A 288,358-nucleotide genomic window follows, 5' to 3' on the forward strand; every position below is an offset into this window, starting at 1 on the left:
TACTTCTTGGCTGCTTAACTTTTACTTCTTTAAATTTGTCACTTAGCATTTTTAAACTGCTGCTCAGATTGTGCTGCGCGCTCCGCTGGGCTCCTTGAAGTTCTAGAACATTATGGCGGCGGCGGCCGTTATCGCCGCGCGGGGCAGCGCGATGGGAAGGTGGCCCTGGCGTCCATTACTCCCTCTCCGTGTCCCTCTCTGTGCCTCTGTGTCCCTCTATGTGCCTCCGTCTCCCTCTATGTGCCTCTGTGTCCCTGTCTGTGCCCCTCTGTGTCCCTCTCTGTTCTTCTCTGTGCCTCTGTCCCTCACTCTCTAACCCCCTCCCTCTCTAGCCGTGCCTGCGAGTTGGGGGCTATGTATGAGTGGATAGGGTGGGGCATGGGGTAAAAGGAGTGAATGAATAATATTCATATAATATCAATGGGGGTGATTAGTGTGTGTGTGGAGGGGGGGGGGGTTAGTGTGTGTGTGTGTGTGGAGGGGGGGGGGTTAGTGTGTGTGTGTGTGGAGGGGGGGGGGTGGTTAGTGTGTGTGTGACGCCGCAGGCCGCCCCCTCCCCTCGCAACCGCGCGTTGAGGGGACGGGACCCAGCGGGTACCACTTGGTCTTGTAACATTTAAAAGCACCACTGTACCTCGGTACAAATGACAATTATAAACTAAATAATAAACTAATAAAGGATGGGTTTAGAGGGTTAGGGGCCAAACATGGACAAACAGGATGTGACAATGAACTAAACGAAGTGTTGATGGGGCATCTTAGCGAGCATGGTCAATTTGGGCTGAAGGATCTGTTTCCGTGCTGTATGACTGTGACTGACTGCCACGCTGGCCTGTGTGATTATAAACAAAATTGATTTGATCAGGTAGTCGTGGCTCAATGTGTTGGAGCTGATTCAAAGGACATCAGATGAAAGAATCAAAGTGAAGAGCACCAACAACGGTCAAATGTTTCCATGAAAAGACATAATTGCGAAAAATAAAACCATGACAGCACGCAGAGCTGCCTCGGCATCTTTTACTGCAATTAAATGGCTATATGTTTGTTGCGAGCCTGTTTCAAGTATTCACGAAAATGAACAATGGCAATATGCCAAGATTTAATTACAGACAAGAGAACCAGTTCCTGATAGAGTGCGCTGACACGGTGGTGAAAGACGGGTATTTGTATTTTAAATCTAAACACTAGTCATCGTCTTGCTGCCAACATTTTATTTTGAATTGAATGACCAGAAAAAATGAACAATCGTACATTTATTCACACTGCCACAGAGATATAACACCAATTGCTGTGAAAAGTATAAAAATGGCTCTCCAGTAAAAACAGATCACCTCAAACATCCAAGAAACACAATAAAATTTGTCTTTAACCTACTCAAACAACAAAATAAATAAAGATATAACGCAGGCCGCTGTCACCTGCAGCAACCACAACAGGCACTTGGGTACAGAGCCGTGTGGAAGGCTAGTGACTGGAGTGAAAGATGAGGTTAGATTTAAACATTCAAACTTCTTATAGCACGTCAAAATACATCAACTAATGTATTTCACATTAAAATAGAAGTACAAGCCCCTTGAGTTTTAGGTCTGTTAGATTTAAGCGTTTTTGAAGTAACGCACTTGTTCATTTAATACCAAAGCCTGGTTTACAAGCTCATAATTTTGGAATAACACACTCAAATGTACACCTGGCAGTGTAGTCGTGTATATGTTTAATGTGAATTATGCGCTGCTTTTCAAGAACGTAACCCTGGCGTAATACGCAAGATGCCTGCACCACCATGTAGCCCCTTTATAGATCAACTGCGATGTACCCGTGGTTGCATTACATGTAACCAAGTCTGATGCACAGGCCGACACCCCTTACAGGAGCTGGCATTAGAATCAATAATGATTCTTTGCAGCCCTCAAAGCAATACTACAATCACCTTATTTTACAATATATTGCAGGGAGAAGAGAGATCCATTTAATAAATATATATAGTGCAGTCATTTAAAGTATCAGTCTGAAACAGTACAACACCGTTTCTGCAGAGACAGGATGGTGCATCTTACACGGAGTGGTACATCAATGAGTCGTGTGGAGATGGCTCCAACAATTTCCTTTGTGATATCGATTTGTCATCCTTGTTCTGGGACTCCTGCGATTTATTTTCATGCTTTCAATAACATGAGAGAATCCCCAAGCGGCGACAACCAAACAGGATCCCATTTCCTATGCTCCTTTTAAACTCAATGTGTTCACTATTAGGTTTATTATACCACTATGTAATATTTGAAAAACAGCAAATATGAATATTATGCACTGAACCATAAAATGTAATAGTTCAGAAGTGAAGGGTGTTGGGTTAACAGAGTTTTGCTACATTAGGGTCTGCCACTACATGAGCCATCTGCAATGTTCTAAATCAGTAATCAAGGAGGGTCTATAAATAGTGTTTTCTTTACCTGTTTTGAAACAATTTTCCAGCAACATTGTGACGATATGAATCAAACATGGCATGATATTGATCCCGACTGCATTCCAAGACAACCTAGAAAATAATCAAATTGAATAATACATTTTTTGTTTGCTCATAAACACAAACCTCATGCAATTCGTCATCTGACTGAGAGAATAATCTACAGAATCAAAATATAAACTTACTAGGTACATTTCCTGAATTGTATTGTTTAAATTATTTATCAGCAAAGATACTAGATCTTTGGTTATCAGTGTACATGGAGCACAAAAGCCTTGCTGCAACCATTTGTGAAGCAGTTTGTGTGCAATAGCTATCGAGGGTGGTGTAAACCCAGCAGTGGTAAATGATGCCCTGGATTTTGCTGTAGCAATAATAAAAATATCATGATACTGTTTGCTAAAAATACATCTATTGATGCTCCTGAACACATCATCAGTGATGTAACCTGGGGTCATTGGGTGTTTCGGGTCTTTCAACATCAGACACCCTCACCCAGGCGACCCAGCCGTGGTTGATCTGACCACGACTTGTGTTCAGGTGGCATTCGCTCCTCCCCATGGACTTTCTCTCCTGATCCAGAGCCATCTCGAGGCCTTCTCCGCTGCCTCTGTGGTGTTCTTGATGGCTCTTCTCCTCGCCACTCCGTTGATGCCCAGTGCACTCAAGGTTTTGTAGAGCGATTGCCCTGCAAAACATCTGCAGCCAACCTCGATGGGCATACATCTTGCCTTCCAGCCCTGATTACGGCAGTCTATGACCAGCTCTTCATCGACGTCATTGTCGAACTGATGCCAGACTGCCGTCTTGCGGGCCTGAGGCCATTTGACTCGAACCTTCTCCGGAGAACTGTTCCGAGGAACTAGTTACGCCACTTGGAGGCTTCGGGCTCTATGGGGTGATTCCGGCCCTGGCTCCTCCTGCGTCTCACCAGGTAAAATACCTGTGCGATGTGACACACCCTGTCCCTCCAAACACTTCATCCGGGTCTGGCGAATCTTCAGGCCTCGGCTGTTCTTGCACACCTTACCACATCTGCATTTGATACTCATAGTCGGTTGTCCATTGCCATTAATCGTTAACCTTTGATCCGTCAAATTGAGGTGCTCATCCTCCCCCCATCTCTTTGGCACCTCTGGGGGTATAATAATAAACCTATATCTGAAGTAGGTTTGATATTCCTGTTTATCATAGTTCAGTGTGATTTGTCTCTCGGCCGATCCGATGGCAGAATTGTTTCTGAAGGCCAGGGACAGCTTATAGCCTGTATGAGCACCTCAATGGCAACTTCGGAGTGGCGGCGCGGCTCTGGCTGCAGCGGCTCACCGGCAGTCCCGTTTGTTTGTGTTTTTTGTGTTGTTTATTTTGTTTTGGTTAGTCTAGTTTTTGGTTTTTAGTTTGTGTTTGGGGGGGGGGGGGGGGGTTGAAACGGGGTTTGCAGTCTCTCCCTGCGGGGGAATGCAACTTTTTTGTCGTATTCCCCTTCTCTGCCTCCGTCTGCGCTGAGGCCTAATGGAGTTGGTGACCTCGAGGCTCCGGAGGCAGAGCCCGTCAGGACTTGCCCTGAGCTCGCTCCCGTGAGGGCGGTCCGGCTCAGGGCTGGAACAGTGCTCCCGTGAGAGGTTGTGAGGGCGGCCAGCCCGAGGGTGGAACGAGGCTCCCGTTGGAGCGGCCGAGCTCGGGGAGGTGCGGCGTTCGCAGCCCGAGGGAGGTTCGGCGCCCATGTCGGGGCAGCCCGGCCAGAGGGAGAAGCGACGCCCAAGTCGGGGCAGCCCGGCCAGAGGGAGAAGCGACGCCCAAATCGGGGCGGCCCGGCCCGGGGAAGAAGCGACGCCCATGTCGGGGCGGCCCGGCCCGGGGGAGGTTCGGTGCCCATGTCGGGGCGGCCCAGCCCGAGGCTGAAGACGGTACGGTACTCACGTGAGGGTGGCTGGGACGGTGTTCTGGCGGTGGTGGCCTGAGTCCGGGGTTCGGCCACGGGCCAGCGGCTGCGTCTGCAGGACTGGTGGGCGGCAGCTTCGACCACCCCGGGCCGCGGTGTTTGAGCCGCGGGACTGATTTATAACATCGCCCGGGGGGTATCGCAGACCAAAGACTTTTGCCTCCATCACAGTGAGGAGATGCTGGGTGGACTCACCGTGGTGGATGTTAATATGTGTTTATTGTTGTTTTTATTGTATTATATGTATGACTGCTGCAATTTCGTTCAGACTTCGGTCTGAATGACAATAAAGGCTACCTATCTATCTATCTGTCTGTCTGTCTGTCTGTCTGTCTGTCTGTCTGTCTGTCTATCTATCTATCTATCTATCTATCTATCATTGTGAAAATTAAAATCTGCAGAGATCACTAGTGTAGTTCGCTTACTCTGTACTCGGTGTTGAATGTTGCGCCAAAGCTGCTTCAACTTTATTTATGACTATAAGATTAATCAATTTTTCAGGTACAAATCTCGCTAGAATAGTCCTTTTTCGTTCATTGAACATCTTATTTTGTTTATTTATTATGTTATCTATAGTACTGTGTTTACAGACCTGTTGTGCTGCTGCAAGTTAGAATTACATGGTTCTGTTTAGGTAGATATGACAATTAAACACTTTTTTTTTTCCCGATTCACTTATCAGTTTATAAAATGTTAAAAATGAAGCTGTACGAAAATTGTATAGTTGTTATGCCGATTGCTTTATTCTTGTACAATTGCTTCTAATTAAATAAACATTTTAAAAAAAAACAGCGCCACCTCATATCGGGTGGCGTCTCTGCAGTCTGACTGCCGTCAACAGCGCCACCTTCCGGCCGGATGGTGTCTCTGCGGTCTGGCCGCCGTAAACAGCGTCAACTCTGGTCGGATGATAATAATAATAATACATTTTATTTATGGGCGCCTTTCAAGAGTCTCAAGGACACCTTACAAAAATTGAGCAGGTAGAGGAAAAACATGTAAGGGGAATGAAATAAATAGTAGAGACATGACTAGTACACAAAGTAAAGACAGAATTCAATACAAAACACAGTATGAGGCAATTAATGCACAGATGAAAAGGGACGGGGACGTGGGGCTAAGGATAGGCAGAGGTGAAGAGATGGGTCTTGAGGCGGCACTGGAAGATGGTGAGGGACACGGAATTGCGGATCAGTTGGGGGAGGGAGTTCCAGAGCCTGGGAGCTGCCCTGGAGAAGGCTCTGTCCCCAAAACTGCGGAGTTTGGACTTGTGGATGGAGAGGAGACCGGCTGATGTGGATCTGAGGGACCGTGAGGGTTGGTAGGGGGAGAGGAGGTCAGTGAGATATGGGGGGGGGCCAGATGGTGGAGGGCTTTGTAAGTGAGGACCAGGATTTTGTAGGTGATCCGGTGGGAGATGGGAAGCCAGTTAAGTTGTTTGAGGACTGGAGTGATGTGATGCCAGGATTTGGTGTGGGTGATGAGTCGGGCGGCTGCGTTCTGGACCAGTTGGAGTCGGTTGATGTAGTTGGAGCTGATGCCAAGGAGAAGTGAGTTGCAATAGTCCAGTCGGGAGGAGATGAAGGCATGGATGAGTCTTTCAGCAGCAGGCGGTGTGAGAGAGGGTCTGAGTTTGGCGATGTTGCGGAGATGAAAGAAGGAGGTTTTAATGACATGGCGGATGTGAAGCTCAAGGGAGAGGGTGGAATCAAAGATCACGCCAAGGTTGCGGGCCTGGGGAGATGGGGAGACAGTGGTGCCGTCGATGGTGAGAGTGGGGTTATTGATTTTGCTGAGTGTGGCTTTGGAGCCTATGAGGAGGAATTCTGTCTTATCGCTGTTGAGTTTGAGGAAATTATGTTGCATCCAGGTTTTTATAGCTGACAAACAGGAGTTGATATGGGAGAGGGGGGGGTTGTGGGGGAATTTGGTGCCAAGGTAAATCTGGGTGTCATCAGCGTAACAGTGGAAGTCCAGATTGAAGTGGCGGAGTATCTGACCAAGGGAGAGGATGTAGATGATGAAGAGGAGGGGGCCGAGTACGGAGCCTTGGTGAACGCCTTGAGTGACTGCGGCTGTAGCAGAGGTGTGGTTGTGGAGAGAGATGAAGTGGGATCTGTTGGAAAGGTAGGAACGGAGCCAGCTGAGTGCAGAGCCTCCATGATGATGATGTAGATGATGTCACTACAGCCTCCAGTTTCAAGTACAGCTTCTTTTTATCGTACATTTGGACAATTCAAACTTTGGTTTCCTGTCCTACCTTACTTGATTCGAACCATAGAACTTTCAGCATCCGACCACTTTGGACTTTGCTATATGTTTGTTCACTGTAGGTTGTTTTTTCCCCCCACCATTTTACACTGTAATGACCTAGCTTAATATTGCTATTAGTTCCTTGTTATTTCTTTGCTGTTGTATTTGCATTGTTGCCAACGTCTCCCAGCCATCGCTGGGCGCCATATATCACAGGACACGATACGTTGCTGGTCGACATGTCGGGACTGTACCTCGTCCATCCTGCGGCTATTGCGTTGTTCTACTTGCACCCCTCGGCATACGACCGGGATGGTCCACAGCCAGAGCGTCGACTACGCCCGCGGGCCCCACCGTCCCGACCCACAGCCAGGGTGCCCCCGACCCACAGCAGGAGCCGCCCTCGACCATGCTCGCACACCTTCTTGTAGTAGGTGAGCACGCTCCATCCCTTTTCGACGTGTGGGGGAAGTCCTGTGGTGGCACCAGGTGGTTAGGCCACTTGCTACGCAAACCCTCGGCAGTCAGGGTAAGGTCAAGTGACTGGGCAATGGCGGGAAGGAGTAGTCACGGGATACAGGGGTGTGCCTTAGTATATAACGAACCCCGGGTCAACTTTCCCTCTTTCTCTTCCTCTTCCTCTCTCTTTGCGTGAGTGTCCTGCCACCTCAGCAGGAGCTCAGCTCGAGCCCACGAGGCCTCACAGCAGCAACAATGTATTTGGTGTTAGAGGACTAAACATGCATGTATATCTAACCTACGCCTGAATAGAGAAACCCTTTATTCACGACGTTTGGTGCCTCTACACACTCACCGCTCCAAACTGAAAGGCAGACACAATGTTGGGGGAGTCCAGAACCAGGGGCCACAGTTTAAGAATAAGGGGTAAGGCATTTAGAACAGAGAGTTGTGAGTGCAGAATTATCTGCCTCATAGGGTGGTGGAGGCCAGTTCTCTGGATACTTTCAAGAGAGAGCTTGATAGGACCCTTAAAGATAGTGGAGTCACGGGATATGGGGAGAAGGCAGGAACGGGGTACTGATTGTGGATGATCAGCCTTGAGCCATGATCACATTGAATGGTGGTGCTGGCTCAAAGGGCTGAATGGCCTACACCTGCACCTATTGTCTACAATCATGAGTACTAATCTTCCAAAGCAAGGGTATAAGCCATATCGGTGAGACAGGCAGGTGTACGTCTGCCTCTGTACCAGCTTCAGCATTGAATTGAGGACCATGACCAATGCAGCATAGTCCTTATCACAAATAACCCAAAGTTCAACAGTTGGAAATGCAAGGACAGCAGAGGCCACTTACTGCAGACAGAAAACAAAGTTTCACGATGTTATCCACACCAAAATATTTTTATAGTTACAACACATTGAAGATGCTCCGCTCCATGATCTTTGCCCAGCAGCACGCTTACATCACAGGCACGTCCATTCGAGCGTGCGTACGCTATTTAACCCCTCGCGCGGGGCCTTGCGGCCACCATCTTGCGTGTGGCATCTAGGGTTGGGGACAGATGGGCGGGGCCTGTGGGCAAGTTTGCTCAACTCCTTCCAAAGTTGTTCAATTAGCCAGAGGTTCGTGAATAGGGTTGACAACTGTCCCGTATTAGATGGGACATTCTGCATATTGGCCTAAATTGGTTTGTCTCATATTGTCCCGTATTTAACTGCTACTACTCGGGTCGAGTGGACGGTCGGGTCGGAGCGCCGCGTCCGGCCTCGCCTCACTAGTGCCTCGCCCGTGGCCCCGACGGTTGGCAGCCCGGCCAGCTGTCCGACCTTCGGACCTTCGCTTACCACCGACACCACCACCCCTCTTTTTCATGGCCGATCATCGGTTCATGAGTTGGATGAGGTGCCGGACTTTGCGCACGACGTCGCTTGGGCCTAAACTTCTCAGCTGGCCCACCAGCTGGGCTTTGTGTGCAGTCCAGCACCCAGGCCAACTCATCATTCACCCAGCCATGGCCCAGTCGGTCCACGAATTGCCATCGGAGCCCCTTATTTTGGCCTTTTGTTCCTTGTTTGGGAGTGAGAAAATTGGCAACCCTATTCGTGAATGACGCCATCTCATAAACCCAAACCACAGAAATGTTGTTTTGCACTTAGTTAAATTAAATGCAGGCAAATAAAAACTTACTGGATTGTGGTGGGATCTTAAGCATTATGAGAGGATGCAGAAAATATTTACACAAATGATCCCATGTAGATTGTAGCCGCAGGGTTCAGGTCTGCCAACTCCCATGCATTGAGCGTGAGACTCACGCATTTCATGAAATTCTCACACTCTCATGCTAATCACAAATTTCTCACCCTCAAATTAAAAATAAATAAATAAATAAAGTCACAAACAATTCAATTCGCCCAAGGCTTCCAGATTTCCTCCACACTCTCCAATGAGAATAGTTTTCTGTCAGTGGGTTTCCTGTAAAGAACGAGCAATTTAATTGTCTTAGACCCTTAAGAACACTATTTAAAATGGCAAACTGCAGACGGGGGGGGAGAGGGAAACGCTCCCCGGGCATTGCCAAGTCTCCGCTCACTCCGGATGTTGTCGCTGCTTCACTGACACACACTCTCACACACACACTGGCACACACAAGGTTTAAAGGGATATGGGTCAAATGCGGATAAATGGGACCAGCTTAGATGGGGCATCTTGATCTGCATGAACAAGTTGGGATGAAGGGCCTGTTTCCATGCTGCAAGACTATGACATTGTACAAAGGGTAGAATTGCTCTGGAGAGGATCCAGGGGCGATTTATGAAGATGTTGGCAGGGCTGGAATTTTTTTTTCACTTTGAAGAAAGATTTGATAACTGGGATTGTATTCTCTGCAGCAGACTTAGTTGAGCTGAATAATATTATGAGAATAGGACCTGTTTCGCTTAACAAAGAGTGTATGAAGGAACTGCAGATGGCGGTTTAAACTGAAGATAGACGCAAAAAGCTGGAATAACTCAGTGGGACAGGCAGCATCTCTGGAGAGAAAGAATGGGTGATGTTCCGGGTCGAGACCTTCAGACTGAAGAGGTTAAAAACCAGCCATAAAACACAATGACTATAGAAGTCTGAAGAAGGGTTTCGGCCCTATTTCCTTCGCTCCATAGATGCTGCCTCACCCGCTGAGTTTCTCCAGCACTTTTGTCAACCTTCGATTTTCCAGCATCTGCAGTTTCTTCTTAAACACAATGACTGGAGATGTGTGTTATCCAACTAAGGGCAGAAATCAGAATCATGTGTTCATCTTCATTGGCGTTACACCATAATAAATATATTACAGGAAAAATAATTTAATGATGTGGCACGTTGGCGCAGCAGTAGAGTTGCTGCCTTACAGCACCACAGACCCAGATTTGATCCTGACTACGGTGCTGTCTGTACAGAATTTGTACATTTTCCCTATGACCACATGGCTTTCTCTGGATATTCCGGTTTCACCCACATCCAAAAGAAGTGCAGGTTTGTAGGTTAATTGGCTTCTGTAAATTGTCCCTGGCATGTGGGATGGAACTGGTGTTTGGTAGATTGCTGGTCGGTGTGGACTTGGTGGGCCGAAGGGTCTGTTTCCATATATATGTTTTACTTCATTGAAGTAAATATGTTTATATTTCATTGAACCATATACGATTGAATATGTGGGATTATTTTCATCTTGTTTCTATAGTCAAAGGGTAAGGTTGATTGATTTATTTGTGCAGAACAAGTCTGACTCTTGCCTTGTTTATCTGTTTTTTACTCTGTATATATGCATAGCAGCATGAATTATAATCTGATTTCCATATATGAATATACTAAGGGCATTCATGTGCTGCACCTGTTGATCAGAACCTGGCTCTACTGTGGAATATAATTAGGAATGTATTCATACCTAATCTAATCTGAAGCATAAATGTTGCATTCAAGTGCTACAGTATGCACCAGATTGCACAATTTAAAGCTGAAAAATGAAAAAGGGTGTGAGAGGGGGGACAGCTCCCTCCCACACCCTTCCCCCCTCGGTCACTACGCTCATTCGCAATTTCTCACTCTCCACTCTCACCCAATGTTGGCAGCCCTAAAGGTAAGACTTGAGTAACTTGCATTGTACAAAGAGCCGGCTTTGGGTCAGGACCCTTCTTTGAATGTCATCTATCCAATCCCTCCACAGATGTTGCTTGACCCATTGCGTTTCTCCACAATTTTGTGTTTTGCTCAATGTTTCAGCATCTGCAGATTTAGCTTAGTTTAGAGATATAGCATATTCACAGATGGATCAGCCGACCATCAATCACCCATTCACACTAGTTCAATGTTAACCCACTAGACCCCCTTCCTCCTCTACAACCATTCTGCCTGACCCGCTGAGTTACTAGAGCATTTTGTGTCTTTTATTTTGTAAACCAGCATCTGCTTGATTTTAGAGCTTAAATGGGGGAATCTTGGTCACCATGGACAGGTTGGGCTGAAGGGCCTGTTTATACAATACAATACAATTCAATTTATTGTCATTTGGACCCCTTGAGGTCCAAACGAAATGTCGTTTCTGCAGCCATACATTACAAACAAATAGGCCCAAGACACAACATAATTTACATAAACATCCATCACATTGCTGTGATGGAAGGCCAAAAAAACTTCTCTCTCCACTGCACTCTCCCCCCCGATGTCAGAGTCAAAGTCACAGAGTCACAGAGTTTCCGTGCTGCATAACTTTATGATTCTACCTCAACCATATTGTGCCCCTATTCTCTTATCCTTTGATTTTTTTATTTTACGGAAATTTTAGTCTGTGACATGATGGTATGTTTGTTTCTGTTTATTTGACAATTTATTTATTATGTTTGAGAAATGTAATGAGATCTGTGACCCAGTCACTGTAGGCAGAGGTCATATGAGTCATTTATTTAATTCTTCCAGAGAGTTTTTGGGTGTGTCGCTTAGGCAGCAAACAAAGCAGACAGTAAAATATGAGTCTCCTGAGTATTACATGGTCAGTTTATTTTATTTTAAGTTTAGTAACTTTCTCTTTGTTACAAACCTCAGCATGTTCATTATTAAGAAGACTGAAACAATTGAAACTTGCTAGACATGTCCAGTGTAAGACCAATGTTACATCATTGTTTTTCACCAGAATTTGACCTAAAATCAGTGGTGGATATATGAAACAATATATGCGGATATATATGAGGAAGTAGTTGAGGGAGTTACAACAATGACAATTAAAATACTTTTTTTTAGAGATACAGCACGGAAACAGGTCCTTCGGCCTATGCTGACCATTGACCGCTTGTTCGCACAAGCTCGATGTTATCCCAACGATAGAAATAAGATAATCTGACCAAATATGTCACCTCCAGAAGTTCTCCAGAGATGCTGCCTGACTTGCTGAATTACTCCAGCATTTTGTGTCTATCTTTGGTATAAACCAGCATCTGCAGTTCATTTTTATTACATGTATGTTATCCCACTTTGGCATCCATTCCCTGCTATCTAGGGGCAGAGTTACAGAGTTGAATTAACCTACAAACCTACTCATCCTTGGGATGTGGGAGGAAATCAAAACATCTGGAGGGTGCAGATCACAGGGAGAACATGCAAACTCCACACGGACATAATCTGAGGTCAGGAATGAATCTGAGTCTCTGGCACTGTGGGACAGCAGTCTACCAGCTGTGCCACTTTGCAGCCCCACATCTGGCAGCTCATTCCAGACACCCACCATCCTTTGTGTAGAAAGCTGTGTAAAAATGTTGCTCCTCAGATTCTTATTAAATCTTTCCCCCCTCACCATAAACCTATGTCCTCTGGTTTTTGATTTCCCCCAGTTCCTCAATCACTTTGTTCTTTAGCTCAAGTTTAAACTACAATCTCAAATGTTTAGAATTATTAATATTACTAAAAGATTATTACTGAAACGTTAATAAATAAAATGTATTAATGAACACAGTCAGACCCTTAAACAACTTACGCAACTTATAAGATGACAATCGCCAGAGATACCAACAGAAAGGAATGGTATGAATTTGTCTGAAAACGAAAACACTTTTTTTATTGTTCCTGCTCAATGATCAACAATATATAATTCCATATTCTGTGGCGATATTACAGTTCAAGTGGTTAATAAATTGCCAATTTTCGTAGGGGGCGCCATCGAGTATGGATGCCCTGCCAGCAGCTGTTAGTCCTTTCACCTTTTTTTATTTTCAGTGAATTAAAGTGTTTGTTTTGGAGGTCTTCTAGTCTTTTATGTGGTGGGTGGGGGGAGGGGAAGGGGGAAACTTTATTCCTAGTCCCTACATGGTCGGAGAGGCAGCTTCCCTCCGAGCTGCTTCTTCGCCCCCCCTCAACGCGGCCTACCATCGAGACTGGAGCGGCCTTTCCTGTTGGGACCGGCCGGGACTAAAGCTTCGGCGACGGAACAGCGCAGGGACACCATCACGGAGCGGCCGATGTCTTACCGGGTCGCCGTGCGGTAAGCTCCGGAGTGCTGTGACCACCGACTTCAACATCCGAGGAGCTGTGGCTGCGGGCGTCCAGCCGCGGGCGGCGCTGGATTTGGAACACCGCGGAGCCTGGGATCCGAGATCGCCAGAGTCGGAGCACCATCCAGCTCGGTCTGAGGACTACGAGTGCCGCGGTCTCCGGGGAGGGAGCAGCCGCTCCAGACATTTCCAAGCCGCTGAGGAGTGTTCACCCGACGCCGGAATTCCACCTTTCCGGCAAGTGGGCCTGAAAACATCGGACTGGCTGCGGAGACCACAATAGGCCCGACTATGGGTGAACAGGGGATGGAACTGGACTTTGCTGCCTTCCCCCACAGTGGGAACCATTGTGGGGGGATGTTTTTATGTTTATTGTTAAATTCTTTAATGTTGTGTCTTATCATTATTCGTGTGCTGCAATGGCAAGTCAAATTTCACTACACCATTTGGTGTATGTGATAATAAATGTCGTTTGTATCCTTTGTATCCTTTGTGTCCTTTGAATTTAGTTTGTTGCTATGACAATCTGGAATGTACCTTGTTAACAACCGTGTTTATTCATTACTTGGACAGGTTAATCATTATCCAGGCGTGCTTGACGCAAGGTTTCTCCTCAACCTAACGTAAACTATTATATCTGAACGAATGTTACGAGAGCAGCTTTCTAACAAGCCTCCCTCAGGAGAAAAGCACACAATGCTGGAGGAACTCAGCGAGTCAGGCAGCATTTGTGGAGGGAATGGACAGATGACGTTTTGGGTCGGGACCCTTCTTCAGACTGATGGAGTAGTGGGAAGAAAGCTGGCAGAATAGATAGCTGGTATCTCCTCTCTACTCCATCAGTCTGAAGAAGGGTCCTGACCTGAAACATCGTCTGTCCATTCTCCCCACAGATGCTGCCTGACCTGCTGAGAAACATGCACTTTGTGTTTTGCCCCAGCAATAATGTTTTCTCTGAGCAGCTAGACAAATTGGAGATCACGTGAAAAGACTATGTCAAAGAATTATTCATACATTTAAAATAAGTCATAAAGTGCTGGAGTAACTCAGCGGCACAGTGGCGCCAACGTCACCTGTCCATTCCCTCCACAGTTGCCACCTCACAGCGCCAGGGACCCAGGTTCAATCCTGACAATGGGTAATGTCTGTACGGATTTTCTGTAACTGCATGGGTTTTCTCTGGGTAAGCTGGATTCCTCCCACATTCCAAAGACGTGCAGGTTTGTAACTTAAATTTGTTTGGAAAGTTGTAAAATTATCCCTTGTGTGTATATCCTAATTATTATGAGGATATTTTACCTCAGAGCCACTTTCTTGCAATAAGCCCCTTAAGATATGAACGACACAGTTTAAAGGCTTGAATGCCTAATTTAATTAATATATTTTATTTTTTAAACTTTTGTTATTACTAAATATTTGGAAATCTAGTGTTTCACTTTTTAGAGGTGCTGGTACACCATACTGGTGCATAGTGTCACAATACAAGCACTGGCGGCCAGTCAAGTATTTGCAAGTTGAGATATTAGAGGGGAACCTGTAGGCAGTGGTTGAGGTCACAGACTTTAGTTTAGACCTTACAGATACAGCACGCCAATAGGCCCTTCGGCCCACCAAGTCCAAGCTGAACATTGATCACTTTAGAGATAGAGCGTGGAAACAGGCTCTTCGGCCCACCAACACTGCTGACCAGTGATCACCCCTTACACTAGCACTATACTACACACTAGTACAGGGAGTAAACCGGAGTACCCGGAGAAAACCCACGCTGTCACGGGGAAAACATACAAACTCTACACAGACAATAACCGTAGTCAGGATCAAACCCAGGTCTCTGGCGTAGTGAGGCAGCAGCTTTACCACTGCCCCACCAAGCCGGCCTACAGGTTTGGGAGATGTTGGCCAAGTATCCTTGGAAAGCAACTGCAGTGCATTTTGTCAGTAGAACGCAATCATAATCAAATCAAATGACAAGTCAAGAGTCAAGAGTGTTGTAGTTTGGTTTAGTTTAGAGATACAACATGGAAACATGCCCTTTGGCCCAATTCAGTCCATGAAGCCAATTAATCTACAAACCTGCACATCTTTGGGGTGTGGGAGGAAACCAGAGCACCGGATCTGAGGTCTAAGCCAGGGCTGCCAACATTGGGTGAGAGTTGGGAGTGAGAAATTGTGAGTGACCAAGCCCGAGGGAGCATAGCGACTGAGGGGGTGAGGGAGAGTGTGGGAGGGGAGTGCTCCCCCTCCCATTGGTATAGAGCTTTTGCATTTTTCAGCTTGAAATTGTGCAATCTGGTGCATACTGTAGCAAGTCTTTTAACTTACACTTGAATGCAATATTTATGCTTTAAATTGGATTAGCTATGATTAAATTGAGGCTAAATTACATTCCTAATTACATTCCACAGTAGAGCCAGGCTCTGATCAACAGGTGCAGCATATGAACGATCTAAGTGTACCCATGGATGGAAATCAGATTATAATCAAGCACTTGGCCCATGTTGACCAACCTGGGTCGTACTGCACTCCTGATACTACTCCTGACCCTGACTCCAGTTGCATACCTTCTCTCAATCTGACCCTGAGTCCAGCCTTACACCTGGCCTATTCTAACCTGATCATAGCTGCTTACTTGCTTAGGTTCCCAATGCTGAACACTCCCATTGTCCCGGCTTTGACTGCACACTTAGTACTATTCCAGACCTTGACTCTGGATGCACACTTGGCCTTGCTCCTAGCCCCTCTGCACTGACAATATATCTGGCCCACACATAAAGCCCCATATCTGACCCCCTGGACTCAACCTATCATGTTCAAGTCCACAGGTGCTTATCTAATGCGGTAATCGTTTATGGGGCACTTCACGGACCAAGCTACGTACATTAGCTTCCTTGTTATCTAACATGCTAGTTACTTTGTCAAAGAAATCATCAATTGGTTGAACAGCTCTGCCGTATAAGTATTCTGCTACCATTTCCTTCATTTTCCGAACAAACTGTCCTGAAGTCATTTTCACCCTCAATATTTTCAGTAATTTGCTGTCTTCCTCTCAACTGGGACTTTTCCAAAATGCAAAGTCCAATAACTATATATTTAAGCAATAATATTCTATTTAATGTGATCTTGAGAGTACATAATATTTTCTGCGGTATTCATAACACAACAATGACAAAAAGATCTTTGTTTTAATTGCACCTATCAACATGCGTACATTATTATATTACAGTTAATATGTACCGAGGGCAAATTTGGGTTCCAATGCTCCCCATTCCCAATTACTTTTACATTGAAGTGATTGAAATCCAAGTGAAGTTTAAATGGCATCAGAAAAATAAAACCTCCGGAATGGATAATATTAATTACGTGGTTGGCTGGAGTCAGTATCAGCACAATTACTATATTAAACTTTGAATCTTCAGATGTCCTGGTTCAAGCTAAAACTAAAGACAAATAATAACCTCCTCACACATTCCCCTGCAAGTATCTCTGTCACTCCTTTAAAATATGCCCCATCTTTGAACAAGCTCTTAAACATCGCATCTATCAGTTTCCATCTGATTACACTCCTTGAGGATGTTCATCTACGCGTTCAATTAATAAAACAATTAGATTCCATCATGCATGAATGCTTCAAAATCAAGTGGTCGAGTTTCATTGCCATATACTCAAGCATAGAAACATAGAAAATGGGTGCAGGGACAGGCCATTCGGCCCTTCAAGCCAGCACTGTCATTTAATATGATCATGGCAGTTACAGTAAGTGAAAATCTAGCAGGCAAGCAGGATGCTTTCTCCAACCACTCCCATTTGAAGGCCGCTATCTTCCACTGCTTCTACCCAGTGCTTGGTACCTACTTCCAGCAGTCACTGGTTGTCCTCCAGAATGCACCAAACCACAGCCTGGTCCATGCCGGTCACCAGGGCGAATTCAGCACAGAGACTCTCACGGCAGCGGCGCAACGCTTCTAACGAACGCCCGGGACTCTTGCACTGAGGCTGCTCCATGGCCGGAGCTGCAGCAAGCGACTCGCCAGCCTCGCAAACACTCGCCAGCCCTGGCTCCCCTTCCGCATCTGCCCCCGCCGCCCCGTCCCTCCCTCCGCCCCGGCTCTCCAACACCCGCGGCCCATGCAGTTGATATTAGTTTTAAAATTCACGACAGAGCGTGAGAAATTGTTTGATCAGCGGGAGAATTTGGCAAAATGCGTGATTCTCATGCTCAATGCGTGAGAGTTGACAGCTCTGTAAACCATCAGAATATTCTGGCAGTTGCTGAGATGTTAATGATTTAAAATCTGATGTATGATATTAACTGATGTATATATTGGTTTAGTTCCTTTTAAGAAATGATTTGTGAGTTTCAGATTGTGTCATTTAACTGTTGTGAAATGTTGTGAAACAGTGTGATTTCCTGTACTTGACACCCAGATTTATAATTCAAGGTTAACCGGTGATCTGCCAAAATGGACCGTAGCTAGCAAGCAATAAATCGGTAACTTCATAGAACATAGAAAATAGAACTGTACAGTGCAAAAACAGGCCCTTCGGCCCACAATGTCTGTGCCAAACATGATGCCAATACCAACTGTTATCTACCTGCACTTCATCCACATCTCTCCATTCCCTGCACTTCCATGTGCACGTCCAAAAACCTCTTAAACACCACGATTGTATGTGCCCCCAGCACCACCCCTGGCAACACGTTAAAGGCACCCACCATCCTCTGCTTAAAAAGTTTGCCCTGCACATCTCCTTTAAACTTTGCCTCTCTCATCTTAAATTATTAGATATTTCCATCGTAGGGAGCAGGTTCTGCGTAAGATGCACTGTCGAATGCATTTTATCGAGACGCATCACACCATGGTTTGAGAACAGCTCCATCGAAGACGACAAGAAATTACAGAGAGTTGTGGACGCAGCCCAGACCATAACACAAACTAACCTCCCTTCCATTGACTTCATCTACACTTCACACTGCCACGGCAAAGCCAGCAGCATAATCAAGGATGAGTCTCACCCCGGTCACACCCTGTTCTCCCCTCTCCTATCAGGCAAGAGGTACAGGAATGTGAAAAAGCATGCCTCCAGATTCAGGGACAGTTTCTTCCCAGCTGTTATCAGGTAACTGAACCATTTTACCAATAAATTAGAGAGCGGTACCGAGCTACTATCCACCTCATTGGAGACCTTCGGACTATCTTTAGTCAGACTTTACTGGACATTATCTTACACCAAACGTTATTCCCTTCATCACATTTCTGTATACTGTGAACAATAAACTAAACTAAAAAACCCAAGAAAACTGAGCACAGATTGATCCATCCCATTTCCTTTCAAGTCTTTCTCTACCTGTACTGATTCATTTGCTTGTTGTTTTTGCATGTATCTGTTTCCCACAATGTTGGTCTGTTCCTCTGTGGCAACAGTCATGACTTTACGCAAAAGTTACACCAGTTGTTTGAACCTTGGAGATAAAAACATTAAATGTTGGAGGAACTCAGTGGGTCCAGAGGGGTGGGAGATTGCAACTTTCACGTGGTCCGCCCTATTTCGATGAATGCAATCAACCTGGCGTGCACAATCAAATAAGATCAAATAGAACAAGTTGTCCTACAATTTTAGACTGTGCACATCATACGCAAGAAGAAGAAGAAGTGAGTCCAGAAGCATCTCTGGAGAACGTGGATAGGTGACATTGCAGATCGGGACCCTTCTTCAGAGTGATTGTGGGTGGAGGGGAGAGAAACCTGAAAGAGAGGTGGTGCAGGACAGAGCCTGGTAGGTAGCAGGTGGATACAGGTGATGGCAGGTGGTTAAACAAAGACCGGAGATAAAGAGTATCCCAACCAGAAACATTACCTATCCATCTTCTCCAATGATGCTGCCTGACCCGCTGAGTTAATCCAGCACTTTGTGTCTTTTTATGAAAAGACAAAAGATGTGAGATGAGGATAGAAGTGGGAATTGTGAAGCCAGAGGAAGGAATGTACACCTCTCAGTTTAATCTGCCGCCACACCTCAACAGCTGACATTGAGAAACATCCAAAAGACGATCGTTTTCCTGTGGTGTTTTAAAATAAAATGAATAATTTTGTTTTCTTTTGATTATTTTTGAATCAAGATATAGCAAGGACAAGTTTAGAGAAAATTAGAGATCTAGATTTTATCTGTCCTTACTGTTGGCAATGAGATTTGTTCAATGTCGTGTCAACCATCGTATAAACACAAGGCTGACTTGTTCATATAAACATCCATGGACAGAGAGAAAGTACACTGTTTAACCTATAATAATAACAATAATGGATGGGATTTATATAGCGCCTTTCTAATACTCAAGGCGCTTTACATCGCATTATTCATTCACTCCTCAGTCACACTCGGTGGTGGTAAGCTACTTCTGTAGCCACAGCTGCCCTGGGGCAGACTGACGGAAGCGTGGCTGCCATTCTGCGCCTACGGCCCCTCCGACCACCACCAATCACTCACACACATTCACACACAGGCAAAGGTGGGTGAAGTGTCTTGCCCAAGGACACAACGACAGTATGCACTCCAAGCGGGATTCGAACCGGCCACCTTCCGGTCGCCAGCCGAACACTAGCTGGAGTAAGATGTCATGACAAGGAACGGGGAACACTTTCCTTGAAAGTGGCGTCACAAGTTCTAGATAGTTTGGTCCAGAAGGCTTTCAGCACATTGCCATTCATCAGTCAGATTGAAGATCGACGAGAGACGTTGGGACGTCATGTTACAGTTGTACAAAACATCGGTGAGGCCACATTTAGAGTATTATGTTCAGTTTTGGTTACCCTGTTATAGGAAGATGTTGTTAAGCTGGAAAGGGTGCAGAGAAGATTTACGAAGGATGTTTTCAGGACTCGAGGGCCTGAGCTATAGGGAGAGGTTGATCTGTCTAGAAGCGCATGAGGATGAATGGGTTATCTTATAGATGTGTAAAGATCATGAGAGGAATAGATAGGGTAAGTGCACAGTCTTTTGCCTAGAAAAGAGAACCAGAAAACATAGGTTTCAGGTGAGGGGGGAAATATTTAATAGGAAACTATGGGGCAATTTTTGTACACAAAGGGTGGTAGGTATATGAAATGAGCTGCCGGAGGAGATAGTTGAGGTAGGTACTATCACAATGTTTAAGAAACATTAAGACAGGTACATGGCTAGGAAAAGGTTTACAGGGATATGGACCAAACGCAGGCAGGTGGGATTAGTGTAGATTGGACATGTTGGGCGGCATAGGCAAGTTGGGCCGAAGAGCCTGTTTCCACGCTGTATGACTCTTTGACTGAACTGTGTAAATGTTTGCAGAATCGATGGGCCAAATGGCCTAATTCTGCTCCTATGTCTTGTGGTCTTAGGAACTTCAGAAGGCGCACGTGTGCGCCCCAGCTAGCCCAGACTCCTCCACAGAACCACCAGCAAGCTGGCCTGGTGACACCGTTCCTCTCAGCAAATGCTGATGGACCTGCCTGGCATTCGCAGTGCTTTCAGCGTTGGATTAAATTTTCATTGGCCAGATTATTTTCCTTTGTATCAGGGGGAGCAGGACAAGGGGATGGCACAGTGGTGCAGCAGTAGAGTTGCTGCCTTACAGAGCCAGGGACCCGGCCTCTCTTTATAACTTCCAATCCAATAACATCTTCAAGAATAATTTTCTGCACCCTTTCCACCTAATGACATCCTTCCTGTAGCTGGGCGACCAGAACTGTCCAGGGTACTCCAAATGTGGCCTCTCCAAAGAAGTGTACAGAATACCCCAACTCCTGTACTCAGTGCCCTGACTGATGAAGGCAAACGTGCCAAATGCCTTCACCACCCTGCCCATATCTGTGTCTCCACTTTTGGGGAACAGATCCCACTGTTCTACTGCTCTGTCCAGGACATACCAGTTACTGTGTAAGCATTCCCACATCTTCTACTCTGAACTTCTGCAAATCACACATTGAAAAGTCCCAAATGAATCATCTCCCACAGCCCTTTCAGATCATGAGACCTCACGTGAAGTTCAAGTTCAAGTTCAAGTTCAAGTGAGTTTATTGTCATGTGTCCCTGTATAGGACAATGAAATTCTTGCTTTGCTTAAGCACACAGAAAATAGTAGGCATTTACTACAAAACAGATAAATGTGTCCATATACCATGATATAAATATATACACACATGAATAAATAAACTGGTAGTGCAAATAACAGAAAGTGGTTGCTAATAATCAGAGTTTTGTCCGAGCCAGGTTTAATAGCCTGATGGCTGAGGGGAAGTAGCTATTCCTGAACCTGGTTGTTGCAGTCTTCAGGCTCCTGTACCTTCTACCTGAAGGTAGCAGGGAGATCAGTGTGTGGCCAGGATGGTGTGGGTCTTTGATGATACTGCCAGCCTTTTTAAGGCAGCGACTGCGATAAATCCCCTCGATGGAAGGAAGGTCAGAGCCGATGATGGACTGGGCAGTGTTTACTACTTTTTGTAGTCTTTTCCTCTCCAGGGCGCTCAAATTTCCGAACCAAGCCACGATGCAACCGGTCAGCGTGCTCTCGACTGTGCACCTGTAGAAGTTAGAGAGAGTCTTCCTTGACAATCCGACTCTCCATAATCTTCTCAGGAAGTAGAGGCGCTGATGAGCTTTTTTGATAATTGCGTTCGTGTTCTCGGACCAGGAAAGATCTTCAGAGATGTGCACCCCCAGGAATTTGAAGTTCTTGACCCTTTCAACCATCGACCCGTTTATATAAATGGGGCTGTGGGTCCCCCTCCTACTCCTTCCAAAGTCCACAATCAGTTCCTTGGTTTTGCTGGTGTTCAGGGCCAGGTTATTGCGCTGGCACCATATGGACAGTTGCTCGATCTCTCTTCTGTACTCTGACTCATCCCCATCAGTGATACGCCCCACAATAGTGGTGTCGTCAGCGAACTTGATGATGGAGTTCGCACTGTGGTTCGCTACGCAGTCATGGGTATAGAGTGAGTACAGCAGGGGGCTGAGCACGCAGCCTTGAGGTGCTCCCGTGCTGATTGTTATTGAGGCTGACACATTTCCACCAATACGAACAGACTGTGGTCTGTGGACGAGGAAGTCGAGGATCCAGTTGCAGAGGGATGCGCAGAGACCCAGTTCTGCGAGTTTGGAGGGGATGATTGTGTTAAATGCCGAGCTGTAATCAATGAATAACAGCCTGACATATGAGTTTTTGTTGTCCAAGTGGTCCAGTGCAGAGTGGAGGGCCAGCGAGATCGCATCCACCGTTGATCTGTTGTGGCGGTACGCGAACTGCAGTGGGTCCAGGTTTTTGTCGATGTAGGAGTTGATTTGCTCCATGATCAACCTCTCAAAGCACTTCATCACCACCGGCGTTAGTGCCACTGGTCGATAGTCATTGAGGCACGTCACCTTACTCTTCTTGGGCACCGGTATAATTGATGCCCTTTTAAAGCAGGTGGGGACCCCTGATGTATAAAACTTTGTCAGACCACATTTGGAGTAATGCATACAGTTCTGGTCACCCATTATAGGAAGGATGTGGAGGCTTCCGAGATGGTCCAGATGAGCCTTATGAGAATAATACCCGGATTAGAGGACATTAGCTATAAGGAGAGGTTGGGCAAGCTTGGATTATTTTATGCAAGCATCAGAAGCTGAGAAGCAACCTGATAGAAGTTTATAAAATGCTGAGAGGCATAGATAGGGTCGATTGCAGTAACTTTTTTTCCAGGGTGGAAATGTCAATTATTAGAAGGCATGCGAGGGTAGGTTCAAAGCAGATTTCTGAGGCAAGATTTTTTAAATACAGAGAGTGGTAGATGCTGGAGGCTGGACAAACTTGGAATGTTTTTTCTAGAGCTTCAGAGGCTGAGAGGAGACTTTGAGTCATAGTCATACAGTATGGAAATAGGCCCTTCTGTCCAACTTGCCCACACGGACCAACGTGCCCCATCTACACCAGTCCCTCTACTCTCCTCCTTACCTCAAGAACTGTGTGTGTGGAGTTTTCACGTTCTTCCTATGACTCCTCTGGGAGCTCCAGTTTCCACTCACATTCCAAAGATGTGCGGATTTGTAAGTTAATTGCCCATAGTTTGTAGGGAGTGAAAGTGAAATAACACAGAACTAGTGTGAACAGGTGATCGATGGCCGGATGGGCTCGGTGGGCCGAAAAGTCTGTTTCCACATTGTATCGCTGAACTAAACTAAACATTCTGGAGCAGGAAGGAACTGCAGATGCTGGTGTACACCAAAGATAGACACAACCTGCTGGAGTAACTCTGCAGGTCAGGCAGCATCTCTGGAGAAAAAGAATAGGTGACGTTTTGTGTGGAGACCCTTCTTCAGACTGGTGAAACATCCTAGTGAATCTTTTCTGCACCCTTTCAGCTCAATGAGGAGTATGTTGTAACATCTGAACTTGTGTAAACTCTCCAGTCACTCCCATCTCCTGCCAGATTGCGACTGTATGTTTATCCCTTTCGATTTCCCGTTCCAAGTTTCCATTTAGTCTACTTCTACCATGTGACTCAGACTGTGACTCATCTAGAAACAAGACATATTGTGTTGCAAGAGACGGTGGATGCTTGAATCTGGAGCTATGTTATAGATGCAAGAGGAACTCAGTGTGCCAGGCAGCATCTATGGAGCAAAGTGAAGATGGTACAGAGTAGGGGGTTGGTCCTGTTTTTTTTTTTTTGCACTGATTGATCCTGGTCTTTTATTGCTCTTCACCCCACCTCCTCCAGACACCCCACAATCAGTCTGAAGAAGGGTCTGGACCCAAGAGGGGGGATGAAAGGGGAAATGGGGGACGGGTCTGGGAGATGAACTTATGGAGGAGGAGAAAGGAGCATGTTGACTGTGTAGGGAGGTAGGTAAGATGGGTGGGGGGGGGGGGCAGGGGAAAGTGAGGGTGGGTCATTTCTCCAGCCCTTTAGTTTAGTTTAGTTTATTATTATTAAAAGCTTTTTTTATTGGATGCTATCCAGTCAGCAGAGATAATATATATGATTACAATCAAGCCTGCAACAGTGTACAGAGTCTGAAGAAGTGTTCCAACCCGAAACGTCACCTATTCCTATTCTCCAGAGATGCTGCCTAATCCACTGAGTTAATCCAGCATTTTGTGTCTATCTTCAGTATAAACCAGCATCTGCAGTTCTCTTCTTACACGGTGTACAGATACAGGATAAAGGGAATAACATTTAGTGCAAGATAAAGTCCAGTAAAGTCCGATTAAAGATAGCAATGAGGTAGATGATAGGTCAGGACCGTTCTCTAGTTGATGGTTCAGATGCCTGATAACAGCCCTTATCATTTTGCTCAAGATCCCAGCATCTTGAGTCTCTTATGATTCATAGATATGTGGACAGGAAGGGTGAATGGATGAGGGCCAAACGCAGGCAAATGGGACGATTGCAGTCCAGTGGGAAAACGGGGTACAGCACAAAGAACTGCAGATGCAGGTTTATACCAAAGGTAGACACAAAGTGCTGGACACAAACAAAATCTTAAGAAAGGTCCCAACCCGAAAAGTCACCCATCCTTTTTCTTCAGGGATGCTGCCTGACCCACTGAGTTACTCCAGCACGGGCAAGTTGGGCCGAAGGGTCTGTTTCCCGTGCTGTCCAGCTGAGAGTGTGATGAAATTTCTCGCGCTCGCCGGGACTGAACGACTCTTGAGCAATGCCTCAGTCAGGAGGAGACCAAGGGAAGTTGCCAAACTTCCCAACATTGGTTTTGTTTTTTAACTCTTCTGAAAGTTGCTTAACTAGAGTCTTGTGTTTCGCAGCGGGGCGGGGGGAAAGGAGGCGCCTCGCCTAAATCCCACTCCCCTCCTTTTAAATCTTCGAGACTCGCGAATCATTGCTGCACATTTGAGCTGTGACTGGACCCGGAAGCAGAGAGTGAAGCCGGCCCAGCGCTCGGGGGCAGAGGCAGGAGTTGCAGCGATGTGTTGCCTGAAGCCTGTTCTTCACATCCTGCCAATCTTCCTGGTCATTTGGTCCTGTGCCGGCTTCATTATAACCTTCATCATCGCCGTGGAGCGCAGGGACGTCGACCCGTTCATCCCCTTCATCAGGTGAGATGCCTTCAAACTTTTCCGCTTCGCCCTGGAAGCGAACCCGTCACCTCCCGTAGCGCGACAGGTACCCATTGTACAGCCAGCGCTAGCTTTAACTCTTCGTGTGCCGCCGTAAGGAACACAGTGCGAGGCTTGTCGGCATTGTACAGACACTAGATGCTGGAATCTGGTGCAAAAAGCTGCTGGGGGAACTCAGCGGGTCAGACAACATCTGTACAGGGAAATTGGAGATCCTCCGACTCTCTTTAATCGGACGTTAGCTTGCACTAAACGCTATTCCCTTCATCCTGTATCTGTACACTGTGGACGGTTTGATTGTAATCGCGAAGAAACAAAGAACTGCGGGATGCTAGTTTATACCAAAGATAGACACAAACTGATGGAGTAACTCAGCGGATCAGGCAGCATATTTAGGCTTTAGAGTTTAGATTATAGAGAAACGAGGTAACAGGCCCTTCGGCCCACCGAGCCAGCGCCGACCAGCGACCACCTATGCTATATGCACACCTATTCACTATCCTATACACTAGGGACAATGTGCAATTTTGCAAACGCCAATTAACCTACAACCCTGTACATCTTTGGAGTGTGGGAGGAACCCGGAGCACCCGGAGAAAACCCACGTGGTTACAGGGAGACCTGTATGAAGAAGGGTTCTGACCAGAAATATCATCTACCCTTTTTCTCCAGAGTTGCTGCCTCCACTGGGTTACTCCAGCATCTTGTGTCTATCTTTTGATTGTAATCACGTACTCGTTTGGTGACTGGATTCCACGCATAAAAAAAGCTTTTAATTCTACCTCGGTACAAGAAACATGACAAGAAACTAAATTAAACTAAATCTATTGAATATTAGGCATCTTCTTTAAATAACATAATTACATTCTCTCTAGTTGGGTCTGTTGGTGTTCTTTCACTTTCCATTCCCCTGCTGGTCCAGCTGCAGAGCCTGCAAGGGGAACTGAAATAAGACCATGTCTGCAGTTTCTCTCCTTAAACAGTGACTTTGGCCCAACTCGCCCACGCCGACCAACATTCTCCATCTACACTAGTCCTACCTGCCTGTGTTTGTCACATCTCCCTCTGGCAGTTCAATATACCGTGAAAAGGTTCCCCTGTCAGTTTCCCGTTAAATGTTTCCCCTCACATGAAATTGATGCCCTCTAATTCCTGATTCCCCTGCCCTGGGGAAAATATTCTGCATTCACCGTGTCTATTCATTTCATAGTTTTATATACCTGTAGAAGATCAATCTGTGCATTGGGGTCAGGTTGGCTTTGAACAAAGTTAGAAGTCCTTGGGCTTGGATTCAATCAGACCAAGTCAACTCTGTAAATCACTGTTAAATCTTTCCCCTCTCAACTTACACCTATTGTCCTCTGGTTTTTGATTTCCCTATCCTGGGTAAAAGATTCTGTGCATTCACCCTATCTATTCCTCTCGTGATCTTATTTGATCCCCTCTATAAGATCACCTCTCAGCCTCCTACAATGTAGAGCTATGGTTAAAGGGATGGTGGGCTATTCACCCACCCTGGGTAAGAGACACTATCCAATCAATGGGAAGCATTGGGACTTCACAGTCCAAGAGCTGGAACAGACACAGTGGGAAGAGTGGCCTCATAGAAACATAGAAACTAGGTGCAGGAGGAGGCCATTCGGCCCTTCGAGCCAGCACTGCCATTCATTGTGATCATGGCTGATCGTCCCCTATCAATAGCCCGTGCCTGCCTTCTCCCCATATCCCTTGACTCCACTAGTCCCTAGAGCTCTATCTAACTCTCTCTTAAATCCATCCAGTGACTTGGCCTCCACTGCCCTCTGTGGCAGGGAATTCCATAAATTCATAACTCTCTGGGTGAATCCATAAATTCACAACTCTCATGTGAGGGTCACGGTACTATGGAAATCAGTTAGGAGCAGATGGTGACCATCTAGACTCTCAAGCTTGCCTGGCTATTTATGATGATCATGGCTTATGTATTGGAGGGTGGCACAGCAGGTAGAGTTGCAGCCCCACAGCGCCAGAGTCCTGGGTTCAATCTGACCTTGGGTGCTGTCAGTGTGGAGTTTGCACATCCTCTCTGTGACCACATGGCTTTCCTCCAGGTGCTCCGGTTTCCTCCCACATTCCAAAGATGTGCAGTTTTGTCAGTTAATTGGCCTCTGTAAATTGCCCCTAGCGAGTAGGGAGTGGATGAGAAAGTGAGATAACATAGACAGACAAAGTGCTGAGCAACTTAGTGAGTCGGGTAGCATCTTTGGAGAACATGGATAGGTGACGTTGTGGATCAGGACCCTTGCATATATGGTATAAACCAGCATCTTTATTACATTGGGATAACATAGAACTAGTGTGAACACGTGTTCGCTAGTCGGCGCGGACTCGGTGGGCCAAAGGACCTGTTTCCACGCTGTATCTCCAAACTAAACTAAACTAAAATCTCCTCTTAGCCTAGCTCCCGTTATTTTACACTTTTGTTCCCTTGCCCAGTATCCCTGAGTCTCTTAACATATATAAATCTATCACAGTCTGTCCAGCCTAAACTCAGTGACTCAGCCCGACAACTCTCTTGGATAGTCGATTCCAAAGACTAGTTTCGTTTAGTTTAGTTTATTATCACGTGCACTAATGGACAGTAAAAAGCTTTTCGTTGCGTGCTATCCAGTCAGCGGAAAGACTGTACATGATTACAATCGAGCCGTCCACAGTGTACAGATACAGGATAAAGGAACTAGGGAAAGAGTCTGAAGAAGGATTTTGACCCAAGACTACCTATTCATTTACACCAGAGATGTTGCCTGTCCTGCTGAATTACTCCAGCATTTGTGTCTATATAATGGGAATAACTTTTAGTGCAAGAAAAAGTACAGTGAAGTGTGATTGTAGATAGTCTGAGGATCTCCAATGAGGTTGATGGTAAATCAAGACCGCTCTCTAGTTGTTGGCAGGATGGTTCAATTGCCTGATGCCAACTGAGGTGTTTTTGGGGCAGCACAATGGCGCAGCACTAGAGTTGCTGCTTACAGCACCAGGGATCCGGTGGGTGCTGTCATTTGTGCGTTCACGCTCTTACCATGTGGGTTTTCTCCGGGTGCTCCAGTTTCCTCCCACATTCCAAAAACTTGCAGGTTTGTAGGTTAATTGGTTTCTGTAAATTGACCCTAGTGTGTAGGATAGTGCCAGTGTGCGGGGTGATCACTGGTCAGCGCTTGTTTCAATGGGTCAATGGGCTTGTTTCCATGCTGTATCTTGAAACTAAACTAAAGTGAGCTGGTGGAATTTGCCGGAGTTTGACCCATATATCTTTAAACATAGAACTTAGAAACATTGTACAGTACAGCACAGGAACAGAGCCTTCTTCCCATGATGTCCGTACCAAACATGATGCCAAGTTAAACTAATGTCCTCTGCCTGCACATGATCCATATCTCCATTCCCTGCATATCCATGTGCCTATCTAAAAGTCCCTTAAATGCAGTCGCTGCCTCAAAAAGGCTGCCAGCATCATCTAGGAACCACACCATCCTGGCCACACACTCATCTCTCCGCTGCCATCGGGTAGAAGGTACAGGAGCCTGAAATCTACAACATCCAGATTCAGGAACAGCTTCTTCCCCACAACCATTAGACTATTAAACACAACTTCAAACAAACTATGAACTATAACAACCTATTGCACTTTATCTGTTTACTGATATGTGTATATATATATATATATATACTGATCTGTATTTATGATTACAATATCCTGTTGTGCTGCAGCAATACAAGAATTACATTGTCCTATCTGGGACACAAGAATAAACTCTCTTGACTTTTGACTATCATATCTGCCTCCACCACCCTCTGTGTAAAAAACAAACTTCCCCTGCACATCTCCTTTAAACTTTGTAGAAACGGAGAACTGCAGATGCTGCTTTTCAGAATCAGGTAACATCTCCGGAGAACATGCATATGTGAAGGGTCTCCACACAAAACAACACCTATCCACGTTCTCCAGAGATGCTGCCTGACCCGCTGAGTTACTCCAGCACATTGTGTCCTTCCTTTAAACTTTTCACATTTGACAATGCCAGCTGGTCTTTGACATTTCCACCCTGGGAGCAAGGTTCTGACTCTCTATCCTCTCTAATGCCTCTCATGATCTTATACACTTCTGTCAGGTCTCCGTTCAATGTCTGATACTCCAAATATTTCCTGTCCATGCACCTGGTCAAATGTCTTTCAAATGTTGATTTGTACCTGCCTCAAACTTCTTTTGGCAGCTCGTTCACAAACCCATCATCCTCTGTGTTGGCAAATTACTCCTCTGGTTCCCTTTATTACTTTCCCCTTTCACATTAAATCTAAGTTTACTAGTTTTAGACTCTTTGTCCTGGGGAAAAAAACCTGTGAGATTCTACCTTATTTTATAATCAGTCCTTCCTGATTTTAGAAACTTCCCACTGCAACCGTATGTGTTTCCTCCAGGTGATCCAGTTTCCTCTCACATCCCAAAGACTTGTGGCTTTGTAGGTTAATTGGCCTCTGTAAATTGTCCCCTAGTGCGTAGGGAGTGGATGAGAAAGTGCGTTAACACAGAGAGTCACACCTCCATGTCCTTCACTCGAGTGAACAAATTCTAAGCCTATCCATCCTCTCCCTATAACTCAAACCATCCAGACCAGATGATAATAATAATAATAATAATAAATTTTATTTATGGGCGCCTTTCAAGACTCTCAAGGACACCTTACAAAATTTAGTAAACAGAATACAAAACATGTAAGCGGAATGAAACAAAACAAAAAATAACGACAAAAAAAAAAAAAAAAAATAGTAAAGACATCAACAATACACAATTCAAAGACACAATTCAAAGAGAGAGCAGCGGCAGCTAATCGCGCCAGCGTTCACTCTCCCTTCCGGCAGCCATCTTGGAAACGGAACAATAAGGATCTTTAACATAGAAACATCCCCCCACAATGGTTACCATTATGGGGGAAGGCACAATGTCCAGTCCCCATCCCCAGTTCACCCATAGTCGGGCCAATTGAGGCCTCCACAGTTGCCTCTACGGAGGCCCGATGTTCCAGGCCGTTCCCGCCGGGAGATGGTGTTCCGGCGTCGGGAGAGTCCTCTCAGCGGCTAGGGACACCTGGAACAGCCGCTTCCTTACCAGAGACCGCGGCTTCCGAAGCCGACAAGGCCGCGACGGTTGGAGCTCCACCACTGGCGATCTCATCGAGAGATCCCAGGCTCCAGATGTTGAAGTCAGCGCCGCCGCCCGCAGCTGCCCGCTCCGCAGACCCGCAGCTCCGCGATGTTTTTATCGGCGGTCTTCAGCGGAGCTCCAGCGCGGCGACCCAGGCAAGGCATCGCCCGCTCCGCTCCGCGATAGCGCTCCAGCTCTGTGCCGCCGCAGAAGCCGAGGTGCTGGGCGGTCCCCTCGGGAAAACGCCGCTCCAGGCCCGCTGGTAGGCCGCGAGGACGGGTCGACGGTGCAGCCCGGAGAAAAGCTGCCTCTACGACCAGGTAGGGACCTAGAAAGTAGTTTTCCCCTTCCCCCCCCCCTCCCCCCACATAAAAAAGTCTAGACCTCCTAAAAACAAACACTGAAACTCACTAAAAATTAAAGAAAAGAGTGAAAAAGACGGACAGCTGCTAGCTAGCAGCCGTGCCCCAAGATGGCGCCCCCCTATGATATCCTTGTGAAACCTTCGATCACCCATTCACACTGTTTCTGTGTTATCCACTTTCTCGTCCACTCACTACTCACTAGAGGCAATTTACAGAGGGTCAATTAACATACAGACCTGAACGTCTCTGGGATGCGTGTGGAAACCGGAGCACCCGGAGGAACCCCAAGCCGTCAAAAGGAGAAATTGCAAAATCCACACCAACACCATCTGAGGTCAGGATCGAACCTGGGTCGCTGGTTCTGTAAGGCAGCAGCTCTACTCGCTGCACCAAAGTACCGCTCCTAAAGCCTTTACAGCTGAATGAATGTTGCCATTTATCTTCCATCAGAAAGCTGGCAGCAAATGTTCAGATAGCATATCAGTTCAGCAAATAACAAATATTGTAAATAAAAACGGAATGTACTGCAGATACTCAGCAGGTCAGGCAGAGTTAACTTTCTCGAAGCCATCAACAGATGCCATCGGACCTGCTAAGGATTTTTTAAATTTTCTATCAATATTTCAGGGTTTCAGCATCTGTAGTTTCTTTTTTGCTTTTGAAATAGTAGGTGAGATTATTTGTGCAGGGAAGATTCAGCCTGACTAAGCTTTTATTTTCAGGAAGTTTAAACAAGAGGTTTAAAGTCTGAAGGAGGGTGCCGACCTGAAACGTCATCTATTCGTGTTCTCCAGAGATGCTGCCTGACCCGCTGAGTTACTCCAGCACTTTATGTCCTTTTGAGTTTAAACATTGGAATGTGAGCGTTGTGCTGTATTTCATTGCTACAGTTTGTTAGACGTTGGAAACAAAACCAACACATTATCAGAGCATGATTTGCACGGGGCGACACACTGGTGCAGCGGGTAGTGCCACTGTCTCACAGCGCCAGAGACCTCTGTTCAATCCCGACCTTGGATATTGTCTGTATGGAGTTTACACGTTCTCCCTATGACTGCGTAGGTTTCGTATAGGTGCTCCGGTTTCTTCCCACTTCCCAAAGAAGTTTGGAGGTTCATTGGCCTCTGTAAATTTCCCCCTGGATGAGCATCTTGGGTAGCATGGACAAGTTAAGCCGAAGGACCCATTTCCATGCTGTATGATTCTATGACTGTGCTAGAATCACAAGTAGGACTGACATATGACTATACAAGGAACTGCTGATGCTGGAATCTTCAGCAAGTGCTGGAGTAATAAAGAGGAACTGCAGATGCTGGTTTATACCAAAAATAGACACAAGAGTATTGCATACAGTTTTGGTCTCCTAATTTGAGGAAGGACATCCTTGTGATTGAGGCAGTGCAGCATAGGTTCACAAGATTGATCCCTGGGATGGCGGGACTGTTGTATGAGGAAAGTTTGAACAGACTAGGCTTGTATTCACTGGAGTTTAGAAGGATGAGGGGCTATCTTATAGAAACATATAAAATGATAAAAGGACTGAACAAGCTGGATGCAGGAAAAATGTTCCCAATGTGGGGCGAGTCCAGAACCAGGGGGCACTGTCTTAGAATAAAGGGGAGGCCATTTAAGACTGAGGTGTGAAAAAACTTTTTCACCCAGAGAGTTGTGAATTTGTGAAATTCCGTGCCACAGAGGGCAGTGGAGGTCACGTCACTGGATGGATTTAAGAGAGTTAGATAGAGCTCTAGGGGCGAGTGGAGTCAAGGGATATTGGGAGAAGGCAGGCACGGGTTATAGATTGGGAACGATCAGCCATGATCACAATGAATGGCGTTGCTGGCCTCCCCCTGCACCTATTTTCTATGTTTCTAAGATATGGAAGTAACTTAGCGGGTCAGACAACATCTATGGAAGGAATGGACAGATGACATTTCAGGTCTGGACCCTTCAGGCTGAAACAGATTGCTAGGCAGGAACAGATGAGGAAGTGAGAGCTTAGAAAAAGCAACAAGGTAGTCGGGATGAGTGCAAACTTAGGAACGGGGTGAAGAGAAAAAATGGTATCTTGCTAAGTTGTAGAGTTTTTTTGGCAAAAGTAGCCAGGGACCTTGGTCAGATCTAAAGAGACTCAAGAGCATTTAATTGTCATATATAACGGCAACAGAACGATCCTAGTTGCTGCAGCTTAAGAGGCCCGTTAATGAAATAATACACAGTAAATGTACAATAATCAATAATACAACAAATTAATGATTGTAATACTAGATAACTATAAGAGTATGAGCAAAGACACAGCTCACCGTGATTTATAGTTGCATTGGTTTGTGTTAATCAGCATTTGTGAGCAGCATAGTGGCACATCGGGCAGTAGAGCTGCTGCCGCACAGCGCCGGAGACATGGGTTTGACCCTGATTTTGGGTGCTGTCTGCAGGGAGTTTGTACGTTCTCCCTATGACCGGATGGGTTTTCCCAGGTGCTGGATCAAACCCGGGTCTCTGGCGCTGTGAGGCAGCAACTCTACCACTGTGCCGGCACTGTTCCACAGAGATGCTGCCTGACCCGTTGACTTATTCCAACACTTGATGTTGTTTTTTATTGTTATCTTCTCATGGCTTGGGTTCTGCTTCAATGTTGGTTTAATAGATGTCTGTGTTTTGAATTTACCATTGTCTCAGTGTTTTCTTCCAACATTGATCAGAATCCTCGAAACCTGGTATTGTTCCGTTACATTCTTTCTAAAATATGTTTTCTTCTTTCTCCACTATATTTCTTTGCAGTGACACTGGGACAACGCCTCCAGAGAGCTGTGTTTTTGGATTAATGATCAATATCTCATCTTTTCTGGGTAAGCGCAGAAATCTCTTCTATTTTTGACAGTAGATGTTGGATGATGGAGTCTTTAGACTTTAGAGATGCAGACCAGAAACAAGTCCACTGGCTCCGAGTCCATGCTGACCAGCGATCGCCCCATACACAAACACTATCCTACACACTAGGGACAATTTATAATTTACTGAAACTAATTAACCTACAAACCCGCCCGTCCTTGGATTGTGGAGCACCCGGAGAAAACCCATGCAGTCACAGGGGGAACGTACAAACGTCGTACAGACAGCACCTGTACTCAGGATCGACCCCGATTTTCTGCTTTACAAATCTATCAGAATTGGAGCAGAATTAGGATGTTTGGCCCATCGGGTCTACTCCACCATTCAATCATGACTGATCTATCTTTTCCACTCAACCCCATTCTCCTGCCTTCTCCCCATAACCCTTGACACCCCCTGTATATCTCCCTGTATATCTTTGACAGGCTTACTAATCAGGAATCTATCAATCTCCGCCTAAGAAAATACCCAGTGACTTGGCTCCAATGGCCTCTACTCTCTGTTATCCCACTTTCTCATCCACTCCCTACACACAAGGGACAACTAACATAGGCCAATAAACCTACAAACCCACACGTCATTGGGATGTTGGGGGAAACCGGAGCACCTAGAGGAAACACCTGGTTACAGGGAGAATGTCAAACTCTGCACAGACCACATCCAAGGTCAGGATTGAACCGGAGTCTCTCGTTCTCTCTCTGTGTGTTTCACACTCTCTCTCTCTCTCTCTCTCTCTCTCTCTCTCTCTCTCTCTCTCTCTCTCTCTCTCTCTCTCTTTTTTTTTGCTTTTTCAGAAGTTACAATGTATCAAATAATCATTATAGTACCACAATGCATTCATTATTTACAATACTCTCAACTCCACACGGTGACCAGCGCCCACGGAAGGCCTCCAGAGTCCCCGGGGACACCGCGTGTTCCCGCTCCAGGGACACGCGCGCACGGACGTAGGCCCGAAAGAGGGGCAGGCAGCCGACTCTAGCATGACCATCGACCGCCCGCTGCCTGGACCCACGAATGGCCATCTTGGCCAGGCCCAGGAGCAAACCGACAGGGAGGTCCCCCCCCCCCCGAACGGCTCTCCCCACTCCCTGCCTTATGTCCAAACACTAGAATCGTGGGACTAAAATGCAACCAGAACTTGAGGAACGACCCCTTCAGATATTGGTACAGGGGCAGTAACCTCTCACACTCCATATACGCGTGGAACACTGTCTATTCCTCACCGCAGAAAATACAGGCGGCCGACGAGCCCGTGAACTGACTCAAAAGTTTATTACATGCCACCGCTCTGTGCAACACTCTCCAACCCAGGTCCCCAATGTAAAGGGGGACCACTCCCTTGTAGAGAGACCCCCACTGGGGACCGCTCCCGCCTTCGGGTGGTAACACCGACCGCCATGGATCTTTCTCTCTCTGTCTCTCACTCTCTCAATCTGCCTCTGTCTCTCTCTCGATCTCTCTATGTCTCTCTCTCTCTCTCTCTCTCTCTCTCTCATTCGCTCACAACCGCATCACCATCTCTGCGTGGATTTCATTGCTCCCTGTCCCAACATTTGTCCTGGTTCCATTTTCCCACGTGTGCAACACAAGAGTTGCACTGTTATATTAAACGCTCCTCACTATCAGGATTGAGACCCTGATACGAAGTGGCTGTAGTTGTTAATAAAAGAGCTCTTGAAAGAACAGCTGTTTCGTGAAAGATCTATTAACTCCTCACCTATGCCACAGTTTGACTGCTCTTGTGCTCTTTTCCAGGTGCGATCACCATCTACATTCGATACAAGATACTGCAAACCATAAACAAGGCAAACCCCTTAGTGAAGTCCCGTCTAAACTGTGTTGCGTTTCTGTCCGGTTTACTGGCCTGCCTTGGGATGTGCATTGTGGCCAACTTCCAGGTAGGTCTAGTCTCGCAGAATCCTAGTTTTGCACAGCATGGAAACAGGCCCTTCAGCCCGCCTTGACCATGCCAACCAGGTTGGCATTCTGGGCTGGTCCCATTTGCTTCCATTTGGCCCCTATCCTTGTAAACCCTAGATAGACACAAAATGCCGGAGGAAAGAGGCAGCATCTTTGCAGAAAAGGATAGGTGACGTTTTGGGTTGGAACCCTTCTTCGGACTGAAGAAGGGTCTCGACCCGAAATGTCACATATTTCTTGTGTCTCTCTTAGGTATAAACTAGCACCTGCAGTTCATTCCTGCTCCTTCTAAACCCTTCCTGCCCAAATGTCTTTTAAAAATCACAATTGTATCTGCTTCTATAGCTTCCTCTGGCAGCTCGTTCCAGATATGGACTACCCTGTGAATGAAAAAGGTTGCCCCTGAGATCCCTCTTAAATCTCTCCCCTCTCACCTTAAGCCTATGCCCTCTAGGTTTTGAATCCTCGGGCAAAAAGACTGTAAACGTTTACTTTCACAACTCATGATACACTCCAAAGAAAAGAGTCCAAGTCTATCCAACCTTTCCCTGTAAGTCAAGCCAACAAGCCCAGGTAACATCATTTTTCTTCAAAGTCTGATGTCCCAGGGGTGTTGGAGGAGGCAGATATAATAGTGGTGTTTAAGAGGCTTTTGGATAAACACATGGATATGCAGGGAATGGATCACATGCAGGTAGACAAGTGTCAGTCTTGGCCTCAGGCTTGACAAAACAATATTGTGGGCTGAAGGGCCTGTTTCTGTGCTGTAATGTTCTATTTTCGATGACATTATGGGCAGAAAGGTATGTTCATGTGCTGTACTATTTTATGTTCTATTTTCTATGATATTGTGGGCCATAGGGCCTGTGGCTGTGATGTGATGTTCTTTCTCTATGCCATTGTGGGCTGAAGGTCTGTTTCTGTGCTGTACTGATCTATCTTCTCTGACATTGTGGACATCCTGACATTGTGGGCCCCTCCAATTGTTTTCTGAAAGCTACCATTGACTCTGCCTGCTTCACTGTGGACAGCAAGTTCTGGATCACTGCCACTCTCTGCATAAAGATGTGTGGGTTTAGGTTTATTATTGTCATGTGTACCGAATTACAGTGAAAGGTTAGTTTTGCATGCTATCGAGCAGATCATATATACCACACATGAATACAATCAAATCAAACTCAAGTACAAAAGGTAGAGCAAAGAGGAAGATACAGAGTGCAGAATATAGTTCTCAGCATTGTAGCGCATCAGTTCCATAGACAAAGGCCAATGTGCGCAATCGGTAGATGTGAATCGGACACATCCCTAGCTTCTGGAAGGACCGTTCAGAAGTCTGTTAACAGATGGGAAGAACCCTACCCTGAGTCTGGTGGTGCGCGCTTTCAAGCTTCTGTATCTTCTGCTGGATGGGAGCAGGGAGAAGAAGGAATGAACGGGGTTGGACAAGTCTTTGATTATGTTGGCTGCTTTTCCGAAGCAGCATGAAGTGTAGATGGAGTCAGTGGTTGTGAGTGTGGTCTGTGTGATAGACTGGGCCACGTCTAGAACTCACTGCAATTTCACACAATCTTGTGAAGAGCTGTTCCCAAGCCAAGCTGCGATTAGTGCGTCCATGTGTTTATATCCTTTTGTCTGTGAATAACTCCTCTTGTATATGTGACTCATAGAATTGTGCAGCACAGAAACAGACCCTTCAGCCCAACTCTTCCATGCCCTGAATGATATCTATCTTCACTAATCACATTTGCCTGCATAAGATCTGGATCTCTATATTGTCTTCATGTGTTTGGCACGCATCCCTCTACTCTCCTCCTATTTATGTACCCATGCACTTGCTTTTTCAATATTGTAACTGTACCTGCCGCTACCACCTCCTCTGGCAGCTCGCTCCATATAACCACCACCGTCTGCGTGAGGCAAGATGTACAGAGGTGTACCTCCATACCTCCAGATTCAGGGACAGCTTCTTCCCAGCTGTTATCAGGCTATTGAACCATCCTATCGACTACCAGCGAGCGGTCTTGACTTTCCATCTACCTCATTGGAGGCCCTCGGACTATATCTAATTGGACGTTACTGGACGTAATCTTGCAGTAAACGTTATCCCTAGTGGCGGCGTGGCTCTGGCTGCAGTGGCTCTCCGGCAGTCCTGTTTGTTTTGTGTTTTTTGGGTTGTTTATTTTCGTTTTGGTTAGTCTAGTTTTGGTTTTTAGTTTGTGTTTTGGGGGGGGGGGGGGGGGTTGAAACGGGGCTTGCTGTCTCTCCCTGCGGGGGAATGCGACTTTTTTGTCGTATTCCCCTTCTCTGCCTCCGTCTGCGCTGAGGCCTAATGGCGGAGCTGGCGACCTCGAGGCTCAGGAGGCAGAGCCCGCCAGGACTCGCACTGAGCTCGCTCCCGTGAGGACGGCCCGGCTCGGGGCTGGAACAGGGCTTTCGTGAGGGGCTGTGACGGCCGGCCCGTGTTCCCGTCGGAGTAGCCGAGCTCGGGGAGGTACGGCGTTCCCAGCCCGAGGGAGGAGCGGCGCCCAGTCGGGGCGGCCCAGCCTGAGGGAGGAGCGGTGCCCGGTCGGGGCGGCCTGGCGCGAGGGAGGAGCGGCGCCCGGTCGGGGCGGCCCAGCCTGAGGGAGGAGCGGCGCCCAGTCGGGGCGGCCCAGCCTGAGGGAGGAGCGGTGCCCGGTCGGGGCGGCCTGGCGCGAGGGAGGAGCGGCGGCCTGGCGCGAGGCTGAGACGGTGGCAGTACTCACGTGAGGGCGATCCGGCTCGGGGCTGGAACGATGCTCCGGGGGCTGGGACGGCAGTTCTGGTGGCGGTGGCCTGAGACCAGGGGTTCGGCCGCGGGCCAGCGGCTGCGTCAGCAGGTCTGGTGAGCGGCAGCTTCGACTACCCCGGGCCGCGGTGTTTGAGCCGCGAGGACAGGTTTTAACATCGCCCGGGGGGTATCGCCTCAGCGCAGAAGGAGAAGAGGAGGGAAGAGACTGCAGCCCTAAGACTTTTGCCTCCATCACAGTGAGGAGATGTTGGGTGGACTCACTGTGGTGGATGTTAATATGTGTTTATTGTTGTTTTTTATTGTATTGTATTATATGTATGACTGCTTAAATTTCGTTCAGACTTCGGTCTGGATGACAATAAAAGGCTATTCTATTCTATTCCCTTTATCCTGTATCTGTACACTGCGGATGGCTTGATTGTAATCATGTAGTCTTTCCACTGACTGGATAGCAGGCAACAAAAATGTTTTTCACTGTACCTCGGTACATGTGATAATAAACTAAAATATATATTTTTTAAAGTTGCCCCTCAGATCTTTAATTTCTTCCGATGAACCCTAAGCCTGTGCGCTCTAGTTATAGACTTGCCAACCACAAAAAATAATCTATCTACCCTAGCTAGTCACGTCATAATTTTTAAGCCACCGTAAGGTCACCCCTCAGCCTCCTACCTTCCAGTAATTATAAACTCATCCTATATAGTCTTTCCTTATATTGATAGCTCCCCACTCCGACAAAATCCTGGTGAATCCCATCTACACTCCCCCCATTGTTGCTGCCATCAGAACTGTACACAATACTCCAAGTGTGGCCTGGCCAATGTTTTGTACAACTTCCAACGGGTGTGTGTTCTGTTCCAACAACCCGAGAGTGAATCAAAATATCCAGAAAGCGACCCAGAGATGTTGCATAAATATTGGTACGTTGGTTGAATTATATGATTTTCATTGACACTGGAACTTCCAATAATGGTGTTTCCACTAGTGAGAGAGTCTAGGACCAGGGGCGACAGCCTCAGAATAAAATGACGTGCCTTTAGAAGGGAGATGAGGAAGAATTTCTTTATCCAGATGGTGGCGAATCTGTGGACTTCATCTGTGGACTCCATCAAGATAGATCAGCCCTGCTTGAATGGCAGAGTTGACTCGATGGGCCTAATTCTGCTCCAATGACATATGAACATGAATAATCTTACATTTTCTCTTCCCTATCTTGTGTCCAGGAAACCGCCTTGAGGGCAGTCCATGATATCGGGGCATTGCTGGCTTTCGGCATGGGAACCGTTTACCTCATCTTTCAGGCTGTGATTTCCTTCAAGATGTTGCCACTGTGTAACGATCGCTGGGCGTTTGGCTTCAGGGTTTTCATTGCTGCAGTATCTGTTGTAGTCTTCGTCCCCAGTATCCTTTTGTTGCAGAGTCTCGGTAGCACACTACACCGATCTCTAGTGTAACACTAGTGGGTGGGGAGGCTGGCGGGTGGGTGGGGATGGGGGGTCTACAATCATGGAGAGCGGCAAAGCTACAGATTCAGGGACTGTTTCATCCCATCTATCGTCAGGCAGCTGAACCATCCTTTCAGCAACTAGTGAGCGGTCCTCAGCTACCATCTACCTCATTGGAGACCTTCGGGCTATCTTTAATTGGACTTTATCTTGCACTAAACGTTATTCCCTTTATCTGTACACTGTGGATGATTTGATTGTAATCATGTATTGTCTTTCAGCTGACTGGTTAGCAATCAACAAAACCGTTTTCACTGTACCTCGATCCACGTGGTAATAAACTAAACTAAACTAAACCTCCTTGGGCAACTTCATAAGTAAGGTTGGACATAAAGTGCTGGAATAACTCAGCAGGTCAGATAGCATCTCTGGAGAAAAGGAATAGGTGACGTTTTGGGTCCGAACCCTTCTTCAGCACAGCCTGAACCTGAAAAAAGGCTCCCAATCCGAAACGTCACCTATTCCTTTTCTCCAGAGATGATGCCCGACCCGCTCAATTACTCCTGCATTTTAGCCTATCTTCAGTATAAACTAGCATCTGCAATTCCTTCCTCCACATTTCATGTGAGGTTAGTCAAGAGTCATGGAGAGAGAATGAAACAGGCCCTTCAGCCCATCAAGTCCTTGCTGACCATCACCCAACCATTTACACCAATCCCAGTTCCCTCTCAATTGCTCCATTTTCCACCCTCACTTACCAACTTGGGGAAATTAACCCACTGACCCACATGTCCTCGTGGTGTGATGGGGGGGAAGATTTAATAGGAACTTGAGGGGCAATGATTTTCACACAGAAGGCGGTAGGTATATGGATTGAAGATCCAGAGGAGGTAGTTGAGGCAGGTGCTATTACACCATTTAAAAAGCATTTGGACAGGTATATGGATAGGAAAGGAAAGGTTTAAAGAGATATTGGCCAAATGCAGGTAGGTGGGACTGGCATAGATTGGGCATCATGGTTAGCATGGGCAAGTGGGTTGAACGTGCTGTATGACTATGACTAATCATAAGGAGAACATGTAAACATCATGCAGACAGCACTGGTGGTCTGGATCTAGCACATTTCTAACCAGGCCACCTGTTGACGGAAAGAATAGAAATGCAAAATATGATTTAAATGAAGTGTAACGTTGTGAAGTGTCAAGAGTGTTTAGTTGTCATGCGTGTCAGGAATGGAACCATGAAATTATTCCTTGCTGCAGCTTCACAGGCACATTAACGCAATAGTAACGCGGGCCTTAGTGAAAAAAACAAAGTAGATGGAGCATAGGTTAGTTTAGTTTATTTATTGTCACTTGTACCGAGGTACATTGAAAACCTTTTTGTTGCGTGCTATCCCATCACCAAAAAGAATGCAATGATATATATGATTATCATGTATATGAATTATGTCAAAACATACATGATTCAATACACACATGATGACACCAGTCCACAGTGAACTGGGATAAAGGGGATAACGTTTAGTACAAGATAAAGGCTAGCAAAGTCCAATTAAAGAATTTAAATTTCAATGATTTAATTATACTTTATGTTTAAGAAAGAACTGTAGATGCTGGAAAAATCGAAGGTAGACAAAAATGCTGGAGAAACTCAGCGGGCGAGGCAGCATCTATGGAGCGAAGGAATAGGTGACGTTACGGGTCGAGACCCTTCTTCAGACACTTTATTGTCACATGTACCAAGATCCAGTGAAATTCTTTGTGTTTGCATACAGTACACAAAGTGCACAAAAGAGTCGCCATGTTTCAGACACCGACAATGTTACAAAAGTCTGAAGAAGAAGGGTCTCGACCCGAAACGTCACCCATTCCTTCTCTCCAGAGATGCTGCCTGTCCCGCTGAGTTACTCCAGCATTTTGTGCCTACTCATTAGTCATGTTGGTGACTATATGTTCTCTGTGTCCCCCCCCCCCACCCCCACCCCACTTCCACCCCACCTCCATCCCCCTGCCGGGTCTCTGTTTGTTCTCGGAGTCTTCCCTCAGTCCTTGCGATAATCAGCGCAAAGCCAGATCACAAATGGCCACGTTACCAAATGCAGGAAATTTAAGCCAGGATGACTTGAACTTTTCCTACCCAGGGAAGTGACATAAATTAAATATGCGCTACTTTTGAAATTGAAAATCATCTTCTTTGGTTATCGACAATGATATTTAACAAATGTCTTTGAGACCCAGAGGCCCAGTGTTGGTGTTTGATGGTCGCTTCCATAGCTATGGTCTGGATTCTGGGAACTGGTTAAATATCCTTAAATATCCAATATCCTTAGAGATGGCTGATAAGAGAATAGCGAGATGTTTCCATCAGTGTTGATTTCATGAAGTCATAGAGTGTTAGTTCATGGAGTCATCGAGATGCACAGCAGAGGAAAAAGCCCCACCAGGTCAAATTCATCAAGTTTGGATCTACCGGAGATGTTCCCATTTGATGAGAGTTTAGTTTAGTTTAGTTTAGAGATACAGTGTGGAAACAGGCCCTTCAGCCCACTGGGTCCGTGCAAACCAGCGATCTCCGCACATTAACACTATCCTACACACATTAGGGACAATATACATTTTTACTGAAGCCAAGTAACCTACAAATCTGTACATATTTGTTGTGTGGGGGGAAACTGGAGCTCCCGGAGGAACTCAACGCAGGTGAAAGGGAGAACGTACAAACTCCATACAGATGGAGGCAGCACCCGTAGGCAGGATCGAACCTGGGTCACTGGCGCTAAAAGGCAACGACTCTACTGCTGCGCCACCAGGGTGGGAGGTTTGTGTCACCAGAGACTTAGGTCAGACGAATCATAGAGCATGGAATCAGGCCATTCGGCCTACCAAGTTGGCATGCTGGGCCAGTCCCATTTGCCTAAATTTGGCCCACATCCCTAACCTCGCCATATTCCCCACAGGGGCTAGAGCAATAGGGCGTAGGAGCTGAAGGGGATTTACAAAGATGGAGTAGGATGTAGTGAGCAATCGGGGTTAGAGACAGGTTGGGGTGTAGTAGCCAGAGGGGGGTTACAGAGACAGGGAGGGGAGCAGGGGCCGGATGGGGTTAGAGAGGTGGGGTAGAGGTAGGAGGAGATTACAGAGATGGGGTGGTGTGTAGGGGCTGGAGGGGTGACAGGGATAGGATGCCAGGACCTAAGGGGTCCAGGAGAAATTCTTTTTGGGAATCAGCCACTCCCCTGAGGTCCGTCAGTCCTTAGACATGGAGGAGGTTTGGATCCCTGCAAGCACCGTCACTGTAAATGGTGACATTTTACTGGTCTCCCTGTGGCAGTCACAGGTCCTGTCCTCAGCTAAATGAAATCACTTTAATATCTAACAGAAATATTGTTGACCTTCCTTGACCTTTGCCTGCTCCAGTGATCGCCTGCTATTTTGTAAGCGGGGAATCAAAATTAAAATGGGATCCAATGGATAGGGTAAGGATATGTCGTATGTGGGGAGGGGGGGGGGGGTGGTGGGGAGAGGGGAGGGGGCTGGAAGGGGGGATAGGGAAGGGGAGATGGGGCAAGAGGCAGGGGGGAGAGGGATTTGGGGGTAGGGAGGTGGGAGAATGAGTGAAGAAGGGGGCAAGAGGGAGGGAGGATGGGGAAAAGGTGGAGGGGGAAGGGGAAGAGGGTGGGGAAGGGGAAGAGGGAGAGGAGAATGAAGGAAGGGGAAGAGGGAGGGGGAGGGGGGAAAGAGAGAGGGGAAGAGAGGGGGGGGGGAGAGGGAGAACGTGCAAACTCCGTTCAGACAGCATCCAAGGTCAGGATTGAATTCTGCTCTCTGACGCTGTGAGGCAGCAACTCTACTGTGCCGCCCATAAATGAGTTTTAAGTCTTGCTTTCTCCTTTTGTTTTCACCAGGGGTATGGCAATCACGTGACCAGTGCCCTTTGCGAGTGGATTGTTGCATTCTGCTTTAACTTCTTCTTCCTGACTTATATCAAAGAATTTCAGGTATGAATTGTTCTGAGCTACAAATTTCAGTAACTTCATAGTCATACAGCGTGGAAACAGGCCCTTTGGCACAACTTGCCCTCACCGACCAACATGCCCCATCAACACTAGTCCCACCTGCCTGCGTTTGGCCCATAGCCCTCTAAACTTGTCCTATCCATGTACCTGTACAAATGTCTCTTAAATGTTGCAATAGTACCTGCCGCAACTCCCTTCCCTGACAGCTTGTTCCATATACCCACCACCCTTTGTGTAAAAATGTTACCCCTCAGGTTCCTATTAAATCTTGTTCAAGAAGGAACTGCAGATGCTGGAAGATCGAAGGTACACAAAATGCTGGAGAAACTCAGCGGGTGCAGCAGCATCTATGGAGCGAAGGAAATAGGCGACGTTTCGGGCCGAAACCTTTCTTCAGACTGAAGAAGGGTTTCGGCCCGAAACGTCGCCTATTTCCTTCGCCCCATAGATGCTGCTGCACCCGCTGAGTTTCTCCAGCATTTTGTGTACCTCCTATTAAATCTTACCCCCTTTATTTTAAACATATCTTCTGTTTCTCGATTTCCCTACTCTGGGCAAAAGTCACCATTTCAGTTTTCACTCATAGTGGATTCAAGACCCACATCCGTAATTATAGCTCTTTTAGTTCAAGAGTGACTTGGGTATTGGCATTGGTTTATTATTGTCCCAAGTACCGAGATACAGTGAAAAACCTGGCTTATCGGACTTCTGTTCAGTGGTCTGATAACAGTGGGGAAGAAGCTGTTCCTGAATAAGGTGGTACATGCTTTCAAGCTTTTGTATCTTTTGAAGACCTTTCTTCAGGCCTTTATTGTGAACACACCATGGTCTGGGGTCCTAGTGGAAACTCTGCATTAATTAAGGCTAAAAATGCCTTTGTAAATCAATGTTCCTTTCTGTCCAACAGAAATTTACTCTACGCATTAAAACAGAGCTACATCCAGACTTCCAGAATGACGTTTTGACCCCTATTCTCTCCTGACAAGTGAATCTGCAACTTCTCTCGGGAAACGCAACGTATACCATCAGAATTCTTGCCCGTGTTTTAAGACGGTTTACTCTTTCAACGCCATGTGATTCCTACTCGACACTCGACTCCTGAAACAGGCACACTACTACGAGCGAGGGCGACACGCCATTTTCAGGAGGGTGCAGGATATAATCTAAGGATCTCCAGTAAACATAATTGGAAAGTGTAACATCCTCACCAGCCTGTGGGAGTCGAGACCATGACCACAGGAAGGACTGTCGAAGCAAACAGGAAGGGTGAGGACCTCGATATTCTTCAACAGAAGCATGAGGAAACCAAATCAAAGGAACCTACAAAGTATTCACACAACTGTCCTGCCGATTCCCATCTCGTTGAGTTTTAGTTTAGAGATACAGCGTGGAAACAGTTTTATTAAAATCTTTAATGCAGATTTATTTAACCAAACCAAAATTCTCAAAAATGCTGCGTGATTATTAACTTTTGTCTGTGCCTAGTGGCACCAAAGAAATCAGATTACTGTAAAGTTCACAAAAGGGGACCAAATATAGCAGTCTGGGCTTGGACAGTTAAATTAAGTTGCTTCTTCCAATCTGTTTGTGTTTTCTCGTAACACCGCCTACAGAAATGGTTCACAGCTTCAGAACGGTTGCAAAAGCCACCAGGTTAGAGAGTCAGTGTGGTAGGAAGGAACTGCAGATTTCAGTCTACACCGAAAATAGACACAAAATGCTGAAGTAACTCAGCGCGGCAGGCAGCACATCTGGAGAGAAGGAATAGGTAATGTTTCGGGTCGAGACCCTTTTAGCGACCTAAACCGATTCCTTCTATCCGTAGATGTTGCCTGTCCCACTGAGTTATTCCAGCATTTTATGTCTATCTCTCTGTGGTTACAACCAATGCTCATTTTGTGACGACTGGTGCCTCTAAAATCTTAACAACTAGATTCAAATGTTTAGATTTTTTCATAATTGTACAGTATTTTTTATATGTTTCATTTTTTAAACATGGCGTTCATACCTTTATCTAAGGGGTACATTAATAGAAAAATATTGTAGATAATAATTCATATGGTTACCAGCTCTTTTTTGTCTACGGAAACAAAAACACTTGCAACAAAGCATGGAAACCTAAAGAACAGCAGCTGCTGGTTTACAAAAGAAAGGCACAGAGCGCTGGAATGACTTAGCGGGTCAGGCAGCATTCCAAAGCAATTAATTTCTTTAATCAGGCCATCAGTGACTAATTGATAGAACTTCATTTCAAATGGTTAAGGGAACTTACACATATGTCTATTTTAATGTATTAACATTTCATTACTATTTGATACAGATTATTTTATTAATAAAAGTATACTTTATTAAATTGTGTTTACTATTTTGTATTTTCAATCCTTCCTACCATCCCGACCTGGGTGGACAGTAGACACAAGGAACTGTAGGTGATGGTTTACCAAAAAAAAAGACACAAAGTTCTGGAGTAACTCAGCAGGTCAGTCAGCATCTATTGAAAGCATGCATAGGTGATGTTTTCGGTCGGGACCCTACTTCAGGCTAAGTGGACAAAGAGTTGTCCCTCTTCCTGACTCTAATGCAATGGGTAGTGACAGACTCTTGACGTGTATCAGACAATCAGAATATAGGTTTACAATGGAGGCTATTTGGCCCATCAAACCACTGCCTAACCACAACAAAGCAGCCAGGTCTAGTCTCCCTTCTACAGTCTACATGTCCGAGCTTGAGTCTTCAGAGGTATTTGTCCCAATGCTTTCCCAAATGTGCAGAGAGCATGTGCTATTCAGGCAGAGATTGAGGTACCAACCAGTCATTTAACTTCTTTCCTTCTATCTAATCTGTCCGATAAATCTTTACCCCTTAGTGATTGGCCTCTGTGTATGCAGTTCAGGTCACCCAGCTCTAAAATGAATGTCACTTAGTTGGAAAGAATGCAGAAGAGATTCACCAGGAAGTTACCTGGGCTTGCCAGAGGTTGGATAGTTTGTGATTTTTTTTCTTTGCAGCTGAGAGATGATCTTTTGAATTGTACAAGATCAGGGGGGGCATGGATAAAGTGAATGCCCAGTCTTTTTCCCAGGGTAGAGGCCTCTATAACTAACGGGCACAGGCATAAGGTGAGGAGGGAGCAATTTAAGAGGATCTTGAGGGCAACTTCTTCCACTCAGAGGGTAGTACGTATCTGAAACGAGTTGCCAGAGTAAGCTATAGAAGCGGATACAATTACACCTTGTAGGAGACGTTTGGGAAGATATGGATAGGGAGGGTTTAGAGGGGCCCCCCTCACGTTCCTGAGTGGTTAGTCATTTATCTCAAAAGGGAGAAAGTTATGGATTTAAATTCCCAATTGGCCAGAGTGAGGCCACACGCAAACTGGAGGAACAGCACCTCATATTCCGCTTGGGTAGCTTACAACCAACAGCAAGAACATTAATTCTTTTTTTCCACTTCCTCTTTTTCTTGTGGACCACCTATTTCTCTCACTATCCTGCCCAACCCACTATTCTCTTCTAGCTATTCCCGTCTCTTGCTTTACATTTTACTCCCGTTCTACTTTAATTTAGTTTAGAGATACAGAGCGGAAACAGGCCCTGCAGCTCACCGAGTCCGCGCCGACCAGCGATCCTAGCACATTAACACTATCCTACAATTAACCTACAAACCTGTACGTCTTTGGAGTGTGGGTGGAAACCGAAGATCTCGGAGAAAATGTCGCGGGGAGAACGTACAAACTCCGTACAGACAGCGCCCGTAGTCGGGATCGAACCCGGGTCTCTGGCGCTGCATTCACTGTAAGGCACCAACTCTAATGTTGCGCCACCATGACCACCGTTATCTGATACCCCTTTGTCTCCCTTTAGAAGATGATTGAATGACGGAATAGACTTGATGGACTGAATGGCCTAATTCTGCTGCTATGATTTATGAATATGTACTCTGGCCTTTGTCTACCCATCTGTCAATCACCCCTCCCCCTAATTTGAATCTACCTATCACTTGCCTGTCTTTGGCCCCACCCCTCTTTTCCAACTTTCTCCCCCGACCTCCGTCATTTAGAGGAGGGTTCCGGCCCAAAACGTCACCTATCTTGTTCTCCACAGATGTCTGACCTGCTTAATTACCCAGCACTTTGGGGTTTACTCAGGATTCCAGCATCTGCAGTTCCTTGTGTCTACTCTACATACTGCAAGCTTCCACTTTTAACACAGGGCTGGCCAATAATGCCCTTTAAATGTTGTCTGTTCCCAGTGGACAAGACTGCCCTCAGGTGGTTCATAGTGGAAAATCGGAACCAGGCTCCTGAAGACTGCCAGAGGTTTAAAAGCCCCCCATGTCAAGAGCCAAGAGTGTTTTATTGTCATTTAGTATAGTTTAGATTAGAAATATAGTTTGGAAACAGGCCCTTCGGCCAACTGAGTCCGCGCTAGACCAGCGATCACCCGTTCACACTAGTTCTGTCCGAGGGACAATTTACAGAAGCCAATTAACCCATAAACCCGCACCTCTTTGGAGTGTGGGAGGAAACTGGAGCCCCCGGAGAGAACCCATGCGGTCACAGGGAGAACGTGCAAACTCTGTACAGACAGCACATGTAGTCAGGATCGAACCCGGGTCTCTGGCACTGTAAGGCAGCAACTCTGCCACTGCGCCAATGTGCCATATGCACTCAAATGGAACAATCAAATTCTTACTTGCAGAAACAAAACAGGTTTGGAATCACAGTATTCCATAGATAATATAATAAATAAACATTAAAAAGTTCTGTAAATAGGAAAAATAGTGTCAATAGAAAAAACCCAAAACAAAGCCCCGAATGCAGCCCAAGGCAATTTGTAGTTTAATTAGTGTTCGATAGTCTGATGGTTGCTGGGAAGAAGCTGTTCCTGACTCGGTGATAACGGTTTTCCGGCTCCTGTACGTTCTTCCTGATGGCAGGAGTGAAATGAGAGCGTGGCTAGGGTGGTTCGGGTTTATGGATTAATTGGGCAGTGTCCATCACTTTTGTAATCTTTGTTCCTGGATGCTCAATTTTCCAAACCAGGCCATGGATGATCCTTGATTAACACACGTTAAAGGCCCATCTCACATTTACATTGCACAGTGTAAGAAAATATCCTCCCTTCATGGGAAAACAGAGGCAGTGGGCTGCACAGTGGTTAAGCAGTAGTTGCGGCCTCACAGCATCAAAGACCAGAGTCAAATCCTGACTTTGTGTTCTGTCTGTGTGTTTACATGTTCTTCCTGTGATTATGTGGGTTTTCTCTACAGTAGGTGCTTCAGTTTCTTCTTACACTTCAAAGACATCAAGGGTGTCAGGGGTTATTGGAAGGCCAGAGAATGGGGTTGAGATGGAAAGATAGATCAGCCATGATTGAATGCTGTGGACTTAATGGGCTGAATGGCCTAATTATGCTCCTATCACATATGAACGTGCAGGTTTGCAAGTTAAATGACTTCTGTAAATTGTCCCTAGTGCGTAGAATAGTAGTGTACAGGTGATTGCTGATCGGCGTGGACTCAGTGGACCAAAGGGCCCGTTTTCACATTATTTCTCTAAACTAAACTAAATCAACTGCACTCCACCCGGCCAACTCCTGGCCCAGTTCTTGCCCTTCATGTGGTTCACGTGGAGAAGTTGGCGTGCATTGGAATAAACAAACATTTGATCAGTCAACCCACAAATACATTTTCCTGCCCTTGTTCCTTTCGTGCAATCATTGAAATGAACAGTGAACCCTTTAAAAAAACTCAGCCAAAAATATATTCTGACAAAAGAATGAAGACAGTTTTAAAGCAAAGTGTCTTTATCACACAATTATGAGCATAGTATAGACAGTCAGAACCTTTTTCTCAGGGTGGAAATGTCCAACACTAGAGGGCATTTAGGTAAGAGGGGGGAAATTTAATGATGTGTGGGGCAAGATATAGATAGGGAGGGTTGTGGAGGCAGATATGATAGTGGCATTTAAGAGGCTTTTGGATAGGCAGGGAATGGAGGGATATGGATGATGTACAGGCAGATGAGATCAGTTTCACTTGACATCCTGTTTGGCTCAAACATTGTTCCCGTGCTGGGCATTGCTATGTTCTATCAGCTTTCTAAATGTTCCTCAACAGTTCGCAATAGTCAATAGACAAGATAATAGTCTGAAGGGTTTGGGCCCGAAACGTTGCCCATTTCCTTCGTTCCATAGATGCTGCTGCACCCACTGAGTTTCTCCAGCATTTTTGTGTACAGACAATATTCTCCTTTCACTATACTCTTACTCCCAACTCTGTCTCCCCACACTGCTCTGATCGCCCGCCTTGCATTCTCTTCTGCAAATCACTAACATTGATAGAAGATGAGAAGAAAGAGCAACTTTTTCAAGAAATCTCTCATCACACTGATGTAGCAATACCCAAGAGGTGCTGAAGGCTGGTGGAGTGGGTGGGTACGCGAATGCCATGTGTTCCACTTTTCTTCCTTTGAGATGGGCTTACACTTGTTTACGGCTCTTTTTGCTGCCACTCTCTCATTACAATGATACAGCAATCCCCAGGAGCTATAAGGTTGGTGGAGTGGGTGGGTATGAGCATCAGGGTAAAGTATTTTGGCATTGTCAGTCCACCACTAGCTGCTGGCATTTAACCATATCTGGGAACCTTGTGTTCCTCGTAAAATGAGACACCGAACACGTCAAGATTTTATTTTCAGTAAAACGCAAAGAAAATTGAATTACTGAGAGCCAGAGGTTATAGCCCCATGAAGTAAAAATAGTTTAAAGATTTATTCATTAAATCATATAAAATAAGGCAGTTCACAAAAAGAAAGGAATGCAGTTACGGGTCATTTAAAATGAGTTGCCCATGTAATATTAAAGGAAGGACTGAGGGATATCTTCATCAAAGGTAGAGATGGACCACTTGTAGGTGCATACATATACACACTAAACTTTTTTTTCTCGTTTATTATATTGTTTACAGTGTTCAATGTTTATATATTCTGTTGTGCTGCTGCAAGTCAGAATTTCATTGTTCTAACTGGGACATATGATAATAAAACACACTTGACTTTGAGCAACCCTAGGAAACTGCTTGCTATATCATCACAAAATGTCTTAAAATCACGTGAAACTGGGTAGTTCCGAGTCAATTAACATCCTGAATTCAAATGAAGCAAGGATGTACATATTTTAATTAATTTTGTGAAGATTTCAAATATTTCATTCCAGAATTTTTGGATTTTTATACAAAAAACAAAAGAGTAGCTTCTTGTGACTGACATTTATCACAAATGGGTGAGACATTGGGGAAAAGTTTATTTATTTTAGTTTTTGAATAATATAGTCTATGTAATGTTTTGAATTGAATTAGAGTATGTTGTACGTTGATCGAGCATTTATGCACATATAGTAAGTGTTTATCCCAGCTCTCTTTTGAAATTTTTATAGCTGGTTCTTGTTCCCAGTCTCTTCTAATACCATCGGTTGTAGGTATTTCTATATTTAAAATAATGTTGTGTAAGTATGATATTAGATTTGCTGATTCAGCCTTTGTCTTCATGGCTTCATCCAATAAGTCTGGGGGCATGTTATGATAGTCTTTTGTGTATTTTTTCAGATAGTCACGGATTTGAAGATATTTAAAATATTGATTATTTTTCAAATTATATTTCAGTTGTAATTGTTGAAATGATAATAATTTTCCTAATTCATACAAATCTTCACAAAATTAATTAAAATAAAACTTGTACCAAAAGCAGAATGGATCATTTTTGGAATATCGGAAGGTAACCCCGAACTAAACGTGTTTCAAAAGAACTTACTTAATTACAGGCTAATAATGGGAAAAAAGCTTATACTCAAATTTTTGAAAAATGCTCCAATACCAACAATAAAAATGTGGATTTCAAACATGTTCGAAACATTACACCTGGAAGAGATGAGACTCCTCCTAGCAGGCAAAGCAGACCACTTCCAAAAGACGTGGTCGGCATTTATGGAACTATTACAAGCATACGGTGCAATAGTAATTTAAAAAATAAATGGTACCAGGATCTGGTAACGGGGGGGGTAAAAAAAAAAAACACGGTTGGTATATCCTTTTTTGCGGAGTTTTGCGTTATAATAGAGCGATTGTTTTTCCTTTTTTTTCTTTTCTTTCTAGGGTTTATTTCTTTTCTTTACTTCCTTCTCTAACTTCTTCCCTAAGGGGCTTTCTTTTCCCAACACTTTCCTGCACCTTCACGACTCTTGCTCATTTTCCTTACTTCTTTTATTTCTACCTTTTTTAAAGCTCGAAAAACGAAGTGGTACAACAAATGTAATAAGATATATGTGATGTGTATTACTGTAATTTACTGTACTTCTAATAAAAATAAATTTAAAAAAAAAGGGAAAAAAAAGGATGTACATATAAAAACAATGCAGGGAAGAGAGATGAGACCAGACTAGCAAAGATCAGCAACCTGCTAGTAACAGACTGGTAACAGACTGAATTGCTAAATAAACAGGAAAGAAATAATACAATTTATCTAGTCGTGGAAACAAGGAACTGCAGATGCTAGTTTTCCCACACAAGGACACAAAGTGCGGGAGTAACCCTAAGGGTCACGCAGCATCTCTGGAGAACATGGATAGGTGACATTTCGGGTTGGTTCCTAACAAGGGTCCCGACCTGAAATGCCACTCATTCATGTTCTCCAGAGATGCTGCCTGACCCAAGTCCAGTATTTTGTGTCCTTTTTTTTACATTTATCTAGAGGGTTTCAGAACCCCTGGACAAATTACAATACCTTTCCCTCAACACATTCTTTGAAATGATGCAACATCAAATGGAAGATATAACAAGGAAGCAGGCCCTTCGGCCCACTGAGCTCATGCCAACCACCAATCAACCATTCTTACTAGTTCAATGTTACCTGCACGTCTTTGCGATTTGGGAGGAAACCAAAGCACCTGAAGAAACCCCACAGGGACGCAGGGAGAACATGCAAACTCCATACAGACAGCACCCGAAGGTCAGGATCGATCCCGGGGTCTCTGGTGAAGTGAGGCAGCACCACTGTGTCGCCCAAACCATGAGAAGCGGATGAACGGTGAATATTAAGTTGGAAGGACTGCTCCTTTTGAAACAGCTGGCTACTGTTCTGAGTACTGGTAGATTTTCCTTGTTAAATATACAGCTGGAGTTTTTAATAATTGCGGCATTTATATAAGGGATTTCTCTCAGTGTTAAAGCCAGGCATCAAGATAAAGTCTGGCTCAAACCCCAGCCTCTTAACGTAAAGATGAATTTGGAATTGATTTCAAAACACACTTGTCATTTTCATAGTTTTGTGAAAGAAAACAGGTAGAGTGTTTGATAGTGGGTAGTAAATGCTGATGGCAGACACATCAATCGAATCAAAGACTTTAAACTGTGTGATATTAAAGATTCAAGTGTACCTCTTTTTAAAGCAAAGGTTTCACTTTCAAGCAGTATTAAGTTGCACCTTTATGTTAAAAATTGCTTGATTTAGGTAGGCATCCCAATGTAGAATCTCCTCCCATCATAAACATGAACGAGACTACATTCAGAATCGCGCCAGTTTTGAGGAATGGCATTAACCTCGAGCTTGGCAATGTTACTTTGAAAACACGGAATGGTGCAGAAACACACAGAAAGACACAAAGTGCTGGAGTAACTCAACAGGTCAGGCAGCATCTCTGGAGAGCATGGATAGGTGCCATTTCGGGTTGGGACCCTTCCTCAGACTGAAAACCTGTGTGGCCTTGGGGGCATCACCGAAAGCTGAGCATCCGATCCGTCCTGTTCAATCCGCACCCACTGTTTATATGGAGCCTGAGAACGGTGCCACCAGGTTCAACAGTTTCTTCCCGGCAACCAAAATGCTCTTGAACACTGCACAACACTAACCTCAGCTTCTATGGATTGTGTGTTTGGTTGCACTATTATGGTTATTAAATTATTTTGTTTAGTTTAGAGATACAGCATGGAAACAGGTCCAATGAGTCTATGCCGACCATCGATCACCCGTTCACACTGGTTCTAGGATATCCAGCTTTCTCATCCATTCCCTACAAACTAGGGGTAATTTACAAAGGCCAATTAACCTACAAACCCACAAGTCCGTGGGGTGTGGGAAGAATACGGAGCACCTGGAGAAAACAGAGAGTACATACAAACTCCACACAGACAGCACCCAAGGTCAGGATCGAATCCAGCTCTCTGGCGCTATGAGGCAGCAGCTCTACCAGCTGCCCATATTGCATTTTTGACCATTATATATTATCTGTGTGTTAATGTGTTTATGGGCCTGTTAAGCTGCTGTGTGAGAATTTCATTGTTCTACCGTTTCTACGATATGAAAAGTAAACGTTCTTGACACACGAGGAACCAGTTCTATTCCAGCATTCGTTATGGAGCAGTCTGGTGACGAGGTGCACACTTGGCTGTACACTTGTCCTGAAATAACTTGGGTCAAGGAAACGTACTCTTCAACAGCTACTTGAACTGCTGCAGAATACATAGAAAAGGACAGTGCAACACAGGGACAGGCTTTTTGGCCAACAATCTCTCTGCTGTACATGATGCCAAGATAAACTAATCTCCTTTGCCTGCACGTGATCCATATCCCTCCATATCCATAATCCTGTTTAAAAGCCCCTTCCTTAAATGCCAAGAATGTGAGATTTGATCAAAAGACAAGCAATGTTTTCACGTTTACCCACTTTGATGCTCAAAAATATTGAACAAAGGATTGTATTTATCTGGCAGGGTGTTTATTTATTCCCCCAAGATAAATATGCACATGACCCGTGAACTAATATAACGCCAGGGAGATTAGAAATAACATTCCCCTGTGCTCTGAACTGTGTAGATGCACAGTGCAAAAGAGCACTAAAATTACAGTAGAATTATGTTCATACATAAATCAAAGTAGAACAGACCAAGACTTGATTTACACTGGCAATGGGTTTCTCCAGCTTTAGAACCTATCTGCATCAGTGACATAGTTGCAAACAAGAATAAAGCTGCTTTCAAACAAGCAATAGAAGAGGCACATATAATCCAAGCTCAATCCTTCTCCATTAAATAAATAACCTGCAAACTCAGCTCTCCACGTGCTCCAGTTTCAGAACCAAAATTTCCCCTGTCAGCTCTCAGTCACTGAATGACGATTCACTGCCAGAACTGTCCCCATCATCCTCCTTAACCCCGTCTGGGACCAGGGCATTTGGGGTCCTGTAGAGAGAAGCAAGAAGTGCATAGAATCAGACTGCTCAAACTTCATTACATTTTGAAACTTGGTATGCAGCAATTTAACTCACTTTAAAACTCAAGCTCAACAATGCCACAGTCATAAGACATAGGAACTGAATTAAGTCATTCAGTCCATCGGGTCTACTCCGTCATTCTGTCTTGGTTGATCTATTTTTCCCTCTCAATCTCATTCGTCTACCTTCTCCACATAACCTTTGATGCCCTTAAAGTAAATATTAGTTCCCTCAAGTAAATATTGGTTATTGTAATTAGCATAGACATATACAGACTAATTTTAAGAGTTAATGACTTTATTCCCAAATCTGCAGGCATATCAAGTGTCAGAACATATTTGGGAATAAAAAATAAACTTGGGTTGGGTTGTCCCAGTAATCAAAAATAAACCAGTAATGTCCAATTAAAGATAGCCCGAGGGTCTACAATGAGGTAGCTCAGGACTGCTCTCTAGTTGTTGGTAGGATGGTTCAGTTGCCTGATAACAGCTGGGAAGAAACTGTCCCTGAATCTGGAGGTGTGCGTTTTCACACTTCTATACCTATACGCATCACCGTCTAGTCAGGCTAATGGTCCTGACCTGAAACGTCACCTGTCCATGTTCTCCAGAGATGATACCTGGCCTGCTGAGTTACTCCAGCACTTTGTGTCCCCTTATGTATTAACCAGCATCTGCAGTTCCTTGTGTCTACTGTACGTTCCTTCAGTTTCTACATACTGCCACCTGGGCGTGGAGCATCGGCAACACTTCATTCCATCATGGAGACTCATGGAACTGGGAACAAGGAACACCTCCAGATTTAAGGACTGTTTCTTCACAGCTGTTATCAGGTGACTGAACCAGCCTACCAACAACTAGAGAACAGTCCTAAACTACTATCTACCTCATTGGAGACCCTTGGACTATCTTTTATCGAACATTACTGGCTTTATTCTGAACGGTACACGTGACAATAAACTGAACTCAAAACGCAGATAGCCAAAAATGCTGGAGAAACTCAGCGGGTGAGGCAGCATCTATGGAGCGAAGGAAATAGGCGACGAAATATCACATATGCATGTTCTCCAGAGATGCTGACTGATCCGCTGAGCTACTCCAGTATATAGTGTCTTTTTTTTAAATTCAATCGTACCCCGATGAGAGATAGACCATCTGAGCACAAAAGCTATAGGCTCTCCAATTTAAATGAAACTTGCATCCCTCTATAGGGATGAGACAGATGAAACAATAAAAGCATTTGAAAATCTTTTAGGAAAAAAACATTTGGCTCTGATTAGAGGAAACTCACTCCAATAGTTGAGGGTTGAGTCCTTCAGAAATCATCTTGTTCCTAATGGCCATTACAGGAACCCCCTGAAATAGAGAATAAATGAAGCATTCCGTTAGTATTGAATTGCTGAGAGGCTGACGACTAATATCAACAGAATATAACTTTATATACTTCTATCGGGGAGACCTGATAGAATGCAAATAATTATGAGAAGCAGAGGGTAGACAGTCTCAACATTTTACCCAGGGTGTCAATGACAAAGACTGGAGAGCATAGCTTTAAGATGAGAGGGGCAATGTTTAAAGGAGGTGTGTGATGCAAGTTTATTTTTTCAGAGTCGTCGTGGGTGTCTGGAACGTGCTGCCAGTAGTGGTGGGGGAGACAGATCGATAGTTAACTCACCACTTGCACCATCTTCAGGTATCTTGCATATCGAGGGTCTTTGGCTACAGTAATAGCATTTTCTGTTGGTGAATCTGCTTTGATTTGAATTGACGATTCAACATTTTGTTGGTCCTGAAAAATAAAGGTGCAATTATAGGTTTATCATCTTAAAGATTAGATGCTCAGGACAAAATATATTATGATCCCAATGCACAACAGGCAATATTAACTCAAAACACCTCTATGTGCAGCTCACATCTAAGAGAGGACTGTGACAGGGGAGGATTTAGCAATGTTGTACCAAGGATGGCTTAGGATATCTCACACCTGCCTTTAGTTGACAACTGCCTGAATCCCCAGTACAACTGAGGAATTATGAAAGGCTGATGATCTTTGCATTGGAGACCGAAAGCCAGGACCCTGCACTGCTTTACTCAATACAAGATCATACAGGAAGGTCCTTCAACCCAACTTGTCCATGCTGATCAAGACCAGCCATCTAAGCTCGCACTTGGCCCATATCTCTCTAAACCTTTCCTATCTATATCCCTGTCCAAACCTCCTCTTCCATTTACTCCATCTACACTTCATGCTGCCTCAGCAAGGCCACCAGCATAATCAAAAACCAGTCTCACCCTGAACACTCCCTTTACCCCCACTCCCATCAGGCAAGAGATACAGAAACTTGAAAATGCATATCTCCAGATTCAGGGACAGTTTCTTCCCAACTGTTATCAGGCAACTGAAACATCCTATCACCATCTAGAGAGTGATGCTGAGCTACCATCTACCTCATTGGTGACCCTCGGACTATCATTAATTGAACATTATTGGACTTCATCTTGTATTAAATGTTATTCCTTTTATCCTGTATTGTACACTTGGAACGCCTTGATTGCAATCACGTAGTCTTTCCGCTGCCTGGATAGCACGCAACAAAAGCTTTTCACTGAATCTCAGTAAACTAAACTAACTAAATATTGTTATTGCACTGGTGATCATGACAGAAGTAATATTTATGCACTTAACAGGAAAGTCATCTGCATTTTACATTGGTCCAAAATTTAGGTTAGAAGGCCAGTCTACCTTGATGTAGATAATGGTATACAACAACTTTTTTTTCTACAGTGACTTTAACGTGCTAAAATGCTCTGGATTCTGCACAATTTGTACATCTAAATGATCCGATCTGACAAAGTCTGAGACAAGCCACATGGAACGGAGAACTCAAGGTTGATGGTAGTGAACATTTGAGGAGCATATTAAAGGAGATGAGGGGTTTAAGGTAGTATAGGTCCACCACCGGTTTTTCCAGCAACCGATAGGCAGGCACCTCCTTAAATCTAGACAAAAGTATGGTTGTGCACTTGAAATCTACCCCAGAAGTCCCCACAAAAATGTAGCGCCTAGGTCGGGTGAGGTGGACAATCTAGGCCTCATCGGGACTGCCACGGTCTGACTTCCGATTTGCGAGTCAAATGTGTCCTGTGCAGCCGGGTCTCTGGAATTTTGGCCCGGCCAGAGCCGGCGGATCTATTGTGGGCAAGTATCTCCCCCCCCACTCCCCTCCCCCACGGCATACGTGGACCATTCGATTCCTCCCGGGGAGGGAGAGAGAGGCGAGGGAGGATGGAGGAATTTGAATAGATGGATGAAATATTGCCAAATCCAGAAGGTCAATGAACAGAGAGCATCATTCTACCCCTTCACAAATAAAATCCAGAGATAATGAAAGATGAAGAAAGGGTGATGGGGACAGTCGGCGCTTTACTGAAGTGCTGGGCGAGCCCATCACTTACCTGTGTTGGAGACGGATGGTTCTGGTTGGAATTAGGGCCATTTGAAACATTGTGACTCTGGATTGATGGCTCTAGTGTAACGTCTTCCAGGCCAGGTATTGATGAAAGCTGAGGTGTACAAACACAAAAGTTAGAGCAAAACTTCTCATGAGACATAGCCCTGTGCAATAAAGATGCACATCATCTTTTGCACCCATGCAAGAGGAATGCATTGTCTCATCCAAATGAACACAGCACTTGTTTAAATGTTTTACACCAATATAGCAATTTCTCCCCTCTGCATTCAGGCAAGAGGAACCAGTGTGAAAATGCATCCCTTTAGATTCAGGGACAGTTTCTTTCAAGCTGTTATCAGGCAAATGAGCCATCTTATAACCACCTGGAGAGTGGTCCTGACCTACGATCTACCTCATTGAAGACCCTCAGACTATCTTTAATCGAACTTTATTGGACCTTATCTTGCACTAAACGTTATACCCGTCAGCCAAATGTATTTGTATACATTGTGTATGCAAGCAAAGACTTTCACTGTGCCAATTCACATGTGACAATAAAGTATTCCTATTATCCTGTATCTGTACCCAGTGGACAGTTTGATTATAATCATGTATAGTCTTTTCGCTGACTGGATAGCACACAATAAAAAGCTTGTCCCTTTACCTTGGTACACGTGACAATAATAAACTGAACTAATGTTTTTCACAATTCTGACTGACAGTATTTTTTAACGAGCAATGATTTTTCCTCGAAAGATGGTAACAGTGGTAGTACCTACAGGTCTCATGAAGGCTTGTGGTCATAGAGAATAGAAACAAGCGCACTGTCTCAGAGCCTGCACCCATTTCATTACTCTCATCAACTCACTCCATATTCTACCACCCAGCTATGCATAAAGATTTCCAAAATGTCAACCATGCTTCAAAATATATTATAGCCAACTAAACATGTTAAAATGTAGTTCCTGTTATGACCTAAACCAAACTCTTCGTGGCTTTGCAGAAACAAGAAATATCAAATGCTGGCTTAAACATAAAAAACATAAGGTGCTGGAGTAACTCAGATCAGGTACCTTCTCTGGAGAACATGAAGAAGTGTCCCAACACGAAATATGACCTATCCATGTTCTCCGTGGATGCTACCTGACCCACTGAGTTATCCAGCACTGTGTGTCTTTTTTTACTTCTTTGCTATGCTCTCTTGCAATTCAAAAACAAGTTTCCATTTGCTTTTCTTAAAAAATATTCAACCATTCTTGAAAACCCTTCTATTTCCTCCACCGTGCACTCTAACAAATACAAGGAACTCTTGGATTTCCTGGGGTCCATTGATTTAGATACCTCCAATGCAACCTCCTACCCACTAGCGCACACTCTATCTGGCCAAACGTTTCAATGTTCCAACTTGTTCCAGCCTTAAGCATGCTTTTTCTCTCATTTATCTCCATTGTGTCGGTGTAACTTAGTAAGTGATGCAGCATCTCTGGAAAACATGGATGGGGTGAAGTTTTGGGTTGGAACTCTTCTCCAGCATTTTGTGTCTTTTTTCATAAAGCAGCACCTGTATAAAACATTAAATGCTGTTTGTTCTCTGGAGTCTACAACCAAGAATAATAGTCGGGATAAGTGGTCGGCCATTTAAACTGAGATGAGAAAATTCTATGTTTGGAAGTTATCCATCTTTGAAATGCTATACTATTCAGACTACCGTCATGTTCATAAGTAATTAGAGCAGAATTAGGCCATTCCGCTCCACCATGCAATCATGGCTGATCTATCTTTCCCTCTTAACCCCATTCTTCTGCCTTCTCCCTGTAACCTTTGACACCATTTATCAAGAACCTGTCATCTCCACTTTAAAAATACCCAATGACTTCGCCTCCCTAGCAGTCTGTGGCAAAGAATTCCACAGATTCACCACCCTCTAACTAAATAAATTCCTCATCTCATTTCTAAAGGTCCGTCCCTTTATTCTGAGGCTGTGCCCTCTGGTCCTAGACTCTCCCACTAATGCATGTATCCTCTCCACATCCACTCTACCCAGGCCTTTCACTATTCGGTAAGTTTCAATGAGGTCCCCCCACATCCTTCTAAAGCAGTATTGGATGATTTTGAGTGAAAGAGACAGATGCAATCCAAGATGAGGCGTAAGTCAGGCACGATGTTGATAATATAACAGAGCATGTTGCAGAGGTTAAATTGGCTCCTCTGCTTCTATTTCTGTTCTTGAAATTCGAGACCCATCCGCCTTGAGTCCGTTTCAACTCGCCTTTGCCTCCAAAATATTCAGCGTTGTTTCAATCTGCTGAATCCGAAGGGAAAGTGTTGCCAGTTTCTGGAGAGGAAAGAAATCTTTGAATAAGGAATTGTTCACAGGATATAGTGGGTTGATTTAACATGCTGAAAGACATTTATTAACATCTAATCGGATGTTATAATCAATGATCACCTCTTGAAATGAAAGGACTGATGAACTGTTTTATATTAAAGAAATGATTGGAGTAAATGCGAGAGTAACTCAGCAGGTCAGGCAATATATGTGGAAGGAATGAGTGACTATATTTACATATCTGTTGTGCTGCTGCAAGGAAGAATTTCATTGTTCCGTTTCAGGACATATGACAATAAAACACTCTTGACACTTGAATGCATTTGAAGAAGGATACCGGCCGAAACGTTGTCTGTCCATTCAATCCACAGAGATCCTCTAACAGTTTATTTTTTCTCAGGATTACAACATCTTCAGTCTCTTGTGTGTCTGTCCAGATGATTTATGTAGTCTCATATGGAGACATGCAACACAGAAATGGGTCTTTCAGCACATTAAACTGGTAATATTATCTACATTAATATTAAATTAATCCCATTTTTATTTAATTTTGCCTCAATCTCAATCTCAATTTCAAGAGAGTTAGATTTAGCTCTTAGGGCTAAATGAATCAAGGGATATGGGGAAAAAGCAGGAACGGGGTACTAATTTTAGATGATCAGCCATGATCATATTGAATGCCGGTGCTGGCTCGAAGGGGCAAATGGCCTACTCCTGCACCTATTTTTCTATGTTTCTAATCTCATCAGCTCGGAGGACTCCGCGACTACGGCCTGGAAAGGAGAAATCCATCGAGCCGCCGCTGCTCATCCCCCGAAGACCAGGTGTCGGGAGCGACAACGGACGCGACGGGAAAGGAAAGAGTCCAGAAGGAGAGGAGAGGAATCCAGGGTCTTGCCCACCACACCCTTGAGGTCGACTGCTGGAGGCATCTCCGGGGAACATAGGTTGACGGCTGAGGAGAGGGTGTCACTGCTGGACGTTCAAGGGAAGGTAGCAGCCTGGGGTTTGCCTCAACTGGGCACTGCCCTTAACAGCTGGAGCGTGGACTGGACTTGGAAAATTACGTCAAACATGGTGCCTCTTGCAATGCGATTCAGTAGACTATTTCTATACAACTCCTGATCGGGGGTGGTATAGTGATCCTCTACTGGACTGTTTGTAAGAAAACAAATAGGTCAGGTCGGGGTGAGTTCCCCGGGTACCATGTATCCCGCTCTACCTGCTCCGTGGTCGGATAGTCGGCGAATAAACCGTCTTCCCCCACCTAGTTTGCCAGGTGAGGGGGCTGTGGACCCCTAGCAGGACCAAAAACAAGACCTGTCAAAGGGCGGATGAGCTTCTAGCGAGCCAACGCCATCCACACTTCAGTAGAAGCTGCGACCACTGTCGTACATAGCATTGTAAGGAATGATGATAAAGCACACACACCAAAATCCTATACTCCAGCGGCGGAAGTCCGCAGGAACTGGAGGACAGAAATGTGTGATTCTGTCACTGTTCCCGTCGGAAACCAGCACCACTCCGCCGCTAATGTTTGCACTGTTTCACTGTGAGTTTGTGACAAGAAAGCACCATTGAACTCCCAAGATCCAACCACACGACAGCAATTTAGTCGCCAATCAAGCTACAATCATATGGAAAATTCACACCTCCACACAGACTGCACCTGAGATCAGGATTGAACCTGGATTACTGGAGCTGAGGCAGTGTCTTACCACTTACTGCTTGGGGAAATAATGTTTAATCTTAAACTTGCAGCTTAAACTCATTATTTACCACATCAAATTAGGCACTTTAAAAACATAAGAGAGAATATCATGTGAATAATTATACACAACAGAATATGCAAATGAAAAATAGTCACACAAGGGGAGAAACACAAACTGCTGGAGTAACACAGTGGGTCAAGCAGCAGAGTCTGAAGGATCCCGACCAGAAACAGCATCTATCCATGTTTTCCAGGGATGACGCCTGACCCGCTGAGTTACTCCAGAGCTGTGTCTGTCTTTTTTGTAAACCAACGTCAGCTCAAGGTCTGAAGAAGGGTGTCGACCCGAAACGTTGCCTATTTCCTTAGCTCCATAGATGCTGCCTCACCCGCTGAGTTTCTCCAGCATTTTTGTCTACCTTCAGCTCAAGGGGAAATCCCTCGGAATGAAAACAAGATGAAATTGTTAAGTACCTCTTCGCAAACTGTTGAGAAACGATTCAAAAACTGAACAGTGTGTGCAATAAATTGATTAAGGAACGCTACTGTCCTCTTCTGCTGAATGGCTGGGACCTGCAGTGACAAATACATTGATTAATTGCATGTATTAAGAAAAAACCCAAATCTTGCATTTATTTTAAATGGAAAATATATGTCAGTGAGGGATGAATGGGGAAAGGGCCTGAGGAATGAAATGGGAGAGGAATTTCTTGAAGGGCAGCCTACTGATGAGGAATAAGCTAGAGGGGGAGGGGGGAGCAACCCAAGGGAAGGAGGCAGCCCGAGGGAGGGTGTGGCCAGCTCGGGGAAGGAACATGGCCTAGAAGGAGGGAGGGACAGCCCGAGGGAAGAGGTCAGCCTGAGGGAGGGAAGGAAGGAGGGAGGGCAGCTGGAGGTAGGGTGAGGAGGTGATGGGGTGACAGAAACCCACGGAGGAGGTGAGGGGATGAGGGGGTAGGGGATGAGGGGGTAGAGTATGGGATGAGGGTAGGGGTAGGGGAGGAGGAGGGTGGGGATGAGGGGGGAGGGGATGAGGGGATGAGGAGGGTGGGGATGAGGGGGGAGGGGATGAGGAGGGTGGAGATGAGGAGGGTGGAGATGAGGGAGGGAGGGGAGAAACAGTGGGGGAATGAGGGAGGAGTGAGAGCAGCCCCAGGGAGGGAGAGAAGGAGGGTGAGAGTGGGTGGGGTTGATATCCTCTTTCCTCCCTCTGCCTCCCTCTCTCACCCGGGTCAGGTCGATGCCGGAGCCGACCAGCGGCAGCCCGTCCGCGTCCATCCTCCTCCCGCCGGAAGCCGCGCGGCGCGTGATGGCAACGGCCGCCCTCCGACCCGGAAGGGACCGCGGCCCTGCACCATGGCAACGAGCGCGGCCTCTAGTCCCTCCGCAGGCGCTGCCAGACCCGCCGCGTTCTCCCATCCCCGGGATCTGGCAACGCGCTGGTCCACAGACAGCCTGGTAGTAAGTCATATTGTGAAATTATCCAATCCCTTGAATGAAAATAAAGCGGAGCTGATTAATAAATCTAGAGGTGGCACAAAAACCGATGGTGATGATGGTTGTAAAATGATACAGCAGGATATGGAGATAGAGAGCAGTTGGGTACCGTTGCAAAGCCTACCTGAAGCGTCGCTGAAAATCTGCCGCTGCGGTGTGCGCGATGTTGGCGCCGTTTAGAGGGGGCGGGTTTAAAACGCGATTTTCTCTAGGCTGTTCAAATCGAAGATGTTCAGCCTAGTTAATTATTAACGGAAAATCGCTGAAAGACCCCGTCGCAAAAGCTATTATTAGTTTTAAAGGCCTCGTAAAATAGTTATAGTAGTTTAAAAATCAATCTCTAAACCCGCGAACACCAGCAACCGCAGGGTCTCATAAAGCAAATATTTGAAGGTATGCTGTATATTTTTACATTAAAAAGGGCTTCTAAAGATCCCTTTATACAAAGTTTAATATTGCGAGGAGCTCATTTTGGGCCCATTATATCGCGCAGTACTTTTCTGGGCATTTGAGGCACAAATCTACCGCAATGTGAACGTTCTAAACCAGCGCGTTCCACAGGGACCCACTGGAAAGCTGATTTAAAATGGACTTTAATTTACAGCAATTAAACACTAAATTCCTTCCATTTGGTCTATAAATTAATGTAAATGAGATTTTAAAATCGTTTTATTGTGAATTATTTGTGAATATTATTTGGACATTTAGGCTATTTAAAAATGTTAATCATTTATTAAGAAATGGATAGATGTTTAGATCTAGTAATTGAAGTCTGAAATTAGCTACAATTAGGTAACTAACTAATTATATGCTTTAATTTCAGGTCATCCAAATAAGAATATTTTATATTTGTTTCAGAATGCTTCAATCTATGATAACTGAAAATTTCATTCAGTTCTCTTAATTTTTAAGAAAGTTATGGGCTTTTGACTGTTCACGATCACAGCTTTTTTGTTATGTCCATAGAAAATCAATAGGGAACAAGATGCTCATTTCCCAGTATGAAAATGGCCATAACTTTTTAAATACTTGAGATATGAAAGTGAATTAGGTGTCAAATTAAACTTATTTTTATGCTTTATCTGATGGGATAAATTGCAGACTTGATTTTTTTAATCTCAAAATTTTGTAACATTGCTACGTATAGAAATGACAGATGCTGTTTAAACTTGGTTGAGCAATGGGACTAAGACCTGGAGCAAATGGCCAGCATTAGATTACATACATAAATCTCAGAGTGGTAAATATAAGACGATCACCAACTATCCCAACATTTAAGAAACAGTCAGGTACATGGATAGTGCAGGGTTGGAGGGATCTGGACCAAACGCGGGCAGGTGGGACTAGTGTTGCTGGGACATGTTGGCCGGTGTGGGCAAGTTGTGCCGAAGGGCATGTTTCCACACTGTATCACTCGATGACTCTAATGACCAATAAATCCAACTAGGAATCCAGAACTGCAAGTATGAGGTATTGCACTTTGGGAGGGTCCATTCTGAGAATGTATACATGACCGTTAACAGATTACTCCCTAACTGCCAACGCTTGATCAAATCACCTCATCAATATCTTAAGGTTGCCCAGGGAATAATCTGCAGATGAGATCATTTAATCGCTGGGTCAATTAGGGAGTAACTTTTTCAATACCATGGCGATTCAGATTCTCCACCAGCTTCCCTCAGCACATTGAAAAGTCCGTCAGCCGTCAGATCCTCTCAAAACCATCTTTGCTAAAAACGGTGTCCTTTGGTTTAGACACAATGGTGATGGTGAACAATGATAATGAATGATGAACCGTCAGTGATGGGAAATATAGTGAATAGTCAATTAACATTTAAAATTGATAATCAGCAACAGGGAAGAACTATTGAGCGATTTTCCTAACAATGATTGAATAATGAGTAGCAGTGAATAACAATATCAGAGAGGTATATCGGAGCTGACAATTATCAGCTTTCTATCCAGGAAGCTACAGATACAGGATAGGTGATAGTGGCTCAGTAGGTAATACACCTGCTTCTGGCGATTGCATTTTCAAATTCCACTCCAGAGGTTTGATATTTTCAGGTCTCCACAGAGAGTGTTGGACATCAGTGGTCCTATCTGATGACATTTGACCCAATAATTCTCACTTTGTGGTACTAGGTTTAGGTTTATTATTGTTACATGTATTAGGTACAGTGTAAAGCTTTGTTTTGCATCCGATCCAAACAGATCAGATATACCATACATATACTATCAAGTCAAACTCAAGTGCAATCTTATGAAGAAAGACTGGATAGACTTGGTTTATACTCTCTAGAATTTAGGAGATTGAGAGGGGATCTTATAGAAACTTACAAAATTCTTAAGGGGTTGGACAGGCTAGATGCAGGAAGATTGCTCCCGATGTTGGGGAAGTCCAGGACAAGGTGTCACAGCTTAAGGATAAGGGGGAAATCCTTTAAAACCGAGATGAGAAGAACTTTTTTCACACAGAGAGTGGTGAATCTCTGGAACTCCCTGCCACAGAGGGTAGTCGAGGCCAGTTCATTGGCTATATTTAAGAGGGAGTTAGATGTGGCCCTGGTGGCTAAGGGGATCAGAGGGTATGGAGAGAAGGCAGGTACGGGATACTGAGTTGGATGATCAGCCATGATCATATTGAATGGCGGTGCAGGCTCGAAGGGCCGAATGGCCTACTCCTGGACCTAATTTCTATCTTACTATGCAATAGGTATAGCAAAGAGGTAGATACAGAGTGCAAAATATAGTTCTCAACATTGTAGGGCATCAGTTGGATAGACAAAGTCCACAATGAGGGAGAGGTGAATTGGACATTACCCTAGTTTATGGAAGAACTGCTCAGAAGCCTGAAAACAAAAGGGCAGAAGCTGTTCCTGAGTGGTGTTGTATGCTTTCAAGCTCCTGTACCTCTGCCTGACAGCAGCAGGAATGACCAGGGTAGGACATGTCTTTGATTATGTTCTCAGCTTTTCCAAGGTAGCGTGAAGTGTAGATGAGTTTACAGGAGTTTAGCATTCACATTGGTTGCGGTGTTTCCTACAATGGTGACTGGACTTCAGGGATAATTTCTTGAGTCCAAAATATTCTGGAAGTCATAAAAGGTGCTTTCAAAATAAATACTGTACTCTTTATTACATCGAGTTGCTCTCCCTTTATCTCCACCAATGAGAAAGGAATAATTTTCTGAATAAATGAATTTATTGACTTTCAAAATGGTCACAAGTCATTAATTTTTGAAGATATTGTATTTAATAGCCAAATCTCCTACACATTTCTGTGAATTTGCTTGTGTTTATTTGGGCCATTCCTCAAAGTAAAGAGATCAACACGGCCTTTGGCAAAGTAAACAGTTAAGTATGCATTCTTGCTAGACAGAAATCTTTCCTCTTTAAACCACATGAATATGTTTACCAAAGGTAAATAACAGAAGATACTAAAGAAAGGGTAAACTTTCACCTTCATCAGCTGTGGAGTTGGATGGAAGTGGATACTCTGTCAGGGTTGTCGTGCACAGAAATGGGCCTTTCAGCGCACCATATCTATACTAATCCTACTTGCTTGTATTAATTTTAAATGTATTTGGTGGTGCCACAGCAGTAGAATTGCTGACATACAGTGCCAGAGATCCAGGTTTGATCCTAGCTATGGGTGCTTGGCTGTACAGAGTTTATACATTCCCCCTGTGCCAGCAGGTTTGTAAGTTAATTTTCTTCTGTAAATTGTCCCTAGGATAGGATAGAACTATTGTACGGGGATCTCTGGTTGGTGTGGACTCGGTGGGCTGGCGGGCCTGCTTCCACGCTGTATCTCCAAACTAAATTCCATGCCCCTCCATGTCCTGCTCTTTCTAGTGCCTGTCAAGATAGCAGGTCATTCCAGATACCAACACATCTTAATCCTAAACCTTTTATTTTCAGATACCTCTCCCATGGGAAACAGAGACTGGCCATTTACCCTATCAAGGCCTCTGATAATTTTATATACCTCTATCATACCATCTCTCAGCCTCGTTCACTCCAAGGAAAACAGATCTAGCCTATCCAATCTATATAGGAGGAGGCATAGGGATTAGAGATAACTGCACACCCTCAATTCCAGCCTCACGCATTGTTTTAACTGCTCAAACATCAGTGGCTGTGTATTGAACAACCTAGAACTTAAATTCCATTTATAAACTCTTCCACCTTTAAGATTTTGCTTAAAGCCTACTTCATTGTCAGAGATGAACACTGAGGGAGGAACAGTCTGGAAGAAGCATCATACTGAAGAGGGAGCAGCAGCACATAGCTGGAGAGGTTAAACTGACAGTTGAACCAGTGGAGGGGCAGGACAAGAAAGTGTACACTTATAGAGTGCCACACTGGTGCAGTTTCTGGGCTGAGGGAGTGCTTATACTGTCGAGATGAAGGACTGAGGGAGTGTCATAGTGTCAGAGGAGAACGACTGAGGGAGTGCCACAACCTCTGAGGGGAAAGACCGAAGGAGTGTCACACAGTCAGAGGAGAAGGACTGAGAATGTTGCCGTCAGGAGGGGGGAGGAGAATATGAACCATATCCCAGCGCTTCCATACTCGCAAATCATCACAGAATGCAAGGATGATCCTTGTTGTGTTCAATTGGAAACTCCCTCCCCCAGCCGACCCCCCCCCACCCAACCAGTGCAAAAAGCTCACAGAAGTCAGAAGTGTCCAGACCAGAATCTTCCACAGAGGCTGCCTGGCCTATTGCGTTCCTCCAGCATAATGTGTGTTTGCTCAAGATTCCTGCATCTGTAGTTCCTTGTCTCAGAGGTCTTTGTCACTGAGGCTCAGATTATTGGATCAGCTGACTGCCTTTTCACTTCCTTTCCTACTTCCCCAACCCGGCCTCAAACTCCTACCTCTCCCCAGATTCCCCTCTCTGAAATCATCTCTCCCATGAGATCCATCTCCTCTTCTCTCATTCCTATTCTTTCAGTGCCAGAAATTCCTCAGGAATCTATTTGGGTGAAGATCAGTGGAAATTCCATTTGGTCATCCATCTGGAATTATCCCCACTCCGCCCCCACCAATTTTCTGTCCAGCTGATCAGGAACCAGGGACAGAAATCCCCACAACATCTTTCCAATTCAACATGTCAAATAAAGGGAAACATTGACACCAAGTAACATTTAATACACACTCAGCTTAATTGCAACCCGACAATGGTAATGGAAATTTATTAACTTCTTGATTTTAGACAAGCTGTAATTTGTATACAGAACTTTATCACTGGTGACTGTTTAACAGTTTAAAATGAATGGAAAAGTACAATGAGTGCTACATTCTGCACGGATAATCACCATTTTGGCTGACAGATGTTATGGTTGGATCACATCAAATTGCATATGGAAAAATGAACAATCTGACCTCAATATACTTAACTATCGTCCCACTTAATCTAAGAGCTCTCCAAGACTTTGCTAATCTAATTGGACCCCAGTGCCTAAAGAACAGAGAAGCTAATGGTTCTTGTAGGGACGCAGTAAATTCCTTCACCAGGTTTAGTACCAGAACAGATTGTGCTTTGTGGGAGGTTTCATGTTCTCATCTCATTTGTTCCAATTTTTGCTTGGATTCCTTTGTTTAACAGAAATAAAGTTATAATCACAGTTAACCGCGCGTAATTCAAAAACGTGCAAATTAAATATATACGCGACCAGGCGGTCAGCAGTAAATTTGAGCACGTTAATCAGAAAATACCAGCATGTAAATCAAGTTTTGTTATCAAAGGAACAAGCGTGTTGTTTTAAAAATACGTAAATCAAACGTGTAAAATGCAAGGTGCCTAGACTTGAACAAACATTTTGCAATTCACTGTACCATGTTTCTAATCTGCTCATAACTGTATTAAACATATCTAGCAGAAATGGTAGTGGTGAGTACAATTGCAACATTTAAAAGACATTTGGACAGGTGCATGGATAGGAACAGTTTAGAGGGATGGGCCAAATGCAATCAAGTGGGACCTGTTCAGCGGGTAGGCAATTTGGTCAGCATGGATGAGTTGCGCCAAAGGACCTGTTTCTGCACTGTATTAATCTCGGACTTCACCCACTTTGAAGACATGAAAATACCCAAAACGTATTAGAAATTTATTTCACTTTCCAAAATATAAAATCAATCCCATAAATGGATAAATTCCTCAGCTACTCATTTCCATTGCAGACTTGATTGGACAACACACCAAACAGGATGTGACAAATTCACAACGGTTCAATGGTGCGTTATTGTCACGTGTGCACTTCACGGTGAGATTCTTTTTGTATACATAAGTCGCCATATTCTGGCGCATTTACAAAACATCCACCGTCTAGTCCACATGCTCGATGTATTGGAGTGGCTTCCGATCCAGGTAAGCTCCAGACTGCAGCCGGGCCTCCTCCGTCGCCCTCGACCGCCTCGGCACGTGAACCAATGTTCCTCTCCTTGCCCGACCCTCTGTGTCCCGGGGATGCCTCCTGCAGACGGCCTTGAAGGCGATACCCCAGTCCCTTTCCTCCCGGCTCTCTCCTCATGTCCGTCGTCACCCGTGGCTCCTTCCACCTCGACTCTCTGGTCTTCTGGGTGGAGCTCGGTGGCTTCTGAGCATCCTCTCTGCAGGCAAAGCCCGCCGGCTCTGTTTTCGTGGGTGGACCAGCACCCACTCGCATGGGAACACATCACAATTAGTGTAGGAATTAACTGCAGTTGCTGGTTTAAACCGTAGACACAAAAAGCTGGAGTAACTCAGCGGGCCAAGCAGCATCGTTGGAGAGAAGGATGTTCCTACTCTCCAGAGATGCTGCCTGTCCCGCTGAGTTACTCCAGCTTTTTGTGCCTAACCTCGCAAGTAGTGATGTTCACAAATGCCGTCCGCTGGAAAAGCTCAGCCTGTTGGTCTGAAATTTCATGGGCAGCATTCCTTGCTAAGTGACAAAGCTGTGGGCTCAAATCCCACTCCAGATATTTAAAAAATCCAGCTGAGGTCTCCAGTGCGCCTCTCATTTGTACAATCTTTTCTCTCGGATATCAAAGATCCCATACTGGTTTGTTAAAGCACAAGTGTCTTTAAAAATATTTACTGCTCACTGAGGGTTACTAAAATAGATTATCTGGCTCTCTGTCATAGCTGTGTGGGTGCTTGCTATATGTGCATTAGCCTTGTTTATCTTACATCTGTAACTGCACTGTAAAACTTTCCTTTTTCTAATGCCACCAAGAGTCTTCAAGATTTTGAAGGAGCCATTGCTAATGAGGCTCTTAACTCTCAATCCTGGATTCACTAATGATTTTTATAAATGGCAAAACTGACTGATTCCAATATGCTATTTGTTTAAGAAGGAACTGCAGATGCTGGAACAATCGAAGGTAGACAAAATGCTGGAGAAGAAAATCAGTGGGTGAAGCAGCATCTATGGAGCGAAGGAATGGGTGATTTTTTGGGTCGAGATCCTTCTTCAGACCCGAAACGTCACCCATTCCTTCGCTCCATAGATGCTACCTCACTCGCTGAGTTACTCCAGTATTTTTGTCTACCTCCAATATGCCATTTAATATGATCTGAAGAGAGCTCAGTGAAGTTACAACAGAGGGGGATGTTGAGATATCTAGCACATCAATTCTGCTCTTCTTCACCTAGTTTCCTTGAGAGGGTGCTAATGGGAACTTAAGATACACACAAAAAGCTGGGTCAGGCAGCATTACTGGAGAAAACGAATAGGTGACGTTTCAGGTCAAGACCCTTCTTCGGACTGAGAGTCAGGGGAAAGGGCAACAAGATAGATGGTGATATAGAGAAACATAGAACAAATGAATAAAAAATATACCAAAAAAATAACAATGATCAAGGAAATGGTCCTTTGTTGGCTGTGCGCTAGGTGATAACGAGTTAGTCATAGAATCATTCAGCACAGAAATAGGTTGTTCAAACCAACTTGCACATGCCAAGATGCCCCATCAAAACTAGTCTCACCTGCCCGAGAGTTTGGCTCATATCCCTCTAGATCTTTCCTATCCATGTATCCATCCAAATGTCTTTTGGTCAAATGTCCAAAGGTCCAGCTTAGATTGGGCATCTTGATTGAGTTGTGCTGCAGAAATTGTTTCCATGCTGTATGACCCTGAATCAGGTCTCATCAGGTTTGGGTTGAGGATCAGACTGTGTCCCTGCGTGACACTGTTTCTGGGCTCTCGTGAACACCCTAGGACGTGTCACTACATTAAAGGTACGATACAGATACAAGTTATACACATGAGAATCAAAATGAACAAATCTTTAATGTTGAGCTCGAGGCCCTCTCAGATGAAGTGATCATGATGCTTTGGTCCAGGGACCACAGGTACAGTAGTGAAGCCAACACTTAAAATGTTCGATAGTGCAACCAAGCAGTTAAGGGGAACTTCTCTACATTTCCGTCATCCAAAATAAAACCTTGCGATCGCCGCCAACAGCACATAACGGGAGTGTCCGGTGCCAGCTCAAGCCTGAAGCCACGGGAGCAGAGCCGACCATGATAGCCTGTCAAGGGAAGAGAGGTTTGTTAACCGGGTCACTACACCCATACCGCAGCCTGCCTGCACCCAACTCATCACAACCCACACAGTCGATGGGGTACTCACCTGGTGCCCAGGCCTATGCTCAACTGATGGTTTAGTTTATTGTCTAATCTACAACATTTTGTGTAATCAAATAAGATAGGTGAAACAAGGACTCGCAGGGCAAGATCGAACGGGTAGAGCGGCCCAAGCAATGTATTGTACACCTGCAACATGTCAATATGAACTATTTGGTGAATGCTTCAGTGATTTCCGAATTCTACTTTCTCCTGCCTTTGCCTCGGGGCCTCACATTAGTTTTGTTTTCTGAATCCAAGCTTACCTGCGGATGACCCAAGTGATGTACAAGCAGTTGACTGTTCATCTTGCCCGGGTAGCCAGTTGTTGCAAAGAGATTTTCATTAGCTTTTGACCACCTGGAAAACCAAAGAGGAAGAATTGTAATTATATGAAAAAAAGTTGGCAAATCACCTTTTAATTTTCAGTGCAATGAATAGGTAATGCAAAAATACACTATTCAAATAGGAACTTTCAACATTAAATGCTTGGAGGAAGGAGGATTGAAATCCAGGTAACTGGAGTTATGAGGCAGCTGCACTACCTGCAGTCACACCCTGAACAAGGAAAGATCCTCAGATGGCACAGTGGCACAACTGGTAGAGCTGCTGCCACACAGTGCCAGAGATCCAGGTTCGATCATGACCTTGGGTACTGTTTGTGTGGAGTTTGCACAATGATGTGGGGGCTCATCCAATAAGGCACAGATTTCCTCCCACGTCCCAAAGACGGCGGGCTTGAAGGTTAATTGGCCTCCGAATTGCCCCTGGTGTGTAGGGAGTGGATGTGAAAGTGGGATAACATAGCACTAGTGTGAACATGTGATCGATGGTGTGCATGGACATGGTGGGACGAAGGGCCAGTTTCCATGCTGTATCTAAAAAACAAAATTTGAAAAATCCTCATGGGGTCCATTTTCATTGTCAACGGGGGAGAATGAAGGAAGATTTAACTGAGGTGTATAAAGTTATAAGAACCCCACGTTCCAATGAGAATAAACCCAATCTCCAAATAACTACAGCCCTCCATTCCAGGGCAACATCCTGGTGAATCATATCTGCACTGTCTCTATTGCTACAACTCCATTCCCATAGTGAGGCGAGCAGAACTGTATACAATGCTCCAAAAGCAGCTTGACCAATGTTTTGTACAACTGCAACATGTGTGGGAGAAACACGGGTAAATGTGACAATTTTAAAAGGGGCATCTTGGTTGGCATGGATAAGTTGGGCTTGTGTCAGTGCTGTATGGGTCTAAGTCTAGTAAGGATGAAACGAGTGGGACAATTTCTCTGAGCAGAGGCCAGAAACTGGGTGGGGGAGAGGGGGCACAGAATTAAGTTATTGAAGAATGTGAGAGGGGCCAAGGAAAAATATTTTTATCCACAGTACTGGGGATCTGGAATTCTCTGGCAGAAACCCCTAACACATAAAAAAGGTACACCAATGTCAATGAAGATTACAGACCGAGGTCAGGGAAAGGGCATTATGTTGAAAATAGCTTAGCCCATCGCAGAAACTAGATTCCCCAGCATCAACTCCATCTACACTTCACGCTTGGGAAAGCAGCCACTATAATCAAGGACCATTTACCTCTCCTCTCTCCTGTCAGGATAAAGACTCAAAAGCCTGAAAACACTTGGCACCAGATTCAAGAACAGCTGTTATCAGACTACTGAATGGTCCTCCCAACAGCCAGGATGCAGTCCTTGTTCTTCCAACCATTAGAATCCTTTAGATTAATGGTGATGTTCGTCTATCAAATCAGTTCCATAACTGGAATTTAAACTACAAATTGAGAATCTGAAGTACATTTGATAGTCGGGAGGGTACAACAACAACATACTCCCTTCCCCAGCGGCATTAGGGAACCAGCTGGGCTTCAGTGGTTTTAAGATACCGATATTTAATACTAATATCAGCAGCCCTAGCCCCATGTGGGAAGTGTCCCACCCTTGTGCTATTTCACAGGGACCTTCCCAACAACCAAAAGGTTCTTGAACATTGCACAACACCAACCTCAGCAAAGGGCGGCATGGTGGCACAGCGGTAGTTGCTGCCGTACAGCGCCCGAGACCAATGTTCGATCCTGATCACGGGTGCTGTCTGTACGGAGTTTGTACATTCTCCTCATGACCGGGTAGATTTTCACCAGGTGCTCCGGTTTCCTCCCACACTCCAAAAATGTATTGGTTTGTAGGTTCATTGGCATAAATGCAAAAATGTCCTTAGTGTGTAGTGTTTAAGAAGGAACTGCAGATGCTGGAAAAATCGAAGGTAGACAAAAATGCTGGAGAAACTCAGCGGGTGAGGCAGCATCCATGGAGCGAAGGAATAGGTGAAGTTTCGGGTCGAGACCCTTCTTCAGACCCTTAGAGTGTAGGATAGTTTTAGTGTATGGGGAGATCGGTCAGCAAAGACTCGGTGGGTCAAAGGGCCTGTTTCCACGCTGTATCTACAAATTCTAAAACTATGTTCTTCTATGGACTGTACTTTTGGTTGCACAACATACTTTGGTTTTCGTACTATTATGATTTACCCAGTATCATGGTTTCTAATTTGTTGTATTATTGATTATTATCGATTAGTACGGGTGTCAGTGGTTATGGCACGAAGGCAGGAGATGGGGTTGAGAGGGAAAGATAGATCAACCATGATTGAATGGCGGAGTAGACTTGATGGGCCAAATGGCTCAATTGTGCTCCTATATCTTAACCATATATTTATTTGTGAGTTATTGCATTATTGGTCTGTTAAGATTCACATGTAGGAATTTCATTGTTCCATTAAATACTCTTGACTATATCAGTAAATACATTCCATCTTACCGAAATCTCTGGGCTCCATCCAAGTGTGATGGTCTCTTCTCCTGGGGATAACTGTGGGCGAGAGACAGAAAAATCACAACTAATAAAATTCAGTTCATACACGCAGGTCTTGATATTTATTCAGATCTAATGAAGGGAACACAGATTAGATTTTCTGGATGGGAAGCTTGGAAGCCATATATTTCAGGAATTAACACATCCCAGTAATCAGACTGTTCACCTGACCACCACATTACCAGCAAGTGAGTAAATTTGTTGCTGCAGATGTCAGCATCTGCATTCTCTCATGCTTTTAGCCCTTTATGTTTTCAATTACTTTTCAGCCTTCACTACTAAAACTACTTTTATCATTCCCGATAGATGAGAGCTCAGTATTTTGCATCTTCTCTATATCCCCAATATAATGTGGAGACAAAAGCAGGCAGGAAATTCTCCAGATGCAAGGAACTGCAGATGTTGGTTTACAAAAAAAAGACACAAAGTGCCGGAGTAACTCAGCCACTCAGGCAGCAGGTCAACCAGGTACAGTCAGAACCCTTTTACCAGGATGGAAATGCCAAAGACTAGAGGGCATAGCTTCAAGGTGAGAGGGGCAAAGTTTAAAGGCGATGTGCAGGGCAAGTTATTGGCACAGAGAGTGGCGCGTGCCTGGAACGAACTGCCTGGGGTGGTGTTGGAGGCAGATACAAATGTGGCATTTAAGAGGCTTTTAGATAGTTCTGTGTGAGCCACCTCCCTCCCCGAATCCTGGAATAGATAAGGTAAATACACAGATTTTTTTTACCAGAGTAGGGGAATCAAGAACCAGAGGACATAAGGTGAGGGGGAGTGATTTAATTGGAACGTGAGGGGCAACTTTTTCCACCACAAAGGGTGGTAGGCATATGGAGTGAACTGCTGAAGGCAGGTATTATCACAATGTTTAAGAAACATTTGGATAAGTACATGTTTAGGATAGGTACTTGTCCGGATAGGTTTAGAGGGATACTGATAATAATTATGATGCAAACACAGGCAGGTGGGACTAGTGTAGAGGGGGAATGTTGGTTGCAGGACCTGTTTCCACCAAAGATCTCATAGCGAGCAAGATAGTGCACTAAACGAAAAAGACGTAGTTCGGTCATGGGCAGATTCATGGGTAATCTTCGGCCCCATTTCCGTAACCGGCTTCCGTCTCCGCCATCTTTGTCCGCCATAGCGGAGCAAAGATACTAGTACGGAGACGGAAGCCGGTTACGGAAACATCCTCGTAAAAATCAAACGTCTTTGGTAAAAATCTTTTCCTCACTTTCTCTCTGCCCTGTTAAAGAGACTCACTGATGGGAGGAAAGAGGGCGGGCATGAGATCCGAAGCTGGGCTCACTCGGTCGGTCGGTGCAAGCCTCAGCCCCTCACTCTCGCTCACTCCGCATTTCTATAATAAATAAACAACCAATTTTCAAAAGGCACAGCAGAGACAGGGAGAGGGAAGCGTGGATTGGAAAGGTCTCCCCTTTTACACTGCCGTGTGGGCACAGCCTCTTTGCCCTCAGTGCCCCCTCCACCCTTGCACAGTCCGATCCCAATCCCGGGGCTTTGAATCCAAAACATCAAAAAAGAAAATTAACAGATTTATAATTTATTAACATATTAATCATTAACAAAAAATAACAGAATTATGAATCTAACACTATATCACACACACAAACTGTTCCCCCGTAACGTTGATTACACTGCGAGAGGGATATACAAAGTCGAGTTACTGAAATGGACGACGAAAAGGCCGACGTTCCGCTCCGTTGCCTACTACACGTCAGCCCATTGGTTTTAGCAGGAGTGCACTATTTTGCTTGCTATAGGGTCTTTGGTTTCCACCACATAAATCTCTATGACTCTAACCTCGATGAAAGCCAACGGCCGTGTACGCCAACTGCCAAAGGAGATGAGGAGGAATTTATTTAGCCAGAGTGTGGTAAATCTGTGGAATTCATTGTCACAGAAGGCTCTGGAGGCCGTCAATGGATATTTTTACGGCAGAGATTGACAGGTTCTCGATTAGTATCGATGTCAGGGGTTATGGGGAGGAAGCAGGAGAATGGGGTTGAGAGGAAAAGATAAATCAACCACGATTGAATGGCCGAGTAGACTTGATGGGCCAAATGGCTGAATTCTACTCCTATAACTTATGTACCTGGAGCGGGTGATGTCCCAGATCAACCAGTCATTGCCCGCCACCGCACCAACTTTGATGGTGTTGCCCAGGCACCAGTCGGCCGACATCAATGGCATCTGGCCACAGTCCACAGACAGGATAGCCTGCAGAGTAACCAGGTCGTAAAAGCGGATGATCCCATTCTTCTCCGCCACCATCAGCTGCAAGAAACGAGAGAAGAGTCAGTATCCCAAACCGCAATGGGCTGAATGGCCTCCTCCTGTCCCCTTTAGTGAGGAACAGGTGGTCAAATCGATTCTATGAACATCAGTGGAGGGAATGGACAGATGACGTTTCAGGTGAGACCACACCAGGAGTATTGTGCGCAGTTTTGTTCCCCTAATTTGAGGAAGGACATTCTTGTTATTGAGGGAGTGCAGCGTAGGTTTACAAGGTTAATTCCCGGGATGGCGGGACTGTCATATGTTGAGAGAATGAAGCAGCTGGGCTTGTACATTCTGGTGTTAAGAAGGATGAGTGGGCATCTCATTGAAACCTTTAAGATTGTTAAGGGCTTGGACACACTAGAGGCAGGAAACATGTTCCCGATGTTGGGGGAATCCAGAACCAGGGGCCACAGTTTAAGAATAAGGAGTAAGCCATTTACAACGGAGACGAGGAAACACTTTTTCTCACAGAGAGTGGTGAGTCTGTGGAATTCTCTGCCTCAGAGGACAGTGAAGGCAGGTTCTCTGGATGCTTTCAAGAGAGAGCTAGATAGGGCTCTTAAAAATAGCAGAGTCAGGGGATATGGGGAGAAGGCAGGAACGGGGTACTGATTGGGGATGATCAGCCATGATCACATTGAATGGCTGTGCTGGCTCGAAGGGCCAAATGGCCTACTCCTGCACCTATTGTCTATTGTCTAGGTCAGATCCCTTCAGACCAGAACTGACCTGTTACTTATCTTCCCTCCACAGACACAGCCTGACCCGCTGAGTTCCTCCAGTAGTTTGTGTTTTGCTCAATATTTCAGAAGTCCTTGCACATGACAAGCCAAAACCAATTTGTTCGTAGTCCCTGTTCAACATCCATTAAAGACAATGCAGGGTTTAGACTATAAAAACTGGTCCCAATTCAGGGCCTTCACTGGTGTAAAAGAAAATAACTTTTTTTAAATTAAAGGCCATCAAGTCTGTTTTCTTCCCCCAGTTATTATTGGCAGTAAATGAAAACATTCCAGCCCTAGATCTGCCCTGCTGCTCCAGTGCTCCCAGCTTGTGGTTCAAGTCTCCCACAGACACAAACAACATAGGATTTAGAAAAAAAATTACAAGTGAACCTTGAACACGTCCTCAGGATGCCAACACAAGCTCATTCCCGGAGAGTGAAGCAGAAACGAAGTCTTTTGATTTCCATCGAGGTCCCAGATACTGAAACACATTTAATCACAATGTATTCATTTATGAGCAATAGCTATACAGCTTAGCTTATAGACGTGCTTCACGAATACTCAAAGATACATAATTGAGTCATGCAGCCCTGAAACAAGCCCTTTTACCCATAGTCCACATCACCTTTACCCAGGTCCACATCAACCATTAAGCACCCGTTTGCGCACTCTTTGCTCTCCAAGTTTCTCAAATCCTCCACAGATTTGACAGCTCACTCAGGGTAAGTTGATGGTTGATGTAAGTTACAGCGGCCTATCATCCCACCGACCCGCATGTCTTTGGGATGTGGAAGGAAACTGGAGCGCCTAGAAACCTAAGCAATTGCAAGGAGACTTTGTCATGTGCAGCGAGGTACAGGAACAATGAAAATCTTTTGTTTAGAGATACAGCATGGAAGCTGGTCCTTCGGCCAACCGAGTCTACGCCGACCATCGATCCGTACAAACTTGTTCCATGTCATCCCACATCCTGATTCCTCAAAAGGTACGTCCTTTTATTCTGAGGCTGCCCCCTCTGGTCCTGGACACTCCCACTGCTGAAAACATCCTCTCCACATTCACTCTAAGCCTTTCATATCTAATAGGTTTCAATGAGATCCCCCCCCCCATCCTTCTAAACTCCAGTGAGTACTGGTCCAGAGCCATGAAAACCTCCACATACATTAATCCAATCATTCCAGGGATCATTCTCGTAAACCTCTCAGGCCTCTCCAAAACCAGCTCATCCTTCCTCAGATATGTAGCCCAAAACTGTTCACAATATTCCAAATGTGACCTCCCCAGCGTCTTATAAAGCCTCAGCATTACATCCTTGCTTCTATATTTTTTTTAAAGGGTCTTAGTTTATGGTAGGTAACAGAAAGTTACAATTCAGAAACTATAGGATTTTAATTAGGCTACACATACAGAGTATTGTGTGCAGTTCTGGTTGCCCCATTACAGGAAAGTTGTGAAAACTTTGGAGAGGGTGCAGAGGAGGTTTATCAGAATGTTGCCTGGATTACAGGGTTTCAGCTACAGGGAGAGGTTGGATAGACTTGGACTGGAACGGAAAAGATTGAGGGGGAGACGATAGAAGTGTATGAACTTATGAGAGGCACAGATAGGGCAGAACCTTTTTCCCCCAGGGTGGAAATATCCAATACTAGAGGGCACAGCTATAAGATGAAAGGGGTAATGATAATGGAGTGTGCAGGATAAGTATTTATTAAAGAACCACAGAGACACAGGGGCTTGGAATGCGCTGCCAGGGATGGTGGTTGAGGCAGATACAATGGCGTTGATTAAGTGATTTCTGGATAGGCAAACGGATATGCATGGAATGGATCATGTGCAGGCAGATAAGAGTTGGTCTTGTGTCATGTTTGACACAAACATTGTGGGCCGAAGGGCCACTTCCTGTGCTATATCATACAGTTTGTTCTAGTTTACTGTCTCATCTTGAAGACAATATCTCTTCAGGTACCCTGAGCCCCTCATACCCTGATGTACCATAGCCCCGATACCCCGAGCCCTCAGCACTACATTGGGCAGAACAGTGGAGTAAGAGTGGAATCGCTGCCTCACAGGGCCAGAGATCCGGATGTGATCCTGACTACGGGTGCTGTCTGTACAGAGTTTGCACATTCTCCCTGTGACTGCATGCCTTTTTTCCGGGTGCTCCAGTTTCCTCCCACATTCCAAATATATGCAGGTGTGTAGGTTAATTGGCTTCTGTAAATTGTCCCTATTGCGTAGGATAGGACTATTGTACGGGTGACCGAAGGGCCCGTTTCCACACTGTATCTCTAAACTAAACTGGATAGATCCAACGCATGCTCCCAGCTCTGAAACGGGACCCGAGCCCACGATCTCCTGACCCAGAGGTGAGAAGGCCTCCCACTGGGCCCTGGCTGTGTGGCTGACAAGCCCCAGGTAGATGAAAGCAAGTTCATACAGCGGGATTCATCGAGGCCCAGCTGCACACAGCTGGGAGAGTGGAAACAAATTTCTCCTCCCCACTCCCCACGCAGATGTGTTTCATTAAACTTTCTCCAAGGTTACCTGGTCAACCAAGGTCAATCAGAGCAGAATTCTACACCACAAACCCAAACGTCTCGTTTTCACAATTGCAAAACGATCAGATTAAACGGTTGGGGCGGGGAAGCAAGGGAGGGAGACAGAGCAATCCACACCCTTCTTGGAACCGAGTGGAAGGAAGGAAATGTAATTTATATATATTTGTTAAAATCGGCTTCAGCTGTTGGCAAATGAAGAAAGAGGCAAGGAGGTACTAGAATCACTCCATCCATCTGCAGCTATCTTTCAGCAGCTAAAATGTAGAAACTGCAGATGCTGGTTAATATACAAAAGGACACAAAGTGCTGGAGTAAATCAGCAGACATGCAGCATAGCTTTTCATTGCACCTTTTACAGGTGACAATAAAAAACTACAGCAAAATTATAATTTGTCTGATAGAGGCTCTTTGCCTGCAACATTAACTCAGTTTCTCTCTCCACTGATGCTGCATGACCTGCAGAGGTTATTTCCAGCACTGGCCATTTTATCTCAGGGTTTTAGCATCTGCGGTGTTCTGCATTCGTAACGGAATTTCCGGATCATTCACGCATGTTCAATATGTTAGATCTTTCACCTCAATGCCACTTTCTGCACTAATCCTATATAATGCTTCCCTTAACTTCCAACATATCAGTCACTATCTTGAATATATCCAGTGCTTGCAGAGTTTTCCCGGAGACTTTACTGGTCGGGATCCTTCTGCAGATTGCTGCCACCTTCTGCAGCTCTTCGGGAAGAACCCACCCTGAACACAGTGGCACATCACGGAGCCCAGGGGTTTCCCATCACCAGATGTTCGCCAGTGGCCACCCGTCTCCTTCGAGCAGCAATGCGATGGCCATTTCCCCGGGGAAGTGAAAGCATCGTCTTGCGAACTAACATTACATTGGGAAGAAAGTCCGAGTGAACCACTGCCAAAATTAGCTGGCTTCAGAGCAAGAAAAACAGGTCAGGAAAAGGCTGAGCGTACTCGAGGCAGCTGCAGCAACCAGGAGGAAGGATGCTGTCGGATCTATACGCCTCCTTAGGGCGGGAGATCCCAGGTTGCTGCACGCCCAGAGAATAGTTCGTTGGAAGATGAAGCCGCCAATTATTTGCAGAACGAGATCACAGAGCGATTTGGCCAAGGCTGCAGGGAGAGCGTTCCATCAGGAGATCTCTCGACTCTTCTGCACTGTCCGGGGATCATTTACACCCACCCAAACAGATGGCTCCATGATTTTTTTTAAATGTTAAAAAAAAAAGAAAAAAAAGTTTTGACTGTTTAACAACACAAAAATAGTTTGACAACACTGACATTATTGGATTTCTGTTCAATTCATTGCTGTTACTCTTCCAGGAGTTTCCACTTGTTCTGATACAGGCTCTTTGCTTGAAATATTCACTCAGTTTCCCCCCCCCCCCCCCCCACTGATGCTGCCTGGGCACAGCAGTGCAGCGGGGAGAGTTGCTGCCTCACGGCGCCAGAGACCCGGGTTCAATTGTCCCCGTTACCGCGTAGGTTTCCTCCGGGTGCTCTGGTTTCCTCCCACATCCCAAAGACGTGCAGGTTTGTAGGTTAATTGGCCTCTGTGAAATTGCCCCTAGTGTGTAGGGAATGGATGAGAAAGTTTGAGAACATACAACCGGCATGAATGGGTGATCGACGGTCAGCATGGACTTGGTGGGCCGAAGGGCCTGTTACCATGCTGTATCTCTAATCATGGATGAACTCAAATAATCCCATCCCCACCCCCAACCCACCCCACCCCCCACAACCTACTCTGCTACCCAGATGAATATGATCTGCAAACCTGGATGAAGTAGGAGATGTTACTCATGGATTGATCCACCAGAGAACAAGCTCTACGACCCACTGAATCCGTGCTGACCTACAATCATCCATTTATACTGATTTTTCTCCAGTGCTATTTTATTTAATTTAGTTTAGAGATACAGCACACAAACAGGCCTTTCAGCCTACCGAGTCTGGGCCTGACCAGCGATCTCTGTACATTGGCTCCCTCAGAGGGCCAATTTTACCGGCCAAATAACCTACAAACCTGTACATCTTTGGAGTGTGGAGGGACACTGGAGCACCCGGAGACAGTTCACACAGTCACAGGGTAAACGTTTAAAATCCGTACAGACAGCACCCGCGTTCAGGATCAAACCCGGGTCTCTGGCGATGTAAGGCAGCAACTCTACCACTGTGCCGCCGTAATTTCACCCCGGATTCTCATTAACCTTTCAAATTTTCTCATTCTCCACCAACCCAAAAGACATAGGAGCAGAATTAGGTCATTCGGCCCATCAAGGCTCTGCCATTCAATCATGGCCGATTTAATTTTCTCCTCTCAATCTCATTCTCCTACCTCGATAAGTTTTTTTGCCTTCCATCACAGCGAGGAGGAGATGCGCTGTGATGGATGTCTGTGTAAATTGTGTTGTGTCTTGGGTCTTTTTTTCTTGTGTGTATGACTGCAGAAACAACATTTCATTTGAGCCTCTATGAGGTTCAAGCGACAAATAAATTGTATTGTGTATTGTGTAACCTTTGACGCACTTACTAGCGAAAAAACTATCAATCTTTGCTGTAAAAATACTCATTGACGCCTCCACGTCCATCTGTGGCAATGAATTCCAAGATTCATCACCTTCTGGCTAAAGAAATTCTTCCTCATCTCCATTCAGGTGTCCTTTTATTCCGAGGCTGCCCCCACTGGTCCTAAACTCTCCCACTACTAGAAGCATCCTCTTCAATCCACTCTATCTAGACCTTTCACACGTTGTGCATCTGTACGCATTTGGTAAAGAGGATACCACCATGGTCCTGGGACGAGCATGCAAACTCCACAATGACATCGCTAAAAGTCTCTAGAGCTGTGAGACGGCTGCTCTACTAGCTTAGCCACCAAGCGATAAGGGAGATGGGGTTTTAGTTTATCTTTCATTCCCTCAATGAACAGCAAGCACGGTTTGCCGTTAAACCAGGAAAACAGAGCGAGTGCTGGTGCAGGAAGCAGCCGATTATTTTCACTCACTGCCTGATACAGGCAACTACCCGTGTCGAGTCTGGGTCTTGCCTCCAGCACCCTTGGCTTCCTGGCCAGCTCTTAACTTGCCGAGGCAGCAACCTAATCAAGTTTAACTTGGCAGCAGTTTATTTAACCTGGCAAGAGGAGGCAGAGAGGAAGAAAAATAAACAGCCAAGAGCAGAGTTTTCTTCTCTTGTATTTAACTGCAGCAAATATAAAAGCAATACTTTACCCCAAGTTTTTGTCTGTATCCCTGGTTAAGACTTAACATAGAACAGTACAGCACAGGAACAGGCCCTTCGGCTCAGAATGTCCAATGCCAAGTTGTACTAATCTCATCTGCCTGCATGTGATCCCTATCCATGTGCCCATCTGAAAGCCTCTTAAATGCTACTATCACCTCAACCACCACCCCTGACATGTTCCAGGCACCCACCACTCTCTGAGTTTTGCCCCACACATCTCCTTTAAACTTAGCCTCACTTGACAAAGGTATGCCCTCTACTCTTTGATACTTCTACCCTGCAAATAGGGTTCTGACTGTGTACCCTATCCATGCCTCTCAGAATTTTATGTACTTGTAATTTTCTTTTTAGTAATCATTTAGTTTCAATTTTATAATTTCTCCTTAATTAATTAATTAAAGCCCCTCAATATTGTATCTACTTCTATCAAGTTTCCCTTTAACCTGACCTGCAAGACAAAACAAACCAATTTTGCCCAACCTCCCCAATACTTTCTAACCCAGGCAGCATTCTAGTAAAATGGTTTCCATTCCACGATTGAAAAACATTAAATACTAGAGGGCGTAGCCTTAAGGAGAGAGGGGTAAAGTGTGAAGGAGATGTGCGGGAGAACTTTTGTTTTACACACAGCGGGTAATGGATGCCTGGAACATGCTGCCAGGGGTGATGCTGCACACAGATTCTTGGCATTTAATAGGCTTCTGGATAGGCATATGGATATGCAGGGAATGGAGGGATATGGATTAAGTGCAGATAGGTAAGAGACAGTCTTGGCATCATGTTTGGCACAGCATTGTGATTTAGTTTAGTTTATTGTACAGTGAAAAGCTTTTGTTGCGTGCTAACTAGTCGGCGGAAAGACTATACATGTAGGCCGAAGGGCCTGTTGTTGTGTTGTACACTATATTCCAGGATCCAAAACCTAAACCACGCTGCGATCCCAAGGTCGACCTACCGACACGTGTGATCATCGCTCACAGACGCAATCTGTTTCCCGTTGATGGGCTCGAATACCAGATCGTTAATGTAGTCCGTGTGGCCCTCAATCACCTGCAGGGAATCATAAGCAAGGAAGCTTCAGTTCAAACAACTGCCTTTTTTCCAACTCAGCTGCTTCATATCACGTTTCATTGACATTTTTGCACTTGGAAATGACTGACATAGAAAGTTCATCTCAGTCCATGAGTTGAGTGTAGGGGAGATTGCAAAATGATCTCCGCCATGTACTCTAAGGCAATAAACAAAACATATTTGAACAATGCTGTCAATTTAGCAGCAGATCGTAATGAGTGACATTGAAAAAAGGAATACATACACCAAACTAAGAGTTTCTTGAGGAAGGAATTGCAGACTCCGAGAACGCTTCAGGAAATTTGTTGGAATAGCACCCGGGAGGATTTCAGCTGCACAGAGACGGAGGAGCCAAAAATGTTGTCGTAGTGGAGTTTAAACTGAGAGCTTCGAACATGAAGGGGCGTGATAAAGCGTTCCATAAGGAGAGATTGGACAGAATGGGTTTGTTTTCCATGCAGCAGAAGACCACTAAATAGCCTTTAAAGTGTAATCACAGCAAGGATACAGGAAATAAAATAACGAGTAACCCACCTGCCATGTGGTATTGTCTCTGAGGTCAGATGATAGCAATCGCAACTTCCTGTCTGCATCTGCTGTGCATAGCCTGTGAGGATCGAAGAAAATTCTGTTAAACATAGAAGAAACACTCAAATCACTGGTCTAATGGCTTTTGACTATCACTCTCTTTGTATTTCACGGTGAGATACAGCACGGAAACAGGCCCTTCAGCCCACCCACGCCAACCATCGACCACCCATTTTCATTGATTCCGTTTATCAGAGACAAAGATGTGCAGCACAGAAACTGGTCCCTTGGCAAACACCAACCAAGTTGACATAATGGCTAGTCCTATTTGCTTGTATTTGGCCTATGTCCTTCTAAGCCCATTCTATCCACAGATCTGTCCAAATGTCTTTTAAAAATTATAATTGTATTAGCTTCTCCAGCTTCCTCTGGCAGCTCATTCCAGATATGGACTAACCTCAGAGTGTAAACGTTGCCCTGAGGTCCCTCTTAAATCTAGCTGGAATATAGCTTGGCAAAGTGTGGAGTCATGCATTTTGGTAGTCAGAATAAAGAGGTAGATTGTTTTCTAAATGGGGAGAGAATTCAGAAATCGGAGGTGCAAAGGGACTTATGAGTGCTGGTGCAGGATTCCTAAAATGTTAATCTGCAAGTCGAATTGGTAGTAAAGAAACCAAACGCAATACTAGGATTTATTTCAAGCGAGCTTGTGTACAAAAACAGGGTTGTAATGATAAGGCTCTATAAAGCACTGGTCAGATCACATTTGGAATATTGTGAGCACCATATCTCAGGAAGGATGTGCTGGTTCTGGAGAGGTTCAGAGGAGGTTTAAAAGAATGATCCCAGGAATGACATATGATGAGCTTTTGACGGCACTGGGCCTGTACTCGCTGGAGTTTAGGACCTCATTGAAACGTACAGAATAATAAAAGCTTGGAGAGAGTCGATGTGGGGAGGATGTTTCCACTAGTGGGAGAGTCTCGGACTAGAGGTCATAGCCTCAGAATTAAAGGACATTCTTTTAGGAAGGAGATGAGGAATTTCTTTAGTCAGAAGGTGGTGAATCTGTGGAATTCTTTGCCACAGAAGGCTGTGGAGGCCAAGTCAGTGGATATATTTAAGGCAGCGATAGATAGATTCTTGATTAGTATGGGTGTCAAAGGTTATGGGGAGATGGCAGGAGAAGGGGGTTAGGAGGGAGAGATAGATCAGCCATGATAGAATGGCAGAGTAGTCTTGATGGGCCGAATGGCCTAATTCTGCTCCTATCACTTATGGTCATATGATTATGATCTCTCCCCTCTCACTTTAAGCCTGCGCCCTCTAGTTTTAGAATCTTCTACCCTGCGAAAAAAACTGATCGTTCACTTTTACCATGCCCCTCATTATCTTTATATCACAGTAAGAAACCCTTCCCAATGAAAGTGCGAGGGCCAAAGGCCATCTTCACCACACTGTTCACCTGAGTCGCCCAAACAAATAAAGAGCAACAATTTGCTAAGACTTCATCAGCAAATGATGAACCCTCACCACCATCTTCTCGATTTACAACTGCAGTTGGGAAACAGCAACATTTGCAATGTAGGAGGTGAGATGCCAATAGGTGCATGGTCAAGGCCACAAACCGGATGTGATAGTGACCAAGCCATCTGCTTTGATGATATTGATTATTCATAATCATACAACATGCAAACTGGCCCAATTTGCTCCTGCCAACTAAGATATCCCATCAACACTAGTCCCATGTTTGGCCCTTGTCCCTCTAAACCTTTCCTATCCATGTACCTGTCCAAATGTCTTTTAAATGTTGTTTTAGTACCTCCCTCAATTACCTCCTCTGGCAGCCTATTCCATATACTTACTGCCCTGTGTGGAATAGATGCCCCTCAACTTTAAATCTTTCAATTAAATCTATGAATCTATTAAATCTGTTCCCTCACGTCTTAAACCAATGACTTCTGTTTCTTGATTCCCCTACCATGGCTAAATCTGGTGCTCTGGAATTAGATGATAGTCGTACAGTCGTTGCCTCCAGTGCCGGAGAACGGGTTCAATCCTGACCTTGAGTGCTGTCTGTGTGGAGTTTGCACATTCCCATGGGTTTCCTCCGGATGCTCTGGTTTCCTCCCACATCTCAAAGATGGTTTGTGCTAGTAGGTTGATTGACCTCTATAAATTGTGCGTGTAGGTGCTTGGGGCTCATAATCTGGGAGTAGTTGATGAAAATGTGTGCAGAAATAAAAACTAAAATGCTATTAATGGAGGATTAGTGCAAATGAATGCTTAATTGTTGGCAGGGCATCTTTATGATGGCACAGTAGCGCAGCAGGTAGGCCGCCACCTCACAGTGCTAGACCCTTTGGTTTGAATCTGACTATGGGCTGTCTATATGGTGTTTGCACATTCGCCCTGTGTGGGTATTCCAGTTTCCTCCCACATCCCAAAGACGTGCGATTAATTGGCCTCTGTAAATTCCCCCAACAGTGTAGATGGGAAAGTGGAATAACATAGAACTAATACGAGCATGTGATCAACGGGCTGAAGGGCCTGTTTCCATGCTGTATCTCTAAACTAGACTTTACCATACAAACTGAAGCTTTGAAATGGTCATGATAACCTTCAAAGTCAAATTACTCCGACTGACCTCAGCTTGGATCTATTTCAAAACAATTAAACAAATGTCAAATAAAAATATTTTTTTAACCAAAGGGACTTATGTACATTTTGCAATAAATGCAGAAATCCTCCTAGGAAAATAACTCAATTGATTTATCATTTCCAGTACAACTTGTAAAGCTGAACAGAAAATGTAAATGGAAACAGGTCTCTGCTCTATTAACATCAAAGGTGGAGAAATTAATCCAAAATTCTGGGCAGAAACTCCAAAAACAAGAGTTGGAATTCCAGTGTAGATTTCATCCACTTTACAAAAGCTACAATACAAACATCTATGTAGCACACTCCCATTGCAGAGAGTTGTAGATGCAGCCCAGACTATATGCTATTCAAGGATCTATATTTTAGACATTTTTAAAAAGTCTGCACAATGGATTCATGAATAATCATAGTCAGAGTCAATAGACAAAATGTGCAGGAGTAGGCCATTCAGCCCTTCGAGCCAGCACCACCATTCAATGCGATCATGGCTCATCCCCAATCAGTATCCCGTTCCATCCTTCTCCCCATATCCCCTGACTCCACTATCTTTACTAGCCCTATCTAGCTCTCTCTTGAAAATATCCAGAGAACCGGCCTCCACTGCCTTCTGAGGCAGAGAATTCCACAGACTCACAACTCTCTGTGTGAAAAAGTGTTTCCTCGCCTTCGTTCTAAATGGCTTGCCCCTTATTCTTAAACTGTGGCCCCTGGTTCTGGACTCCAACATCGGGAACATGTTTCCTGCCTCTAGCGTGTCCAAACCCTTAATAATCTTATATGTTTTAATAAGATCCCCTCTCTTCCTTCTAAACTCCAGAGTATACAAGCCCAGCCGCTCCATTCTCTCAGCATATGACAGTCCCGCCATCCCAGGAATTAACCTTGTAAACCTACGCTGCACTCCCTCAATAGCAAGAATGTCCTTCCTCAAATTAGGGGACCAAAACTGCACACAATACTCCAGGTGTGGTCTCACTAGGGCCCTATACAACTGCAGAAGGACCTCTTTGCTCCTATACTCAACTCCTCTTGTTAGAAAGGCAATTGTGCCATTCGCTTTCTTCACTGCCTGCTGTACCTGCACGCTTACTTTAATTGACTGATGAACAAGGACCCCCCAGATCCCGTTGTACTTCCTCTTTTCCCAACTTGACACCATTTAGATAGTAAACTGCCTTCCTGTTTTTGCTACCAAAGTGAATAACTTCACATTTATCCACATTAAACTGCATCTGCCCACTCACCCAACCTGTCCAAATCACCCTGCATTCTCATAGCATTCTCCTCACAGTTCACACTGCCACCCAGCGTTGTGTCATCTGCAAATTTACTAATGTTACTTTGAATCCCTTCACCTAAATCATTAATGTATCTTGTAAATAGCTGCGGTCCCAGCACCGAGCCTTGCGGTACCCCACTAATCACTGCCTGCCATCTGTTAATCCCTACTCTTTGTTTCCTGTCTGCCAACCAATTTTCTATCCATGTCAGCACTCTACCCCCAATACCATGTGCCCTAATTTTGTCCACTAATCTCCTATGTGGGACCTTTCTGAAATGTCGAATACTTTCTGAAAGTCCAGGTACACTACATCCACTGGCTCTCCCTTGTCCATTTTCCTAGTTACATCCTCAAAAAATTCCAGAAGATTAGTCAAGCATGATTTCCATGCTGACTCAGACCGATCCTGTTACTGCTATCCAAATGTGCTGCTATTTCATCTTTTATAATTGACCAGCATCTTCCCCACCACCGATGTCAGGCTAACTGGTCTATAATTCCCTGTTTTCTCTCCCGCCTTTCTTAAAAAGTGGGATAACATTAGCTACCCTCCAATCCACAGGTACACAAAATTGCTGGGGAAACTCAGCGGGTGCAGCAGCATCTATGGAGCGAAGGAAATAGGCGACGTTTCGGGCCGAAACCCTTCTTCAGACTGATGGGGGGTGGGAGAAAGAAGGAAAAGGGGAGGAGGGGGAGGAGCCCGAGGGCGGGCGGATGGGAGGGTGGGAGGAGACAGCTAGAGGGTTAAGGAAGGGGAGGAGACAGCAAGGGCTAGCTCCAATCCACAGGAACTGATTCTGAATCTATAGAGCATTGGAAAATTATCACCAATGCGTCCACGATTTCGAGCCACTTCCTTAAGTAACCTGGGATGCAGACCATTAGGCCCTGGGGATTTATCAGCCTTCAGTCCCATCAGTCTACCCAACACCATTTCCTGCCTAATGCGGATTTCCTTCTGTTCCTCCATTACCACAGATCCTCTGGCCACTAGTATATCAGGAAGATTGTTTGTGTCCTCCTTAGTGAAGATGGATCCAAAGTACCTGTTCAACTCATCTGTCATTTCCTTGTTCCCCATAGTAAATTCACCCTTTTCAGTCTTCATGGGTCCAACTTTGGTCTTAACTATTTTTTTCCTCTTCACATACCTAAGGAAGCTTTTACTGACCTCATTTATAGTCTTGGCTAGCTTACCTTCGTACCTCATCTTTTCTCCCCGTATTGCCTTTTTAGTTATCTAGTTGCTCTTTAAACATTACCCAATCCTCTTGCTTCCCACTCATCTTTGCTAGATATACTTCTCTTTTATTTTTATACTGTCCTTGACGTCCCTTGTCAGCCATGATCGCCCCTTACTCCCCTTGGAATCTTTCTTCTTCTTTGGAATGAACTGATCCTGCACCTTCTGTATTATTCCCAGAAATACCTGCCATTGTTGTTCCACTGTGATCCCTGCTAGGGTAGCTTTCCAGTCACCTTTGGCCAGCTCCTCCCTCATGGCTCCATAGTTCCCTTTATTCAACTGTAACACTGACACCTCCAATTTACCCTTCTCCCTCTCCAATTGTAGATTAAACTTGACCATATTATGGTCACTACCTCCTACAGAACATAAACAGACTCTTCTGCCCAACTTGTCCATGCTGACCAAAATGTCCAACTAAGCTGGTCTCAATTGCCAGCACTCATAATCAATGATCCTTTCTTACTTTACCAGGTGTGTCACTGTGTCAACTGTAGTCTCTGGGCTCCAGGCAATAGCACATACACGCACTCCTCGGTGAAAGGTCTGTAGGGTCTTGTATTCCATGCCTTTGATGTCTGCATCTTCTTCCTAAAAGATCGTGGTGAAGAGATTGTGATTTTGATGAACCTCTCATGTGCTGGACAGACAGACGTTTGGTCTGCCAGTGATCAACGGGTGTGGAGGAGAGGCAGGGAGATCAGGCTGAATCCACACACAGATCAGCAGCGACCCTACTGAGAGGATGAGCCACCCGATGATCCCTGTGACTGAGACCGATGAAATGGGAGTAGCGTTGAAGGGCGTCTTGGTCAGCACAGATGAGTTGGTCTGAAGGGTCTGTTCTCTTCCCCCCCCACTTCACCAATAAACTCAGTGGGCCTGACAGCATCTCTGGAGAACATGGATAGGTGACGTTTTATGTCAGCTCCCTTCTTCAGACTTTATGTATAGATAACAACCAAGATATGCATTTAAAAGACGAATCACTGTCCAAAGGAGAACATCTGATCTGAATAAAGCGACAAGCAACTCTTTTGTCCTGACCCCAACCAACTTATCCCTGAAATTGTCAAATACCAGACAGCTTTGTGTGGGGGGGGGGGGTTAAAGGTAGTTTGCGTGAAAATAGTTGTCATACATGGAATGCATGCGCTACCAGGGGATGTATGATGCGCTACCAGGGGAAGTATTGGAAGCTAATAAGAGTCACTAAGTGAAACACGAACAGGGAGTGAATTGACCATGTTTAAAGTGGCATCATGGTCAGCACAGTGTTAGTGGATCGAACGGCCTTGTTGTGCTGTACTGTTCTATAGTCTAAACGCTGGAGATAGGATTCGCCTATGCAATTCTCGGGGTAGTATGGACATTAAGAGCCGAGTGGCCGACAAACAGCACCCACACCACTACCGGCTCACCTGGAAACGGCAGTTGCCCACCACCACGTAGTTGTCGCCCCCGTAGGCGATCAGGCTGTCGGCGCCACAGTTGTCGAACGGGCTGAACTCCACGACAATCACCGTCTCCTCGCTCGGCACCGAGTGTGTGGCGCTGCGGGCCGACGCATCCTTTTTCATCAGCAGCATGGCCGGGGCTCCAGAGACCCGAGGTCCGGGATTGGACTCGTGGGGCAGTCAGGGTCCGGAGGCCCAGCGCAAGGGTCTGGGGGTCGGGGCTGGAGTTGGAGGCCCGGCGCTGGCTTGAGTCCGGGGTAGGTGGTCGCCGCTGGTTCCTGGGACTGGGGTCCGGACAGTCGTTGTATTTCGTTGTCTCTGTATTGTACACTGACAATGACAATTAAAATTGAATCTGAAAATTGAATCTGAATCTGACTGGGTCTGGGATTAGACGCCCGGTGGTTGGGTGCTGGGTTGGGGGGAGATCAGGACTGGGGTCGGGGGGAGATCAGGACTGGGGTCTGAGGCCCGGCGTTGGAATTGGTCCCGCGGGTCGGGGCAGCGTCCGGAGGGGTCGGTGCCGGGCGGCGATGTCTGGGGTCCACGGGGTTTGGTGCCGGGCGGCGATGTCTGGGTTCTAGGGACTCCGGGGGTTTCCCGCTTGGAACATTGAGACACGCTCCCGCTCGCCGTTCATTGGCTGCGGCCGCTTGACTTCCGGGTGGAAAGTGCAACATTTCGGTGCCGGGGCTCCCATTGGCTGCTGCAACACTGGCCGGGACTTTTAAACAAGCCGAGAGTCGCGGATAGAGAACAGCTGGGGAGGTATGTGTCTGTTGTAAGCATTGTAATGTGAGGGTGGGGAAAAAGCAAACGGGGAAAGAAGGAGTAGGGGCTGAGGGAAAATAGAGGCTGTTTGGTCTCTAAGACTTCCAGTAGAGAGCTGGGTTCCGGATGGTACTTCCATCGAATGAAGGAGGCTGCTCTTTGAAGAAGATCATCTAATCCAAAGATCCTATAACATGCTCCGCTCTTTCACTCAAAGTAGCGGGGCCAAACTTATCCCAGATAACCGGCAACTGGGGGGCGAGGACTAGCCTGGGATAACCCTGATGTGACTGTGAAGGGCAGAGTGGGTGGGACCTGGCGTCACTGACGGTTGCTCTGTTTGAACTGCCCAGCTGCCGGGTGATTGGATCTCAAATGCAAAACTCGCATTTGCACAGGGAGGGACTCGTTCCAAGTTGACGGCGCTCGAAAGAGGTTTATCTCGGAGGCATTTTGTCAGATGGCAAATGTGTCCTTTAATAATATATCATACAACTAGCATTTCAGAGTGCCGGTTCCGGTGATTTTTTAAGCTGGTGAGGTTTGAGTTCTCGCTTACACTGATCTGAGGTTAGTTTCTGTGATGGGGCGGTGAGTAGGATGTTGTTGATGTCAAAGGGAGTGTGATGAATTCGAGAATGACGTAAATGGTCAATATACGGCACAGCCACAGCCCCTTCAGCCCAACTAGCTGATGAAGGCTGAGCAAGTTGCCTATATTGATTAATTGATACTTTATTATCACATGTGACATGTTACAATGAAATGCTTTGTTTTGCATACCATACACAAAGTATGCAAAGAGTTGCGACATTTAGGCCACTGACAAAGTTACAAAGTGTTCAATGTTATTCCCCTTTGCCCACATTTGGCCCATATCCCTCTGAACCTTTCCTATCCAAGTACCTGTTCATATTCTGTAGTTGTGTAAAAAGGAATTACAGATGCTGGTTCACCCCAAAGATATTCACAAATACTGAAGTAACTGATTCACTTCAACATTTTGATTCTATCTTGGATGTTGTAGTTGTCTGGCCAATTGATCCACATACCCACCAACTTCAGTGTGGGAAACTTGCCCCTTATATCCCCTTTAATTGTCACATTTCTCACTTTAAGTCTATGATCTCTCATTTTAGATTCCTCTCCTGGGGGAAAATGACTGGCCGTTCACCTTATCTATGTCGTCATGATTTTATATACCTCTGTAAGGTCACACCTCGACCTCCCATGTTCCAGGGGGACAGTCCCAACCTATCTGTGCAAATCCAAGCCTTCTGGTCAAATAACATCCTTGTGAATTGATTCTGCATCCTTTCCAGCTTAATCACATCATTCCTACAGCTAGGCAATAAAGACTGCACACACAATACCCCAGGTGTGGTCTCACCAACATATTGTACAGCTGTAATACGGCAACCTAACTCTTGTACTCGGTGCTCAGGCTGATGAAGGCAAATATATTAAATACTTTGTAACTCTTGAATTATTTTTGTTTCGCACCTTCTGTTTTCATCTCTGGCCTTTATCAAAGCATCTACCTATCAAAACACCCTCAACTGTATTGACAGATTACCTGCCATGTCTTGTCCTACCCCCCCTCCCCCCCCTCTCTCTCCCAGCCACACGCAAGCGCGCGCACACACACACACACACACACACACACACACACACACACACACACACACACACACACACACACACACACACACACACACACACACCATCTCATCTACCTGGGTTGCCACGTCAGGGAACTATTTACCTGTACCTTTGGGTCTTTCTGTCCTACAACACTCTGCCATTTATTGTGCATATCCTGCCCTAGTTTGAGTCCCCCAAAAGGCAGCACCTTGCACTTGTTTGGAGTTAAGAATCATACTGCATTTTGGTGAGGTTCCTCTGCAACTTGGCTGCAGTGATGATTAACATGTTCTGCACTATCTACTTTGAAGTTTCTAAATGTTAAGTGTTTTTGTGTCACCTCTTAGGGTCATGGATTGTCTTCAGCAGAGGGTGTTACAGCTGTTAAGGAGATTTCGGAGGGAATGGTGCCATTTACCGGAGCGAGAGAGGACAACAGTCTGTGGTGCCGACAACATGATCTTGGTTTTGCAGCTTGCCATGGCTGAAGTGAACAAGGAAGTAAGTTGTGTTTCTCAACGGGATGGAAGATGATCTCAGTTCCCCTGCTTTGGGTTATAAATCTTTGTTTAGTGCTAACCAACAAGAGAAGATTTCAAGGATAGACACAAAGTTCTGGAGTAACTCAGCAGGCCAGGCTCTGGACAGCATGAATAGGCGACATTTCGAGTTGGGACCCTTCATCAAACTTTCCAATTTGAATTTTCTTCTCATTTTGTATCTATTGTCTTTTCTTTTAGTTTAGAGATACAGCATTGAAATGGGCCCCTTTGGCCCTCTAAGTCCACACCGACCATCAATCACCCATTCACGCTAGTTCTATCATCCCACTTTCTCATCATAACCTAATAATAATAATAATAATGGATGGGATTTATATAGCGCCTTTCTAATACTCAAGGCGCTTTACATCGCATTATTCATTCACTCCTCAGTCACACTCGGTGGTGGTAAGCTACTTCTATAGCCACAGCTGCCCTGGGGCAGACTGACGGAAGCGTGGCTGCCATTCTGCGCCTACGGCCCCTCCGACCACCACCAATCACTCACACACATTCACACACAGGCAAAGGTGGGTGAAGTGTCTTGCCCAAGGACACAACGACAGTATGCACTCCAAGCGGGATTCGAACCGGCTGCCTTCAGGTTGCCAGCCGAACACTTAGCCCATTGTGCCATCTGTCGTCCCAAACTAGGGGCAATTTTACAGGCTAATTAATCTACAAAATCCACAAGTTTTTAGGATATGAGAGGAAACCGGTGCTCTCAAAGGAAACCTGTATGGTCACGGGGAGAACATGCAGACTCCACACAGATATCACCCAAGGTTAGGATCTAACCGGATTCTCTGATGCCGTGGGGCATCAAATCTACCTGCTGTGCTGCCCTGTGGGAGAATTGAACACTTCTATTACCCCTCACATTTACGAGGTCTTCCTAACTAAACCCCTCAGTAGTTTGACTCTGATCGAACGTGCTTGGGAATGCTCACGGCTGTGACAGCAGGCAGTTAAGTTAATGACCTAGGAGCTAAAGGGTCAGGACATTGATCCAGGTAATGAATTCAAACCCTACCACAATGGCTGAGGAATATAGCCACAACCCTACCTCTGTAGCGATCTATCATGGGATTAGTTTAGTTTATAGATACAGAGCAGAAACGGACCCTTCAGCCCAACGGACGAGTCCACCCCAACCAGAGACACACGCACACGCACAAACACACACGTACACACGTATTCTTTGGAGTGTGCGAGGAAACCGGAGTACCTGCAGAAAATCCATGCGGTCACGAGGAGAATATACAAACTCTGTACAGACAACACCAGTAATTGGGATATAACCCGGATTTCTGAGGTTGTGAGGCAGCAACTCTACTGCTGTGCCACCGTGCTGCCTGCCTATTTGGCTTGATCTACGTAATTCGGTTTGCAATATTACGATCTGATTATCTAATATTACTGATAATTTATTTGTTTCAAAGTAATCCAATTGCTGTAAAAACTGATGGTTCATTAATTTGCCATCCTTGCTCTGATCCGACCAGTTTAGTTTGGAGATACAAAGCCGAAACAGGCCCTTCGTCCCACTGTACTTATTCTCCACCATGCAGTTGTGGTGGACAATAAATCCCCGTCTAGCCCCTTAGTCGGGAAATTATTGTGTTTGGGCACTGGTCCTGGCTTTATCAACAAATTATCTTTTTAAAAAAAAAAACCCTGACAGTCACAAATTCTGAAGTTATCAATCAAACTACCTACAGCTCCAGTATATTGGGAACACAAGGAACTGCAAAAGCTGCTTTACAAAAAAAAGACACAAATTGCTGGAGTAACTCAGTGAGTCGGGCAGTATCTCTGGATAACTTAGATAGGTGATATTTTGGGTTGGGACACTTCTTCTGACGGAAACGACATCTACCCATGTTCTCCAGGGATGCTGCCTGATCCACTGTGTTACTCCAGCACTTTTTATTTGTAAGCCCGCACCTGCAGTTCCTTGTATCTACTATGGGCTTTGTATAGGTTACTCTATGTACTTGGATTACGCTATTATAATCTGGTTATTTACTATCAGGCATGTGCTGGACAACTACCCCCAGTCTTCACCGACATTTTCAATCTGTCACTGGCCCAGGGTGTTGTCCCCACTTGCCTCAAGACATCAACCATCGTGCCAGTGCCCAAACAGTCAGCCACAGGGAGTCTCAACGATTTCCGCCCAGTGGCACTCACCCCTGTCATTGCTAAGTGCTTTGAGCGGCTGATCTTGGCTCACCTCAAAGCCAGCCTCCCCCCCACACTGGACCCCCATCAGTTTGCCTACCGGGCCAACAGGTCTACAGAGGACGCCATATCGGCGGCCCTACACTCTACCCTGACCCACCTGGACAACAACAACTCCTACATCAGGTTGCTGTTCATTGATTTCAGCTCTGCCTTTAGCACTGTCATCCCCGCCAGCTTGATCACCAATCTCAGCGGACTTGGCATCTCCACCTCCCTCTGCAACTGGACACTGGATTTCCTCATCAACAGACCACAGTCTGTCAGGGTCAACAACCTCACCTCCTCCACTATAACACTGAACACCGGCGTGCCACAGGGCTGTGTGCTCAGCCCTCTCCTCTACTCCCTCTTCACCCACGACTGCATCCCTAAGTACGGATCCAACGCCATCATTAAGTTTGCTGACGACACCACGGTGGTAGGATTGATCAGTGACAGCGACGAGTCAGCCTACAGAGAGGAGGTCCAGCACCTGACAACCTGGTGTGCCAACAATAACCTCGTCCTCAACTCCAAGAAGACGAAGGAAATTATTGTCGACTTCAGGAAGGTCAGAGGAGGCAGTCATACCCCCATCCATATAAACGGGACTGAGGTGGAGCACGTCTCCAGCTACAAATTCCTCGGGGTACATATCTTGGAGGATTTGTCCTGGTCCCTCAACACCTCCAAGCTGATCAAAAAGGCACAGCAGCGCCTTCACTTCCTGAGGAGGCTCAAGAAAGCTCACCTGTCCCCCCAGATCCTGACCAACTTCTACCGCTGTACCATCGAGAGCATCCTGACCACCTGCTTCACGGTATGGTACAGCAGCTGCACTGTTGCGGACAGGAAGGCACTACAACGGGTGGTGAAAACCACGCAGCACATCATCGGTGCCCCGCTCCCTGCCATGGATGCCCTCCACTGAAAACGGTGTCTGAGACGGGCTGGGAAGATCATTAAAGACCCCTCCCACCCCAACCATGGACTGTTTGCCCTCCTCCCATCAGGGAGGCGGTACAGGAGCCTCGGGTCTCGTACCAGTAGGATGAGGAACAGCTTCTACAATTATACCATCACATTGCTGAACTCGGAGTCCCGCCGATAGATTTCTCCAGTCCCTCCGTCCCCATTGTTTAATTATTCTGTATTTTTGATTATTCTGTATCTTCTTTTTTTAAATTTCTATATGCACTACTACGGACTGACGCAAAACTGCATTTCGTTGTACCCATACTTAGTATTTGTGCAATGACATTAAAGTTGAATTGAATTGAATTGAATTGAATTGAATTAGGGTAATTAATTTTATTATTAATTATTGTATGTTTATTTGTTGCTTTGGCGCATTTAATTTGTCTGTAAAGTTGCAGCAAGGAAGAACTGTCCCGTTCCTGCTGCATGTGACATTGAAACATTCTTAACTCACAATCTGCGCCTTCATTTGAATCATTTTATTTTCTATGTAGAGCATGGGTTTTCTGATTTGAATTTTGCATATTCCTTTTAGTCTTATGGAGAATTTGCCGTAGACCTGAGTGATCTGCTCCTGATGTGGAAGTATTTACTTCGGGAGAAACTGGAGTTGCTGCGTGAACCCAAAGAGGTGCCTGAAGGATACCCCAGAGTCCGAGAAACATACCAGTCCTTTCTGATGAGAAGTAATTCGGTGGATCTGATTGATGTGTACAAGATTTGTGCTGATCTCCGTACCGAAGCTGATCTTGGGGATATGTTGACCATGGTAAGGAGAAGTTAGAAAATTACATTGGGAAATGAGACATCTAACGAGGGAGTTCAAATACGATCTCACTGGGCAGAGAATGTAACTTGTTAATTCACTAAATTCCTAGTTTTGGGGAAAAGTCATAACAAAACTACCTGAACCAGCTCAGTTCCGGACAGAACAGCTTTTAATTGCTTGAGATTTTATTTGACTGGGTGGCACGGTAGAATTGCTGCCTCACAACGCCAATGACCCGGGTTTCATCCTGACTATGGGTGCTGTCTGTACGGAGTTTGTACGTTTTCCCTGTGACTACGTGGGTTTTCTCCGGGTCCTCTGGTTTCCTCCCACATTCTACAAACCTACAGGTTTGTAGGTTAATTGACTTTGGTAAGAATTGTGAATTGTCCCTAGTGAGTAGGATAATGCTAGTGTACGGGGATCACTGGTCAGCGCGGGCTCGTGGATCAAGGGGCCTGTTTCCACGCTGTATCTCTAAACTAAACTAAATACATTTTGAAGTGCTGCCGATTCGAGTGATCAGTGTTACAACATGTAGAATCTTTCAGGTTGAATTGTTGGACTTCCTAAATGGTTCATCATTGGAGAACATGACTCCCTTGGCACCCTCTTCTCCAGCCAATGAACAATACAGGTCCACTTCCAAGGTGAGGTGATCAATTTTGAGTGAAATGTTGACCTTTTTTTTAATTTTGTGTCTGGTTGCACTGTTCAAGTGAACTGTTGCCTTGGAATGAAATGAACATAGAACTTAGAAAACTACAGCACAGGAACAGATCCTTCAGCCCACAATGTCTGTGCCGAACATGAAGCTAAAATAAACCAATCTCTGCCGGCAAGTGATCCATATCCCTCCATTCCCAACATACCCATGTGCCCATCTAAAAATGTAAGAAGGAACTGCAGATGCTTGTTTAAACCCAAGATAGACACAAAAAGCTGGAGTAACTCAGCGGGATAGGATGCATCACTGGAGAGAAGGAATGGGTGATGTTTCGGGTCGAGACCCTTCTTCAGACTATCTAAAACCCTATCTAAAAGCCTCTTAAATGCCACTATCTCATCTACTTCCACCAGCCCTTGTAGTGCATTCCAGGATCAGGATCCAGCCACTTTTTTTAAAATATACTTGCCCTGCACATCTCCTTTAAACTTTGACCCTCTCGCCTAACGCTGTGCCCTGTGTCTTTGATGGGGGGGGGGGGGGGGGGGGAAATGTTCTGACTGTCGACCCTATCTGTGCCTATCATAATGCTGTATAACCCACACAGTCACAGGGAGAACGTCCAAACTCCATATAGACAGCACCGGTAGTCAGGATCGGATCTGGGTCTCTGGTGCTGAGGCAGCAACTCTGCTGCTGCGCCACCGTGACGCCCCGCATCCTGTATCAGGATGAAATGGGGAAAGTTTTGTGTGGGTGCTTTGCCCACTTTAACACTGCTGTGTAATGCTCTGTTGCAGATGGTAGCAAGTTGGAGGAAGATCCTTTGTGATTACTTGACTTTAATGGTAAACGCGAAGAGTGACCTGGCAATGGCGTGTGTGTTCAACCTTCCCGAGCGGGGACTAGGGAGGGATGCTTTCACCCACCTCCGGCACACAGCGCGCAGCAAGCAGATGTCCTTGTACCTGGTGAGTCTGGAGTCTGAGTCACTGTGTCAGTACTTGCTGGAGTTAACAAGATGAGGCGGTATCTCATTGAAACCACCAAAATAGTGAAAGTCCTGGATAGAGTGGAAGTGCAGAGGATGTTTCCACTAGTGGGAGAGTCTAGGACCAGAGGGCACAGCCTCAGAATAAAAGGACATACCTTTTAGAAAGGAGATGAGGATGAATTTCTTTAGCCAGAAGGTGAATCTGTGAATTTAATTGCCATAGATGGGGTGGAGGCCAATTCGGTGGAGATCGACAGGTTCTTGATTAGTAAGGGTGTCAAAGGTTATGGGGAGGAGGCAGGAGAGTGGGGTTGAGAGGGAAAGATAGATCAGCCATGATGGAATGGCAAAGTGGACTCGATGGGCCGAATGGCCTACTTCTGCTGCTATGACTGATGAACTTTAGTTTTAGTTTACAAAAGAACGCAAAGTGCTGGACTAACTCAGCAGGTGGCTGCATCTCTGGAGTGTTTCGTTGAGTTTATTGTTATTGTCACATGTGCCGAGGTACAGTGAAAAGCTTCTGTGTTGCACTCTATCCATGATTACTATCAAACTGTCCACTGTGTGCAGGTACAGGATAAAGTGTATATCATTTAGTACAAGCTTAAGTCTAATTAAAGATAGTTCAAAGTACTTCCAACGAGGTCAGGACTGCACTACAGCTGACGAGAGGATGGTTCAGTTGCACATGGATAGGAGACATTTTGGGTTAAAACTCTTGTTCAAATTAGTTTAGTTCAGTGATACAGCAGGGAAACGGGACCTTCATCCCACCGAGTCCATGCTGACCATCGATCTCCCGTTCACACTAGTTCTATGTTATCCCACTTTCTCATCCATTCGCAACACACTAGGGGCAATTTGCAGTAGCCAATTAACCTACAAACCCGCATATCTTTAGGACGTGGGAGCAAACCGGGGCACCTGGAGGAAACCCACGTAGCCACAGGGAGATCGTGTAAACTCCGTACAGATAGCATGAGCGGTCAGGGTTAAACCTGTGTCTCTGGCGCTGTGAGGCTGGAACTCTACAGCTGTTTAGTTAGTTAGTTTAGTTTATTGTTACATGTGCTGAGGTACAGAGAAAAGTTTCTGTTGCATGCGAACCAGTCAGCGGAAATATAGTATCTGATTACAATTGAGGCATCTACAGTGTACAGATACAGGATAAAGGGAATAACGCTTAGTATTATAGATAGTCTGAGGATCTCCAATGACAAGGATAGTAGCTCAGGACCGCTCTCTAGTTGGTGATAGGATGGTCCAGTTGCCTGATAACAACTGGGAAGAAACTGTTCTTGAATCTGGACGTGTGCGTTTTCACATTTCTGTACCACTTGCCTGATGGGAGAGGGGAGAAGAGGGAGTGACTGGGAGTGAGACTAGTCCTTGATTATGCTGGTGGCCTTGCCGAGGCAGCGTGAAGTGTAGGTGGGCGTGGGCTGGGGGGTGGGGGGGAGGTCTCTCCACTACGTAAGCTAACACATAGCATTTCTCCCTTAAAAGGCTGTAACGTCCTTCGTGAGATGCTTGGAGCTCAGCAGAAAAAGCTGTGCCCCTTCGATTGAAGATCCATTGATGCAGTATGCCAAAGGGCTGGTGGATCTGGTGCACTTTGTGGACAAGTTGCAAGAAATAGTGGGAGAGACCTCCGACCCCAGGTACTGGCGCTGGCTTGAGCTCCTGAATAAAATCAGACGGGCTGTATTATGCAATAAAGAACCTAGCAAGATCGCTGAACTTGTATTCAAAATAAAGCTACAGGGAATCTAAGATGGCGTCGAACCCTGGCGACTCTTTGTGTGCTGGTCACAGAAGTGGATCTACAATCACGCTTCCACTCTTGTTTAAATCTCTCATCTGTAAACTGTGGATGGCTCGATTGTAATCATGCATTGTCTTTTCGCTGATTGGATAGCACGCAACAAAAGCTTTTCACTGTACCTAGGTACATGTGACAAAGTCAAACATAAAAAACAGAAAATGGTGGCGGTATTCAACTGGTCAGGCATCATCTGCGGAAAGAGCAACAGTTAATGTTTCGGGATGAAGAACTGTGGAAGGAGTCTAGTTCATTAAGCTAGGACGACACAGCAGTTGCATTGCTGCCTTACAATGCCAGAGACCTGGGTTCGATCCTGACTATGAATACCGTCTGCATGGAGTCTGTACATTCTCCCAGTGATCGTGTGGGTTTTCTCCCGGTGCTCCGGTTTCCTCGAAAGACGTGCGGGTTTGTTGGTTAACTGGCTTTGGTAGAATTATAAATTGTCCCTAATGTGTATGATAGTGCTAGTGTACGGGGTGATTTCTGCTCGGTACAGACACGATGGACTGAAGGGCTTGATTCTGCATTGTATCTCAAAAGTTTAAAGCCCAAGGAGGAGTGGGAGCTTCCTCTGACTGATTAAAACCCAGTGACTTGGGGATAAACAGTAAACCAGGTTTACAGGCATTGTGGGCTGAAGGGCCTCTTGTTGTGCTACTGTTCTATATAACAAACAGTTCTATTTAATTGACATTGCAAAGGGGTAGCATATGCTGGAGGGCTGAATTCCATTCTTCTACTCATGATTCCAACACATGACACCAACACGCATGCCATTCATGTGTTGCTCCACATGTGACTCCATCACATGATTGCAACACATGGTGGTGCGCTGCATTCCCTCCTTTTACACTGCATGGTTCCAGCACAGTTTGAGGTCCTGCTTCTCCACCAGAAGATGGATGATTTTCATTCCTGAGGCTGGGTAGTCTGGAAAGCAATTGTGAACTGTGTCTGCGCAGAGTGCGAAGGGGGGGGGGGGGGGGTAAACAACGCTGGACCTGGGTTGGGTTTATTGTATTGACGGCCAAGGTGAAAAGTGCTGAGCTTGCATTGACCGCCTCGTCCCTTGTTCTTGGAGGGAGGATTGAACAGCTGCACGTTTCACTCTGACCACTTCCACTTACCAGCAGATTTCCAGGTGTTTAATCAATCAGCTACTCTACGAAACACAGGCAGCCAAGTAATTGTAACTAATTAACTTGCGGCTAGTGCTGTGTGTGAACTGACCACAACCGATCATGCCTTTGTCAGCCCCTTTGTAATACAGACTTGCCTGTGTATCTGAGCCAGTCCTAGAGGGCCAGTTCTCTCCAGCTATTGCAGAGCACAACATCTGTATAAGGGGTTACACTGTGAGCTGAACTTGGCCAGCGGTTGTGAACACACCCTGGGCCTCAACGTTCCCAGTGAGTTGGTGTCTGAGGTTGGGATGAATAAATTTAAAAGGCTAGTGCTGCGGTGATCTGAAAACACAATTTGAGTTTAAACCAAGGGTATTTCATTGTCAATCGGAGTAATGTAGGCAATTCAAGTCACCCCACTGCAGGAAGGATGTGGGGCTTTGGAAAGGATGCAGAGTGATTTAGTGATGCTGCCTGAATTAGAGAGCATTGGCTATAAGGAAAAATGGAACAAACAGATTATTTTTTCTGATGCATGAGACTGATAGAAGCATATAAAATGATGAGAGGAAATGATAGGGTAGGCAGCTAGAACCTTTTTCTGTTCTCCAGGGTGTTATTGTAAAATAATAGTGGGCTTCACTCCAAGGTCAGAGGAGCAATGTTTTTTTTTTATACTGAGGGTGGTGGAAGCAGATAGATTAATGGCATTTAAGAGGATTTTAAAAAGGTACATGGATATGGATCATGTGCAGGCAGCTGAGGTTAGTTTAACTTGGCAACATGTACGGCACGGACAGTGTGGGCTGAAGGGCCTGTTCCTGTGCTGTACTGTTCTATATTCTTCAACATCCTGGCTTATTGCCAGCATTGACATCTCATGAAAAGGGTAGATAGAAAGAGGCTGATTTTCGAAAAAGATACAAAGTGCTGGAATAATTCAACAGATCAAGCAACATCTCTGGAGAACATGGATAAGTGACGTTTCAGGTCGTGACCCTTCTGCAAAATGAAGAAGTATCAGCTTCAACTTTCTGCAGTCTGAAGAAGGGTCTCGACCCGAAACTCCAGAATTTGCTGCCTGACCCGCTGAGTTACTCCATCACTTTGTGTCTTTTTATCTTCCCCCCCCCCATGAAAAGAGGATTGAAAATAACGTGAAGATTCAACTCTGAGGGGTGTAACTTGTGTTTGCAGCGCTGCGGGGAGTCAGATTCTGACCGCCATCACGAGACGGCTGACGAAAGGACACTGCAGTGAGAGCCAGTTGTGTCGTGCTGGCGGGGAGGTCCAACAGGAACTAACGACCAGGATTGCCAACGCGGTCAATGCCCCAGCCAACGTCGCAGAGGCAAGTGCGGCAAACAGCAGACCTGCGCAGGTGAGACTCCTTCAGCTTTAATCCCTCTCATCCGTAGTGATGCTGAGCGTCACTGAGCACCCTCTTCACACGCGCCGGAAATTATATAATCCTCAGATTAGACCAAAGTATCTGACTGTGTCGGTGATGAGTTTTCTTAATCTTAATTAGTATTGTACTCATCGCATGAATATTGCAGTGTTGCGGATGTAGCCCAGACCATCACGCAAACCAGACTGCCACACCATCAGCTACATCTACACTTCACGCTGCCTCCGGAAAGCAGCTGACTTAATCAAGGACCACTCGCACCCCGGTCATTCCACTTTCTCTCTTCTCCCGTCAGGCAAGAGATACAAAAGCTTGAAAGCACAGCTTCTTCCCCCTCTGTTAGCGGACTACTGAACAGTCCTCTCATAAACTAAGGATGTACTTCCCAATCTACCTCAGTCTACCTCATTGTGGCCCATGCACTCTTTTTATCTGCACTCTCTCTGTAGGTGTAACACTCTGTTTTATTTTCACATATGCACTACCTGTTGTACTTGTGTATGGTTTCATTGTAATCGTGTATAGGATGATTTGCCTGAAGGACACTCAAAACAAAGCTTGTAACCGTATCTCCGTACACTCTGTGACAATAATAAACCAATATCAACCAATGCCACTACCAATACAAATTAGTTAGTGAAGCGTTGCAGAGCTGTGGGGAGATTGCTTTAACTTGGCATCGCATCTGGCACAGACATTGTGGGGTGAAGGGCCTATTCCTTTGCTGCGTTCTTAAACACTGTCCTGCTCACCCTCAAAGGATAGAGTCTATAAGAATGTTTTTTCAAAAACGCACCACAGATGCAATGGACTGAATAGCCTCCTCCTGTACTATATCATTGGATAGCCGTTCAGTGGATTTCCTCCTTGTGAAAGACAAAGTGCTGGTGTAACTCAACGGGTCAGGCAGCATCCATGGAGAACGTGAACAGGTGTCGCTATGGGTTGGGTTCCTTCTTCAGACTGACTAAAGGGGTGGGGGAAACGATAGTGAGAAGAGTGGGGGAGCAGGGCAGAGAATGGCAGGTCATGGGTGCAGGGGCAAGGGCTTTTTTTGATAGGCAGATGGTTGGGCAAAGGCCAGAGATTTATAGAGTGGCACAGCGGTAGAGTCACTGCCTGAAACTCTGGTCCGATTCTGACTATGGGTGGTGTCTGTACAGAGTTTTTACATTCTCCTTGTGACGGCGTGGGATTTCTCCGATTTCATCCCACACTCCAAAGACGTGCAGATTTGTAGGCAAATTGGCTTCGGTAAATTGTGCCCAGTGTATAGGAAAGAACTAGGTTTCAGGGATCGCTGGTCGGCGAGGACTTAGTTGGCCGACGGGCCTGTTTCCAGAAACTGGGCTGTTTCTTTGTTGTTTCCTCTTCCTTATAGATCCATTGTGACCTGATCACAATGAGCTTCAACTGGAAATGCTGGGGAAGAAACCAACCATGACCTCAACAGAAACAAACGTGGCTGGCCTTTGCATTGTGTAGGAAGGAACTGCAGATGCTGGTTTACACCAAGTATAGACACAAAATGCTGGAGTAACTCACCCGGGACAGGCAGCAGCTCTGGATAGAAGGAATGGGTGACATTTCGGGGTCTGAAGAAGAGTCTTGACCCGAAACGTCACCCATTCCTTCTATCCAGAGATGCTGCCTCTCCCATTGAGTTACTCCAGCATTTTGTCTCTCTTCTGGTGTTTACATTCCTCCCTGTAACAAGCTCTCTTGGTTTTCATTGTTAGCCTAAAGTGTACGCCATCAACCACGCCACAGCCTATGGAGGGAGACGGACAGTCAAGGCCTTCTTCGCCATTCTGGATGAAGAGGCGGCCAAACCTCCGAGCCAAGGCAAGGCGGAGCTGCTGGATGGGTCGGCGGAGCAGGCCAGACTTCTCGGACTACCGTGCATGCTGACTCTATTCAGGTAGGGTGTGGGACACCACAGCTGGGGTGTGACTACTGAAGACCCTTTGTGGCCTTGGAGACCCAAGGAACTGCAGATGCTGGTTTACAAAAAAAAGTTTCATTAATCCCATTTTATTCTCCCGCACTTTAATTCTAGATCCCCAAAGCAATCAAGTGGCTCCTCTCCAAAGACCTTGTGCCATCGCATTCAGAGACGGCTCCAGCAAGGAAAACCCACTCAGGTAATCCTTGACAATTCACAGGAGATTAGCATTCTGTTAAAGCGGCTGATTCAGTCGGGTCAGGGGATGTTTAGTTCTACACTCCACACCGATTAATCTTTTCCAGCTTGCTCTTGTTTGCAATCAGTCATAGAGCCATATAACATGGAAATGGGCCCTTCGGTCTAATGTGTCCATGCTACCCATGTTGCCAAACTGAGCGAGTCTCATTTGTCTGAGTTTAGTCAATATCCCTCTGAACTTTTCCTATCAGTACCAGTCTAAATGCCTCAACTACCTCCTCTGGCAGCTCGTTCCATATACTCACCACCTTCAGTGTGGGAAAAAGTTACTGCTTGGGTCCCTTCTAAATGTGGGAACTGTTTCAATAGTTTTTCGAGGTTTAATTTGATCAGATATTTGCCCTGCTTTACTCCGCATTAGAGATACAGCACAGAAATATGCCTTTCGGCCCACCGGGTCTGTGCTGACCAGCGATCATCCCGTACACTACTTTTATCCTGCACACTAGGGACAATTTACAATTTTACAGAAGGCAATTAACTGGAAAACCTGTACGTCTTTGGATTGTGGGAGGAAACCGGAGCACCCAGAGAAAACCCACGAGTTCACAGGGAGAACGCACAAATTCCACACTGACAGCACCAATAGTCAGGATTGAATCTGGGCCTCTGGCGCTGTAAGGCAGCAACTCTATCGCTACACCACGATGCTGACCCAAGTGTGCGCTACGGTCTCCAGTGATCACACCCAGGACTACAGCGCCACACCTTCCCTGTCAGTCACTAATCATGACGGGCATGGATAAAGTGCAGAAACAAGAATCTCCAGATGCTTGTTTACCAAGGAAAGACACAAAATGCTGGAGTAACTCAGTGGGTCAGTTAACAACTCTGAAGAACATGGATAGGTGATGCTTCAGGTTGGGACCCTTCTTCAAACTGAATAAGACTGGATAAAGTGGACGCACACAGCTTTTCCCAGGGTAGAGAATTCCAAAACTAGAGAACTTCGGCTTAAGGTAGAGGGGAGAGATTTAAGAAGGACCTTGGGGGCAGCTTTTTCATGCGGAGTATATGGAATGAACTGCCAGATTAAGTGGTTGAGGCAGATACTACAACAACATTTTGATCGTTTGAACAGCGGAATGCCACAGCGGCACAGCGGTAGAATTGCTGCCTTGCAGCGCCAGAGACCCGGGTTCAACCCTAATTATGGGTGCTGCCTGTATGGTGTTTGTGCGTTCTCCCCATGACTGCGTGGGTTTTCCCCGGGTGCTCCAGTTTCTTCCCACTTTCCAAAGACGTCGAGGTTTGTCGATTAATTGCCTCTGTAAATTGTCTCTAGTGTGTAGGATAGAACTAGTGTATGGGTGATCATTGGTTGGCGCGGATTCAGTGGGCCGAAGGGCCCGTTTCCACACTGTATCTTTAAACTAAATTAAAGTACATGGATAGCAAAGATTTGGATGGATACTGGCCAGGCGCCATAAAATGGGACTCACTTAGATGGGGGCAAGGATGAGTTGGGCTAAAGGGCCTGTTTCCCTGCTGTATGACTCAATGACTATGTACCTGTTAAGTGTAGATGATCACTGATGGTTCCTTTCCCTGTGTGTCCAGCTGGAGTCCATTGCGATCAGGTCACAGTTTGCTTGCACGTATAATGAAGAGGATGCAACAAAGAAGCCGCCCAGTCTCTGCCAGATCCCAGTCCGTGAACATCTCAGACCAAAGCTCACCCCAAACATCTCATGTGGCAGCAATTCATCAACTGATGGTAAGTAAATGTGCTGTCTGCACAGCTCTTATTCACTCTTCGGGCAGCACAGTGACACAGCTGGTAGAGCTGCTGCCTTGCGGCGCCAGAAACCCCTGTGCAATCCAGACCTCGGGTGCTGTCTGTATGGAGTTTGCACGTTCTCCCTGTGACCGTGTGTGTTTTCTCCGGGTGCTGTGTTTCTTCCCTCACCCAAAAGATGTGCAGGCTTGTAGGTTCGTTGACGTCTGCAAATTGTCCCTAGTGTGTGTTATAGAACTAGTGCACGGGAGGTTGCTGGATGGTGTGGACTCAGTGGGCTGAAGGTCCTGTTCCAAGCTGTATCCCTAAACTACAAACTAAAAAACGTCTCCAGTGATGCTGCCTGACACGCTGAGCTACTCCAGCACTTTGTGTCATTGGTGAGTCGTTCCTGGAGTATTGAGAACATCTTTAATCTTAAATAAAACAAAATGATGTACTAGCTATAGATTGCACTGAAGATTCACCAAAGTGGTTCCAGGGATGCTGGGCTTGTTGAATGAGGAGATGTAGATGGTTCTATTCTGCAGAGTTTAGAAGAATCAAATGTGACGTTGTGTTGAATGTACAAAAATCATCAAAAATTTGACCAAGTAGATGGAGCCAGGATTATTTGAGATGCCTCGTCCCTTATGCTGAGTGTGACATCTCAGGACGGAGATGAGAAGTTTCTTTACACTGCGTGTGGTGAATCTTGGAAAGTTTCTGCCCCGGAGTGTGTGGAGATTCCTGCACGGAATACTGCGAGCACTAGATTTCTGATTGCAGGATGGTTGGGGGATGGTGCTGAGGTTGTACATGGACGAACGTCAGTCTGGGTGACAAATGCTGACTCCTGCCTCCGTTTCTTATCTTCTTTGGCCACAGGGAAGGCGGAATCTGCGCCAAAAAAGCGGGCACACGGACCGAGCCTTGGGAACGCTGCGGGAACTGGGAAAGGCAACGGGGTGGAAGGGAAGCGGAGACGGATGGAGGTGGATTGTGGGGGTGAGAATCGGGAACCGGATGGTGCAGACGGGAGACCAGGCACCCTGGGGGGACGACCGTGCAAGAAGAAAGAACCCAGAGGCGTCAAGTGCAACAAAACTAAGAAGTTAATCCCCGGACAATTAAAACTGACCAGTTTCTTCAGAGTTTAAAAAGGTTTTTCTTGTTTTAATAGCTTTTAAATGTTAAGTCCACGAATTCCACACAATCAGTTTGTTTGAATTTATTTTCAAAGTACAATATTCTTACAATTATGGGTGCAGAATATTCAATCTTAGTTATTATAAGTACAGTGGTTGTCACCAGTTCAATAACACACAAAATCACATTAAAGCTTTCACCATTTGGACCATGGAGGACAGACAAGAGTAATTGTGATCGCATTAAATGCAGGAACCATGCAGATGTACTGAGTTTTCTGGACCGCGTGGCTTGAAGCAGTCGTCACTTTTGCCAGCAGGGTCTGTACACTCGTCCTAACATGCAGCGGAGAACTGTGAGACAAGAAAAACATAACTCGTTATTGAGGCTTTGCAGATCTTGATATAATGTAGTATTGGAGGGGTTGGTGGTTCTCGCTGACTCAGTGAGTGTATCTCTCTATGATTTCTAAGATTAAAGCTGGCTTTTGATTCAATAATGTCCCAACCAATTCTTTCCTGCAACTCAATATTCCTACCTGATGATGTTTTTTATTTTTTTAGTTACAGCATAAAAACAGACCCTTCAGCCAACCAAGTCCACCCTGACCAACATTCACCCCAAACACTAGGAACAATTTACAGTAGCCAATTAGCCTACTGTCCTGAAGATGGACACACAATGCTGGAGTAACTCAGCAGGATAGGCAGCATCTCTGGAGAGAAGGAATGGAAGACGTTTCGGATCGAGACCCTTCTTCAGACTGAGAAGGGTCTTGACCAGAAACGTCACATATTCCTTCTCTCCTGAGATGCTGCCTGACCCACTGAGTTCATGCAGCATTTTGTGTCTATCTTTGGCTTAAACCAGCATTTGCAGTTCCTTCCTACACATATAATGTAAGTCTGTAAAGTGATGGGTGATGTTTCGAGTCAGGACCCTTCTTCAGACTGCACCGAGTCGAATGTCACCCATCCTTTTTCTCCAGACGTTGCCTGACCCGTTGAATTACTCCAGTACTTTGTGTCTCTCTAACCCTTCAAACCTGTATGTCTTTGGAGAGGAAAGTGGAGCATCCGGAGAAAATTCCTGCTGTCACCAGGAGAACATATAACCTCCACACAGACAGCACCCGTGGGTCAGGATCGAACCCAGGTCTCTGGTGCTGTAAGGCAGCAGCTCTGCTGCATCACCATCTCCATATCTCATAATTTGCCTCAGACATTAATGCAACCTCAGCCAAGGAGTGTGTTTTAGCTGAGTCTTGAATAAACTTAAAGATGAACATAGAATAGTACTGCACAGAAAGAGCCACATCTGAACATGATGCCTTGATAAGCTAATCTCCTCTGCCTGTATGTGATCCATATGCCGTATGTGATGCCTATCAAAAATGCCCTTCCAGCTTGGTCATGTCAGATCTGATTTCAACTTCAACTCTGCATTCCTGTATGTACAATAGTTTAGTGTACGGGTTGGTGTGAAATCAGTGGGCGGCGGGGCCTGTGTTCGCGCTGTATCTCTAAAGTCACAGGTTGTAGCCCAGCTTCATTATTTTGGGCATGTGGAAGTTGTCTTGGGTGGTGGTTTGAGTCTGACCCAAGTCACTCATGAACCCACGTGTAAGATATCGCCACCGAAACATCCCCACTGACCCCTGTCCACCTTTAACATCAAGTTCAATCTACATCTTTTGTTGTACAATGGGGAAACAGTGGGAGAATTGGACTCGGACTATTACATGGAGGGCCAGCATGGACGTGAAGGGCTGAATAGCTGCCTGCTGTGCCGCATGGATTTTCTGTGAGAGATGGTATAGTTGAAAATTCTTGGACTCAAACATTTTTTTCACTCAGTTTAGATCTACGATTCAACTATCTTCCTCTGCTATGTAGTAACAAGGAATTACAGATGCTGGTTTATACCAAAGACACAAAATGCTGGAGTAACATAGCAGGTCAGGCCCAATCTCTGAATCTCAGTCGAAGAGGGGACCCGAGCTGAGACGTCACCGATCCATGTTCTCCAGAGATGGTGCCTGACCCGCTGAGTTACACCAGCACTTTGTGTCTATCTTTGTGAATCTTCCTCTCCAGGATTGCAAATCCCCACTCAACGGTCTCAACAATGACTTACCATCGAAAGTTCTCCTACTCATTGGAAACATTGCCCCACTTTCTTCATTGTCGGGTTCTCTCTGCATCTCCGGCAACTCAAACTCTTTCCCTTGGTCAGACGCCTGGGAGGTTTCAGTCCTCTTGGCTAAGATGCCAAGTGGTCCTTTCACTGATCTGAAGCCTGGAGGGGGTTTGGAGAACCTCTGGAATTTTAAAGGTTGTTGAACAGTTTTTGGGTCCATCTTGAAACCCAAATCCTAAACGGAAAACAAGAATAGATTTCAATGACAATCTGCATTAATGCATAACTGTAAAACATCCCAAACCTGCTTCATAGTTGCATGATCGGACAAAGATTAAATGAATGACCAATGCTGGGTTAAAGAGGTTGGCATGAATGAAGCTAAATTGGAAAGAAGAGAGTGGTGGAGAATTTAAGAGATGGAACTGAGTGACCCCAGTTATATAGATGAGGGAAGTTGGGATAGTTAGAGCCCTACAACAAGGAAAAGGCCCTTCAGCCCATTGAGTCCTTGCCAACCTTCAACTGCCCCCCCTGACAACCATTTAGTCCTCCCACATTCCCATCAACTCCCCCTACCGAGACGCTATTCCTCGACTTACATTGGCCAATTATCCAACCTGTTTTCACAATTACAAGAGAGAATTTAAGAGGATAGCTGAAAGTTCTGAAGGGTTGGTTAGGGTAAGGATGGAGGAGACATTGTTTTCAATGCTGGTTGAATAATAATCACACAGAGAGATATCCAAAGAGTTGCGCAAATGAAACGGAGGTAAAGTGAGCACATTTATTTTACATATGTAGTTAATATGAAATGAATAAAAAGAACAACAGTGCAGTATTTAATGAAGGATAAACCCATCTTACGAGCGCCCATCTTATGGACATTCATACATAAGGCCTCACACAATATTATTCAACTCAAAAGTTTAACTTGCATACATTCTTCCCTACCAATGGCAGAATTAATTTATTCCCTGTCTTCACTATTTGTAAATCTTCTCATTCTTATGTCCTTTTGTTGTTTGTTCTAACACTGGAGATGACCGTATTTGATTATCGTAGATGCTTACAGATTTTCCAAGTTATGGACTAAATCAACTTAAGGGGGTTTGTAAAAGCAAAACTCGGTCATTTTCCAGGGATGATTTGTAGTGACTTCCAAAAAGAAAAAGAAAGTGGTTAAATACTTGAACTGCAAACAAAATTGTCTGGGTGTGGGAGCATTGAAGGGAACAAAGGCTAAGATGATGCTTTGACAAAGTGCCAACAAATGAGGATTAGTTTCTATTGAAAATTCCCAGTGACGAGATGGGAGGTCTGGAGAAACTCCAGCTACTGACAATATACATTACGTTTATCCATCTGTATTAACTGCCCTAAAATGGAGAGAGAGCAGACGGATTTGCTGACGATTAAAACAGTGAGTAACACGCATGGAGATAACTTACTGGAAAGAGGAAGACTTTGGGGTCTACTCGGCCTGTCTGAAGAAGTTGGTTGGTCTTATACGATCTTAGGGACCTTCCGTTCTCTGGGTATTTCCCAACAGCCAACGTCATCTCCTGGCTATAGTCGTTTGGGGGCACATTGACTTCTTCCAATTGTCCAAGAGCTCTGACGGAGGAAGAGGAACAGTCTCCGGAGAAGAGGACAGAGATGATGAGAGCACTGTAGACCGAGGAAAGCATTCTACTACCAGTTGCAGGTCGCTTCAAGAGACGGAGAAGGTTTGCAGTGAAAACCAAAGCGATTAAGAAAGAAGAAGCTAGCCCGTTACTGTTGGGAAACTCTCACACCTACCTTTATATCCTTGAAGATCACTAACAAACTTCCTGCCAAACGCATATGCCATTTACTGAAAGTAATATCTCCGATTGATCACTACAGGAGCTGACTTGGTCATTTGCTTTAATGTAGACCCACTAATGTCAAAAACAGTGGTGGTCTTAATTAATTATTTGAAGAGAAGAGGTGTCCTAAGGTGCAAGATAGGATGAGACATTTTCCGGTGAACAGCAGTCTAATTTAAGATGCCAAGCTGTAAACAATTCTTGAAGAGATCAGTCTTCCAATCTTCACTCCTTCCAAGATAATGTTCTCATACAAAATCCCAGCCCAGCAAATTAAATTTCTTAATTAAATATTTCTAATCCCCGAGAGATCATTTTTGAGTGGAGAGGCTTTTCTCTTGGAGAACAAATTCCCAGCTGTGACGAATCTAATTTAAAACACAAGAGTTTAGCAATTCCTCAGGAGTTTCAACCCTTAATTAAAAACTATTCGGGCTTTTATTTGCATTGAATTATTCAAACATCAGAACTATTCACAAGTATCAACAGTGACGATTTATGTTGATAAAGTGCTCTAATGTCAGAAAGATCAGGAACTGTTCAATGTATTATCTTCCTCGTTTAAAAGCAATTATTTCAGAGTGTTCTAGTTAATCTCCGGTCTATTTATTCACATAATATTTACTGAATATGATTTTTGACCAGGGAGATGGCAGCAACTTCTGATTTCTTACACTACAGTTGGAGAAAGTGGACTTTGGGAAACAAGAAATATTTAAGTAAAAGAAAAGATACAAAGTGCCACCGATTTATGAATTAGAATTGGAACTTTGTACACTATTGGCTAGTCAATCGTTTTTACAGAAGGATTTGCTAAAATATTTGGAGACGCAAGGAACTGCAGATGCTGGTTTACAAAGAGCATGGAGTAACTCAGTGGGTCAGGCAGTATCTCTGGAGAACATAGATAAGCGATGTTTTGGGTCAGGATAATTTCTTCAGACTCTTTTTAGACTAACTTCCAGTCTGAAGAAGGGTCCCGACCAAAAACGTTACCTGTCCATGTTCTCCAGAGATTCTGCTTGACCCACTGAGTTACTCCAGCACTTTGTGCACTTTTTTTGTATACTAGCATCAGCACTTCCTTGGGTCTGAAATATTTAACAAATCTTTCTGTGGAACTATTGACTTTACAATAGTGCACAAAGTTTCAATAGTGCAAAGTTTCAAGGAGGACTCTCTCAAACTTCTACATGTGCACAGTAGAGAGCATACTGACTGGCTGCATCATGGCCTAGTTCGGCAACTTGAACGTCCAGGAGCGGAAAAGACTGCAGAAAGTTGTGACCACTGCCCAGTCCACCACCGGCTCTGACCTCCCCACCATCGAAGGGATCTATCGCAGTCGCTGCCTCAAAAAGGCTGCCAACATCATCAAAGACCCACACCATCCTGGTCACACACTCATTTCACCGTTGCCATCGGGAAGAAGGTACAGGAGCCTGAAATCTGTTACATCCAGGTTCAGGAACAGCTTCTTCCCCACAGCCATCGGACTATTAAACACGACATCAAGTAAGCTCTGAACAATAACAGTCCATTATTTATTATTGCACTATATCTGTTTATTTATTGAGTATATTTGGTCTATGGGTCTACAGACACGCTGAACATTTATCTTCTGTTTTGTACTATGTTTACATATTCTGTTGTGCTGCAGCAAGTAAGAATTTCCTTGTCCTATCAGGGACACATGACAATAAAACTCTCTTGACTCTTGAATAAAAATTCATAAATCGGTTGAGAAAGCAGCAGGACAGAGTTGCATTGTCAAAGCAACATTCCAGAGCTTGTATCTCGGTTTACACCTGCTAATCGTACCTCACCTGCTCGATGCTTCCAACCTTCCTGATACAACGCACCATGAATGTGGAATGGATGGGAGGAAGTGCAGAGACTGCGATGGACTTGGCTTTGCTCACCACTCCCTGCAGGTTCAGCTGGTCAAGAGCAGAGCAGTTGCCACACCAGGCTGAGATACATCCCGTCAGTATACTTTATGTAGCGCGTCTGTAGAGGTTTGAGGAAATCCTTGTGGACATGCTGAATCTTAGTTTCTTAGTTAGTTAGTTTGTTTATTTTATTGTCACATGTACTGTGAAAATGTACAGTGAAAAGCTTTTGTTGCATGCTAACCAGTCAGTGGAAAAACTATACATGATTACAATCGAGCCATCCACAGTGTGCAGACACAGAATAAAGGGAATAACTTTTAGTGCAAGGTAAAGTCCAGTAAAGTCCGATTAAAGATAGTCTGAAGGTTTCCTATGAGGTAGATGGAAGTTGAGGACTGCTCTCTAGATGTTGATAGAATAGTTCAGTTGCCTGATAACTCTGTACCATTGAATCTTCTCAGATACGCAAGAAAATAAATTGCACTTTCTTCATCACCGCATCAGTGTCACCAGGCTAGGTTGCTGGTGATATGGATGACTGGAAACTTGAAGCTATCGACCATCTCTACAGCAGCGGCCGTAGATGAGAACAGGATTGTGTTCGCCCTTCTCCCTTCCTTAGGTCAACAACCCAAGGGAAGAACAACCTTCCTTAGCCAGAGGGTGGTGAATCTGTGGAACTCATTGCCACAGACGGCAGTGGAGGCCAAGTCATAGGGTATTTTTAAAGCGGAGATTGACAGATGCGTAATCGGTAAGGATGTCAAAGGTGACGGGGAGAAGGCAGGAGAATGGGTTGAGAGGGAAAGATAGATCAGCCATGATTGAATTGCATGGGCTGAATGGTCTAATTCTGCTCCTATTACATGAACCTAAGAACCAACTCTTTTGTCTTGCTGACGTTAAGGATGAGGCTGATGTCCTGATACCATAAGACTAGGTTCTTGATGTCTTTACCTGTACATAGCCTCACAGTTGATGTATTAAAATCATGTTTTAGTGCATTGCAGAAGTATGATTTCAATGTTTTTTGTTTGAAGTATATTTAAGAGGTAACTTTTGAAGGGGTATTTTTTTCCACACAAAGGGTGGTGGGTGTATGGAACAAGCTGCCAGAGGAGGTAGTTGAGGCAGGGACTATCCCAACATTTAAGAAACAGTTAGACTGATACATGGATAGGACAGGTTTGGAGGGATAGGGACCAAAAGCAGGCAGTGTAGCTGGGACATGTTGGCGGTTGTGGGCAAGTTGGGCCGAACGGCCTGTTTTCACACTGTATCACTCTTTGACTACATTATTCCCCCACCATGCATGAATGCTTCAAAATCAAGTGGTCGAGTTTTATTGCCATATACTCAAGCATAGAAACATAGAAAATAGGTGCAGGAATAGGCCATTCAGCCCTTCAAGCCAGCACCGCCATTCAATATGATCATGGCTGTTCATCTAAAATCAGTACCTCTTTCCTGATTTTTCCCCATATCCCTTGATTTTGCGAGCCCCAAGAGCTAAATGTCAGTGAATTGGCCTCCACTGCCTTCTGTGGCAGAGAACTCCACTCTCTGTGTGAAGAAACTTTGTCTTCATCTCAGTCCTAACTGGCCTACCCGTTATTCTTAAACTGTGACCCCTGGTTCTGAACTCTCCCAACATCGGGAACATTTTTCCTGCAGTTACAGTAAGTGAAAATCTAGCAGGCAAGCAAGGTGCTTTCTCCAACCACCCCCATTTGAAGGCCACTATCTTCCACCGTTTCTACCCAGTGCTTGGTACTTACTTGCTGCAACCAGTGGTTGTCCTCCAGGATGTACCAAGCCACAACCTGATCCATGCCGGTCACCTGGGTGAATTCGGCACTCGCCAGCCCCGGCTCCCCATCCGCATCTGTTCCCACCGCTGCTTCTGCTTCCATCCCTCCCTCAGCCCCGGCTCTCCAACACCCGTGGCCCATGCAGTAGATACTCGCCAGAGCGTGAGAAATTTGTGATCAGCGTGAGAGCGTGAGAATTTGGCCAAATGCATGATTCTCATGCTCAATGCGTGAGTTGGCAGCCCTGTATTTTACACACACACTCCCCCATACACACACACTGCCCCATACACACACACACACACTGCCCCATACAAACTTCCCCATATACACACACACACTGTTTCATATATATACACACACACACACACACACTGCCCCATATACACACACACAGCCCCATACACACTTCCCCATATACACACACACACACACTGCCCCTTATACACACACACACTGCCCCATATACACACACACACACTGCCCCATATACACACACACACTGCCCCATATACACACACACACTGCCCCATATAGACGCAGACACTGCCCCATACACACACACCCGCGCACACACATACCCACACACGCAAACCCACCCACACCCACGCAGACACATAGACACCCACACCCTCCCATACACAGACTCTCATTCACCCACCCACACACTCATACCCACCAACCCACACACAGCCACACATGCATACCCACACACTGCCCCACCCACACAAGTCCACACCTTTTAACCCCATTTGTTTCAGTCAAATCAATGGCTGTGAATCCAAAACTTTGGAATACATATCAGATGTGGTAAACGCCTTCATTTCCCTCTTTGTTTTCCAACACTAAGCAGTTAATGACACTAGGCCAGCCAAGTGCAGGTCTCAAACAGGCCACTTGACCCAGTAGGCTCTCACCAACCCAGCTCTCTCCAATTTCAAGTAACTAACCTACTAACACCCCACCCCCCCCCCCCCCCCCCTCCATCCCATCTGTTCCCTGTGGCCCCACCTGGATTTGCATAAATTTCTTCCCATCCCCTTCCACCGATATTCCTTCCTCTGGCTCACAATTCGCACCTCATAGATACTAATCTCACATATTGTCTCTTCATCTCTGGCCTTTGTCCAACCATCAGCCTATCACTTGTATCCACCTATTACTCACCAGGCTTTATCCTGCCCCCACCTCTTCCAAATTTCTCCTTCTCCCCCACCCCCTCCATAATCTGTCTGAAGATGGGTCCTGATCAAAATGTCACCTCTGCATGTTCTGCAGACGCTGCTTGACACGCTGAGTCACTCCAGCACTTTGTGTCTTTTTTTGTAAACCGGCATCTGCAGTTCCTCATGTGTCTCACTTGTTTCTTCCAGTTTTCCTCATCTAGATCAACTCCATCTCCCCGTGACTGTTGTGGTGTCTCACCCAAACTTCAAAGACGTACATGTTTGTAGGTTAATTTGATTCTGCAAATTGTAAATTGTCCCTGGTATGTAGGATAATACCAGTGAATGGGGTGATCACTGGTCGGCGCGTGCCTATTTCCACGCTGTTTCTCTAAAGTGTAAAGTCGTCTCTTTTGCATGGACCTTCTCAACAATTGGACTGAAACATCTTCACGGGTAGATTCTCCCAGGGACCAACGGAAACCTGGCTGTTAAGGAATTATTGGCAAGGTAATTGAAGGTAGTTAATTCCTCAGCAGTGGGCAATATTCAAGAAAGTATTTCACAACCAGGGCCCCTGCTGTGAAGGTGAACAGTTATACGGCAGTGTAGGAGCTGTTATGTACCACGATATAGGACTAGAACGAGGCATCTCTGGCCAAGTCTAGACAAAACTTCATACAACATTGGGGCGACATGGTGGCACAGCGGTAGAGCTGCTGACTTACAGCAACAGAGACCCGGGTTCGATCCCGACTATGGGTGCTGTCTATACGGAGTTTGTACGTTCTCCCCGTGACAGCATGGGTTTTCCCTGGGTGCTCCGGTTCCCTCTAACACTCCAAAGACGTGCAGGTCTTTTGGTTAGTTGGCTTTGGTAATTGTAAAAATTGTCTCTAGTGTGTAGGATAGTGCTAGTGCTGGTCGGCGCAGACACGTCGAACCGAAGGGATTGTTTCCGCGCTGTATCTCTAAAATCTAAAGACTAAAGATCTCAAAAGAAGTTTCAGCATTTTGTTACATAAAACGTATTACTCTTACATTCATGTCAAATACATTCTCAATCAAACAACACAATAGCACCTTTTAACAGAACAAGTTGAATATTCCGCTACAAATCAAATATGTCCCCTCGTTACATAAAATGTAGATATTTAAAACAAGCAGACTCTTATATCAGCCCCGTCTATGAATTGTTAATGTTTAGGTTAATGGCTATACAAACTCCACCCCGTTTATCCTGTGCCAGGACATCAAATTGGACCTCTTGTGCACTCTTGAAGGTTGCTACAATAATGTCGAGAACATGTATTCACAAAAGGTCTCAGGCAATGAAAAACAGAGACATGAACCCAGTGCAAATGCATTCTCTGGTAGGCTTCCAAAGTTGCACCCCTTATTGTAACAACCTCACGTATAGAGGTGACATCTGTTAGGGTGTGTGTTGTCAGTTCTACCCCACAGGGAGATGGAGACTGCAGCTGAAGAAATGTGAATTCATGTAAAACGAAGGAATGATGATGCACTAGCCATCTTCTGCCAGTCCAATTTCACCAACACCAACACCCCCCCCCCCCCCCCCCCCCCCCACGTGTCTCAAAATGCTGATGTCCCAATTGTAAAGACACGATGGAAAGTTTGGTGACAAAAAAAAAGTTAGATTAATTTGAGTTGCTGCCTTTATATTCTCCGAGCAAGGGTATGAGTGGCCAGATTCCACACCAGATTGAAGGTCAGCATCTCTGGCTGCAGAATTGAGTTAGAAACTTATCTTTTGGATACAAACTTCAAGTTCAGAGAAATCCAACTTAACAACGATACGGATTAAAGGTCAACTTTCACTTTTTTGGCAGGGATTTGGGTTATCTGCAGAATGATATCAGATTGTGCCCTGTAGCCTAACAATATTTGCTGTTACAAAAATCAACAGTCCAACTTATACTGCAAATATTTAGAAAATACCTGGAACCAGGTCTCCATTTTCTTTTTTGGTGATAGCTCATTGCCATTATGTATATGTCACCTGGATAGATTGGCAGTACCCCAAACTTGATCCTCTAGCTTATACCCCCAGTCAATTATACCTCATCCCATTCTATCACCTCCCCCCCCTCTAAAGCAGAGATCAAAAGTAGTCATTTCTTTATCAACTGTACTCCTAACTGGAAATGAATGCTTTTCAAAGTTGCAGCTTACATAAAAATTGGTTTGCAGTGCCAAGTGTCTCGAGTCCAATCCATAGATAATGTTAAAAAGAAAAGCTGTCGCAATAAAAGGGCACGGGTTAAAATGAAGTCCACATCGTTACCACCTTGTGCAAGGTGGGTACGGTAACAGTCCGGGCACCGGCCATGAACGAGAAACTGCTGGGAACTCTATTAGGAACACAAAGGCATTGTTTGTCCAGTCCTACACTTTGCCCCAGGAAACAGTTGTCCAGGAACGGCGATTACTTGGTAGAACTTGCACGGCTCGACTGAGAGAGTTCTGGTGTCGATCAGTATCCTTTCATAACTAGTAACCAGACGGCGACTCCAATCATTGGTGACATTTACACCGAGCCCACTGAACCAATCCACCTCCAGCAGCCCCGGGCACGTGGCCCTCCCAGCTCAGATTCGATAATTCCTGTTGACGGCACTGGCATTCGCTCGGCTGGGGTTCCTCCAAATGTTCTCCTGTAACACCAGAGGAATGAGAACGATTTTAGCATCATGAACGAGTGCTGGCTGTCTTAAGACACTTGCAGCTTCACCTGCTGTACCAGACCCTTGAATCAACCTCTCAGAAGCCAAGGATGAATTCCTGAACTCAATCTTCCAAACGACCTCATTACAATCCTTGCAATGTTTTTTTAATGATCTGCACTTTCTCTGCAGCAGAAACACTATATTTGAACCAAATTCTAACTGATTGATAGTGGATCAGATTTAGGTTGTGTCTTGGCAATAGATATCCTGAGACCTTAGAGGGCGGGCTCAGTAACGCAGCAGTAGAGTTGCTGCTATACAGCACCAGAGACCCGGGTTCGATCCTGACCATGGGTGCTGTCTGTGTGTGTGTGTGGAGTTTGCACATTCTCCCTGTGACCACATGGGTTTTCTCCGGGTTATTCGGTGTCCTCCCACATCGAAAAGACATGCAGGATTGTAGATTAATTGGCCCTCTGTAAATTGTCCCTAGTGTGTAGGGAGTGGATGAGAAAGTGGGATAACATAGAACTAGTATTGATGGTCGGCGTACTCAGTGGGCCGACTTGCCTATTTCCATGCTGTACCTCTAAACTAGAATAGATGTTCATAAGTCATGGCAGCAGAATTAGGCCCATCAAATCTACTCCACCATTCAATCCCGGCTGATCTATCTATCTTTCCCTCTCAACCCCATTTTCCTGCCTTCTCCCCATAACCCTTGATACCCCTACGAATCAAGAACCTGCCAATCCCCACCTTAAAAATACCCAATTACTTGGCCTCCATCGCCATCGGTGGCAATGAATTCAACAGACTCACCACCCTCTGGCTAAAGAAATTCCATCTCATCTGCTTTCTAAAGATAGGCACAAAGTGCTGGAGTAACTCAGTGGGTCAGGCAGCATCTCTGGAGAAAAAGGATGGGTGATGTTTCGGGTTGGGACCATTAATTTAGAGACACAGCATGGAAACAGGCCCGTCGGCCCACCGAGCCCGCGCCAAGCAGCGATTCCTGCACACTAGCACTATCCTACACACACAAGGGACAATTTTCAATTATACCAAGCCAATTAGCCTACAAAACCTGTACGTCTTTGGAGTGTGGGAGGAAAGCAGGAGAAAAGAACAGAACAGACAGCACCCGTAGTCAGGATGAATCCTGGGTCTCTGGCGCTGTAAGGCAGCAAATCTACCGCTGCGCCACTGGCCTCAAATGCCACTATCCTATCTTCCTCCATCACCATCCCCGGCAGTATGTTCCTTTCTATCTTTTCTAAAGGTACGTCCCGTTATTTTGAAAGGATGTGGCGGGGTGGCAGGTGGCAGGAGGGAGGGCGAGTGGGGCAGGACCGGCTCTTACCCTCTGTCCTTTCTCTGTGTGCCTCTGGATGCGGAGGGAACTGTCTGGTCGTTGGGGCTTTGCACAGTACATCTCCAGCAGCTTGAGGTCACAGCTCTGGAAGCAGCACTCGTCCACGATCCCTCGGTGTGGCCTCCGCACATTCGACCTGTAGCCCGTGGGTTTGTCTGCAGGGGGAGGGTGGGGCAGGGTGAAAGCACACGCCTTACGTTCCAGTCTGCACGGTGGCGGATAAAGGTTTACCATCAAGAGCGTCGACACGAGAGATACAGAACAGACCTGACTGGAAGGGCTGAACAAACTGCAGTCTGTTCACCACTCTAGAAAAGTGGTGGGTTAGGTTAGTGTTAGTATTACAGCGAGGAAACTGGCCCTTCAGCCCACTGAGTCTGCACCGACCTGTCATCACCTGTACACTAGTTCTATCCTACTCACTAGGGACAACTCAGAGAAGCCAATTAACCTACAAAACTGTACATCTTTGGAATGTGGGAGGAAATCAGAGCAGCTGGAGAAAGCTCATGCGGTCACAGGGAGAAAGTACAAACTCTGTACAGACAGCACCCATAGTCAAGATCAAACCTGGGGCCGTGAGGCAGCAACTCTAATGCTGCGCCACTGTGCCGCCCCTTATGGATTCATGCAACACAGAAATTTGTCCTGGCCAACCAACATGCCCCATCTACACTAGTCCCACCTGCCCGCGTTTGGGAATGGACAGACAAAGTTTGGATCAGGACCTTTCTTTGGGTCTGAAGTAAGTTCCCGACCCAAAAAGTCACCTATCCATTCAGTCTAACGCAGGGTCCTGACTTGAAATCTATCAATTTAGTTTGAAGAAAGGTCCTGACCTAAAGTGTCACCTGTCCATTCCGTCTGAAGAAGGATCCTAACTTAAAATATCATCTGCCCATTCCCTTCACAGATGCTGCCTGACCCGCTGAGTTCCTCCAGCACTTTGTGCTTCGCTCAAGATTCTAGCGTCTGCAGTTCCTTGTGCCTCCACGTAAATAAGATTAGCAGCAGTGAAGGAGACAGCGAATTCAGACATTTCTTTACCCAGAGAAGCAAGGGAATGTGGAACTGGGTCCATGGCGAGTGTTAGAGGGGAATAGTGTAGATCTATTGACTACTAAAGGAAGAAAGGAAGAGAAGCTGTTGGAGGCTGGGAGATAATGCAGAGCAGAAATAAAAGGGTCCCAACCCAAGACGTCACCTTTCCATGTTTCCGGACATGCTGACTGACCCACTGAGTTAGTTTAGTTTAGAGATACAATGCTGAAACAGGCCCTTTGGCCCACCAAGTCCACAACGGCCAGCGATCCCCATACAGTAACATTATCCTACACACTAGGGACAATTTACAATTTTTACCAAAGCCAATGTGGGAGAAAACCCACGTGGTCAGGGGGAGAACGTACAAACTCCGTACAGGCAGCACCCGTAGTCAGGTACTCCATCACTTTCTGTCTATGAACAGTATGAAATGTTTGGGCTGAATGGCCAGTGTTTCCCCACTGTTCCCACTCAACAAATTGTTTTATATCTCAAGCCACAAGTTCCTTCGACAGTTAGAAGGCCAAAGGCACTGATGATTTGATGCATCATCTGAGAGTCTGGCAGTGCATCTGAGACCCTGGTCCCTGCCAGAATCCCCAGCCTTGATTCAGGGCTGGAGCCCCAGCCTGAGGCTTGCGCCAAAAAAATAATTACTTGGAAGAAGAATCGCTGTGTTGTACAAAACCTATTTCTGGACAGGAAGCGCATGTTTTTGTCAAGCTTTTGGCTTAAATTGCCCATCCAATGTTAGAAGGTGGATGTTCACGAGATAATTTACTACTCGGAATCGACAGGGCTGGCACATTTATTAATCGCCAGATGTGACAGATTTATTCGGTGTAGAAGTCTGCAGCTTCAAACTCCCCCTGGAGATTTTAATCAGGATCTTAAACTTATTATATTTATCAGTGCTAACTATCTGTGACCATTATCCTTTATCTGTACACCGTGGACAGCTTGAGTGTAATCATGTACAGTCTTTTCTTTAGAAACAAATACCAGTAGATGCTGGTGTATAGCAAAGATAGACACAAAGTGCTGGAGTAACTCAGTGGGTCAGGCAGCATCTCTGGAGATAAAGGATGGGTGACTTCACTTTGCTTTGACTGGATAGCACACAAACAAACACTTTTCACTGTATCTCACTACACGTGACAATATCAACTCAAGTAAACATATCACTTTTCAACTTTTTTTATTCAAACCATCAGTGTGTAATGAGGTTCTGTAACAAATACTTTTATAAAATTAATTCACAGGATGTGGCCGTGACTGACAAGGGCCACAGTTTGTTTGAAAGATACACAAGGGAACCAGGCCCTTCGGCCCACTGAGCCCATGCTGACCATCGATCACTTGATCACACGAGTTCCACATTATCCCACTTCCACATCCACTCCCTACACACCAGGGGCAATTGACAGAAACCAATGAACCTACAAACCCGCACGTCTTTGGGATGTGGGAGGAAACCGGAGCATCCGGAGGAAACCCACACTGTCACAGGGAGTTTGGTTGGATTAGTTTAGTTTATTGTCATGTGTACTGAGGTACAGTGAAATGCTTTTTGTTCCACGCGATCCAGTCAGCAGAAGGACTATACATGATTATAATCAAGTCACCCACAGTGTACAGATACAGAATAAAGGGAATCAACGTTTAGTGCAAGATCAAGTCCAGCTTAAGGATATTCCGAATGTCTCCAGTGCAGTAGATGGGAGGTGAGGATTGTTCTCTCGGGAGAACGTGCAAACTCCGCACAGATATAACCCGAGTTCAGGATCAAACCCGTGTCTCTGGCACTGTGGGGCAGTGGGTCTACCAGCTGCGGTGCTTTACGGTGGCAAATCAATCACTTGCTGAGTTGCTTCCACAGAGTAGGTGAGATAAAGGAAAGGCAACGTCTCCAGAAGAGGCAAGTTCACATGTGCCTTCTTGGTGACAAAGGTCACAGGTGTGGCAGGCTCTGACCAAGAATCTGAGGTGCGTTACTACAGTGCGTCTCTATCAGGTGGATTTCAGACCATTTGTAAATTCATTGTGTAGGAAGGAACTGCAGATGCTGGTTTACACCGAAGATAGACCCTGGAGTAAATCTGCGGGACTGGCAGCATCTTTGGAGAGAAGGAATGAGTGACGTTTTGGGTCGAGATCCTTCTTCAGAATTTCAGAAATTCACTGTGATTGCTAAAGAGTTGTTTCATGAAACATAGAACATGACAGCACATGAACAGACCCTTCGGTCCACAATATCTGTGCTGAACATGATGCCAAGATAACCTCCTATCTTCCTGCAAACAATCCATATCTCTCCATCCCCTACATATCCACATGCCAATTCAAACATCTCTGAAATGCCACTAGCTTATCTTCTCCCATTGCTGCCCTTGGCAGCACGCTTCAGGCACTCGTCATTCTTTCTGTAATAAACAATTTGCCCTCACACCTCCTTTAAACTTTGTCCCTCTCACCCAAAAGCTATGCATCTGGTATTTGAATGTTCCATCTATGCCTCTCAATTGTATAAACTTCTATCGGGACTCCCCACAACCTCCAGTGTTGCAGATAAAATAATCCAAGTCTGTCCAATCTCTCCCTGTGGCTAATGACTAGCCCAGGCATCATTCGGGCAAACCTTCTCAGCACCCTTTCCAAAATTTCGTCAGATGAACATGCCTAGATCCAGGGAGCAGAGAGTCAATGAGGAGACGGCATAGCTTTGCAATTTTCTAGATAGACTCATCTCCTCTTCCCTCCCACAAGAAGAAGTGTCTCAACCCGAAACGTCACCCATTCCTTCTCTTCAGAGACGCTGCCTGTCCCGCTGAGTTACTTCAGCATTTTGTGTCTCTCTTTGGAATTTTCTACGCTGGAGGCTGTGGATACTAACAAGATGCTGAGGCTTTGAAGAGGGTGTAGAAGAGGTTTACCAGAATGATGTCTGAATTACAGGGTTTTAGCTAAAAGGAGATGTTGGAATGTTTTGTCTGGAAGATCAGAGGTTAAAGGAGATTCGATAGAAGTATATAAAATTACGATGGACATAGAAAGGGTAGAAGGTTGAAAATATCAAAGACTAGAGGGCGTAGGTTTAGACGGATATGGGCCAAACAAAGGCAAGTGGGACTAGTATAGATGGTTCACCTTGGTCGGCATGGGCAAGTTGGGCCAAAGGGCCTGTTTCCATGATGTATGACTCGATGACTTTATGATATAGCATTAAGGTGAGGGGACAAAGTTTAAAGGAGATGTATGGGATGTGGCAGGTGGAACACCCTGCCGGGGAGATGGTGAAGGCAGATACAATAGTGACATTTAAGAGGCTCATGAGAATGGAGGGATATGAATCATGTGCAGGCAGGGGAGACTAGATTAATTCTGCATCATGTTCGGCACGGACATTGTGGGCCGGAGGGCCGGTTACTGTGCTGTATGATGTTCGTTGTTCACCACTGAGTTTATTCAAGACTGAGAATACTAATCTCAGCCTAAAATAGACTGAATGGCTGGCCTTCCATCGATGGTTACTGAGGCAAATCGGGAGATATGGAGATGAAGTAGAAATATTGGGTTGCAGGAAAGGATAAGTCAGGACGTTGTGGAATCACAAGCCAGGTTTTACCTTCTGCCACAGAAGGTAGTTGAGGCCAGTTCATTGGCTATATTTAAGAGGGAGTTTTAAGAGAGGATGTGGCCCTTGTGGCTAAAGGGATCAGGGGGTATGGCGAGAAGGCAGGTACAGGTGTAGAACATAAAACAGTACAGTACAGGAACAGGCCCTTCTGCCCACAATAAACATGATGCCAATATAAAACTAATAGAAACATAGAAAATAGGTGCAGGAGCAGGCCATTCGGCCCTTTGAGCCTGCACCGCCATTCAGTATGATTATGGCGTACACAAATCTTCTGTACCTTGACACAATCCATATCTCTCCATTCCCTGCATATCCATGTGCCAATCTAAAAGCCTCTTAAACTCCACTATCGTATCTACCCCCTGACAGCACTTTCCAGGCACCCCCCCAAAAAAAACTTGTCCCGCACGTTTCTTTTAAACATCTTTTAAATTTTCCCTGCACATCTTTTTCAAACTGCTAAAAGCTCGAAAAGACATAAAATGCTGAAATAACACAATGGCTCAGGCAGCATCTCTGGAGAATATGGATAAATGAGGTTTTGCGTCAAAACATTTCTTCAGCCCCAAAACGTCACCTATCCATGTTCTCCAGAAATGCTGACTGACCAACTGAGCTACTCTAGTACTTTGAGTCCTTTTTATGTAAACCCGTCATCTGTAATTCCTTGCATCTCATCTTAAAGTTATGCCCTCTAGTCTTTGACATTTCCACCCTGGTAAAAAATCTAGGGGTTGGTGCAGATAGATCTAACTGACAAATTGTGAATGCAGTTGAATAATGCAGTGAACAGCCGACTTCTCAACCAAACCCCAGGGGTGTAAATGTCAGGAATCAGGCCCTTCAGTCCAACTTGCCCATGCCACCAAGATGCGCCATCTTCAGTAATCCCACATGCCCATGTTTGGCCCACATCCTTCTCACTATTCCTACCCATGCACCTGTCCAAGTATCCTTTAAATGCTGTTATAGTACAGCCTCACTATCTCCTCCACAGGTCATTCCATATACCCAGCACCCACTGTGTGAAAAAGTTGTCCTATTAAAAATGTTCCTTCTAAATCTTGAATCTGTAAGTAAGAAGAGAGAGAGAGAGAGAGAGAGGGAGATTCTCAAGCACGGCGACCGATGTAGGAAGGAGTTGAACTTACTGAAGTAGAATCCTCGTTCGCCACAGACGAACTGCAGAGCATCCACGAGCTCGGCCCCGCACAGGGTCTCTGGGCTGGCTCTCGCCCCGCTCACGGCCAGTGCACACAGCATCAGGTAGAGCACAGAGGGCCAGGAGTGCAGCACCATCCTAGCGGCCTGTGGAGATAGGAGATAATAGTCACTGTGCACCACTGCGTCGCCCAGCAGACTATGTTTGGCTAGCGTGGACTGCCGTCAGAGCATTTCAGCCGAAACCTTGAGCTCATCCAAAATACAGGCAGTGTCCTAACATGCACTCTGTCCCGTTCGCCTTTCACCCCAGCCTGTGCTGTCTGCTGGTTACGCAATACCTCTGATTTTTAAAGCCTACATTCTTGTTTTCCAGTGAAATATAATCTCCCCACCATCTCCTCCCCATTGCCGAACCATCTTCTCCCCCAACCCTGGAGTGCTCCAAGATCTCCAATTCCACTCCAATAATCACTACCAAACCTAATCACTCAAACCTCCTGGATTTTTGTGCCCCATATCTGAGGAAGGATGTGCTGGCGTTGGAGAGGGTCCAGAGGAGGTTTACGAGATTGATCCCAGGGGTGTTTGGGTTGAAGGCTCTGGGCCTGTACTCGCTGGAGTTTAGAAGGATGAGGGGGAACCTCATTGAAGCTTACTGAATAGTGAAAGGCCTGGACAGAGTGGATGTGGAGAAGATGTTTCCATTAGATACATAGATACATAATTATATGGTTCTGTGTTCTATATTTGAATGACGGAGCTCTCTCAATATGAGCATGCACTTGGCTGACATCAAGGGCTCATCTACTCTCCATGTACGTTACACCCGGTGGTGTCCCATTCTCTAACCTCATCTCCTTGCACACCAACACACAGAGTCATGGAGTGTGGAAACAGGCCCTTCAGCCCAACTTGCCTATGCCAATCAACATTCCCCAACTACTAGTCCCACCTGCTTGTGTTTGGCCCATATCTGTCTTTTAGTTTTAGTTTTAGAGATACAGCATGGAAACAGGCCCTTCGGCCCACAGAGCCAACACTGACCAACGAGCACCCAAATGCTAGTTCTATCCCACACACTAGGGACAATTTACCAACACCAGTTAACCTGCAAACCTGCACGTCTTTGCAATGTGGGAGGAAACCCACGCGGTCACAGGGAGAATGTGCAAATTCCGTACAGACAGTAACTGAGGTGAGGAACAAACCTGGGTCTCTGGCACTGTAAGGCAGCAACTCAACTGTTGTGCAGCTACTCCTAAACCTATCCTATCCATGCACCTGCCCAAATGTTATGTATAGTACCTGCCTCATCTACCTCCTCTGGCAGCTCATTCCATATACCCACCACCTTCAGTGTAAAAAAGTTGCCTCTCAAGTAGCTGTTGATTCTTAGTGTATCTCACATGCCTCAGCTTGATTCACACAGACTCTGCTCTGACAGGTAACCATCTCACAGGTAGGTGCGTCTTGGTCTAACTATTCCTTTACCCAGCAAGTTACTGGTGAGAAAGGTGCCCCATTTCCAGAGGGAATCAGGCTTTGGGCATTGGAAAGGGAAGATCATAACCTCCCCAAGGAATCAGATTGTGAATTGACATCTAAAGGACTGGGGAATCAATGTCAAAGAAGGAACCACAGATGCTGGTTTAAACCGAAGATGGACACAAAAAGCTGGAGTAACTCAGCAGGTCAGGCAGCATCTCTGGAAAAAAAGAATAGTTGACCTTTCGGGTGTCAAGGGTTATGGGGAGAACGCAGGAAAATGGGAATAGGAGACATGGATCAGCTATGATTGAATGGCGGAGTAGACTGGATGGGCCGAATGGCTTACTTGTACTCCTATAACGTGTGTGTGTGTGTGTGTGTGTATCTGTGTGTGTGTGTGTGTGTGTCTGTGTGTGTGTGTCTGTGTGTGTGTGTCTGTGTGTCTGTGTCGGTGTGTCTGTGTGTGTGTGTGTGTGTGTCTGTGTGTGTGTGTGTGTGTGTCTGTGTGTGTGTGTGTCTGTGTGTGTGTGTCTGTGTGTGTGTGTCTGTGTGTGTGTGTCTCTGTGTGTGTGTGTGTGTGTGTGTGTGTGTGTGTGTGTGTGTGTGTGTGTGTGTGTGTGTGTCGGTGTGTGTGTGTGTGTGTGAGTGTGTGTGTGTGTGTGTGTGTGTGTCGGTGTGTCTGTGTGTGTGTGTGTGTGTCTGTGTGTGCGTCTGTGTGTGTGTCGGTGTGTGTGTGTGTCGGTGTGTGTGTGTGTCGGTGTGTCTGTGTGTGTGTCTGTGTGTGTGTGTGTGTGTGTGTCTCTGTGTGTGTGTCTCTGTGTGTGTGTCTGTGTGTGTGTGTATCTTCTTCAGATTTCTCAAGAAGGGTCTAGATCCGAAACGTCACCTCTTCCCTTTCTCCAGAGATGCTGCCTGACCTGCGTAGTTACTACAGTTTTTTGTGTCTATCTTGCGTTCAATGTCAAATCAGGTTAAGGGGAAAAAAAACTTGGCTTGGTGGCCAGGAAATTGGAATTGCATTTTTTTTTAAACCTCCAAACAATTAAATTCCGAGCGCGGAGTTAATTTCGTTAGCCGGAGAGGTTGATAGGCAGTGATAAAGAATTGTCATTTTGCTCAACGCGAATGAGGAATGAATCTAACGCCCTTGTTAACGCCCAGCCCGTTCCTCCCGCGGAGATTCGGTCGCTTCAAGGCTGGACATTGAATTGAAATTAGACAATACGTCGCAACCCCAGCGCGTCCCAGTGTAGCACAGAGTGCTGGAGGAACTCAGCGGGCCGGGCAGCATATGTGCAGGCAAATAGAGAGCGTCCCGACCTGAAACATCGCCTGTCCATTCCTGACCCACTGAGTTCCTCCAGTACTTTGTGTTTTGCTCCAGCTTCAAAACACCTGAAGTTCCTTGTGTCTCTATCCCAACTCTTTGTAATCACTTAAACTCCGAGAAACATCCCGATTTCAAGCGTAAAAAACCCGCCCCACTTGAAACTATTAAGCAATTCTTTCATTTAGTATAACTTTCACCCAAAGAGTGCGGCATCGTGCCTGGATTAATCTCCACAGTATAAACAACAGTGCAGTATTAATGTTATATTTCTGCCAACAACTCTTAAGCTAAGCATCTAAGGCAATTCATTAACGGCTACCTTTCCTCGGATCCCTGTAGTCGCGTTCCTGCTCATTGACGCTGTCACGGGGTGGATGTGAGCCGCGTTGCCGGCCGTACACTGCCGGGGTGAGGAGGTGCCGGCACAGACGTGGAGTAACTCTCCCGGATATTCCTTTACCCCCGGCCCCGCCTGAGCGCAGCGGAGCCCCCGCCGGAGACGCGCGGCCCCAGTCTGCTCCGGCCGCCGGGGGTGGGAGGGAGGGAGGGAGGCCGACTCGTTCCACGCGTGTCTGGGCTTGTTTCAAGGGCAGCTGACGAGCTCACCCCTCAGACCTCTCCCTCCACCAACCCTCTCCCTATCACACCTCCTCCTTTCCCACCCTCTCCCTTTCTCACCCTTCCCTCCCTCCCTGCTCCGTCCGCCCATCCCTTCTCCTCTCCTCCCCTCTCTCAACCCTTTCCCTCCCTGCTCCACCTGCCCATCTCCTCCCTCCATCCTCTCATCTCCCTCCTCTTCCTCTCTCCCTACCTCAGCTCTCCGTCGAACTCCTCTCTCCTGTACTCCATTCCCATCCTATCCCCACCTGCCTGGCCCACTAAGTTCCTATACCCCGCTTTAGTTTAGTTTAGAGGTACATGGAAAATGCATGAAAACAGGCCCCCCAAATCCACACTGACCATGGATCACCCGTTCACACTAGTACGATAGTAGTTTCGCATCCACTCCCTACGCACTAGTGGCAATTTTACAGATGACAATACCTGCACGTACTCTGGGGTTTGGGGGAAAACCGGAGCATCCGGGGGAAACCCACGCGATCACAGGAAGAACATACACAGACAGCACCCGAAGTCAGAACCCGGGTCTCTGTCGCTGTGAGGTAGCAGCTGTGTCACTCTTGTGTGTATGGTAATAGACTTGAACTTGAACATAAGCTGCCTGACCTGCTGAGTTCCTCCGTCACTTTGCGTTTTGCTCAAGGCTTACATTGTATCTGTACCTCACTGTGGCACGGTTGTACAGTGCTCGGGTTTTTTCTGCCTCACAGCGCCAGAGACCCAGGTTCGATCCTGGCTACGGGTGCTGGCTGTAGGGAGTTTGTAGTTTTCACTGTGACCGCGTGGGTTTCTCCGGGTGCTCCAGTGTCCTCCCACAATCCAAATATGTACATATTTGTAGGTTACATAGCTTTGATTGAATTGTAAATTGTCCCCAGTGTATTGGATAGTGGCAGTGTACGAGGTGATTGCTGGTCTGTGCGGACTCGGTGGGCCGAAGGGCCTGTTTCCGCTCTGTATCTCTGGTCAAAAGTCTAAAGATGCCAATAAACTGGCCAGTCAGAACCAGGCCATGTTTAAGCAATGCCTGCCACCCTGTGGTAAAATTGGGGATAACAAGACATCGCTCCAATCAACAGCAGAACATGGTATTGAGTCTGAAGAAGGGTTTCGGCCCGAAACGTCGCCTATTTCCTTCGCTCCATAGATGTTGCTGCACCCGCTGAGTTTCCCCAGCAATTGTGTGTACCTATGGTATTGTTGAAATCGGTGATTGATGAGGGTAGGGAGGATATGTATTGTCTACATGGAGTTAGGCATTTGAAGAAGTTCCCCATCATAGGCTGATCTAGAAGATTAAGATGTATGGAATTGACAGTGACTTTCCCTTAGACTTTAAAATTTACTTTAGACTAGAGATCCAACACGGAAACAGGCCCTTCGGCCCACTGAGACTGAGCTGACAAGCGATCCCAGTACACTTACACTATCCTACACACTAGGGACAATTTACAATTTTTACCGGAGCCAATTAAACTACAAACCTGCACGTCTTTGGGATGTGGAGGAAACCAGAGCACCTGGAGGAAACCCACGCGGTCACAGAGATAATGTACAAATTCCACACAGAGAGGATCGAACACGAGTCTCTGGCGCTGTGAGGCAGCAACTCTACCGCTGCGCCACTGTGCTGCCCAATGCAACTTGGTTGTATGCATTCATAACTGGCTCACTGATAGAAGGTGTGTGACAAAGTGTGAGAATCTTCTACCCTAGAAGAGTGTACTGGGTCTCCCCACCAGCAGTGCCTTGGGGAAACCTTCACCCAATCTCCAAAAGGATGAAAGGTCTACCCCGCCGTTTCCAGGTGGCCCAGTCAGAGCACTAATGACCACGGGCCAGGAATAAACAGAATGCACACATTATTATTCCATGTTGGCATTTATTGTAACTATTATATCCAACAAATAACTTTTAACAGTAGGACAAGGTCTTTCCATATCCAGCTCCGGCAGTATTTTGATTTTGCAAAGTCGAAATTAAATGGCTGTATAATTGACTGCTGCCTAAATCAACGAACTTCCTAATTATCACAGATTATCATGACAAATTAATATTTACATTCATGAACACACATGTGTATAGACACGAACACGGATGTTGGCACACGCAGGCATACATTCATTCATGTGCACACACAGACACATGCATCTTCACATACATGCACACAAATAAGCATGTGTACACTCACACTCAGCCACACACACAAACAAACATACACAGACACACAGAGATACATACTGTAGATACACACACAGAAGCACACAAATGTACATAGAAACATAGAAAATAGGTGCAGGAGTAGGCCATTCAGCCATTCGAGCCTGCACCGCCATTCAATATGATCATGGCTGATCATCCAACTCAGTATCCTGTACCTGCCTTCTCTCCATACCCCCTGATCCCTTTAGCCACAAGGGCCACATCTAACTCCCTCTTAAATATAGCCAATGAACTGGCCTCAACTACCTTCTGTGGCAGAGAATTCCAGAGATTCACCACTCTCTGTGTGAAAAATGTTTTCCTCATCTCGGTCCTAAACGATTTCCCCCTTATCCTTAAACTGTGACCCCTTGTTCTGCACTTCCCCAACATCGGGAACAATCTTCCTGCATCTAGCCTGTCCAACCCATGTACAAACATATGCACACACAAACATGCACACACATACACATATGTGCACACACATACACACAATCATGCACTTACACATGCACAAAAATGCACACACACAAATATGCATGCACACACACACAGACATACAAGTGTACATAAGTCCGCACTGAGGCCACAGCGTGTGCCATCTACAATCTATATATTGTCAGCTCCAATGTTCCTTCACAAGACCTCCAAGTCACGGACGCCTGGTCTGGTTTGGAATACACGGTCTGGGAACTAGAGGAAGCAGTTCGAATTATGAGGCAGGATAAGTATCTGAGGGAGAAACGTTTGCAGATCTGAGAGGAGAGTGGGACCAGCCTACAGAGTCAATGCTAATACAGACTCAATGGGCCAAATGTCCTCCTTCACTGCTCTAACCATTATGTGAGCCTGTGCCAAGGGCAGCAATCTCAGGTAAACTCCCGGCTGGGACGTACAACACAGGTATTTTAGCATCACTGGGCCATAGCCTGGGAATCTCCCTCCCCATCACCTCAATGGGGGCACCTTCACCAGGGCTGACCGCAGCACATCAAGGTGATGTTTCTTTACCACCTGTAGAAGGGGCAATTAGGGAATGGAAATAAATACCTCTCCGAGCTCTCTTTCCCTCGAGAACCAGAGGACATAGGCTTAAGATGAGGGGGGGGGGGGGGCATTATTAAATAGGAAACTGAGGGGTAACTTTTTTACACTGTTTGGTGGGTGTATGGAACGAGCTGCTGGAGGAGGTAGTTGAGGCAGGTACTATCATAACGTTTAAGAAACATTTAGACAGGTCCATGGATATAACAGGTTTAGAGGTGTATAGGCCAAACTCTAGGTGGGACGAGTGTAGCTGGCACATGTTGGCTAGTAAATTGGTCCAAAGGGCCTGTTTCCATGCAGTAAGGCTCTATGACTCTCTCTACATGGACATACACCTAACACTAAACATTGTAGACCCAGTCACAGTTACTCAGATATAATCTCAGCAGCTTAAACTCTACATTCAGGAACACATTCATGATATCATAAAGAACCTGGATTATTCATTATATCTCTGGGTGCTTTGTTAAGAACATGACTAAGTTCCCAGGAGCGAAATCCAACAAATGTCAACCTGCCCATTGCCGCCGTGGGAACAACTTGTTTAAGAAGGTTTATCATGAGCGAAGTAGAGTTTGTTGAGGTCCTCCCTGCCATGGGTCAGTGCATCCTTGCCCGTGTCTGGCCTGTCGGGTATCTCCACACTCCAGGTTAGTGGACGATAGCGCAGTGAGAATGGCTTCCTGATATTGGAGGCATACGCCCTGCTCAAAAAACAAAATGCGAGGTCAACGTAACAATGAAAGGTTGCATTAGGTATTGGTTTATTATTATCAGGTTTAGCACGGCACAATGGCGCAGCGGTAGAGTTGCTGCCTCACAGTGTCGGAGACCCGGGTTCGATCCTGACTACGGGTGCTGTCTATGCGAAGTTTGTACGTTCTCCCTGTGACCGCATGGGTTTTCTCCAGGTGCTCCAGTATCCTCCAACATCCCAAAAATGTACAGGTGTGTAGGTTAACTGGCTTCGGTAAAATTGTAAATTGTCCCTAGTGTGTGGGATAGTGTTAGTGTATGGGCTGACCGCTGGTCAGCGTGGACTCGGTGGGCCGAAGGCTCTTGGAGAAAGGTGTTCTCCAAAAATCTGTGTGACCACTAGCGAGAAGCAACTTGGTATTGGTTTATTGTTATCATGTGTATGGAGATACTGTGGAAAGCTTTGTTTGCATGTGATCCACTATACATGAGTACAATCAGTCTACACACAAGTACAACTGGTAGTGCAAAGAGAAAAATACCAGAGTGCAGAATATAGTGTTACAGCATTACACTATCACAGGTACAGAGAAAGTGCAGGTTTTAAAAAGTGCAAGGTCTGCAATGAAGTAGGGTGGGAGATGTGGGACATAGTCTAGCTTGTGAGAGGACCGTTCAGTAGTCTGATCTCGGCGGGGAAGATGTTCCTGAATCTGGTGGTACATACTTTCAAGCTTTTGTATCTTCCGCTTGATGGGAGGGGAGAAGAAGGGATGAGCGGGGTGTGAGTCACATTTGGCCATCTCCCACTCAACCGTTTCCCAATCTGACCTTTCTGTCCTGGGCCTCCTACATTGTCGGAGTGAGGCCCAGCACAAATTGGAGGAACGGCACCTCACATTTCGCTTGGGTAGTTTACACCCCAGCGGTATGAACATTGACTTCTCTAACTTCAGGTACCCCTTGCTCGCTCTCTTCATTCCCCTCCCCCCCCCCCCCCCCCCCCCCTCCCAGTTCTCCCACTAGTCCCACTGCCTACATTTCTTTCTTTGTCCTACCCCCTCCCCTGTCAATCTGAAGAAGGGTCTCGACCTGAAACATCGCCAATTCCTTCTCTCCATAGATGCTGCCTCACCCACTGAGTTTCTCCAGCATTTTGTGTCTACCTTCCTATTAATATATCATTGACGCATATGAGATCCTAAGGGGATGTATCCAGCATTGGGAGAGATTGAAGCAAGGGTAGATAGTTAGAAATTGAAGTTGGTGAGACAAAGTATTGTATTATTTTATAAGTTATAAGAAAGATTGTATTAATGTGGAAAGAGTGCAGGGAAGATATACGAGGCTGTTGCCAGGAATCAAGGGCCTGAACTATTGGGAAAGGTTGGCAGGCTAAGTCTTTATTCCTTGCAGTACAGGAGGCTGACGGGTGATCTTATAGAGGTGTATAAATTCACGAGGGGAATAGACAGGGTGAATGCAGAGTGTTTTAGCCAGGGTAGGCTGGATTCTGATTGGCTGGATCTAACTGTGATTCCACCATCTAATTGGCTGCAAAACAGCATGTGGTATCCTGGAATGTGCCAGGCGCTACAGCAATGCACGTCACCTTATAGCGGAGTCAGGGGATATGGGGAGAAGGCAGGAACGGGGTACTGATTGGGAATGATCAGCCATGATCACACTGAATGGCGGTGCTGGCTCGAAGGGCCGAATGGCCTACCCCTGCACCTATTGTCTATTGTCTATTGTCTACTGTCTTATGTTCTATCGCCAGCGGTTGGTGAGGGAGCCGGGGTTTTGTTGGGGTCTTACCAGAGTTTGGATTTTGCGTCTTCGAAGCTCTCTGCCACAAAGTAGGCTGGTTGGTAGGTCTGGTCTTGATAGTTCAGGTGGGCGGTCAACTGGGGGTCAAAGTCTTTGTATTGGGGCTGCCCTGAGAGTGCGTACTGTACAACAGAGAAGCGGTGTGAGTCCTAATGTCTGGGCAGTGCAGAGGGAGCGCCGCATTGTGGGAGGGGCGTTACTGAAGGAGCGCCGCACCTTGGTAGGCAGTAATGAGGGAGCGCCACACTGTGGGAGGGGCGTTACTGAGGGAGCGCCGCACCTTGGTAGGCAGTAATGAGGGAGCGCCACACTGTGGGAGGGGCGTTACTGAGGGAGCGCCACTGTGGTAGGGGCGTTACTGAGGGAGCGCCACTGTGGTAGGAGCGTTTGTGAGGGAACACCACGCTGTGGGAGGGGCGTTACTGAGGGAGTGCCACACTGTGGGAGGGGCGTTACTGAGGGAGCGCCACACTGTGGGAGGGGCGTTACTGAGGGAGCGCCACACTGTGGGACACTTCTCTCGGTACAGCCGTTTTCTCACCATTAGCTCCCCATATGAAGAGAGCAGACCAGCTCCGTAGGCCTTCAGAGCTCCATTCTGTTTACAGAGACCAAACTCTATTGTAAACCAGTAAAGCTGCAGAAACAAACACATTGAGCAGATTCGATGTGTTGCCAAATCTTCTACAGGTGGGGAGAGCATCCTGACTGCTTCACCGCCTGGTTTGGCAACTCCAAGCCCATCTGACATCTTTCCCCTCTCACTAATCTTTTGCTCTCTAGATCTAGATTCCCCAACCCGGATAAAAGGTACCTATCCATCTATATCCGTTTAAATGACATTTGGACAGGTAGATGGATAGGAAAGGCTTAGAGGGATATGGGCCAATGAAGAAGGGTTTCGGCCCGAAACGTCGCCTATTTCCTTCGCTCCATAGATGCTGCTGCACCCACTGAGTTTCCCCAGCAATTTTGTGTACCTTTGAAGGCTTAGAGGGATATGGGCCAAACGTGGGCAAATGGGACTAGTGTAGATGGTGCATCTTGGTTTGGCATGAGCAAGTTGGGCTGAAGGGCCCGTTTCCATGCTGTATGACTCTGATTCTAAATGTTATTATTGCACTTGCTACAATTACCTCCTCTGTCTGAAGAAGGAAGGGTCCCCACCCGATTCATCACCTAATATTTGTTCTCCAGAGATGCTGAGTTACTCCAACACGTTGTGTCTATCGTTGGTATAGTCCAACATCTGCAGTTTCTTGTTTCTATCTACTGGCATATTCTGAGATAATGTTGCCCCCTAGGTTTCCATTAAATCTTATCCCACTTACCTAAAACCTATGCCGACTGGTTCTTGCTTCCCCTACTCTGGGTAAAAGCCTGTGCATTCACCTTAATGAATGTCTTAATTACTCACAGTGGACAGTTTCTCGATATCTTCATCTGCTGCTCCAAGTGATGCAAGGCCAAGTTCCTGAAGGTTATGGAAAAAGAAATAACATTACCTTATATTCAGTGTCCAGGGACCTGTGTGACTAGAGAGTCAGTGAAATGGGGGAGTCATCGATAATTGATAGGAAGACTGATTTGCTTCACGGGGAGAAGTGAGACTACGTGTGTTGATTAACAAAAACATCAAACACAGAGTTTCCATAAAGCCACATGACACTTGCGCAGCGGGTAGAGCTGCTGTCTCGCAGCGCCAGACACCCGGGTTTGATCCTGACCTCGGGTGATTTCTGTGTGCGGAGTTTGCCCGTTCTCCCTGTAGCGCGTGGGTCTCCTCCAGGTGCCCCGGTTTCATCCCACTTCCCAAAATTGGGAATGTAGGTTAATTGGCTTCAGTAAATTGCCCCTAGTATAGAAGGAGTGGATGAGAAAGCCAGATAACATGGAATGAGTGTGAATGGGTCATCAATGGTCAGCGTGTGCTGGGTGGGTCGAAGGGCCTGTTTCCATGCTGTATCTCTAAATAGCAGATACTGCAATAGGGAAACAAGAAAAATAGGATGGAATTTTAAAGGAGATCCGAGAGATAGGTTCATGACTCGAGTGTGAGCGACATCCGAAACCACTGACATCTATTTGGGGCGGCACGGTGGCGCAGCGGTAGAGTTGCTGCCTCACAGCGCCAGACACCCGGGTTCCATCATGACTATGGGTGCTGCCTGTACGGGGTTTGTACGTTCTCCCCGTGACCTGCGTGGGTTTCCTCGGGGATATCCCGGTTTCCTCCCGTGCTCCTCGTCCGTACTAGTTTGTAGGCAAATTTGCTTTGGTATAATTTGGTAAACTGTCCCTAGTGTGTGTAGGATAGTGTAAGTGTGCGGGGATCGTTAGTCGGCACGGACTCGGTGGGCCAAATGACCTGTTTCCACGCTGTATCTCTAAACTAAACTAAATTAATCTGGAACTCATTGCCAGAAGAGTTGGGATCAGAGCTAAAATCACCCTGTTCAAGAGGAATTTAGACATACACAAATGAGCAGAGGGAGTAGCAAGTTTTACCTGGGAGAACTGAGCAAATTCTGCATCTGCCAACATGGGAACATGGCCCAGTAACTCATGGCAACAGTCTCTTGAAAGAAGGAGAAAGCACGGTGTTAGCTTCATTATAAATATCAATTTGTGTCCACACTGTTCCTTTTTATTAAGGCTTGTCAGAACTTCCTGACTGACCATTCGCTTCTGAAGGGTGACAAATGCCCCGAACCTGATTAATATGAACACGAACAGGCCCTTCGTTCAAGACCAACTCTTATCAACCTGCACATGTACCACATCTCCACATTCCCTTCCTATCCCTGTGCCTATCCAAAAAACCCGTAAAAAACATGATCGTTTCTGCCTCTACCACCGCACCTGGCAGTGCGTTCCAGGCACTCCCCACCCTGGCAGTGCGTTCCAGGCACTCCCCAACCATCTGCGTAAAATTTTTTTGTACCGCACATATCCTTTAAACTTTGCCCCCTCTCACCTTAAAGCTGGTGCTTTAACGCCTCACTCACTCTCGCACTCACGCACAAGTCCATTCACACTCACACACACTCACACTCGTACACTATCACATACACACACACACACTCACACATTCACAACACACACACACTAAAATGCTTACGGTTCCGGGGAGTGCATTGGGGATGTAGGGTGGCGGATGTACTGCGTGCACTGAAAGACACTGAATGCCAGGCTGGCCAGGAAATCTCGAGCGGAGAGGAGTCCGGCCACAGGTCGCAGCTGAAAGCCTGTCCTGTCTAGGAAAGGAAGGACCACACTGTCACGGTGAGCGTCGGTGTTGGATGAACCTGCCCGATTCCCTGCCACAGTCCCCATGGTTCTGAACCGCCCTGCTACGCAATACCTGCCTTGCAAGAACACGGAGACGTCCTGAAGTTGTGGGATGTTGTCCGCTCGGTAACCACACTGCTGCTCCAGCAACCGGAAGGCATCCAAAAATTGTTTGCAGGCATGACTTGGGTACAAAGTGGTCAACTTAGTGTAGACCACCTTCCTAGAATAGTCAACACATAATGGCAGAAACAAGGAACTGCAGATGCTAGTTTACATAAAAGAACACCATGTGCTGGAGTAATTCAGTTGGTCAGGCAGCATTTCTGGAGAACATGGATTGGTGACGTTTTGGGTTGAAACCCTTTCATTTTGTGATACAGTGTGGAAACAGGCCCTTCAGCCCACAGAGTCCACGCCGACCAACGATCACCTTTACACTTACATCCTACACACCATGGACAATTTACAGAAGCTAATTAACCTACGAACCTGCATGTCATTGGAATGTGGGAGGAAACCGGAGCACCCGGTGAAAACCCATGCGGTCACAGGGAGAACAGAGCGAACAAACTCTGTACAGTCAGCACCCGTAGTCAGGATCAAGCCCGGGTCTCTGGCGCTGTAAGCTGCGCCAATGTGCAGTCCCCAGCGTAAATTATGTATAAAATAACTTACGCTGGGGTAGTTTGCAACATTGTGTTCTCCAATTATAGGTAACTTCTCATGACCACAAGGATATTAAGGGCAAAATAAGATTGCAGTGGGGTTTAGTTCAACTTGGCACCTAGGTCTCCCCTCAATCTCCAACATTCCAGAGAAAACAATGCAAGTTTGTCCCATCTTTCCGCATAGCTAATCTAGATAGCATTCTAGTAAACCTCCAGCACCCTCTCCAGAGCTGCCACATCATTTCTGTAATCGGGTAACAAGAAATATACGTAATACCCCAAATGCTGTCTAATCAAAGACGTACAGGGCTGCATCGTGACTTTCTTGTTTGTAACAAAAACCTCATTTGTCTTGCGGCATGATAACAGACCTTTTGGTTCACTTGCCCGTGCCAACCAATATGCCCCATGTATAGTCTCACCTGCCTGCATTTGGCCAATATCCTTCTAAAACTTTCCTATCCATGTACTTGTTCAAATATCTTTTATATGCCTAAACCTCCTCTGGCAGCTCATTCCATACACCCACCTTCTGAATGAAAGAAGGTGTCCCTCAGGTTCTTATTAAATAGAAACATATAAAATTATAAAAGGACTGGACAAGCTAGATGCAGGAAAGATGTTCCCAATGTTGGGCGAGTCCAGAACCAGGGGCCACAGTCTTAGAATAAAGGGAAGACTGAGATGGGAAAAAACGTTTTCACCCAGAGAGTTGCGAATTTGAGGAATTCCCTGCCACAGAGGGCAGTGGAGACCAAATCACTGGAGTTAAGAGAGAGCTAGATAGAGCTCTCGGGGCTAGTGGAGTCAAGGGATATGGGGAGAAGGCAGGCACGGGTTATTGATTGGGGACGATCAGCCATGATCGCAATGAATGGCGGTGCTGGTTCGAAGGGCCGAATGGCCTCCTCATGCACCTATTTTCTATGTTTCTATGTTTCTAAATCTCTCCCTTCTCATCTTAAACCTATGTACTCTGGTTCTTGATTCCTCTACCCTGGGTAAATGACTCTGTGTATTCACACTATCTATTCCCAAGATTCAAGTCAACTTTATTTGTCACATGCACGTACAAGATGTACAGATTCAACATAGATCCTTACCAGATCTCTATCTCCTTTGCTGTGTATTCCACCCTTGGGATTGGTTCTCCCCTGTTGGAACAAATGCATCAAATATCTCTCAATTCTTATTTGTTGACAATTAATTTTCACAAAGACATTCTATTGCATTGATAACAAATTCCTATTCCAAACTCAACGCAATGTGAAATGGCAATAACTAAACGGCAATGATCAAGATCACTCGTTACAATCGCTCCACTCTTTTAAATCTTTATTTTAAACAGCAGCATTTCTCAAACTTACTCTGCTCTTCTTAATCTCCTCTCAGATCTGTCGCACTAACTGTTATTCCCTTTATCCTGTATCTGTACACCGTGGACGGCTTGATTGTAATCATTTTCGCTGACTGGATAGATAGCATGCAAACAAAAAGCTTTTCACTGTACCTTAGTAGATGTGACAGTAATAAACGGAACTAAATTAAACTAAACTAATTTGTGAAGGCTATGTAGATGCCAGTTTATACCGAAGATAGACACAAAATGCTGGAGTAATTCTGCGGGTCAGAGCATCTGCGGAGAAAAGGAATAGGTGATGTTTCGGGTTGGAATTCTTCATAAGACATCACTTTATACAATACAATACAATACAATTTATTGTCATTTGAGCCTGTGAACAGTGAAATTCTGTTTCCACAGCCATACAAACAAAGACAATTCTTAGACATACACACAATTTAGTTCACACAAACATCCATCACAGTGGACCCACTGTGATGGAAGGCAAAGTCTTCGGAATCCGATGAAAGGTTCTGACCTGAAATGTCACCTATTCCTTTTCTTCAGAGAGAATTACTCCAGCGTTTTTGTGTCTAAACTATACTGACAACATTATAAGGGCTATGATTATTTTATTCTGTGAACCATTGAAAAAGATGAATAATGGGCACGGTATGCTCACTGTTTGTATCCCACTGCTAGACCTGCGATCTGCAATCTCCGTTCCCTGTACTCCGGATCATTGTGTCCCTTGAAAGCAAAAACAATCCTTAATTACCCACTGGTTTGAACGTTACGATCTGATGCTACTTTTCCACCAATATGCAGAGATTCAAGGTAGGTGTTCATACTCACTGGGTGATCCTGATCCAAGTTGGGTTCGAACTTGGTCATCAGCTGTTGACACATGTCAAGATCTCGTCTGCTTCTTGGAAACCAAGGGACTGGAAGTAAATGGAGTGGTCTTTAACAAGCTGAACACGTCTTTTTATGAAAAGATAGACACAAAATGCTGGAGTAACTCAGCGGGACAGGCAGCATCTCTGGAGAGAAGGAATGGGTGACGTTTCGTGTCAGACAGAGTCAGGGGGACGAGACGAGATATGGAGGGGGTCAGGTATGAAAATGACCGGTCAAAGCAGCCGATGATGAAGGAAATGTAGAATGGTTCATTGTTAGCTGAGGGGAAGGTGACAACGAGGCATACAATCAATAAAATTAATTAGGAGAACAGTGAACAGTCGGAAAACTAGGGTGGAGGTAGATCGGAGAGAGAGGAAAAGCAAGGGTTACTTGAAGTTAGAGAAATCAATATACATACCACAGTGTTTACTTATCTAAATTTGTTAACACTCCCAATGTCAAGCGAACAGGCTAGATTAGGAAAAGTATTAGGCGTTTAGAAAAATAATTTTGCCTCAGATCATACAGGAACAAGGTCATTTACTGGGCCTTCTTTCATCATCATGGATCTGAATCCATGAGACCTGTCACACCCCCTCAAACAAAAAGCTGCGATAGAGTTCCTCACCTTCCTTCTCTCTGACTGCGCTGACATTTTTGGTCACTCTTTTCAGCGAGTTGAGCAGAGGGCTGACAACGGCACTGGGCAGCTCACACCTGATGAAGATGTCCAGATCTTCAGAGCTGGTCCTGCTCTCCCTCGCTGCTCTGCTTTCCAGGTGGGAGACCCGAGCTCCAACCCCCTGCAAACCAACCAGTGGTCCATCAGTTCTTCTGCCCAACCAGAATTGAAGGGCATAGACTCATACAGCATGGAAACAAGCACTTCGGCCCAACTTGCCCATGCAGATCAAGATGCCTCACCTGCCTGTGTTTGGCCCACATCCCTTTAAACCTTGTGTGTAGGGAAAAATACTGCAGATGCTGGTTGAAATCGGGACAGGCAACATCTTTGCAGAGAAGGAATGGGTCATGTTTCGGGTCGAGACCCTTATTCTGTTTCACGAGGGGGGGGGGGCAACAACAGTAAATGGGGGAGGGCAACAGTAAGTGGGGAACTGGAAGAGTTTTAGAATCCCCTTCCCTGGGACATATATTGCCAACGATCCATTTCTCTCATGGTTTTGTATACTTCACAAAGGTCATTTCTCAGCTTCCTAGGGTTGCACCCGATTTTTCTCTTCAGCTTTCTGAGGGCCAATCCATTCTCCTACAAAACTGTTGGCTTCAGGTGTGAACTCCCAGCACCCTGGATGCACACTCACGAAGGTGTGACTCCCTTCTCTAACTCTGGCCAGGCTCAGGGGGTCAGTCATACAGCGTCAGAAATAGTCCCTCCGGTCCAACTCATCCATGCTGACCAAGCTAATCCCATGTGCCTGCCTTCGACCCATAACCCTCCAAAGCTTTACTACCCCCAGCACTTTGTGTTTTGCTTCAGATTCCAGGGTCCGCAGTTTCTCGTGTCTCCTTTATATCAGCTTTGGAAGTTGCTACAATAAACCTTCCTTTAAAAAAATAATCGAATTCTTCGTCTTAAGACGGACACAAGGGGCTGGAGTAACTCAGCGGGTCAAGCGGCACATCTGAAGTACGTGGACACGTGGCTTTTCGGGTCGGGACCTCATCTTCAGACTGATGTAGGTGTCGAGAGGCTGAACGTCTATGGTAAGTCTGAAGGAGGCGCCCGACCCGAAACGTCGCTTATCCTTTTCTCCAGAGATGCTGCCTGACCCGCTGAGTTACTCCAGCACTTTGTACCGGTTCAAGTGGTTTTTTAAATGCTATGATCGTACCTGCCTCAACCACCTCCTGAGGCAGTTCGTTGGCTATACACACGCCACCATCTGTTGCCCATCGGGTTCCTATTTAACATTTTCCCTCTTACTTTAAACCTCTAGTTCTTGATCCCCCTTCCCCTACTCTGCGCATTCACTCTATCTATACCCACCATGGTTCGGTATTGATTCGTTTAAAGCAACGCATTCTCCATGAAAATAAACTAATTTTAAGCCGCCACGGATGGCTCTCACCTCGAAGAGTTTGAGGGCGAGGGAGAGTCCGGCGTTCCTGGCGTCCGGCAGCGTAAAAATGAAAGTCGCAAGAACCTTGGGCGGTTCCTCGAGGATCGGCGGGTCGGGCCGGTCTGCGGGCGAGGGAGCGGAGTTTCTGCTGCTGCTGCCTACACCATCCTCGGCCAGACTGTCCGGGGGACTCCGGGAGCCAACCTCGGTCTTCATTGAGATGATTTGCAGAGCTTCCGGGCAGGGTTGGAGCAGTGCACACAGAGGATCGCAGGAGACCCCTGATCAATCTGCGCTTGGGTGCAAAGGGTCGCCTCTATTTATTGGGGACAGGGGTGAGTTATTCATAGCAATCCATTCTTCTTAGTTTAGTGTGTGGGCAGATTCAAATGCCCGTCCTGATTGCGTCATTGTGACTAATGAGATGATGTTGAGATTGGAAGGTATGAGTATATTTGGGCACGTACGAGTTTGTGTGCATGTGTGTATTTGTGTGTGTGAGTTTGTATATTTGTGTGTGTGAGTAAGTTTGTGTGTGTATATTTTGTACGTGTTTGTGTTCATGTTTGTGTGTATGGGTGTTTTTGTATGTGTATGCGTTTCTGTGTGCTTGTGTGTGTGTGTGTGTGTGTGTGTGTGTGTGTGTGTGTGTGTGTGTGTGTGTGTGTGTGTGTGTGTGTGTGTGTGTGTGTGTGTGTGTGTGTATGTGTGTGTGTGTGTGGTGTATGTGTCTTTCTGTGTGGCGTGTGGCTGTATGGTGTGTGAGTGTGTGGGGGGGGGGGGTGTGTGTGTGTGTGTGTGTGTGGGGGGGGGGGGGTGTGTGTGTGTGTCTATGTGGTGGTGGTGTGTGTGTGTGGGGGGGGGTGTGTCTTTCTGTATGGTGTGTGTGTGTGAGTGTGTGTGTGTGTGGTGTGGTGTGTATGTGTCTTTCTGTGTGGTGTGTGGCTGTGTGGTGTGTGTGTGTGTGGTATGTGTGTGTGGTGTGTGCGTGGGAAGGGGTGTTTTCTATTGGGGGGGGGGGGGAGGGAAGGCGTCAGATGAAAATACATGAATCAACGAGGGGGATTAACACACCCAAATTGGAACTGCTCAAGTCCCGCATCTCCCCCGCGGGCCATGATACCACCCATTTCACCCTCCGAAGTAAACCTGCGCCGATGAGTCCATAAATGCACTGATATCTTGACGAACGAATACTTTTTTTGTATTAAGTCTGAAGAGGTATCCCGATCACAAACATCGCCTGTCCATTCCCTCCACAGATGCTACCTGAACCAATGTTCCTCCAATACTTTGTGTTCAGCTCAAGCTCCCAGCGTTTATCGTTCCTTGTGTCCCCTTTACATTAGGGTTGGAAGTTGCTACAATAAATCTTCCTTTAAAAAATAATCGGATTCTGCATCTTATGACAGCCACAGGGTGCTGGAGTAACTCAGCGGGTCTGGCAGCATCTCTGGAGAACACGAATTAGTGACTTTTCGGACGGATGGAGGTGTATAGGGACAAAACGTCCATGGTAAGTTTGAAGAAGGATTTCGAACCGAAATGTCGCCAATCTTTTTTCTCCAGAGATGCTGCCTGACCCACTGAGTTACTCCAGCACTTTGTGTCTTCCTTTGGAATAAACCAGCATCTGCAGTTCTTTGTCTCTGCATCTTAAGGCGTTTGTTTTCCTTTGCATTTAGAATTACGAAAGATTTTGAAATTCGTAACAGATTGGGATTTTACTGTTTCGTGGTTGGCCATTCTCTTTTATTTCAACCACAGAATATCTTGGGACATTTGCTGGCTCTCGCCGGTACATTGACCCTCTCTTACCGTCAGTATTCCACGATGCGCTCCCCTGTTGCTTTGTGGCGTTCCATTAGCGGCGCTGACCACGGTGCTGAAACATAGCTCTCCTACAAACGGATGCACAGAATTTACCTCTCAACCAGGCTACACGCCAGCAAACTAGAACTCAAGTACAGTGGGCGCTCGGAGCCGAAGGTTCTTTAACTTCAATGGTGTCATAGAGTCGTACAGCACGGAAACTGGGCCTTCGGTTCAACTTGCCCATGCCGACCAATATGCCCTATCTACACTAGTCCCACCTGCCCGCGTTTGGCCCATACCCCCCTAAACGTTTCATATCCATGTACCTATCCAAATGTCCTAAATGTTGTTATAGTACAACCCTCAACTGCCTCACCTGGCTGCTCGTTCCACATCCTCTGTATGTAAATGTTGCCTCTCATGTCCCTCTCACATCTTTCCCTTCTCAACTTAAACCTCTGCCCTCTGGTTCTTGATTCCACCATTCTGGGGACAAGACGCTCTGCATATTAGTGCAGTGAAAAGCTTTTGTTTGCCTACTATCCAGTCAAAGAAACGACCATACATGAATACAACCACGCCGTCAATAATTCACTGATGATACAGTTGTCCTTAATAAATATTTTTTTTACGTATGGTTTCAGGCTATTTTCCACGGGATTTTATTTTGACAATATATATATATTTTAAACCTTTCCGTAAACTGTGAGCACAATTAAGTGGTAGTTTATGTTTCTCCCGCAATTTCACCGCTTGCCTTAGTTTCAAGTGTGTTTAATCGACGGTAGTGCGGCACGGTGGCGCATTGTTGCCTTACATCGCCAAGGACCAGGGTTCGATCCTGACTACGGGTGCTGTCTGTACGGAGTTAGCTCATTCTCCCCGTGACCTGCTCCGGTTTCCACCCACGCTCCAAAGTCGTACAGGTTTGTAGGACAAATAGCTTTGTAAAATTGTAAAACTTGTCCCTGGTGTGCAGGGTAGTGCGCGGGGATCGCGCTGTTTCTCTAAACTAAAGGAAAAAGGATGCGCTGGTCGAGATATAACTCTCTCACAATAATGAAACCAGATGGCAGATCGCGGTGTGTCTCCCATCTGATCCGCGGATTCAAAATTCTGCAAAATGAATGGCCGGGGAAATATTAAGTTAGATATCAGATTCGATATTGCATGTATGTCAAATTAAAACGCATGGCGCAATTGGTCGTTCAACGAGTGACCAACTCCACATAAATTCCGGTCACTTCTACACGCACGGCTCCATTCGCGATTTAATATGTTTCTCTAAAGTGTGCCAGTGTTTGGACATATGTGCAGGCATAAAACTGAACAGGTCGAATCATTTGAAAACCATGTTACCTTCTTGTAGTTAATTACGACGAATGCCCGGTGTTTTTTTTGTGGATCAAAAGGTGCCTGCACATATCTCTTTCCTTGCTATTATCGCCTACAGATTCTTGTAAGATGATTGAGTCGTTCAAGGGCCTGACCGCCTTATTTATTTAATACATTTTTATTTTTTTATTTTAGAAATCGTTTTGTAATATTATTTTTAATAATTTTTTTACCTTCACGTGAGGCACCGTCACGAAACACGTCTCTGTTTAACATTAAAATTCTTCTTCTTATTATTATATATTTTTAAATTGTATTATTATTATTGTTATTGTTATTATTATTATTATTGTTGTTGTTGTTGTTGTTGTTGTTGTTGTTGTTGTTGTTGTTGTTGTTGTTGTTGTTATTGTTGTTGTTGTTGTTGTTGGTTTTGTTGTTGTTCGCCTTCGAGGTTTGGTAAGCGAGAAGGGGGAGGGGGGAAATGAGCATTTAACTCACTCGAGTGACAAGATAATTATTTTCTTGTTTGGGGGGTTTTTGTACTGAGAGATTTTTCCGAAGTTCAAGCGATCGCAGGTGGAAAGGTGAAACAAGAAAAACACATTTCGTCTGAGCATATCCCATTCTACAAACAGTTTGAACAGTTGAATCTCTGTAAATCGGCGTGGGAGTGTCTTGTATTTGGGTCCTTGATCCCTCGTTATTCTGGTAAACTATTTCCAGCTGCGAAATCAAGCGGGTGTGGACACACGGGGAATGGGGAGTGAGCTGTTATTATTGTGACTTAAACAATAGCGACGAGTATTGTAGTTAGTGATGCTGCGCGCCTGCCTGCCTCTCTATCAAAATAAACTTTCGCACTCTGTTTAAATAAATAGCGTGTTAGGTCAGTGACAGCTCACAGCCCAGCGGTGTGGATATTGATTTCTCCAACTTCAAGTAACCCCGGCATCCCCTCTCTCTCTCCATCCCTCCCCCACCCAAGTCGCACCATCTTTCCGCTTTCACCCAACATACAGCTAAGAACGTATAGGAAGGAACTGCAAATGCTGGTTTAAACCGAAGACAGACAGAAAAGCTGGAGTAATCCAGCGGGACAGGCAGCATCTCTGGAGAGAAGGAATGGGTGACGTTTCGGGTCCAGACCCTTCTTCAGTCAATGCCTGTTTCCCTTATCACCGCGTAAGAAGGAAATGCAGATGCTGGTTTAAACCGAAGATATCATCGTTACTTGTTTGCATATCTTTCATTCATTGTTCTTTATCTCACTACATCATCGTCTATATCTCTCGTTTTCCGTTCCCCTAGTCGGAAGAAGGGCCTCGATCCGAAACGTCACCCATTCCTTCTCTCCAGTGATGCTGCCTGCCCCGCTGAGTTACTCCAGCTTTTTGTATCTATCTTAATCAATGGCGTTAGTTCCGAGTGCAGCGGGTCATTGCAGTGCGCGGGTTATTCAGTAACTCACACAAGGAAAGCAGAGAACCTCACACCTAGGTGGATGGTCCATTTTTTAGAAAATTGGCATTGCATTGAATATTATGTACGGAGACAGTGAAAAACTTTATTTTGAGTCATACAGCGTGGAAACATGCCCTTCGACCCAATTTGCCCACGTTAACCAAGATGCCTCATCTACACAAGTTCCTCCTGCCCCGCGCTTGGCCCATATCCCTCTAAACCTGTCATATCCACGTGCCTGTCCAAATGTCTCCTAAATGTTACGATAGTACCCGTCTCAACTACCACGTCCGGCAGCTCGTTCCATACACCCACCTACCCAACTTTGTGTAAAAAAAGTTACCCCCAGGTTCTTTCCTCCCTCACCTTAAACGTATATCCTCTGGTTCTCGAATCCAATGAAATCCGATCACACTGCACATGAATACAATCAAGCCATTCGCACGAACAACAACAACAACAAAAAGAGACAAAGTGCTGGAATAACTCAGCGGGTCGGGCAGCATCTCTGGAGAACATGTTATATATGGTGGTGGGAGATTGCAACCTTCACGTGGTCCGCCCTGTTTCGACAAATGCAATGAACCCGGCGTGCAATCAAATAAGATCAAATAGAACAAGTTGTCCTACAACTTTAGGCTGTGCACGCCATACGCAAGAAGAAGATGTTACATATGGTGTGTATGTTTTTTCCCTATCCATGTTCTTTAGAGATGCTGCCTGATCCGCTGAGTTACCCCAGCACTGTGTCATTTTTTCTGTCATAGAAAGGATCTAAGTTCCATTTTCCTTTTCACGTATCCATTTCTGATTTCATAAGGTTCATTTATTTCGTTCGGTTTTGACGCGTTCTCGGGTTCATTAGGACTGATCATTATCGCCAGGGATCAGCTTTCAACGAAGTTTGGTCTTAGATTGAAATGAAAACTTCCCCATAAACGGCGAACGAGTTCAGTCAAACGATTGCCCGTTGTGGGATTACTGCGCCGGGATAATTTACTGTGCAGAAAAAACCTCTCAGAATCAATGTCAGTAAAATATGTCATACCTTCGGTCTGAGTGGATATCTGGGTTAAATGGCAAATTAAATGGCAAATTAAAAAGCAAAACGCAACAGTCGCTAAATCTAAAATACAACGGCAAAGATAGATAGACACGGGCCCCGACACGAAAAGTCATCCATCCATTTTTCTCCAGAGATGCTGCCTGATCCGCTGTTACTTCAGCACTTTGTGACTATCTTTAGTGTGAACCAGCGTCTGCAGTTCTTGGTTTCTACTCTTTATACGAATCGAACCTGTGTCTCTGGGCTGCAAGGCGACCACAAGGTACAAGGTACACGGTATTCTCAACATAATTTCTCTACTCTGAAGAGGAGATGGTCACACAGACATTGTGGGCTGAAGGGCCCGTTCTTGCGATATGTTATTCTGTGTTCTATGATAGAAACATTTTCTTGTTGTGTTTGACTGCTTTCATGAAAGGTACCCTTGACTTTCCTTGTTTCAATCTCAGAACCTGGTGTGAATGTTTCCCGACAATCCATTTGTGCAATGATCTGGTTTTGTATGGTGACGTTAGGATTAGGCTTAAATTAATTATTGTCATGTGTACCAAGGTACATTGAAAAGCATTGTTTTGAAAGCCATCCAATCTGATCAGACCATAATCATAATCTTATTAATCATAATAATACTTTATTAGCCAAGTGTGTTTTGCAACATACGAGGAATGTGATTTGCCATACAGTCATACCAATAAAAAGCAACAAAACACACAAAATACATTTTAACATAAAAATCCACCACAGTGACTCCTCCACATTCCTCACTGTGATGGAGGCAAAAAAGTTCAATCTCATCCCTTCTTTGTCCTCCTGCGGTCGGGGACTTCTAGCGGGACGATCTTGGTTCCCGAAGCCGACGGTCGGGCCCTTCGCGTTGGGGTGATCAAGATCCCGCATTGGGGGGAACTCAGCTCCCTGCGCCGGGCAATCACTGCCTTACAAAAACCCAAGTTTGAGCCTGACTATGGGTCTGGCTATGGGTCAGACTATGTCTGTATGGAGTTTGTACATTCCCCCTGTGACTGCTTGAGTTTTCACTGGGTACTTGATTTCCTCCCACATTACAAAGACATATAGGTTTGTAGGTTTGTAGGTTAATTGGCTTCTGTAAATTGTCCCTAGTGTGTAGGATGATTGGTTAATAAAATTGTAAATCGTCCCCAGTGTGAACGATAGTGCTGGTGTATGCGATGATCGCCAGTTGGCGTGGCCTCGGTGGGCCGAAGGGCCTGTTTCCATGCTGTATTTGTGTTTTCCTAATCTCATTCAAAAATATTTGTAGATAAACAATGAGCATTTGTAATCTAACCACAGAAACGTTCCAAGAATAACTCTACATAAACATCCTAAATATACTTTAGATTATCTGTTATACACATTATATTAAAAGCTTAAAACTATCAAGAAATTAACTACAATTATTTCAAAATCCAGTAACTCACATGACAAGATTTGTCCAGTGCTGTTTTCTGTCGACATAAAAGTGTCAGTACGTACCTCAATTAAATATTGAGCTACATTTATCAACAATTTTTCTCCGTTAATTTACCCACCCCCCCTTTCTGTTTTGATGTTGTGACCAATCAACTTTTAATTGAATAGACATATAACTAAAAAAGTATAAAATCAACATGTTAAAAATTAAATAAATTATTAAAATAATCTATACTAATAAAATTTATCAAATTGAGTTTCTATGATAGAAGATTCCAAATGTTGTCCAAGTTATTGTCAAAAGCATTTAATACAATCATCCCCTCCAAGCTGTTTACCTAGCTCTCAGATCTGGGTCTCTGCGCATCCCTCTGCAATTGGATCCTCGACTTCCACAGACTACAGTCTGTCCGTATTGGTGGAAATGTGTCATCCTCGATAACAATCAGCACGGGAGCACCTCAAGGCTGCATGCTCAGTCCTCTGCTTTACTCACTCTGTACTCATGACTGCGTAGCCGGACATAGTGCGAACTCCATCATCAAGTTCGCCGATGACACCAGTGTTGTGGGACAAATCACTGATGGGGACGAGTCAGAGTATAGAAGTGAGATCGACTGATTGACCAAATGGTGCCAACACAATAAACTGGCTCTCAACACCAGCAAAACCAAGGAACTGATTGTGGACTTTGGAAGGGGTAGGATAGGGACCCACAATCCCGTTTAAGAACTTCAAATTCCTGGGTGTGCACATTTCCAAAGATCTTTCCTGGTCCCAGTACACTGATGCAATCATAAAGAAAGCACATCAGCGCCTCTACTTCCTGAGAAGACTACGGAGAGTCGGTATGTCAAAGAGGACTCTCTCGAACTTCTACAGGTGCACAGTAGAGAGCATGCTGACTGGTTGCATCGTGGCCTGGTACGGCAACTTGAGGGTCCAGGAGCGGAAAAGGATGCAGAAAGTTGTAACCACTGCCCAGTCCATCATCGTCTCTGACCTCCCCTCCATCGAAGGGATCTATCGCAGTCGCTGCCTCAAAAAGTCATCTCTCCGCTACCATCGAGCAGAAGGTACAGGAGCCTGAAATCTGTTACATCCAGGTTCAGGAACAGCTACTTCCCCACATCCATCAGACTATTAAACTCGCCAACAAACAGACTCTGAACTATAACAGCCTATTGCACTTTATCTGCTTATTTATATGTATATTGAACTCAACTGTTCTGTATTTTTGTTTACAATGCTCTGTTGTGCTGCAGCAAGCAAGAGTTTCATTGTCCTATCTGGGACACATGACAATAAACTCTCTTGACTTGACTTTCTTGACGATCTCCTGACCTTATTCCTTGTTGTTGTCTCAGGCAGATCATCATCCTATAAGCTGATTACATTTTTTAAGCACCTGACCACCTAGTTTGATTAATGCTATGTTTTTAAACTTGAGGAGCCTTTGGTAATGAAACTGATCATTTAAAATTGAAAAACAAAAATTTAAAAATCTAATATTATGAAAACCTATTTTATAGCTTTGTGGAGGTGCAACTGTCACAATAAATGTGTTGGATTTATTTATTGAACTGGTAAGGTGGCATCTAGTTTTCAGCACAAGATCTAAATATTACATTGCCTTGGTTAACTTTTCATTTTATCTCTAGCTGACAAAATGAACCCCAAAATACCTGTTAGTATTTAGCATATCTGAGAGCATCCATGAAAAGAAGAAATATTTTTGATTGGGGACAAAAGACACAAAGTGCATGAGTAACAGCGGGTCAGGCAGCATCTCTGGAGAACATGGATAGGTGATGTTTCAAGTCGGGACCCTTCTTCAGACTGACCAACTCTGCTTTCATCAGAACTGCAAGCAACCAAAGCTATTAAATCACAAACGTGGAATGTGGCTGACTGACATATTTGTGCCTCTCTTCACGGGTGCTGCCTGACTTGGTGAGCATTTCTTGTTACTTGCATGGTTTGTCACAGTATCTGCAACAGTTTGTTCTTATTGTTAGATTTCCATTCCATCATATTTCTTCAAGATATTGAGCTCTTCAGAGTTCACCATTACATAATGCCAAGACCATCACTTATGTAACTGCACATGTACCCTCCATTCCCTGCACATCCATATGCCAATCCCCCAAAAAATTATATGCCACTATCATATCTGCCTCCTCCACCACCCCTGGCAGTGCATTCCAGGCATTCACTACCTCCACAGTAAAACACTTGCCCTGCACATTTATTTGATGCTTTTCCCCTCTCACCGCTTAAAGCTACGCCCTCTCGTATTTGAATTTTCCAACCTGGGAAAAAATATTCTGACTGGTTACCAGATCTATGCGTCTCATAATTTTATATACTTCTATCAGATCATTTCGGCGTAAACTCAAATTGCAGCAAGCATGGACCTTTTTATTCAAAAAGCTTGATCAGAGATATGCAAGTGGTGGGGGATGGAAAAACAAGTTCAAAGGATTAAAATGGAGCCACTTGACATAAATATGCCTTTGCTCAATAGGATGCTCAGGTGTTGTTGGGTTCAGATGAGGGACATTACTCTCTTGTGTTGGTGTAGCAGCTGAGACGAGCTGCTTCAATGGACGGACAGTCTAAAGGACTATTGAGTCTCACGCTCGTAGTTGGCTTAACATGAAAAACAAATTACCCTGCAAAACCCAAATATTCAACTCACATTCCCAAACCATCTCCTGTTATAGAATGAATTTGGAACAAGTATAAAAAACAGAGGGAAAAGATGCAGTGACTAATAGATTCAATTATATATTTCCGTCAGTATGGTATTTGCATAATCATTTCTCTTTCACAAGGTATCTGGTATAATCGTAGAATGACAAACACAATTTTACAGATTTTTCTTTACTATGTTACAATTTTTTAGATATTAATCAGTCAATTGCATCTCCGTTTTCAAGGTTTATTGATGCTGAAAAAAACATTCTTTCTTATATGGAAATAACATAGAATATATAGTGATGGAGGAACTCAGCGAGTCGGGCAGCATTCGTGGAGGGAATGAACAAAAATCTTTCAGGTCGGATGCTTCTTCAGACTGGTGGAGTAGGGAGAAGGCAGTTGGAAAAGAGAGGTGGGGGTGGGCTAAAGCCTGGCAAGTGATAGGTGAAAACAAAGAACTGCAAATGCTGACCTACAAAAGATAGACACAAAGTGGTGGAGTAGCTCAGTGGTTCAGGCAGCATCTCCAGAGAAACTGCATAGTTGACCTTTTTAGGTCTTTCAGTCTGAAGAAGGGTTCCAACCTGAAATAGCACCCATGCATTACTTATGGAGATGCTGCCTGACCCGCTGAGTTACTCCAGTATTTTGTCTTGGGGTTGGGGTTAAGGGGTTGGACAGGCTAGATGTTGGGGAGGTCCAGAACAAGGGCTCACAGTTTAAGGATAAGGGGAAGTCTTTTAGGACCGAGATGAGAAAATCATTTTTTACACAGAGAGTGGTGAATCTGTGGAATTCTCTGCCACAGAAGGTAGTTGAGGCCAGTTCATTGGCTATATTTAAGAGGGAGTTAGATGTGGCCCTTGTGGCTAATGGGATCAGGGGGTATGGAGAGAAGGCAGGTACAGGATACTGAGTTGGATGATCAGCCATTATCATATTGAATGGCGGTGCAAGCTCGAAGGGACGAATGGCCTACTCCTGTTTCTATGTTTCTATGTCTGTAAGTGATGGGTTGTAGGGAGGGGGATTTGATCGGGGATGGAGAAATTAAAAGAGGCCAGAGAGGTGAAAAGGAGACAAAGGGAGGTTAGATAAGGGAAGGGAGGACCTGACCCCTACCTCTCTTTTCCAGATTTTTCTACCCCTACTCCAGCAGTCTGAAGAAGAGTCTCAACTTGAAATGTCATCTGCCCATTTCCCTCCACACTAGTTCCACCTGAACCGCGCTTGGCCCATATCCCTGCCTGACCTGCTGAGTTCCTCCAGCACTTTGTGTTTTCAATTGGGATTGGTCAGATAGGTCTTTGAAAGGGCTTGACATCGGAAGCATGGAGATAGATCAGTCCAACAGCTTCTGCTGAACATACAACATTTCAATAAACATCAGCTTTTGGTTTTTATCCTCCTCCACCTCCCCCAACAAGTTGACAGGGCTGAGGAGGACAAATTGTACAATGGGGAGGGGGAAGGAGAGTGGGTGGCTTAGATCAGGATGGGCTGAATGAGCCTATCTCCGTCCATACAATGTAGAATATCCCTGGACCGTTAGATCTTGCCTTTCACTGGATGCCTTTGGTTATGGTGAACTTTATTTAAGCTTCTTCAGAGCATGGGTGAGAATTCCCATTTCACCTGGAAATTTTAAATAACAATGGTTAGGCTTGCATTTGAAGTTTATGTTCATAAGACATCGGAATAGAATTAGGCCATTCACCCCATCAAGTCTACTCCTCCATCCAATCATGGCTGATCTATCTTTCCCTCTCAACCCCATTCTCCTATCTTCTCCCCTTAGCCTTTGACACCCTGACCAATTAAGAGCCTGTTCATCACCGCTTTAAAAATACCCATTGGCCTCCACAGCCATCTGTGGCAATGAATTCCATAGATTCACCATGCTCTGCCTAAAGAAATTGCTCCTCATCTCCTTTTTAAAGGTACGTCCTTTTATTCTGAGGCTGTTGACTCTCCCAATAGTGGAAACAATCTCACCGCATCCACTTTATTCGGCCTTTCACTATTCGGTAAGTTCCTATGAGGCACCACCCCTTCATCCTTCCAAATCATGAGGTTCACAACACAGTACATCATATTGTAAACCAACCTGGTTGAGATCATGCACAATATCTATCCTTTTCTATTACGTAATTAAAATTCCATTTGACTATTTGTTTAACTCATTATTTCCTCGTGCTGTCTTTTGTGAATGGTATCCATTATAGAAACATAGAAACATAGAAACATAGAAATTAGGTGCAGGAGTAGGCCATTCGGCCCTTCGAGCCTGCACCGCCATTCAATATGATCATGGCTGATCATCCAACTCAGTATCCCGTACCTGCCTTCTCTCCATACCCTCTGATCCCCTTAGCCACAAGGGCCACATCTAACTCCCTCTTAAATATAGCCAATGAACTGGCCTCGACTACCCTCTGTGGCAGAGAGTTCCAGAGATTCACCACTCTCTGTGTGAAAAAAGTTCTTCTCATCTCGGTTTTAAAGGATTTCCCCCTTATCCTTAAGCTGTGACCCCTTGTCCTGGACTTCCCCAACATCGGGAGCAATCTTCCTGCATCTAGCCTGTCCAACCCCTTAAGAATTTTGTAAGTTTCTATAAGATCCCCTCTCAATCTCCTAAATTCTAGAGAGTATAAACCAAGTCTATCCAGTCTTTCTTCATAAGACAGTCCTGACATCCCAGGAATCAGTCTGGTGAACCTTCTCTGCACTCCCTCTATGGCAATAATGTCCTTCCTCAGATTTGGAGACCAAAACTGTACGCAATACTCCACGTGTGGTCTCACCAAGACCCTGTACAACTGCAGTAGAACCTCCCTGCTCCTATACTCAAATCCTTTTGCTATGAAAGCTAACATACCATTCGCTTTCTTCACTGCCTGCTGCACCTGCATGCCCACTTTCAATGACTGGTGTACCATGACACCCAGGTCTCGCTGCATCTCCCCTTTTCCTAGTCGGCCACCATTTAGATAATAGTCTGCTTTCCTGTTTTTGCCACCAAAATGGATAACCTCACATTTATCCACATTATACTGCATCTGCCAAACATTTGCCCTCTCACCCAGCCTATCCAAGTCACCTTGCAGTCTCCTAGCATCCTCCTCACAGCTAACACTGCCCCCCAGCTTAGTGTCATCCGCAAACTTGGAGATATTGCCTTCAATTCCCTCATCCAGATCATTAATATATATTGTAAATAGCTGGGGTCCCAGCACTGAGCCTTGCGGTACCCCACTAGTCACTGCCTGCCATTGTGAAAAGGACCCGTTTACTCCTACTCTTTGCTTCCTGTTTGCCAGCCAGTTCTCTATCCACATCAATACTGAACCCCCAATGCCGTGTGCTTTAAGTTTGTATACTAATCTCTTATGTGGGACCTTGTCGAAAGCCTTCTGGAAGTCCAGATACACCACATCCACTGGTTCTCCCCTATCCACGCTACTAGTTACATCCTCGAAGAATTCTATAAGATTCGTCAGACATGATTTACCTTTTGTAAATCCATGCTGACTTTGTCCAATGATTTCACCACTTTCCAAATGTGCTGCTATCCCATCTTTAATAACTGACTCTAGCAGTTTCCCCACTACCGATGTTAGACTAACTGGTCTGTAATTCCCCGTTTTCTCTCTCCCTCCCTTCTTAAAAAGTGGGGTTACGTTTGCTACCCGCCAATCCTCAGGAACTACTCCAGAATCTAAAGAGTTTTGAAAGATTATTACTAATGCATCCACTATTTCTGGAGCTACTTCCTTAAGTACTCTGGGATGCAGCCTATCTGGCCCTGGGGATTTATCGGCCTTTAATCCATTCAATTTACCCAACACCACTTCCCGGCTAACCTGGATTTCACTCAATTCCTCCAACTCCTTTGACCCGCGGTCCCCTGCTATTTCCGGCAGATTATTTATGTCTTCCTTAGTGAAGACGGAACCAAAGTAGTTATTCAATTGGTCCACCATATCCTTGTTCCCCATGATCAACTCACCTGTTTCTGACCATATTCCATGTTAGTTTTCCTTTTGTAGGTTTTCTCTCTTCTCCAATTTCCAGAATTTATTATTTCAGTTTTTTTCTACATCGGACTGCACCTGCCACTTCTCTGCCCACCCTAGTTGCCATATTACACCTCCTGTTAATAACATCACAGAATAATTCTCTTGGTCGTATTGCCATCATGCTTCTCATAAAAATGTTCCACAAGTACTCAGCATTGATGCTGAAAAAACTTTCTTTCTAGTTGTCTTCTACACCACTTCCTCCAATTTGATCTGACCATATTTACCCATCATCACTGGTCTTTCACAGGTACTGACCTCTCCACCATCGAAGGGATCGACAGGAGGCGCTGCCTCAAAAAGGCAGCTGGCATCACCAAAGTCCCATACTACCCTGGCCACGCTCTCATCTCACTAGCACCATCAGGAAGAAGGTACAGGAGCCTGAGAACCATGACCTCCAGGGTCAAGAACAGCTTCTTCCCAACTTACCGCTGATGTTGTCAACTAGATCCTGTAACTGCTTGATGCTGTCCAGAACCTCAATGCTTTGTGTGTAAGAGTTGTAACGGAGAGAGAAGGGGCGAGGAATACTCGCTGCGTATTTCCTGTGTTGGAAAATAAGGCAAATGTTAGCTGGATTCACCGTGTTCCCACATAAAGTAATGAGGCAGAACTTGTTGCTGGGATTCTGACAGGGAGTAGTTCTCAGGGAATATTTTATGCTGGGGTTTAGTTTAGTGAAACAGGCCCTTCGGTCCACTGTCCACGCCGACCAGCACCGCACATTAACACTATCCTATGGACAGTTGGAACAATTTACAATTTTACCAAAGCTAATTAACCTACAAACCTGCACGTCTTTGGAATGTGGGAGGAAACCGGAGTACTTGGAGAAAACCCAGGCAGGTCATGGGGAGAACGTACAAACTCCATACAAGCACCCGTAGTCAGGATCAAACTCGGGTCTCTGGCGCTGTAAGGCAGCAACTCTACCAATGTGCCACCATGAGGTCCAGCCGGGAAGGCTATCTAATGGACTTGGACAATGAAAGCTATTTGGTATTCCAATTCTTAATGATAGACTGTTGAATGGTCTGCATTTGTGTTTGCTGTGGAAGGATTCAAGACAAAGTTCCTTATCATTTTGACGGTAACTCTTGAGACACTTCCATTGACTGCCCCAATTTCCTCAGTCCTACTGTCTTTCTCCTCGGTAAATACAGAGGAGAAATACTCATTGAGGACCTTGCCCATCTCCTATGGCTCCACACAGAGGTGACCGTTTTGATTCCTGAGAGGTCCGACTCTCTCTCTTGTTACCCTTTTACCCCTTAAGTATTTATAAAATCTTTTGGGGTTGTCCTTAATACCACCCGCCAGAGCTATCGCCTGTCCCTTTTTGACCTTCTGATCTCCTTTTGCAGTTTACTCCTTAGCTCCCGAAACTCCTCCAGGGATGCACTTGATCCCAGTTGCCTATAGCTGTTCCATGCATCCTTTTTTGCAACACCTCAATTTCCCTCATAAGCCAAACTTCATTGCGTTTGCCTGCTTTTCCCTTCACTCTAACGGGGACGTTCACATCCTGAGCTTTCGTCAGTACACTTTTAAAAACATCCCACGTGGCCGATGTTCCTTTCTCCTCAAATAACCTGCGACAGTCAACTTGAGCGAGACCTTCTCTCATACCCTCAAAGTTGCCCTTCCCCCAGTTGAGCATTTTAACGTGTGGACCCTCTCCGTCCCCATCCATAACTATCTTAATCCTTATCGAACTGTGGTCACTGGTTCCAAAAGGCTCCTCCACACACACTTCATTAACTTGCCCTTCACAATTTCCCAATACTAGATCCTGCGTTGCCCTCTCATGTGTGGGGGCCTCTACATGGTGCTTAAGAAAACTCTCCTGGACACTTTTGAGGAATTGCACCCCATTTAAACCCTTCACACTATGACTTTCCCAGTATATATTGGGAAAGTTAAAATCCCCATATGCAACAACGTTATTTGACCGGCAGCTGTCTGCAATCTCCTGGCACATTTGTTCTTCTAATTCCCATTGAATATTCGGGGATCTGCAGTACACTCAAGCTGTCCGCAGGATAAAGGGAATAATGCTTAGTGACATGATTATATTTACGTATAATATACCTGATCCGTTTGGATAGCATGCAAAACAATGCTTTCCACTATACTTCAGTAGTGCTTGATGGTCAGCATGAAGTCAGTGGGCCGAAAGGCCTGTTTCAATGATAGATAATGTTGTGAAGTTTGGCTGCGAGTCCATCAATTAGAATCAGCCAACATAGCCATGGCTTTCACCAGGTACACTTTAGACTTTAGAGATACAGCGTGGAAACAGGCCCTTCAGCCCACTGAGTCTAGGCCAGCCATCAATCACCCATACACTAACACTATAGGGACAATTTACAAATTACAGAAGCCAATTAACCTACAAACCTGCACGTCTTTGGAGTGTGGGAGGAAACCGGAGCACCCAGAGAGAAACCATTTGGTCACAGGAAGAATGTGAAAACTCCACACAGCAGCACCCGAGGTCAGGATCAAAGTCGTGTCTCTGGCACGGTCAGGCAGCAGCTCTACCTCCGTGCTGCCTCAGTTGCTGACATTTCATGCAGGTTACCTGACTTTATCCTTTGCATCTTCGAATGACTCGGCAACAAAGTAGACCGGTTGGAAGCTGGTGATGGGGTACTTCTGATTCGCTGTCGTTTCAGGATCGAACGGTCGTAGGTCTGGTTTCTCCGTCAAGCAGTACTGCAAAGTAAAAGACAATTTGTTACTGTGGACGTGAGTTTAGAACGGTAAATGTCAAGATGTGCAACGAGCAGAAGCGGGCAGACCTGTAGCTCGCCGAAGGAGGAGAGGAGCCCGGCACCAAAGGCCCGTATGTCGTTGTTTTGCTTACAGAGTCCGAACTCCACTGTGAACCAATAGACCTGGGAACAAGAGCAGGACAAGGAGTTAGGCAGCACAAGCTACTCTGGCAACTCTACACATAGTCCACTCAAAGCTTATCGCTGTACCTCGGTACACGTAACAATAACTAAATTAAATTATTGTTCTGAAGACTGGTCTCCACTACCCCCTCTATGGGCGCATTGAAAAACAGAGAATAACCATAATGTTACACGCACGTATCATCAAACACACATACTAATATCACATCCGCATATCATAATGTTATAAACATATATGTAATGTCATCGACACATATACATAATGTCATCCACACATATACATGTCATACACACACACAAAATGTCACACGCATACATAATGTCACACACACATACATGTCACACACACATACATGTCACACATACATACGTCACACACACACACATACATGTCATACACACACACAAAATGTCACACGCATACATAATGTCACACACACACATACATGTCACACACACACACATGCATGTCACACATACATACATGTCACACATACATACATGTCACACACACATACATGTCTCAATAGATGAGGTTCATCTATTGCATCCGTTGCTCTAGATGTCAGCTGATCTACATCGGTGAGACCAAAGCGTAGGCTTGGCGATCGTTTCGCCGAACACCTCCGCTCGGTCCGCATTAACCAACCTGACCTCCCGGTGGCTCATCACTTCAACTCCCCCTCCCATTCCGAATCCGACCTCTCTGTCCTGGGCCTCCTCCATGGCCAGAGTGAGCACCATCGGAATTTGGAGGAACGGCATCTCATATTCCGCTTGGGCAGTCTGCACCCTAGTGGCATAAACATTGAATTCTCCCATTTCCCGTAGCCCTTGCTGTCTCCTCCCCTTCTCAGCTTTCCCTAAACCCTCGGGCTCCTCCTCTTCCTTTTTCCTTTCTTCTCCCCCCCCCCCCCAACCCACCCTCCATCAGTCTGAAGAAGGGTTTCGGCCCGAAACGTTGCCTATTTCCTTCACTCCATAGATGCTGCTGCATCTGCTGAGTTTCTCCAGCATTTTTGTCTACTTCCCCATTTATTATTAGGTTTAGGTTCATTATTGTCACACGCGTAGAGGTACAGTTTAAACTTTGTTTTGCATGCTAGCCAAACAAATCATACAGTATAATACTAGATATAAATACATAAAAGTCAAACTCGAGTACCATAGGTAATTCAAAATATAGAGTGCAGAATATTGTTCTCAGCATTGCAGTGCAACAGTCCAATGCCCTCAATAGGGTAGAGGTGAATTGGACTGTACCCTCGCTTATGGAAGGACCGTCTCCTCAGATGCTGCCTGACCGCTGAGCATTTCCAGCCTTTCTCTGATTTTTTTTCCTGACATCCAGCATCTGCGGTATCCTGCCCCAGATGGAAGTTGTGAGCCCCCTGCCAACGGGCCACAGGTGCACCATCAGCTGAAGGCAACACATAATTTTGTTCCTCACTATTTAAGAATGGGAGTTGTTATTGGCAGGGAGATTTTTTTCCTTCATTTTCTAATTGTTGCCTCTGTGCCTGCCTCCTGTGCTGAGCTGTACAGCGTGGAATAATTAGAGGTAATTACCATCCTTGTCAGCTTCTGTGTCTCAGCTCCTCCTGGGACAAATGCTTCTGCCTCACTTGACAGGAACATCAAAGGATTTCCTGCTGCCTAGTTCATTTACTTCATGTTCTACTGCCATTTTATAACATTACATCTAACCCTACAAACTAATCATAACTTGCAGACTTAATTGAAATATATCCTCAACTCTACTTCTATTTTTTCATACTTTGAATTTTAAATGAATATTGGTCAGTATACCACTTTTTTTTGGCCTGTTTTTTAAGGGTGTTATCCCACTGCATAAAGTAAAACGGTTACTCCATCATTAGTCAGCTAAACGATTATCTTTTTATACAAAAGGATGATGAATTCGTTCCCTAGGAGGGTTTCGGCCCGAAACTTTGCCTATTTCCTTCGCTCCAAAGATGCTGCGGCACCCGCTGAGTTTCTCCAGCATTTTTGTGTACCTTCGATTTTCCAGCATCTGCAGTTCCTTCTTAAACATGATGAATTTGTTTTATTTTTCGGCTTTTCTTTTGCGCATATCGTTTGACCTCTCACTCATTCACAGGTAGTTCCAACTTCCTTTAATAAGTTTATTTTCAACCTGCTCTCAGTATTCTTTCAGGCAACTCATTCACACACCATGATACCTAGGTGTGGATGAAACTTAGAGCCATAGAGGCACAGAGTATTCCAGCACTGAAACACACCCGTCAGTCCAAAATGTTCATTCTCAGCAAGATGCCCCGTCTCAGATAGGCCCGTGTTTGGCCCATATCCCTCCAAATCCAAGTGTCTTTTAAATGTTGTTAAAATAACTGCCTCAACTACCTCCTCGGGAGCTAGTCCCTCTGGAACTCCTCGTTCCATCCCCTGAATGAAAAGTTTGCCTCTCAGGTTCCTATAACTCTTTCCCCTCTCACCTTAAATCTATGCCCTCCAGTTCTTGATTCCACAATCCCAGGATAAAGAATATACATTCATCCTATCTATTCATCCTATGATTCTTGACACCCCTATAAGATCATCCCTTAGCCTCCTGAACTCCAAGTAATAGGGTCCCAGCTTTACCAACCTCTCCCTATCGCTCAGCCCCAATAGTCCTGGCTTGTTTTCTCTTGCTCTTGTGCTAAAATCATGAGGGGCATGTACTGTAGGTTAATTGTCGCTAGTGTGTACGGGGTGGATGTGAAAGTGGGATCAGACAGACAGACAGACAGACAGACAGACAGACAGACAGACAGACAGACAGACAGACAGACAGACAGACAGACAGACAGACACACACACACACACAAAGACGAACACACAAAGACGCGCACACACACACACACACTCTCTCAAACAAACAAAAACACGCACACACACCCAAACACATCACACACACACACACACACACACACACACACACACACACACACACACACACACACACACACACACACACACACACACACACAAGCACACACACACACAAGCACACACACACACACACACACACACCTCAGTCCCTGCCACTGTTTAAAGTCGACGCCAGTCAGTTTTCATCTTGCCCTATCTCACACTTCTCCACCATCATGAGTTTTTTGAGGCTCCATTAGCACAGCTAAAGGAAAGCCAGGAAAAGCACAAAGTTCCCTACTCACTGTTGCGAGCTTCTCGATGTACTCGTCCGGAGCTCCCAGAGATGCCAGCCCTATCTCCTGCAAAAAACGGAGCGGAATAGAGTTACATAGCGACATTGGATAGGATCCACAAATTAAAATAAATCTTCTAATCATAAGAAGCTTTAGAAAGCCAATTTTACTTTTGTACTATTATTTATAAATCAGATATGGGCATCACCCGTACAGCCCATTGCCAATTCATAAGTTGCAGGAACAGAGTAGGAGTAGACATGATTGAAGATTGGGTATTTTCAATCGCCGCCTAATAATACCCAATGACGGCCTCCAAGCCGTCTGTGGCAATGAATTCCACAGATTTACTACTCTCTGGCTGAAGGAATTCCTCCTTATCTTTCTAACGGTCCATCCTTTTATTCTGACGCTGCACCCTCTGATCCTAGATCTTCCCACTAGTTGAAACATCCTATCCACATCCTCTCTGTCTTGGCCTTTAACTATTCGGTAAGTTTCAATGAGATATCCCCTCATCCTTCTGCACGCCAGCAAATACAGGCCCAAAGCCATCAAATGCTCATCATATGTTAACCCAATCAAGATATCAGCTTGGCCCAGCTGCCCCTATAGTACTGGCATCCGGAGATGGCGTTGATGAAAACTGCCCTTACCTGTGAAAACTGGGCAAAGCTTGGGTTGGCGAAGAGTGGCACATGTCCCAGCAGTTCATGACACACGTCCCTGTGGATGGGTCACAACACATTTATATCAGCACAGAAGTCAGAGCAGGAGTCAGCCATACAAGCTTGCAGCCACACGGCCATACGACACTCAGTAAAATCTGTACTGCTGTACATAGAACGTACAATGCTGGGATGGAATCACTGGCCATTTGGTTAGTACGGGTGTCAGGGGTTATGGGGGAAGGCAGGAGAATGGGGTTGAGAGGGAAAGATAGATCAGCCATGATTGAATGGTAGAGTTGACCTGATGGGACAGATGCCCTAATTCTGCTCCTATAACCTATGAACTTATGAACCATAATGAAATGGCAATAGGTAAGTTTGCTGACAACACCAAAAATTGGAGGAGTTGCAGACAGTGAGGAAGGCTGTCAGAAGATACAGAGGGATTATAGATCAGCTGCAGAAATAGGCGGAGAAATGGCAGATGGAGTTTAACCCTTGCAAGTGTGAGGCGTTGCACTTTGGGAGGTTGAATGTGAGCGTTGATGGCAAGTATACAGTTAATGGTAAGATTCTTCACAGCATTGATGTGCAAAGGGATCTTGGAGTCCAAGTTCATAGCTCAATGACGGTGGCAACACAAGTAGATAGGGTGGTAAAGAAGTGAGAGTGAGGCTAAACGCAAATTGGAGGAACAGCATCTCATATTCCGCTTGGGTAGAGTACTGTGCCCAGTGGTATGAATATTGATGCCTCTCACTTCAGGCATTCCCTCTCTTACTATCCCTCCCCCACCCAAGTCACACTAGCTTCTTATATTCTCCCTATAAACAGCTAACAATGGCCTGTTTCCTTTATCATTGTTGCTTTTTTGCAAATCTTTCATTCATTGTTCTTTATCTCTCCAACTCACAGTGGACTACAGGAGACAGCAGGGGAGTGGACACCTCCCCATCCACATCGGTGATGCTGAGGTTGAAAGGGTCAGCAGCTTCAAGTTCCTCGGTGTGCACATCACTGAGGACCTCTCTTGGACACTGCACATGGACACAATAACTAAGAAAGCCCGCCAGCGGCTCTTTCTCCTGAGAAGACTGAGGAAGTTTGGCCTGAACGCCAGCATCCTCACAAACTTCTACAGATGCATCATCGAGAGTCTGCTGACGGGCTGCATCACAGTCTGGTACGGGAACTGTTCTGCCCACAGCCGCAAATCACTACAGAGAGTGGTGAAGGCAGCACAGCACATCACTGGCAACTGTCTCCCGGCCATTCAGGACATTTTCCACCGGTGGTGCTTGCGGAAGGTACACAGCATCATCAAGGACCACAGCCACCCAGCACGCAGACTGTTCTCCTTGTTACCGTCAGGCAGACAATATAGGAGCATGGCTGCACGCACCACCAGACTTAAGAACAGTTTTTATCATCAGGCCATCAGGCTTCTGAACACAAACACATCATATATGTTGATTATTTTATTTATTATTGTCTTTTACCTGTCCAATGTCACTTTTATCTTATCTTTTTTTACCTTCATTTTATCCTTGTAATATCATTGCTGAGGTGACCCGTTGTCTTGTTAAACACATTTCATTGTACCGTTGACCCTGTGTTAACCTACATATGACAAATAAAACTGAACTGAATTGTCTATATCTCTCTGGTAGACATTCAGTCTGAAGAAGGGTCTCGACCCGAAACGTCGCCTATTTCCTTCTCTCCAGAGATGCTGGAGTTACTCCAGCTTTTTGTGTCTATCTTCGTGGTAAAGAAGGCATATGGTATGCTTGTCTTCATTGCTAGGGGCATTGAATATAGAAACATAGAAATTAGGTGCAGGAGTAGGCCATTCGGCCCTTCGAGCCTGCACCGCCATTCAATATGACCATGGCTGATCATCCAACTCAGTATCCTTCATCCAACTCAGGATACAGTATAAGAGTTAAGAAGTCATGTCGCAACTCTATAGGACTTTGGTTAGGCTGCATTTGGAATATTGCGTACAGTTCTGCTCGCCATTAAAGGAAAGATGTGGAGGCTTTAGAAAATGCAGAGGAGGTTTATCAGAAGGCTACCTGGTTTAGAGGATATTAGCGACAGGGAGAGGTTGGACAGATTTGGATTGTTTTCTGTGGAACATTGGAGGTTGAGGGGAGAGCTGATAGAAGTATATAAAATTATGAGAAACATAGATAGGGTAGACAGTCAGTACCTTTTCCCATGGTGGAAATATCTAACACTAGAAGACTTAGCTATAAGATTAGAGGAGCACAATTTAATGGATGTGCCGGGCAAGCTTTTTACACAGAGTTGTGGGGGCCTGGAACGCACTGCCAGGAAGGCAGATACGATGATGGCATTTAGGTGGCATTTCGATAGGTACATGGATATGGATGGATGTGGATCACATGCAGGCAAAGGAGATTTGTTTAACTTGGCATCATATTCGGCATGGAGGTTTAGGAAATGGTGGGTATAGATCATATACAGGCAGAGGAGATTAGTTTCCTTGGCATCATGTTGTGCACAAACATTGTGCCGCACTGTTCTAGGTTCTAAGTCTCTAAGAAGTGATTCGGGGACAAACCGAGAGGAGGTAATACCTATTATTCTTCAGCCACCTTGGGGCAGAGGTAGCAGACTTAATGACTTTCTCTTTGTCTCTTAATATTGATTTGGCATCTCTTGAATTTCTAAATACCCGTGAATGTGATGTCAGCTTCCCTTGTAACCTTCCCTTGTGACTTAGCCCTCAGAGTACAGCAGAGTTCAGGTGAATCTATGCCTATCTTTCTGTGAAGCCATTCACTCCTTCCTGAAGTGTCGTACCAAGACCAGTTAACAAGACAGAGACACAAGGAACTGCAGATGCTGGTTTATTTTAAAAAAAGACACAAAGTACTGGAGTAGCTCAGCGAGCCATGCACCACCTCTGAAGAAGGGTCCTGACCCAAATGACACCTATCCATGTTCTCCAGAGATGCTGCCTGACCTACCGGCATGGTAGAGTTGCTGTCTAACAGCGCCAGCGACCCGAGTTCAATCCTGACTACAGGTGCTGTCTGTAACGAGTTTGTACATTTTCACTGTGTTTCTCCGGGTGCTCCGGCTTCCTCCCACACTCCAGGTTTGTAGGTTAATTTGGCTTTAGTAAAAATTGTAAATTGTCCCTAGTGTGTAGGATAGTGTTAGCATACAAGGTGATCGCTGGTCGGCATGGAGTCAGTGGGCTGAAGGGCCTGTTTCCGCACTATCTCTAAACTACACTAAACCTGAGCATTACTTCTACTTTTCACTCCTCTTCTCTCCTTATCTGACACCTCTTTGTCTCCTATTCTGCCAATTAAAATACCTCTCACCTCTATCCACTCATCACTTGCCAGGCTTTGTCTCGCCTCCCACATCTCTTTCTCCCCCCTACTCCATGTCTGAGGAAGGTTTCCAACCTGAAACCTTGACTGTCCATTCCCTCCACAGATGCTGCCTAACCCATTGAGTTCCTCCAGCACTTTGTGTTTTGCTCCAAGACATCCAGCACCTGCAGTTCCTTGTGCCATCACTTCTAACCAGCCATCCCTTGATAGGAAGGCCGACATGTCACAAGCTTTCTTGACTATTTTCCGGGTCTGTTTGTGACATTTTAGTGGTCCATCAATTTCAGACGGTATGCTATTACAATGCCCCCTGCTTCTGTTAGCTCACCCCCCCCACCCCCCCCCCCCTCCCTGCAACGAGTAACACTCACGGTTCAGGCGTGTACATAGGTCGAGATCCGTGTCGGATGTACTGGGTGGAATGGAAGACACGGAATGCAAGGCCTGCCAGGAAATCCCGGGAGGAGAGGAGTCCGGCCACTGGACGTAAATGGAAGCCGGTGCAAGCTGTCGACGTGGGATACAAGGCAGGTTAGTGTCCGTGTCGAAGCTTGTCTCGCCCACCACTCATGCCAAAGCACAAGGGAACATATCTGATCACCTAGGCCTTGAATGCGAGAGGAATCAGACTGTGGATAGGTTGAAGATAGACACAAACGCTGGAGTAACTCAGTGGGTCAGGCAGCATCTCCGGAGAGAAGGAATAAGTGTGTGACTGTGCTGTGCTTTGCTTTTAGAGGGATCCGATTGAGATATACAAATCATAAGGGGGTCATAGATAAAAACGGTTCCCCTCAGCTGAAGGGTCTATGAGGGAAGATGTTTAAGATAAGGGGCTGGAGGTTTAGAGGAGAATTTAAGAAATAATCATTTTTATCTGGCAGATGGTTAAACCATTTGGTGGCAGGGATGACAGTGGCATTTAAGAGACTTTTAGTTTTGCAGGGATAGATAGATAGATAGATAGATAGATAGATGGATAGATGGATAGATGGATAGATGGATAGATGGATGGATGGATGGATGGATGGATGGATGGATGGATGGATGGATGGATGGATGGATGGATGGATGGATGGATGGATGGATGGATGGATGGATGGATGGATGGATGGATGGATGGATGGATGGATGGATGGATGGATGGATGGATGGATGGATGGATGGATGGATGGATGGATGGCTGGATGGATGGATGGATGGATGGATGGATGGATGGATGGATGGATGGATGGATGGATGGATGGATGGATGGATGGATGGATGGATGGATGGATGGATGGATGGATGGATGGATGGATGGATGGATGGATGGATGGATGGATGGATGGATGGATGGATGGATGGATGGATGGATGGATGGATAGATAGATAGCCTTTATTGTCATTCAGACCGAAGTCTGAACGATGGAGGGAAATATACTGTCTCACGTGCAGGCAGAGGAGATTAGTTTAACTTGGCATCACATTCGGCACGGGCGGCCCATTCCCATGCTGTACTGCTCTAAGTATCTCGTGTCCCAAAGGCTCCTGTGGCTCAGTATCTATTCATCTTATGGCAATGACCCTGTGAAAGGTACAAGGACTTGTGGTTTCATTAAAGCAACATGCGAATGTCTGTAACGAGTTTGTACATTTTGTATTGCGAATGCAAGTTAACTTTTCATCACTTACACTGTAAGAACTTGGAGACGTCCTGGAGCTGGGGAATGTTGTGCTTCTTATAGCCGCAGTACTCCTCCAGCAATGGGAAGACGCTGTTATGTTCGTGGCAGGCGTGTGTCGGGTAGAGGGACTTCAGCTCCTGGAAGACAACACTCCAGGTGTTCTTTTCCTCCTCTGTGTATTCCACTTTGGGAATGTCATCACCACTGTGGCAGGGCAGAGAGGGAGAACATTTATATACTGTTGTGGAGATGAGAACTGGAAATAGGTTGAGTTGAGTTGAGTTGAGTTTAGTGTAGTTTAAATTAGTTTAGTTTTAGTTTTAGTTTAGTTTAGTTATGTTTAGTTTGAGTTTGGTTTAGAGATACAGCGTGGAAACAGGCCCTTCGGCCCACCAACTCCGCGCCGACTACCGATCGTACACCAGCACCATCCTACACACTGGGGACAATTTACAATTTTTACCGAAACCAATTATCCTACAAACCTGTACGTCTTTGGAGTGTGGGAGGAAACCGGAGCACCCGGAGAAAACCCACACCATCACAGGGGGAACGTACAAACTCTGTGGAGACAACACCCAGAGACAGAATCAAACCCGGGTCTCTGGCGCTGTAAGACAGCAATTCTACCGCTGAGCCGCCGTGCCCGCCATTCAGTTTATTATTGTAACGTGTACCAAGCAATAGTTAAAAGATTTTTGTTGCATGCTATCCAGTCAGTGGAAAGGCTATTCATGATTACAATCAAGCCATCCACAGTGTACAGATACATGATAAAGGGAATGACGTTTAGTGTAAGATGGCACCCAAGCCAGGCGACTATCTGAATGTCAGTCCCAGGGGTAGATCTGTAATCTCCCATTACAATTGCTCCACTCTTTTAAACGCTTACTGCAACAGCAGCACTTCTTACACTAACTACGCCCTTCTTAATCTGTTCTCTTGTACAAAATGTTATTCCCATTCTGCTGTTTCTGTTGTCGAGTTGCTGGAGATGTGTGGGGCCAAGATTTTTATATGCAGAGACTATAATGTCATTTATGAGGCTTTAGGAGAGGCACATGGACATGCAGGGAATGGAGGGAACTGGATCATGTGCGGGCAGAGGAGATTAGTTTAACCTGGCATCGTGTTTGGCACGGACATTGTGGGCTGAAGGGCCTGTTCCTGTGCTGTACTGTTCTATGTTTATGTTCTATGGTCCATGAAATATTTACTTCCTGTGGTTAAACTCGATATTTGTGGGAGATTACAAAACCGAACGGCTCACTGCAGCTGTGATAAAATAAAATAGAATTTTTAACAGGAAAATTATATCAGCACGGTAAATGACTCATCATTATAATATTGTGTGCAATCTCCACTTAAATGTAAATTCTATCGGCTTCAGAGGACGTCATTCAGTATCCAAGGCCTTTGTAGTTGGACCTGATGAAGCACTCCCGGATAACAAAGCTGGCTTGCATAATAACCTGATTTCCACTTGTTTTTGACAGCAAGAGGAAAGCAGAACGACAAACTATATTTGGGTCGTCTGCTATTTCTGACGTTCGTGTTGCAGAATCTTCCACATTGATGAACATTTTCATCCATATCTGAAACGACTTCCAATTCATCCCACTCGCTCTAGTTGATGGGATTCTTTCTCTAGACTTTGGACTTTAGAGATACAGCACGGAAACAGGCCCTTCGGCCCACCAAGTCCGCGTCGACCAGCAATCCCCCTGTACACTAACACTATCCTACACACTAGAGACAATTTTACAATTTACAGAAGCCAATTAAGATTTGGAGTCTTTGCACGTCTTTGGAGTGTGGGAGGAAACTGGAGTCCCTGGTTATTAATCTGATATATTTAATGACTTCAATTTCAATTTCCCAGTTGCTAAGGTGGGATTAAAAAATCTTTCTCCAGCCTTGCAATCTTTGGAAGAAAGGAATAAAGTGCTCTTTGTGTCTCTTTGGAGACCCACGAGACTGCAGATGCTAGAATCTGTGGAGGGAAATGGACAGGCGACATATGAATGTAGAAACAAGGAACTGCAGATGCTGGTTAACACATAAAAGATATGGTCTTTTAATGTGGGGGGGTAGGTGTTACTTTATTTATAGGTCCCTACCTGGTCGGTGTGGCAGCCTTTTTTCCGGGCTGCCCGTCGACCCGTCGTCGTGGCCTACCAGCGGGCTTGGAGCGCCGTTTCTTGGCGGGAACCACCCAGCACCTCGGCCTGCGTGGCGGCACAGCATTGGAGCGCTGGAGCGGAGCGGAGCGGAGCGGGCGATGCCTTGCCTGGGTCGCCGCGCTGGAGCTCTGGCGAGCTGGACCGCCGTGAGCAACATCTCCGGGCTGCGGGTTTGCGGAGCGGAGAGGCGGCGTGCGGAGAGGCGGCAGTGTTGAGAGGCGGCGCCAACTTTATCAACGGGAGCCTGGGTGCTCCAAACCGGCGCGGGCTCCAACCAGGAAGCGGCCGTTCCAAGTGGCCCAGCCGCCGAAAGGACTCTCCCGACGCCGGGGCAAGACCACCCGGTGAGAACGGCCAGGGACATCGGGCCTCCGTAGAGGCAACTGCGGTGGCCTCAATAGGCCTGACTTTGGGGTGAACATGGGGTGGGGACTGGACATTGTGCCTTCCTCCACAGTGCTATCCACTGTGGGGGGATGATTTTTTTGTCTAATTGTAGTCTTGTAGGTCTGTGTCCAAGATGGCTGCCGTGAAGAGAGAGTGGACACTGGCACGAATTGGTTGCCGCTGCTCTCTCTTCACACTGTGTTTTTGATTTTCTGTTTTTGGATTGAATTCTGTTTTTAATTTGTGTCATTGTGATGTCTTTAATTACTTGTTTTACTCCGATTATATGTTTTTATTTTCCGAACTATGTAAGGTGTCCTTGAGATTTTGTATGAAAGGCGCCCATTAAATATAAAATTTATTATTATTATAAAAGGACACAAAGTGCTGAAGTAACTCAGCAGGTCAGGCAGCATCTCTAGAGAACATGGATAGGCGACGCTTTGGGACGAGACCCTTGTTTAGTTTAGTTTAGTTCAGTTTATCTTCAGCCTGATTGTTGGGAAGGGGGAAGAAGAAAGCTGGAAAAGGGGAGAGGCTGGACAAAGCGTGGCAGGTTCACACAGACGAGGGGGATTGTGAAGAAGATTTCCATCCCAAAACATTGTCTGTCGATTTCCCTCCACAAATGCTGCCTACCCTGCTGAGTTCCTCCAGCACTTTGTGTTTTGCTCAAGGTCACAGCATCTGCAGTTTCTCGTGTCTCCAAAGAGACATGGGCTCTTGATATTGAGGGACTGTGGACGTTGAGTGATTGAGTCATTGAGTCATTTGGTGCATCTGGAAGAAAGATGGGAGGGCAGGAGGCATGGAGGCACAAAACGCACACTGAGGGACTGCAGAGCAGGTTTGAGATGCTCTGTGTTCTGCTCCTATCTTTGGTGTCTCTTTCCACTGGCTGTTCCTATACTCACTGCCTGTAGTTGAACGCAATGTCAGCAAACTCCTTCCTGCGTGCTCGGTACACGGGGTCCGTGAAGCCCTGGGTGCAGGCAAAGAACAGCAAAAGCAGACGTGTGAGTCGAGAGACAACAGTGAGAGCGGCTTTGATCAACACATTTCCACCAGCAGGTCCAAGCGCACACTCAGAGAGACCGCCCGTGACTAATTTAGCAAATTATTTTGTTCTCATTCTGAAAAAGATATCCCTTTGTGAAAGCTAATGAATTTTGGTTACGGCGAGTAATTAATCTTATTATGTTACCTCAATTACACTAATAACTGCAATTTTATAAAAGTCCACAATCTTACTGATGAAAAGCAATTGGCATCCATGCCACAGCTGTCTGTAATTTTCATTAGATACCTGATTTGTGTCTGTGTCCTTGAGGATGTTTGCAGTTATAGCTGTTTACATGTCTGTCTGCTCTGTTAGTGATTTGTGATATCTGTACCCGCCGCAAGTATATTGTCTATGCATAAAATATTATGAACGCATTACTGTATCAGTACATTGTGTTTCAGTGTATTTCAATGTACTGTATAAGTACATTGTGTGCATGTATTTCTCACTGTGCTGTACGTGCAGGTGCAACTCTTATGTGAATACATCTCTACCGGCATCAAAACATGCATTTTGTCTCTGGGCTCTGCTGAATCTGCTTATGCTTTGTATGTGCACATGTGTGGGTATGTGTGGGTAAGTGTACATACATGTGTCTGTGTGTTATGTATGCATGGGTAAGTGTACATGTGTCTATCTGTGTGTGCATGCATAAGTGTACGTATGTAAATGCGTGTGCATGTGTGTATGTGTCTGTATGTGTGTGTATGTGTGTGTATCTGTGCGTGTGTGTATGTGTATGTGTGTGTATGTGTATGTGTGTGTATCTGTGCGTGTGTGTATGTGTATGTGTGTGTATGTGCGTGTGCGTGTATGTGTGTGTGTGTGTCTGTGTGTGTCTATCTGTCTGTCTCTGTGTGTTTATCTGAGTGTGTGTGTGTGTGTGTGTGTGTGTGTGTGTGTGTGTGTGTGTGTGTGTGTGTGTGTGTGTGTGTGTGTGTGTGTGTGTGTGCGTGTATATGTGTGTGTGTCTGTGTGTATCTGTGTTTGCGTATGTCTGTGTTTGCGTATGTCTGTGTGTGTGTGTGCATGCGTGGGTGAGTGTACATGCATGTGCCTGTACCAGCTGCGCCACTGTACACCCTAAACTGTAGGCATTTCTCCAAGAGTGGATCATCCAAGCAGTTCAAGCAGGATGGGGAGTGTGGGGGGGGGGGGGGGGGGATAAATTTCCCAGACATTGGCTACTTACAGGATGGTCGGCATCAAGTTCTGACCCGTAGCTCAGGATCTGGTTTGCGAATCTGTCCAGGTCTTGAATTGTGCGAGGAAACCACGGAACTGGAAAAGGAAACATTGAAAAGATCAGAAAATATGATATAAATGCAAGGGAAGGCCATTTGAAGGCTATGGAAATGTATATGTAGAGATCCTTAGTTTAGTTTAGTTTAGTTTATAGTGCTGGAAAGCATTCAGGGAAATATGGGCAGATGGGACTAGCTTAGTTTAGTTTAGTTTGGTTTAGTTTAATATTGTCACATGACAAGTTACAGTGAAAAGCTTTTTGTCGTGGGCTATCCAGTCAGCGAAGAGACTATACATGATTACAATCCGTCTGCCGTGTACAGATACAGGATAAAGGGAATAAAGTTTAGTGCAAGATAAAGCACAGTAAAGTCTGATTAAAGATAGTTCCAAGGTTTCCAATGAGGTGGACGGGAGGTCAGGACCGCTCTCTAGCTGGTGGGAGGAAGGTTCAGTTGCCGAATAGTGAAAGGCCTGGATAGAGTGGATGTGGAGAGGATGTATTCACTAGTGGGAGAGTCCAGGACCAGAGGGCAGCTTCAGAATAAAAGGACGTACCTTTAATTCGTAGAGGAGGAGGAATTTCTGTAGGGTGGTGATTCTGAGGGGGGTGAATTCATTGCCACAGACGGCAATGGAGGCTAAGTCAATAGATATTTTTAAGGTGGAGATGGATGGATACTTGATTAAAATGCGTGTCAGGAGTTATGGGGAGAAGGCAGGAGAGGGGGAAACAGATCAGCCATGATTGAATGGCGGAGTAGACTTGATAGGCCGAATGGCCTAATTCCTTTCCTGTGACTTATGAACTTCTGATCTTTTGCGTCCAACCATGAAGGAAGATGGTGCCTGCTTTAGTGAGCAAGGCTTCACTTGGACACCCATCATCAATGAGAGAACTCTCCCATCTTCCCACCCTGTGTGACACTGGTGTGCTTTGAGACATGGAAGCAAAGTGCTTTGTCATTCACTACCTTCTTCCACAGCTGCCCGAATGAGTTTAAATGCCTTCAAATATAAAAATATCAACCTAGCTTCATTAGTGACCGCAGAGCTGCGGTGATGGGACAGAAGGCAAGGATCCCAAGGTCTCCCTTTCAGAGAGAGTCCCATCAGTCCTTGTTACTGTCAAATGGGCAGCCATCAATCCAATTGCTATTTGAGAGAGTTACATTTAAAACTATTTTTATTAAAATGATTGTGTTTTTTTTTCAAAGCAACGTACTCACACAATGCAGACAGACAGGTGCCTGGAGGTCGTAGAATGGAGCTTTATATGTGCTGGAGATTTATTATTCTTTAGAGGTGAATAAAAGGGCAAGATGGTGAGGGATGAGTTTTCTTTCCCAAGCTCCCGGAGCCCTGAGGCAGCGTTGAGTTGTTAACTGTGTTTGGACAAGGGTTTAATGAGTGCAATGGGTTCCCATAAATTTAACAAATCTCGGGACATCTAACCCCTATCGCAAGGTCCGCATTGCCGCCTGCTTGGGGAAATGGGATTTAAAAAAGCATCCTTTGATAAACGAGCAGGTCAGGATAAATGTCAAATCTAAACCCTGGCTAACTGGTCTGTTTTGTGGTCTCCTCCTTGGCTGACCCGATCTTTAACTTTTCCAATCATCAATGCTGCCAGTATCGGTGAGGTCCCAGGCAAGGAATTAACGTTATAAATGGCCAGGTTTAATTCAATTAGTTGTCTAATTTTAATAGTTGTTGTCTATCTCTGCCTTTGACCTTCCCATCCCTGCCCCATTCACGTTCCCTTATTAGAAGCTGTTTCCTGTCATTTTTGTTTGGTTTAATTAGAATTTATTCTTGGTCTTGTGTTTCTCTTTCCCGCTCCTTCAGTGGTGGAGGGGCCATATCCCACCATTGCTGGTCCATCTGCTCAGCAGTCAGATTGCCCACAAATAATCCAGGGTGGTTTCATTAGATTTAGAGCTGATTAAGGTTTTTTTTTTGTTAATTTCCTTGACAGAGTAACTTTTGCAAAGGCTAGCAGGTGGAGTGTGTTTGGACATGGATTGTCTGTGCTACTGTGAGTCTGTGTGATAAAGTGTCTATCAGCCTGGGATGGATATCAGTAAATGGGTTTGTAAAGGTGTGTGTGGATGAGTTTGTGTATTAGTGTGTGCGTGTGTGTGTGTGTGCGCGCGTGTGCATGTGAGTTTGTGCATGTCTGTGCATTTGTGTGTGCATTTGTGCATGTGTTTGTGTGTATGTGTGCATTTGTGCATGCGTATATGTGTGTGCATGTGTGTATGTCTGTGCGTGTGTTGTGTGTGTGTTTGCATGTGTGTGTCTGGCTGTGTGTGCAGGTATTTGTATGTGTGCATTTGTGTGTGTGTATATTTGGGCACGTGCGAGTTTGTGTGCATGTGTGTATTTGTGTGTGTGAGTTTGTATATTTGTGTGTGTGAGTAAGTTTGTGTGTGTATATTTTGTACGTGTTTGTGTTCATGTTTGTGTGTATGGGTGTTTTTGTATGTGTATGCGTTTCTGTGTGTGTGTGTGTGTGTGTGTGTGTGTGTGTGTGTGTGTGTGTGTGCGCGTGTGTGCGCGTGCGTGTGTGTGCGCGTGTGCGCGTGTGTGTGTGTGCGCGTGTGTGTGTGTGTGCACGTGTGTGTGTGTGTGTGCGCGTGTGTGTGTGTGCGCGTGTGTGTGTGTGCGTGTGTGTGCGCGTGTGTGTGTGTGCACGTGTGCGTGTGCGCGCGTGTGTGTGTGCACGTGTGCGTGTGCGCGTGTGTGTGTGTGCGTGTGTGTGCGTGTGCGCGTGTGCAACACTGGCACCTGTGTCCTTTATCTTGTCACGGGAGAGTTCATGGACGCCACCGCTGATCTCCTGCCGCAGACTGTGGAGGATCTCCTCCAGGCTGGAGATGCTCTTGCAGTCCAGGTCAATGAAGAACTCGTACTCTCCGCACTTGAGGTGGGACGGGCGAGATTCAATGTGGGTGAGATTCACACCCTTCTCCTGCCAGACAAACACAATATACACTATAATTGTTTGTTAAAAAGGAACTGCAGATGCTGGTTCATACTGAAGATAGACACAAAATGCTGGAGTCACTCAGCGGGTCAGGCAGCATTTCTGGAGAAAAAGAATAGGTGACCTTTCGGGTCAGCCTGAAGATGGGTTCTGACCTGCAGCTTCACTTATTGTTTTACTCCAGAGATACTACCTGGCCCGCTGAGTTACTCCAACATTTTGTGTCTATTATTTATATTTAAACAGGCCCTTCGGTCTAATGAGTCCGCCCCGACCAACTATCACCTGTGCACTAGTTCTATTCACTAGGGGCAATTTACAGAAGCCAATTAACAGATAAACCTGCACGTCTTTGGAATGTGGGAGGAAACTGGAGCACCCGGAGAAAACCCATGGGGTCACAGGGAGAACGTACAAACTCCGTGCCCTTAACTATCTATTGCCTGTTCCTGATTGAACTTGCTGGGGTATATAATGTCCCTGTCCCACTTAGGAAACCTGAACGGAACCTCTGGAGACTTTGCGCCCCACCCAAGGTTTCTGTGCGGTTCCCGGAGGTTTTTATCAGTCTCCCTACCTGCTTCCACTACCTGCAACCTCCGGCAACCACCTCCGGGAACCGCACGGAAACCTTGGGTGGGGCGCAAAGTCTCCAGAGGTTTCCGTTCAGGTTTCCTAAGTGGGACAGGAGCATGAGAGTCACCCACATTGGCAGGCCAGGCCAGACCAAGTAAGGACTGAGATTTCCTCACCTAACGAAGGAAAGATCCATTTCCCCGGGTTTGGCCATGATTTACCATCTGTTTATAAATCAGCGTTTAAAAATGAGAGGATGTCAAAAGAAAAATAAATATTTCCGAACAAAACAAATGGAGACGTTATTTCTGCGACCATAGTTGCGTCATAACTTTCCAATGTAACGCAGCCTGAAGTGGGAGCAGAGGGGCGGGGAGTAACTGGGGGCTCTCATAGGCTGGTGCAAAGACCTCTTCTGCACCCGCTGCCCATCAACTGACCCCCCAGCTGACACTTGGCAGATAAATAACACAACGCAATATTAGAGTCACATTTGTTCAGATGTTTCTAGAACTTTCACTGCAATACATATTGTGAGCAAACAGTGCAAAGGTTGGGAGATAGGAGGGTGGCCACATGTCACATGGCTGTGATGACAAGAGCTCTTTCCTCTGGAATAGGGTGGGTGGGGGTGGGGGGGTGTATGCAGAGTCATAGAGTCCTACAAAACAGGGCAGCACAGTGGCACAGCTGGTAGTTACTTCATACAAGTACAATCCAGCCATACACGTAGTGTAAAGAGAAAAATACAGGGTGCAGAAAATGGTGCCACTGTGTTATAGTGTTACAGTTCCACAGCACATGGAGCATAAAACATAGAACGTAGGGCGGCATAGCAGTGCAGCGCCAAAGACCCGCATTCGATCTTGACCTTGGGTGTTGTCTGTGTGGAGTTTGCACGTTCTCCCTGTGACCATGGGGAGCTTCCTCCGGGTGCTCCAGTTTCCTCACGTCCCAAATATTTGCGGGTTTGTAGGTTAATTGGCCCGCTGTAAATTGTCCCTCATGTCCAGGGAGTGGATGTGAACGTGGGATAGCATAGAACTAGTGTGAACGGGTGATTGATGGTCCACATGGACTCCGTTGTTTCCCTGCTGTTTCTCTAAACTCTGGAAACTCTAAACTAAGGCACAGATCAGGCCCTTCGGCCCCTCATCCATGCTGACCAAGATTCCCCATCTATGCTAGTTCACATTTGCTCCATAACCCTCTTAACCTTTCCTATCCACGTACCTGTCTAAATGGCCCCAGAGCAGAAGGATCCATGTTGCGGGGCTTGAAACTGGAAGTATCCTGAGCTAATTCTGCTACCACCATCATCTATTGTAACAAGTGATGGCTTCCACTGATTGTCGCCGGAAGCTTGCGTCCTTTTCAGGACGGACGATGACAGCGAGGTCAACATTAGTAACAAGATGGACACGAAAGGTAGGACATCGTTGTGATTGAGGCAGTGCAGCGTAGGTTCACGAGATTGATCCCTGAGATGGCGGGACTGTCATATGAGGAAAGATTGAAAAGACTGGGCTTGTATTCACTGGAGTTTAGGATGAGGGGGGTCTTATAGAAACATATAAAAGTATAAAAGGACTGGACGAGCTAGATGCAGGAAAAATGTTCCCAATGTTGGGCGAGTCCAGAAGCAGGGGCCACAGTCTTAGAATAAAGGGGAGGCCATTTAAGACCGAGGTGAGAAAAAACTTTTTCACTCAGAGAGTTGTGAATTTGTGGAATTCCCTGCCACAGAGGGCAGTGGAGGCCAAATCACTGGATGGATTTCAGAGAGAGTTAGATAGAGCTCTAGGGGCTAGTGGAATCAAGGGATATGGGGAGAAGGCAGGCACGGGTTATTGATTGGGGACGATCAGCCATGATCACAATGAATGGCGGTGCTGGCTCGAAGGGCCGAATGGCTCCCACCTGCACCTATTTTCTATGTCCAAATGTCTTTTGAATGTTGTTATTGTACCTGCCTCAACTACTTTCTTTCACAACTTGTTCCATGTACCCATCACCCTCTGTGTGAAAAAATTGCCCTTCCATTTCCGACTAAATCTTTCTACTCTCACCTTAAACTTACACCCTCTATTTTTTAATTTCCCTTCCCTCAGTAAAAGATTCAACCCATCTGTTCTCCTCTTGTCGTGGAGACTGTTTGGAACCAAATTCCAAACAGAAAGAAAGAAACACAGTCACAAATATATCCTCCCACTCTCCCTGATCCACTCCCCTCCTCAGTAGACTCATGTCCCACCCCGCAAATCCCACGCTTCCTTCTTATCCCTTCTCTTCACCCTTCCCGCCCCTCCACTCATAACCCTCCCTCCAGCTTTACACTTCTCTCCTCCTCTCCTCTCCTTTTCTGACCACCTTTTGTCTTTTCTGTGTCAAGGAAACCTTCATCATTCCAGTCCCTAGGAAAAAGAAAGTGACCTGTCTCCATGGTTTGTGCCCAGTAGCTCCAATATCAACCATAATGAAAGATCAGTCATAGTCCGGGTTTAGGCCAGTCTGCCAGACAAATCTTGCAATTTGCGCGCAGGTGAAACAGGTCCGCAAAGGCCACCCTCTCCCTTGAGTGAATGTGGAGAGGATGCTTCCAGTAGTGGGAGAGCCTAGAGGGCTCTCCCTTGCCCGACAGGTAGCTCGTTTTCACCTTAACAATTAGAACATCAGGATGCTGTTCATTGACCACAGCTCAACCTTCAGCACCATCGTACCAAAACGGTTCAAAAATTAACTTGTGGATCTTAGCCTTGCCATCTCCATTTTCAACTGATCTATTTTACCCATCTCATCCCCATTCTCCTGCCTTCTGCGTAACCTTTGACATCCTTACTAATCAAGAATATGTCAATCTCAGCTTGAAAATATCCATTGACCTGCTCTCCACAGCAGTCTGTGACAATGAATTCCACAGATGCACCACCCTCTGACTAAAATTTCACTAGAATTTAGAAGATTGAGGGGGGATCTTATAGAAACTTACAAAATTCTTAAGAGGTTGGACAGGCGAGATGCAGGAAGATTGTTCCCGATGTTGGGGAAGTCCAGAACAACGGGTCACAGTTTGAGGATAAAGGGGAAATCTTTTAGGACTGAGATGAGAAAAACATTTTTCACACAGAGAGTGGTGAATCTCTGGAATTCTCTGCCACAAAATGTAGTTGAGGCCAGTTCATTGGCTATATTTAAGAGGGAGTTAGATGTGGCCCTTGTGGCTAAATGGATCAGGGGGTATGGAGAGAAGGCAGGTACAGGATACTGAGTTGGATGATCAGCCATGATCATATTGAATGGCGGTGCAGGTTCGAAGGGCCGAATGGCCTACTCCTGCACCTATTTTCTATGTTTCTATGTCAAGAAATTCCTCCTACTCTCCTTTCTAAAGGCGCGTCCTTTTATTCTGAGGCTGTGCCCTCTGGTCTTGGACTCTCCCACTACTGGAAACATCCCCTCCACATTCACTGTACCCAGGCCTTTCATAAATCGGTAAGTTTCACTGAGATCTCCCCTCATCCTTCTGAACTCCAGCGAGTGTCCTCTGGTCCAAGACTTTCCACTCTTAACTCTACCTTATCGGTTATTTACAAAAATCTTTTACTGTACTGAACTCAAACTCAAACTCACTAAATCTTGCAACATTTTTGCTACTTTGCACCCATTCTATTTATTCATTGAATTCATCAATACAGTATGTACACTGTTTACACTGTGAGCTTCACGTGAACAAGGAATTTTGTTGCACTCTGGTGCATGTGATGACACACAGACCTAAATCAGGGGGGCCATCATTTTTAAGGTTAGGTTCAATGTTCCTGGTCGATAAGCTTTCATCACAACTGTGGCAGTTGACCGGCCTGAAACATTCCATTCCCCTCTTCCCTGAAACTGCTGAGTATTTCTAGAAATTTCTCTTTAGGTTAGATACATATTTCATAGAGTCAAACAACAACAAAAATGAGCCGTTCCTCCCACGCTGACCAACATACCCCATCTACACTAGTCTCACCTGCCTGCGTTTGGCCCATTTCCCTCTAAACCTGTCCTATCCATGTACCGGTCTAAATGTTTGGAGTATTGTGTGCAATTTTGGTTTCCAAATTTGAGGAAGGACATTCTTGCTATTGTGGGAGTGCAGCGTAGGTTCACAAGGTTAATTCCCAGGATGGCGGGACTGTCATATGTTGATAGAATGGAGTGGTTGGGCTTGTATACTCTGGAATTTAGAAGTGTGAGAGGGAATCTTATTAAAACATATAAGAGTATTAAGACTTTGGACATGTTAGAGGCAGGAAACGTGTTCCCGATGTTGGGGAAGTACAGAACCAGGGGCCACAATTTAAGAATAAGGGGTAATCCATTTAGAATGGAGACAAGGAAACACTTATTCACACAGGGAGTTGAGAATCTGTTGAATTCTCTGCCTCAGAGGGTGGTGGAGGTCAGTTCTCTGGATGCTTTCAAGAGAGTTAGATAGAGCTCTTAAAGATAGCAGAGTCAAGGGATATGGGGAGAAGGCAGGAATGGGGTACTGATTGTGGATGATCAGCCATGATCACATTGAATGGCGGCGCTGGCTCGAAGGGCCGAATGGTCTACTCCTGCACCTATTGTCTATTGTCTATTGTTTCTTAAACGCTGTGATAGTACTTGCTTCAATTATCTCCTCCAATGGCTCGTTCCAAATACCGACCACCATTCGTGTAAAGAAGTTGCCCCTCAGGTTCCTATTAAATCTTTTCCCCCCTCACCATAAACCTATGTCCTCTGAGTCTTGATTCCCCTACTCTAGGTAAAATGCTTTCACCTTATCTATTCCCAGATGTTTCTTAAATGTTGCAATCATACCTGCCTCAACTACCTGCTCTGGCAGCTCATTCCATACACCCACCACCCTTTGTGTACAGAATGTTGTGCCTCAGGTCCCTATTAAATCTTCCCCCCCTCACCACAAATCCATGGTGGTTTGGTTTTTGAAGGCTGCTGTTTACGACTGCCAGCCTCTTTGGGCACTGATCCTGAGGGGTTAGTTGGTCAATGGAAGCTCAATGTGCACCCAGGAACTATGCGTTGAGCTAACCAAAACTTTGTAGGAAGATGGATTACTTTGTCTAAAGTCCTGGGGCAGCACAATGGTGCAGAGGTAGAGTTGCTGCCTCACAGCGCCAGAGATCTGGGTTCAATCCTGACTACGGGTGCTGGCTCTATGGAGTTTGCACGTTCTCCCTGTGACCGTGTGGGTTTTCTCCAGGTGCTCCGATTTTCTGAATCGAACCCGGGACTCTGGCGCTGTAAGGCAGCAACTCACCATGCCACCCGATTAAATCTTTCCGCTCTCACCTTAAACCTATACCCTCTAGTTTTTGATTCCAATGGTTTTGGTTGAAACCCAGGATAGTGACGTGTAACCTGTGATCTAACTCTCCAGAGTCTGAATAACTTCCTAGTACTTCTTGCAGATATGCCCAGATGTGCCTTGATGTGGCCTGTGTCCCGTGGCCTAATCCTTAGCATTTTTGCTGTAATGGCACTTAGATATAATCTGATCACAAAAGCACTGAGAATGACTTTAGATTCCATATAAATCTCATATCTTCCTGAAGGGGACCATTTGGCCCATCAATTCTATACTAGCTCTCAGATTAATCCCAACATCCCATTCCCCTCACCTCCCTGCAGCCTATTCCCCTGCATATACACACCCATTTCTTCCTGTCTCTTTCTCCTGCCATCATCTATATTGTGGACAAGTTACAGAGGCAAATTAACTAGCTTACCCACACGCCTTTGGAATAGAGGCATGCAGTCATATAGCATGGAAACAGGCCCCTCGGCCCAACTCATCTATGCCAACCAAGATAATCCATCTAAAATAGCCCCACCCATTTGCCCACATTTGCCATTAATCCCTTTAAACCTTTCCTATCCATGTACATGTCCAAGTATATATTAAATGTTGTTCTGGTACCTGTCTCAATAACTTCCTTTGGCAGCTTGTTCCATATACCCACCCCTCCCTGTGCTGAACAGTTGCCTCTTAGGGTCTTATTAAATATTTCCCCTCTCAGCTTAAACCTATGTCCTCCAGTTCTTGAGTCCCCTACCCTGGGAAAGAGACTCTGTGCATTTGGCCTATCTTATCCCTCATAATTAGTTACACCTCTATAAGATCACCCCACAGTCTCCTGCGAATAAAATCCTAGCATGCCCAACCTCTCCCTGTAGCTCAGGGCCTTGGGTCCTGACAACATCATTGTAAATCTTCACTGCACTCTTTCCAACTAAACGACATTGTTCCTTTGGCAGGGTGACCAAAACTGAACACAATACCCCAAATGCAGCACATTGTACATTTGTAATATAACCTCCCAACTTCTATACTCAATATCCTGACTGTTGAAGGCCAATGTGCCGAAAGCCTGCGGGAGGACACTGGAGCCACCATGGAGAGAGCATGCAGACTCCACACAAACATTACCCGAGGTCAGGATTGAACCTGGGTCACGAGAGCTGTGCGGCAGCAGCTCTACGTGCTTCTCTATCTCAAGCTCATTGCATAAATAAACGTTAAAGGGTAGTTAATGTGTACACACATCAGCTGATCGCTTAGAACTTGACGGTATGCTTTGACCAGTATTGACCTCCTTAGTAATGTCAACAACAATATTTGTTGCAAAGGTCATGCATGGAACTTACCCGCTCATCTATCTACAAATTTGCACTAAGTGTGCAACACTGGTGTGTCACTCCGACCCTGCCCATTATTTCTTTCAACCTGACGCAAGAAACAGGGACAGGTAAGGAGTAACTCAGTGGGTCAGGCAACATCTCTGGAGAAAATAGGTAGCTGAAGAAAGGTCCCAATCCAAAACATCACCTGTCCATGTTCTTCAGAGATGCTGCCTGACCCGTTGGGTTACTCCAGCGTTTTATGTCTATCTTTGGTATAAACCAGCATCTGCAGGTTATTGTATTACTAGAAACGGACAGTGTGAAGCACTTCAAGAAAGCAGCCAACATCATCAAAGACCCAAACCACCCTGACCACACTCTCGTTTTATTTTAGAGATGCAGTGTAGAAACAGGCCCCTCGGCCCACCGAGTCTGCACTGACTAACAACCACATGTACACGTTCTATCCTAAACACTAAGGGCAATTTACAGAAACCAATTAACCTACAAACCCGCACGTCTTTGGGATGTGGGAGGAAACCGGAGCACCAGGGGAAAACCCACACAGTCACAGGAAGAATGTACAAACTTTGATTACAGATAACGCCCATAGTCAGGATCAAACTCGGGTCTCTTGTGCTGTGAGGCAGCAACTCTACCGCTGTGCCACCGTGCCACCCTCATCTTGCTGCTACCATCGAGAAGAAGGTACAGGAGCCTGAGAACTGTGACGACCAGGTTCAAGAAAAGTTTCATCAGGTTGTCAAACAGTGTCAACAATAATTACAACTCTACCTCAGTGGCAAACCATGATGGACTTTGTATAAGGTTGTATAAGGGAGACTCTTTGTATAAAATTCTTTGTATAAGAGATTCTCTCTCTCTCTGTCCCTCCCCCACCCGAGTCATCCTGTTAGTTTCACTGTTCGTATCCCTTCATTATCACCTCTTCCACAGCCAACAATGGACCATTGTGGGCTCCACCTTTAATTGGTCATCGGTGCCAGCTCTGATTTGCTCTGTACCTTTTCATACCTCTAGTTTCCATCTCCCCTGACTCTCAATCTGAACAAGGGTCTTGACTGAAAACGTCACCTGTTCCTTTTCTCCAGACATGCTGCCTGACCCGCTGAGATACTCCAGCACTTTGTGTCCATACACAACATTATGGCCTGGTGTCCTTGTATAACGGTTAAATTGTTGTATTATTCTTTATTGCATATTTATCTGTTGCGTCTAGCATGCCTGTTAAGCTGCATCCAATACGATTTTAATTGTTCCTGTCCCTGTCCATATGGAAATTAAACACTTTAACACTCCTGACACTCTTAAACCCAAAATTCAATCGCGCAAATCTTCTCTAAAGGGCCTCCAATCTAATGCAAATAAATCCTTGCTTAAACAATGAAACTAAAACTGTAAACCATATTTCAAATGCTTTCTGTCCAACTACCTGTACATTTGCGGCAAAAAACTCCCTGGTATTTTCAACGTCAATGGAGCAGAATTCTGGAGGGATAGTGTAAAGTGCATCCATGTAGGGAGACACAAAATGTTCCAACGGATCTCGCAGCATCCCTGGATAACGTAGATAGGTGATGTTTCAGGTCGAGACACTTCTTCAGACGAGATATTGCCCTTGTAGAAACAAGGGACTGCAGCTGCTGGTTTATACCAAATATAGGCACAAAGTGCTGGAGTAACTCAGTCGATCAGGCAGCATCTCTGGAGAAAAAGGATGGGTGACCTTTCATGTCAGGACCCTTCTTCAGACCTGTCCCAACTCGAAACATCACTCATCCTTTTTCTCCAGGGATGCTGCCTGACCCGTTGAGCTACACCAGTACCTTGTGTATATCTTGGGTATTGTCATTCTTCTTTTATGTATTAACCGGCATCAGCAGTTCTTTGTTACTCGAAAGAGGGGGTTCACCCCTTTTATTAAGGGGGTTTAGTACGACTGACCAAGGTGAATTCCCATTTAATCACCTTGTTTTGCCCCAGTAAATGTTACTGAGTGAAGAGAGGTAGGATTTACAAGACAGAAGAAAAATCAGTTTCCCCAAATAACATTTGTAGGGTAGGAACAATCTTCAATGTTGATCTTAAGGACCACTAGCAATAGCGACCTGGATTAGAGAGGATTAGCTATAAAGAGAGGTTGGACAAACTTGGATTGTTTTCTCTGGAGTGCCAGGGGCTGGGTGAGACCTGATAATAGTTTATAAAATAATGAGAGGCAGAGATAGGGTAGAAAGCCAGACACTATTCCCCCATAGTGTAAATGTTAATGATTAGAGGACATAACATTGAAGGCGAGAGAGGCAAAGTTGAAAGGCGATGTGCGGGGCAACTTGTTTACACAGAGGGTGGTGTGTGCCTGGAACGAGCTGCCAGGGATGCTGGTAGAGGCAGATACGATAATGGCGTTAAAGAGGCTTTTAGATAGACATGTGGCTATGCAGGGAATGGAGGGATATGGATCAGGTGCCAGCTGAGGAGATTAGTTTAATTTAACATTATGTTTGGCACAGACATTGTGGGCTGAATGACCTTTACTTGTGTTGTACTGTTCTATGTAATGGTTACAGACGCAACCCAGAAATTACATGAAGCAGGATTCAAATCAGCCACAGCAAATTAATACAACTGTACATGAGAAGAAGGCGATACCTAAGCAGATGCCAATGCCTTAACCATTTGTGTGTTGTAAGGCCATTAGCGCCACTTCCATCCTTGGCAAGGGGTAGTAGCGCCAGCCCTCTCCTTTCACACAAGGCGATATCACCCTCTTGTTCACTCTGGATCAGGAATTCAACAGGAATTACCTCAAAGAGACGCAAGGCTTTGGCCAGGGCTCCAACCTCTTCCTTCAAGGAGAAGATAACTGAGATGACATTGCCCTTTTTGGACTGCTCCTCGATGTACATTGATTTCTAGAATTGAGAACATGAACAACATCATGGCAGCTAACTTCACCAACGCCACAAGTTCAATTCTGGACTTTGCAAAATTTTATGAAAACAAAAACAGTGCAGAAGCTGGAAATTTGGAAGGAAGCAGATACTGTTGGGATCATTGAAAGGTCACGCAGCATCTATGGAGAGAGAAACTGAGCTTTTTTCAGGTCAAGGACTATCAGAGGTTTAGTTTAGTTCAGTTTAGTTTAGAGGTACAGCATGGAAACAGGCCCTTCAGCCCACTGAGACCAGGCCAACCAACGATCACCCTGTATACAAGTTCTATCCTACACACTAAGGACAATTTACAGAAGCCAATTAACCTACACACCAGCACGTCTTTGGAATGTGGAGCTCCTGGAGAAAACCCACATGGTTACAGAGAGAACGTGCAAACTCCACACAGACAGCACCCGAGGTCAGGATCAAACTGGGTCTCTGGTGTTGTGAGGCAGCAACTCTGGTGCTGTGCTGCCCTATCTGCGTTTGACTTCCAGGGTGTAGAGGTAGACCACCCCTGGGGATTGAATCCAGAGCAGCGGAGAGACACAGGAGAGCTCAGATGCTGCAACCTTGAGCACAGTGCTGGAGTAACTCAGCGCGGCAGGTAGCATCTCTGGAGAACGTGCATTGGTGATGTTTCAGGTTGCAACCCTTCTTCAGACTGATCATAGGTGGGAGGGTGGTCTTCCACCCCACCCCCTCAGGCAAAAACAGGTCAATGAGCTGATTGACTTCCAAAATCTCATATCTCATATTCATCTCATTCATGCTCAATAACTGAAAGAACTAAGGATGTGTCTATGTGTACCTGCCCCTGATAACATGCATACCTGTGTCAATGTGTGTGCGAATGTATTTGTGTCAATGTATAAGTGTGCATGTGTGCGTGCCTGCATGTATGTGTGCATGTTTGTCTGTCTTAGTTGTGTGAGTGTGTGTGTGTGTATTTCTATGCTAGTAGTAGTGAATATCTGTGTGTTTATATGTGTGCTTGCGTCTGTGCACGTGCCATTTGTGAATGTGTGCGTGCACTTCACAGTGTGGATATGTCTGTGTATATTGTGAGTGTGTTTGTGAGTACGCATGTGTGTGTGTATGTGGATGTATGAGTGTGTGTGAGAGTGTGTGTGTGTGTGTGAGTGTGTGTGTGTGAGTGTGTGTGAGTGTGTGTGTGTGAGTGTGTGTGTGTGTGTGTGTGTGTGTGAGAGTGTGTGTGTGTGTGTGTGTGTGTGTGTGTGTGTGTGTGTGTGTGTGTGAGAGAGTGTGTGTGTGTGAGTGCACATGTGTATGTGTGTGTATGCGTGTCGATGTTTGCATGTTAACTGCATGTATTTACCCGTCTCTACAGAGTGTCCGTTAAATATGTTTGTGTAGAAACTATTAATGAGACAAAAAGGTAGATGTGGGTCAGAGCATTCATTTTCTCTTTCTTCCTTTTTCCCGTTGTGTTACCACTGGATAATTACCTGGACATTCTCTCCATTCCTCTTGGAGACGACTGCATCCATTGCCTGGGTTTCTGCAGGACTGGCTGCTTCTGGCCTGGTGCTGGATAGCTGGGTGAAGACTTGGCCCCTCTCGCTGGTCTGCAGTGATCTCTCCTTCAGCCCAGCGCGAGCCAATACTTCAGTGAAAGATCTTTGACCTTGCTCTGCATTGGGACCAGGGGGACACACCCCTTATGTATGATTGACAGGCCTCCCACTCAATTCAAAGTTCTCCACTTGTTTTTGTTTTAGAGATACAACATGGAAACAGGCCCACCAGGTCCACGACGAACATCGATCACCCATTCACATTAGTGCTGTGTTATCCCACTTGCTCATCGACATTAGGGACAATTTCCTGAGGGCCAATTAATTAGCCTATAAACCCGCAGGTCTTGGGGATGTGGGAACAAATTGGAACACTCGGAAACCCACGCGATTACAGCGAGAACGTGCAAACTCTACGCAGACAGCAGCCAAGGTCAGGATTGAACTCAAGTGTTTCGGTTTAGTTTTAGAGAAACAGGCCCTTCGGCCCACTGGGTCCACGCTGACCAATACACTAGTTCCATCCTACACACCAGGGACAATTTACGGCAGCCTATTAACCTACAATCCTGCATGTTTTTGGAGTGTGGGAGGAAACCAGAGCACCCTGAAGAAACCCACGCGGTCACAGGGAGAACATATAAACTCTGCACAGACAGCACCCATAGGATTGAACCCAGGTCTCTGGCGCTGTGAGGCAGCACATCTACCGCTGCGCCACCATGCCACTCCTTTAGCATTAACCTTGGTTTTCTGTACCTCAGAGTCTGTTGGGGCAGGCTTAGTGTGAACAGAGACATTTAGGTGCCCAAGTGTACATCTGTTGACTCATCCAGCCATTCCAGGTGGAATGCCCACTATATCTTCTCAGAACTGACGCGCTACAATGCTGAGAACTATATTCTGCATCTGTATCTTCCCCTTTGCTCTACCTATTGTACTTGAATTTGACTTGATTGTGTTTATATTTTAGTTAGTTTATTGTCACGTGTACCAAGGTACAGTGAAAAGCTTTTTTGTTGTGTGCTATCCAGCCAACGAAAAGACTATACATGATTACAATCAAGCCAGCCGGAGTGTACAGATACAGGATAAAGGGAATAACATTTAGTGCAAGATAAAGTTCAGTAGAGTCAGATAAAAGATAATCCAAGGATCTCCAATGAGGTAGGTAGTAGCTCAGGACTGCTCTCTACTTGTTGGTAGGATAGAAACATAGAAAACAGGTGCAGGAGTAGGCCATTCAGCCCTTCAAGCTAGCACCGCCATTCAATATTATCATGGCTGATCATCCAAAATCAGTACCCCGTTCCTGCTTTTTCCCCATATCCCTTGATTCCCTTAGCTCCAAGAGCTAAATCTAACTCTCTCTTGAAAGCATCCAGTGCATTGGCCTCCACTGCCCTCTGCAGCAGAGAATTCCACAGATTCACAACTCTGGGGGATAAAGTGTTTCCTCATCTCAGTCCTAAATGGCCTACCCCTTATTCTTTAACAGCGACCCTTGGTTCTGGACTCCCCCAACACTGGGAACATTTTTCCTACATCTACCCTGTCCAATCCTCTAAGAATTTTATATAGTTGCCTGATAACAGCTGGGAAGAAACTCTCCCTGAATCTGGAGGTGTGAGTTTTTACACTTCTGTACCTCTTGTCTGACGGGAGAGGGGAGAAGAGGTGGTGACTGGGGTGACAATGGTCCTTATACTGGTGGCCTTGCCAAGGCAGCGTGAAGTGTTGATGGAATCAATGACCCCGCTGAGTTACTCCAACATTTTGTGTCATTATTTTGTAAACCGGTATCTGCAGTTCCTCGTGTCTATGAAGCCCGGACTGCTGCGTGTAGCCTGCAGTACCGGGTTACAGCAGCAGATGGCAGACATTTCACGTTAGATCTGCGGAGTCGGTGCCCTGAATGTTGACTTGCACCGTGAACTCTTGAACGATTTGCCTCAACGTTTATCAAATCTGGAAATGCAATAAATTAGTTCTGGGAGGCACATTGTTTATCTTGCATCAGAAGACAGCGTGCACCTGTGTACCCACACCTGCCGCTCTTGTGAGCAGTGGTTTTCAAAAGACAAACAGAGTCTAGCTATGTAGCCCGTAGCAACGCGTTCAGTTGCTTTTATTGCTTCTGCCATTCTGCCAGGGCATAAATTTTAAGTCCCCCTTTTTCTTCGCCACAGAACTCTCCCCGTCTCTCTCCATCTCCCTCCACACTGTACACAAGCGCAGTCAAACAAGCGCTCCGGGCAAACTCGCGGAACCGTTGCAGAGGTTAAATCTACATATCTATCGAGTCTTCCGAGGTAATACAGTCCCGCTCGACGGGCGTTTCAAATTTGCTCAGGCGGCTTTGCAAAGGACTTTAGAAAAACAGCTGGAAACTTTAAATACCAGGCTTGATGCCGTGTTAAAACGGGATCAATGGTCTGAAGTCATTCTCAACGCTGGTCTGTTGTAAACGGGGAGAATGTGTGCGCTGTAGAAACAAAGAAATGTCTTGGAAGAAAGGTCCCGACCCCAAACATCACCTATCCGTGTTCTCCAGAGATGCTGCGTGACCCGCACCTTGACTCCTAGAATGTGTCCGTTTCTGGGTATACTGAGCTGAATATTTAAACTTGCATAAACTCACATTTATATATTTTAACTTACATCACGTTACAAACTTTTTCATTTGTACTTAAAACACTGAGGGGATGTTGTAAAAGCTGTGTATGGCGTGAGGTAGGAATGTAACAAGCTATCTAGTTGTGAAGGATTTGGGTCTCTCTTTGTCCCTTGCAATTTAGTCCCATTGTCACCCGCTAAAGACTCTGCGCTAAGATGGATGGAGGGGGGGGGGGGGGGGCTCGGCTCCGGTCAGGGATACTGGATGCGAGGGTTCGCCGCTGGTGGAACGGCTCAGACACCAGGATCGAGCGGACGTGGAAGGGATAAGGCGATAAGACACGTCTCGCACACACACACTCGCATCCACACTCGCACATACACACACGCATTAACACACGCAGACGCATAGCCATACAGACATACACACACGCAAACAGACACACACGCCAACACGCCGACACGCACACATAAACAGACCACACACCAACAGACACCAATAGAAACATAGAAAATAGGTGCAGGAGGAGGCCATTCGGCTCTTCGAGCCATCACCACCATTCATTGTGATCATGGCTGATCGTCCCCAATCAACAACCCGTGCCTGCCTTCTTCCCATATCCCTTGATTCCACTAGCCCCTAGAACTCTACCTAACTCTCTCTTAAACCCATCCAGTGACTTGGCCTCCACTGCCCTCTGTGGCAGGGAATTCCACAAATTCACAACTCTCTGGGTGAAAAGGTTTTTCTCACCTCAGTCTTAAATGGCCTCCCCTTTATTCATATACAGACAAACACACAGAGACATACAGTTTGTACACACACAGGCACAGATACACACAGACAGGCTGACATACACGCGCACACACACACACACACACACACACACACAGAGCAAACTTCACCGTCTGAGGAAGCTTTAACTGCGCTCACAGAAGATAAGCGGCAACACACGGTGTTAGTCAATGGTCACAGCACAACTCAAGTGTCCTAACCCGCAAACCCTGCCTGTGGTTCCCATCCCCAGCCTCAGTAACATCCTCAGTGCAACTTACAATTCCCATACACTCCACTGATTCACAAATGTTACAGTCATACAGCACGGAAACAGACCATTCGGCCCAACTTGCCCATGGCGACCAAAATGCCCCATCTACACTAGTCCCACCTGCCTGTGTTTGGCCCATACCCCTCCCAACATTTCTTATCTATGTACCTGTCCAAATGCATTTTAAATGTTGTTATAGTGCCCGCCTCAACTACCTTTTCTGGCATTTCATTCCATACACCCATCTCTGTGTGAAAAAGTTGCCACTCAGGTTCCTATTAAATCTCTCCTCCCTCACCTTAAACCTATGTCCTCTGATTCTTTATTCCCCTTCTCTGGGTCAAAAACTCTGTGCATTCACCCTATCCATTCCCCTCATGATTTTATACAGCTCTATTAGATCAACCCTCAGCCTCCTGTGCTCTAAGGAATATAGTCGTAATCTCTCCCTAGAGTCAACCTCTCCTTCTAGCTCAGGCCCTCAAATCCTGGCAACATCCTCGCGAATCTTCTCTGCGCTCTTTCTAGCTTAACGACATCCTTCCAGAGACAATTCAGAATGCAGCCCAGTATACATACTCTACAACCTAAAAAGGGCAGCGCCAGAAACCCGGATTTGATCCCGACTACGGATGCTGCCTGTACAGAGATATAAACGTTCTCCCTGTGACCGTCGTGGGTTTTCTCCAGGTGTTCCGGTTTACTTCCACTCTCCAAATGCACGCAAATGTGCAGGTTAATTGGCTTTGGTAAATTGTTTCAAGTGTGTAGGATATTGCTAGTGTACGGGTTGATCCCTGGTCTGCACGGAAGGCGCAGACCAGCGCCGAAGGGCCATTTCGACGCTGTATTTCTGAACTGAAACTAAACTATGCTCAATTCTTGAGCTTTATACAGAGTGCACGATCCGTGCACAATACTAGCCCCTTAGTTTAGTTCAGGTTATCATTGTCACGTGTACTGAGATACAGTGAAACACTTTGTGTCCTATCCGGTCCAATCATACTGTAATCACGCCCTACACGTACAGCAGGCAGTGCATAGAGAAAAATACCAGAGTGTAGAATACAGTGTTGCAGCATTATAATGTTACAGTTACAGAGAAACAGTGCAAGGTCTTGTAAATGTTGTTAAATCATCTGCCTCAATGGGGTCAAGGAAAGAGCGTTCACGTCGCGGCCCTGTTTCCACCAATCTTTCCACCACCACGCACAAGACGCGACAAGACAGACACCATTGTATGCGGATGCCGCCAAGTGTGTTCAGCTCTGGCTGAACAAATTCTAATCTTGTGTGTGGACTCGACAAGAAGCAGATCTGCCTCAATTACATCCTGTGCCAGCTCTTTCCATAATCCACTACCCTGTGAAAAAAATCATCCCTCAGGTTCCTATTAAATCTTTCCCCTCACAAACCTATTCTGTTCCATTTAGGAAACCTGAACGGAAACCTCTGAAGACTTTGCGCCCCACCCAAGGTTTCCGTGCGGTTCCCGGAGGTTGCAGGTGGTTGCAGGTAGTGGAAGCAGGTAGGGAGACTGACAAAAACCTCCGTGAACCGCACGGAAACCTTGGGTGAGGCGCAAAGTCTCCAGAGGTTTCCGTTCAGGTTTCCTAAGTGGGACAGGGGCTTATATAGCCCTCTTAATGCTTTATTCCCCTACCCGCCATTCCCCTTATCTATCCCCTTCAGCCTCCTGCACTCTAATGATTAAACTCCTAGCCTGCCCAACCTCTCTCTGTAGCTCAGGATTTCGAATCCTTGCAACATCCTTATAAATCTCTGCGCTCCTTCCAGCTCAATGAAATATTTTCAATGGCAGGGTGACCAAAACTGAACACAATATTCCAAGTAAGGCTTCACTATTAAACAGGGAAATCTAGAAGATGTGGGAACAAGGACCAGCAGATGCTAGTTTACTAAAAAGACAAAGAGCTGGAGTAACTCAGCGATCTCAGGAGAACATGGATGTTTCGGGTTGCCACCCTTCTTCAGACTGGAAGCTGGTTAGTTTTGGTTTAATTTAGAGATATTGCGTGGAAACAGTCCCTTTGGCCCACCGAGTCCGCGCTGATCATCGATCACCCGTACACTAGATATATCCAACATGCCAGGGACAATTTACAGAAGCCAATTCACGCACAAACCTTCACAGATCTCTTTTGAATATGGGAGGAAACCGGATCACCTGGAGGAAACAGGGAGAAACAAACTCCACACAGACAGCACCAGATGTCAGGATCATACCCAGGTCTATGGCGCTGTGAGGCAGCAGCTCTACCCGCTGCACCACTGTTCTTCAATTTGGAAGCTGTTTCATTTTCTCCAGCTTCAGCGAATTGCACACACTTCCAACTTTATCAATTATGACGGTCGCATGTGCATTAAGGATGAAGTAAATTTAACGAAACATTCATGCATAATACTTATTTCCAGCATTAGAAACCTCCAGATAATAAAACTAATCTTTAGCCATCAGGCGTTAACCTCTGTAGATCTAACCGCATAGAATCAACCACGTAGTTTGGGACCTACTGAACAACACTGACATTCAAGGGGAAAGTAGACGGCTGTGAACAGTCCATGAACTCACAAGTCAGTCCCTCGGTATGTGCCCTCATATTCCGCGGTCGGCTTGGGAAGTGGGCCAAGGTGACCTCTGCGCACGGAAGCGGAGGGAGGGGCAGCTGCTGGGGGCAATGGACTGTGGGTTTGCGGTGGGAGTGTTGGATGAGGACGAGCGAACGGATGGAACGGAGCCTGCGGCAGCTTTAGACTTTTAGAGGTACAGCATGAAAACAGCCCCTTCGGCCCACCAAGTCCACGCCGGCCAGCGATCAACCCGTACACTAGCACTGTCCTACACACTAGGGACAGTTTTGAAAACATACCAAAGCCAATTACCTGCAAACTGGTGCACCTTTGGAGTGTGGAAGGAAAACGGAGCACCTGGAGAAAACCCACGCGGTCACAGGGAGAACGTACAAACTCCGTACAGACAGCACCCATAGTCAGGATCGAACCTGGGTCTCTGGTGCTGTATTGCAGTAACTCTATCATTACGCCACTTTGCCACCCCAATGTTGGTGAAGACTTGCGTCAGAGTAGGTTTGACCAGCGATGCCTCGTTCTTGTCCTATATCGTGGTACACATCAGCTCCTACACTGCCGTATAACTGTTATACCTTCACAGTAGGGTTCTGGTTGTGAAATACTCTCCTGGCTGTTGCCCACCGCTGAGGAACGAACTACCTTCAATTACGTTGTCAGGTGGATGGAGCTGACGGCATCGCGCTGGGCTAGGCCGACCTCGACCAGTGCCGCCAGGACACCGGGCCTTAAAGTGAGAAAAATAAGAATCTGCAGATCTCCTTGGGCCGAGATCAGACTTTTCAGAGACTTGGAAGTTGCAAGATGGCACCGGATCATGGCGACTCTACAGAAGAGGATCTATTGTACTCGTGTACAGTATTACTGGATAGAATGCAGAACAAGCTTCTCACTGCCCAGCGCTAATTGGTGGAACAGCACCTCATATTCCACTTGGGTAGTTTACACCCCAGCGGTATGAACATTGACTTCTCTAACTTCAGATAGCCCTTGTTTTCTCTCTCCATCCCCTTCCCCTTCCCATTTCTCCCACTAGACTTACTGTCTCCGACTACATTCTATCTTTGTCCCGCCCCCTCCCCTGCCATCAGTCTGAAGAAGGGTCTGGATCCGAAACGTCGCCCATTCATTCTCTCCAGAGATGCTGCCTCGCCCGCTGAGTTACTCCAGCATTTTTGGGTTTCTTCTCCGCGGATTGTCACCTTGTCGTGGTGGAGAAGCTTGTGTGGACCTGAGATCCTGAGAGTGATGCCGTCTGGAGCTACGCTCCTGGTCGGGCCGCCCATGGCGGTAAGGTCGAGGGGGAGGTCTCTGACAAAGAGCAATCCAACCAAGACCTCAACGGTGGAACAGGCGGAGGATGATGGCTGACCTTAGTGGAGCGTCACAACGGCTGAGTAGGCGGATGAAGGCTGCAGCAGAAAAGGGTCTCCAGTCATCTTGGACTCCATGCCACTGGACCCTGACCCAGATCTGTTAAGGATCGCGGGGTGGCTGCCTGTGCACCAGTCTCCCCACGCTAAACAAAGTCGCGCACAGGCATCCTCCATATAGGGAATAGCACCCTGGAGGCACCCATGCTCAGCCATGGGCGAAGGGGGCCTAAGATTACTCTGAGGTGTTAGTGGAAACTGGATCACCCGGAGGAAACCCATGCTGTCACAAGGAGAACGCGCAAACTTCACACAAACAGCACCCAAGGTCAGGATCGAACCCGCGTCTCCGAAGCTGTCCAGCTCTACGGCCACACAGAATCTCATCAATTAGTTAAACTCAATACAACTTAGCTTCTAAATGTAGAAACAAGTAACCAAGTCTTTTTAAGCGGCGGCACAGTGGCCCAGTGGCCCAGTGCCTTACACCAGTGGGCAATGATCCCAGGAATAAGTAGGTTAACCTATGATGAGCGTTTGTCGGCACTGGGCCGGTACTCGCTGGAGTTTAGAAGAATGAGGGTGGGGAGGGGGGGCTCATTGAAACATACAAAATAGTGAAAGGCTTGAATAGAGTGAATGTGGAGAGAATGTTCCCACCAGTGAGTGGGTCTCGGGCTAGAAGTCATAGCCTCAGAATTAAAGTACGTTCTTTTATGAAGGAGATGAGGAGAAATGTCTTTAATCAGAGGAATCTGTGGAATGATTTGCCATTGAAGGCTGTGGAGGCCGTCAGTGGATAGTTTTAAGGCAGAGATGGATAGATTCTTGATTAATACAGGTGTCAGAGGTTATGGGGAGAAGGCAGGAAAATTGGGTTAGGAGGGAGAGATAGATCAGCCATGATTTAATGGCGGAGTAGACTTGATGGGCCGAATGGCCTAATTCTACTCCTATCACTTATGACATGAGCTCCAGAGACCCGGGTCTGATCCTGACTACGGGTGCTGTCTGTACAGAGTTTGTGCATTCTCTCTGTGACCGCGTAGGTTTTCTCCGGGTGCTCCGGTTTCTTCCCATATTCCAATGGCGTAGATGTTTGGCTTTGGTAAAATTGTAACTTGTCCCTAGTGTGTAGGATAGCGCTAATGCACTGGTGATCGTTTGTCAGTGCGGACTTGATGGGCAGAAGGATCTGTTTCCACGCTGTATCTGTAAAGTCTAAACTACAGGCGCTGCTTTACACAAAATTACATAAAGTGCTGGAATAACTCAACGGGGCAAGCAGCATTTCTGGAGAACAGAGACAGGCCACGGTTTGGGTTCAGTGCAAGTAACACTACACAAAAGCGCTTAGATATCTCTAAGATAAGCATCTCAGACACAGTACAAGTGTATAGCAGTAGTACACTGGGCCAGTTTAACTGCGTCATGTTCGACACATTGTGGGCCGAAGGGCTCGTTCCTGTGCTGTACCGTTCTATGTTGTATGTTCTATGTACTCCAGGGACGCTTCCTGACCCTCGGAATTACTCCAGCACTTTGTGCCTTTTTTTCTTTTTGTAAACCAGCACCTGCAGTTCCTTGTATCTCCGCGTCCGTTGCCACATCGGAATTCTCCCACCTTACCCTTGAAAGCCCAGGGAAAAGAGAGGCACATAACCAACTTCCCGGGGCTTGCTACTGATTTAAATTAATAATACAGATGATGATATTGTTATATGCAGCGTTAACTCTAATGAATTAAATCTCCAGTGAATGAAACATCTCGCTTCAAACTTCGTCAGCTAATCTTCCAAGGCTTTTAATTTTTTTTAAGAAGCCTTAGTTATCACTAGCTTCTTTGTTCCCTGATCTATTTGATGGAAATGAAATTTATGTTGACAACAGAAGTGTGTGTGTGTAGCTCTCTAAACAAATCTCGGCGTTCCATTGTCAAATTAACTATTCGCCCGAGCGCAGACTTTTAATATTCAGAACCGGCTCTCGCACTTGGAAGAAACCTGGACAAAGCTCTAATTGGGCAACAGAAATGGTTTGACAAACCATGGAAGATTCGTTCCTTGAAATAAAAGCCCAACAATTGCGGGTCTTGAATAGACCGCTTGCGTCTTTCACAAGCCTGTGGCCGGGCGAGACGCGGGCAGAGCGGGGGGGGAATCTACAGAGAGGAGGGAGGCGGGGAGGGAGGGGGCTGGGTGAATTTGTCGCTGTGTTTTATTTTACGCTGGTGCAGGGAGATCAGCTGGTTGTGTTTTTTTTTAAAGCGTGAAAGAACTTTAATTTCCTTGCAAAGCGGTTACGCGTGTCTGATACCAGCCGGGTGCAGACAGTTCCAATGGATTCAATAGCAATTCAGGCGAAAGTTTTGTGGAGCTGTTATTTAATCTTGACACGTTCTCTCTCTCCCTCTCCCCTCCCTCTCCCTTTCTCTCTCTTTCTCTCTCCCCCCCCCCCCCCCCCCCCTCTCTCTCCGTCTCCCTCTCTTTTTCTAACACACGCACACAGACAAGTTAATTTTAACTGTTGAACTTATTTTAAGTTTGTACATTGTACTCGTGTTACAGTTTTATAACAAAATAAGTGGATGTAACAAACTTTACTCGCGGATACGTCGACCCCCACATTATTCATTGGGCAGTGGAGTGATTTCATTCATCGCGAGTTGAACAGTAAATAATGAGTTCGGTTCCCAGCCTGGAGCGTGAAGTTTTCACGAACAAAACTTCGTAGATCAGCAAGTGAAAGCTAATATGTAGAAACAGGGAACCGCACACACTAGTTAACACACAAGAGGACACAGAGTGCTGGAGTAACTCGGCGGGTCAAGCAGCATCTCTGGGGACCTGGATAGGTGATGTTCTTTAAAGCCTCCCGTCGCACGAAAGCTTTCCCCTCAATTAAGTGCTTGTTTTCTCTAGAATTCGAGATCTAAAAGTCAGAAGGTTTTGAAAATCATCCAGAAACCTTTATCAGAAGTTAGACGGAGCCGGTGGTTTGCTGGTGTGGTGCTTATTGAGCGTGTGGGGGTGGGGAAGAAGGGGTTGTGTTTATTCTGGGGGCGGATGGCACGCGTCGGGCGCACGCCCGGGACACCGGCATTTAGAGGGAGGGTTTGGCGAAGGGGAGGAGCTGCGGCGTAAAGCTGCCGTTTGAAAAGGCTGCGGCTGGGAGCCGGCGGGTGCATAGCAGGCGCCGAGCTAGAGGAAGCGTGCCCACAGAGAGGGGGAGGGCTCGCATTGGCAACAACAACAACAACAACAAAAAACCTCAATAAAATCTATAAAAGGCGAGGTGGGAGTGAAGTGCGGCGCAGCACGCGAACGGCACGGGTCGGGCGCAACGCCGGCGGAGTTTGCGCCCTTCCAAGGTCTGCAGAGCGGCGCGGAGTTGCTCCCTCCCCTCCCCGATGCCCAACATGTGCAGCACTGCCAGGAGCGTGGGATCGCAACAACAGCATGCGTGCCTGGAGTCCGCCTGCCTTTACGCCGCCGTTGCGCCGGGCGAGAGGGAAGCCAGCCCGGGCTCCGGGCAGCCTCAGTCCCTGTCCTCCGCCAAGCACCGGCACCAGGTGAAGAGGCAGCGCTCTTGTTCCCCGGAGCTGCTGCGGTGCAAACGGCGCCTCAGCTTCAGCGGTTTCGGGTACACTTTACCCCCGCAGCAACCGGCCGCCGTGGCCCGGCGCAACGAGCGGGAGAGGAACCGAGTGAAGCTGGTCAACATGGGCTTCGCCACCCTGCGGGAACACGTCCCCAACGGCAGCGCCAACAAGAAGATGAGCAAGGTGGAAACCTTGCGCTCTGCCGTCGAGTACATCCGAGCTCTGCAACAACTGCTGGATGAACACGACGCGGTGAGCGCCGTCTTTCAGTCGGGACTGCTCTCGCCCGGACTCTCCGCTGAGATGAACTCCATGGCCGGCTCGCCCCTCTCCTCCTGCTCGTCCGACGACGCCTCCTGCGACCCGCTCAGCGCAGAGGAACAGGAGCTGCTGGACTTTACCACCTGGTTCTGAGCCGCCACCACCTGCCTCTCCTCCCTCCCGGCGCAGCAGGTAAGCTGGTCAGCGCCCAAATTCCCGGAGAAATTCCACTTGGGCGAAAGCGCGAAACGGTGCGGTAACCTACATTACGTCCCACCCTTGGTCCAATCACCTGTAGATACAAGGAGGAACTTAAAATATGTCGGTTAATATACAAAAGGGCACAAAGTGCTGGAGTAACTTAGTGGGTCAGGTAGCATCTCTGGAAAACATAGATTGGGACCCTTCAGATTGAAACATCATCTCTGCCTCTCCCCCTTTCCAGCTCTCTCCCCCTCGGAATCATTGAAGAAGCACCCGACCAGAAACGTCACCTATCCATGTTCTCCAGAGATGTAGCCTGACCCGCGGAGTTACTCCAGTACTTTGCTGTCGTTACGCGCACATCCAAAACTCAGAGATACAACGCGACCAATGTTTTCAACTTGCCCTCTTCAGACCAATTCTACGCATATCGTTTAATTTTTTTTTAACGTTAGGTGGGTTTGAGTTATTCAAGACGGGCGGTAGTCAAACGCGGGTCTTCCCCCAACCTCCCGGAGATATCAGGCAGTTGGGGTCACAAATCCCATCACCTACGTAGGTCGTGAATCAGTCTGAAGAAGGGCCCCGGATCCGAATCTGTCCATTCCCCCCACAGATGCTGCCTGGCCCGCATTTTGTGTTTTTTTTGTGCGTGCTCAAGATTCCTCCACATACTGCCACCACCTCCACCCGAGTTATCATCCAGTGCATCAGGAATTAATGCAGGCGACTTATTTGAAAGTCCATTTGGACAAGTGACAGTATTGATGAAACAAAGAACTGCAGATGCCGGGTTATACCAAAGATAGACACAAAGTACTGGAGTAACTCAGTGGGTCAGGTAGCATCTCTGGAGAAAAGGGATGGGTAACGCAAGTTTGAAGAAGGGTCCCGACCGGAAACATCACCCATCCATTTTCTCCATAGGTGCTCACTGACCCGCTGAGTAACTCCAGTATTTTGTGTCCATCTTTGACGGGCGAAGACTTTAAACAAAAATAAAACAAAGTGCTGGAGGAACTCAAATGGTCAGGCAGCATCTGTGGTGGGAATGAAGAGTGGGGAAGGGTCCAGAGATGTTCTCCAGAGATGCTGTTTGACCCGCCGAGTTTCTCCAGCACGTTGTATCTCCTTTCATCGTCTGGCTATTTCCCACCACAGATGCTGCGTGACCCTATGAACTTTTTTTTCCAGCACTTTGGGGGTTTTTTTTCTACTCATAACTGCAGTTTCTTGCGTCTTCATGAAGACTTTAACCGGTTTCTTCTTCCTTTGCGTTGCCCAGGTCTGCGAGTGAAGTATTTGGAGACACGGAGCCAAGAGGACAAGACACGCTGCCTGCCTTCGCGACCCACTTCAGCCGACACCCCTGAAACCCACCAGCCGTCCGTGAATGTAGTTCCACACAATGGCAGACCACCAAGGCTGAGTCTCACTCCGGGACCCGCGGTTATGACATTGGCCATCTCTACCGCAAACTATTAGGCCACACACACTCGGAGTGCGACGATGTCAAGTAATTATACTTGGGCACTACCGGCCAATTTGGACTATCACCATCTCTTGTTCAAACTTTCTAAGCAAAGAGAACGTTGATAAGCCTTCTAACGTGACAAGAGTACAATTTTGTTCGTTTCTCTAAACAAAACGCATTTTAGGCTTTATCCAAACAAAGAGCCGCGCGTGTGTGTTTTAATGAGACTATTTTTCGATATATAGAATGTTTCCAGTCTTTGTTTTTTTTTTAAAGAAAAATCTATTTGTATCTATGCTAACAGTCCTGAAATATATTAAGCTATTTTTGTATATAAGAGAGATGGATTTATAGAGTTTTGTACATTTTTTAAAAGTGAATATGGCGATATATAAAGCAACGTATGATGTACGCGCCATGGCCTGTACACTCTTGCCTTTTAACTGCCTAGGCATGATTTGCAAAGTCACTGATTCGGGTAACAGGCACACTGTAGCGCCAGGTAGTGTCTTATGATCGAATTCACATACTGCTGTGGAACTTGGCAAATTCACTGCCCAACAAAGTTGACTTAGTTCCTGGTTGGTTTACAGCCATAGTTCTTGCTTCTTTTTATTCGTGACTTTTGTCTTATATTATATATATATATATATATATATATATATAATGGCCTTTTGAAAACTGACCTTTTTTCTACATACTAGTTTCATAATAAAACTTCTTGTGGAAATAAACTGCTGAAACTAATGTGCTTGGTTGGATTTTTCCCCCCCTGATCATTTAAGGGTACACCATATCATACTTCTGAAAGATATAAAGTTTATAGCATGTTTCCAGGGCTCCACAGTGTACCTACCAGAATATGGAACACTTATTTTGTAAGTGTTTGGCCCATTTGGTTCGTGTGGCCAGGGATTAAGGGACCAGGTTAAAGGGCTGGAGAAATTCAATGGGTCAGCCAGCATCTGTGGAGGGACGACATTTCGGGTTGAGACCCTTCTTCAGATTGATTGGAATAGGGAACATGCCAGTGCCGAATACGCAGCATTCTTTATCTGTAATTGTAACGTAACAGTTACAGATAAAAAGTGCAAGGTCTACAATGAGGTAGGTTGGAAGATCAGGTTTACACCCTAGCTTATGGAAGGACAGTTCAGAAACCTGATAACAGCAGGGATGAAGTTGTTCCTGAATCTGGTGGTGTACACTTCCAAGCTTCTGTATCTTCTGCCCGATGGGAGAGAGGAGAAGAGGGAATGATTGGGGTGTGAATGGCCTTTGATTATTTTGGCTGCTTTTCTGAGGCAGCGTGAAGTGTAGATGGAGTCGATGGCGTTGAGACTGGTCTGTGTGATGGACTTAGTGATTATTGACCATACAGGATTGTTGTCAAGATTGTTTATGTATTTAATGTGTCTAGCTCTTTGGACGGGTCAAATGGACACTTCCCAACAACTTCATCAAAGTCTTGCATTTATATAGTGCCTTTGACCATCTCAGGACTGGTCCCCCAGACACGTTAGAGCCAATGAAACCCTCTTGGAACCATTGGATGGGAAAGGTTTCCAGGGATATGAGTGAAGCATGGGGGAATGGGACCAGCTTGGACAAGGCATCTTGGTCGGCATGGACTAGTTTGGCCCTAGGGGGTGATTCATGCTGTATGACTCGATGACATTGAGCAGGTTAAGTCGGGTCTTTGGAAAGGGAAACATTCTTTCATGAGTAGCTTCCATGGACATACAGGAAAGTGTTCGGCACAGCAAGATCCCACAAACCACTATAGGCCTTGGCCAGGCCTTGGGTATGATGCCTGGCCTTCTTTCAGACAAAGCGTGGGGACTATTAGTTCCTCCTGCTGGACCAGGCAGTCCTGCTACGGATATTTCCGTCAGTGGGATGGGGGCTCTGACAGTGCAGCATGTTCCTGATCTGGCATCCAGAGGGTCTTGCACTGGAGTGTGGGATGCACCTATAGATCTGTATAGGTCATAGATAACGCCATCATAACGCCATAGATCTGTACAGAATGGAGTCCATCTGGCTCACCTTGACCATACCAACCAAGTTAGCACATTGGACTAGTCACACTTGGCCTGCATTTGGCCCATATGCCTCTAAACCCTTCTTACCCATATCTGTCCAAATTACTTTTAAAAGCCGGAATAGTATCTGCTTCTATAGCTTCCTCTGGCAGCTCATTCAAGATACGGACAATCCTCTGAGTGCAAAAGTAGCCCCTGAGGTCCCTCTTAAATCTCTCTCCTCTCACCTTAAGTCTGTGCCCTCCAATTTCAGAATCCTCTACCCTGGGAAAAATACTGTGAGCGTTCACTTTATCCATGCCCCTCATGATCTTGTACACTTCAATAAGGTCACCCCTCAGCCCTTCCAAGCTCTAAAGAAAAAAAATACCAGCCTAATCAACCTCTCCCTGTAATCAAGCCTGTAAACAATCTCAGGTAACATTCCGGTGAATCTCAAAGTGCTGGAGTAACTCTTAGAATTAATGAAGCATTTGCTAAATTCTACGCTGAAGTATACGTTTCCGATTGTCCTCCCACTGCAGGTGACATGCTCAGTAGTATGACGTTTCCCCGAATTGACGATGAAGCCACGAGAGACTTGGGTGGTCCCATAACTGTTGCTGAGGTCCAAGCAGCCATCACATCGCTGCAAAGCGGAAAGTCACCCGGCCCTGACGGCTTCACTGTAGAATATTACAAAGCTTTCTCTGCTCTCCTCGCACCAGTCCTGAGAGATATGTACAATGAGGCGTTTTTACATCGTCGCCTACCGCCCACCTTGTCGTGGGCTACTATCTCCCTAATTCTTAAAAAGGAGAAAGATCCCCTGCTTTGTAGTAGCTATAGACCAATTTCACTCCTGAATGTGGACCTCAAAATCCTCTCTAAAGCCCTTGCGCTCCGTCTTCAACGAGTGATGCCCTCTATTATCTCGTTAGACCAAACAGGGTTCATACCAGGCCGACAGTCTTCCCACAATACTAGGCGTCTCATTAACATCATCCATTCACCGAGTAGTGAGACCCCGGAGATAGTGGTCTCCCTCGACGCCAAAAAAGCTTTCGACAGGGTCGAGTGGAGGTACCTATATGAGGCGATGGACAGGTTTGGCCTCGGTAACAGTTTTATTCTTTGGGTCAGTCTATTATACTCATCCCCGGTGGCCTCAGTACAAACAAACGACACACTGTCGCCCCACTTCCCCCTTCAGAGAGGCACCAGACAGGGTTGCCCGTTATCACCACTTCTGTTTGCTGTCGCGATAGAACCCTTGGCGGTCTGGTTACGCTCAGAGAAAGGCTTTAAAGGTATTACACGGTTCGACACAACTCATAAAGTCTCATTGTATGCGGATGACCTGCTCCTGTACATCTCGAACCCAGTCAGCTCTCTCCCTGTGATTACAAATATTTTAGAACGGTTTGGCGCGTATTCTGGTTATAAACTTAACTACCAAAAGAGTGAGCTATTACCGTTTAACTCATTGGCTAAGCAGCTCCCTCGCTCTTTAACCTCATTCAAATGGGCAGAGGACGGGTTTCGCTACCTCGGCGTCTTTATCACAACACCCTTATCTGATATGTTCCGCACAAACTTTCTGCCTCTGGTTGAGAAAGCTGAAAGAGATTTTGACCGCTGGTCAGTTTTACCGCTATCCCTCGTGGGCCGGATAAATCTGGTCAAGATGATCGTCCTACCCAAATTCCTGTATCTTTTCCAGCACGTCCCTATACTTATCACTAAATCCTTTTTTGATAAATTAGAAAGGACAATATCTAAATTTTTAAGGGGTAGCAAACCGGCTAGAATCCTAAAGGCGATACTGCAGCCTCCTAAGAGTGACGGCGGTTTGGCACTTCCTGACTTTAGGCGATACTATTGGGCAGCTAACTTGCAAAAACTCCTGTATTGGATGAATGATGATTGCGACCACCTACCGACCTGGGTACACATGGAAAAGGCAAGTTGACATCTCCCGTTGCGGTCTGTCCTATGCTCCCAACTCCCCCTTCCTATAACATCTGTGGGTGCAGGCCCAATTGCGTCCCTCTCGCTCAAGATATGGAGTCAACTCAGGAAAAACTTTGGTTCACAAGGCCCTTCCATCTTGACCCCACTGCTTAAAAACCACATCTTTAAACCTTCAAGTACAGACCACGCATTCAAAACCTGGCATAGCAACGGTATCAGTAGTATCAAAAACCTATACAAGGATGGCATCTTTTCGTCTTTTGCGGAGCTCTCGTCCAACTATAGCCTCCCAAACTCCCACCTTTTTCGTTTTTTCCAGATTAGGGATTTTGTGAAGAAGACATTCCCCCATTTCCCAAATCGCCCCCCTGAAACCCTGACCGATACCATCTTAGCTCTAGATCCCAACCGGAAGAAATGCATCTCTGTTTTGTATAACTTGTTAGGGTCGGTTATATTGAAACCTCATACCTCATTAAAAGCTGGTGGGAGGGTGAGCTGAATATGAAACTAACGGACCAGCAATGGGACTCTGCCTTGGATTTGATCCATTCTTCCTCCATATGTGCCCGTCATGGCCTAATCCAATGTAAAGTCTTTCACAAAGTCCACTACACAAATGCAAGATTATCTAGAATTTACCCCGCTGTTAGGGACACCTGCAACAGATGTAATCAATCTCCTGCCAACCATAGCCATATGTTTTGGTCTTGCCCTAAGCTAGCAGCCTTTTGGAGGAGTGCTTTCGACTTGATAAGCAGAGCCTACGGCCAGACTATTCCTCCAAACCAACTGTCAGCCATTTTCGGTACCCCTCCCAACACCAACCTCTCTGTTGCGGTGAAACGGGTCCTAGCTTTTACAACCTTGTTAGCCCGGAGACTGAACTTGCTTAACTGGAGGCTCACCTGTCCCCCGACACACGCCCGCTGGATTAAGGAGGTGCTTTACAATTTAAAGCTTGAAAAACTTAGGTTCTCTCTCAAAGGCTCTACCAAGACATTCCTAGATACATGGAACCCTTTCTTGGAACTTGTTAACTCTCTCAACTTGTCCCCAGACTCGGAAGAGGACTGAGTGCTCTCCACCATTATTCTGCTCTACTGTAGCTGCTCTCCCCTTAACCCCCCCCCCCCCCCTCCCCACACTTATTTATTTAATTACTTACTTATTTACTGTTATTAGTGACCACCTTTTTTAAAATTTTTTAATTTTTTTAATTTTTAGTACTTTTTGTTTCGTTTATCTTACCATATTTGTGTGGATGTGTATGTATAATAAATGTATTTATTTTTTTTATTTTTTATGGGCGCCTTTCAAGAGTCTCAAGGACACCTTGATGTGTATGTGAGTGTTGTTTGTCCCCGTTTGGTTCCGACCTGATTCGGGTGGGTTGAAGGTGGGTAAGTGTAAGGGCTTTGAGGGTCGCTTACATACTGTTGCACAATTATGCCTTGACTGTCACTGTCTGTTATCATTTCATTTCACTGTGCCATCTGGCACATGTGATGAATAAATCTATCTTGTATCTTGTATGTATGCAAATTGCTGTGAAATTCAAATAAAAAGATTTAAATCAAATGGACACTTCCCAAAAACTTCATCAAAGTCTTGCATTTATATAGTGCCTTTCACCATCTCAGGACTGTCCCCCAGACACGTTAGAGCCAATGAAACCCTCTTGGAACCATTGGATGGGAAAGGTTTCCAGGGATATGAGTGAAGCATGGGGGAATGGGACCAGCTTGGACAAGGCATCTTGGTCGGCATGGACCAGTTTGGCCCTAGGGGGCGATTCATGCTGTATGACTCGATGATATTGAGCAGGTTAGGTCGGGTCTTTGGAAAGGGAAACATTCTTTCATGAGTAGCTTCCATGGACATACAGGAAAGTGTTCGGCACAGCAAGATCCCACAAACCACTATAGGCCTTGGCCAGGCCTTGGGTATGATGCCTGGCCTTCTTTCAGACAATGCGTGGGGACTATTAGTTCCTCCTGCTGGACCAGGCAGTGCTGCTATGGATATTTCCGTCAGTGGGATGGGGGCTCTGACAGTGCAGCATGTTCCTGATCTGGCATCCAGAGGGTCTTGCACTGGAGTGTGGGATGCACCTATAGATCTGTATAGGTCATAGATAACGCCATCATAACGCCATAGATCTGCACAGAATGGAGTCCATCTGGCTCATCTTGACCATACCAACCAAGTTAGCACATTGGACTAGTCACACTTGGCCTTCATTTGACCCATATGCCTCTAAACCCTTCTTACCCATATCTGTCCAAATTATTTTTAAAAGCCGGAATAGTATCTGCTTCTATAGCTTCCTCTGGCAGCTCATTCAAGATACGGACAATCCTCTGAGTGCAAAAGTAGCCCCTGAGGTCCCTCTTAAATCTCTCTCCTCTCACCTTAAGTTTGTGCCCTCCAATTTCAGAATCCTCTTCCCTGGGAAAAATACTGTGAGTGTTCACTTTATCCATGCCCCTCATGATCTTGTACACTTCAATAAGGTCACCCCTCAGTCCTTCCAAGCTCTAAAGAAAAAAATACCAGCCTAATCAACCTCTCCCTGTAATCAAGCCTGTAAACAATCTCAGGTAACATTCCGGTGAATCTCAAAGTGCTGGAGTAACTCAGCTGGTTTTCTCCTTTCTCACTTACTCCACCAACATGCCAATCATACCCCCTCACCTGTATCCACCTATCACTTGCAAGGCTTTGCCCCACCTCCCCTCACCCCCCCCACTCCATTCCCTCCACAGGAGCTATCCGACCTGCCGAGTTCCTCCAACATTTTTTTTTCTCCGTCTAAGCTATTCCCGTTTGGAGTATCGTGTGCAGTTCTCATTGCCTCATTACAGGAAGTATGCGGATGCTTTGGAGAGAGTACAGATATTAGCAGATACCATAGATATGGGGCATTTGAGGCTCTTTGATAGGCACGTGGATATGCAAGAAATGGAGGAATATGAATCCCAAGAAAGCGGAGGAAATTAGTTTAACTTGGCATGTTTTCGCACACAAGTTGTGTGCGTACCACTCGGTGTATAAAAATTTGCCCCGCACATCTCCTTTAAACTTTGCCCCTCTAACCTTAACGCTAGCCGTCCAGTCTCTGATATCAATGCTGAAATACTTTATTATACAGCGCTGTGAATTGCACCCACGCCTTTTTAAGGGATGTACAAATATACAAGAAGGGTCTCCACCTGAAACGTCACCCATTCTTTCTCTCCAGAGATGCTGCCTGTCCAGCTGAGTTACTCCAGCTTTTTGTGTCTATCTTCAATTTCAACCAACATCTGCAGTTCCTTCTTATACAACTATCCCATCCGTGCAAAGTATTTTATTAAGCTTGGTGCGATTATTCTTTGCTAAAATATTTGATTATACAACGCGGCCAGTTGCATCCACGCTTTGCAACTATGCAACCAGCCGGCCCGTGCAGAGTGTTAAGCATGCTGCAATTATTTTGCAGCGCACGGCTGGTGGATGCGGCAATCTTGCTGGAAGGCGCTGGCGAGTAGGTCAGCTTTGAGTGGCGGCGCCGGCGGCGAGCATGGTGCTGCCATTGATGTGCAGCGGCGTGTGCCTGGGAGAGAGTGACGCGGGGGTCCCCGGAGCGCGTCCGCGCCTCTCATTGGTGGACGGCATGCGTCCCCTGTCAGCCCGGGACACTTGATTGACAGCTGGGCAGCTCCCCGGGCCGGCGCGTGCCCGCGGCGGCTGCAGGCAGCAGCGAAGAAAGAGAATGGGGTCAGAGTTAGAAAGAGATGGGGATTTAAGGTAAATGGAAGAAGCTGTGTAATCCAGCCGTCTGCAGCACTGCAATGTCTCTTCTAACATGCAAAACCTTCCTGTAGTCCCAAACCCAATGTTTTTTTCTGCAATAACAACGTTAAGTCATGATTTCGTTTAAAGAAACTAAAATATATTTTTTGGCAATCAATAAATATTAATCAGAGAGACTAAAGAAGGGTCCCGACTAGAAACAACACCTGTCCATGTTCTCCTGAGATGCTGGCTGATTCGCTGAGTTCCAGCAGGTATTAGTACGGGTGTCAGAGGTTATGGGGAGAAGGCATGAGAATGGGGTTTGGAGAGAGATAGATCAGCCATGATTTAATGGCGGAGTAGACTTGATAAGTCGAATGGCCTCATACATGAAACCGCCCCGGACGATGCCTGTTTTTTGCAGTTAATTCTTAGCCCGATATCGAATCATTTGCTCAAATGCTAAACTTCAGAAATCCAACCGCAAAGTTTTAAAACACTTCTATCTCTTCCCCCACGGATTTGGTTAAAAACGGTTTATGGTCTTTTATTAAACGATTACCTGCTACCCCCCCCCCTCCCCTCCCTCCCCTCCCCCTCAACAAGACTGTAGATGCAATCATCACGAACAACTACAACTGCAAATTGTTTAGCGTATCTAGCGAGCAAAAAAACGCGTAGCTTTATTTAAATACTTTGCATGTGCAGAGCAGAACTAACGGACGAAGGACGCGGGTCGAGCCACGCTCTGGGGTGAATGGGTTGATTGTATAAAGCTTCGAAACTCTGCATTTTCTCTTTGGAAAACGCAGCACGCCTTCTGATTAAAACCCAAGTTAAATTATACCCTCCCCTCCAATCCCCGCCTCTCTCTCTCTCTCTTTCTCTCTCGCTCTCAAACCACCCTGAATAACACCGCTTGCATCTCGATTGCACCGCCAGCGCCCGCTTTCAAATAAAGCAGCACTTTGTTCGACCAACGCTCGTGTGTTGCATCTCGCACGGAAGGAGGAGAGAGAGAGAGAAAGGAGCCAGTACAATTAAGGGTTCGCCTGTCACCATCCATTATCGCCTTCCCTTGCCATCCTGTCAAACGTGATGAAAATGAAAAATGCCATATCTAATTGCTGTTATTTAGGCAAACCGCTGGAAAGGAGAAAAAACTGTGTCTGAGATGGAGGGCGGGATACACAGAGACGGAGAGTTAGTGTCAACACGCTTTAGTTAATCCCTCCTTTGAATCCCTTGGGTCCGGTTGGCATCGGACGCTTCGGGTTAGATGCAATAATTACGATGGCAGAGTTATAAACCGGGCTGGACGAGTGCAGGTGTGGCGTGTAGAAGCAGGGAAGTTCAGTTTACTTTGGATATACAGCATGGAAACAGGCACTTCGGCCTACTGAGCCCACGCCGACCAGCGATCACCCGTTAAACGATTACCTGCTAACCACCCCCCACAACAAGACTGTAGACGCAATCATCATGAACAATTACAAATGCAAATTGTTTAGCATATCTAGCGAGAAAAAAAACGCTAAGAAATTTTAAAACATTCAAAGGGCAATTACTCACCCGTTCTGTGTAGAAACGAGGAACTGCAGATGCAAGTTTACAAAAAAAAGACGCAGAGTGCCTGATTAACTCAGTGGGTCAGGCAGAATCTGTATAAGTCTGAAGAAGGGTCTCGACCCGAAACGTCAGCTATCCGTGTTCTCCTGAGATGCTGCCTGCCCCGCTGAGTTACTCACGCACTTTTGTGCCATTTTTCACGCTCGTTCTACGTTACCCACTTTCTCATCCATTCCCTACTCACGAGGGGCGATATGCAAAGCTTACTGTCTTTGGGATGAGGGGGGAAACCGGAGCACCCTGAGGAAACTAACGCGGTTACAGGGTGAAGCTGCAAATTCCACACAGAGCGCCCGAGATCAAGATCGAACCCGGGTCTCTGGCGCTGTGAGGCAGCGGCTCTACCCGCTGCACCTCTTTGCCGCACTACTGCATTTGTGCAGCGCACTGCTATGGCCTCTTTTTTTTTAAAGTAAGTTTATTACAAGTTCAAAGTATAATGAATACACTATTCTAACGAAACGGCAATCAAAAAAGAATATATATACTAACAGGTATCAAAAGCAAAACATTGTGGTTCTTATGCATGGTGGCGCAGCTGGTAGAACTGCTGCCTCACAGCGCCGGAGACCCGGGTTCGATCCTGACTTGAGAGGCATAGATAGGGTAGACGGTCACAACCTCTTTTCTGCAGGATCGAAATGTCAAAGGCTAGAGGGCACAGCTTTAAGGTGAGAGGGGAGAACTTTAAAGGGGATGTGCGGGGCAATTATTTTTACACAGAGGGCGGTGGGCGCCTGGAACGCGCTGTCAAGGGGGTGGTAGTGGAGGCAGAAATTATAGTGGCGTGTAAGAAGTTTTTAGATAAACACGTGGATGTGAGGGAATGGAGGAATATGGATTAAGCGCAGGCAGAGGAGATTAGTTTAATTTGGCATCATGTTCGACATTGACATTGCGTGTGAAATGATCTATTCCTACGTTGCTTTGCTTATAGTTTGGAAGTGTGTCTATAATGGAGGTGAATACATTTGGGCCTTCAAGAGTGAACTGTGCAAGCAGTCTGAGAGAGTGATTTATCGGACATAAAGGAGAGAACGAGAAATGAGTAGGATGGTAGGAAGGAACTCCAGATGCTGGCATAGAGTGAAGATTTTTCACACAGAGAGTGGTGAATCTGTGGAATTCTCTACCACAGAAGGTAGTTGAGGCCAGTTCATTGGCTATATTTAAGAGGGAGTTAGATGTGGCCCTTGTGGCTAAAGGTATCAGGGGGTATGGAGAGAAGGCAGGTATACAGGATACTGAGTTGGATGATCAGCCATGATCATATTGAATGGCGGTGCAGGCTCGAAGGGCCGAATGGCCTACTCCTGCACCTATTTTCTATGTTTCTATGTTTCGATAAACAGTTCAGTTTTATTTGTCATATGTAGGTTAACACAGGGTCAACGGTACAATGAAATGTGTTTGACAAGACTACGGGTCACCTCAGCAATGATATTACAAGGATAAAAATAAGATACAATAAGTTAAGATAAAAGTGACATTGGTAGGTAAAAGACAATAATACATAAAATAACCACCATAGAAACATAGAAAATATGTGCAGGAGGAGGCCATTCAGCCCGTCGAGCCAGCACCGCCATTTATTGCGATCATGGCTGATCATCCCCAATCAATAACCCGTGCCTGCCTTCTCCCCATATCCCTTGACTCCATTAGCCCATAGAGCTCTATCTACCTCTCTCTTGAATCCATCCAGTGACACTGCCCTCTGTGGCAGGGAATTCCACAGATTCACAACTCTCTGGGTGAAAACGTTTTTTCTCACCTCAGTACTAAACGGCCTCCCTTTATTCTAAGATTATGGTCCCTGGTTCTGGACTCGCCCAACATTGGGAACATTTTTCATGCATCTAGCTTGTCCAGTCCTTTTATAATTCTATATGTTTCTATAAGATTCCCCCTCATCCTTCTAAACTCTAGTGAATACAAGCCTAGTCTTTTCAATCTTTCCTCATATGACGTGTGATGTGATATGAGTTCAGAAGCCTGATGGCCTGATGGTAAAAACTGTTCTTAAGTCTGGTGGTGCGTGCAGCCATGCTCCTATATCGTCTGCCTGACGGTAACAAGGAGAACAGTCTGCATGCTGGGTGGCTGTGGTCCTTGATGATGCTGTGTACCTTCCGCAGGCACCGCCGGTGGAAAATGTCCTGAATGGCCGGGAGATAGTTGCCAGTGATGTGCTGTGCCGCCTTCACCGCTCTCTGTAGTGATTTGCGGCTGTGGGCAGAACAGTTCCCGTACCAGACTGTGATGCAGCCCGTCAGCAGACTCTCGATGGTGCAACTGTTGAAGTTTGTGAGGATGCTGGCGTTCATGACGAACTTCCTCAGTCTTCTCAGGAAAAAGAGGCGCTGGCGGGCTTTCTTAGTTATTGTGTCCTTGTGCAGTGTCCAAGAGAGGTCCTCAGTGATGTGCACACCGAGGAACTTGAAGCTGCTGACCCTTTCAACCTCAGCATCACCGATGTGGATGGGGAGGTGTCCACTCCCCTGCTGTCTCCTGTAGTCCACGGTCATCTCTTTAGTTTTGCTGACATTGTGACACAAAGCGCTGGAGTAACTCAGCGTGTCAGGCAGCATCTATGGAGAAAGGGGATGGGTGACATTTCGGGTCGGGACCCTTCAGATTGCGCAAGCAGTGTGAGAGAATGATTTTTCGTGCATTAAGGAGTGAAGAAGAAATGGGTCTATGGACTAGTGTGATTGTCCATTGGATGCTACAACAGACTCAATGGGCCGAAAGGACCTCCTCTCTGTGGTAACCACTACACGGGTCTATGTGTTGCAACGGGGTTTAAATGCAGACACGTTGGAAAGATGGATTGGCCCAACCCCAAACTCCAGATCAGGAAAAGATCAGGTGGCGCAGCGGTAGAGTTGCTGCCTTATAGCGCCAGAGACCCGGGTTCGACCCTGACTACGGGTGGTGTCTGTGTGGAGTTTGTACTTTCTCCCTGTGACCTGCGTGGGGTTTCTCCCACACTCCAAGAGTCTGTAGGTTCATTGGCTTCGGTAAAGATTGTAATTTGTCCCTAGTGTGTAGGATTGGGTGTTCGGGTGGACTCAGTGGGACGAAGGGCCTGTTTCCGCGCTGTATCTCTAAACTAAACTAACAAACTAAACTAGCCTCTTATAAATGGCGAGCCACCAAGAGTTCTTGTGCAGTAATATAAACACTGTTGTAATGTAGAAAACCATTGACCAACAGTAATTATTCCACCAATTAGCGAGGAAGGCTGGATTACAGGCAATTTCCTCTCCTCCATCCACGCCACATTTGCAGGCGGTGGATGCGCGTTTAGCTCTGGTATTTTGATGCCACACAATCACATTTGGAAAACACGACACTTTCCATAATCCAAATTTCCAGCTCATCAGCGCAACTGACGTCAAAAGGACAGATCATCAATTTGCTTTCTGCTGAGTTCCGCGTCCTTCCTTGGAAATTGTTTAATGGTCGATGTTCCACTTCAGGGCCGAGTTATGTTAATTAATAAGTTACTGTCTGGGCGCGTATGGAACAGCGGACGCTGATCGATTTCTCTCATACACACCTCTCTCCCACCTCTCACATACACATCTCTCTCCCCTCTCTCTCACGCATCTGTCCCCGTCTCTCTCACACACACCCCTCTCTCTCACATCTTTCTCTCCCTCCCCTCTCTCTCTCATGCCTCTCTCTCTCTCCCCTCTCTCTCACACCTCTCTCCCCCCTCTCTCACACCTCTCTCCCCCCTCTCACACACACACATCTCTCTCTCTCCCTCTCTCTCGGCGTATAACCGATTACACTAGTGTTTTATTTGAATTTCCACACAGGTACACACACACGCACAGGGAGCCGTAGATTAGTCCCGGGCCTCATCTTGTTAGCGTGAAATGCATTTTTGAATGAAAAAAAAGCGCTTGCTCCAGGATTAGACCGTGAAGATGTGAATGAAAAATTGCCATATGGCTGCTATATTGAGCAAACAATGTATATCGCCGATTAAAGTCCATGGGTGACCAGAAAGGAGAGAAAAAGAGATACAATTATGCAAATGGCATTTGAAAAGGCAGATTAGTTGTGATACAACATTAAAACCTTAATTAGAAGCTCTTATTAAATGTTACATTTAACACGTTTTGCATTAGCCAAATTCGTCATTCACTTGCCCTTCCACTGATAGCTCCTATCCGCATGAGTCATCGAGGTTTAAAAAAAAAAAATTCTTTAATATCCGGCTTACTGTTCTGCATGGCTCACCCATTCTCCACCAAAAACCGCCAACCATAAAAACAAACATTAAAGATATCAACATCAAAATAAAACAAGCCTTGCATTTACACAATTAACTAATCAAACTCCAAATCCCAAAACCAACATGTGCACAAATTTCAAAATAAAACTCATCATATATTCAATAAACCAATCATAGTTTTAAATAAAATTAATCATACGCACAATAAACCAATCAAAATTCACAATAAAACTCTTTTCCTCAATAATCCAATCAAAATGCAAAATGAAATTCATTATATATGTTCATTATATATAATGTGTTCAGAATTCACAACAAAACATAAAGCATTCAACTTCTATAATAAAACTCACCATATATTCAATAACCCAATCAATATTCACAATCAAATTCATCATATACACAATAGCCTAATCAAGATAGACACAAAATGCTGGAGTAACTCAACGGGACAGGCAGCATCTCTGGATAGAAGGAACGGATGACGTTTCGGGTCGAGACTCTTCTTCAGACGGTCTCCACCCGAAACGTCACCCATTCCTTCTATCCACAGAAACTGCCTGTCCCGCTGAGTTACTCCAGCATTTTGTGTCTATCTTCAGTGTAAACCAGCATCTGCAGTCCCTTCCTACACATAACCTAATCAAGATCAGAACAATCCCGTTATGTCAATTACAACCTGAATAAAGTATACACAATTAACTAATGAAAATAAATAACCCCTCATATTTACATAAAAACAACAGAAATTTAGCAAAGTAAGAAAATCAAGGGTACCAAGTATTAATTGAAAACAAAACAGTGCACCTAAATAGAGGAAAGATCACAGTCTGGAATAAAATCAAAATGGCAAAAGAAAAAACCTAACAGCAATTTAGTGAAATTCTCATTTTGGATGTACATATAACTTCTGTCAATTTAGTTTCTTTTTCAGAAATTGTAAGAAAAGTTAGTCTGGGATATGGAAGCAATTGTTCACTTTTCTTACACTGCAACTGCATCTTTTTGAGGCAACAGATCTGAAGGGGAAAAAAGGAACTGGTTTTCAACAAAAAAAAATCCCGCTTATTTAAAATGTAAAAGTGCAGTAAAGGGCACTTAAGGGAGGCAAATGGGGGTGTGAAAGTATGGTGGCAGGTATTAGTCTGTCTAAATAACTGCCTTTCTCAGCAAAGCAACCATTGAGTTAATACTGGTAAAAGACTATTCAGAGTACTGAATGCAAATCAGTGATAAGGAGCCCTTTTTTACACTGAAGGCGATTTTCTTTTTGCATATCTGTATAGGCAAGCGGTGCATGTTAAACATAATTCACCAAGCCTTATTCCCGAGCCTTTCAATTCATTGGGCCTGAAGAGATTGCCTATCTGTACTGTGATTAATGAGCCTCTCTACAATTTGGACTTTAATGACTTACTGATCATCAAAAACTATAGTGGCATTTCTTTTGTGGCTTTGCAAAGCTGTTTCTAAGTGGTGGTGGTGGTGGGGAGGTGGGTGGGGGGGGGGGGGGATCATGAAGTGAAAAGATTTCTTAGATAGCTAAGTATATCTGTAAACCTCACCTTATCTTGCAGTGAGGGGTGGTGGGCAGTGGTCATATCGGTACAAATCAGTCCCCTACATTGCCTTCCTTCTATCGTTATATTTGCTTTGAATAATTTTGTAATCCAAAATTACAAGTGCGGGGGCTATGCAAAAATAAAAGACGTTAAGTATGGAGGCTGATTGATATTGTCAGCACAAAATACTTTCTTTGTTTCCAGCAACTGGAATCTGATTAATTTGTACATAATACTATTAAAGGCAGAAGGATAAATAGCATTTATCTTTATAGCCTTCTGGTCAAAGTGGAATTAGGGATGGCACCCGGGATTATCTGTATGAACACGCAGCCCAGCTTTACAATGGGAATAAACTGCTGCACCTTGGCTGACAAGGGTCGGAGTTGAGAGCGTATTTGGTGAGGGCATGGACGCACATAATAGGAACCGAGTGTGGTCAACAGGCGTGACCGCACTGAAGGCGTCAGCAGTGGGGTCATTGGGAGCCGTGCTGGATATGGGTCGAGTGGGCGAGTGGTTGAGGTGAAACGCAGATCTTCGTTAAAGGAGAAATTGAAAAGCAATAAAGAGATAAGAAAATAGATCATAGAACAGTACAGTATGGGAATAGGCCTGTCAGCCCACAATGTTTGTGCCGAACATGATTCCAAGATAAACTAATCTCTTCTGCCTGCAAGTAATATATATTCCTCCCCAACGTATTTTGGGCGGCGCAGTGGTAGAGCCTCAAGGTTCGATTCTGACCCGTGTGGAGACTGCACATTCTCCCTGTGACCGCGTGGGTTTTCTCCGGGTGCTCTGGTTTCCCCCACATTCCAAGGACATGCGGGTTTGTAGGCTAATTGGCTTCTGTATATTGTCCCTGATGTGTAGGATAGAACTGGTATACAGGTGATCATTGGTCGATGTGGACTCGGTGGGTCGAAGGGCCTGTTTCCACTCTGTATCTCTAAACTAAGCTAAGCTAATCCATGAACACCACTAATGTATCTGCTCCACCACCACCCCTAGCAGTGCATTCCAGGCACCCACCACCCTGCACCTATCCTATAAAACTTTGCCCCTCTCACCTTTAAGCTCGGCACTCTAGTCTTGGAAATTTCCACTGTGGGCTAAAGGTTCTGCCTGTGTAGTCTGAAATAAAAGCAGAAAATGGTGTAAATATCCAGCAGATCAATTGGATTCTAGGCAGAGACTGACGAACACACAGCATGAATTTACGGCAAACTGGACAAACACAAAGATGAGGATAGATGAGGTATGGAGGATACTCACATGGATCATAAGCTTCAATCAGCATTTGGATTAGAGTCATAGAGACATACAGTGTGGAAACAGGTCCTTTGGCTCAGCTTGCCCACACCAACCAACATGCCCCATCTACACTAACCCCACCTGTGTGCATTTCGCTCATATCCCTTTAAACCAATCCTTGTCCAAATGTTTTAAAATGTTGTGATAGTACCTGCCTCAACTACCTTCTCTGGCAACTCATTCCATACACTTACCATGCTTTGTGTAAGGAAATTGCCTATTAAATCTTTCCTCCCCTCACCTTAAACCTATAACCTCTAGTTCTTGATTCCCCTACTTCCAGTAAAAGGTTGTGCATTTACCCCATCTCTTCCCCTCATGATCTTATACACCTCTGTAAGATCTCCCCATGTCCTCCTGTGCTCTAAGGAATAAAGTCCTAGCCTGCTCAACCTCTCCCTATAGCTCATGCCCACCTCTCCCTGGAGCTTATGACCTGGGGTCTTGGCAACATCCTTGTAAATCTACTGCACCTATTCCAGTTTAACAGTGGGTGGTGACTTGCAGTAAGTCTGATATGAACTCTGCCCAGGGGGAAGAAAGTATCTACGACATTCTGTCTATTTCTGATCATATCTAAATACCTTCAAGTCACAAATGTACCTCTAACATATCCAGGGCTGAGCAGATTCATGGAAAGTTCTGATTCTGTGTTAATGTATTGCCAGATTCAGGAACAGCTTTCTCTCCATTGTTAGCAGACTATTGAAAGGTCCTCCCCCATTAGCCAAATGCGCAGTCCTGATCTCCCAACCTTCCTCATTGTGGCCCTTTCACTTTTTTTAAAGTGCACATTGAGATTAGTTTAACTAGGCATCGTGTACAGTGGGCTGAAGGGCCTGTTCCAGGGCTGTGTGTTCAGTTCAGTTTAGTATAGTTCAGTTTAATTTAGATTAGATATACAGCGCGCCAACAGGCCCTTCAACTCCTTAGTCCGAGCTGACCAATTATCACCCGTACACTAGTTCTATCCGGTACACATGGGACAATTTACAAAAGCCAATTAACCTACAAATGTATACTGTATTACTTCGGTGTGTGGGAGGAAACCAGAGCAGCCGAGGATGTTGCCAGGACTCGAAGGACTGAGCAATGGGGAATGGTAGGACAGGCTGGTAATCTATGCCTTGGAGTGCAGGAGGACAAGGGGTGATCCTACAGAGGTGTATAAAATCACAAGAGGGTGGATGCACAGAGTCTCTTGCCCAGAGGTGGGGAATCGAGAATCAGAGGACCTAGGTTTAAGGTGAGGAGGGAAAGATTGAATAAGAATCTGAGGGCCTATGTTTTCACGCAAAGGGTGGCAGATGTATGGAACGGTCTGCCAGAGGAGGTAGTTGAGGTAGGTACTATTGCAATGTTTAAGAAACATTTAGACAGGTACAAGGATAGGACAGGTTTAGAGGGATATGGGACAAACACAGGTAGGTGGGACTAGTATACATTGGACACGTAGGCTGGTGTGGGCAAGTTGGGCCAAAGGGCCTGCTTCCACGCTGTAAAAAGGGCCTGTTTCCACGAGAAAACTCACACGGTCACAGGGAGAACTCCGTACAGGCAGCACCTGTAGTCAGGATCGAACCTGGGTCTCTTGTGCTGTAGGGCTGCAACTTCACCACTGCGCCACTGGGCTGCCCTATGTTCCATGCTCCCTTGAACTGTAACGCTATAACACTGTTGCATTATTTTCTGCATTCTGGTATTATTCTGTGTCCATTATTTGTTGTACTTGTGTAAGGTTTGATTATACTGACGAAGAGTATGATTTGACTAGATAGGGCACAAACTAAGTTTTTCACTGTATCTTGGTATGGATGATAATAATAAACCATTAACAATCGACCATGCACATAAGGATATTCACAATTTATTAGTGCAATAAAAGTTTCCAGGTGCTGCTTGCTTGGTTCTTGATAGTATTCCCAATGAAAGAACTTCCTGTCACTATCGGTCCTAGGTAAATTAACATGTAAAATAGTGATACGGCAAATGTTGCCGTTGCAAAGGTTATCCATAATCTGATACCAGCTGGGATAGTCACACATCTACACCTACCGTTCAAATATTACCTACAATATCAAACAAGAAAGTCACCATTAAACGTCAGGCTGTATTACTCAACTCAGTTAATTCAAAAAGGGAAAAAGAGAAACATGTACGGTATATATCTACTGCTCGTGCAATTTGAAAGGGGTTTACAGCCTTTGAAGGAGACAAAATGCTGGAGCAACTCAGCGGGTCAGGCAGCATCCCTGGAGAACATAGATAGGTGATGTTTCAGGTCGAGACCCTTCTTCGCCCACTGAAGATGACTTTGTGATGGTCTTCCTGTTGTGGACACAGGTGCAGCTGGTAGAGCTGTTGCCTCATAACTCCAGAGACTGGGGTTGGATCCTGACCTCCGGTGCTGTCTGTGTGGAGTGTGCACGTTCTCCGCCCGACTGCGTTGGTTTAACTTACAACATCATAATGCATACTGGGAAGGTAAAACTGGTCAAAATCATGCAATGCATGGTTGGGCTCAGGGAGGCGTTATTGAACAGTGAGACATATCTATGTGTGAGACATATATATATATATATATGGTGCAGAGAAAAAAAATAATGCCCTCAAATCTATATAGTTCAGAGTTTATTTGGAGGTTGTAGTGTTTAATAGCCTGATTGCTGTTCGGAAGAAGCTGCTCTTGAACCCGGATATTACAGCTTTCAGGCACTTATACCTTTTTCCTGATGGCCAGGGTGATGCTTGCTCCTTTTTTGAGGCAGCAACTGAAGGGCAAACAGCGTACAGCTAGGGTAGATAATCCCAAACCTTTTTTCCCAGGGTAGGAGAATCTTAAACTGAGGCATAGGTTTAAGGTGAGAGGACAACAATTTAAGACATTGTTGCGATAGAGGGAGTACAGAGAAGGTTCACCAGACTGATTTCTGGGATGTCAGGACTTTCATATGAAGAAAGACTGGATAGACTCGGCTTGTACTCGCTAGAATTTAGGAGATTGATGGGGGGATCTTATATAAACTTACAAAATTCTTAAGGGGTTGGACAGGCTAGATGCAGGAAGATTGTTCCCGATGTTGGGGAAGTCCAGGACAAGGGGTCACAGTTTAAGGATAAGGGGGTAATCCTTTAGGACCGACATGAGAAAAACATTTTTCACACAGAGAGTGGTGAATCTCTGGAACTCTCTGCCACAGAAGGTAGTTGAGGCCAGTTCATTGGCTATATTTAAGAGGGAGTTAGATGGGAGTTAGAGGGAGTTTGAGGCTAAAGGGATCAGGGGGTATGGAGAGAAGGCAGGTACAGGATACTGAGTTAGATGATCAGCCATGATCATATTGAATGGCGGTGCAGGCTCGAAGGGCCGAATGGCCTACTCCTGCACCTATTTTCTATGTTTCTATGTTTCTAAAGGGAATTTGAGGGGTATTTGTTTTACACAGAGTGTGGTGTGTGTATGGAGCAAGCTGCCAGAGGAGGTAGTTGAGGCAGGCACTGTAATGACATTTAAAAGACATTTAGACAGGTACATGGAAAGGTACAGTGGAAATCTTGCATGCAGCAGCATCACAGGCACACAGACCTAACGCCAATAGGATTAGGTTTGTGCGGGTCGGTTCAAGAACCTGATGGTTTGTAGGAAAGCAGCCGTTCCTGAACCTGGTGGTGTGGGACTTCAGGCTTCTGTACCTCCTGCCTGACGGTAGCAGTGAGAAGAGGGCACAGCCCGGATGGTGGGGATCCTTGATGAAACTGTAGGTGCTGCCTTCTTGAGTCAGTGCCTGGTATCAATGCTTTTGATGATGGGGAGGGTTGTGGTGGTGATGGACCGGGCTAGGTACACCACTCTCTGCAGCCTCTTGCCTTTCTGTGGGTTGCATTTGCTGCACCAGGCCGTGATGCAACCAGTCAGGAAATATTCTACAGTGCACTGTAGAAGTTTGTAAGAAATGAGCCTCTCCCCATAACTAAAACATCCTCTGAAGACTGGGAAAAGGCACAAAGTGGTGGAGTAACTCAGTGCCGGGCAGCATCCCTGGAGGACATTGATAGGTGAAGTTTTGAGTCGGAACCATTTCTCAAGGTCTCACTGTTGAAGGGTCCTGACCAGAAATGTCAACTATCCATGATCTTCAGAGATGCTGCCCGACCTGCTGATTCACTTTGTGTCTTTCCTTGGTAAATCAGGATCTGCAGTTCCTTATTTCCTCATCTTTTGACTGTCTGAAATTGCTTCACAGGTTATAGGAGCAGAAATAGACCATTTGGCCCATCAAATCTACTCCACCATCCAATCATGGCTTATATATCTTTCCCTCTCAACTCCATTCTCCTGCCTTCACCCCATACCTTTGACACCCTTACTAAACAAAAAATCAATCAATTTCCACTTTAAAAGTATCCAATGACTTGGCCTCCACCGCCGTCTGTGGCAATGATCAATCTCGTAAACTTCCTCTGGACCCGCTCAAGCTTGACTGAAATATATTTTGAGCAAGATTTTTGTATTTGTGTAAAGAAAAGTGACAACAGTTAATAGCCTTCCCTTAATTTTAACGCAGTATGTTGGGCATCTGCCAAAGTGCGACAATCTTGAAGACTTCTTTTACCCTTTTACCCAGTTCTAACGCAAACCTTTACAAGAAAACACTTTCGCCTTTTATCAGTTGCTGCTGTTGATAAGGGCAAGTTTTGGGGGGCTTGCGGGGGGAGGGGGTTGGGGGGAGGGGGTTGGAGGTGTAGGGCTGTGACAAAAAAAAAGCATTCAACAAAGAGCCCCTTTCTAAACCATGAGCAACAGCGTGGCATCGAGGTTGCTAGGGAGGTCCTGGCAACGAACAACAATACTTCCTTTTAGCGGTTCCACTGCAAACATTAACCATGATAATGGCTTGAGGTTAAAGGTGATTCTTCTTTTTTTTTTTTGGCCGGCGCGCACGTTAAGGCTTCAGAAAAGTGTTTTATGGATGTGTTGCGGAAATTCTTCCTACGTTCTGTGGACTCAATGCAAACGTTGGCGATCCCTGCTGCACACTGAGGGGATGGAGGTTTGGAGTCCTCAGGAGCAGCGGAGTAAATAACGTGAAGATGGCAGTGTCCAGAATGAGAATAAGGCCTGCGTGTCGGAGAGATGCTCCGAACAGCCGGGGAATTTCAACTCTTCACTTTGGCCTGATGCCATAAAGCCATCGACAGCAGTAACTGCTTACGTTCTCCTGTGCACCATTTTAAAGACTGGTGCATGCAGTCATAGAGTCACACAGGACGGAAACAGGCTTCTGCTGTCCTGTTTAGTTTAGTTTAGAGTCATAGTCAGAGTGATACAGTGTGGAAACAGGCCATTCGGCCCACCTCGCCCACACAACCAACAATGTCCCAGCTACCCTAGTCCCACTTGCCTGCGCTTGGTCCATAGCCCTCCAAACCTCTCCTATCCATATCCCTCCAAACCTGTCCTATCCATGTACCTGTCCAACTGTTTCTTAAACGATGGGATAGTCCCAGCCTCAACTACCTCCTCTGGCAGCTTGTTCCATACACCCATGTGTGAAAAAGTTACCCCTCGGATTCCTATTAAATATTTTCCCCTTCACCTTGAACCTATGTCCTCTGGTCCTCAGTTCCCCTAAAAGTTTAGTTTCATTTAGTTTAGAAATACAGCGTGGAATTAGACTCTATGGTAATATCTGATCTGTTTGGGTAATATGCAAAATAAGCTTTTCACTATACTTCGGTTACATGTGGCAATAATAAACTAAACCTGAAGGTAAACCTAATTCAAGCCCACAAGCGCAGACAACATCTTGGTGTGGACACAAAATGCTGGAGTAACTCAGTATGCTGGAGTAACAGGCAGCATCGCTGGAGAGAAGGAATGGTCTATACCCTTCTTCAGACTGGTTAGGGATAAGGGAAATGAGAGATATAGACAGTGATGTGAAGAGATAAAGAACAAAGAATGAAAGATGTGCAAAAGCGTAATGATGATAAAGGAAACAGGCTATTGTTAGCTGTTTGTAGGGTGAAAATGAGAAGTTAGTGTGACTTGGGTGGGGGAGGGTAGACTTAGAGAGAGCGGGAATGCCGGGGCTACCTGATGTGAGAGAAATCAATATTCATACCACTGGGCTGTAAGGTGGTGATTCTCTTTAGCACCATTTCTAACTTGCTTCAGATAGACATGTGTGACAACTTCCCAAAGACATGTGGGTCAGTGGGTAAGTTAGCCACTGTAAATCGTCCCTAGTGTGTAGGGGTTTAGGTTTTTAGATTCAGAGATACAGCGCTGAATCAGGCCCTTCGGCCCACCGAGTCCATGCCGACCAGCGATCACCCCGTACGCTCACACTATCCTACATGTTAGGGACAATTTTCAATTCTAACCAAAGCCAATTGACCTACAAAGTTGCACGTCTTTAGAGTGTGGGAAGAAACCGGTACACCTGGAGAAAACCCATGTGTCAAAGGGAGAACGTACGAACTCTGTACAGAGAGCACCCATAGTCAGGTCTCTGGCACTGAAAGTTTTCTCTAGGCTGTTCAAATCGAAGATGTTCAGCCTAGTTAATTATTAACGAAAAATCGCTGGAAGACCCCGTCGCAAAAGCTATTATTAGTTTTAAAGGCCTCGTATAATAGTTATAGTAGTTTAAAAATCAATCTCTAAACCCGCGACCGCCAGCAACCGCAGGGTCTCATAAAGCAAATATCTGAAGTTAGGCTGTATATTTTTACATTAAAAAGGGCTTCTAAAGATCCCTTTATACAAAGTTTAATATTGCGAGTAGCTCATTTTGGGCCCATTAAATCCCGCAGTATTTTTCTGGGCATTTGGGGCACAAATCTACCGCAATGTGAACGTTCTAAACCAGCGCGTTCCACAGGGACCCACTGGAAAGCTGATTTAAATGGGCATTTATTTACAGCAATTAAACACTAAATTCCTTCCATTTGGTCTATAAATTAATGTAAATGAGATTTAAAAATCATGTTTTATTGTGAATTATTTGTGAATATTATTTGGACAGTAACTCTACCCCCTGCGCCTCTGTGCCACCTCTAGTCCTCCCCTGTCAGAATGAGTGAGGCCACATGCAAATTGGAGAAAGAACATCTCATATTTCGCTTGGGCAGCTTACAACCCAGCGGTACGAACGTTGATTTATCTCATTTCAAGTAACTCCTGCATGTCTCACCCCCCCCCCCCCCCCCCCCCCCCCCCCCTCCCTCCACTTCTTCCCTGCTCTAGTGGTCCTACATGTTCCACTGCTCGCATTCTTATATCACTGGCGTTAACACATCTTCCCCAGCCAATAAGTTGCTGACCCTGTTTTGTCCTGCCCTCCACTATCTTTCAATCTGAAGAAGGGTTCCGACCCGAAACATTACCTATTCCTTTTCACCAGAGATGTTGCCTGACCTGCTGAGTTACTCAAGCATTTTGTGTCTATCTACAGAAACAGGCTCAATGGCCTCATTCACCCTTGCCTTCCAAGATGCTCACCTGAGATAATCCCACCTGCCCACATTGCCCCGTGTCCCTCTAAACATTTTCTATCCACCTAACTGCCCAAGTACTGTAGTTCTCAGCATTGTAGCTCATAACTTCCATAGACAAAGTCCGAAGTCCACAATGGGTGGAGGTGAATCAGAAAGTACCCTAGTTTATAGAAGGACCGTTCAGCGCCTGATAACGGAGGGGAAGAAACTGTTCCTAAGTCTGGTGCTTTCAAGCTTTTGTATCTTCTGCCGGATGGGTGCAAGAAGAAGGAGGAATGACCGGGGTGGGACAAGACGTTGATTATGCTGACTGCTTTTCTGGGGCAGCGTGAAGTGTAGACAGAGGCAATTGTGGGGAGTCTGGTCTGTGTGATGGTACGTCTATAACTCTCTGCAATTTCTTGCAGTCTTGGGCACAGCTGTTCCCAAACCAAACAGTGTTGCAACCCGACTATGCTTTCTATAATGCATCTGTAGAATTTTATCAGTCATTACAGAATGTCCTTAGTCTGCCTAGGAGGTGCCTTCTTGGCTGTGGCATCTCTGTGGTCCACAGCAGATTGTTGATCATATTTCCACCTAGGAACCTGAAGCTCTCAACCATTTCCACTTTGGCACCATTGCTAGCGATTGGGGCATGTACGATTGGGCCACCATGTTTCCTGTAGTAAATTTAATCCGCTACTTGACTGCCTATTTTAACCATCTTCCTGCCTAGATGTCTGTCATTTGAATTGCATTTCCACGTTTTCTTGCCCGTAGTCATAGGTCATTGGAGTGGGTGCTTTGTCCCATCGGGTCCATGCTGATCATCAGACATAGAACTGATCCCCACATTCCCATCAACACTGGGGCGGCACGGTGGCGCAGCTGGTAGAGTTGCTGCCTTACAGCGCCAGAGACCCAGGTTTGATCCTAACTACGGGTGCTGTCTGATCGGAGTTTGTAAGTTCCCCCCCACCGTGACTGCGTGAGTTTTCATCGAGTGTTCCCGGTTTCCTCCCACATTCGAAAGACTTGCAGATTTGTAAGTTAAATGGTTTCTGTAAATTGTCCCTAGTGTGTAGGATAGTGCTAGTATACGGGGTGATCACAGGTCGTCGCAAACTCAGTGGGCTGAAGGGCCGGTTTCCGCGCTGCATCTCGAAATCAAAAAATTGAAATCCCTACACATTAGCGACTGTTGCGGCAGATTTTTATATCGTTCAAGAGATTACTTCCTCTAGCTGCTAAATGGGCTGCATGGTTAAGGGGAATGTCTTTGTACGCATGCGAGCTCACTGTCAGAGACTTTCAGAGCTTCTTCACAGATAAGACTTCAAAACATTGTCTTGATTAACAAATTCTTTATTGTTGATGAAAACAATAAGGTACATTCAAACTTCTTCGGACTCGTACACTATAATCTTCATCGAACTCCAGCTTATTGCTTTATACTTTAAGAAACTCCCCGTGTCTCCGTTACACTTCGCATGGTCGAAGAGTAAACCTTCTCCATGCTGGTCCCAAACTAAACTAAAAACGAAGCTTCTGCACAAGAAACTTAGCTCGAAACAAGCCCAAAAATACATCATAAATCCAACCCACAATATAACGGGCAGTCTAAAATTTAAAGACACATGCCATCATTCATGACACACAAAACAAGCCAAATGGCCACACCAGGGACAATTTACAACACCTAACTAACCCACTGGCCCACATGTCTTTGGGATGTGGGGGAGAATCTGAAACAAGTTAGAAAGGATGCAGATGTGATTCACCAGGATGTTGGCTGGGCTTAGGTTAAGGATTATTATTGCCACATGTGCCTGAGGTACAGTGAAAAGTTTTATTTTGCATGTTACCCAAACAGATCAGATAATACCATACGTAAATACAATCGTCAAACTCAAGTACAATAGGTACAAACTCAAGAACAAGGAGAAGATACAGATTCTGTACATTGTCCTTGGTGTGTAGGATAGAACTCGTGTATGGGTGATCGCTGGTCGGCATGGTCACGGTGGGCTGAAGGGCCTGTTTCCACGCTGTATCTCTAAACTAAACTAAACTAAACTAAACAGAGCCAGATAATTAGCATACGTCAGAAAGAGCTCTGGTACTAATAGTTACCTCTGGGGGACATCACTGAATGCCTGAAAGACTGTTCACCGCTGCTCCATGGAGAATACTTATTTGTCCATTGCAATTTGTGCATGGGTTTATAAAAAGTGAATAGGTGATTAACTACTTGTCCCGTTGACTTACACCTGTGTTATAGAACTTTGATTCAGAACCATGGACAGCGCATCGCACAAAACAGTGTCAAGTATTTCATGAGTAAAATACTATATTCTAAAGAGTGTATGGATTGTAAGAGTGTAAGTTGATTACAATTACCTGAGGCACAACTTACAGTAATTCTAAAATTGTCATTTTAATTTGCCTTCCATCAATTCCACTAATGTAGGAAGGAAAGGAAGATAGATATAAAAACAAGAACTGCAAATGCTGGTTTACACCAAAGATAGACACAAAGTTCCCAACCCGAAACATCACCTGTCCTTTTTCTGCAGAGATACTGCCTAACTCGCTGAGTTACTCCAGCACCTTGTGTCTAAAGAAAGATGGATGACAAATTTAACAACAACTACAAGTTGAAGTCAAGCACACCAAATGCTTTCTTCATTCCCATATCCACCAGTTTCACCATATCCTAGGAACTATGAACATCTGAGGTCTCTCTGCATACACTCCATACACTCCTAAAGTCCCTGTCATTTGATGTCCAAAAAATGCATTACTTTGCACTTGGCTGAAGTAAATTCCACCAGCAACTGTTGTAGCCAATTTTCTATCTGATCTCAGTCCCTCTGTGTCCCTCTTCACTATCTGTAACACCAATTTTTCTGCTATCAGCAAACTAATCAGACCACTTACATTCTCATCCAAGTTATTAATATATATGTTAAACGACAAAGGCCCTGGCACAGATTCCTGTGATATAGGACTGATAACAAACTTCCAGTCCGAAAAGCAACCCACCGCCATTATCTTCTGTCTCGTTTAGTTCATTTTAATTCATTTCAGTTTATTTTATTTCAGTTTATTTTATTTTATTTTATTAAGTTTAGTTCATTATCCACAGTATTCAGATACAGGTTAGGATTGCTCTCTAGTTGGTTATAGGATGGTTCAATTGCCTGATAACAGCTGAGAACAAACTGTCACCAATCCTATCGCCACGCTAATTTGTTGGCCCATCTAGGGTCTTGCAAAAGTCCATGTACATCATGTCTGCCACCCTGCCTTTGTGTCTTTTCTGAGTTACCATCTCTAGAAAATCACTCAGACTTGTTAGGCAGGATTTCCTCTCCACAACATCATGCTGACTCCCCTTAATCAATTGTTTAAGAAGGAACTGCAGATGCTGGAAAATCGAAGGTAGACAAAAATGCTGGAGAAACTCAGCGGGTGCAGCAGCATCTATGGAGCGAAGGAAATAGGCAACGTTTCAGACTGAGGAAGAGTATCGACCCAAAACGTCGCCTATTTCCTTCGCTCCATTGATGCTGCCTCACCCGCTGAGTTTCTCCAGCATTTTTGTCTACCCCCTTAATCAATTGTTGCCTATCCAAGTGAACATAAGTCAGCACAGTGGCACAGCTGGTAGAGCCGCTGCCTCACAGCGCCACAGACCCAGGTTTGATCCTGACCTCGAGCGCTGTCTGTGTGGTGTTTCACATTCTTGCTCTGACTGTGTGGGTTTCCTCCGGGTGCTCTGGTCTCCTCCCACATCCCAAAGATGTGTGGATTAATAGCCTCTACCTAATTAGGTTAATTTGCCTCTTAAACACCCCCCCCCACACTAATGTGTTGGGAAGGGAATAACATAGGACTTGTGTGAATAAGTGATTGATGGTCGGTATGGACTTGGTGGGCCGAAGAGCCTGCTTCATAAGTTCCCAAGTTTCTTATTCATAGGAGCAGAAGTGGGCCATTCGGCCCATCGTCTACTCTGCCATTAGATCATGTCAGTTCTATCTTTCCCTCTCATCCCCATTCTTCTGCCTTTTCCCCATAACCCTGCACATCTGTACCAATCAAGAACCTGCCAATCCCTGTCCTGTTTTCATTCTGTATCTCGAACCTAAATCTAAAAACTAAACTAAAGTCCTGTTTCTAAACTAAACTAAAACTGAAGCAACCTCAGCAAATATAACCTTCCGTGAACTTAGGCTTTGCAATATTATAGTTACCCAGTATTTCTGTTACTGATTTATTTTAATTTTTATTATTAATTTTTTTTATTATCTGCATGTTATTGCTTTTATGGGCTTGTTGAGCGACAGCAAGTAAAAATTTAATTGTTCTGTTATCACTACATATGACAATTAAAGACTCTTGACTCTTGTTCTATTGATCTTAATTTAGCTTAGAGTTACAGCATGGAAACAGGCCCTTCGGCCCACCAAGTCCGTGCTGACCAGCAATCACGCCATACACTAGCATTATCCGACACATGCTAGGACAATTTACAAATTTACCAAAGCCAATTAACCTACAGACCTGTACGACTTTGGAGTGTGGGAGGAAACCAGAGCACCCGGAGAAAACCCTTGTGGTCACATGGAGAATGTACTAACTTCGTACAGTCAGCACCTGTAGTCAGGATTGAACCCTTACCTCTGGCGCTGTAAGGCAATAAGTCTATCGCTGCACCACTGTGCCTCCCATCTCTTGAAAATAATCCCCCTTATCTTGTTTCTAAGATCTGCCCATCGAGCCTCTTGGCTGATCCCTTCAGGATATCCCCCCTGTGAACAACCATATTGTTCTCCCTGATCAGTAGTGCAACACCCCTCCTTATTTTTGTCGACCCAAACTTTGGTCTCCCAACTTAGAGTACTGAGGAGTTATCCAGAGGATTGGAAACGACAGAATTGTGGATAAGGACAAAAAGCGGGAGATAGGAGAGGAAATCCAGAAGGTCCAGTTCCTTGGTGTGACGCAGCTCCTGCCGAACATTCTCTTCATGCTCTCGACTGATTCCCCCAGCCTTCAACTCCAGCAGGAACTGCTCAACGCTGAGGGTGCTCGCTCCCTCTTCCAGATTGCACAGGAACAGTTGCTGCAAAGTAAGAAGTAATTCCACGGTTACTCACTTCGAGCATATGATGAGCATTTGACAGCACTGGGCCTCTACTCGCTGGAGTTTAGAAGGTTGAGGGGCAACCTCATTGAAACTTACAGAATAATGAAAGGCATAGATAGAGTGGATGTGGAAAGGACGTTTCCACTGGTGGGAGAGTCTAGGACCAGAGGTCGCAGCTTCAGAATTAAAGGGCGCTCTTTTAGAAAGGAGGTGAGAAGGAACTTCTTTAGTCAGAGGGTAGTTAATCTGTGGAACTCACATTGGAGGCCAAGTCTGTGGATATTTTTAAGGCAGAGATAGACAAATTCTTGATTAGAAAAAGTGTCATAGGTTATGGTGAGAAGGCAGGAGAATGGGATTAGGAGGCAGAGATCAGCCATGATTTTACTTCGGAGTCACGTAAGTGACTACGTGAAGAAGGGCCGTCCGTCTGCGTGCGCGTCATTACGTCTGAACGCAACGCGCACGACGGACTGGCAGGCACTGAGCCTCCCAGGCCGTCGGGATGAGCAGGTAAGGAAAGTTGAAATCACTTACCTGCGTTCTTTCGGGCTTGAAGTTTTTTCAGAGCCCAGATGTCGAGGAGACGGCCCGCGGGGATGTCGGCTGCCGAAGACCGCAGCCTTCCAAATAGCGGGCGACGGTCTTGTTCCCGACATTAGCGCCGACAGCAGAATCGGCAGGAGACTTTGCGCGGGAACAGGAGCTCCGTGGTTGTCCTGCGGGACGTAATGCCACCCGCAAGTCTAAACGAACCCGTTGACTCAGATGAGTCCAGGGAAGAGGGATAACCTCCCTCAACGGAGAGCGTCTGAGGACGACTTCTCCCACATGGAGCAACTTATGGAGAAGTTTCTCCAACAATAATCTGCTCCAAAGGAGGGAGCAGTATCAGCACATCCTACAGCAGTGCCGGTGCCGGGAGCCTCGCACATGGGGCAGCCCAATGTCTTCCCCATTGAAGGGGGAACTACATGTGGAAGAAACCACTCTGAATCAGAGTACAAAGAGAGGGGGGGGGGGGGGGACCTTCCCAGGGACAAGCAGAAGAAAGGAAGTAAGTAAGTAAGTTTTACTTATATTGCACTGTTTAAGTCAATACCAAAATGCTTTACATAAAAGGAATAATAAGCTTCCATACAAACAAACAGAAAATAAGTGCTGCTGCAATCATCCAGGTTCCACTGGGTGCTTCCCTGGATGGAATCTAGCTCTTGACAGCCCGGGTATTATGGAGAACCCGCAGGCAGCAGCACCTGTTTTCAGGGCTGCACAAATGTCTCCTGCTCTAAGGAGAGGAGCATTCATGGTCCTTTTCAGTCTGACCAAAGCTAGAATCTCATTTAGGTCCACTGGAAGGGTCATGTCAGCACAGGTATCCTCAGGGGCCTGCGGCAGCACCTGTTTTCAGGGCTGCCTACGAACCTCACTCTCAGTGGAGCGGTTCACTGAATCCGGTGGTAGCTTGAAAGCTGGGCACGGAAATATGATCAGAGTCGTCTTTCAAGGCAGACTCACAATAATGGCCAGAATTGTCCTACAAGGCAGGCTCAGTATGATGAATTAAATTAAATTAAATTTCTTTATTTATATAGCACATTTTTAGTCAACTTGCATTGACCCCAAAGTGCTTCACATAATTACATCCACACACACAGGCAAAGGTGGGTGAAGTGTCTTGCCCAAGGACACACACAGGCAAAGGTGGGTGAAGTGTCTTGCCCAAGGACACAACGACAGTATGCACTCCAAGCGGGATTCGAACCAGCTACCTTCCGGTTGCCAGCCGAACACTTAGCCCATTGTGCCATCTGTCGTCCAACTGAGGTTTCAGACGAGACCCAAGCAGAGGTCGGGAGAAACATGGAATCCACACTCCTTACCAGACCTACTCCCAATCAAGGAGAGGAAAGGAATCCGCATCAGGGGCCTTTGGGCTTACCACAAGACCACCGGTAGCCATGGAGGTAGGTGGGTCTGGGTTTACTGAAACAAGGGATTGTGGAGCAGTTACATGTTGGTAAATTTACTCTTGTGTTCTTGTTCAAAATGACAATAACAGGAAATTTCAGAACGGGGTTTTTAAAAACAGATAATAACGTGATAATTTTACTGCACAACATACACAGGTTCCAAGCAGACTTGGAACTCGGACTGGAATTGTCTTCGAGGCAGGCCCAGTACTTTTGGGAAGGATTGCCATTCAGGACATGTGACAGATGGAGGATGTCACTTCATCCAGGTGTAACTCATTTGTGCAGTATAGACTTTTAGAAACAGTAATTTTGTTACGGGTTAACTACTGTTTTATAGGAGCTTCCTATAGAATGGTCACATGGCATGCATCGACCTCAAAGATGCATACTATTCGGTGTCTATTCACTAAGAACAGGAGATATTTAAAGTTTAACTGGATGGTATGGATCTGCCAAATGGGTTGACATCAGCTCCTAGACTATTGACAAAACTACGGAAACCAATTCTGGGCCTACAAAGGTCTCAAAACCACATAGTAATGGCATATTTGGAGGACATTTTCATTTTGTAGTCACCAAAAATTGGCAGAAGCATCAGTCAAGCAAACCAAAACCCTGTTTGAAAGAATTGATTACCTCATCCATCCAGTTAAATCAAAATTGACACCTACAAGGGTAATTGATTACCTAGAATTTACTATCAAAAACAGTAAATATGTTGGTGACTTTGCCTAGGGGCAAACGACAATATTAATTAAGCCTGCAATGACCTGATAGTCAAATTCTAGCTATCTATCAGGCAAACAGCGAGTGTAATTGGCAAATAGTAGCTGCATTCCCAGCAGTACGGGCCTATGCATTACCAGAACTTACAGCAAGCAAAGGAATGAACACTCAGATTATATGCAGGCTGAATTGGCAAACTATGGATTGCCAGCAGAGGCCATTGTTGAATAACTATGGTGGATAACGAATGGGAGACAGCTCAGGGAAATTTTGCTCGAAAGCCATCAAGGGTTCTTCAGACCTATGCAAGCGGCTAAGGATGGGGAGACACCAACACAGTCTAAAGCTGTGGGGGCAGATGGAATGAGCAGGAGTCTGTAATTCCCAACACATGGAATCAATTACCCAGAATTGTTGGGGGCACAATATGGACTCAAGGTTCTCTGTAGCAATATGCAACTGGTGCTTGTTCAAATTCAGATTGATAACACCACTGCGGTGGCATATATCCATTAACAAGGGTGGTGTAAAATCTGTATCTTACGACAGATTGTCGAACCTCATTTGGCACTGGTGTATCGAGAGGAATATTTGGGAAATCTACGAGGTAGATATAACACGGTGACAGATGCTGGATCATGAATGTTTAATAACAACACAGAATGGATGTTGAATCAGACAGTATTTAACAAAATAACTACACGATTTGGCATACCAGATGTTGATCCGTTTGCATCTAGACTAACCATTAGTTACCCAGATATGTGTCCTGCGAGCTGGATCCAGGAGCAAGGCAGTGGATGCTTTCTCCCTCAATTGGGGAGGAATGTTTATGTATGCTTTCCGCCAATTTGTCTCACAAACCGATGCTTGACAAAAATCAAGCAAGACTAAGCCACAGGCATATTGGTAGTGCCAGATTGGCCTACTCAAGCCTGGTCCCCAAAAATTTTGGGAATTATAGTCCAGCCAGTAATGGCTGTACCCAAGAGCAGGGACCTCCTAGTGAACCCAGTTACAGGGAGCAATCATCCACTACATGAACGTATAACTTGTTGGTCTGCAGATTCTGAGGAGGCCATTTCAAGGCATAGGACTGTCCGAACAAATACAACACAGTTCGGATAACGGATGTCTTGGAGTTCCTATCAACTGTACTATAACTATAAACTAAGTTATAGTGCATCTATAGTGCCAGAGGCGCACTCTCCTCCAATCTGATGCCGGAAGCAGGGCACAGTTCGATAGGAACGCACCCCTTTACAACAAAATTCATGAAGGGAATTTACAATTTAAGACCTCCAAGGCCAAGGTACACTGACACATGGGATGTGAGCGTGGTACAAGCCCTACTTTGACAGTGGGGACCGCCTATAACTAACCCTGAAGGTGGTATGCTGACAAAGAGTCCAGACACTGCAAAAGCTACAGTTGGACTACATGACCACCAATATGAACAACATAACATTCCTAATCAGGAACCTGATAAACAGAGCAGGCCAGGAATGCCAGGGATGGAGATCCAGTTCTTGGCATATCCAGAGGACCAACGGTTGTGTGGGTGGTAACATACTAACACCACTATCTGAGAGTTACGGAGAATCTCAGAGGCACAGAACAATCGGTCCTCATCAGCCATAAAAAAACCACACCAAAAGGTGTCAACTCAAACCATCTCCAGATGGTCAAAAGAGGTAATGGCGGTAGCAGGAGTAAACATTTATATGGTTAAATCTCACTCCACCAGGGCTGCATCTACGTCGGCAGCAAGAGCTATGGACGTGCCCCTTGACGACATCCTAGTGGCTGCAGGATGGACGAATGAAATAACGGTCCACCGGTTTTATAACAAACCTATAACCGGACTGGGGGTGTTTGCACGTACCATTTTAAGTTCTGTCCCTTAGTTTCCCCCCCAAGGTTGGGAGGGGTAACTTTTTAAAAAACTTTTCTTTCATTTAAAGCATCAGTTTCTTTACTTAACTACGTAATGTCTGAATGCTTTAATGATTACACGCATCCATGGTCAATCCATTCAGTGTGTGACGCCTGGATTCGTAACCGGCGTAAAATCACAGAGCTTTGAAATCTTCACGTAGTCACTCACGTGACTCCGAAGTAAAATAGTAAGATTAAACGAGAACTTACCAGTTTGAAGTTTGATCTTGATTTTATGAGGAGTTACGATGAGCGATTACGTGCCCACCGCTCCCAACCTCATATTATCAGGGTCATATGGAAGTTCAAGTTTTTCACAATCTTACTATTCTCAGGTCTTCTTTTTTATCTGTGATTTAACACCGCTGCTTTGAAGATTGACGCGCACGCAGACGGACGGCCCTTCTTCACGTAATCGCTCATCGTAACTCCTCATAAAATCAAGATCAAACTTCAAACTGGTAAGTTCTCGTTTAATCTTACTATTAAATGGCGGAGTAGACTCGATGGGCCAAATGGCCTAACTCCACTCCTATAATCTGTGAATTTGTAAACCTCTGAAGATGGTCACATTCTATTACCATTTGCTATATAACGAGACATATCAGGTCCGTGAGACATCATCTCATAAATAGTAGAAACAAGGAACTGCAGATGCTGGCTTACAAAAAAGGACACAAAGTGCTGGAGTAACTCAGCGAGTCAAGCAGCATCTCTGGAGAATGTGGATAGGTGACGTTTCAAGTCAAGACTTGGAGACTTCAGAATCCCGACACAAAACATCACCTATCCATGTTTTACAGAGATGCTGCCTGGCCCGCTGAGCTACTTGTATCTTGTGATTATCTTGTAGTTAGAAGTCATTCAACCAACCCTGCCCATGCCACCCTTTGAAAGAGTGATATTTAGTCCCACCTCTAAAGGTCTGTGGGGAAAGTGGGACTAATTATTTTGAGCATTTAATATTTATTTTTGTTTAGGTTTGTTTCACTATTCCAATCTCCTTCAGACAGTACATTCCATATCTCAACAACTTGCTGCATTGAAAGAAAATGCTTCCCCTCTGGTTCCTCTGGTACATCGGGTGGCACCATCGAGCGTGGCAGCCTCGTCAGCAGCTGTCTGTCCCTTCACCCTTTTTGTTATTTTCAGTGTGTCTAAAATTATACATCAGGAGGTGCAACTCCAGAGCAAATAAAATCATGGGAGACCCCTTCCACCCCTGCAACGGACTGTTCCAGCTGCTACGGTCAGGCAAACGCCTCTGTTGCCATGCTGTGAGAACGGAAAGGTTGAGAAGGAGTTTCTTCCCAGAGGCCATTCGGACTGTAAACTCCTATCTCACCAGGGATTAACTTTACTGAACCTTTTTCCTTCCGCCCACAATATTTAATATGCAAAAGAATATGTGATTCTGTTTGTAGTTTGTTTGGTTGTTTGTTTGTTTGTCTTTTTGCACAAAGTCCGCGAGCATTGCCACTTTTCATTTCACTGCACATCTCGTATGTGTATGTGACGAATAAACTTGACTTGACTTGATTATGTTTTAAAAGGTTTCTTAGTCGTTGTAATGTGGGGGGTGGGGGGGGGGGGGAATAGGGGGAAACCGTTTCCCAGTCACTTACCTGGACGGAGGTGCGTCTTTTCTCCGAGCCGCATCTTTGCCCCCTCCCCCTCCCCCTACCAACTGGATTGGTGCGGCCTTTCCTGCCGGAGACCAGCCAGAGCTTCAGCAGCGGCGTAGCATTGAATTACCATCGCGGAGTGGGACGATGCCTTGCCGGGGGTCACTGTGTTGGAGTTCTGGAGTGTTGGGCCTGCTGATTAACACAGTGGAGCTGTGGAGCTGCTAGCCACGGGCGGCGCTGACTTTAACATCGCGGGGGTCTGGGACCCCTTGCCGGGGGTCGCCAGTATTGGATCTCAGTTCAGCTCGGCCTGTGGACTTCGGAAGCCGTGGTCTCTGGTAGGAAGCGGCCGATTCGGAAACTCCAAGCCGCTAGTGTTTCCTGATTCTTTCTGACGTCGGAGTTCCGATCGTCTCGACGAGAGGGCCTGAACATCGGGTTGTCCGTAGCGGCGACTGCAGAGGATTCAAAGGCCCCAGCCACGGGTGAACAAAGAGGAAGATGACTGAACTTTGTTGCCTTCCGCTCACAGTTGGAAACGGTGATTCCGCCGTGGGGAATGTTCATGTTAAGCTCTATCCGTGTATTGTGTTATTTTTATTTGTATGGCTTTATGGTAACTCTAACCTCACTGTACCAATTGGTGCATGTGACAATAAATGTAACTTGAAGTTGAACTTTGCAAACTATTTTAAATCTGAGTCATATAGCCATGGAGCTGTACAGCATGGAAACAGGACCTTCGGCCCACTATTGGGCTCGTCCCATTTGCGTGCGTTTGGCCCATATTCCACTAAACACTTCCTATCCATATATCTGCCTAAATGTCTTTTAAAAGTCGTAATTATATCCACATCTATAGCTTGCTCTGGCAGCTCATTCCAGATACGAACTAACCTCTGAGTGAAAAAGTTGCCCCTGGTCCCTTTTAAATCTCTCTGCTCTCACCTTATGCCTGTGCCCTCTAGTTTAGAATTCTCCACCCTGTGAAATACTCCACTGTGAAAGTTCACTTTATCCATGCCCCTCATGTTCTTTTACACATCAGCAAGGTCACCCCTCAGGTTCCTACACTCCACAGGGAAAATGCCCAAGCCTATCCAACAAATACAAAAATTGTTGTGAATTTATATGCTGCTCGGAAGAAGAACTACAGATTGACTGAGCGTAGAATTGATTTATAAGGATGTTGCCAGGTCTCCAGGGCCTGAGCTACAGGGAGAGGTTGGACAGGCTAGGACTTTATCCTTTGGAGCGCAGTGGGATGAGGGGTAATCTTATAGAGGTGTACAAAATAATGAGAAGAATAGACTGGGTGAATGCACAGAGTATTTTACTCAGAGCAGGAGAATTGAGAACCATTGGACATAGGTTTAAGGTGAGGGGAACAAGATTTAATAGTCTGAAGAAGGGTTTCGGCCCGAAACGTCGCCTATTTCCTTCGCTCCATAGATGCTGCTGCACCCGCTGAGTTCCTCCAGCAATTTTGTGTACCTTCGATATTCCAGCATCTGCAGTTCCCTTTTGAACAAGATTTAATAGCAACCTGAAGGGCAACATTTTTACACAAAGTGTGGCTTGTATATGGAGCAAGCTGCCAGAGGAAGTAGTTGAGGCAGGTACTATCACAATGTTTAAGCAACATTTAGAAAGGTACATGGATCGGACAGGTCTAGAGAGATAGGAGCCAAAAGCGGACAGGTGGGACTAGTGTAGATAGTGTTGGTTGGCGTGGGCAAGTTGGGCGGTAGGGCCCGTTTCCACGCTATATGACTCTAAGACTGATTAAAAGCTGCTTTTTGGTGGACGCGACGCTGTCGGTGGCTGCTCACATTATCTGCGCCTTTCCAGTGTAATGAATTTGACAATGTAGCTCTGTAACTGGAAGACCGTCGGCTTTAATGTTCCATTTCTTCTCCCATTGTTAGTGCACCTGTTTTTATTTTGTACCGATTCCACATCCAATTTAATAACTTTCAGTAATCCCTTGGCTCTGACTCCAACACTTCAAAGCATTCAAGTTGGCCGCTCTAATTATATCGTGAAGAGGTGGAGGCTTCCACTCAGCGCTGTTTTCTATACCTGACGTGTCAGGGTGATTAACATGCACAGTCTCCAATGCCAGATTTTATCTGAGTATGTTTTTTTAAAACTCTGAATAGAAGAGTACTATTCAATTAAGTAGTGGCAAAGATTTTCCACCCAACCCATGATCGTACAGAAAGAGGCGAGAAAGGTCTCCTACAAACAAACATTTCTCCTGCGATATTCCGACATGGACTCTGACAAACTATTCCCAGTTGGAGAGGGATGGCGTTTTTTGGCCAAAGCCTTTGTGTGGCGTAATTCTTTGTGTAAATGTCTCCATGAGTCAACTTTCAACATCACTTGTTACGAATGGAGGTTCAATTTGATTATGGGTTGACCCACAACACCTCTCCAGCTCGGCGCTGAGCAGTCACAATGCAGAGCGCTGTGGGTATGAACTCAGGCACTATCCGTGTCGATCCCAAATGTTGGAATTCATTCGAGGTTGCCATGGCAATTGTTTCCTTAGGGTTAGGACCTGGCAGATGGTAACCAGATTACTATATTTGCAAAGGCGCATAAAAGTCACCTCAGAGTGTCCAAAGGAACTCTGTGATCTATCAACTCTGCTCCTCACTCAGTGAGAGTACTGGGGGCATCGCTCCATCTGAAACTACAGGTAGAGAGTTCAATACCTGCTGCAGGTGCTCCAAGCAAGTGGAGACATGAACTTCACAAATATGTCCCTTTGGTATAGTCTGAAGAAGGGCGGCATGGTGGCGCAGCGGTAGAGTTGCTGCCTCACAGCGCCAGAGACTCGGGTTCAATCCTGACTACGGGTGCTGTATATACGGAGTTTTGTACGTTCTCCCCGTGACCGTGTGGGTTTTCTTTGGGTGGTCCGGTTTCCTCTCACACTCCAAAGACATACAGGTTTGAGGGTTAATTTGGCTTTTGAAAAAATTGTGAATTTGTCCCTAGTGTGCAGGATAGTACTAGTGTACAAGTATCGCTGGTCGGCACAGACATGGTGGGCCGAAGTATCTGTTTCCACGCTGTATCTAGAGACTAAATTAAACTAAAGGTTACGAACCAAATTAGTTTCTTATTGTCACGTGTACCAAGGAATAGCAAAATTATTTTTTCGTTGCGTGGCATCCAGTCAGCGATATGACTACACATGATTACACTCAGGTCGACCACAGTGTGCAGATACAGGATAAAGGGAATAACGTTTAGTGCAAGATAAAGTCCAAGTAAAGGTATCTTCAATGAGGTAGATGGAAGATCTGACCTGAAACGTCACCTATCCATTTTCTCCAGAGATGCTGGCTGACCTGCTGAGTTACTCCAGCATTTTGTGTCTATCTTTGGTATAAACCATCATCTGCATTTTAATTAGATTCCAGGTGAAGAAGGTTCAGTTGCACGGTTTGAATCTCCCCTTCAGCCCTTGCACTTCCAATTACCAACGCCTTGCAAACTTTCCGAGAGTTCGGAATGGAGAGCCTGTCCCGACCACAGGCGTTAACAATGAACAGACCGCTGTTATCCTGGGGCAGGTGTATGTCCTCCGTATTATCCTGTCCTGCTGTGCAGATTAGGCGGTTGGTGCGGGCTTTTGAAAGGTGTTTGGTTGGACACCAGTGCCACAGGAATGTGCTGGAGTGTGTTAGCACCCCACCCTCACCAAGCCCCCAGGGCCCCTGATGCCCACAGTGTTCCTCAATGCAATCGATACTTGACTGCACTCTCACAAACCCAAGGTTAAGGTGCAGTGAATGAAAATTATTAGCTCTCCAACCGGATGCAGCAAGTGTATATAAGGCACCCGTCAACAATGGTCTTCCAGCAATCAGAGGGAGATTATTTCCCGATAAACCTGTGGTAATTACATTGCTGAACCCTTAATCCCTATTCATCAAAGGGAAGCAAGAGGCTGGCAATTAACATCTGCACAGGAGCCTCTGCCAGCAGAAAACCTGCTCTAAGTTAACCCTTGGTCTCCCCGTACTGTAGCGAAGAGTTGTTGGGGGAGGAAAGAGATCATCGGATGTGTCATCCCATTGCTCTGCTCTTTGCTGAGAACCCAATGCATTATTCTCCCTCAAGAGTCTTACGTTCATAAATTCTAGTAGAATTAGACCATTTGGCCCATCAAGTCTACTCCACCAATCAATCATGGCTGATCTATCTTTTCCCCTCAACCCTATTCTCCATCCTTCTCCCCATAACCCCCGATACCCTTACTAATTAAGAATCTGTCAAATTCAACCTTAAAAATACCCAATGACTTGGCCTCCACAGCCATATGCGACAATGAATTCCACAGATTCACCACCCTCTGACTAAATACATTATTCCTCATCTCCTTTTTAAAGGTAGGTCCTTTTATTCTGAGTCCACTTGCAACCCAGTCATTCCCTCCTCTCCCCTCTCCCATCAGGTAGACGATTTCAGGTATAAAATTTAAAAGACATTTGGACAGGTACAAGGACAGAAAGGATCTAGAGGGATATGGGCCAAACACAGGCATGTGGGACTAGTGTAGATGAGGCAGCTTGGGCCAAAGGGCCTGTTTCCATTCTCTATGATTCTATGACTCTTTATATCTAGGATTCAAAAGCTTGAAAGCATGAATCATCAGATTCAGGAACAACTTTTTCCCCGCTGGTATCAAAGTCTTGAACAATCGTCTTACAAGTTCAGAATGTATTCCTGATCTCTTCCTCAATGCATCCCCGCGCACTCTTTATTTTATCTGGAGTTCCTCTGTAATGATATAATCCGCACGGTTTGATTGCATCAATATATGGATGTTTTACCTGGATTGCGCCCAACAAAGGTTTTCACTATAACTCGGTACACGTGACAATCTAATACAATATCAATGCCAATACCAATGCAGTTGCATATTAACAGCCATGTTTGGTTCCCCTTCCATTGCCCCAACAGACCTTGAGGTCCAGAAACCCAAGGCGGTAGAGTTGCTGCATCACAGACACCGGTTCAATCCTGACTATGGGTGCTAATTGTACATGGATAGGAAAGATCTAGTGGGATATGGGCCAAACACAGGCATGTGGGACTAGTGTAGATGAGGCAGCTTGGTCGGCATGGCAAGCTGGGCCAAAGGGCGTTCTCCCTGTGACCATGTGGGTTTCCTCTGGGTGCTCTGGTTTCCTCCCACACTACAAACACATGCAGGTTTGTGGGTTAATTGGCTTCTGTAAATTGTCCCTAGCGTGCAGGATAGAAATTGTGCACGGCTGTTAGCTGGTCAGCATGGACTTGGTGGGCCGAAGGGCCTGTTTCCATGCTGTATCTCTAAACAAAAGTATACTAAACTCAATTAACTGAACTCTCAGACCTACCTCATTGCTGACTTTGCACATTCTCTATCACTCTAACGCTGTAACATCACAACACTATATCACAGCTCTTTGCATTAATGATTCACACCTCAGATCCTCCCTGCATTATTAAATCTAGGTTCCTGGCCCCTGAACTATGAGATGCCCACCTCTCTTCCCGTCTTCCCAGACTAGCATAGAACAGTTCAGCATGGAACAGGCCCTTCGGCCCACAATGATGCCAAGTCAAACTAATTTCCTCTGAATACTATAGAGGGACAATATTAATAAACCAATACCAATATCCATACTAATACACATGCTTACGCGCCCACACATACGCACATGCACAGACACACATACGCACATGCACAGACATACATACGCACATGCACAGACACACATACGCACATGCACAGACACACATACGCACATGCACAGACACACATACGCACATGCACAGACATACATACGCACATGCACAGACATACATACGCACATGCACAGACACACATACGCACATGCACAGACATACATACGCACATGCACAGACATACATACGCACATGCACAGACAAACATACGCACATGCACAGACACACATACGCACATGCACAGACACACATACGCACATGCACAGACACACATGCACAGACACACATACGCACATGCACAGACACACATACGCACATGCACAGACACACATACGCACATGCACAGACACACATACGCACATGCACAGACACACATACGCACATGCACAGACACACATACGCACATGCACAGACATACATACGCACATGCACAGACACACATACGCACATGCACAGACATACATACGCACATGCACAGACACACATACGCACATGCACAGACATACATACGCACATGCAGACATACATACGCACATGCACAGACACACATACGCACATGCACAGACATACATACGCACGCATACATACACACACACTTGCGCACACACACATATGCATACACACGCACACACTCGCATCCACACACACTCCACGTACCTCACACACTCAAACACGCACTCCACACACACATTCCACACAGTCACACACTTACACTCACACACAGACTCACAGCTCCAACTGATGCGGTGCGGACAGCTGGCAAAAGATGATCAGATTGTTTGCCATCAATTTGGAGTCATCGGCTCCATCTCCGTTGCTAATAAGATGCTTTGTTCTTGAGGACGGACAACCTTATCGGTTTGCTTAGTTAGTTTTTTATTTAATCTTTCTCTCTTTGCTTGCAAATCCTCATGGATTCATTGCAGATGTTCCGAGCCCAGCGACAATAAGCTTACAAGCAAAGGTTGTCGCCGGCCCTTGGTTAGAACTCGGAGTGAACCCAGTGGGAAATTAACCGGACAAAAGAGGCAGCGGGGTGGGAAATGAAGGGAATGCTGCAGTCTAGCGTGAGCCAAGGACACACTGGACAAAGCCCAGCGGCGACATTGGTGAATGCTCGCCCACAACGCTCTACAACCACCACAAGACATAGGAGCTGAATTAAGCCACTCGGTCCATCGAGTCTGCTCCGCCATTCAATCATGGCCGATTTATTTTTTCCCCTCAACCCCATTCCCCTGCCTTCTCTCTGTAACCTTTGATGCCATTAGTATTCGTTAGATTTTAGCTCTGCCTCATTGGAAGCACCTTTGGGTGCTACATTTTTGCTGCACCTTATTTCTGCTGACCTTCGCCATCGAGGTGGAAGGGCAGGACTTGTTGGCGGAGCCGCCTACTCATGGAGGAAGGGTCCCAACCGGAAACGTTACCTATCCATCTTCTCCAGGGATGCTGCCTGACCCACTGAGTTACTCCAGCACTTTGTGTGCATCTTTGCATTCCAGCATCTGCAGTTCCTTGTTTCTACAGCCTACGCACGTGCTTTTGGAATTTGAAATCTATACTCAGCAGCATAACAGGTCTGTAAACACCATACACACCGACAATGTATAATAATCAAAGTACAATGCCAGGTGAGCTTTGCCTTACCTTAGCTCTGTACACCTTCAAGTCCAAAGCATTTAGATCCATGCTGCCAATCAGAGACCTTACGAAACTACTGTGAAAGGAGGAAAAAGTGAGCAGTGTTTAATATCCAAGTGGATAAATGTTATAGGTTTATAACGAAGATAGACAAAAAACGCTGGCTCAGCGGGACAGGCAGGATTTCTGGAGAGAAGGAGAGGGTGATGTTTCAGGTCAAGACCCTTCGTCAAGTTCACAGGAGCAGAATTAGGCTATTTGGCGTATCGAACCTACAAACCTACACATCTTTGGGCTGAGGGAGGAAATCGGAATACTCAGAGGAAACAAACAGACATGGTCACAAGGAGAACGTGCAAACTCGGCACAAACAGCACCTGAGGTCGGGACTAAACTCGGGCCTCCAGTGCTGCAAGGCAGCTACTCTACCCACTGCACCACTGAGCTGCCTATGTCTGGACTGTTTTGCTCCAATGTCTTATGTTCTTAGGACAGGCAAGGTTCTGAGAACACTGCTGGCCCTCGTGAAGCAGGTCCCAAAGCTGATTGCTGTCAAAATCATAGAGTGTGGAAACAGGCTCTTCCACCCAACTTGCCCACACCGACCAACATGTCCCATCTACACTGGTCCCACCTGCCTATGTTTGGCCCATATCCCTCTAAACCTATCTTATCCATGTACCTGTCTGAATGCTTCTTAAATGTTGCAATGGAACCTGCTTCATTTACCTCTTCTGGCAGCTTGTTCCATACACCCACCACCCTACTACTTAACCTTACCCGCTGCCTCGAGGATATAAAGTGCTGGATGGCCCAGAACTTCCTCCAACTAAATGAGAGTAAGTCTGAGGTCATCCTTCTCGGCCCCTCAGACTCAATCAAAATAGTAGCAGGCAGCCTTGGAAGCCTTACCTCACTACTCAAACCTCACGTCAAAAACCTCGGCGTGATATTTGCCTCAGCACTGAAATTTGACAAACAAGTCAATGCCGTGGTAAAAGCTAGCTTCTTTCAGCTTCGGATGATAGCTAAAATAAAACAATTCCTCCACTTTGATGACCTCGAAAAGATCATCTCCTCCCGCCTAGATTACTGCAACTCTCTTTACACTGGCATCAGCCAATCTTCCCTGTCCCGCCTGCAACTGGTCGAAAACGCCGCAGCGACTCCTGACGGGCACCCGAAAAAGGAACCACACCACCCCGACCCTGGCCTCTCTCCACTGGCTCCCTGTGCGGTTCCATATAGATTTCAAGACCCTCCTCTATGTCTACAAAGCCCTCTATGGGCTTGCCCCCTCCTGCATTAAAAGTCTTCTCACCCACCACTCCACCTCTAGGTCTCTCAGATTGGCCGACTTGGGACTGCTGAATATCCCGTGGTCTAGGCATAAGCTTAGGGGCGACCTCTCCTTTGCGGTTGCAGCCCCTAGACTGTGGAACAGCATCCCCTTTCCCATCAGAACTGCTCCCTCCATCGACTCCTTTAAGTCAAGACTAAAATCTTATCTATACTCCCAAGCCTTTCCTGACGTCCACTGAGCGAGGGTTATATGTATATATGTATGTAGTTTGTTTGTTTACACTATTCTAATAACAAATGTAAAGCACTTTGGCCAACGAGAGTTGTTTTTTAAATGTGCTATATAAATAAATGTGACTTGACTTGACCCGAACCGCTGTGTGATAATGTTGCCCCTCAAGTTCCAAGTAAATCTTTTCCCTCCCTCACAAACCTATGTCCTCTGGGTTTTGATTCCCTTACTCTGGCCTAAAGACTGTGCATTTACTTGATCTATTCCCCTCATGATTTAGTACACCTCTATAAGATCACTCCTCATCCTCCCACTCTCCAAGGAATAAATTCCTAGCCTGCCCAACTTCTCCCTTTAGCTCAGGCCCTCGAGTCCTGGCAACATCCCCGTAAAAGCAACTACAGAAACATCACCTCAGGAACGAGACAAGTTCAGCACCGCAATGTTAGTCGCTTAAGTGCAAGCGGTTAACTTTCTCGTCAAAGCGCTGGCCTGATGGTGAGTAGATTTGATAGCTTTGTGTTTGCTCACATGCATTAGGTGGGGCGAGAGGCAGACAATAGAGAGGACTCTGTCGCTACCCTGAAGAGTAACGGATAAAACAGTCTGTCACAGTGCCGGCCCTGTCTGCACTCCCCGCCTGACAATGGAAAGGTTTCAACATAATTAAGCAAAGACAAAAACGGACTCTGTCAGACGGTACTGTTCCTTGCGATGTGTGGTAGGTCAGGCCCCTGTCCCTGCTCTGTCCTGCACTCGTAACAAGCTCCCAAACCGATGATTAAATCAGAGCGGTAATGGGCTCTGGGCTTGTGTCTGGGCTTGTGCCTACCATCTCCCCTTTGGCGAATACGCCCTCGGGAAACATCATTGACAGAAACCATGGTCAACAAGAGAAGAAATGAATCGCGGGGCAAGGGGTAGTGCTGATCTTCGGACAATGAAGGAGAAAATGCAAACGGAATGACGATGTAGAAGCTGTGGACAAACCGGATTAAACCAGCTATGATGGGACGCATTCATATTATTAGTTTAGTTTAGTTTAGTTTAGAGATACAGCATGGAAACAGGCCATTTGGCCCACAGAGTCCATGCCGACCAGTGATCCCCATATTCTAGCACTATCCAACACACTAGTTTAGTTTAGAGATACAGCATGGAAACAGGCCCTTTAGCCTACCAAGTACACGCCAACCCGCAACCACCCTGTACACTACCACTATCCTATATACTAGTTTAGCTTAGTTTATTTTAGTTTGGTTTAGAGATACAGTGAGATAAACAGGCTCGAGAGTCGGTGCTGACCCCATCAGCGATCACCCCATTTACTGACATTATCCTGCACACTAGGGACAATTTACAGAATCTAATTAACCTACAAATCTGAACATCTTTGGAGTGTGCTAGGAATCCAGAGCACCCGAAAAAAACCCACGTGGTCACAGGAAGAACGTGCAAACTCCGTGCAGACAATGCCCATAGTCAGGATCGAACCCGGGTCTCTGGAGCTGGAAGGCAGCAACTCTATTGCGCGGGGAGCACCAGCCACAGGGAAAAGGAATACAAGTGACAACGAGGGGACGGTCAACATGCATTCTGTTTGTGCAGAACACTGTTGCGAGGTGAATTGTGACAAGTGAGGCAGAGGGTGAAAGCAAACATTAAGATGTATCTGTGGAAGGTACCTTTAGTCAACACCTTGTCACAAATCTACCAGTGAAAGAGAAGTAGAAGAAAGGAAATGCAGATGTTGGTTTATACAAAGGACACAAAATGCTGGGAGTAACTCAGCCGGGTCAGACAGCATTTCTGGAGTTCTCCAGAGATGCTGCCTGACCCAGTGAGTTACTCCAGCACTTTGTGTTTATCTTCACTCTATACCAGCATCGGGAGTTCCTTCCAACGCATCCTACTCATTTCTCGGTCTCTCCTTTATGTCCGATAAATCACTCCCTCAGACTGCTTGCACAGTTCACTCTTGAAGGCCCAAATGTATTCACCTTCATTGTCGACACGAGCTTCAAACTATAAGCAAAGCAACGCAAAGGAATAGACCATTTCACACGCAATGTCAATGTCGAACATGATGCCAAGTTAAACTAATCTCCTCTTGCATGCACTTGATCCATATCCCTCCATTCCCTTTAGGGAAAGAGAGACATTCCACTGAGGGTGAATAGGTTAGCGTGCAGGGTCAGATTCCTTGTGCTGTATAATGGCTGCTGCCTCACAATACCAGAGACCTGAGTTTGATGCTGACTACGGGTGCTGTCCGTACGGAGTTTGTACGTTCTCCCTGTGCTCCCCATGGGTTTTCTCCGCACTAAAGACGTGCGGGCTTGTAGGTTAATTGCATTCTGTAAATGTAAATTGGCCCCAGTGTGTAAGATAGAACTAGTGTGAACGGGGATCGCTGGCCGGGGCTGACTATGGTAGGCCGAAGGGCCTGTTTCCACACTGTATCTCTATCACCAAAACTATAACTGAGCCTCTTCCTGCAGCATGCCGCGCTACCTTACTGCAACAATCGCATGCCCTGCTGCATCACATCACCTCTCGCTGTAAACTGATAGAAGTCAGCAGGAAGCGCAAACAATGTGCCAACGCACAGGCCCTAACCCGGATCATGTTACCTCCTCCCAGAGCCCAATTAATAAAGTGCCAAGTGGATGAGTTGCCACATATTCAGACGTTTCCAGCCCCGTCTCTGTAACACGCTGCACTACAGGTGTCTCATTATTTCTTCCTCAGCTTTAAATCCTTCTAATCTGCACAGTCACGTTACTTTTTAGTGAAAACAGTACGAGCAGAGCGCGCTGACAGTGAGCACAGGCAGCCTCTCTTGTGCTGACCTGCTTGATGTCGTTCCACCATTGCTGGAGATAGACACAAAACGCTGGAGTAACTCAGCGGAAACAGGCAGCATCTCTTGAGAGAAGGAATGGGTGATGTTTTGGGTCGAGACCCTTCTTCAGACTGTCCAACATTGCTGGGCCTATCTTCAGCTACCGTGGACCCCAGCTCTGGCATTCTCTCCCCAGACCCAACTGATGTCTTCTCCCAACGCCCCCCCCTTCTTCAAAAGCTATCTCTGCAGGGCACAGTGCACAGCGTCCTGGGTTCGATCCAAACCTCGGGCCCTGTCTGGGTGGAGTTTGCACGTTCTCCCTGTGACCGCATGGGTTTTCCCAGGTGCTCCGATTTCCTCTCACATCCCAAAGACGTGCGGGTTTGTAGCTTAGTTGGCCTCCATAAATTGTAAATTGTCCCTAGTGTGTAGATAGAACTGGTGTATGGGTAATCGATGGTTGGCACGCTAAGTGAGCTGAGGGGCCTTTTTCGACGCTGTATCTCCAAACTCTGCTAAACTAACCTAAACTAAAAGCATGAAATGTTGTTAATTCATCTGTGCCTCAGCAGCACCTGCAGGGAAGAGCAAGCAGGTAGGTACATCCTTATCTTTGCAGCACAGTAATGCAGCAGGTAGAGCTGCTGTCTCACAGTGCCAGACAATGCTGACCTTGACTGCTGTCTGTGCGGAGTTTGCACATTCTCCCGGTGACTACGTGGATTTTCTCCAGGTGCTTCAGTTTCCTCCCACATCCCAAGGACGTGCGGGTTTGTAGGTTAATTGGCCTCTGTAAATTGTCCCTAGAGTGTAGGGAGTGGATGAGAAAGTAGGGTAACATAGAACTATTGAGAATGGATGATCGATGGTCGGTATTGACCCGGTGGGCCGAAGGGCCTGTTTCCATGCCATATCTTTATCCTAAACTATACCGGATCACACCCCTTAACTTTCAAACCTACAAATCTGCACTTCTTGGTGAAGTGGGAAGAAACTGGAGCACCAGGAGGAAACCCACATGGTCACAGGGAGAACGCGCAAACCCCTTAAAGACAGCACACATGGTCAAGATCAAACCCGGGTCTCTGGTGCTGTGCGGCAGCAGCTCTACCCGCTGCACCACTAGTTGTAGAGAGTGTGCTTCGCCGTACCCCAACCAAACTACAACATGCGAGTGCTGCTCATTTGCACTCGGGCTGTGGGAGGGAGTACAGGGCCTCGCTGGTGGAGTAGGCCACTGGAGGCCCTGAAGAAGCCTGGGGCTCGCCTGCAGCAGCCTGGGGTTCACCTGCAGCAGCCTGGGGCACCGCTCCAAGTGGCTGAGCGAGTGGTTTACACCGGGCACGGCCTACAGCGGTAAGGGAGCGGTGGAGGACACCGTGGTTACGTTTGGCAAGGCTGACCCTGCAAGGCCACCAGGACAATGGGCCTTCATGGTCAAGGTCAAGGACCTTGCCCTTACAACTGGGACTGGAAAATGACGCCAACACTGGCGACTCTATATACTGTGTATCACTGCTCAACACTTGTACTGTATCTGAGATGCTTATCAAAGAGCCTAAGTAGAGTGATACCTGTACTGAACTTTATACAAAAATTAATTTCACTGTACCTCGGTACATGTGACAATAAAGTACCACTTACTCCAGCGCTGAGATCTTGTGTGCCAGGCTGACCATCACCGTGAATAGTCGGAGATCAGTCAAGCCGCCAGTGATATGGTCATCCAAACTCTCCAGTATCTGGAACAAGAAGGTGGCGGAAAATCAGGACCGGTGCAGTTAGGGGGATTCAGAAAGGCTGCTGGCAAGGGGAAAATACACGTATATTCTCGAATAAGAAGAAGAAGGAGAAGATCTGTCCTGGGCCAACCACATTGATGCAACAGCCGAGGAAGCACACCAACGACTACTTCATCAGCAGACCGAGGAAATTCGGCATGTCTCCAATGATTCTTACAACGTTCTACAAATGCACTGTAGAAAACATACTGTCAGGTTGGTCACAGCTTGGTTTGGGAACAGCTCTGGCCAAGAGCACAAGAAATTGTAGACACATGTACCCCAGACCAGAATCCCCACCATCGACTCCATCTATACTTCACACTGCCTTGGAAAAGCAGCCAACATGATCAAAGGCTTGTCCCACCCCAGCCATTCCTCCTTCTCCCCGCTCCCGACTAGCAGAAAGTACAGAAGCTTATAGGCGCGCACCACCTGACTCAGGAACAGCTTCTTCCCCTCTGTTATCAGGCTTCTGAAATGTCCTTCTACAAGATGGGGCACTGTCTGATTCACCTCTACCCCATTGTGGACATTGGACTGAATCTATGGAACTGATGCGCTACAATTCTGAGAACTATACGCTACACTCTGCATCATCCCCTTTGCCCTACCTGTTGTACTTGAGTTTGATTTGATTGTATCTATGTATGGTATCTCTGATCTAATTGGATAGCATGTAAAACTTAAACCCTAAGGCCTAGACAGACAATAAACTAAAGATAGATTGAGGTTGTGGAGAGTCTGCTTCCATTAGTTGGAGAGTCTAGGTTCAGAGGGCACAGCCTCAGAATAAAGAGGACATACCTTTAGAATGGAGATGCGGAGGAATCTCTTTAGCCAGAGGGTGGTAAATCTATAGGATTTATTGCCACAGATGGAGGTGGAGGCCAAGGTTAATAGGTTCTTGATTAGTAAGAACGTCAAAGGTTACAGTTTTGGGGTGGGACCCTTTTCAGACTGATCAATCTGAAGAAAGGTCCCGACCTAAAACGTCACCCATCCATGTTCTCCTGAGATGCTGCCTGACCCGCTGAGTTACTCCAGCACTTGGTGGCCTTGTGAAGTTCCTTGTTTCTACCTCTTCTGGCAGCTCGTTCCTTACACCCACCACCTCTGTTTGAACAATTGCCTCTCAGGTTCCAATTAAATCTTTTCCCTCTCACCTTAAACCTATGCCCACTGGTTCTTGATTCCACTACCCTATGTCAAGGACTGTGCATTCATCCTATCTACTCCCTTCATCATACAGTATCTTCACACTCTCACACCAGCAGAATATGTTTCACTTATCCAACTCATCCTGTTGTGTCATAAACGCATAAGAAATAGCAGCAAGGTGAAAACTGGGCAGCAATGTTAAATTATGAAGCTCCTCCACTCTAGTCTAGTGGCCCGTCTTTATGAATGCCTTGTATGACGAGGTTTATCCTGAACCTGCGCAGATCCAGTGACCCACAGCATCCACCACTGAGCTAAAACTTTTCACTGTACCTCAGTACATGTGACAATGAACTAAACCAGAGAATAAGACAATGCAAATCCCCCCCCCCCCCCCCCTTATGTCAGGTCCAGCTGCAGATAAGGTTTTGAAAAGAACAATTCTGCATAAACTGATGGGCTTGGGAGGGGGAAGGGCAGGGGAAGGGCAGGGCAGGGGGGGTTGGGTGGGGGAGAGAGCGGGGTGAAGGTGTGTGAGACTATAAACACAGAGTGCCACCAGGCAGCTGTGTTAATACAATTACCCTGTAGACGTACACTTCCTCAGAGTGGGTGAGTGCCCCCGGTGGAACCATTCCTTTCAGAGCGGTAAGCAACTCTGCACTGGATAAGTATCCATCATTGTCCTCATCCACCTGACAGGCAATTGGGAGCAAACAAAGAGCGGACATGAAGGAGTTGGAACCGAGCAAAAAAGAACAGAGCAGGTACTCTACACTTCGGATGGCAAGAGACGGGCCGCATCCAGTTTAATGACATCCAGCTCACAGCACAGAGACAGGCGTGCATGGTGAGCCGTTAAACAGCTATTGACACACCCCGAGCCTGTTACTATCAACGCTTCCTCCTGCTGATCCCTCCCTCCTCAGTGCAGTGTCTTTGCACTTCACCTCAACCATTCACTCCCCAGATGCCAAGGGCTGAGGGAGAGGCCACCGGCACATCATCTACCTCACAGTGTCAGAGGTACAGGTTCGATCCCGACCTCAGGCGCTGTTTGTGTGGAGTTTGCACCTTCTCCCTGTGACCGCATGGGTTTCTTCTAGGTGCTCCTGTATCGTCCCACATCCCAAAGACACGCGGGTTTGTAGGTTAATCGGCCCTCTGTAAATTGCCCCCTAGTGTGTAGGGAATGGATGAGAAAGTGGGATAACATAGAACTAGTGTGAACGGATGATCGATGCTTGGCACAGTCTCGGTGGGCTGAAGGATCCCTAAAACTAAAACCCCAAGTTCAATCCTGACCATGAGTGTTGTCTGTGTGGAGTTTGCACGTTCTCCCTCTGATGGGTTTCCCCTGGGTCCTCCAGATCGAACCTGGGTCTCGGGCACTGTGAGGCAGCAGCTGCACTAGCTGTCCCATTATAAGTGGGATAATATAGAACTAGTGTGAACGGGTGATCAATGATCGGTGTGGACTCGGCGGGTCTGTTTCCACACTGTATTTCCAAAGTGTAATGTCTAAATATTCAGGATTGAAGGTTTCTGTGGATGTGGGCTGTAGCTGTGTAAGCAATGCAAACGGATCTTTAAATAAACGCCTACCGCCTCGAATCTTTTCTTGTACAGAGCCGCATCCCCTCGATTAAAAATGCAATACTTCTCCAGAAAGTTGACTGCAAATAAGAGAGAGAGAGAAAGAAACAGACCATTAGCTGGGGTAATTACAAATCTTTTCAGAAACCAATCCCCACATGGTCAGGATGCTGCCCGACCCGCTGTGTTTCCTCTAGCACTTTGTGTTTTGCTCCAGGTTCTAGCATATGCAATTTCCTATGTCTCAGCATTCTTATCCAGGCAATTAGTCTGTAGACAACAGGGGGGGGGGGGGGGGGGGGGGGGGGGAGGGGGGCACAGTGGCACAGTGGTGGAGTTGCTGCCTTTTACAGCCAGAGACCCGGGATCGATCCTGACTACTGTCTGTACACAATGCACCTTGCAAACAATTTTCTGCATGAACACAATGCAATGAATGAATGAATGAATGAATAAGTTTATTGGCCAAGTAGTCACATACAAGGAATTTGCCTTGGTGCTCCACCCACGTGACAACATGACATACAGTGACAGTAAGAATGATACATAAAACATTAATAATAAAACATTATAGGTTAAACATGTGAATTAAATAAAATACCAGAGCACAGGAGGCTACAGATTTTTGGTTATTGAGTAGAGTGAGCACTCGTGGGGAAAAAAGCTGTTTTTATGTCTGGCTGTGGCAGCTTTGACAGTCCGGAGTCGCCTTCCAGAGGGAAGTGATTCAAAGAGTTTGTGGCCACGGTGAGAGGGGTCAGAGATGATCTTACCTGCTCGCTTCCTGGCCCTTGCAGTGTACAGTTCGTCAATGGAGGGAAGGTTGCAGCCAATAACCTTCTCAGCTGATCGGACGATTCGCTGCAGCCTCCGGGTGTCGTGCTTGGTGGCTGAGCCAAACCAGACCATGACGGAGAAGGTGAGGACAGGCTCTACGATGGCCGTGTAGAATTAGACCATCATTGCCAATTTACAGAGGCCAATTATCCTACAAACCCGCAGATCTTTGGGATGTGGGAGGAAACTGGAGCACCCTGAGAAAACCCACATAGTCACAGGGAGAACGTGCAAACTCCACACAGACTGCCCCCAAGGTCAGGATCGAACCTGAGCCTGTGGCGCGGTGAGACGGTGCCTCTACCAGCTGCGACACTTTGCTGACCTGTGGGATTACATAGAACTAGTGTGAACAGGTGATTAATGATTGGGTTGGACTAAGTGGGTCTGTTTCCATGCTGTATCTTTAAACAGTAAATATTCTCCAGAGGTGCTGCCTGACCCCGCTACTCCAGCAGTTTGTGCCTTGTTTTGTAAAGCAGCATCGGAAGTTCCTTGTGTCCACCAATACCAATCTGATTGGTTCCCTCTTCCATTGGCTTCCAATTTTCATCGCTCCCTGTACCATGAACTCCATCTTCTTTCACTTCTCTATTCTATCGACACCCAGTCCCATTATTGTCTCCCTACATTAGCTTTCGATCCTGTTGGCTACCCACTGTGGCTCTTTGTCCCAGTGGCTGTCTTCATTGGTTTTATATCCCGTAGATTTCCTGCAGTAACCCTCCACTATTTACTTTCCACATTGACTCCACATCTACCAGCTCCCTCGTTTAGTTGCTTAGGGACAGCACAGTGGCGCAGCAGTCGAGTTCCTGTCCAACAGCACCAGTGATCCAGTTTCCATCGGGTGCTGTGTGTACGGAATTTGTATGTTCTCCCTGTGACTGAGTGGGTTTTCCCCAGGTGCTCCCATGTACACCCACACTCAGGTTTGTAGGTTAATTGGCTTCAGCAAAAATTGAAAATTGTCCCTAGTGTGTGGGATAGTGCTAGTGTACGGGTAAATGGTCAGAGCGGACTCAGTGGGTCGAAGGGCCTGTTTCTGCAGTGTATTTCTAAAGTCTAACCTACAGACTTCATATCCTTGTGGGTACCTAACCTATTAGTGCCTAGTTAACCATCACCTATCCTATTAAACCAATATTTTTGAGGGGGTTGAGAGGGAAGGACTGATCAGCCATGATTGAATGGCATAGTAGCCATAATGGGCTGAATGGCCTAATTCTGCTCCTGTAACTAATGAAATGATGAAGATGCTTTCCATTTTTTTAAAATGGTGTTTGGCGTTACCTCCTCGTTGAATATTTTATAAAATGGTCTCTCAGGAGAAAAAATGGACACCACAACTTTAAACTGTGCCCCATTAAAGATCAAGACAACTGCACAAATTCCAAAAGGTCTCTGTCATTTTTGTAACAGGTCATGAGTCCTGTTCTTCTGAAAGTTAGGCTGAACCTCCTACTTAAACTCCCACTCCCACTCCACCCCCATCCCGCCTCCCCTCCCCCCCTTCCCCTCCCCCTCCCCGTCAAGTGTTCTTAGTTCAGGGACAGCTGGCAAAGGCCAATCAAACTGTTTGTAATCAATTGAGAGTCACTGACTCCATCTCTTTCACTAATAAGAAGCTTGTTTTTTGTTCCGAGGGCCAGCAACCTTATCTGCTCACCCGGCTCGTTTTTATCTTTCTGTCTTTGCTTGCAAATCCTCATGGATTTATTGCAGATGTTCCAAGCCCAGCGAAAATAAGCTTACAAGCAAAAGATGCTCATCATCCCGTGGTTAGAACGCAGAGTGAACCCACTGGGAAATTAGCCGGACAAAGGAGGCAGTGGGGTGGGAAATGAAGGGGGGTTCATTGCTTGGGAGCTGTGACAAGCCTAACACTCTTAATTTCTCCTTGTCAAGCGCTGGTGACAAGTATTAGAAGTTGTCAGCAGTAACAGCTACATCGCTGAAGAGGAAAGCCACAAGTGAATATCTAAAAGACAAAAAAAGTCTAAGAAGGGTCCCGAGCTGAATCATCGCCTATCCACGTTCTCCAGAGATGCTGCCTGACCCACTTGGTTTGGTTTAGTTTATTATTGTCACATGTACCGAGGTACAGTGAAAAGCTTCTGTTTGCCTGCTAAGACTGTATATGAATACAATGAGGTCATCCACAGTGCACATATAAAGGATAAAGGGCACAACATTTCGTCCAAATGTACAGTACAACAGTGAAATCCAATAAAGTCAGCTTAAAAGTAGTTCAAAGGTCTCCAATGAGGTAGATGGGAGGTCAGAACCGCTCTCTAGATGTGATAGGATGGTTCAGTTGCCTGATAACAGCTGGGAAGAAACTGTCCCTGAATCTGGAGGTGTGCGTTTTCACACTTCTGTACCTGTTGCCTGATGGGAGAGGGGAGAAGAGGGAGTGTCCGGGGTGAGACTGGTCCTTGATTGTGCTGATGGCCTTAGCGAGGCAGCGTGAAGTGTAGATGGAGTCATTGGAAGGGAGGCTGGTCTGCGTGAAGGCTTAGACTAACTCTCCGCAGTAAATTGCGGTCTTTTTAGATTCCCCCATCCACCCCAACCCTGACCATGGGCTCTGACCCAGGCTACCTTCCATCTCCAACCTGGCCCTACAACATTTAGTGCAATTCAACATTCAGTCTGAAGAAGGGTTTTGACCTGAAACGTTGCCTATTTCCTTTGCTCCGTAGATGCTGCCTCACCCACTGAGTTTCTCCAGCATTTTTGTCTACCTTCGATTTTCCAGCAGCTGCCGTTCCTTCTTAAACATTTAGTGCAAGATCGGTTGAGTTACTCCAGCACTGTGCCCCTTTTTTTCCCCCTGTAAAGCAGCATCTGCAGTTCCCTGTTTCTACCACTGAGGATCTAATCCTTACTGTGGTGATTGAGAATTCTGAATTAAGATTAACATTTCAGCAAAGGTAGCTCCGAAACTGTTGAATTATCTTTTCAAAGTATTAGAGTCACAGAGTCACACAGCACAGAAACAGGCCCAACTCCATTCTGACGGTAGTGACCCTCTCTGAACTAATCCCATACGCCCACGTTTGGCCCATACTCCTCTCAACCTTTCCTATCATTTAATGCCCCTGTCCCACTTAGGAAACCTGAACGGAAACCTCTGGAGACTTTGTGCCCCACCCAAGGTTTCCGTGCTGGTTCCCGGAGGTTCCCGGAGGTTTTTGTCAGTCTCCCTACCTGCTTCCACTACCTGCAACCTCCAGCAACCACTTGCAACCTCCGGGAACCGCACGGAAACCTTGGGTGGGGCGCAAAGTCTCCCGAGATTTCCGTTCAGGTTTCCTAAGTGGGACAGGGTCATAAATGTGGTTATTGTACCTGCCTCAACTCCCTTCCTCTGGCAGCTCGTTCCATCTACCCACCACCCTCTGAGTAAAAAAGCTGGAACTCTGGTTTCTATTAAATCTTCCCCCCCCTCACTTTAAACCAATGTACCCTGATTTTTAAAGAAAAAAACAGGTCGGTCACTCTGCCCTTCAAGTCTTGCCCTTCAGTTAGATCATGGCTGATTTGGTTCTGAACTCCATTTGCGGCATTGGATCTTTGACCATAAAATGTTCTTTAGGATCCAGACTCGCTAAAAGTGGAATAATTAGTCCCCTTGAGTGAGGTGAGAGGGGAGAGATTTAAGAGGGACCTCAGGGGTAACTTTCTCATTCAGAGAGTAGTCCTTATCTGGAACAAGCTTCAGGAGGAAGCTATAGAAGTGGATGCAATTATGATTTTTAAAACACATTTGGACAGTTCAATGGATAGCAAGGGTTTAGAGGAATATGGGCCAAATTCAAGCAAATGGGACTAGCCCAACATGCCAATTTGGTCAACATGGACAAGTTGGGCCGAAGAGCCTGTTTCTGTGCTGCGCAGGTCTATGGTTCCATTTGAACCCCAGCTTTTAAGTAAGAAGTGAGGAAATTGCCCATTGAGTCACAGTGAGATACCTTTGGATACCTTTGGCTTCCTTATGCATTTACAGCAGTTGTTTTATTTTATTTGGCACAGCATTTAAAGAACATCACAGCCAGGTACTCCAACAACGAGTAAGAAGCGGCTTTTGTGAAGCCTTTCTTTTTGTTTGTTAACAAAGGACGGGCCTCTTTATCAAAGCAAAGCAGAAATCAAAATGCATCAATCAATACCACCACTTTGTCCAGAATTGCATTTATGGACTTCTCTGAAATTAATTCCTTGTATCAGCTTTCCTTTCCATAGAATCCCTACAACATTGTCCCCCTGTTCTAGGCTTACACCGACGGTGATGGGCTTTGTAGTCCGAGACCACTCCTGGTATGAAGTTTGCTAATTATAGGTTTTGCATTTTCAAACATACCTCTACAGAGGGATTAATAAAGCAAGTTCACCAGAGGCCATGTAAGCATCTGTCTTTGCGATTCCAATATTTGCAATTGCAATTTCCAAAGCCTGTTTTTTTTTTTAAAGAAATACATAAAGCTGCAGAACAAAGAGGCAGATATATTTGGTCTGATTGGGTGTCAGTGTCTATCTTAAGCTCACTATGCACATTTCAAATCACTTTTCTATTCTGTACAGCATCTCAGTGAAAGCGGCAGGGTGTAAATAACTTTAATTGTTTTGAAAACTTTTTAGTAATCTGATTGAAATCCCGAAACAAGCTAACATTTTGTTCGATATCCGATTATTCCAACGTTTGCCTGGCTGGTTTCCATTCTTTATCTCCAGGCAGAAGTGAAGCACCACATTGCCAACTTTCACCTCATTACCTATCGCCACTTTATTTGCCTTTCTGACCGACCACCGATTTAAAAAACTCTCTGCCTTATCCCTGTTCTCAGTGCCAGAGACCCCGGTTCAATCCTGACCTCAGGTGCTGTGTGTACAGAGTGTGTACATCCTCCCTGTGACCGCGTGGGTTTCCTCTGGGTGCTCCGGTTTCCTCATGCATCCCAAAGCTGTGGCGCAGCTACGAGCTTGGTTTGGGAACAGCTCTGCCCAAGATTGCAGGGAGTTGTGGATGTAGCCCGGTCCATCACACAGAACAGACTCCCCACCGTCGACTCCATATACACTCCACGCTACCTCCGGAAAGCAGCCAACAAAATCAAGGACCATTCAAGGGTCATTCCTACTTCTCCCCTCTCTCGTCAGGAAGAAGCTATAGAAGCTTGAAAGCACTTACCATCACATTCAGGAACAGCTTCTTCCCCACTGTTATCAGGCTACTAAACAGACCACCCATAAGCTAGGGTGTAGTCCCGATCTTCCAACCTACCTTATTGCGGACTTTGCACTTTTTCTCTGTAACAGTAACATTATAATGCTGTAACCCTATATTCTGACCTCTGGTATTTTCCTCTTTCCACTCCCCGTTGTACTTGTGTATGGCGTGATTGTATTCATGTATAGTCTCATTTGATTTGACTGGATGACAAAAACAAAAGTTTTTCAACGTAGCTCGGTACAATGATAAACCAACACGAACACCAGCCTTCTCCTCCAGATTTGCAGATTATAAATTCAAACTAAGCTACTCCAGTTCAGTATTGAGGCAATGCAGTACCGTCAGTGTTGTGGCCATTCATTGTGTTAAACAGTGTGCAGGTGACATACCTGGTGTTTAACCAACACTCAATGTCCGTCTGAGGAACAGATGATCTGCTCACTGGCACATTCAGTGAGCTCTGTCTGTGCACCAACCTGGCCTGTGGCCTGCCCTGCATCGCAGCGCTTTGTAAAGGCATTTCCCCTTCTTCCTCCTCCAACACACGGCGCTCACTCTCCAAACCGTGAAGTCAAGACAGCGAGCGGAGCAGCAAATGGACCCTGGGGGGGCAGTGTCCCAACACCGATCACGGATGTGGGGTTAATGTCAGAGCTGCCAGTGCGTGTATGTGAGAGAGAGTGTGTGTAGGTGTGGGTATATGTTTATTTAACAGTGCATGAGAGAGAGCATATGTGTGTGTGTGTGTGTGGGAGTGGGAGTGAGGGGGAGAGGGAGAGAGGGGGAGAGGGAGAGAATGTGTGTGCACGTGTGTTTGAGTACGTGCATGTGCATTTTATTATTATGTAGATGTGTGAGAGAGTGAAAGCATGACTTTGTGCCTGTGAATGAGAATGTGTGTACTTGAGTGTATGCACATGGATGTGTGTAAGAGAGCGTGTATAAGAGTCTGTGTGTAAGTGTGCGTGATTGACTGTGAGTGCGATAGAGTTTGTGTGTGGGTATATGTGTGCATGAGTGTGTGTGAGTGAGAGTGTATGTGTCTGAGTGTGCACATATGTAAGAGAGTGTGCATGTGTATGTGTGTGTGTGTGTGTGTGTGTGTGTGCATATGTGCAAGAGTGTGTGAATGTGTGAGTGGAGGAGTGTGTGTGCGAGGGTGTGTGTGCGAGTGTAAAAGTGTGTGCACCCCCCTGCCTGCGTGCCATCCATATCCCTCCAGTCCCTGCACATCCACGTGCCTATCCAAACACCACTATTGTGCCTGCCTCCGCAACCTCCCCCGGCCTCACCGGTCCTCCCTTAAACATTACAATCACTGACATGTTTTAACATTCTGTGTGGTTTGATCCATGGCCGCATTCAGTGTGAAGGAGCAGAGACTGGCAGATTTCCACTGATAAGAAAAACCAAACAGATTACATGCTATTATTCTTTGATATTACAGTGATTATCAGGTACAATATACCAGTAATAGGGGCCATTGTGAAAGGTGACTTGGTGGTTCACTTAATATAATGAGGTCTTTTACAGAATACAGTAAACAGCAGCTGCTTTATTAATCACAGATCAATGTGTTGCCGTTTGCTTTTATAATTATAATTCAATAGCACTTTTAATCGTTATGCTCCTGTAGGTTTCTGATAACCCAATCTTTGCACAGAAACACAGACTTAGGTTTCCGATATGCTACTGAAAATGAAAAGGTTTCCATTTTCACTTTGATCAAGTTGCGATTGTTTATTTTCCTTCTGCGTGTTTTGTACCTAATGTAACGCCGGTGAGGTTACAGCTTGCGTGAACTGATGTCCCTCCCTGATGTAGGCAGGACAATAGGGTGCAAATGGACAGATGCACAGATATCTTAACTCTGGGTACCGGCAACGTTTGTGGAGAAAGACGAATGTAGGGAAGGAGAGGGGGAGAGGGGGAGAGGGGGAGAATGGGAGAGGGGGAGAGGGAGGAGAATGGGAGAGGGGGAGAATGGGAGAGGGGGAGAGAGCGGGGGGGAGAGGGGGAGAGGGGGAGAAGGGGGAGAGGGAGGAGAGGGGGAGAAGGGGAGAAGGGGGAGAGGGGGAGAGGGAGGAGAGGGGGAGAAGGGGGAGAGGGAGGATAGGGGGGAGAGGGGGAGAGGGGGAGAAGCGAGAGAGAGAAAAAGAAAGCAAGGGTAAGGAAAAAGGAGAGAATGAGGGAGGCATTTAGGATGGGCAGGAGAGGAGGAAAAGAAGAACATGTTAAAGTGAATTATAGCTGAGGGCGGCACAGTGGGGCAGCGGTAGAGTTGCTGCCTCACAGCACCAGAGACCCGGGTTCAATCCTGACCACAGGTGCTGTCTGTACAGAGTTTGTACGTTCGCCCATTGGCTGTGTGGCTTTTCTCCGGGTGCTCCCGTTTCCTCCCACACTCCAAAGACTCGCAGGTTAATTGGTTTCTGTAAGTTTTCCCTAGTGTGTACGGGTGATGCATATCTCTGAAGATCTGTCCTAGATCCAGCACGGGTGGCAGGGTGGCGCAGCAGTAGAGCTGCTGCCTTAAAACGCCAGACATCCGGGTCCTGGGTTCGATCCTTATGGAGTTTGTACATTCTCCCCATGACCTGCGTGGGCTTTCTAGGGGCGCTCCGGTTTCCTCCCACACTCCAATGACATACAGATTTGTAGGTTAATTGGCTTGGTAGAAAATGTAAATTGTCCCTAGTAAGATAGTGTTAATGTGCGGGGATCATTGGTCAGTGCAGACACGGTGGGCCAAAGGGCCTGGTTGCGCACTGTACCTCGGAACTGAACCGAACAGCACCTTGATGCAATTGTAAATAATGCCCATCAGTGCCTCTACGTCCATAGAAGATTGAGAAGGTTCAGTATGTCAACGAATATTCTCTTGAACTTCTACATGTTCCCACCATCGAAGGCATCTACCTCAGATCTACCTTTCTGAGGTAGCGAAGAGTTGCTACCTAAGGAAGGCATCCAGCATCATCAGAGACCCACATCACCCTGGCCACATTCTCATTTCACTCCTGCCATCGGGAAGAAGGTACAGGAGCCTGAAAACTGTAATGTACAGGTTTCAGGACAGCTTCTTCCCTACAACCATCAATCAGGCTGTTAAAAACACTTCTAGACCTGGGGACATTATTTTCCACTTTGCACTATTATTGCCTGTTTTTAAAAAAAATATGTACTGAACTGTTTTTGTTGTTTATTATGTGTTTTAGAGTACTATGTTTACATATCTGTTGTGCTGCTGCAAGTAAGAATGTAATTGTTCCGTGTCGGGACGTATGTCAATAAAATATTCTTGACTCTTCTCCACACAATCTTCCACCACAACCACCTCAAAACAGGTTGTGATCAAATGATCAAACACACACGGCATTGCATTCAATGCGATGGTTTTACTAAGCAGCAAGATAAACCTTCATGAATGGTGTTCATGCAATAAATGACTGTAAAACATATTTAGAATCTTAAAACCACCAAAAAATGTATCAAGCAACGCATGCCTGGAAATGTTAGAGTGATATAATGGTTTATAAATTCAGCTTCATCGAAGGCATTCAATCCAATAGTTTTTTCCCCCAAACTGGTTAATGAGATGAGCAGGAAATGTAATGAAAGGGTGAGAGGGAAGACAGTTTGGCTCTTGCAGAATTTCCTAGATATATTTGGGACAGGATGTGGGTGGCACAGTTGCTGCCTCACAGCGCCAGAGACCCGGGTTTGATCCTGACTACGGGTGCTGTCTGTTTGGAGTTTGCACGTTCTCCCTGTGACCGCGTGGGTTTTCTCTGGGTGCTCCAGTTTCCTCCCACATCCCAAAGACGTGCAGGGGTGCATGTTAACTGTCCTAGTGTTGAACTAGCATATGGGATGATCACAGGTCGGTGTGGACTCGTTGGGCCAAAGGGCCTGTTTCTGCGCTGTATCACTAAAACTAAAGCACAAGCAGAGCGGGTCTAAGAGCGATGTACTACCAAGATGGCGGTGGACGTTGGTGGGGAAGGTCGGCGGCTGAGAATGGTCCATGAACTCATCTCCCGCACCCTCAGAAAGCACCTTAAAGTTTTGTGGTCGGTACAACAAGCGGCACACGGCGACCTTGGCGCGTTGAAGCAGAGGAGCGGCTGCTGGAAGGGCCTGTCCCACCAGCATGTGATTGCATGCGTCTAGCACGAATAAACGTGGTCGCTGGAGGCGTATGGCCGCGCGGGGGCGGTTCCATTTCCAAGCGTGGATGTGTATGTAGTTGTGCGGGGCTGGTCCCGACATCGCGTGGGGCTCCGAAAATCCCGCACTGTCGGAAATCTTCGCGTGCCAACGGCCTGTCGGCCCACAGGCACATTGAGGGCGTACCCAGCATCTCGCCGGCGTACGCAGCGTCTTGACGTCGTACGCAGCGTCTTGACGGCGTACGCCTAGCACGTGGCGCGATGACGTCACCACCCGGCGTGCAAATTTAGTCGGCCCGCCTCCTGCCCAGCTGATTGGTGAGCATGACGTAAATTACATCACGCGCGAGCTTTGCACGAACTTAGCGCAAACTTACCGCAAACTTAGCGCAAACTTAGCGCAAATTTAGCGCAAACTCCGCTTCCGTTTAGTCGCGCTAGACGCATGCAATCGCATGCTGGTGGGACAGGCCCTGGAGGTGACAGATGGTGGTGGTGGGTGGTGGTGGTGATGGCGGGTGGTGATGGCGGGGGGGTGGGGGTGGGGGGGGGGGGGGGGGGTAAGGGGGGGGGGAGTGGGGGTGGGGGGGGTTGCGGGCGGTGGGGGAGGTCCATGTTGGTGGTTGTTGGAGGGTTGGGAGAGGAGGGGGGGGAGGGCGGGCGGGGGGGGAGGCCGGTGGTGTATGGAGGGTGGTGATGGAGGGTGGGGAGGTCGGGGGGTGGTGGAGGGTGGTTGTGGAGAGGGTGGTGGTGGAGGGTGGGTGGATGGGATGGTGGTGGGGGCGGGGGGGGGGAGGGTGGTGAGGAGGGTTGGTGATGGCTGGGTGGTGGTGGCGTGTGGTTGTTGGTTGGTGGTGGTGGTGGTGGGTAGTGTTGGTGGGTGGTGGCGGGTAGTGTTGGTGGGTGGTGGTGGGTAGTGTTGGTGGGTGGTGGTAGGTAGTGTTGGTTGGTGGTGGCGGGTGGTGATGGCGGGTGGTGGTGGTGGTGGTGGGTGGTGGTGGTAGGTAGTGTTGGTTGGTGGTGGCGGGTGGTGGTGGCGGGTGGTGGTGGCGGGTGGTGATGGCGGAGGCGGCTGCGGGAGATCCTACAGTAGCCGGGTGAGCAAGTGGAACGAAGGCAGCCTGCGGCAGCTGCACGGAGCAACGGTGGAAGGAGCCGATAGTAATACAATGGGCCTGGCCCACCCCTACTTCACCCACCCATTACCGCCAGGACACCGGGCCTTAACTTGAGAAAATGATTCAATGGTTCCTTTATAGAAACATAGAAACATAGAAATTAGGTGCAGGAGTAGGCCATTCGGCCCTTCGAGCCTGCACCGCCATTCAATATGATCATGGCTGATCATCCAACTCAGTATCCCGTACCTGCCTTCTCTCCATACCCTCTGATCCCCTTAGCCACAAGGGCCACATCTAACTCCCTCTTAAATATAGCCAATGAACTGGCCTCGACTACCCTCTGTGGCAGGGAGTTCCAGAGATTCACCACTCTCTGTGTGAAAAAAGTTCTTCTCATCTCGGTTTTAAAGGATTTCCCCCTTATCCTTAAGCTGTGACCCCTTGTCCTGGACTTCCCCAACATCGGGAGCAATCTTCCTCCATCTAGCCTGTCCAACCCCTTAAGAATTTTGTAAGTTTCTATAAGATCCCCTCTCAATCTCCTAAATTCTAGAGAGTATAAACCAAGTCTATCCAGTCTTTCTTCATATGACAGTCCTGACATCCCAGGAATCAGTCTGGTGAACCTTCTCTGCACTCCCTCTATGGCAATAATGTCCTTCCTCAGATTTGGAGACCAAAACTGTACGCAATACTCCAGGTGTGGTCTCACCAAGACCCTGTACAACTGCAGTAGAACCTCCCTGCTCCTATACTCAAATCCTTTTGTTATGAAAGCTAACATACCATTCGCTTTCTTCACTGCCTGCTGCACCTGCATGCCTACTTTCAATGACTGGTGTACCATGACACCCAGGTCTCGCTGCATCTCCCCTTTTCCTAGTCGGCCACCATTTAGATAATAGTCTGCTTTCCTGTTTTTGCCACCAAAATGGATAACCTCACATTTATCCACATTATACTGCATCTGCCAAACATTTGCCCACTCACCCTGCCTATCCAAGTCACCTTGCAGTCTCCTAGCATCCTCCTCACAGCTAACACTGCCCCCCATCTTAGTGTCATCCGCAAACTTGGAGATATTGCCTTCAATTCCCTCATCCAGATCATTAATATATATTGTAAATAGCTGGGGTCCCAGCACTGAGCCTTGCGGTACCCCACTAGTCACTGCCTGCCATTGTGAAAAGGACCCGTTTACTCCTACTCTTTGCTTCCTGTTTGCCAGCCAGTTCTCTATCCACATCAATACTGAACCCCCAATGCCGTGTGCTTTAAGTTTGTAAACTAATTTCTTATGTGGGACCTTGTCGAAAGCCTTCTGGAAGTCCAGATACACCACATCCACTGGTTCTCCCCTATCCATGCTACTAGTTACATCCTCGAAAAATTCTATAAGATTCGTCAGACATGATTTACCTTTTGTAAATCCATGCTGACTTTGTCCAATGATTTCACCACTTTCCAAATGTGCTGCTATCCCATCTTTAATAACTGACTCTAGCAGTTTCCCCACTACCGATGTTAGACTAACTGGTCTGTAATTCCCCGTTTTCTCTCTCCCTCCCTTCTTAAAAAGTGGGGTTACGTTTGCTACCCGCCAATCCTCAGGAACTACTCCAGAATCTAAAGAGTTTTGAAAGATTATTACTAATGCATCCACTATTTCTGGAGCTACTTCCTTAAGTACTCTGGGATGCAGCCTATCTGGCCCTGGGGATTTATCGGCCTTTAATCCATTTAATTTACCCAACACCACTTCCAGGCTAACCTGGATTTCACTCAATTCCTCCAACTCCTTTGACCCGCGGTCCCCTGCTATTTCCGGCAGATTTTTTATGTCTTCCTTAGTGAAGACGGAACCAAAGTAGTTATTCAATTGGTCCGCCATATCCTTGTTCCCCATGATCAACTCACCTGTTTCTGACTGCAAGGGACCTACATTTGTTTTAACTAATCTCTTTCTTTTCACATATCTATAAAAACTTTTGCAGTCAGTTTTTATGTTCCATGCCAGTTTTCTTTCATAATCTATTTTTCCTTTCCTAATTAAGCCCTTTGTCCTCCTCTGCTGGTCTCTGAATTTCTCCCAGTCCTCTGGTAGGCTGCTTTTTCTGGCTAATTTGTACGCATCATCCTTCGCTTTGATACTATCCCTGATTTCCCTTGTTATCCACGGATGCACTACCTTCCCTGATTTATTCTTTTGCCAAACTGGGATGAACAATTTTTGTAGTTCATCCATGCAGTCTTTAAATGTCTTCCATTGCATATCCACCGTCAACCCTTTTAGAATTAATTGCCAATCTTGGTCAATCTTGGCCAATTCACGTCTCATACCCTCACGTCTCATACCCTCAAAGTTACCTTTCTTTAAGTTCAGAACCATTGTTTCTGAATTAACAATGTCACTCTCCATCCTAATGAAGAACTCAACCATATTATGGTCACTCTTGCCCAAGGGGGCACGTACAACAAGACTGCTAACTAACCCTTCCTCATTACTCAATACCCAGTCTAAAATAGCCTGCTCTCTCGTTGGTTCCTCTACATGTTGATTTAGATAACTATCCCGCATACATTCCAAAAAATCCTTTTCCTCAGCACCCCTGCCAATTTGATTCACCCAATCTATATGTAGATTGAAGTCACCCATTATAACGGTTTTTGCCTTTGTCGCACGCATTTCTAATTTCCTGTTTGATACCATCTCCAACTTCACTACTACTGTTAGGTGGCCTGTACACAACACCCACCAGCGTTTTCTGCCCCTTAGTGTTTCGCAGCTCTACCCATACCGATTCCACATCCTGCAAACTAATGTCCTTCCTTTCCATTGCGTTAATCTCATCTCTAATCAGCAACGCTACCCCACCTCCTTTTCCTTTCTCTCTATCCCTCCTGAATATTGAATATCCCTGGATGTTCAGCTCCCAGCCTTGGTCACCCTGGAGCCATGTCTCCGTGATCCCAACTATATCATAGTCATTAATAGCTATCTGCACATTCAACTCATCCACCTTATTACGAATGCTCCTTGCATTGAGACACAAAGCCTTCAGGCTTGTTTTTACAACACTGTTACCCCTTATACAATTTTGTTGAAAAGTGGCCCTTTTTGATTTTTGCCCTGGATTTTCCGGCCTGCCACTTTTACTTTTCACCTTGCTACCTATTGCTTCTACCCTAATTTTACACCCCTCTGTCCCTACGCTCACACATTTAAGAAACCCTTTCCCTTTAACTCCATCCTCCACTAGCCCATTCGACATCCCACCCCCCTTATTCAGTTTAAAACCACCCGTGTAGCAGTGGCAAACCTGCCTGCCAGAATGCTGGTCCCACACCTGTTAAGATGCAATCCGTCCCTTTTGTACAGTTCCCCCTTACCCCAAAACAGATCCCAGTGATCTAAGAATCTAAATCCCTGCCCCGTGCACCAGTTCCTCAGCCACACGTTCAGGTCCCGTATCTCCCTGTTCCTGCTCTCGCCAGCACGAGGAACTGGAAGCAAACCGGAGATAACAACCCTGGAGGTCCTGCTTTTCAGCATTTTTCCGAGCTCTCTAAAGTCACGCTGCAGAATATTCATCCCCTTCTTTCCGACATCGTTTGTGCCGACATGCACTACCACTTCCGGATGTTCACCTTCGCCCTTGAGGATTTTCTGCACTCTGTCCGTGACATCCTGGATCCTGGCACCAGGAAGGCAGCACACCATCCTCGCATCCCGTCTGTTGCCGCAGAAACCCCTGTCCATACCTCTCACAATGGAGTCTCCCACTACAATGGCGTTGCCTGCCTTAGGCCTTTTTGGTTTTGGCTCAACAGCCCTATTCGCATCACAAGCCAGTCCGCCGCCCAGTGTAAACCCTCTTCTGTCCCGACAGCTTCTAAGTGGGTGAACCTGTTCACAAGAGGTACAACACCCGGGGATGTTGGCATTCCATGCTTCCCTCCCGTTCTCACTGTCTCCCACCTTCTCTCTTCCAGTACCTTAGGCGTAACTTGGTATATCGCGTGTACCAAGCTAGCACAAGCATTAGAGGCTGAATGGACTCCCTGAGTGTCACAGACTTTATAAATAGCTCTTACTAAAACGAGCATCACAATGGGCTTTTTTTAGATGAATCTCAAATTGCTGCAGATTGCTCTGCTCTTGACAAGTCATTAATTACCCAACGTTTAGCTCTGATCATTCCTAATTAACCAAGAACCTTGGCTCCAAACTTACTTGCTTTATCAATCTAATTCTCCCAGGAAGATTATTAACCTGTGGTCTATCAAATTTTGTTTGCACAACTTAAATATTATTTGCCTTTCCACTACTGATCTAATTATTATCTCTAATATCGCAAACACACTAATAGTTTACGGGGGGTGGGGGGACCTTCTGGTGAATGAACTCCACTCATCTCATTCCCTGCCACATTTCTAATGGTATGTTATCACGGAACGCAAACAGATATATTTTAAGTGTACGATAAAGTTTAACATAGAAAGGTCAATATAGGATCTTCAAAATTAATCTGTGCAATCACAATTGATTAAATATTGAAATATTTACAGAGTGATGCTATCCAGCTGACATCCATTTGTCCTCGACCTGGTGAATATTTCACTCCCCAGTATGTGGAATATGGAACAGAGAACGCGACAGCACAGGGACAGGCCATTCGGCCAGCAATGTCTATGCCGAACATGGTGCCAAGACCAACCCTTACCTACCTGCACATGAACCATATCCCTCCATTCCCAGCTTATCTATGTGCCTATCCAAAACTCTCTTAAATGCCACCACTATCATATCTGCCTCCACCACCACCCCAGGCAGTGTGTTCCAGGTACCCACCACCTTCTGTGTAAAATACTTGCTCCCCACATCTCCTTCTAACTTTGCCCCTCTCACCCTAAAGCTATGTTTAGTTAAGTTTTAGTTTAGTTTATTATTGTCACATACAGTGAAAAGCTTTGTTGTTTTGTGGTTCTCTAGTTATAGTCATAGAGTCGTACAGCTTGGCAACAGGCCCTTACAGCCCGACTTGCCCATGCCGTACAACATGCCCAATCTACACTAGTCCCACCCCGACCAACACGCCCCATCTACACTAGTCCCACCTGCATTTGGCCCTTTCCCCTCTAAACCCATCCTATCAAAGTACTTGTCTAAATGTTTCTTAAACTTTGCAATAGTACTTGCCTCAACTACTTCCTCCAGCAGCTCGTTCCATGCACCCACACCCTTTGTGTAAAAAGGTTACCCCTCAGGTTCCTATTAAATCAATCTCCCCTCACCTCTAGAATCTGACCTTTCCACCCTGGGAAAAATGTTTTGACTGTCTACCGTATCTATACATCATAATTTTATATGCTTCTATCAGGTCTCCCCGCATCTTCTGCCATTCTAGATAAAACAGTCCAAGTGTGTCCAACCTCTCCCTGTTGTGTTTGTTTAAAGGTCCAAGCTTCCGAGTCGATCTGAACCGTATCCCTGAGGCCAGGAGAGAAGAGCAGGGGGGCTGCGGGGAGCGGTCAGGATAAGTTTGGTACTCACACTCCTTGTAGCTGGAGTCGGTGGTGAGCTCTGAACCAGACGCTTCCTGGCTTTCTGCCAGCCGCTGTTTGCCACGGGCTCTTGACCCTCCTGCTCGGGACTCCCGGTGTGTCCGAGCTCTCACCGCTGCCGCTGGGAGGTGTCTCGAGGTCCCTCTCAATGCCAACCTCCCTCCTGAGGGCCCCGGTACCCGTGCATCGCGACGGTCAGAGGTCGAACAGAGATCTGACTTCACTTCAGAGGCTGCACCTGAGGAGGAGAGGCGAGAACAGGGGATGTTTCAGAGAATGCACTCACCTGGCTTTTCGACATGCATGTGGATATGCAGGGAATGGAGGGATATGGATCACGTGCTGGCAGAGGCACCCAGAGGGCATGGCTTGCCCGCCACGGAACCGGGAACCCTCCTAGAGTGGGAGCCTCGTCCGAGACCTGTCCCCTACCTGTCCACCAAAGACCGGGAACCAAAGTGGAGGGTGGATGGAGTGGGTAATAGTGGCGGATGCTGGACAAAGGGGCTTGTTAGAAGAACCTGGAGGGTCTTACCATCCGCGCCTTCGAGGTTGGCTGCGGGAGGCACCTCCGGATCACGAAGGCTGAAGGTGGCCGGGCGAGGAGAGGGACGTCAGTTAGCAGGATGATACAGACGAAGGCGATGCCTGCAACGGGCCTTTCTGGCCAGCTGTAACTGGGACTGTGAAAATAGAGCCAAAACCTGGCGACTCTTGTACATGGACTCAGTGGGGCCACTTCTACATTCTGTACTTAATTAGGGATTGTTTGGCAATAATCTACTGATCTGTATGCAGATAAAGAATTTGACTGTACCTTGGTACACATGATAATGAAAGAACCATGAAACCATTGAGCAGATTAATGTATCCTGGCATCACCGTTCAGCATAGACATTGGGGGCTGAAGGTCCTGTTGTTTCCATTCTATTCTATGTTCATGTATTTAAAAGGCTTTTGCACAGATATATGTAGAGGAAGGGTTTTTGTCAGATATGGACCAAATGCAGGCAAAGAGGACTAGCCCAGGAAGGGCAATGAGACTAGACCAAGATGGGCCAAAGGGCCTGTTTCTGCATTGTGCAGCCCTATGACCCGGGTGCACTTTGGTCAGCATGGATGAGTTTGGCCAAAGGCCCCGTTTCCATGCTTATGACTATAATCACACACAAGCACATTTGCTCGCCTCTCAAGATGGATCTCGCTAAAATTATTTTTGGCTTCATGGAAATATAAGAAAGAGGGGCAGCCAGTTTGTGCAGATTCAGGGACAGTTTCTTCCCAGCTGTTCTCAGGCAATTGAACCACCCTCTCGCCAACTAGAGTGTAGTCCTGACCTCCCATCTACCTCATTGGAGACTCTTGGACTATCTTTAATCAGACTTCAATGGACTTTATCTTGCATTAAATGTTACTCCCTTTATCCTGTATCTGTACACTGTGGACGGCTCAATTGTAATCACGTATTGTCTTTCCACTGACTGGTTAGCACGCAATAAGAGCTTTTCACTGTACTTTGGTACACGTGACAATAAACTAAACTAAACTAAAAGGACTCAGGATTTACAAAGCTGAGGAGAGATCTGAAAAAGAAGAAAATCGTAACCGCACCGTTTGGCTTTGAAGAGGAGCCCGGTCTGTCCTCGTTTGGAGAGGGGATGGCTTTAGGTTGGTGAGCATTCTCAGGGGAGCCTGCCGTCCATGGTTCAGGAGAAGACTGGAGATCCGTGCCTCGTGGTAACTGGACCCCATCGCCCGGCAACACAGCCTGCATGGAGATGCATCAAATTCAGCAAAACAATGCACATCAAGACATTATTCCACATGGTAGACTTTAGAATGTAGAGATACAGCACAGACTCAGGTCCTTCGGCTCACCAGCGATCACCGCACACTCGCACTGTCCGATCACCTGCAAACCTGCACGTCTTTGGAGTGTGGGAGTAAACCAGAGCATCTGGAGAAAACCCACACGGTCAGATGGAGAACATACAAACTCCGTACAGACAGCACTCAGAGCCCGTGTCTCTAGCGCTGTAAAGGACTACTCCACGGTCACGCCATTGTACCGGCCCTAAATGTCCAAAAGACTTGCCCATCCATTAGAAGTACAGCCCAAGATTTAATACTCCGTTAATAGGCTGCAAGCATTATGTGAGAGAGGGAGAAAGGCTGAGAATGTTATCAGGCAACTGAACCATCCTACCAACACCCAGAGAGCAGTCCTGACCTACCATCTACCCAATTGAAGACCCTTGGATTATCTTTAATCAGACTTTGCTGGATTTATCTTGCACTAAACGTTAATCCCTTTTATCCTGTACCTGTATACTGTGGACGGCTTGATAGTAATCATGTATCTTCTTTCCACTGACTAGATAGCATGTCACAAAAAGCTTTTCACTGTACATTGGTAAAGGTGACAATAATATGATAAACTAAACTAAACTAAACAATGGTCTTGCTCCTTCCATCTGAAGATTCACAGGTAAGGTTATTCCTTAAACATAAAAGAAGACTCAGTGGGAGAGGACCACAGCCGAGGGTCCTTCCACTACTGGACATTGTGGGGCAGGGTCTGCAGGGGACACCCCTTAAACAAGGGAAGAGAGGACCAGGGGGCCACATGAGTGGCAAGGGTGCTTGATTTAAGGATAGTTGCCAAAACTACTGAATGTAACACCAATAATATATAGACACTGAGAATATCTGCACAGTTTTACATTGTTCTTGTTTTGTACATTATTTTTTATTGAAAATAAAAACGGAATGGCACAGTGGTAGAGTTGCTGCATGACAGCACCAGAGACCCTGGTTCGATCCTGAATACGGGTGCTGTCTGGACAGAGTGTGTACGTTCTCTCCGTGACCTCGTGGGTTTTCTACGGGTGCTCCAGTTTCCTCCAACACTCAAAAGAATTGTAAAGTGACCCTAGTGTGTGTAGGATAGTGCTAGTGTTCGGGGTGATAGCTGGTCGATGCAGACCCGGTGGGCCGAAGGGCCGGTTTCCGCGCTGTATCTCTAAACTAAACTCAAATAAAGTTTAGTTAGGAAATCTGTAAAAATCCGCAACAGCTGAATCTGCTGTGCTCGCCCCTGCCCTCTGCTGGAACTGCCCGGCATTGACAGTCCCAGGGGTGGGTGTGGAGAGGTTGCCGACATGGGCTGGTGTAGTTGGGGTTGGGCTCACTGGTGTGACTTGGGCCAAAGGCCCTGTTTCTGCATTGTATAGCTAAGCTAAACTAAACTAAACTAAACTTCCTCTGGCAGCTCGTTCCAAATGGCTACCTAGATCCCAGTTAAAAATCTGCTCCTCAGGTTCCTATTAAATCTTTCCACACCTCAAACCTATGTCCTCTGGTTTTTATTTCCCCTGCTTTGGGTAAAAAACTCAGTATTCACCCTGTCTATTCTCCTCGTGATGTTGTACACCTCTATAAGATCACTCCTCAGCCTCCTCTGCTCCAAAACATAAGGTCCTAGCCTGCCCAACCCCTCCCTATAGCTCAGGCCCCCTAGTCCTGGCAACATGATAAATGACGACAACAGGGAAGGATCTGTTCCTGAATCTGGTGGTGCGCGCTTTCAAGCTTTTGGATCTCCTACCCAACGAGAGAGGGGAGAAGAGGGAATGACTGGGGTGTGAGTGGTCTTTGATTATGTGAGCTGTTTTCCGGAGGCAGCATGGTGCAGGCGGTGTCGATGGTGGGTAGCGGATGTTTTTGTGCGTGTCTGTATGTGTTGGTGTGTGCCAATGTGCGTTAGTGTTCCTGTGTGTGTGTGTGGATGTAGAAGATAGACTATTACAGCACAGGAACAGATCCTTTGGCCCACAATGTCCATGCCAAACATGATGCCAAGATAAACTAACATCCTCTCCCGACACGTAATCCATATTCCTCTATTCCCTGCATATTCATGTGCCCATCCAAAAGCTTCTGAAACAACACTATCATATCTGCCTCTACCACCACCCCTGGCAGCACGTTCCAGGCACCCTTAGTGGAAAATCAACGTGCCCCAGACATCTCCTTTAAACCTTGTCCCAATCACATTAAACCTATGCCCTCTGGTCTTTGTGTTTGTGTGTCGGCATTCGTGTGTGTGTGTGTGTGAACATATTTGTGTGCATGAGAGTGCATATGCATGTCTCTGTGTGTTTGCGTGTGCGTGTACATGTTGTAACGTTGGATTGATGACTGAATAAGTGTACGCACAAGCCCCAGGCATGCACACACGTTCAGTTCTGTGCCATCGGGGGAATGAAGGAATGTGACAACAATTACTAGAGCGTCTCTCTCACACACGAGTGAGTGTGGCTGGCGGTGGGATGAGCAGATGGAAGCAGCAACAGATGGATAAATGAGCCGGCCCGTGGGAATGTGATCCATCACACTGTGGCCCTGTCAACAGCGGTCCCTGACATCGACACAATTCCACAGCACAACCAGCGCTCAGCGCACACTGGTCAATGAATTCTCTCATTTTAGGTAACCTCACCCCCCCTCCCCCAAACCCTTTCTACCTCCTCCCCCCCCCCCCCCCCCCCCCCCGTGCCCCACCTGGACTCGCATCTATTTCTCCCTACTCCCCTCCCCCTTCATTCCTTCCTCTGGCTTCACAATTTGCAACTCGTCAATCTTTCTCTCTCACACCTTGTGTTTTAATCTCTGACCTTTGTTCCAACCATCGGCCTCTCAAAATCCCCCTTCGCCTATGTTCACCTATTACCTGCCATGCTTTGTCCTGCCCCTCCTCTCTCCCAGCTTTCTCCCCTCCCCTCTACAATCAATCCGAAGGAAGGGTCCCTGACCCGAAACGACGCCCATCCATCTCCTCCAGAGATGCTGCCTGACCCGCTGAGTTACTCCAGCACTTTGTGTCTTTTTGTATAAACCAGTGTCTGCAGTTCTTTGTTTCCGCATCAGCTCTGCCCGTGGGTTAAAGTGCAAGGGTGGAGGGGTCTGAAGCTGGGACTAGTGGCCAGCCTGGGGCTGTGGGTAGCCCACTACCTTCCCTCAGACTCCAGGCACTGTGTCAGGCCTGGGGTGATGTGGGGTGGGGTGAGCAGGTCAATGGCTGTCTGGTCGCACCAGTCCAGGAGCAAGCAACAGCTCCTCACGTCTCTCCCCACATTCAGTGGCATGAAGGCCATCAACCCTCCATCAATAGTCCCATGAAACCTCTGCACCTCTCTGCCGACTGTGCAGCCCTCCCTCAGCACCGCTCCACTAACGGAGCAGCACTCAATATTACCCTGACAACAATGTTGGGAGAAATGACTGATTATGTCTCACAGTACAGTGGTGCAGCAGGTAGCTTTGCTGCCTCACAGCGTCAGAGGCTCGGGTTCGATCCTGACCTCAGGTGTTGTCTGCGTGGAGTTTGCGCGTTCTATGTGCTCTTGTTTCCTCCCATAACCCAAAGACGTGCATGTTTGTAGGTTAATTGGACTCTTTAAATTGCCCCTAGTGTGTAGGATAGAACTATCGTATGGGTGATCATTGGTCAGCGTGGACTCGGTGTGCTGAAGGGCCTGTTTACACACCATATCTATGTTACAATGGAGTTTGTACATTCTCTCTGTGACCGCGTGGGTGCTCCATTTACCTCCCACATCCCAAAGACGTTCGGGTTTGTCGGCTAATTGGCCCTCTGTAAATTGCCCTTGGTGTACAAGGGAGTGGATGAGAAGTGTGTCGGAAGGAACTGCAGATGCTGGTTTACACCAAAGATAGACACAAAATGCTTAACTCAACGGGACAGGCAGCATCTCTGGAGGAGGAAGTGGGATAACGTAGAACTTGTGGACGGGTGATCGACGGTCAGCACGGACTCGGTGGGTCGAAGGGCCTGTTTATACGCTGTATCGTGCAATCAATCAGTCTCACCTTGTGTGGCCGATCAGTCGTGGTCATGAGACGCTCGAGGTCCACGTCATTCTGGTCGCGTCCCCGGGGGGGAGATGGTTTCTGAACCGGTGAGAGGCCTCGCGGTCCAGGAACTGACGAGCCTGGCATGGAAGATGATAGGTTACCAATACTATACACAATAGACCAGGATAGAGTGGATGTGGAGAGGATGTTTCCACTAGTGGGAGAGCCTAGAACCAGAGGGCACAACCTCAGAATATCAGGACATATCTTTAGAAAGGAGATGAGGAGAAATGTCTTTAATCAGACGTTTAGTGTGGTTTATTGTCACATGTACTGTGCTCTCCAGCCAATTCTCCCAATTTTGCTAGCCCTTGCTGTCTCCTCCCCTTCCTTAACCCTCTAGCTGTCTCCTCCCACCCTCCCATCCGCCCGCCCTCGGGCTCCTCCTCCTCCTCCCCTTTTCCTTCTTTCTCCCCCCCCCACCCCCCATCAGTCTGAAGAAGGGTTTCGGCCCGAAACGTCGCCTATTTCCTTCGCTCCATAGATGCTGCTGCACCCGCTGAGTTTCCCCAGCCATTTTGTGTACCAGCGGAAAGACCATGTATGATTACAAGCAAGTTTCCCCCAGTCTATAGATACTGGATAAAGGGAATAATGTTTAATGCAAGATAAAGTCCAGTAAAGTGCGATTAAAGATAGTCTCCAATGAGTTAGATAGTAGCTCAGGATCGCTCTCTAGTTGTTGATAGAATGGTTCAGTTGCCTGATATCAGCTGGAAAGAAACTGTTCCTGAATCTGGAGGAATGCGTTTTCACACTTCAATACCTCCGGCTTGATGGGAAACGGGAGAAGAGGGAGTGGAGACTGGTCCTTGACTATGCTGGTGGCCTTGCCGAGGAAGCCTGTAGAGTGGTGAATCTGTGGAATTAATTGCTGCAGACAGTGGTGGTGTTCAAGTCATTGGGGTTTTTTTAAAGTGGAGATTGACAGATTCTTGATGAGTAAGGGTGTCAATGGTTACGGGGAGAAGGCAGGAGAATGGGTTTGGGAGTGAAAGCTAGATTAGCCATGATGGAGTGGCGGAGTAGACTCAATGGGCTGAATGGCCTAATTCTGCTCCTACGGCTTATGAACTTAGGAACTAAGTCATTGTGTTTTTTTTTTTAAAGCGGAGATTGATAGGTTTTGATTAGTCAGGGTGTGACAGGTTACAGGGAGAAGGACATTTTTCACCAGTGGTTTGTTCCAGTACTGAGTGCGTGGGAGTGAATCGATCAAAGATCTTCAGGAGAACTGAAGAAGACATATTATTACATAATTATTCCACTTTTAGTGAGTCTGGATCCTGATGAACATTTTATGGTCAAAGGCCCAATGGTTGCTAATGGAGTTCAGAACTAAATGAGCCATGATCTAACTGAAGGGCTAGGCCTTGAAGGGCAGAGTGGCCTACTTGTTTTCTTCCCTAAAAATCGGGAAGCAGAGGATAGTGCATACATGACAATAGAGAAATATTGAAGCATTGCACCATGGTGTGTTGTACTCACTGTTAAACTTGGACCTGCTACCCCTCTCCTCCCTCTCTCCTCCAGTCATTGACTCCACGCTCCCTGCTATTGACACCTGTGCCAATCGCTCCTCAAGCTGGTTGGTATCACGAGGATGATCATAGCCCCAGTGGTCAGCCAGTGACAACCGGCCTCCAGCCAGGCTGTCCTCAGCACCTGAGGTCCAGGAGATCTGAGACACAGACGATCCCGTGGCCACCTCTGCAGAGGAAGAGTGGAAGAGATTGTCAGTGAGACCCCAGCAACAGCACCAACTTCCACATCATTAACGCTGACACTGGGGCGGCACGGTGGCGCAGAGGGTACAGCTGCTGCCTCACAGCGCCAGAGACCCGGGTTTCAATCCTGACTACGGGCGCTGTCTCTACGGAGTTTGCACGTTCTCCCACGAGTGGGTTTTCTCCGGGTGCTCCGGTTTCCTCCCACATTCCAAAGATGTACAGGTTTGTAGGTTAATTGGCTTCTGTAAATTGTCCCTGGTGTGTACGTTAGAATTAGTGTATGTTTGATCGCTGGTAGTTGTGGACTTGGTAGTCCAGAGGGCCTGTTTCCACACTGTATCTAAGCTAAACTAAAGTAATCATTAGGGTTAGTTAGTTGGTTAGTTAGTTGGGCATAACAGGAAAATCATTAATCAACATTGTTGAAGAACAGAGGGAACTAGAAGTACAAGGACATCGTTCATCATAGGTAGATAGGATGGTGAAAAAAAGCTTTTGGAATGCTTGCCATTAAGCTGGAAAGCGTGCAAAGAAGATTTACAAGGGTGGTGCCAGGACTCAGGGGCCTGCACTATCGGGGGAAGTTCGGCAGGCTAGGACTTTATTCCTTGGAGCGCAGGAGACTAAGGGGTGATCTTAAAGAGGCGTTTAGGATCATTAAGCGGATAAATAGGATAAATGCATAGTATTTTACCTAGGGTAGGGGAATCCATGACATTGGGTTAAGGGGAGAGGGGAAAGATGTAATAGGAACCTGAGGGTAACTCTTTCAACAAAGGGTGGGTGTATGGAATGAGCTGCTAGAGGTGGTAGCTGAAATAGATAATATAACAATAGTTAAAAGACATTTGGACAGGTACATGGATAGGAACGTTTTGGCAAGATGTGGGCAAAACATGGGCAGGTGGGACTAGCCTAGATGGGGCATCTCGGTTGACATGGATGAGTTGGGCCAAAGAGTCTGTTTCCGTGCTGTAGTAAGGGAAGGTTAATGAGATTATTCTATGGGCTGGAACAGACTTGATGGGTCGAATGGCTGTGTATTTATCCTGGTTTCCCCTCCATCAAATAGACTGTTTACTTCTTTCTTGCTTCCTAAAGTTCTTGGTCCTCATTTAAGGATTAAAATCTACATCTATGGTCAACTAACTGACACCACTCTATGAAACCCTCTGAGATCTTAGACTTATGGATGGGAAAGGTTTAGAGGGATATGGGCCAAACATGGGGCAGGTGGAACTAGTGTAGATCGGCATCTTGGTCTGCATGGGCAAGTTGGGCCGAATGGCCTGTTGGTGTGCTGTGTGATTCTGCCACTCCCAGTAACATGGTGCAGAGTTGAAGGAGAAGCTGTTACTTTGGGTGAGATTTTGGCCTAATTATGGGAAGGATGTCAACAAAATAGAGAGAGTACAGAGGAGATTTACTAGAATGTTGCCTGGGTTTCAGCACCTACGTTACAGAGAAAGGTTGAACAAGTTAGGTCTTTATTCCTTGGAGAGCAGAAGGTTAAGGGGGGACTTGATAGAGGTCTTTAAAATGATTAGAGGGATAGGCAGAGTTGACGTGGATAAGCTTTTTCCATTGAGAGTAGGGAAGATTCAAACAAGAGGACATGACTTGAGAATTAAGGGACAGAAGTTTAGGGGTAACATGAGGGGGAACTTCTTTACTCAGACAGTGGTAGCTGTGTGGAATGAGCTTCCAGTGGAAGTGGTGGAGGCAGGTTCGATTTTATCATTTAAAAATAAATTGGATAGGTATATGGATGGGAAAGGAATGGAGGGTTATGGTCTGAGTGCAGGTAGATGGGACTAGGGGAGAATAAGTGTTCGGCACGGAATTGAAGGGCCGAGATGGTCTGTTTCCGTGCTGTAATTGTTATATAGTTATATGGTTATGTGTGATGCCGAGAGTCGTGACCAACCTGAATCAGACACCTCCTCAGCTGAACTGTCCGAGGGGTGGTGGGACATGGAAGACCCAGTGCACGGCTTGATCTCATCCAGCTCGTCATATGCACTGAGGTCACCAAGGTCATGCATCTCTTCACCGTCGTTCCCATATGGACCAGCTCCTGAACTTCCTGCGAAGGTCAGAGAGAAGGAGAGATGTATTAGAATGTGCTGAGTCTACGCTGAAGGTGGCACCTCTGGAGGAGACACCTCATTATCCATGGGTAGCTTACAACCCAACAGTATGAACGTTAAATCATAGAGTCATAGAGTGTGGAAACTGGCCCTTCAGCCCATCTTGTCCACACTCTCCCATCTACATTAGTCCCACCTGCCTGCGTTTGGCCCATATCTATCTAAACCTAATTTATCCATCTTAACCTACGACAACAACCATCTTGAGCAGCTCGTTCCCTTCACCCACCACCCTTTGTGTGAAAAAGTGTCCCCTCAGATTCTTATTAAATCATCCCTCCCCCCCCATCACCTCCACCAACCCCCCCCCCCCCCCCCCCCCATCACACCACCCCCCCGCTGGGCCCCTCTTTGTTCTCTCTCCAAGTGCTCCGAGTGTGGTCTCACCGAGGGGACGGGACAGTTGGCGGCTGGAGGTCATGCGGCTGGCAATGCTAGACTGTTGAGCCGAGACAAGGCTCACTTACAAGCCGATTGTCCTGTGAACTTTCTCTCGGTGGGACAGAGACAGGCTCGGACCGCCCGGCCTTTGGTCCGCTGGGACAAATAGCATAAAAGGAGCTCATTTGACAGGACACTTCAAAGCATATTGTCGCTGTCGGCTTTCCCATCACCTTCTGCCTGACTACACCATTGCAAACGGGCCAAGCAGTGCAGTGGAAGTTCAAGTGAAGTCATTTGGAAACGGCAAGCCACTTTGTCTTTTCTCGCAGCCATTTAAAAAGCCTGGGGACTTGGGCCCAGGGTATCAATGGAAGGGATGAACAATGGGAAGTTCTCCTTCATTGTCAAGGACAGCAGCACTTTGGAGACGATGCCCACAAGGGTTAAACTGGGTCAGCTGCTGATTGTTTAGTCCTGGAACACAGATCTTAAAGTGAAATCAAACTGCTACAATAGAGTTGTCCATCTGCAAGTTTAAACAGAGGCAGGGCAGATGGAGAAAGGATCAAACTATTTCTGGTTCTAATTTCTAACACACATAGGCAATGCAATCAGTTCAAAACAAATGGATAAATTCCCTTGCTCTCCATCCCTCCCCCACCCTAGTCATCCTGCTAGTTTCACTGTTGTTCTGCTGGTTTCACTGTTCATATTTCTTCATTATCACTTCTTCCACAGCAAACAATGGACCATTGTGGGCTTCACCTTTCCTTGGCTCTGATTTGTTCTGTGCACCATTTCATACTTTTAGTTTCCCTCCCCCCTGACTCTCAGTGTGGAGAGGGGTCTTGATCCGGAACGTCATCTAATCCTTATCTCCAGAGATGTTGAGTTATTCCAGTATTTTGTGTCTATCTTTTGACTAATCAAATGCTATAAATTCACTTGGAGTAATGTGTTCAGTCCTGGTCACCCTGCTGTAGGAAAGATGCCATTAAACTGGCAAGAGTGTCATAGTGTCATAGTGCCATAGGGTCAAGAGTGATACAGTGTGGAAACAGGCCCTTCGGCCCAACTTTCCCCACACCAGCCAACATGTCCCAGCTACACTAGTCCCACCTGCCTGCGCCCTTGGTCCATATCCCTCCAAACCTGTCCTATCCATGTATCTGCCTAACTGTTTCTTAAACATTCAAGATTCAAGATTCAAGAAGTTTATTGCCATGTCAACAAGTTGATAGGAATGTGTCTTGGTTCGCTCTCAGACAGATACAATACAGTACAATACAACCACCACATACACCACAATAAATAATACAGACAATACCGTACGAAGGACAATATATACAGGAAGGACAGTACCCAGCAGCGTCATGTTAAGCGTAAGTGCAAGTGCAAAAGAAAGTGCAAAGTGATTAGTGCAAATTCAAATATCTGATGGCTTGGAGGTAGGTGCTGTCTCTGAAGCGAGATGTTTTACTTTTAATGCTTCTATATCTCCTTCCTGATGGGAGGAGATTAAAGAGGTAATGTGCCGGGTGAAAGTGGTCTGCTATGATTTTTTTGGCCTTTCTGGTGAGTCTTGTTGAGTAAAGTGATATCACTGAGGAAAGTCTGCTGCAACCGATGATCTTAGAAGCTCGGCGCACTATTCTCTCCAGCCGAATCTTATCCTGCGAGGTTGTGTGACCTTACCAGACAAGCATGGAGAATGTGAGTATGCTTTCTATGGTAGACCTATAGAAGTGGGTCATGGCTGGTCGACTGACCCTGAATTTTTTGAGCTGCCGCAGGAAGTAGAGTCGCTGGTGGCACTTACTGATTATGAGACTGGTGTTGAGCTCCCATGATAGGGATTGATGTATGGTGGTGATGTATGTTGGGACAGAACCCGAGGTCAGGATCGAACTGGGTCTCTGGCGTTGTGAGACAGTGGCGCCCAGTTGATGAGATGGAAACGCAGGCTATAGGCAGACTGGAGATGGGTGAAGAAGTCAACAATAACAAAGGGATAGAAATGACCCATTAGTGAGCCAGGCAATGAACGGTTACCCGACCTGTTTGCGGTGAGATGGGCGGGAGAACGGGCCACTGCTTGAGAAGTCGGCTGTGCCAGATTTCTACGAATGGCGGAGTTCTCTCCACCAGAGTCTCCCTCCCGGTGGAGGGTGAACCGCAGTGTGAGCGGTCACTCAATCTCCCGTCCAGGTTTACCGAACTCTCGTAGAGACCACCGGCCCCTGGCCAAGCGGCATTCCGGAGCAGGACTCCGTCAGACTGACTGGCACACACCACGGGAAGCTCGGAGTCGGGAGAATCCCTGTTGATCCAGGAGACGGAGGAGCGGCAGAGTCGCGAGAGGTTGCTGCTGCTCCCTGCCCCCGAGATGGAGGATGTGTCGCGGGTCTCCAGAGCTTGGGAGGCAAGGAGAAGGATGTTAGAACTAGGATCAGAGTTAGCTCATCAATGCCTCACTTCTCTGCACTATCCCTTATCTGTGTAGAACGGAACTGCAGATATGGGCCTCACCCTTCCTTGGTCATCTGTTGCTGGCCCTGCTTTGTTCTGGCCTTTTCTTACCTCCAGTTCCCCCTCTCTTCTTTCAGTCTGAAGAAGAGTCCCAACCCGAAACGTCATCCATCCTTTTACTCCAGAAATGCTGGTTGACCCGCTGAGCTACTCCAGCTTTTTGCGTCTATATTTGGTTTAAACCAGCATCTGCAGTTCCTTCCTACCCATGTCCTGTTTAGTTTGGTTATATTTATTATTGTACAGTACAGTGAAAAGCATTTTAGTTGCATGCTATCCAGTAAGCGGAAAGACTATACATGATTAGTTTTAGAGATACAGCGGGAAACAGGCCCCTTTGGCCCAATGAGTCCACGCCGACCAGCGATCCCCGCACATTAACACTATCCTACACACACACTAGGGACAATTTACATTTACAGAAAGCCAGTAAACCTACAAACCTTTGGAGTGTGGGAGGAAACCGAAGATCTTGGAGAAAACCCACGCGGGCACAGGGAGAACGTACAGACTCCGTACAGACAGCAGCCGTAATCGGGATCGACCCCGGGTCTCCAACGCTGAAAGCACTGTAAGGCAGCAACTCTACCACTGCACCACCATGCTGCCCAATGCAGCCGTCCTCAGTGTACAGATACAAGTTGAGGGAATAACGTTTAGTGCAAGATAAAGTCCATTAAAGACCGATTAAAGATAGTCTGAGGGTCTCCAATGAGGTAGATGGTAGGTCAGGACTCCTCTCTAGTTGGTGATGGGATGGTTCAGTTGCACGATAACCTAGTTTATTTTAGCTTATTACCGAGGTACAGTAAAAAGCTTTTTGTCGCACACTTTCCACACAAAGAATAAGACTATACATGGTTACAATCAAGCCGTTCACAGTGTACAGATACAGGATATAGGGTACATTTAGTACAAGACCTCCAACCTCCAGGCCTTCATAGATACGACAGTAGCATTAAGAGGCTTTTAGATGGACACACGGATATGCAGCAAATGGAGGGATGTGGATTACGTGCAGCCAGACAAGATTATTTCGACGGCAACATGTTCAGTATCCTATAGAAACAAGGAAATGCAGACGATAGTGTAAAAAAAAGACACAAAATGCTGGAGTAACTCAGCGGGTCAAGCAGTATCTCTAGAGGATAGTACTAATGCACGGGTGATCGCTGATCGACACGAACTCAGTGGGCCAAAGGGCCTGTTCCCACACTGTATCTCTAAAGTCTAAAAGATACATGGAATGAGCTGTTATTGTTCAGGGCCCTTCAGGTCAGATCTGAAGAAGGGTCTCGACCCAAATGATCAGGCATGATCACATTGAATGGCAGTGCTGGCTCGAAGGGCCGAATGGCCTACTCCTGCACCTATCGTCTATGTATCTATGTAAATTGTCACCTATCCATGATCTCCAGAGATGCT

General features: G+C 46.0%; 8 protein-coding genes and 1 non-coding gene across 13 annotated transcripts; 3 read left to right on the forward strand and 6 right to left on the reverse strand.

Annotated features, from left to right (window-relative positions):
• The first annotated feature begins 24,827 nt into the window (after nucleotides 1-24,827).
• Nucleotides 24,828-44,856, forward strand: dram1 (DNA damage regulated autophagy modulator 1). Its single transcript, XM_033037936.1, has 7 exons — nucleotides 24,828-25,201; nucleotides 33,548-33,615; nucleotides 35,417-35,559; nucleotides 39,575-39,752; nucleotides 43,216-43,274; nucleotides 43,704-43,796; nucleotides 44,722-44,856. The coding sequence occupies exons 1-7, from the start codon at nucleotides 25,071-25,073 to the stop codon at nucleotides 44,794-44,796; spliced, it is 747 nt and encodes a 248-aa protein (XP_032893827.1). The 5' UTR covers nucleotides 24,828-25,070; the 3' UTR covers nucleotides 44,797-44,856.
• Nucleotides 44,857-52,552: 7,696 nt separating this feature from the next.
• washc3 (WASH complex subunit 3) lies at nucleotides 52,553-63,912 on the reverse strand. The gene is made up of 7 exons (XM_033037937.1): nucleotides 63,797-63,912; nucleotides 63,044-63,142; nucleotides 60,799-60,864; nucleotides 58,534-58,641; nucleotides 56,753-56,866; nucleotides 56,369-56,433; nucleotides 52,553-55,046 (listed from the first exon to the last, which is right to left on the reverse strand). Exons 1-7 carry the CDS (start codon nucleotides 63,845-63,847, stop codon nucleotides 54,965-54,967), a joined length of 585 nt encoding a protein of 194 aa, XP_032893828.1. The 5' UTR covers nucleotides 63,848-63,912; the 3' UTR covers nucleotides 52,553-54,964.
• Nucleotides 63,913-63,973: 61 nt separating this feature from the next.
• On the forward strand, nucleotides 63,974-111,189 carry LOC116983965 (PARP1 binding protein). 3 transcript variants are annotated; one of them, XM_033037932.1, is made up of 11 exons: nucleotides 63,974-64,030; nucleotides 95,427-95,580; nucleotides 99,361-99,594; nucleotides 100,146-100,244; nucleotides 101,062-101,232; nucleotides 102,765-102,919; nucleotides 105,408-105,591; nucleotides 107,361-107,542; nucleotides 107,681-107,765; nucleotides 109,388-109,544; nucleotides 110,433-111,189. In XM_033037932.1, the coding sequence occupies exons 2-11, from the start codon at nucleotides 95,431-95,433 to the stop codon at nucleotides 110,702-110,704; spliced, it is 1,689 nt and encodes a 562-aa protein (XP_032893823.1). In that variant the 5' UTR covers nucleotides 63,974-64,030; nucleotides 95,427-95,430; the 3' UTR covers nucleotides 110,705-111,189. The 3 variants fall into 3 exon arrangements, with proteins under 3 accessions (XP_032893823.1, XP_032893822.1, XP_032893825.1); XM_033037931.1 differs by lacking the exon at nucleotides 63,974-64,030 and adding an exon at nucleotides 93,115-93,432; XM_033037934.1 differs by lacking the exons at nucleotides 63,974-64,030; nucleotides 107,681-107,765 and adding an exon at nucleotides 93,115-93,432.
• On the reverse strand, nucleotides 72,330-92,960 carry nup37 (nucleoporin 37). The gene is made up of 9 exons (XM_033037935.1): nucleotides 92,629-92,960; nucleotides 91,674-91,798; nucleotides 86,022-86,094; nucleotides 85,372-85,466; nucleotides 78,985-79,075; nucleotides 77,682-77,863; nucleotides 75,512-75,562; nucleotides 72,950-73,043; nucleotides 72,330-72,589 (listed from the first exon to the last, which is right to left on the reverse strand). The coding sequence occupies exons 1-9, from the start codon at nucleotides 92,794-92,796 to the stop codon at nucleotides 72,476-72,478; spliced, it is 993 nt and encodes a 330-aa protein (XP_032893826.1). The 5' UTR covers nucleotides 92,797-92,960; the 3' UTR covers nucleotides 72,330-72,475.
• A 10,444-nt stretch (nucleotides 111,190-121,633) lies between the features above and the next one.
• Nucleotides 121,634-132,896, reverse strand: igf1 (insulin like growth factor 1). Its single transcript, XM_033037938.1, has 4 exons — nucleotides 132,608-132,896; nucleotides 129,458-129,614; nucleotides 123,611-123,777; nucleotides 121,634-122,235 (listed from the first exon to the last, which is right to left on the reverse strand). The coding sequence occupies exons 1-4, from the start codon at nucleotides 132,641-132,643 to the stop codon at nucleotides 122,170-122,172; spliced, it is 426 nt and encodes a 141-aa protein (XP_032893829.1). The 5' UTR covers nucleotides 132,644-132,896; the 3' UTR covers nucleotides 121,634-122,169.
• Nucleotides 132,897-136,414: 3,518 nt separating this feature from the next.
• LOC116984265 (tyrosine 3-monooxygenase-like) lies at nucleotides 136,415-149,185 on the reverse strand. The gene is made up of 13 exons (XM_033038382.1): nucleotides 149,167-149,185; nucleotides 146,985-147,208; nucleotides 145,520-145,694; nucleotides 144,844-144,932; nucleotides 144,671-144,738; nucleotides 143,750-143,800; nucleotides 142,049-142,198; nucleotides 141,806-141,937; nucleotides 141,193-141,262; nucleotides 140,102-140,158; nucleotides 139,226-139,321; nucleotides 138,673-138,806; nucleotides 136,415-136,862 (listed from the first exon to the last, which is right to left on the reverse strand). Exons 1-13 carry the CDS (start codon nucleotides 149,183-149,185, stop codon nucleotides 136,703-136,705), a joined length of 1,425 nt encoding a protein of 474 aa, XP_032894273.1. The 3' UTR covers nucleotides 136,415-136,702.
• pah (phenylalanine hydroxylase) lies at nucleotides 138,549-192,434 on the reverse strand. 3 transcript variants are annotated; one of them, XR_004414853.1, is made up of 14 exons: nucleotides 192,252-192,434; nucleotides 190,651-190,758; nucleotides 180,373-180,556; nucleotides 177,530-177,618; nucleotides 176,189-176,256; nucleotides 172,712-172,908; nucleotides 171,409-171,544; nucleotides 167,646-167,715; nucleotides 166,999-167,055; nucleotides 163,682-163,777; nucleotides 163,462-163,595; nucleotides 161,307-161,422; nucleotides 157,772-158,427; nucleotides 138,549-138,595 (listed from the first exon to the last, which is right to left on the reverse strand). XR_004414853.1 is itself a non-coding variant. In XM_033037939.1 (13 exons), the coding sequence occupies exons 1-13, from the start codon at nucleotides 192,291-192,293 to the stop codon at nucleotides 158,384-158,386; spliced, it is 1,341 nt and encodes a 446-aa protein (XP_032893830.1). In that variant the 5' UTR covers nucleotides 192,294-192,434; the 3' UTR covers nucleotides 156,860-158,383. The 3 variants fall into 3 exon arrangements, 1 of the variants encoding a protein (XP_032893830.1); XR_004414852.1 differs by lacking the exon at nucleotides 138,549-138,595 and adding an exon at nucleotides 143,518-143,570; XM_033037939.1 differs by lacking the exon at nucleotides 138,549-138,595 and having other exon boundaries at nucleotides 156,860-158,427.
• On the reverse strand, nucleotides 190,481-190,602 carry LOC116984289. The gene has a single exon (XR_004414954.1). It is a non-coding gene; the product is annotated as a U6atac minor spliceosomal RNA (small nuclear RNA).
• Nucleotides 192,435-203,083: 10,649 nt separating the features above from the next.
• On the forward strand, nucleotides 203,084-205,783 carry ascl1 (achaete-scute family bHLH transcription factor 1). The gene is made up of 2 exons (XM_033037940.1): nucleotides 203,084-204,022; nucleotides 205,320-205,783. The coding sequence occupies exon 1, from the start codon at nucleotides 203,378-203,380 to the stop codon at nucleotides 203,981-203,983; it is 606 nt and encodes a 201-aa protein (XP_032893831.1). The 5' UTR covers nucleotides 203,084-203,377; the 3' UTR covers nucleotides 203,984-204,022; nucleotides 205,320-205,783.
• Nucleotides 205,784-288,358: the final 82,575 nt, after the last annotated feature.

The sequence above is a fragment of the Amblyraja radiata genome, chromosome 19 (genome assembly GCF_010909765.2).
Source record: "Amblyraja radiata isolate CabotCenter1 chromosome 19, sAmbRad1.1.pri, whole genome shotgun sequence".
Lineage (NCBI taxonomy): Eukaryota > Metazoa > Chordata > Chondrichthyes > Rajiformes > Rajidae > Amblyraja > Amblyraja radiata.

Coding starts and splice junctions, on each gene's coding strand:
- LOC116984265 (XM_033038382.1), bottom strand. Junction 139,322..140,101: donor ATATCGAGAAACTGTCCACT/GTGAGTAATTAA, acceptor TTGTTTCTGCAG/CTTTACTGGTTTACAATAGA. Junction 138,807..139,225: donor CTTCATATGGGGAGCTAATG/GTGAGAAAACGG, acceptor TCTGTTGTACAG/TACGCACTCTCAGGGCAGCC.
- ascl1 (XM_033037940.1), top strand. CDS start 203,378: ATGCCCAACATGTGCAGCACTGCCAGGAGCGTGGGATCGCAACAACAG.
- dram1 (XM_033037936.1), top strand. CDS start 25,071: ATGTGTTGCCTGAAGCCTGTTCTTCACATCCTGCCAATCTTCCTGGTC. Junction 33,616..35,416: donor CAATATCTCATCTTTTCTGG/GTAAGCGCAGAA, acceptor GCTCTTTTCCAG/GTGCGATCACCATCTACATT. Junction 43,797..44,721: donor CTTATATCAAAGAATTTCAG/GTATGAATTGTT, acceptor TCTGTCCAACAG/AAATTTACTCTACGCATTAA.
- pah (XM_033037939.1), bottom strand. CDS start 192,293: ATGGATGCAGTCGTCTCCAAGAGGAATGGAGAGAATGTCCAG. Junction 163,596..163,681: donor CCTCCTTCGGCGAGCTACAG/GTCTGCCCGCTT, acceptor TTTACTTTGCAG/TACTGCTTGACGGAGAAACC. Junction 158,428..161,306: donor TCTAGTTGACAACATCAGCG/GTAAGTTGGGAA, acceptor TAAAATTTCCAG/GTGAAATGGGAATTCTCACC.
- LOC116983965 (XM_033037932.1), top strand. CDS start 95,431: ATGGATTGTCTTCAGCAGAGGGTGTTACAGCTGTTAAGGAGATTTCGG. Junction 100,245..101,061: donor AATACAGGTCCACTTCCAAG/GTGAGGTGATCA, acceptor GCTCTGTTGCAG/ATGGTAGCAAGTTGGAGGAA. Junction 107,543..107,680: donor TGCATGCTGACTCTATTCAG/GTAGGGTGTGGG, acceptor CTTTAATTCTAG/ATCCCCAAAGCAATCAAGTG.
- igf1 (XM_033037938.1), bottom strand. CDS start 132,643: ATGAGCAGGAACGCGACTACAGGGATCCGAGGAAAG. Junction 123,778..129,457: donor CGAACGAGGATTCTACTTCA/GTAAGTTCAACT, acceptor CTCCCCCTGCAG/ACAAACCCACGGGCTACAGG. Junction 122,236..123,610: donor ACACAGAGAAAGGACAGAGG/GTAAGAGCCGGT, acceptor CTGGTGTTACAG/GAGAACATTTGGAGGAACCC.
- washc3 (XM_033037937.1), bottom strand. CDS start 63,847: ATGGACGCGGACGGGCTGCCGCTGGTCGGCTCCGGCATCGACCTGACC. Junction 58,642..60,798: donor TGAATATTTTGGAGGCAAAG/GCGAGTTGAAAC, acceptor TGTACACCTCAG/CTTTCATCAATACCTGGCCT. Junction 55,047..56,368: donor CTCAACCCTCAACTATTGGA/GTGAGTTTCCTC, acceptor TTCTCTCTACAG/GACCCCAAATGCCCTGGTCC.
- nup37 (XM_033037935.1), bottom strand. CDS start 92,796: ATGCTGCTGATGAAAAAGGATGCGTCGGCCCGCAGCGCCACACACTCG. Junction 85,467..86,021: donor GAGACAATACCACATGGCAG/GTGGGTTACTCG, acceptor GATTCCCTGCAG/GTGATTGAGGGCCACACGGA. Junction 72,590..72,949: donor ATCACTTGGGTCATCCGCAG/GTAAGCTTGGAT, acceptor TTCCCTTGACAG/GCTATCATGGTCGGCTCTGC.